Below are 288358 nucleotides of genomic sequence, written 5' to 3'. Positions count from 1 at the left end.
CAGAGAGAGAGATAATAGCAATAGCACTTAGACTTATATAACACTTCACAGAGCTTCACAGCCCTCCCTAAGCAATTTACAGAGTCAGCCTGTTGACCCCAACCATCTGGGTCCTCATTTTACCAACCTTGGAAGGATGGAAGGCTGAGTCAACCTTGAGTCTGGTGAGATTTGAACTGCCAAATTGCCTGCACTATCTAAACATTGCTGTATCTTGGTCCAAAGAAATAGCCTGTGGTACTGTGGATGATGAAGATGATGAAGAAGAAGAAGATGATGATGATGATGATGATGATGATGATGATGATGATGATGATGATAGCAGCAGTTGTTTCTCTCTCAGGGTGCAATGAGTAATTGTCTGATGCAAACTCCATGTAGGCATCGGGAAGGGCATCTGGCCAGTAAGCACTCAGCTCCATCCAATCACTCCAACTCTTCTCCAGATTAAGGAATTAAGGATTGTTAAAAAAGGAAGTATGTATATGTGTGTGTGTGTGATATAGATATAGACTATATATAGATATATAGATTAGATAGATAGATAGATAGATAGATAGATAGATAGATAGATAGATAGATAGATAGATAGATATTTTCATAGATTTTCACAGGTACAGGTATGCAGGTCTTGGCGTATTCAGGTCTTTCAGGTGTAAGATTGAGAGTATCTTGGCAAGAGAGAGAGAGAGAGGGAGGGAGGGAGGGAGAAATATAGATGATATAGATATATAGATGTGTGGTGTGTGTATGTATATGTGTATATGTATGTGATATATATGTGTGTGTGTGTGTGTGTGTGTGTGTGTGTGTGCATGCATGTATATGTGTGTGTATACATATATACAGTATATATAAAATCTATCGATGATATCGGCTACTATCTTTATCTCAGCTATATCTATATATTTTTATTTAAACACAATCAGGCAAACATTTTTCTATCAACTGAAAGGCACCTAGTCTCATCTGTAATATTGTTCATCTTTTGCTCCGTTTGCACTGAAACAATATATTTTTCCAACCTCAAGCAAGTGTGATTAGTTCATCAAAAGAATCCTAGATCAGCTTTTACATCTTCACCCAAATGAGGAGAATTCTATTCTTTTCATGGGAAGGGAGAATTAATTAACATTCACAAAATTCTTCATCAGTGAGACAGAAAAGCTATTACACTAAGAAGATTTAATCTGAAAGTGAAATTGACTGAACTATTTGTCTTGAAGTGTTTAATTCTTTAAAAAAATAAAGTAAAAAAATAAAACCCACTATGGCAACTTCTGGCATCTGCTAGCATCCAACCATCATTGTAATAAGATAAGGACAAGTTATATATAATCTCAATAATTATTCCTTTACACAAATATATAATAGATATATATAATAGATACAGCATAAAACTGCCTACAAACTTTTATTTTATGAGTTCGGGCCCATCCTACTTAGACAGGAGCTCTCCTAATAATTCCATTGCATTCAATAAATGTTTCTCTGGATTCATTATTTCTTTAAAACAAATTTTATTAATTTTACAATTAAAAACAAAAAACAAATCTACAACATATACACAAATAACAAAACCAGAAAAAAGCAAGAAAGAAAGAAAGAAGCGCGAAAAGAAAGAAAAAAAAAAGAAAAAGATTCATTATTTCCACAGTCAAGTAGCATTTCCCACCATTCAGTCAGAACTGAAGAACCTTCTAGGATGAGAAGCAAAGTATCTTCAAGAAAAAAAATAAAGAAAATCCAATTGCCACTTGGAAAAATACCCATAAACACTGAGTATGGCCACTTTGAGACTTCAGTACTGACACACTGGAGCTGTGGGAGGGGGGAATAGAAATAGTTGGGGTATTATAGTCAAAACTAAATACTTTCTCTTGGGAACCAAGGACATTTCTGCAGGTGTTTAGAAGGAGGGGACTGAAATCACCTAGCAACTGGACTGTGTCTTGATTGGACCATGTGACTGGGTGTTTTTGGAAAATGATAAACTTCTGCTTTTAATTAAGTGAAAACCATGGGAATATTGGGAAATACCACTCACACGTCATCACAAACTATCCAGAACCATAAAGCCCACAAATTTTAAATTTGGCATGTATGTTCCTCTTGGCTTCTAGGAGCTCACTAAGAAAGGATTTTTCGAAATGACCATCAGAGCATTAGTATTTCGTATATTATTATTAACACGCTCTGATGCTAGGGAGTACTACTCCCCCTCCCCACCTGAAAAGAAATCTGTTCCAAATCCAAAACACAAGCAAAGGAGAGAAGTTTCAGTTTCAGTTTTAGTTTCACAGCAGCAACCAGCTTTAGTCCAGAACAGTTGAGCTAAGCCACAGCCAGGCTCCTTGCTGTCTCCTTCTTGCTCACACAGCGAATACTGTTTCCAAACAGCCCTCAACTGTCTAACACACTGAGAGGACGCTACCCAGATGAATACCGGTGGATGCTGGTAGGCAGAGGAAGAATTTTCCCCCTTTATTTTCCTCCTCAAAAACTAAGCCTGACCGCATAGTTTCGTAGCAAAGCATGGGTATCGAGCTAGTATCTAATAAAATTATTATTTGAGGAATTTACCTGCCTCGGGCTTTGGTTTGTTATGGGTATGTTACTTGGAACCCTGACAACCATGACCTGGATGAATTAAAATCTCCACAGACTTGACATGCCCCTGTCAGAGTCTGAATAAGAGGAGGAAGATGAACAGCTGACAGGGAGCAGGAGTGTGGCTCCATTGGCTGTGGAGGAAAGTGGGGAAGGGCAAAGTCCAGCTGGGCAGAGCAGGGGAGAGGTAGAATAAGGGAGAGGGAATTCAGAGGAAGACCCAGGCCCACCCCCTCTTCATTCTGTGGCATGCAGGGAGGAATGGAGAAGAAAGCAACGTGGGTTGCGTGGCCTACAGGGGAGGAAAGGGCCCTGATTCCCTTCATTAGCCACACCTGGGAGGAAAGTTTAAGAGACATGCAGGCTGCATGCGGCAGCTCCTGGGAGCAAACATGAGTTTCTTTTGTGTTGACTTTGCTAATCTGTGTTTCTGGAATCTTCCCAACTGCTGAATTACAGCCATTCCTTCACGTCTGGAATTCTTACTCCTGCCCCTGCCGAACTAATTACCTCAGTTTGGCTTGATTGGACTTAAAGTTGCAGTTTGTGTTGACCACGTTTCAGACTTGATTCTCTGCAGTCAAAGGCTGTTCCTGGGAGATTTTTTTCGCCAGCTCAGAAGGTAACCAGGACAATTGGGGTCAAAGCTGGAGCTAAGAAGGAGACTCTTATTGATTAACTGACTGTGTTGTGCCTTTGTGCCACACCCCAGGTCATCACAGGACTAAAACTTAGTCTTCCTCATGCTAATTTAGTTCTTTGGTTCTTAACATAAGCTGGCTCTTCATAATGCCTGCAATACTCATTTCATCATTCTGAGAAAACAGTCCTATTCTTCAGATAATTCTGTCCTCAGGAAAATCTCGGCAATTTAATATTCTTCACACGTACAAAAAAAAGTATGTTCCATGATCCCAAAGTTCATTTTCAAGATGGTTTCAGCCTTTACCATTTGGAAAGTTATAACTTGAAGCTCGAATTTGATATTTTATTTTTGGGGGTTAGATTTCCATTGCCAATCTTGTCCACAGTGATTGACAGCAGTTTGTGAAGGCTTATCAGGTGGCGGCTTCCTCAGGGCACCCTGATTCTGCCCGAATGTAATCTGAGATCTTCGACTAATTGAAATTCTGATTTTTAATACCAAGCATAAGCTACACTGTATTCCCACTTTTAACGTCTCAAATGTATGTGGCATTTTTAAAAAATTAATAGTGTCAGTTTTATTAATGCGTTAAAACATGAATTAAAAACATGACAAATCAACACGAACCAACAGTCTGTTTGAATGAATATTTCATCTCCCCAGCATCATTAAATCATAGATCAAAAGGAACTGAAGGGTATTTTCCTCTGAATATTTTCTTTTCTATCAGGACAGGGTTATTCTAACTTTTACAAGTTGCGTGGCAACTTGGTTGTACTTTGGCATTTAATGCTCACGCAAAGAAAAGAAAGAAGAAAGTGTCTTCACAACTATTGTTATCAATTTATCAGGATGAAAAATGTGGTTGTTCTCCAGACTGAGTCTGTTAGCTCAGATGAAAGTAAACAAGCCACTTGGACATTAGCTTTCCAATATATCTCAAGATTGGAAGCCAGCACAAAACTACATCTGTTACTCATCTGGCAGTGTGGAAGAGCTGATGCTGCTCCCTCTTCACCTTGGCTGACACCTGGGACAGAATGAAGTGGTGGGCTCCTGCAGCACTAAAGAAAACCCCACCCCTTCAGCTTGCAAAGGGGAGAAAATGGCTTTCATTTAAAAAAAATAACCAAATAACCTGCCTTGTAAAACATATGATGAAACGTTACAAGAACTGGGCATGGCTAGTCTAGTGAAGAGAAGGACCAGGGGTGACATGATAGCAGTCTTCCAATACTTGAGGGGTGGCACCCACAGAGAGGAGGGGGTCAAGCTATTTTCCAAAGCACCTAAAGGCCAGACAAGGAATAATGGATGGAAAACTGAATAAGGAAGGGAGAAATTTTCTGACCATGAGAACAATCAACCCATGGAACAGAAGTTTCCTTTGGAAGTTGTGGGAGCTTCATCACTGGAAGCTTTCAAAGAAGAGATTGGACTGCCATCATGGGTAGGGTCTCCTGCTTGGGTGGGAGGTTGGACTAGATGACCTAAATGATCCCTTCCGATTCTGTTAATCCGTATGCAAAAAAGCACCATGTTGTACAAGAACCAAGAACTAGAAGCCGTCTTCCTGGGAGAGCCTTCTATTTGTTTGGACTCATGAGAGGGAAGAGAGGGAAAGAACTGAAAATAGAGCCCTTTTCTCTTCAGCTAAAAGTGATACCATCTATTCCAGAGGTCACCAACCTTTCGGACCTCAGGCACCACTAAATTCATCATTTTAAATCCCGTGGAACACTTATATGATGATCTAATGACTGAGTGGGTGTGGCTAGGCAGTCATATGACTGGGTGGGTGAGGGGTGCCTCTCCAGCCTCTACTTGCCCCTCCCCTTCCAGTCACTCCTCGCCTGCCCACCCAGGCTCCTTAGGGCCTCAACAGGAAGTAGTTGTTGGAGCTAAGCAGCCACCAGAAGAAAGAGTTTGGCCAAACAGCTGTCTCAGTTCAAATTGGATCAGACCGAGAAGGAGGCTCAGCAGAAGCAGCTCACTGAGGACTACGAGCATAGGCTTTCCAAGCAAAGGGAAGACCTGTGAGAGTGCATGGCCAGGTACCGGCACCTGGAGCTCAGCAGACTGAGATGGTCAGCCAGTTCCAGGCCATGATGCAGTCCTACGGGAACCAGGCCCTCCAGCTCTTCGCCACCAGTGGCACTTCCCTCCAGCCCTCACCCAAAGCCCCTCACCAGGAGGCTGAAGCAGACCCCAAATCAGAATTTCTACCTCCCTCCAACCCTCACAAAAAGACCCCAAGGGGGGAGACTCTCTGCAGCAACACAAATGTTCATTGTACATATCCAGCCCAGGGGGCATAGTTTGAGGACCCCTGGTTTAAGTGCAAAATAAAAAATGCAAATAATTTTTCTATGGACCACCAAAATTTTCTTGCAGACCACCAGTGGTCCACAGACCACCAGTTGGTGAGTTGTCTTACCTCAGTATCTTATCATCCTATCCTTTCAAAAGACAAGGGAGGAGGAGGAGGAGGAGGAGGAGGAGGAGGAGGAGGAGGAGGAGGAGGAGGAGGAGATGATGATATACCACTATCAGGCTTACAAGTTTTTACTTGTTCTAGCCCATCTTGATAAAAATAATTTTAGCCTTCCTGTACAGTTGATTTCTTGATCTGGTCTACCTGTAGCTTGCTGGCCTGCTTTTTCCCTCAAGCAATGGGGTCAGGATGTTAGGAGGAAAAATCGCTTCTCATCTCAGAAGCTTCATCCATTCGAGCAGGGAGCAGGATGGTGGGGGTAATGAAGCCAGAACCGAAGAAGCTTCTTGGATGAGAAGTGAAACATCTTTTTCTTTTTCTGCTCAAAGAAATAAACAGTCCAGTTACCTTTTGAAAAATCAACTTTGAGACAACCTAAATGACTGAAAATCTCCATAATCACTTGTCATCCTCTCTCATGCATTCGTAAATGAAGATTTCTTTCTCTCAAATGTGCCCCTATTCTAAGAATTCACATGGTCTAATAAATGTGTCCCTAAGAAATGTGCCTGTACTGACCCTCCCTTCTTAGCTTGCTACAGACCTCTTTGATCTAGGCAAGCATCCAAAAAAGTGACTCACTCGCATTTGTTTTGTTGCTCTTTGTTATGCTGTGATCCATTGGAGTTACTGTGTACAAGATGGGTGGCAACAGAAGTCTCATAAATAAATGAATAGTCATCTCCCTCTGCAGTTCCTCATTAGGTAAGTGAAGAACATCACGCTCTACCCATGAGAGTTGTACAAAAATTCTCTTCTCCTTGGAAAGAAATTATAACAGCGCATCCTGCTTCATTGACACTGAATGAGAATAGAATTTCTTCACCTGACTCTAGCTTTAACTAGCATAAGGTGGTTTAATTGTGGCCCCTTCAGCATCTAAGCATAACTGACTTTTGGTGCAGAAGCTAAGGGGCCATCGACATGATTTTCTTATCATGACTACAGAGTCCGCGATCTGTACGTACAAACTAACCAAAACAATGCACCACAAGAGTATGATCTGTTTTCCTAGCAATGCATCCTATGTCAGAACCAACTGTCCATGGGTACACCTATGTCCAGTACATCAGTTGTGTGAGTCTAGAAAAGGGGGGTGGGGTGTCCTCTGATGTCCCTTTTTCAATCCATATGCTCCCTTGTAGATATGCGCAGAAGCCCCTTTCCACCACAAAGCTTATAGAAATAGCAACGGCACTTAGACTTATATACCACTTTACAGTGCTTTACAGCCCACTCTAAGCAGTTTGCAGAGTCAGAATATTTTTCCCAACAATCTGGCTCCTCGTTTTATCCACCTCCGAAGGAAGGCTGAGTCAACCTTGAGCCTGGTGAGACTCGAACTGCCAAATTGCCTGAACTACATAAACATTGCTGTATCTTGGTCCTCTGGGATGCAGCCCCTTCCTCCTGGGAATCCAGACTACTTTCCACCACACTACCAAGTTATTCCTCACAACTCTGTGCTCCATGCTGCTTTCTTGACAACAATACAGAGGTGGCGTTACCTGCCTCTTGATTCCTTGAAGCAAGCATGTATTTCTGTTTATGGCACAAGAGAACAATTCCATTAAAAATGAGAGGAGAGGAAAACCCATGTGAGAGAGAAGAACCTCTCCTTGAAAAGTGATGTGCCGTGAGGACTTTTTAGACGGCATTCAGCTTAGAATGGTTGGCTAAGAAAGCATAAGAAGCTTGGACCTTCCTTTATCATGCCACATTTATTTTCTCTGTCCAGGAACCTTGCTTTTTCATTGCCAGTTTGAAGCCATGGCATGGTGTGACAAACCCATGTTTTTTAATTAGTTTGGAAGGGTTTTAATTGGGAAACAAAAGGAGAGATCTTGTTGATTGCTTCTGCAACCTTTAATTGCCTGTCTTTGCAGACCATTAATTATGTTGATGTGAATATGACGTCCCCTCTTTCCCATTCTTCCTCCCCCCCCAAAAAAACCTACCCTGTTTACAGTCATTTGAACACAAGTCAGTACCTGTTGATTCTTTGCATGATCCTTAATTAAGTTATTGCCATGACAGGAATTAAGAAGGGAACGTCAACATGCGATCCAGTGGAGGTTCCGCTTATAGCCTGCATTAAAAAAAAAATGGGTTTTCTGTATTTAGTTCTTATCTTGTTTTCTGAAAGGGGGAAGGGTCACTAGGGGAAAATAACGATGAACATGAAGATTTCCACCAGGGCTGAAGTATCTAGGAGCAAGAAGAAGGGAGGGGATCCCATTTTTTATTTTAAAGGCCTCTCATTTGCCTCCTTGCAGACAAAAGAAACAAAAACCAGATTTTGCTAAGGTGGTCTTAATTTAGGGAACATTTCAGGCGTTGGGAAAACAACCCATGGTCTACAATTAAACATCAGAACTCTTCCTTAGAGAAATGATTGCATTAGGTGCCTCCATCTTCCTGATGTAGTAACGGCCGGTGAGATCTCAACCAAGAAGGAACTGTCCAAAAATGAGACAGAAGAGAAACGAATGCAAAACAAGAGTTTTAAGCATTGTCCTGCAAAGATCTCCAGGTCCTTTGGAGAACTAAAGCAGGGGCAAGTTTGGGAGGCAGCCAGGTGTTTTGATGGGCAGGAGGAGGAGAGAGATCATCCATTGTGTTCAGTGGTGTGCCTTGTTCTTCTACTTCTCATACTATTCACTGACTCGTCCCCACCGTCACCCATACCTCCTCTGCTTCTCCTCATTGTAGCACTATAGGATACTGCTGCCTGTAATTTGGCAATCTCACCAGGCTCAAGGTTGACTCAGCCTTCCATCCTTCCAAGGTGGGTAAAATGAGGACCCAGATTGTTGAGGGCAAGAGGCTGACTCTGAAAAGCCTCTTAGAGAGGGCTGTAAAGCACTGTAAAGCAGTATATAAGTCTAAGTGCTATGGCTATTGTTACATTAATATCGAATAAATGGTGGAATAAATCATTAAGGAAAGGATGCCAAAGGAGGGTCAAAATGAAATGTGAATGACAAAAATTAAAATTATTTTAAATAATTAAATTGAATTGTTGAATTGCCTTATAGTGAGTCATGCTGTGGCAAGTTAGCCATGGTGAGTCAGTTCACAGTAATAATGATAATGATTTTTATCATATTTTATCTATATCTTAAATTATTGTATTTTATTCCAGTTTCATTTTAGACAGTATTTGATTCTAATTTCATTTTAAATTGTATTTTATCAATTCCATTTCAAATTGCTCTTATCAAATTTTAGTTTCTGGAATTCTGCACTTTCATAGAAGAAAAAGAAGAAGAGGAAGAGGAGGAGGAGGAGGAGGAGGAGGGGAGAAGAAGAAGAAGAAGAAGAAGAAGAAGAAGAAGAAGAAGAAGAAGAAGAAGAAGAAGAAGAAGAAGAAGAAGAAGAAGAAGAAGAAGAAGAAGAAGAAGAAGAAGAAGAAGAAGAAGAAGAAGAAGAGGAGGAGGAGGAGGAGGAGGAGGAGGAGGAGGAGGAGGAGGAGGAGGAGGAGGAAGAGGAGGAGGAGGAGGAGGAGGAGGGGGAGAAGAAGAAGAAGAAGAAGAAGAAGAAGAAGAAGAAGAAGAGGAGGAGGAGGAGGAGGAGGAGGAGGAGGAGGAAGAGGAAGAGGGAGGAGGAGGAAGAGGAAGAGGAGGAGGAGGAGGAGGAGTTTCTCATCCAAGAAACTTTATCAGTTGGTAAGGAACAAAAGAAAAAGACAATAATTTTGAATAAATAATTGAAATATGTCTTGAATTATTGTTTTAAAATTAAAAGGTACAACTTTTTGCTAAATGCACCAGTAAATCATCACTTTGCAAAATGATTCCCCAGGGCCTTGAACCAAAGAGTCCATGTTCTCTTCATTGGTTCCAGTGATCTAAAATCCCTTCTCTGAACACCACACATCCCTTCAGTCTCAAGGGAAGGTATCAGGAGAGAATTCTTCCCAAGGGGCCTCTTCCGCTGAAGCCTGCTTTAGATAAATGATGGGAGGATTTATCCTTCCCTGGAGAAAATGGAAAAGTATCAGCCCCTTTCTGTTCCCTGAATTTAGCGGAGAATTTCCAAAAGGCCACTTAGATCCAGTTCTCTACTAAAATGTCCAAGCTAGCTGAGTTCACATGCAGTGGCAACCTTCAAGGATCCACTTGGATTGGATTCTCTGCAAAATGTAGGTCACCCTTCCACAACAAGCCATTGGCTAAAAGCTGCCTTGTGTCCATCATACAAGTCTCACGAATGGCACATCTGCCAGACAATCCCAAATACGTCCTTCACTGCTTCTGCTCAAACCTTACACAACTCCCCTGTGATGGCTAGCAGTAAACCACAACTTAATACACTTGAAATGGAAGGAAATCTCTCTGCCTGCGTGTCTGTTTCTTTCCCTACATGTACAAAATATAAAATGACAGAGTTGGAAGGGGACTTTAGAGGTCTTCTAATCCAGCCCCCTGCTCGAGCAGGAAAGCCCTACACCATCCCAGACAACTAGTTGTACAATCTCAGCTTAAAAACTTCCAGTGATGGAATACCCATATCTTACTGAGGCTAGTCATTCCACTAATTAATTGTTCTGCCAGGAAATTTCTCCTTGATTCTTTGATTCCAGATTGCTTCTCTCCTTGATTAGTTTCCACTTATTATCACTTCTTCTGCCCCCCCCCCTGGTGTTTTGGATAATTTGACCCCCTGTTCTTTGTGGCAGCCCCTCAAATATTGGAACACTACTACCACGTCACCTTTAGTCCTTTCTTTTTACTAGACTAAAGGTCAGGGGTGGGATTCAATTTTTTAACAACCGGTTCTGTGGGTGTGGCTTAGTTGGTGGGCGTGGCTTAGTGGTCATGTGACTGGGTGGGCATGGCTTGGTGGTCATGTTATTGGCTGGGTGTGGCCAACTCAATATCACTCACATCAAGGCACGTATCTCCTCGCCTGGCCCTCATGACTGTATCAGTCGTAAGTGTGAAAAATGGTCATAAGTCACTTTTTTCAGTGCCATTGTAATTTTGAATGGTCACTCCACACAAACAAAATACCAGTAAAGGAAGGGGAAAAAACTCCAGAGACGTTCCTGAGACAGGAAGTCTAGTCCTGCCAAGAATGTAATAAAGGTTAACAAAGAGGCAGTTTCTGTAAGCAACACCAGAATGTTTCCTTCCTGCCTTCCTTACAGGATTAGGCTAGTAATTTCTTCTAACAACCAGGTTCTCTGAACTGCTTAGAATGTTAACAACCGGTTCTAGTGAATAGGTGCAAACTGGTAGAATCTCACCCCTGCTAAAGGTAAAGGTAAAGGTTCCCCTTGCACATGAGTGCTAGTTGTTTCCGGCTCTAGGGGGCAGTGCTCATCTCTGTTACAAAGCCGAAGAGCCAGCGCTGTCCAAAGACAACTCCCTGGTCATGTGGCCAGCATGACTAAACGCCAAAGGTGCATGGAACACTGTTACCTTCCCACCAAAGGGGTCCCTATTTTTCTACTTGCATTTTTTACGTTCTTTTGAACTGCTAGGTTGGCAGAAGCTGGGACAAGGTATGGAGCTCACTCCATTATGCGGCACTAGGGATTCAAACCAACGAATTGCCGACCTTCCTGATTGACAAGCTCAATGTCTTAGCCACTGAGCCACCGTGTCCCTTACTAGACTAAACATACCCAATTCCTCCAATATTATTTATATAGTCTTCAGCCACTAATCATCTTTGTTGCTGCTCACCTCAGAAACACCTCAGATAGCCTCCTGAGGTGCCATTAAAAGGAAGTATTTTCTGTCACCTGTTCATTTATCCAGATAGGGTAATGGCTCATGTTAGGAAGGAAGGCTGCAATTGTGAACTCTTCTTCTGTGGGTCTAAGAGAAGGAACTGTACAGAACAAGCTTGCCATAATATTTAGCCTTCTTCATTGACCAGAAACTACTGTGAGCAAGAGGCCTGTAGACCTCCAAGCCTTGAGCCATGTGGGGCATTGATCTTTGCAGGATTTTGAATTTTGATCCTAAAATGCTGCAGGTGGATTCCTTCTGTAGCAATAGAGGGAATCTGCATTTTTCCACACCAGTTGTCATTCAATCTGTGGGTTGAGAATTTGCTTTGGATTTTTTTTTTCCCCAAGAGAACAATTGCACAGCAATTCTCCTGGGTAGAACGTGGCATTTATTTAATAACAAGGCTGCCATGAACTGATGGTGTGTGTGTGTGTGTGTGTGTGTGTGTGTGTGTGTGATCTGGCTCCCACTGAACAATCATTAACATGTATCAGCCTAACACTCTTTTTAATCTGTGTCTCTAGATCAGTGGTTCCCAAAGTGGGTGGTACCACCCCCTGGAGGGCAGTGGGATGCCTTGGGGGGCACTAAGAGGCAAGGGGGCCAGCAGGGGGGGGGTCTAAGAGGCAAGTGGGGGTGTTGGAGGTGGGCCCCTCGCAGGGCGCAATTCAGGGGTGAGATTCTACCGGTTCATTACCGTTCCCAGTAGTTTGGAGAACTGGTAAAACGGGCCCCTGGTGGGCCCTGCTCCTCTCTGCTTGGTCCTCCATTCCCTGCCCAGTTAGTCCTTATTGCACATGTGCAACATTGCGCACATGACCACCAAGCCATGCCCACAAATTAGGCCACACCCACAGAAACAGTTGTTAAGAAATTTGAATCCCACCCCTCGGTGGGGGGCACTGAGGATGGGATTGTAGCACCAAGGGGGCAGTGGACTGAAAATGTTTTGGAGCCACTGCTCTGAATGATGTATCTGTAGAGTCGTAAAAACCCAGATTTTTGTTTCATTTGATTAAAGAAAAGTTGGTACACTTAGCATCTGGAATGCAGACTCCGTTGTGAAGGTTCACTTAATTCAAAGCCAACACTGTCATTGTGGAAGGATTATAGATGTGTTTGGGTCAAGTTTACCGTGACTTTGTGAGATTAACCATGACTGTAATCATGGTTGCCTGTTGCAAAAAGCACCTTTCTGTCACCCGTGCATTTGTCCAAATAGAAATTAGTGACATTCTAGAAAACCTTTTCTCAACTTTGAGAATTTTAAGACATGTGGGCTTTGACTGGCATGGCTGGCTGGGGAATTTTGGGTGTTGAAGTCCAGCCATCTTAAGAGTTTCCAAGATTAAGAAACACTGTTCTAGAGAGTTTTATTATTTATTTCCCCTTCTCAAAATTCCCAGAACTACACAGTGATTATGACGTTAAAAAAATAGCACCTGTCCACTTTCTATCAATTTTGCCCAGTTCCTGCTTTAAGGAAAGAAACTCCTTATATAATCCACTACAAAATAGTTGCTTAAATGCAATCTTCATCCATTTTTTTCTCACCCAACCCTGCAGGGCACTTGATAACACTCCATATATTCGTAGGAAGATACTTGTCTGTATTTTTAAAGACAAGTTCCTCCCACTCACATTTATATTGTTGGCCAGCTGCTGCTTCCCCTATCTATTCACATTCAAACTCACAGCATGTTTTTGTAAGTCAGCTGAACTCGTGGCTGGGTCATGAGGGGGTATACCAGAGGTCAGTCCCACATATGGCTGCTTTGTATCGTTAGTTGCAGCTAAAAGACATAAAAGTACATGAAAAATACCCAGAAAGTAGAAGCCAATATCATCACCGGAGCTCCTCTTTTCCTAGGGCAGCTAAATTCAATATCCACGTTCAAGGGCATTCTTCTTTGTGCTGCAAACAAGAGAACAGGGTCTTCTTCCTTTCCAAATTGTGAGATTCTGGAAGGACCCACCCGACTGACAACCAACTATTAAATTTATGTCATAGAATCATAGAGCTGGAAGGGACCGCAGAGGTCTTCTAGGCCAACCTCCTGCTCAAGGCAGGAGTCAAACTAGGTAACATGATGAGTACTATGGCTGGTTATCAATCCTACTGCTGAGCATGGGTGATGTCAGCTGGTTGGGTAATGAAATGTCTGCAAGAAAACAAGCAAGCTCAGAGGGTACAGATAACAGATAATCAGAGTTGGAAGGGACCTTGTAGGTCATCTAGTCCAACCCCCCGCCCTGCCCAAGGAGGAGGAGACCCAGATGGCAGTCCAGTCTCTTCTTGAAAGCTTCCAGGGATGAAGCTCCCACAACTTCCGAGGGCAACTTCTGTTCCATTGGTTGATTGTTCTCACTGTCAGAACATTTCTCCTTGTTTCCAGGTTAAATCTCTCCTTGTTCAGTTTCCATCCATTATTCCTTGTCTGGCCTTTAGGTGCCTTGGAAAATAGCTTGACCCCCTTCCTCCTCTCTGTGGCAGTCCCTCAAATATTGGAAGACTGTTAGCTATCATGTCACCCCTGGTCCTTCTCTTCACTAGACTAGCCATGCCCAGTTCCTGTAACCATTCATCATATGTTTTTGCCTCCAGTCCCCTCATCATCCTGGTTGCTCTTCTCTGCACTTTTTCCAAAGTCTCAACATCTTTTTTATAACGTGGTGACCAAAACTGGATGCAGTACTCTAAGTGTGGCCTTACTAAGGCTTTATAGAGTGGTATTAGTACCTCACTTGATCTTGATTGTATCCCTCTGTTAATGCAATTTAGGATTGCATTAGCTTTTTTGGCAGCTGCTGCACACTACCAAGGACCAAGGACGCCACAGTTGTTCTCTTCCTCCTCCCCACCATCACGAACCTCACTCCCTTCTCACATTTATGATATTACCCAGTTTGGGTAATGAAACATTTGCAAGAAATCAATCAAGTTCAGAAGCCACCAAGGATCCCTCCTCCTGCTATCCACAAACCCCACTCCATTCTTACACTGATGATATTGTCTAGTTGGGTAATGAGATGTCTATAAGAGCCATATGTTCAGAGAGCAACCCTGAGCTACAAATATTCTCCTTTAAAGGCAAGGCAAAGACAAAAGGGAAATTAAAATCATATGCACCCCATACTCCGCTATACCTCATGTACAGTATAATAATCATAATAATAGTAATAATAATAGTGATAGTAATAATAATAGAGGCAGCAGCAACAACAACAACAACATTGCATTGTATGAACAACATACCCAAGGTTTAAGAGCACTGCAGTATTTGGGAGAATTCAGAAACCATATTACCTTTTAGGAAAGGGGTTTTTTATTGCTTCGTTTTCCTTCCACTACACTGTCCCCTTTTTTAAATTTCTTCTTCTGCTGCTGCTTCTTTGTCTCATTCTTGGACCAGAGCTAATTAAACAAGCAATCTAAAGCTTTCAGCTTTGCCTGCTGTAATGGAGCATCTCTACCCCTCTCGTCTCTTCTCTCACCAATCCATTCCTCACCCCTATTGTTAAGATGCCAAGCATCAACATGTGAGAGGGCTGGAGAATGCATTTAAATGCTTTCAACATCCTGCAGATGATGAGACCCATAAGGCCAACTTTGAACATTCCTCTTTAGATGTACCACTGAGAGCAGATGAGATAAAACCCGCTCGTTGAAAAGGGAGAGTGGGGGGGGGGGAAGGAACCCACTGGGCTCTGATGGCAAAACTAATTATTCAACTAAATTCTTGGAGAAATCTTCCAGGGATATGTCATTGATACGCTCCATTTGGTCTGCCTGTCCATTCCTCTTTCTTTCACTAGAGGTCAATTTAATTTCTTCACCCAGTGTTCAGACTGTAGGGGAAATCTTTTTTTTTTTCAGGAAGAGCTCCTGTCCATGGCAAGTCAATGTTGTTGCCCCTGCTCCTCCCTTTACAAACAGTAACACCACCACAACAACAACTATAAAGTCTCTTTCTAGTTCCTTCTCTTTTCAATCCTGAACATGGAAACACATTTGTGTGTAGAGGGGGGTGTTTCACAACTTTTTTTTTTTAGAATAGAATTCTTCATTAGCCAAGTGTGATTGGACATGCAAGGAATGTATCTCTGGTACATAAGCTCTGTGTCATGCCCCTGTCAGAGTCTGAATCCAAGGAGGAAGCTGGACAGCTGACAGGGAGTAGGAGTGTGGCTGTAGAAGTCTGGCTGGGCAGAGCAGGGAAGAGGTAGAACAAGGGAGACGCAGTTCAGAAGAAGACCCAGGCCCACCCCCTCTTTTAGGGCACATAGGGAGGAACAGAGAAGAGAGCAACATGGGTTGCGTGGCTTATGGGAGAGGACAGGGCCCTGATTCCCTTCATTAGCCACAACTGGGAAGACAGTTGATAAGAAAGGCAGGTTGCGTGGGATAGGCTGCTGGGAGCAAGTGTGACTTTATCCTGTGTTGTAAAGGTTTATCTGTGTTCCTGGCATCTTCCCAACTGTGTGAGTTTTGCCGTGCCTTCAAGTCTGAAATTCTTGCTCCTGCCCTGCCAAACTTTGGTTTGTTTGGACTTTAAGTTACAGTTTATGTTGCCATGTTTTAGACTTAAGTTCCTGCAGTCAAAGGCTGTTCCTGGGAGAGTTTTTCTCCAGCCAGAAGGTAACCTGGACTTTGGGGGCAAGGTTGGAGATAATAAAGGGACTCCTATTGATTATCTGACTTTGTTGCCTTTGTGCCACGCCCTAGGTCATCACACAGTGTACATAAAAGATGTAAGTGATGTGCAGTTTCTTTTATTTGTTTCCTGGGTGGAAAATATGAAGGCTGACTTCATTTTACAGCCAGAGCCAAATTGTGTGAAAAATAGGACATTACTAGGAATGCTTTCTGATCGATGTTACGGGGGCTTAAAACAGATGTGGGAAAAGTGAGAAAATGTTTCATTTGCTCAAGGCAACAGGATTGGAAGGGAAGATGCATAATCCTTGTCTGTTTTTCATATCAGAATGTTTCCTCATCTGCTAACTATCTGGTTTGGGAGCAGAGGAAGCAGAGTGTGTGTGTGTGTGTGTGTGTGTGTGTGTGTGTGTGTGTGTGTGTAATACCATCAGCAACTTTCTTTAATATTTAGAAAGTTTGGTCTGCAACTTCTCCCAAAGCATGTATTCAACAGCGCTAACAAAACCCACAAATGACTGCCTGCGCTATTCCCAAAAGGCAGATGCCCTTAACATGGGGAGAATGCTTGTGTATAATTCTCCCTGTTGTGCATTTCTTTTCGGTTGCAACTTTCCTAAATATGTAGGGGCTTTGTGTGAAATTCTGACTGGAGCATCCGAACAACCCATCTGTTGCAGGTTGGACACCTTGTTGGAGAATTATGCAAATGGTTTCTAATGAATTTCTTGGTAGCTGTTGCTGATATCTCTATCTGCCTACTTGTTTTAGACTATAAAAAAAGAACAGCTGCAGAGTCGTTGCTGCTCTCTGAGCTTGGTTGTTTGCTTGAAGATATTTCATTACTCAACTAGGTTTTCATTGAGTAGGCACGATGAAAACTCCTTAATTTCACAAGATGTGAACAACCACTGTTTCAGCTGGGAAACTGTGAGCATCCCAGATGAAACTAAATCCACGCAAAAGAATTCTTGGAAGCTTGGCGTTCAGGCAAATCAGCTATCAATAGATTCATAGAGATACAGTACATTTACATACCATTCGAAAGAGAGACAATAAAAAAAACTAAGAAGGATTTCTCTTTCGGTCATGGAATTACAGGATTATGGAGCTGGAAGGGGCTTTGAAGGTCTTCTAGTCCACCTTTATGCCCAAGGCAAGAATCAATGATTGTTCGATTTTTTCTTGAGAACCTCTAACAATGGAGACCCTCAAAAACCACAGAATTTTGATCACAAATAAAATTTCAATCCTCCAAATAACATTAACTGCATTATGTATTTCAGGCTGACTCTGCTGATTGCCAACAGCTCGATTCTCACTAGCTCAAGGATGACTGCGCTTTCCATCCTTCCAAGGTTGCTAAAATGAGGACCCAGATTGTTGGGGGCAATATGATAACTTGGTAAACTGCTTAGAGAGGACTGTAAGTAGCAGTACAACTATGGAGTGGTATATAAGTCTAAATGCTATTGCTATCTATTTCTCTCTGTCTCTGCCTCTGTCTCTCTCTCTCTCGATCTACCTTTCTCTCTCTCATGATCTCTTTCTCTCTCATGATCTATCTTTCTCTCTCTCTCATGAGCTATTTCTCTCTCTCTCTCTCTCTCTCATGATCTGTCTTTCTCTCTCTCTATCTATCTATCTATCTTTGTCTGTCTGCCTGCCTGCCTGTCTGTCTGTCTCTCTGCATCTCTCTCTCTTTCTCCACCACAACTTGGAGTTTGATCCTTGGAGTTGACTGGCTCGAGGTTCACTCAGCCTTCCATCCTTCCAAGATCGGTAAAAAATGAGGATGCAGACTGTTGGGGACAAGAGGCTGACTCCAAAGCCCTGTGAAGTGGTATATAATTCTAAATGCCATTGCAATTGCTGTCTCCATACTATACTTTTTTCCAATAGCGACCAAACATCATATTTGCAATGTGTCCAAAAATTCATTCTATTTTTCTGACATTGTGATTGCTTGGAAGAAAAAAGAACCCCGCTTGTGAGCCTGTCATAATTGCAATGCTACTAACCCTAAGGGATGCAAAGTTATTTTATGGATGTTCGCCTACATGTGGCATTGCATTGTTCACTCTTGGGAAGTACAAATGTTTCCTTAAAATATTTGCTGCGAGCTAGAAGGAAATACTCTCAGATTGCTAGGCTGTGTGACGGAGGGGCAAAGGGAGGAGGGGGGGAATCCAGAATGTTGACTGCAGAGCATTTTTGATCATACATTTAAGAAATAATTAATATTTATGCCTGTTTATGCAGTGGGATCTTTGACACCCACAGTAGACTCCAGTATACTGAAAATTGCATGACACACAGATACACACCACCAAAATAACTTTTTAAAAAATGATGGGTGTGAATTTTAAATAGATGGCTTGATTAGCAACAAATTCAGGCTAGGGGACAATGCAAAAAGCCACCAGCTAAGATAGAGGTTTCTTTTTTAAAAAAATAAAGTTTTAGAGGACATGAAAAGTACACTTATCTGCCCAACAATCTGGGATATTCATAACACAGATCTTGAAATTATAAATAAGCCTCTTCCTGAATTACGTATTGTTTGACAACTAAAGTTCCTTGCTTTGAAGGTATTTAGCTACTTAATACATATAAGCCAGTTCATTTTTATTTTATTTTGTTTTGTTTGTTATTTTTTTTGAGGAGCAGAAGGCTAGGACAATATCTGCCAAAGAAAAGTGGGCTCTTGAGTTTTGTGATAAACTCTGCAATTGCAGCGCGCAGACTGTTTTCAGGAGGGGATAGATATGCCTTTATGGCGTAATACTCTCTTTTTGGCACTCTACAAATAAATGAGTTTTTCAAACAGGACTCATATTTTCCCCTCAAAAGAGAAGAGTGTGCTGAAACGTTTGAAGGCCAACAGACGATAGGAAATCCAAAATATTTGGGATGGACAGCCGCTAGCTTTCAAGCCCTCTCGTGTCTTCTGGACCTCACTTCTCCCAGTTCTTCTAACTTAAATTCAAGGAGGAAAAAAAATCAGAATTGTGCAGATGGCAGTATCATGATTGTGCTTGTGGTTTTGGTCACCACACTATAAAAATTGTTGACATTCTAGAACAGAGGTTTTCAAACTTGACAGCTTTAAGACTTGTGGACTTCAACTCCCAGAATGACCCCAGTCATGTTAGTTCAGGAATTCTGGGAGTTGAAGTCCACAAGTCTTAAACTTGCCAAGTTTGAAGACCCTTGCTCTAGAAAGAGTGCAGAAAAGAGCAACCAAGATGATTAGGGGACTGGAGGCTAAAATATACGATAGACGGTTGCAGGAACTGGGCATGGCTAGTCTAGTGAAGAGAAGGACCAGGGGAGGCAAGATAGCAGTGTTCCAGTATTTGAGGAGCTGCCACAGAGAGGAGGGGGACAAGCTATATTCCAAGGCACCCGAAGGCCAGGCAAGGAATAATAGATGGAAGCTGATCAAGGAGAGATTCAGCCTGGAAATAAGGAGAAATTTTCTGACAGTGAGAACAATCAACCAATGGAACAGAAATTGCCTTCGGAAGTTGTGGGAGCTTCATCACTGGAAGTTTTCAAGAAGAGATTGGACTGTCATCTGTCAGAAATGGTGTAGGGTCTCCTGCTTGGGTGGAGGGTTAGATTAGAGGACTACAAGGTCCCTTCCAACTCTGTTAATCTGTTAAAACAAGCAGTATTGGAAAGTTAGGAGTCCCTGTGGATTTCAGTCTGCTAGCCATTGCTAACTCATTGCTAAGAGTGTCACTCATCTTTGTTTCAAGGCAACCATTTGGTTCTCAGCTTTTGGCATAAGTCTGTTCCCCCAGCACTATCTGAGAATCAGTCATTGAGTTGGGCAGAGCTATCCCACTTGCCAATCAGACTTGATGTGGTTCCACACAGCCACCCACAATACGCAAGTCTATATGAACATATTCATATTCATGAGGATGTAGGAATTGGGTTTGTCTAGTCTAGTGAAAACATGGACTGGGGTGACATGATAGCAGTCTTCCAATATTTGAGGGGCTGCCACAAAAAGAGTGCGGTCAACCTAAACCCTGAAGGCAGGATAAGAAGCAATGGATAGAAACTAACCAAGCAGAGAAGCAACCTACAACTAAGGATAAACTTCTTCACAGTAAGTACAATTAACTAGTGGAACAGCTTGCCTTCAGAACGTGTGGCTGCTCCATCACTGGAGTCTTTTAAGAAATGACTAGACAGTCACTTGTCTGAAATGATATAGGGTCTTCTGAGTGGGGGGGTTGGACTAGAAGACCTTCAAGGTCCCTTTCAACTCTGTTATTCTGTTATAGGATCCTTGGTGTGTTCCATACAGTAGCTGGATTCATACTTCTCATTCACCGATGAAGTACTTATTTGGTTTTGGTACGAAATGGGAATTCTCTAAATGATGAGTTTATAGATTTGTATGTGTGGAACCCAGTTTATTTTTAAACTGGGTTTCACATATAAGGAAGGAAGGAAGGGAGGGAGGGAGGGAGAGAGGGAGGAAGGAAGGAAGGAAGGAAGGAAGGAAGGAAGGAAGGAAGGAAGGAAGGAAGGAAGGAAGGAAGGAAGGAAGGAAGGAAGAAAGAAAGAAAGAAAGAAAGAGGGTTCCACATATGCTTATGTGGAGTATTATGCCACATCTTAGGCCAAACTCTGGGAGGCTCCCTATCAATTGTAGCTTATTCAGCAAACCATGGTTATGTGATTTAGAGCAATGTGTGAAGTTTTTCTACATGGAGAAGGCAATGGTACAGAATATTGAATGGCCAAAACACACCTTATTTTAGTTCTGCCTGAAAGCCCTTCATTAAATTGGAATACAAGTCCCATGGTGAGGAACACAGATTCCACCCATGTGAGGAAGGCTGATCAGCAGATTTTTCCTCTGGTTCTATCCTTTCCATTATTGTTACAAAGAGCTGCTTAATCTCCCATAAAAGGTGAGAATTCAGATTTTGGATTTGAGGCAGCTTGTTCCTCTATGCTTAGAAGCTTGTTTTTAAGTTAATTTGTGTTGCCAGAGCTTCTGTCTGGTGCGGCCCGGATTCAAAGCTTCAAACTCATTCTTTTGTATATCTTATTGTTGTCCCAAATTCCTATTTTTCCTGGGGGGAAAAATGAATAAAGGCGTGTTTACTTTTTTAAAAAAAAATCAGTTCAGTTGCTAGCAATGGGAGCTGAGAATCAATGAAATGTCTTTCCTCTGCCTATTTTTCCCCTGCAATAAATCATGAAACTCAATATATAAAAGAGCAAGAATGAGTGATTTAATTGTGGAGTCTTAATATGTGAGTGACAGGCACCCCCTGCTGGAATTTCTGCTCTTCGCAGAGAGTAGCGCTAACACAACTACTGCCATAATCTCTAAAGCAAAATGAATGCCTTGCATTTTGCATTTCCCTATCTGGGGAAATGCTCCTTTCTCAGCCGGTCTTGCAATGATGTTCACTTGACCATAGATGTAGCACATTTCAAGCACATTTGCTTGGACAAAATGATACCGTATGCCAGAAGCAGGATCAGGTTGCCTTTCGCTTCAACTCTGAGAGTGGGGAAATCCCCAGTTGGCAAATCAGAACAATCTATTAGCCAATGAAAGAACAGAACAGAGATGATAGCTAACTAGATAGATGGATGGATGGATGGATAGATAGACAGACAGACAGACAGACAGACAGACAGACAGATAGAGACAGAGACTAGATAGAGATAGATAGATAGATAGATAGATAGATAGATAGATAGATAGATAGATAGATAGATAGATAGAGACAGACTAGATAGAGATAGATAGATAGATAGATAGATAGATAGATAGATAGATAGATAGATAGATAGATAGATAGATAGATAGATAGATAGATAGATAGATGATGGATGGATGGATAGATATAGATATAGATATAGATATAGATATAGATATAGATATAGATATAGATATAGATATAGATATAGATATAGATATAGATATAGATATAGATATAGATATAGATATAGATATAGAAAGAGAGAGGCGGTGTGGACAGACAGATAGGTAAATAGACAGACAAGATGGATGGATGGGTGGATGGATGGATGGATGGATGGATGGATGGATGGATGGACACACACAATAGATAGGTAGGTAAGCAGGCAGGCAGATGATAGACAGACAGACATAGACAGGCAGGCAGACAGGCAGGCAGATAGATAGATATGGTAGGTAGATAGATACGGTAGATAGATAGGATTGTTGGAGCAGTGGCTCCAGTTAGCAGTGGCTAACACATCCCTCCTAGTCCTTCTTTTCACTAGACTAGACATACCCAATTCTTGCAACCGTTGTTCAGGTGTTTTAACTTCTAGACACCTAATCATCTTTGTTGCTGGTAGATCCCACATTGCTGATAAATTCCACATACAGATACAAATACATACAAATGCATATGTGCATAGATACAAATACATACAAATGCATATGTGCATACACATGAGACAGTATGTGACAAGGTTCCTTCCCACATATGTACGCACAGTATTCTTACTTGTACTCATTTGCCTTGTAGTGTAAGTATGGGGTGACATTGAATGCTCTTTAGGAAGCATCTTGTTGTTAATCTTGGGTCACTTGTTATAGGATCTCTGACTGGGTAGAACCATTGTTGGAACTAATTTGCAAACCAAGAAAGGATCATGGCCAGAAGCAAAAATAGCATCAAACAAATTGGTATAATTTCCAAAGGGTGCATAGAGTGAAATATCACTCTAATTAAACTGAAATAGCAAGTATATTTGTTTTACTTGGTCACATGATGTAGACCACAGGTCCTCTAACTTGGGAACTTTAAGATTTGTGGACTTCAATTCCCAGAATTCCTCAGCCACATAGCTGGCTGAGGGATTCTTTGAGTTGAAGCCCCAAAGTCTTAAAGTTGCCAAATTTGGAGACTTCTGATGTAGACAAATATGCAGTCTTTAGCTGAGCCTGGGACACAGGGATTCATGGATATGAAAAGTACAGAGAAGAGCAACTGAGATGATTAAGGGGCTAGAGACTAAAACATATGAAGAAGGGGTTTAAGAACTGGGCCTGGCTAGTCTAGTGAAGAGAAGGACCAGGGGTGACATAATAGCAGTGTTCCAATATTTGAGGGGCTGCCACAAAGAAGAGCAGGTCAACCTCTTCTCCAAAGCACTGGAAGGCAACACAATAAGCAATAGATGGAAACTAACCAAGGAGAGAAGCAACCTAGAACTAAGTAGGAATTTTCTGACAATGAGAACAATTAACCAGTGGAATGACGCCTTCAGAAGTTATGGCTGCTCCATCACTGAAGGCTTGAAGAGACTGCACAATCATTTGTCTGGATTGGTATAGGGTCTCCTGCTTGCAGGAGGTTGGAGTAAAAGACTTCTAAGTTCCCAATTATTCTGTATTCTGTATTCTGAGACCTGGAAGAACTGGGCAGGCATTCTTTAATAATGATTAAAGTTAGCACAATTGTGTGCCATCCAGGGGTGGGATGCTACCAGTTCACACCCATTCACTAGAACCAGTTGTTAACATTCCAAGCAGGTTGGAGAACCGGTTGTTAGAGGAAATTACTGGGCTAATCCTGTAAGGAAGGCAAGAAGGAAACATTCTGGTGTTGCTTACAGAAACTGCCTCTCCGTTGACCCTTATTACATTCTTAGCAGGACTAGACTTCCTGTCTCAGGAACATCTCTGGAGTTTTTCTCCCCTCCTTTGCTCATACTTTACTTGTGTGGAGTGACCATTCAAAGTTAAAATGGCACTGAAAAAAGTGACTTATGACCATTTTTCACACTTATGACTATTGCAGCATCCTCACAGTCATGAGAGGCCAGGCAAGGAGATGCCTGCCTCGATGTGAGTAATATTGAGTTGGCCACACCCAGCCAATAACATGACCACCAAGCCATGTCCACCAACTAAGCCATGCCCACAGAACCGGTTGTTAAAAATTTGAATCCCACCCCAGGTGCCATCATATATAAATATAAAAACAAATAGCAGCATCCGTGGTTGTTTGGGTTAACTTAGTTTTGAAGTGCTTCTTGGAACTGTGGCAAAGCCTTAGTTAATTCCAAGAGAATACAATTCTCCAAATGCATTTTAAAAGAAAATGAAAGGTGGGAGATATCACACCTTCTTTGTATGTGTTTAGACTTTGCTCTATTATCACCTGGGAGCAATTCCAGGTGTTGGAACCCTTGTTTTTTGGTCTTCAGCCTTACAACATCCTGAATGAGGTCAAGGATCAATCTTCCTACCAAGTGCTAGCTTCTCCAGCAATTACGGGCTTTCAGAACAATTAGAGGGAGATCAAAGGAGAAAGGATCTGGCCAATTATGCACCACTTGAGATGTTAACCTTCTGCTACTTCCTAATGGGATCCACAACCACCATGTCAATTGTTAAATTTAAGTCTAATTGTTTTGACAGTCAAACAGGGAACTAATTACAATCATTCTTGCTCTGTTTCCTCTCTTGTCCTCTTCAAGCTTATCAATTCTGGCCCATTTTTCTGTCCAGGATTCAAATGTCCCTTGGTCTTCACAGCAGTCCATTCCTACACTGCCTGCTCTATGCTTTGGAGGGTCAAATTCATCATCTTCATATTTCTACCTTGAAGATTATTAACCCATTTTTCCCTGTTATGTCAATAATAGTTTCTCCTTGGCTGCAAATTTGTGTGAAAAAAAGGAACATGTCTTTTCAAAATGGAGAGGTAGCTTTGGCCAGTTCTGTCTCAATGATTTGATACTCAAAATGACAAAATATTGCTTCTAGCTCAACACTCTTAAAAGGAGCCAGTTGTAATTAAGCTCACTTATAAATCACTCATAAATCATGATAAGGGACCTGATAGCAGTGTTCCAATATCTAAAGGGCCACCACAAAGAAGAGTGGGTCAACCTATTCTCCAAAGCACCAGAAAGGCAAGAAATAATGGATGGAAACTAATCAAAGAGAGAAGCAACCTGGAATTAAGGAGGAACTTCCTAAGAGGGAGGACAATTAACCAGTGAAAAAACGCATTCAGAAATCATGGGTGCTCCATCACTGGAGGTTTTTAAGAAGATATTGGGCAGACTAGAAGACTTCCAAGGTCCTTTCCAGCTCCATTCTAGATTCGGTTCTTCTTCTTCTTACTCTATTTCACACCTAGTTGTATAAACACTCGCAAACTGAATAAGTCTACTTTCCTTACATATAACATGCACATAAACTCCCCAAATATGCCAATATCTTTGTGAGATAACCAAAATAATGAGTTATTTTATAACTCATATGTTTAGGGTTATCCCAGGGTTTCTTCTATGTAACAGGTTGAATTCCGAGGCCAGTTCTTATTCTAACATCCTTAGCTCAAAGAAACAAACTTTCTTTATTCTTGCACAGTGTTTATGAGAAGGGTCACTTTTTATCTGTCTCTTCTCATCTTTCATCAGATACTTTGAAGAAAGTAGCATGTGTAGCTTTATCACCCTGCTCAGAGAATAAAATCTACTGATCCAAAGTTGGTTGTTTGGTGTGTGGGTTTTTTTTTTAACATTTTCGAGCTATCAGACAATCTGAAAATACTTCTGAATATGTCACCATCATGTTTTCCAGATGCCTCGTTTGATCTCTCGTCTTAAGTACTTGGCAGGCTAAAAGAATTAATCCCGTTCTTTTCTGGTAGACTTTAATGCAAAGATCCATGTGTATCTACAGAGTTTTTTCCTCTCCTTAACCAATGCCAGCTTTAAAAAAAACATGGTTAGATGGCAGCAAAGAATCCAGTTTCTGCAAGATTAAAATTAAAATTAAGATTAAAATTGGTTGTGCTCCCAAATCAGAAAAACCTGACCAAAGGAAACATAAGAATCAATGTTTGAAATCTCTCATGTATAATGATTGTGTTTTCCTGCCCCGATATGTTTCAGAACAGGTCTCTGTTAAAAGAGGAAGAAAACTCACTTATTTGAAATACAGACCAATGCTAAATTTTTACATTTGCTCTTTTCCCAGTGGAGCTGTTAGAACTTATTAAAAAAGCTAGCCATCATAGAATTTCATTTTCCCTCAGTTCTGGATACGCAGAATGCCAATGAGCTTCTAATGTGCCATTTATTTTAATAACCCATTGATTAATTGATTTGTTGTTTCTAAATGACATTTCTTATGACACTTTTCCTCCAAAGAAAAAGTCTACCCTTTTCTCATGTTTATCATCACAACTACCTTTCAAGATAAATGGGATGATGATCATCTCTGGCCAATGAACATCATTTCTACACAGGATTCTCCAATCTTACATTAACGCTGTAGCTCTACGAGATGAGAAAACAGCTAATGTGGCTTTTTGGGACAAACAACATGGAATCTTCCATCCTTTCCAGGACGAGTGATGTACTTGGAAGTGGTCCATAAACCAGGTGCAAAGAAGAAAGTGTCAACCTATTTGCCAAAGCACCAGAAAACGAAGGGAAGGGGTGACTTGATAGCAGTGTTCCAATATTCGAAGGGCTGTCACAGAGAAGAGTGGGTTGGCCTAGTTTTCAAAGCACCAGAAGGCAAGACCAGAAACAATGGATAGAAATTAATCAAGGAGAGGAGCAGCCTAGAACTAAGGAGAAACTTCCTAACAGTGAGAACAATTAACCAGTGGAACGGCTTGCCTTCAGAGAGCTGTTAGTGCCCCATCACTGGAAGCTTTTAAGAAGCCTGTCTGGAATGATATAGGGTTTTCTGCTTGAGCAGGTGGTTGGACTAGAAGACCTCCAATGTCCCTTCCAATTAATATTCTGTATTCTGATACGAGGAAGAACTCTGCATTATTTAAGTTAGTTAGCACAATTGTGTGCCATCATATATAAGAACAAATGGAAGCACCAGTGGTTGCTTGAGTTAACTTTGTTTTGAAGTGCTTCTTGGAACTGTGGCATAGCCTTACTTAGTTCCAAGAGAATACAATTCTCCAAATGCATTTTACAAGAAAATGAAATAGGGTTTCCTTGTCGTGTTTAGCCGGCAGCAGGTGTGGACGGTGGAGGAGAACAAGGACTCAGATCAGGGGCCAGGACCATTAGGGAGTGGACTGCTGCCTTCAGAGATTGTGAGGGCTGGCAGCAGCAATGAGGAGGTTCCCGAGGAGCCTGTGCCAAGTGCACGTGCACGCAGGATTGCTCATAGAAGAGAGCAGTTACAGCAGCACGGGTGACTTGGGAGTAAGGCTGCAAGGTAATGGCCCCTTCCTCAAGAGGATAAATGCCAGGTTTGAAGAAGCATTTCTTTGCAGAAGGCAAAAATGCTCTGAAACTCAGCCTCGTGGACATTATAGTTAGCATTTGAAAACTCTTGAAAACTATTTCTTATCTGTGGGCTTTTGGCAGCCTTGAAAAACAACTCTATCTCTTTCTTGTCGGAGCTAATTAGTTGGAAGCAGCCTTTTATCTGTGAAGAAACAAAATTCATGGATGAATTCATGGATGAAAGGTGTGGGCTGCTGCCTTTGTCTTGTGTTTGCTCTCTTGGAACCAGGTTGGGTCAGAACATTCCTGGATGAGCAGGGAGTTGAACTAGAAGACCTCCAACTCTGATATTCTGTTAATCACTCTCAGTCCTGGGAATAAAGAGAAGGCAAACCAGTTTCCAAAAGGATGGCCACAGTAACTCCGTGTCCTTCTCCAGGACTTTGCCAGGAATCAAAAGTGACTCAGAGGCAGGACAAGAAGCAATGGATGGAAACTAATCAAGGAGAGAAGTAACCTAGAACTAAGGAGAAATTTTCTAACAGTGAGAACAATTAACCAGTGGAAGTGGCTTGCTTCCAGAAGTTGTTGGTGCTCCATCACTGGAGGCTTTCAAGAAGAGACTTGAGCAGAGAAAACAAATGTCCAAAGTAGGGAGTCATTCTGGTGTGCCTCTAGATAAGAATAATAACAGACTTTTAACACATCATAAGAAAGGCAGTTTTACCCCATTGGGTTTTTTTTAAAAAATGACATCTCCCATCTTAAACATAAAACCCCTATGGTAGACATTGATGATAGCTTCTTTGTGCAATGGTAGACATCACTAGTGGTATTCTACCAGTTCAGCTTAGTTCGGCTGAACCAGTAGTTTAAAAAAAGCCTCCCAGGATCAGCTGAGAAGAAAACAAAGAGAAAAGTGCAGGATCGGCCCTCCCATTTGCCTCCGTGCTTTTCTCTTCTTTACCCTCTCAGCTGATTGGCACTGCAGCCCTCAGCTAGTGTGGGGAAAGCTGTACGCATGCACTGAACCAGTAGTGGAACAGCTAGGATCCCACTGCTGGTAGACGTGTGAGTTAAATCCAGTTTGCATCGTTGTTTTTAATTCCTCTGACTCTAAGGGGTTCTTTCTTCCTTCCCGCCTCGCTTTACTCGCTCCTGGTATTTCTTGGCATGGCGTAAGCACATGAGTTATAAGGCTGTGTATGGATCGCATCGGCTTCTGTTTGCATTATTTAGCTCTTCGAAAACATCTGCCAAGCATTCATGAGTTTTGTGTAGATGCTCTCGCCATATGGATTGCCATCTGCCGGCTGACACGGGGATGAGCATTTGCACAGCCATATATTCCAAGCCAGCAATGTCATTAACATTTGGCATGCTGTGGTACAGGGTTACCTTTGTGGCAACTAAACAGGGAATTATTCATGCATAACTACAACAACAATCTTTAATGAGGATTGTGACAGGGAGCAACAGCCAAGGAACAGGGTTTGACAAGTTACTAAGAAAAAGGTGCAATTCAGACGATGCAAAATGTCGGATTTACATTTCTGTTGCCTACTTTGCACAAATGAAGGAATGCTCTCCCTATAGGTCAATCTCTGTCATCCTTAACAGCTTGAAGTTGTGTGAACTTCAACTCCCAGAATTCCCCAGTCAGCACAGCTGACTGGGGAATTCTGGGGGTTGAACTCCACATATCTTCAAGCCACTTAAAGATGACAAACACTGCTACAGGTTAACATAGCTTATTATAATATTCAGTCCTAAAGGAAGAGGAAGTTGCAGCTCTTGGATGGTAGATCATATTTCTCACAACTCTGAAAACCAATTTGGAAAAAAAAATGGAGCAATGGTTTTGATAAAATATTTCAGAAGAAGCAGGTTGCCTCTGGTGAATTCCTTCATTTATTCATGGTAAATGTGTACAAATAAGTATATAAATTAGCCTGATGCATCCTGGTCGTTTCCTTCCTTTGTCTTTCGAGACACGAAGTGCAAAAACCCAGAATCTTAAGAGATTTGGCTGAACTGTCAATCTCATAAATAAGTATATCTGTTCAAGAATATCCTGAACTAAAAACATTCTTGTTGGCTGTTTTCATATATGAAACGTTTCTGACATAAAACTAATGTCATGCCCTCACAAAACTTTCTTCTCTCCTGCGAAAGAAACTTCTTGTTTTTCTGTCTTCCTTTCAAAATGTATTTTGAATTTATCTCCGTTGTACTTTTGAAACAACTGGATTATTATAGTGGCAAAGGACTATTGTAGCCATTATTCATCTTTTTGTTACTCTGGAACTTTGCTGTTTTCTCACTGCACCCCCACACACACACCCCAAAAAACCCTCTCTAAAATTATTTTTTTGTTTGAAACAAAAAGTTTGCAAAGTAAATTCTCTTTCAATCACCTGAGAGAGAATTGATTTTTTTTAAAAAAAAATATGGGCATTGTCTGCTTGGAACTTCTTAAAAAGACAGGGCAAATTGGCTTTGCACTTTCTTTCTCTGGAAGAAAAAAACATTTCAGCAACCAGTTCTATTTTTTCTTTCCCTGGCATGCCACTTAAAATTATCAGAATAACAGAGTTGGAAGGGACCTTGGAGGTCTTCTAGTCCAACCCCCTGCTCAAGCAGGAAACCTTATACCACTCCAGACAAATGGCTGTCCAGTCTCTTCTTAGAAGCCCACAGTGAAGTAGCAACCACAACCTTTGGAGGCAAGCCATTGCACTAATCAATTGTTCTCACTATCTGGAAATTTATCCTTAGCTTTGGGTTGGATCTCTCTTTGAAAATTTTCTACCTGTTGTTTCTTGTCTTCCCTCAGTTGCTTTGGAGAACAGGAATAGAATATGGAATATGGGGGGAAAAATAGAACAGAACAGAACAGAATAGAAAAGAATCAGAGGTGGTATTCAGCCAGTTCTGACAACTTCTGGAGAACTACTAGCAGAAATGTTGAGTAGTTCGGAGAACCGGCCAATCCCGCCTCTGACTGGCCCCGCCAACCCCATCTCTTCGCTGCCTCCCATTGAATCCCAGCTGATCGGCTGGGTCTCCTTTGGTTGCCCTGCACAGGAGAACGGAGCTGGAAAGCAGGTCAGCGGGTGGGGAGGGAAGGGGGATTTTGCAGGATATCCTTCCCCTGCCACGCCCACCAAGCCATGCTCAGAGAACCAGTAGTAAAAAATTTTGAATCCCACCACTGAATAGAGTAGAGTAGGGTAGGGTAGGGTAGGATGGAATGGAATGGAGTGGAGTGGAGTGGAGTGGAGTGGAGTGGAATGGAATGGAATAGAATAGAATAGAATAGAATAGAATAGAATAGAATAGAATAGAATAGAATAGAATAGAATAGAATCTGGAAGGGACCTTGGAGGTCTTCTAGTCCAGCCCCCTGCTCAAGTAAGAGAACCCATGCCAATGACTAGTCTCTTCTTAAAAACATCCAGGGATGGAGCACCCATGATTTCTGAAGACAGGTTAATTGTCCCCATTGTTAGGAATTTCTCCTTATTTATTTTATTTGTCAAGCGTGCATTTGATATTATATATGAGTATAAACATGATTATTAATACATGAAATAGATATGAATAAAAGGGAACATTAAGACAAGGATGGTAGCCACGTTGGCGTACTTATGCATGCCCCTTACAGACCTCTTAGGAATGAAGTGAGGTCAACAGTACACAGTCTGAGGTTAAAGTATTTGGGATTAGTGTAAGAAACCACAGAATCAGATAGAGTATTTGCTCTGTTGGTCTGAAGTCGTACTTCCTGCAGTCAAGTTTTGTGCGGTTTACCCTGAGTTTGTAACTATTGTGTACTCGTGTATTGTTGAGGTTGAAGCTGAAGTAGTCATTGACGGGTAGCACATTGTAATGGATAATGTTATGTACTACACTTAGGTGAGACCGAAGGCAGCGTAGTTCTAAGTTAGCTAAGCCTAAAATTTCAAGTCTGGAGGCACAGGGTATTCTGTGGAGAGTAGAGGAGATTGCTTCTCTCTTTGATTAGTTTCCAACCATTGTTTCTTGTCCTGCCCACTGGCACTTTGGAGAATAATTTGACCCCCTCTTCTTTGTAGCAGCCCCTCAAATACTGGAATATTGCTATCATGGCTTCCCTAATTCTTCTTTTCTAGCCAAACCCAAATCCTGAAGCTGTTCTTCATATGGTTTAGTCTCCAGACCTTTGATGATCATCTTAGTTGCTCTTCTCTGAACGTTTTCCAAAATCTCAACGTCTTTTTTGTAGCAGTAATCTGCGTGTGGTCTTACTAGGGTTTTTTTAAAGCGGCACTAATATTTCATGTGATCTTGATTCTAATAGATCAACCACAAATATATAATAACTGCTACAGTTGCCTGCCTTTGCCTGGTTCAAGAGGACTACAGACCTCCATATATAAGTCTCTCTACAATCCTGTCAAAAAGCCAAATGATGCCATTAGAAGATCTTCTTCCTTAGCTTCATTCTTGTTGAATTCCCACTTAAGCATCCACTCCTCAGGCTCTTCAGAAGCTCCATTTTCAATCCCTCACTTTTCTCCAATCTCAAGAATTTCCTTATGTTCAAATGCCCTTCCTTTCCAGTCTCCCTTTTTTTAAAAAAAACGTCTTCAGGAATCGCACTTTCATGTGGCCCTAAGTCTCCTCAGAAGCTCTTCTGAGGATCCTCTTAATTTCCACGGATGTTATTTTCTTGGAAATTCCTCTCCGAAATCTCCCTCCTTCGTAGAATTGTTCCCATTTCTCTCACAATCTCTTCAAGAAGCTGTCATATTTAATCTGCCAATCTCCTCCAAAAAAATAAAAAATAAATCTCAACCACCTTCTTCACTTTCTCATAAATGTCCTCCTTAGAAATTCTAAGGGACTCTCCTTCTTCGAGTCACTTCATGCTTGTGAAGAAGGCACAGAAGAGGCTGTACTTCCTGAGAATGCTCAGGAAGATATAAATCTATCTCAGCATCTACTTCTGTCTTGCTACTGCAGCACCATTGAGAAGGTCCTGACATACAGCATTCTTGCATGGGATGGGAGAAGCTCTACAGCAGACAAAAAAGCTCTACAGAGAATCATTAAAACTGCCCAGAATATCACTGGGCTCCAGCTACCAGCCCTGGACCACATCTTCGCATCTCGCTGTTTAAGGAAGTCGCGCAACATTCTCAGAGACTCTTCCCATCCTGCTCACAATCTTTATGAACTGTTGCCTGCTGGCAGAAGATACAGAACAATTAAAACTCGGACCACATGTTTTCTGAATAGTTTTTATCCCAGAGCTATAATTGCACTTAACAATTAACTTAAGGACTACCATCAGTGAACTTTTGGGCAGTATTACTTGGTCTGTTGTGTGGAGGCTTGTGTGTGTTTTTAGGGAGCGGGGAATTTTGGCAGGTGGGGGTGTATTGGGGGATTGTCATGGGTGTGTGCATGTTGAGTTTGGTCTCTGGGTGTTATGTGAATTTCATTGTATGCATACTGTGTATATACGTACCATGACAATAAAGAATTCAATTCAATTCACCTCTCCGGAAGTGCTTTTCTCAGTCTCTTCATATCTTCACAAACTTTCCCAAGAGCCCTTTTCAAGGTCTTCAAAAATTCACCTCATTAAATTCCCTTCCTCTAAAATCACTGTTCAGAAGCACCCCCTTTCTATTCTTTCCTCAAAAACTGTTCCCCAAATTTCCTTATTTCCTCAGAATTTTTTCTCCTTTTCAGAAACTCCCACTCTCAAATTCCCGATGTATGATTAATCCACCTCTGATCCTACTGAGAAGGGTGGAGGAAAATATATCACAGCTAATTATAAGACTTCTCCTTTCTTCAATGTATATTTTGGGCAATTAAATGCTGCAGTATTGATCGATGTTGGCTGCTCTTCAAAATCTATGATGGAGCAGAGTTGGTTGGTATCAGGACTTTGGCCAAAAGTAGACTTGATTGGTACCAGCCTGAAAATTTCCACCAGGAAAATATTGTTGCCAGAAAAATATACATTGATTTATCAGTGAAGTATGTGAGAAACAAGTTCAGCTTGGAAGAGACATTACCTTGTATTTTAAGTATCCTGGTGGTACCTGGTGAAAAATCACAAAGGTTACAGAACCAACAGATGAAAATGAAAGCACAGGTAGTCCTTGACTTAAGACCACAATTGAGCCCCAAAATTTATGTTGCTAAGTGACACATTTGTAAAGTGCATTTTCTTCCCATTTTATGACCTTTCTTGCCATCGTTGTTAAGTGAATCACTGCAGTTGTTAAGTTGGTCACACGGTTATTAAGTAAATCTGGCTTCCCCTTTGACTTTGCTTGTCAAAAGGTCGCAAAAGAGGATCACATGACCCCTGGGACGCTGCAACCATCGTAAATATGAGCCAGTTGCCAAGCATCTGAATTTTGATCACATTACGAAAGGTCTGTTCTGACCTAGGCTTCCCAAAACCATGAAGATGACTCCTCGGCCTGATAAAACCCCTTTTATTTAGGTTAAAGTGAATTCCTCTTCAGCAAAGTCCCAGCAGTCTTTCAAGAGATTTCACAACTACAAACCTTGATCAGGCTTGGAGAGTTGCCAGGCCGCTATCTTCCAAACGGCACGCTGTAGCAGAAATTACTTGACAAGAAGTCAGGAACAGATCTTCACCCTAATTAAATGAACTAATTGTCTCCTGCAAACACCACTCCCCTTTCGCTCCTCTTTATTTTCTATGGGAGGGGCCGAGTCAACCCACGTTCCTTAACTGTTCCCTTCATCTGGCAGCTCTGTGCATGCGCACATTGGGAGCAGGCTCCAGCTATTCTTCTGCCCCACTGATTTCCAACTCCAAAGGCAGCTAATAACTGTCGGATGGCCATGGCCTCATCTCTGCCTCCGACACAGAGCCCTCGTCAGAGCCTTCCCCAGACTCCAGGACTGGCCCGGGTTCCTCCCCAACCTCCTCACTGTCCGAGTCTGCCACCAGTTCTGCTGGCCACTGGCAGGCCACAACATGGTCGTAAGTATGAAACACAGTCATGTCACTTTTTTCAGTGCCATTGTAACTTCAAACAGCCACTAAATGAACCGTTTATAACAAGGCAGCAAAAGTACAGAAAGTCTCTCAAAGAGGTTCTTTTTAAATCTCGAGGTTGTTCCACAAATACGCAGCTGTAAACTTTTATAAATAAGGTTCTCACTCAGCCGTGGCAATCTGGAGCAGTTAAAGCTCATAGAGCAACTGCAGTATGTATAGATTTACCAAGAAATCATTCAGTAACATATCAAACTGTCCTTATACTTTGAACTATGTGATTTGTATGAGTGGTCCTGCTTAGAGAGGAAATAAATAAAACAAAATAAAGCATTGGAGAGGTTCAGAAAATGCTATTTAGATGTTAAGGAGTAGGGGGGTTTTTTCCCATCCCCCAAGAGGAAATAGAGGAAAACTCCTACCAATGAATTCATCCAGGATTTGTGGGGGCTTGTTAAAAAGTGAAGCTTGATCAACTGAAACGCTTTTGGTCCATTTTGCAAATCCTGTCAGCTTGAGAGCCTAAGAAGGGACACTTGAGTGCTTCCACATCCAAAAAGAAGTCCCAGGACTTTATGAAGGTGCTCTGCAAACAGGATACAGATTAACAGAGTTGGAAGGGACCTTGTAGGTCAACTAGTCCAACCCCCCCGCCCAAGCAGGAGACCCTGTACCATTTCTGACAGATGGCAGTCCAATCTCTTCTTGAAAGCTTCCAGAGATGAAGCTCCCACAGCTTCCAAAGGCAACTTTTGTTCCATTGGCTGATTGTTCTCACTGTCAGAAAGTTTCTCCTTATTTCCAGGTTGAATCTCTCCTTGTCCAGTTTCCATCGATTATTTCTTGTCTGGCCTTCGGAAAATAGCTTGACCCCTTCCTCTGTGTGGCAGCCCCTCAAATATTGGTAGGCTGCTATCCTGCCTCCTCCAGTCCTTCTCTTCGCTAGACTAGCCAGGTCCAATTCCTGCAACCGTTCGTCTTATATTTTAGCCTCCATTCCCCTCATCATCCTGGTTGCTCTTCTCTGCACTCTTTCTAGATAGAGTCTGAGCATTTTTTTTATAGTGTGGTGACCAAAAAAGGAGATGAAGATGTTCTCTGGCTTATCCAACTCAAAGTGAGTAGATCACCCTTTTCTTCTTCCCAATTCTGATGGAAAGGAAATGGTCTAGGTGACCCTTCTTCCTTCTCATGTTTTCATATGTCACAATTCCCTTCTTTGTGTTCTCTGCTGAAGATGAAACAGACTTGGAAGCTTCACATTAAAAGATTCCCTTAAGCAGGGTTGTCCAACCCAGGCAACTTTAAGTTCTGTGGACTTTAACTCCCAGAATTCCTCAGCCAGTCATACTGGTTGGAGAATTCTGGGAGTTGAAGTCCCCAAGTCTTAAGGTTGTCAAGGTTGGACACTTCTGCTATAGGGATGGAACCTGGCAATAACTTTCACAGGACTAAAGGAGAGAGAGATCTAATGTTACTCTGAAGGATTCTGACAATCTGTATGCAATTAAGGGTCTCCTTATGACTTAGGACTATTTGCTTATGACTATTTGCTAGGAGCCGTTGAACCTACTCCTGCGAATCCGTTGGACTGCAAGGCAATCAAACTGGTCAGTCCTAGTGGAGATCAACCCTGAAACTGCTCTTTAGAAGGCCAGATCCTGAAGATGAAACCCAAATACTTTGGCCAACTAATGAGAAGGAAGGACTCACTGGAGAAGAGCCTAATGCTGGGAACGATTGAGGGCAAAAGAAGAAGAGAGGGACAGTAGAGAATGAGGAGGCTGGATGGAGTCACTGAAGCAGTTGGCATGAGCTTCAATAGACTCCAGAGGATGGTAGAGGACAGGAAGGTTGTCCATGGGGTCGCGATGGGTCAGACACAACTTCACAACTAACAACAACAATCGAACCATAAACAACTTCAGGTTGCAACACAACAGGCCTCAGGTGACTTATTGGAGTTACCAGTAGTGATAGTCAAGAATCTTGGCCTTTAGACCCACATTGTGTTTAGCCTTGGATAAACTGTCTTGATTCCAGGTTGGGTTGATTCTTGGCCTCCCTTGTGACTTTTTACACTAAATCCTTTGCAAGTTAGCTTGCCATTACAGAAGCAGGAAGCAATGATTTGCCCCACTAGGAGACACTGAAGCGATAAATCATGGTTAGGATCCATGTTGGCTATGTATACCCTCTTGTGGGAAGCCACCACCCTCTCCTAGAAGAATAAAATATTTTGGGAAATATTAAAAAGGCAGGATATTATATTTCCCTAATATAAATGGAGAAAATGTTTTAGAGGCAGAAAGCAACCCCCACATTCCTTAATAGCCCACAGCGGATGTCAGCACCTAAGAGATAAAGAGTTTACTGAAAGAAGACAAGTATCTCTATTCATAAGCAAATACCCTCACCCAAGAACCAAAACAGGATGAAAGCCATTAAACCACAATAGGAATTACCCCATACCCTTGCAGAACACAAGCCCCTTCATTGCATCACACACACCCCAGCAAACATCAACCAAACCTGGGAGTTCAGGCAACCTATAGAGCCAGCTATGACTCCTACATAACCCCTATGACAACCAATAGAATACATGTTCTTGCACAGGAACAGGAAGTTCAAGTGCAAAGTTTAAAGGAGGTATAAAAACCCCTCACTCTCAACTCCATGTGGTCAGCCCCACCAGAACAATGTGCTTGGTGGTTCTGTTCATCATTAAACCCTCTTTCCAATCAGGCTCCATGTTTCCAGTGTCTTCCTCCCAGCTTGGAACTGAACCAGATGGATATTTCTTCCCACACTCTACATTAGGCTAAAATCAGTCACATTTGCTCTGGTGGAACAAGTTGACTCTGCTTATGAGAACCACCTTCTCCCTGCTCAATTTCTGAACTTGTAGTCCATCCTATCACCTTGAGGATAAGCCCTGCCTTAGTAGATGAATCTCTAAAACTTCTGTAGCTCCCTTTCAGGCAGTTGTTGCCAAAATCTTGTCAGATAGATGGCACTGAAAAGGGTCATTATTTCAATTCCTTTGAAACAGCACATCACAACCCTATCCTTGAGCATTATGCCTTTGGAAAAAATATCTCTGTTGTCTTTCAAGAAAAGTTGTCATTTCCCACAATTGCTCCTATCACAAAGATTAGCTTTAAAATCTTCTGAGTTCCTTGTTGAACCTGCCAAGTCTCATTACATTAGATTAGAAGCAGCCTTCATCAAAAGGGAATGAAGAAATTTATCTTGCCTCTCTCTCTCTCTCTCCCTCTCTCTCTCTCTCTCCCTCCCTCCCTCCCTCCCTCTCCCTCTCTCTCTCTCTCTCTCTCTCTCCCTCCCTCTCTCTCTCTCTCTCTCTCCAGTCCAGTTCTACCCACAAATCATAGTTTTCCTACAAATCTAGATTTGGACCCCAGTGCAAATTGTGACTTCCTGTTGGCCGAAGAGAAGAAGCCATTAATTTGCTCCCCAATTCTTCTCCCATTTTGGTTAAAATCTCAGCCAGAGAAGTTCTAGTTGACCAATGCTTCCCCAGCTATCTAGCCTTAGATCAGGGCTCCACAACCTTAAACACTCAAAGAGCCATTTGGACCCATTTCCCACAGAAAAGAAAACACCGGGAGCCTCAAAACCTGGGTGTGCATGGCCAACTCAACATCACTTTCACCCAGTCTCATGTCACACACCCCACCACACCTACCCAGGTTTTGTGGCTCCCGGTATTTTCTGTGGCAAATGGATCTCTCTCTCCGCCCTTCCCCCCATCTCATTTCTGTTGTTTGTGTTTTACCTTCTTAGGCCAGGCAAGGAACGACTGGGAGGGGAGGGTGAGGGGCAGGGAAGCCGGTGGTGGGATCATCCAACAGGGAACCACAGCAGAGGGCCAAAGAGCCACATGTGGCTCCAGAGCCGCGAGTTGCTGACACCCACCTTAGATTGTAAAATGAAAGTGTCTTACATCCCAAAACTTCTTGTTAAGGTCTCAAACAATTGCACGTAACCATAGGCTTCCATGAACTACAGCTGCAAATGTCAACTTACTCCAGCCTCCCATTTCTTCCTCAGAATGCTATATAGCAGGGCTGTCTAACTCCCGGAGGATGCGTCACACGCTGGCCATGCCCATGCCCAGTTTAGCAAAGGAGGAAAAAGCCCCATGTGATCTCACGACCATGGGACTTCCTGACCACTTTCTCTTCTCATCCAAGAAGCTTCTTCAGCTCTGACAGAATCCTTCCATTCCCCACTATCGTTTCAGAGCTAAAGAAGCTTCTTGGATGAGAAGCGAAATGTCTGCAAAAGAAAAAACAAGAAAGTCCAGTTGCCTCCTGAAAAAGGCACCTGTGAGTCTATCGAGGGGAGGTTTTGTTTCCTCTTTAGGTCTTTTTTTGAATATCATAAAATGTTCCAAGGTTCCAGACTGGCTTCTGGCTTCCATTCATCATGTGGGAGCAACAAGTCACAAATTTTGCGGGAATGTGTCCAGCCAACTAGTTTAGCTTCAACAAACGGCCCTAATAAAGATTTGTTTGGTTGTTTGAAAAGGGTCAGGTGGAGTGAAACTTTCTGTCCCTTCCTTAAGAGTAATCCCTAAAGCTGGCTTAACTCAGGATGAATTCTGGATTATGCTTTGAAATCCAATTAAATCTTGGCTTCACAGAAAGGACTATGGTGACCTCTTTGATAGTCCTCCAAATCTTCCAAGTTAATTACTTCTCAAGTGCAGATAGATGATGGATTGATTCTCAGGAAGACAAAGATTCTGTCCATCCCCACTCAATCATTCCCATTTTTTCCTCCCTTCTTCCTCTCTCTTGTTCATTTCTTAGGGTGGGGGAACCATGGTTTGTGAGATGTTAGATGGTCATTTGGCAAAAGGAAGTACAGCTGAGGCTCTCTGGTTTTAACACATACAAACCTGACTAATGATGCCCCAATTGTATTCCGGTTATTCCTCTTCCATCCCATGGCTGGGGCAGACTCCTCCCTCCATCTCTCTTGGTTGCATGGATTTAGGAACACATTTTTAAAATTTATTTATTGATGTTTTAGATAACAGATATAATTGGAAACATGATTAAGAGTATATGAAATGAGTACAAATAACAGGGGACATTAGGACACAGACGATAGGCACATTGGTGCTCTTATGCACGCCCTTTACAGACCTCTTAGGAACGGGGTGAGGTCAACAGTAGACGGTCTAAGTTTTAAAGTTTTGGGGGGTTTGGGAAAGAGACCACAGAGTCAGGTAGTGTGTTCCAGGCATTAACAACTCTGTGGCTGAAGTCGAATTTTCTGCAATCGAGTTTGGAGCAGCTTACCTTGCGCTGGTATCTATTGTGTGCTTGTGTGTTGTTGTGGTTGAAGCTGAAGTAGCCATTGACAGGTAGGACATTATAGCAGTACTAACATCTTTTGAAGACCTGTCCAAGCCCATTTCCCTGGCCTCCCCTATAAAAGCAGCATTAGATTCAAGGCCAAACCCGTAAAAGCAGTATTAGATTCATTTAGTAGAGTTCTATTGGCATGGATTTAAAAATCTTAGTCCATTAAAAGGCTTGAAGTCCAAGCTTGCTCCTGCTATGAAGGTAGGCTCTGTATACAATGAAGGAGGGGGAGAAAAACATCTCGGACATTAATTCCACTCTTTCTACTGACAGATGGTCAGGTCCTCAAATGTTTCACAAAGTTGACGGGCCCTGCTTGCCAAACAGCTATTTCCAATTAGTCTCCAAGTGAGCCATTGGCTGGGAGGTGCTTCTTCATAACTCAGCCAGGGAAGATCCTTGGCTGCAGTTGGCAGGGAGCAATGCAGGAAAACAGACGGCCAAAGAAATAGAAGCTGGGTTTGTTTGCCAAAATCATCAGCAAATTCTCGTTGGGTCTCTTAGATTTTCTTTGCTGTTCATCACTAATGCAAAATTGGAAGTGGGTCTGGGAGACAAAAGATTCCCAGAGTGAAACGGCCTATCTTTGGAATTCATTCGATGAGAAGGACTAGGGGTGATATGACAGCTATCTGTCAGATCCGTATAGCTGCCATTCTTCAATGGAAGAAAGTGGGGGTTGGATTTGATACATTTAATTCTTTTCCTCTCTCTGTATCCAAAATATCCTATTTCTCACATTGCCTCTTATATAACCTTTTACACGATTTATAACCGTTCCTGGCGCCCCAGATGCCTGGAAATTTCTCACCTCTTGGGGAGATGCCAGGGGAGAGGGGCCATGTGGATTGCAGCACCAGAAAGTAAACCTGGGAAACTTTCCTTATCTGCTTTCTCAGAGACATTTGTATAATAACATAGTCAATGCTATGACCTGTGGCTTTCATACGTTGGACTAGTGAGGAAGGGTGTGCCAGATTTTTTTACTGCATTTTTGTGTTCATCCAGGCGGGTACTTATTCTTCTATTGGAGAAAGTTGCATCTCTTAACAATCCGTGATCTTAACAACTGCAGTGATTCCTTTAAAATCTATGCAATAAAAGAGTGTAGAATTGGTTGCGACTTACTTAACACCTGCCTTGTTTAGCAACAGAAATTCCGTTCCCAATTATGGCCATAAGTCAAGGGTTATCAGTATATCTCTATCTGCAGATATTAAAACCTTCTGGCCTATGAATGCTAGGGGGATTTACCTTCTGTAGCCTTCATGTATCAGCAGGATTTAATATCTTCCAAATGTATCTTCCTGAGCCTATTCCATTACAAGATTGGTTTTATTAGAGTGCTTACCGATGCTGTCAGCATTCCAACTAACCAACTCCAAATCAATACATTCTGAGATAAACAATTCCTCAAAGTTCCATTTTATTAGAGTTGTCATATTGACACATCTGGGAAAACCCAAATCTGAGGGTTCCTGGTTTTTCCTTCCCAAAAGAGAAATTAAAGATCCATCCCTTGCACCCACAAGTCCATCACATGGTCCAATCAAATCTTCATCCCAATTGGAGACATTCCTCCCGAGACTCCCCTCCAGGTACAGGGAAACATGTCCTTGACTCTCTGAGAAAGAATGTTGTTGTGTCTAGTCTTCTACCCCACTATGAAATCCCCCCTCCCAAATTCCCAGGCACTGAATGTACTTCCAAGTAAAATAAGGCTTCCAAGGCTGACATCATCAGACCAATACTTGAATACAGCTCCTCAGTCTGGAACCCGCATTACATATCAGATATTAATACAGTCGAGAAAGTCCAGAAATATTTCACGAGAAGAGTTCTCCACTCCTCTACTCGTAGCAGAATACCTTATGCCACCAGACTTGAAATTTTAGACCTAGAAAACCTTCGGTCTGATAACAATAGCAATAGCACTTAGACTTACATACCGCTTTATAGTGCTTTACAGCCCTCTCTAAGCAGTTTACAGAGTCAGCCTCTTGCCCCCAACAATCTGGGTCCTCATTTTACCCACCTCGGAAGGATGGAAGGCTGAGTCAATTTTGAGCCTGGTGGGATTTGAACCGCCAAATCGCAGGCAACCGTCAGTCAGCAGAAGTAGCTTGCAATACTGCACTCTAATCACTGCGCCACAGAGGCTCTTTTGTTCTTATGTTCCAAGGTACATAAAAAGCAGCCATATTCATGCCTCAGACAGATTGCTGATTAATCGCCCAGAATGGCAACCCAGAATTAGGATGCATCTTGCTAATTTATTTATTGATGGGCTCAGCTTTTGGAAAGAAAAACTAAGTTCAAACCAATGGATATGACTCTGGGGCGCACATGAGAAGCATCTGTTGAGGGGTTGGGGGAAACAAAAGAAGGTTAATGCCAACATAAAAGAGAGATCAGCTGTTTTACCAAAGTCACTGCCCTTCTCTCCTTCAAAGAAATGAGACCAAAAGTTAATCTGATCTACGTATAGTACATAAAATTATCTACTGCAATGTCCTACCTGTCAATGACTACTTCAGCTTCAACCACAACAATTAAAGAGCACACAGTAGACACAAACTCAAAGTAAACCTCACCAAACTTGATTGCAGGAAATATGACTTCAGCAGCAGTGGTCAATGTCTGGAATATTATACCTGACTCTGTGGATTTTTCCCCAAACCCCAAAAACTTTAACCTTAGACTGTCTACTATTGACCTCCCCGCTTTTCTGAGAGGTCTGTAGGGGGCGTGCATAAATGCACAGTGCCTACTGTCCCTGTCCTATTGTTTCTTTTTATTCGTATCCATTTCATGTATGCATAACCATCTTTGTACTTATACCGGTTATCTAACACTTGCTTAACAAATAAAATAAATAAACAAACAAACAAAATAAAATAAAACATGCAAAGCCAGTGCTTGGATCTGGGTATTAGATGCACTCTTGTAAAGGATCCAGGAAACAACAGGCTAAGGGTTTCTTTCCCACCAAATTAAAGTCTTTTGTTGAAACTGCCCTGACACAGAAAGTAACTGGTTCCTTGTGAAGCTCTCCCAGAAGGGGAAAAGACAGAAGGAAGTAGAACTGCCAGTGAATGAACTGAGGACAGTAGGGTTCCAAGTGAAAAAAAAAAACAGTGGTTGGACAGAATCATTTCGTATCAGATTCACGTATGTGTACATTTCCTCAAATAGGCATGTTCTGTTATCATTACTACTATAGTTCTGTTTTCAGGTAGTAGAAAATCCTCTTCTTCTCTTGCCAACAGTTGAGAGCTAAATACCACAGCCTGTTCCAAGGTATATAAAAAGCAGTCATATTCATGCCTTAGACAGATTGCTGATTAATCGCCCAGAATGGCAACCCAGAATGAGGATGCATCTTGCTAATTTATTTATTGATGGTCTCAGCTTTTGGAAAGAAAAACTAAGTTCGAAACAATGGATATGACTCTGGGGTGAACGTGAGCAGCATCTGTTGAGGGGAAGGGAAGGTTCTTTTCTTCTCTGTCTCCTTTCTTTATTTCTTCTCCAGTAGATTAGGCTGTCCAGCGTGTGTTGAAGCAAGGCCTCCCTTTGCTTTCATTGCCAAGTTCATTGATTTTTAAGATGCGGAAAGCTTGGAGTCTCCAGGAGCTGACTGGCAAATAAGCACAAAAGAGCTGAATCTTGCCAATTGCAGAAGAAAAGGTGAGAGGGGTGACAGGGAGGGGAATCATTTTATGATGTATAATTCAGCTTCTTTTGTGACACAGGGAAAACCCGACTTGCCAGCAGAAGGAAGATCTGTCCAGGACTGAGAACGAAAAGGAGAGGAACACAGACACAGGAAGTTAAGTACGCCAAGGAAGAGCTGGAACTGGGGCCAAGAGTGGCATTTCTGTCTACTGTGCATCAAAAGATCATTTTAAACACAAACCAAAGGCCTGGAAAGCAGCTATAATATGAGTCTTCCAGTGCCATCGTGGAAGGGAACAGGTGTCCACAGGAAATGGATGTCAGACTTTCGTCACAACTCTGCTGACCATGATTTCACACCTGCTGATATTTTGGAAGAATGTCTTGTAGAGCTTTATAGAAAAGCAAGCAGAGAGGACGTCTTCAGATGCTTCACAGCATTCTGGAAAAAATTCAGCATCACACAAAAACACAACTTCTTTGCAACTGTATGCAACCTTCATTGCAGCCACTTGCAAAGAAACCAGACATTAAAATATAGGGGTTTTTTTTAAAGAAAGCAAATAGAGGCTTGAATCCTTCCGAGGTCAGTAAAATGAGGACCTAGATTATTATCTGTCTCTCTGTCTCTCTCCATCACAATTTGGAGTTTGATCCTGACTGGCTCAAGGTTGGCTCAGCCTTCCGTCCTTCCATGGTGGGTATAATGAGGACCCGGATTGTTGAGGGCAAATACTGACTCTGTGAACCTCTTACAGAGGCTGTAAAGCACTGGGAAGTGGTATATAAGTGCTATTGCTATTCTTAGCAACCTTGTGAAATCTCAAGTTTCATCTTTCCACGGTGTGTTCAAAAGGACAAAGATTAATGTGTGTGTGTGTGTGTGTGTGTGTGTACAGTATATGTGAGAGCAGGCAACAGGATTTCATTTTTAATGTGTGCCAGTGTGTTCACAGTAAAAAAAATGACAACAAAAGTTATGTTACCTTATCTCTTATCTTATATGGACACTTGGATTGAAGATGACATTTGGAAGACCCAGCAGAAGTATCCCCATGACATTCTGCTTGGCAAGCAGTTAAACATGGGCTCAGTGGTATATTTGTGGGCGTATAGCTTGCTCAAACCTCATTCTTGAGCCCTGATTATCTACGATTCAGAACAGAATTAGAGTAGAGTAGAGTAGAGTAGAGTAGAGTAGAGTAGAGTAGAGCAGAAAAGAATAGAATAGGATAGGATGGGATGGGATAGGATAGGATAGGATAGGATAGGATAGGATAGGATAGGATAGGATAGGATAGGATTGCTTCTCTCCTTTATTAATTTCCATCCATTGTTCCTCATCTTTCCTTTTGGTGCTTTGAAAAATAAGTCAACTCCCCCCTTCTTTGGAGCAGCCCTTCAAATATTGGAACACTGCTGTCATGTCACCCCTAGTCTTTCTCTTTGTTAGAGTAGACAATTCCTTCCTGTTCTTCATATATTTGAACCTCCAATCCACCTAAGATTTACCCAAAGTCACCCAGTTTCCAGTTGTGGTGCTGAAAAGTTTGAGAACCTGTTTGATTTTTTTCAGTATTCCTGCAGAAACATGACCTAACCCTTGATCTGCTCTGTAAACACCCTAAAACTAGATAAAGAGAACGCCATGGACCAAATGAATCAAAAAAATCTACTTTAAACCAGGTAGGATGATAGAATCTGAATGTGACTTTTCAAACTGTGAGCTGGGAAAAGCCAGCATCCCAAGCATTTCTTTCTAGGCCAACTCTCGGCAGTTTCCAAATGTGGGACAAGAAAAAACCCTTGAAGGCAAAAAAAAAATCACATTATGAACAGTACCAGATTTAGCCCTGCATGTTGGAAATCCCCCAAATTTTGAGAGGCAGCAGCAGCTGCTGTTTTCCCTTCTGTCTGATAAATCAAGCCAAGTTTCAAGTTTTATAACCACAGCTGTCTTTGGATTATGGAAACCTAACTCATCCATTGTATGTGATGGACAGAGCCTACTCCATCACTTCCAATCTTTCTTAACAGAGAACTCAAAAGAGGCCATGTTTGGTTGGAAGTTTCCAAAACAAATGCCATTTTTGGTAGAAAGATGTAGATACCTAGAGAAGGTACCTGTTAAGAGAAATGAGAAGTCAAAATTGAAACAAGGGAATGAGCAAAATGTTTCCCATCTGGAAGAAAACTCATTGTTTGGGTTGGTTGGTTGGTTAGTTGTTTTTAATTCATGGGGCTGAAGACTTTTAACAGGTAACAGATTAACAGAGTTAGAAGGTACCTGATAGGTCATCTAGTCCAACCCCCCACCCAAGCAGGAGACCCTACACCATTCCCGACAGATAGCAGTCCAGTCTCTTCTTGAAAACTTGAAAAAGTGTTGAAACTCCCACAACTTCTGAAGGCAACTTCTGTTCCATTGGTTGATTGTTCTCACTGTCAGAAAATTTCTCCTTATTTCCAGGTTGAATCTCTCCTTGTTCAGTTTCCATCCATTGTTCCTTGTCTGGCCTTCAAGTGCTTTGGAAAATAGCCTAACCTCCTCCTCCTCTCTGTGGCAGCCCCTCAAATATTGGAATCCTACTATCCTGTCTCCCCTGGTCCTTCTCTTCACTAGACTAGCCCTGCCCAGTTCCTGTAACCATTCATCATATGTTTTAGCCTCCAGTCCCCTCATCATCCTGGTTGCCCTTCTCTGCACTTTTTCCAGAGTCTCAACATCAAAAAAAAGTTTAGTTTTTTTTTCCCTAAGGCCTTTTTTGCATTTTTTTTAAATTATTGTCTTCGTTCAGAATATACTGCATACTTCTTTCTATATCTCTACATTCATATACTAGCCATTGTTCCACAATTCTGTTCCACAGTACCAGAAATTGTGGGTGCTCCATCACTGGAGTTTTGAAAGAAAAAACTGGACAACCTTTGTCTGGAATGGTATAGGTGGTGGGGTTGGACTGTGGGACCTCCAGGGTTCCTACCAGCTATATTATTCCGTTCTGTTATTCTATTATTTTTTGTATAATTACGTGCAATCTTCCCATCAAGCCCAAAGAAAATTCTGAATTCTCTTAAGATTGAATGGAAACATGGCGAGCCTGGAGGCTGACGATACATTTACGAAAGGATTATGCAATGAAAAAAGAGGGCATTCACCCAGAGATTCTTAGCCTAGAGAATTTCTCTTCTCTTCTGAACAAAATTTCAAAAGGAAAAATCTTTCATTAAGCTGAATCAGAACTGGAAGAGGAAAACAAAAATGCAGAATTCTTCTGGCGGTGTCGTATGTAATACAGCCCCCTGTCCTGTAGACAAACCATGGTGGTTCATATTGTGTTCTGGTTAAATGTCTGTTTAATTTGGACCTCAAATCCTAGGCAAAAAGTCCCAAATCTGCTTCTTAAAATGTTATTTTGGGATGACAAAACAACCCCATGGAGAAACCAGGGAAGAGCCTTCTCTGTCTTCCAAGAGAGGGAAAAAATGCACACACACACACACACACACACACACACACACACACACACACAATGCCCCAGTTTAATGAACTGATTCTGTTTCTCTACAGTGGCAGATAAGAGCAAATTAAGTGTAGGTAACAGATTAATAGATGCTCCAAGATGCCTGCCAGGTTATTATGACAAATTTATATAAATATTCTCAGCAATGTTTATTGGAGGCAGCTAAGCAGATGAGGGCTCTCTGTGTGGCAAATTATTCCAGAGATGAGCTTATGCTGCTTGTCAGCTCATTAATTATCCCCTAGAAAGGCAAAATGTTGGCTATATAAATTAATTTGGATTTGCCAAAGGTTCCTTCGGTCTGCTCTGTCACTTGGGTTGTTTTGAAACTGGAAACTCCAGCAAGTCTGGTGGGTTTTTTTTTTTTTGGTTTTTTTTTAAGTGCCAGAATCTGGACTTAGGGAAGTCCTGGCTTTTAGTTATTTTAAAATAGGAAGATTCCAACTCTCACTATGCCTTTCTGTTTATATTCCTTTCGTTGCTTGTGCCATTCACAGCAATTTACTTTCTCTCTCAGGTGCAAATTCCATTAGTTATTGTGCAAATGTAGTTTTCACTGAATTTTGCACTTCTTTTTTTTCTCAGTGTTCCACCCATTCTCTCTCTCTCTCTCTCTCTCTCTCTCTCTCTCCCTATCTATCTCCCTCTCCCTCCATCCTCTCTCTCTCCTTTTCTCTCTCTCTCTCTCTCTCTCTCTCTCCCTATCTATCTCCCTCTCCCTCCATCCTCTCTCTCTCCTTTTCTCTCTCTCTCTCTCTCTCTCTCTCTCTCTCACACACACACACACAAACAAACACACACACACACACTGTCTCTATCTTCTCTCCCTCTCCTTCTCTTCTCTTCTGTGCTCTGCATTGCTCTGCTCTTCCCTTCCCTTCCCTTCCCTTCCCTTCCATTCCATTCCATTCCATTCCATTCCATTCCATTCCATTCCATTCTATTCTATTCTATTCTATTCTATTCTATTCCCATTCCTTCTCTGTGCTACTCTGCTCTTCCCTTCTCTTCCCTTCCCTTTCCTTTCCTTCCATTCCATTCCATTCCATTCCATTCCATTCCATTCTATTCTATTCTATTCTATTCTATTCTATTCTATTTCTATTCTATTTCATATTCTATTCTATTCTATTCCCATTCCTTCTCTTCTCTTCTCTCTCTCTGGTGAACACCCAATTCCCACAGCACTGTCTTAGGCTTAAAGATATTTACTGATGTAGTATTGTCGTATTATTATTATCCTCATCTTTCTCATCTTCTCATCTTTCTCGTCTTTCCCACTACCTTCTCCTATTGGTATCTTACGATTTATGATTTATCATTGTTTGTATCTTGTGATTTATGATTGTATCTTATGATTTATGAAGACTTATCACTTTGTATGTGTATTGAGAGCTTATGCACTGGAGACAAATTCCTTGTCTGTCCAGTCACATTTGGCCAATAAAGAATATTTCATTCCATTCCAGAGTTCTGAGTTCACCTGCCTTGGGCAGGGGAGTTCGATGAAAAGACCTCCAACCAGAGCTGGTCTTCAGCTGGTTCTGACCAGTTCTGGAGAACCGGGAGTGGAACTTTTGAGTAGTTCAGAGAACCGGCCAATCCCACCTCTGACTGGAGATTTTACAGTATCCTTCCCCTACCATACCCACCAAGCCACACCCACAGAACTGGTAGTAAAAAGAAAATTGAATCCCACCATTGCCTCCAACCCTATTATACCATGAAAAACAAAGGAGCTCATGTCAGAAATATGATTTAAATCTAGAAGTATGAGTATTGGTTTGCATGAATTATTTTAGAAAGAGGCCAGGAAGGACCCAGACTTCTCCAGAGAAAGCTGTTGCTGCTTTCTCCATCATTGCTGCAGATTCCTGATGCTACATAAGATTTTTCTTGAAGGCCATAAATTCTATTTCCAACTTTGGGACACTATCAAAAACAATGAGATCTAGAGCATTCCATAAATGGAGCAAAAAATGTCTGGTCCTATGTCCTTTCCCTTGTTCTTTTTCTTCTTATTCACAAGCCAAATCCTCAAACTGCTGAATTGGACAGAATTTAGGAAGAAGATCCTTAGACTTGGAAAACAAATTTGCTGCAGCCAGGTTTCTCATTCTATTTTTTCCCCTTCTGAAGCTTCTTGAAGTTGGGTACAAAGCAAAGCCTATTTCGGAGGATTTTCCTTGCCTCGAGGGAATACAAGAAGTTGTTTCAGTGCCCAACACTGATTTTTAACAGTGGAAATGTAAAAGCACCACAGAAAACAGACATATTAAATGGAAGAAAACTGAATAGCTCAGTCAAAATGGTCTATAATGGTTTCAACCATTAATCCACAGATTCTGTAGCACCCATGCCAGAATTTAGAACATAGAATCATAGGGCTGATTTTTTTTTGGGGGGGGTGTATTTGATACTGCAAAATAAATCTCTTGACAATAGATATTATTTTCAGTATTGCATTTTTATCCTATAATTTCTGGGGTAGATCATGAGAATAGAATAGAATAGAATAGAATAGAATAGAATAGAATAGAATAGAATAGAATAGAATAGAATAGAATAGAATAGAATAGAATAGAATAGAATAGAATAGAATAGAATAGAATTCTTTATTGGCCAAATGTGATTGGACACACAAAGAGTTTGTCTCTGGTTCATGAGCTCTCAGTGTACATAAAGGAAAAAACAAAACACATTCATCGAGAATCATAAGATACAACATTTAGCGATAGTCATAGATTACTAATAAGCAATCAAATCATACTAGGGAACAAATAAAACAATATAAATTGTAAAGGTACAACAACATGAAATTTCAGGCTCAATTGTGGTCATAAGTCAAGGACTACCTTTCTTATTTCACATAGTCAAGATTTAATAGCAATAGCACTTAGACTTATATACCGCTTCACAGTGCTTTTACAGCCCTCTCTAAGCGGTTTACAGAATCAGCCTCTTGCCCCCAACAATCTGGGTCCTCATTTTACCCACCTCAGAAGGAGGGAAGGCTGAGTCAACCTTGAGCCTGGTGGGATTTGAACTGCCAAACTGCAGGCACCCAACAGTCAGCAGAGGTAGCCTGCAGTACTGCACTCTAACCACTGCGCCACCGAGGCTCTTCCTCCTTAATGCCATCTTTAGAAACTGAGACAGTGTTTCTTACATGTATACATACATTAGGGGTGACATAAGAGCAGCATTCCAGTATTTGAGGGGCTGCCCCAAAGAAGAGGGGGTCAAATTATTCTCCATAGCACCAGAGAGCAGGACAAGAAACAATGGATGGAAACTATTCAAAGAGAGAAGCAACCTGGAATTATGGTGAAATTTCCTAACAGGGGGGACAATTAACCAGTGGAACAGCTTTGCCTTCAGAAATCGTGGGCACTTCATCACTGGATCAGAGGTGGTATTCAGTAGGTTCTGACCAGTTCTGATGAACTGGTAGCAGAAATATTGAGTAGTTTGGAGAACCGGCAAATCCCACCTCTGACTGGCCCCGCCAACCCCATCTATTCTCTGCCTCCCATTGAGTCCCAACTGATCGGCTGGGTCTCCTTTGGTTGCCCTGCCCAGGAGAACGGAGCTGGAAAGCAGGTTAGTGGGGTGGGGAGGGAATGGGGATTTTGCAGTAACCTTCCCCTGCCACGCCCACCAAGCCACGCCCACAGAACTGGTAGTAAAAAAAAAATTGAATCCCACCAAATGCACTGGATGTTTTTAAGAAGAGATTGGACAGTCACTTATCTGAAATAATGCTTAAGGAGGCGACTGGATTAGAAGACTCCCAAAATCCCTTCCAGCTCTATTCTATTCCAACATTCTAACAGTATGTTTCAGTTTTTAAAATCCTTTATATTAAAATAATTAAAAATGGCAAAAGCTTGTCAAAGCTGATACAGTTAATTTGCTATCTTCGTGTAAGCTTGCTCCCAGTTGCTGAATCTGTTTTTCAGTATTGTTGTTTTCTGCTTCACTAGATGTTTCTGCTTTTTTTTTTCACAGGGTATCTAAATCCCATTAGCTGACCTCTGGAAAGGAAGGAAGGGAGTAGACAATCCACATTTTGATCATTTTTCCTTATCTCAAAGAATATCTCCCTGCAGTTTTGGTGTTTTTATAGTTCTGTTGATATCTTCCCAAGTTCCTCAGATCTAAAATATCCTCTTAGGGGAAAAATACCCCTTCCACTTTATACCACAGATGAGTTACTCAAATCCTTTAGCTAATGTTCTTCAGGTGGCACCTTGCTAAATCATATTTTAGAAAGGATGCGGTCTGCTGTTCATGTTTTCATGAGGTCTACCAGGTTTGAAGCTGTAATATTTTTTTTTCACACTACCACCCTGGGTTGTCATGGAAACAGGTAGGGTCTTTTGTTGTCTCGTGAACCTGGGAAGAGAGACCATTTATCATTCTGGCATTCTTGGATCGATACATGGTATAATTTTCTGGAATGCTCTTGTTCCCTATCCCTTTAATGGAGCACGCATTGGCCAAACTTCCCAAGAAAGAGGAGTCAAACTATTTGATCCAAAACTGAGCCTTAAGGAGGTGTAAATAACCAATTTCGAGTCTCGTTGGCCTCAGTACAGCTCTTTGATACAAGCCATCTGGTGAAGCTGAGAAAATGTAAAGTTGCATGAATGTGAGACAACCCTTCTTGGATTACAGAATAGAATACAGAATACAGAATAATAGAGTTGGAAGGGACCTTAGAGGTCTTCTAGTCCAACCCCCTTGCTCAAGCAGGACACCCAATGCCATTTCAGATAACTGGCTGTCCGGTGTCTTCCAGTGACGAACCACCTACAACTTCTGGATGCCAGCCGTTCCACTGGTTAATTATTTTCAATGTTAGGAAATTTCTCCTTAGTTCTAGGTTGCTTCTCTCCTTGGTTAGTTTCCTTCCATTACTTCTTGTCTTGCCTTCTGCTACTTTGGAAAATGCCTCTTCTTTGTGGCAGCCCTTCAAATAGTGGAAGACTGCTATCATTTCACCCCAATCCTTTTCTTCACTAGACTGCCCACATGCCCAATTCTTGCAAGCATTCATCGTATGTTTTAGCCTCTAGTCTCCTAATCATCCTGGTGGCTCTTCTCTGCACTCTTTCTAGAGTCTTTGTTTTATCTGAATTGCATAGGTTAGGAACCTTAATGGCTTATTCTGAGTTTTGTTTTTTTAATGTAAATTTCTTTTTGTAGAAACAACTATGCTGTCAAAATGGGATTGGTAGCCCTTTCATTTGTCTCTGTTCAAATTACCACTCCAGTTTTCATGATTAATATGTCACCATTGGGCTAATATACACTTTGGCAACTCATCACCCTGCTGTGATGACAAGAAATATACAAAGTTCATTATTTTCATTAGCATAAATAACTGCATGTTGCTGGGATGCTTCTTTCATGGAACAAACAGCTTACAGTTTGAAGTGTCTTCATCCATTATCTAGGTATAATTGAAAGTTATAGTGCAAGAGAACAAAGGCTACAGGGGGACAATATATATTGTAATACATTTGAATTATGACTGTGAACATTCTCTAATTATGGATGCAAAGCGGTCAGTTTTTAGTGCATATCTATGATTTGGATCATCTGCTTCCTAGACTGATATTCCAACAGATAAGTAGATGCAGTGCATCCCTCTTAAATGTTCATGGTACCATGGAATCTCAGTGTTCACCATTAATTGGTTCTGAAAGGCCCAATGAGTACCAAAAAAATGACAAGTGCCAAACAAAAATTTTCACATAAGGAATAATGTAAATAAATTTAATGGATTCTCAAACCAAGCGTAAGACCACACTTGGAATACTGCATCCGGTTTTGGTCTCCACAATGCACAAAGGATGTTGAGACTCTAGAAAGAGTGCAGAGAAGAGCAACAAAGATGATTAGGGGACTGGAGGCTAAAACATATGAAGAACAGTTACAGGAACTGGGTATGAAAAGAAGGACTGGAGGAGACATGATAGCAGTCTTCCAATATCTCAGGGGCTGCTCCAAAGAAGAGGGAGTCAAGCTATTCTCCAAAACACCTGAGGGCAGGACAAGAAGCAGTTGATGGAAACTAATCAAGGAGAGAAGCAACTTAGAACTAAGGAGACATTTCCTGACAGTGAGAACAATTAATCAGTTAAACAATTAAACTTGCCTCCAGAAGTTGTGAATGCTCCATCACTAGAAGTTTTCAAGAAGAGATTGGACAACCATTTGTCTGAACAGGGGGTTGGACTAGAAGACCTCCAAGGTTCCTTCCAACTACTCTATTCTATTCTATTCTATTCTATTCTATTCTATTCTATTCTATTCTATTCTATTCTATTCTATTCTAGACAAGACAAGACAAGACAAGACAAGACAAGACAAGACAAGACAAGACAAGACAAGACAAGACAAGATGGCCAGAGTGATTTTCAGTTAGATAACTATATTCAGTGACAGATCAAGGGTGCTCTTAAACATGTGGAGTTGGGTATCAAAAGTCAAATTCGAATGGTGAGCAGTGTGAGGCTCTCCCAGTTGTATTACTGGTTTCATTACAGGCATGACTGATGCCCAATCAAATCACATCCTGCAATGGAGATTCCGTCCAACTTGACCAAGAGAGGGCAAAAGGTCCCTCTTGAATTGCTTTGGCATCAAGGAACAAAGCTGCAGAGTTCAAAGGTCTTGGTCGATCTCCCTGGGGGTATTTTATCTCTCCGGAGAATTCCTTAGCCTGCCAGCTCTCTGATCAATAAATATGTTATCAATAGTCCAACAAGATCAGACAACAAGAATCGTTACGAGAGAAGTTGGCTTGTACGCTCAGCACTTTTGTGCTAGGCTAAGAACAGCTTATCGACAAGAGTGATTCTCTGGGGAAAGTCAGTTTGGTTTTCCTCACTTATAACTGGCAGCCCTGTTTCCGTATAGAGAAGCTTGGAGGCTTTCGGTGAGCAAACGTAATTTCAGATTCATCCTTCCACCCCAAATTTATTCGACATTTCTGACAGAAGATCTGAATCACACACACTGAGACATGTCAGATAAGGGGACTTATGCACCTGCTGCAGGTAAGATACCTACAACGTTCAGCATCTCTTGTTCAAGTATCACTGGGCATATTTTCCCTGCAAATTCTTCTGTCGGTTCTCATTCAGTGTAGTGGAAGACAATAGCCTTTTGAAAGTTTCCCTCCCCCCAATGGAATATAAAATTTTGATAAAAAATTATAATTTATGCAGAACAGAGAATCATAGGACTGTAATTGTGTCTGAAATGGTATAGGGTCTCCTGCTTGGTCAAGACGTTGGCCTGGAAGGGTCCTTTGCAATGCTGTTATTCTGTTTCTATTCTGACTGGAAGGGACTTCGGAGGTCTTCTAGTCCAGCCTCCTGTTTAAGGCAGGAGACCTTATACCCTACTATTCCAACCATTTGGACGATGGTTGTCCAGTCTATTTTTTAAAAACCTCCAGTGATGGAGCACCCACAACTCTGGAAGGCAAGTTGTTCCATTGATTAATTGTTCTCAGTGTTGGAAAATTTCTCCTTAGTTCTAGGTTGGACCTCTTTTTTAAAAAAATCCACTTGTTACTCATTGGTGCTCTGGAGAATAAATCAACCCCGCAAGTACTGGAAAACATTGATCAAGTCCCTCTTAATCCTTCTCTCTTCTCTTCTCTTCTCTTCTCTTCTCTTCTCTTCTCTTCTCTTCTCTTCTCTTCTCTTCTCTTCTCTTCTCTTCTCTTTCCTTCTCTTTTCTATTCTATTCTATTCCATTCCATTCCATTCCCCTTCCTCTATTCTATTCTATTCTATTCTATTCCATTCCATTCCATTCCATTCCATTCCATTCCATCCCATCCCATCCCATTCCATTCTCTATTCTATTTTAGTCTAGTCTCGTCTAGTCCATTCCATTCTTAATTCTATTAGAATAGAATAGAATAGAATAGAATAGAATAGAATAGAATAGAATAGAATAGAATAGAATGGAATGGAATGGAATGGAATGGAATGGAATGGAATGGAATGGAATGGAATGGAATGGAATGGAATGGAATGGAATTCTTTATTGACCAAGTGTGATTGAACAGACAAGGAATTTGTCTCTTGTGCAAATGCACTCAGTGTCCATAAAAGAAAAGATACATTCATCAAGAATCAAGAATCATAAAGTGCAACACTTAATAATAGTCATGGGATACAATAAGCAATCAAATCATATTAAGAAACAGTCAAGATAAATTGTAAGGATACAAGAGACAAAGTTACAGTCCTACAGTCACAAGTGAGAGGTGATGGATGATAAGGAGTGATGAGAAGATTAATAGTGATAATAGTGCGGACTTCATAAATAATTGGAGAGTGTTGAGGGAATTATTTGTTTAGCAGAGTGATGGCATCAGGAAAAAACTGTTCTTGTGTCTAGTTGTTCTGATGTGCAGGGCTCTATAGCATTGCTTTGAGGGCAGGAATTGAAACAGTTTATGTCCAGGATGTGAGCAGCCTGTAGATATTTTCAGAGCCCCCTTTTTGACTCGTGCAATATGCAGGTCCTCCATGGAAGGCAGGTTGGTAGTAATTATTTTTTCTGCAGTCCTAATTACTCTCTGAAGTCTGTGTCTGTCTTGTTGGTTTGCAGAACTAAACCAGGCAGTTATAGAGGTGCAGATGACAGACTCAATAGTTCCTCTGCAGAACTGGATCAGCAGCTCTTTGGGCAGTTGGAGCTTCCTGAGTTGGCACACAAAGAACATTCTTTGTTTTGCTTTTTTGATGACGTTTTGATGTTAGGTGTCCATTTTAGGTCTTGTGCTATGATAGAACCTAGAAATTTGAAGGTCTCTACTGTTGATACTGTATTGTCTAGTATTGTAAGAGGTGGTAGTATGGGAGGGTTTCTTCTAAAGTCTACCTCCATTTCTATGGTTTGAGTGTGTTCAGTTCCAGATTGTTCTGGTTACACCACGAGGCAAGTTGTATAACCTCCTGTCTGTATGCGGATTCATTGTTGTCTCGAATAAGACCAATCACTGTTGTATCATCTGCAAATTTCACTATTTTAACAGATGGATGGATTCTATTCTGTTCTGTTCTGTTCTGTTCTATTCCATTCCATTCTATTCTTAATTCAATTCCTTGCCACTAAATAAAACACCAAAGCCAGTTTTTGGCCACAAAATTTCAGAGCCAGAGTGTATTTCAGAGTTTATCTTCTTCTATCCAGCAGGTCAATTAGATTATATTTGTTCATTGGGGAGTGGAGGAGAACCTTGGTGCCATTTTATGAATCTGCACCCCTTTATTTTCCTCCAGTATGTGCATTTGAGTGAATTAAATGTATATTATACAGATATATATACAACACATAAGTACTACCAAGTATAGCGTTTGGATGTAGCTAAGCATGGAGTGTGCAAAGACCATGCATCCAAATTTGTCTCTCAAATATTCTGCCTGTCGCTGTCCAATGATCTATTGTAGCCATCCATCACCACTTGATGACGTCCTGATAATAAATTACAATCATTTATTATTAAAATAACATCACAAGCATATGATCACAATGCATCACCAGAAAAGCAGTGGACAGGAACATAACTCCAAGAGACAGACTTGTAGAGTTGGGAAAGGAGTGAGGGAGGGAGGAAGAAAGGAAAAGAATTTTCAAGAAGGTTCTTTAAGATGGAAAGAAGGGAGGGAGGGAGGATGGAAGGGAGGGAGGGAGGGAGGAGGAAGGAAGGAAGGAAGGAAGGAAGGAAGGAAGGAAGGAAGGAAGGAAGGAAGGAAGGAAAGAAAGAAAGAAAGAAAGAAAGAAAGAAAGAAAGAAAGAAAGAAAGAAAGAAAGGGAATCTCCAAGAATTATGTAACTTGCAGGAAGGTTCTTTGAAAAGGAAATGAGAGGGGGGGAAGAGAGGGAGGGAGGGAGGGTGGAAGGGAGGAACGAAGGAAGGAAGGAAGGAAGGAAGGAAAGAAAGAAAGAAAGAAAGAAAGAAAGAAAGAAAGAAAGAAAGAAAGAAAGAAAAGAAAGAAAGAAAGAAAGGAATCTCCAAAAATTATGTAAATTGCAGGAAGGTTCTTTGAAAAGGAAATGAGAGGGGGGGAAGAGAGGAGGGAGGGGGAAGGAAGGAAGGAAGAAAGGAAGGAAGGAAGGAGAGAAAGAAAGAAAGAAAGAAAGAAAGAAAGAAAGAAAGAAAAGAAGGAAGGAAGGAAGGAAGGAAGGAAGGAAGGAAGGAAGGAAGGAAGGAAGGAAGGAAGGAAGGAAGGGAATCTCCAAGAATTATGTAAATTGCAGGAAGATTCTTTGAAAAGGAAATGGGGGGGGAGAGGGAGGGAGGAAGGGAGGAAGGAAAAGAATTTCCAAGAATTATGTAATTTTCAGGAAGGTTCTTTGAAAAGGAAAGACAGGAGGGAGGGAGGCCATTCTTTGACATCCCCCCCCTCATTTAAACTATGAGCAAAACCATGAATGGGATATCTGTTTAAAAGATCTATTCCCAGAAAGGCCTTCAATCATAATCTTGGCAGATGACCCCAGGAACAATTAACAGTCTCAAGACCCCAAAAGATCTCAACAGATCATCAGTTTGGAGTCTCTATGCCCCCCATAAGAGATCCAAGTCCAGCGCCCTGTGGATTCTGTTGATTCTTATCTGGTGCCAATTTGCCTTGATCGTTAATAGTTCAGATTCTTCTGTAGCATGAAATAAACTTGTACTACTTTTGAACTCTATCCTGGTTCCTGACTTCTTGAACTTGACATGTAACTAGGGAAGCTGGGGTTTTAGCTCAGAAACATCTGGATAGTGAAACGTTTAACAGAGTTGAGAAGGACATTGTAGTCCATCTAGTCCAACCCCCACCCAAGCAGGAGACCCTGCACCATTTCTAACAGATGGCAGTCCAGTCTCTTCTTGAAAGCTTCCAGGGATGAAGCTCCCACAACTTCCGAAGGCAACTTCTGTTCCATGGGTTCATTGTTCTCCCTATCAGAAAATTTCTCCTTATTTCCATGTTGGATCTCTCCTTGATCCTATCTTCCTTGTTTGGCCTTCACGTGCTTTGGAGAGTAGCTTGAACCCCTTCCTCCTCTCTGTGGCAGCCCCTCAAATATTGGAAGGCTGCTATCCTGCCTCCCCTGGTCCTTCTCTTCGCTAGACTTGCCATCATAAATACATGCTGGTTACCAAGTGCCTAAATTTTGATCTCATGACCATGGGGATGCTGCAACCATCATAAGTGTGAGTCGTTATTTTCCATGCCATTGTAACTTGAATGGTCACTCAGCCAATAATTGTAAGTCAGCGATTGTGTGTTTTTATTTACAATCTGATCTTCATTCTTCCTTTCTTTCTTCTTACCTCAACCTGTCCCTTTTGCATTTATTTTTCTATCCAGTTGAAATTCGTTCAGGACTCATTCTTTCTTGACCCTCTCTCTTTCAATTTCACCACATACTTACCTTGAGATATCCTTTCCCACCACAGCATCCAACTTACACAGAGCTTAAAACAATAGTTAAAAGAGTCAGGAATAGCCATTTGTTTAGTGCGTTGAGCAAAACCAGCCTATAAAATATTGTAGAGCTATCGACATCCAGGGGATTTAACTGAAATCTCTACATTCCCAGTGATTTCAGGGATCATAAATACAGATGTGCCTTTGTATTGCTTCCAAAATCTTTAGAAATGAGCAAACTGTTAGGAATATAAGTCACCTAACACGTATTTGGGTTAGAAATATATAAACCAGGATAAACATTTTAAAACTGTATCTTTAAGAAAATGCAAAAGTGTAATTGGGCGTGGTTTCTCAAACAGCCATAAGATGGAGCCAGAAACCTGGGTTGTTTAGTGTTTGTCTCAGAAGAGAGTGTGAGTGTATCTCTGTTTCCTTCTGTTGGAGAGTATTGCTGTTCCTCCATTTTTCCTAATTGACTGATATTCATGGATTTGATGTAAGTCTGATACTGAACTGTTTTTGACACTGGAATTTGTTATTGAATTATCCCTGGATTGAAAACTGACTGATTTAACCTGTGAATGACTTTGGACTGCCTATTTTGAACTTTGCTTAAACCTTTATTGAAAGTAAAACCCTACATTTACTGTACAGTGTATCTGTGTGCTGTGTGTGTATTATTCAAACACTACTCTCTATACGTCTCCCTTTATGCGCTCCTTCTCCTAACGGGGAATTACCTCAACACAAACCCTCTCAGATTTATGAGTCACTTTGCTGAGGCCAAAACCCAGTTCTTGTTTTTCAAATCTCTGCTTCCCTTCACCATTTTCTTATGTAGTGATGCCCTTATTGCAGGCTTCACTTCCTTTCCTCAGAAGCTTTTAATGTGTTTTTTTTTTCCAAAATCTTGAGGGGTGACAGGAAGGTTCTAAAAGTTTGAGCTAATTGGCCTGTGTTGGAGGCATCAAGCAAGAAGAAATGACAGCTGAATAGAGGAGGGGGATGGGCAGAATGAGGAAATGGGGAGTGGGGAACTATCAGAGTAGAAGTAGAAAAGTAGAAAGTAGAAAAATAGGGACCCCTTTGGTGGGAAGAAAGGAACAGCGTTCCATGCGCCTTCGGCATTTAGTCCTGCCGGCCACATGACCACGGAGACGTCTTTGGACAGCACTGGCTCTTTGGCTTTGTAACGGAGATGAGCACCGCCCCCTAGAGCTGGGAACGACTAACACGTACGTGCAAGGGGAACCTTTGCCTTTCCCTTTAACTCATCAAAAACAGCCCCTTTCTAATGTTAATTAGCATGTGGGTCAGTCAAAGGACAATATCCATGCCAGAAACCATGGCTATGAAAATGGAAGCAAAATATGCTGAGGAATCCCACCCATTTTGAAGCCGAAGAAGTCATGTCCTTTGGGGCCAAAGAGATCTTGTCATAATTTTTGCTTATTTCTCCAAAGAAATGGGCTGGTTCTTATGCAGGAGGTGTGTGAGATTTTGGGAGAGGGGATCCCAAGCAGGAAATCAAACAGGTTTACCTTAAACCCATCCCAACAGCAGCTGCTTCTGTGAATGGTGCTACTCCATCTCTACTGGCAGTTCCTCTGCCGTAATGATACAGATTAGCAGAGTCGGAAGGGACCTTGTAGGTCATCTAGCCCAACCCCCATCCGCCCGAGCAGGAGATCCTACACCATTTCTGACAGGTAGCAGTCCAGTCTCTTCTTGAAAACTTCCAGTGAGGAAGCTCCCAGAATTTCCGAAGGCAACTTCTGTACTGTGGGTTGATTGTATAATACTAACTGCCTCCTCTGATCCCTCTCTTTGTCCCTCTGCTTGCTCAAATTTATGGTTAAAATTAGGGGGTTAGCCAGGCTCCAGTGCCCCATTACTGCCAAACAATAGTATAATTAATGAGTTGTGTTGTTCTTGTTGTTTTTTGCTACTTAAGGAAGAGATGGCACACATATGTGCTTGAAGAGCAGAGAGGCAGATTTATAGAGAGGGCCCTGGAGTCGAAGCTCACATTTATATACTTGCTTGGCAGGTCACGTATCGCCTTCTCAAAGATGAGAAAGTGGGGTGTTTCTTGCCTGGATTTGCCAGACAGAATACACAGCAGACGGTTGTGGAATGATTGATTTCATATGGCATCTGGGGAGAGCATAGAACATCGGATACAGCCTTCAGCTCATCCATCTCTCACTTGGCAGATGGTCTTGCTGTCCGTGTTCTAAAAGCACCCAACTGTTGGGAGTATATCACCCCATTCTTCTCCAAAGGACTCACACAGACACACAGACACACACACACACACACACACACACACACCAGAGGTGGTATTCAGCAGGTTCTGACCAGTCCTGGAGAACCAGTAGCAGAAATTTTGAGTAGTTCGGAGAACCGGCCAATCCCACCTCTGACTGGCCCCGCCAACCCCATCTCTTCTCCGCCTCCCATTGAGTCCCAGCTGATCGGCTGGGTCTTCTTGTGTTGCCCTGCACAGGAGAACGGAGCTGGAAAGCAGGTTAGTGGGGTGGGGAGGGAATGGAGATTTTGTAGTAACCTTCCCCCAGGAGTGGGGAGGGAATGGAGATTTTGCAGTATCCTTTCCCTGCCACGTCCACCAAGCCATGCCCACAGAACCAGTAGTAAAAAACAATTGAATCCCAACACACACACACACACACACACACACACACATCTGTACATGCTTTGCAACAATCAGAAAGCACTGGTTTCTCATGAATGAAGTTTGCTGATGCAGGCACACCCTGAAAAAAAAACCCGAACTCCTCCTGCTTAGCCATGAAAAAGCTATAATCTCCCTGCTCACAAAATACCGTGTTTTGTTGTCTATCAGTCATCCAGATCACGGTTGTCCTGAAGGCACTTTTTCAAAAGGCAAGTGGGCTTTCTTGGTTTCCCCTTGAAGACATTTCTCTTCTCATCCAAGCAGCTTCTTCATTTCTAATGAGTTCTGTTCTAGTCTTCAGAACTGAATAAGCTTCTTGGATGAGAAGCGAAACGTCTTCAAGGAAAAACAAAGGAAGTGCACTTGCCTTTTGAAAAAGCACCTTTGGAACATCGTGGTTTATTTCAAGTTCAATTATTCTTTATAAATATAAATATAAGTGTGTGTGTGTGTGTGTGTGTGTGTGTGTGTGTTTTCTTAAGTTTTCACGGGTACTTACGTGTATGGTATTCAGCTTTGTTCGGGTATTTTCCCATGTCATTGTAGTTGGGCTTTTAAAGTTGTAGCAACATTTTGGCAGAATCTCATCTGCCATCATCAGGCTTCTGTATTGTGTTTGTCTGTAAAAGTCTGACTCACAGACAAACTCAGTACAGAAGCCTGATGATGGCAGATGAGATTCTGCCAAAATGTTGCTACAACTTTAAAAGCACAACTACAATGATGTGGGAAAATACCGAACAAAGCTGAATAATATATATATATATATATATATATATATATAGAGAGAGAGAGAGAGAGAGAGAGAGAGAGAGAGAGAGAGAGAGAGAGAGAGAGAGAGAGAGAGAGAGAGAGAGAGAGAGAGAGAGAGAAAAGAGAAATTTTATACAGAATTAAAAACTATTCTAGATGAACGATTGCAGGAACTGGGCAGGGCTGGTCTACTGAAGAGAAGGACCAGGAGAGATATGATAGCAATCTTCCAATATGTGAGGGGCTGCCACAGAGCGGAGGGGGACAAGCTATTTTCCAAGGCACCTGAAAGCCAGACAAGGAATAATCAATGGAAACTGATCAAGGAGAGATTAAATCTGGAAATAAGAAGAAATTTTCTGACAATTGATGGAACAGAATTGCCTTCAGAAGTTGTGGGAGCTTCATACCTGGAAGCTTTCAAGAAGAGACTGGACTGCCATCTATCAGAAATGGTTTTGGTCTTGGGCTTGGGTGGGGGGTTGGACTGGATGACCTACAAGGTCCCTTCCAACTCTGTTAATCTGTTAAAATCTGTTAAGTCCTTGTAAGTTAAAGAGATGAAAACTTATTTTCATGAAGAACACAGTTCTTGGTGTTGTTGGATCTTAAACAATTCTTGAGTTAGCAATTGAACAAGACTACTTGTAAAATTTTGATATTTTGCAAAGGTGTGTTAAGTATTGAAGCTTTTTTTTTCAATTTTAGATTTTTTTTATTGTGGTTGTTGCTTCTTTAGCTTTATTTTCTGTTATGGATGGATTAAGAACTTTACTTTGTTGATCTGTAAATGTTGTAATAATTCTTTGGGGTTTTTTCCTTGGTTTACCCAATGTCCTTTTACTATATTTAAGAGCATTTAATCAGTGGAGTAAAGAAGTGTGTTTAACTAGTTGCTCCATCAAGTGTTGGGCCCATGCCTACTTTTGTCCTAATTAGAATAGATTGTTTGTCTTGTTCCTTCCACAGTCAGTGAAGCAGCCAGCAATCTGGCTGACATCTTGTCTTTTTCCAAACATTTCAGTGGACAAAATTCAACATCTTATAAATCACACCTACTTCAATTAAATCTGGTTGATTACAAATCACCTTAATCTTTTCTCCTATGCCTAAAGTGTTTTGCTTAGGACTTAATTCTAAATGCTTCAGATCGATCATCAATATGTACTTCTGGTTTTGCATTTGATACCAGAGAGAGAAATAATCCTCTCGTAAGTGCTTTGCTAGAGAGTCCGTGTTATTTAAAAAAATAATAATATAAGATTTGGGAAAAGCTCTTTCATTGCTGTTGATGCCTCAGTGTGAAGTCCTCTTATAGTAGAAGAAGTTCATTAAGTCTCTACCTTTTGGGCTGCTACTTCTTCACTTATTCTTACAATTATTGGAGGGGAACAGTGGCCTCGTAGTTAAGATGCTGAACTTGTGAACCAGAAGGTTGGCACTTCGAGATCCCAGCACCACAGGATGCTCCTACCAACCTGGCAGTTCGAAAGCATGTCAATGCAAGTAGATAAATGGGTACCACTTTGGCAGGAAGGCAACAGTGTTACATGCACCTCAATGTATGGTCAGGTCAGCCACATGACCATGGAAGTATCTTCAGACAATGCTGGCTCCCTCAGCTAAGAAGTAGAAATGAACAGTGTCCCCTAGAGTCAGACACAACCGGGCAGTGGAAACTACAGACAATTGCCACACCTATTTGTATGGCCTTGCCGGAGGAGGAGGAGGAGGAGGAGGAAGAGGAGGAGGAGGAGGAGGAGTCAGTGTTAGCCTTCCCAGACAGGCAGCATGACAAATGAGCTAATTCTATTTCCCTGAAGCCTGCATTAACAGATGCAGATCATTAACAGATTAACAGATCAGTTAACAGATCTCCCACCATCTCTTTTACAGTCTTCTAATTTAGGGAGCATCTTTCTCTGCCTGTTATGTAGCTGTGGGCTATGCCCTTCTTTCCTCACCCTTCCTTGGGCAGCATGACTTCCTCCCAACTTGCCCAAGGTCATTCCCACATACCATTAAATCCAGGGACACCTAGGGATAATGGTGCTGTAGGGGGGTGATTCCTGTAGTGTTGGAGCCAAAAAAACTGGCCTCTGGCTGAGGCAGATCCAGAAAACCTGCAGGATCCCCTGTCTGCATCCACTGATAGAAGGTCATCCACTCACTTCCATGGGGAGACATGCTTCAAAGATACATAGCAGAAGCTCCACAGCAGAGCAGCAGGAAAGGAGACAGAATAACAGAGTTGGAAAGGACCTTAGGAGCAGAGGTGGTATTCAGCAGGTTCTGACCAGTTCTGGAGAATCCGTAGCAGAAATTTTGAGTAGTTTGGAGAACCAGCCAATCCCATTTCTGACTGGCTCCGCCCCCATCTATTCTATGCCTCCCATTGAGTCCCAGCTGATTGGCTGGGTATCCTTTGGTTGCCCTGCACAGGAGAACGGAGCTGGAAAGCAGGTTAGTGGGGTGGGGAGGGAATGGGCATTTTGCAGTAACCTTCCCCTGCCACACCCATCAAGCCACGCCCACAGAACCAGTAGTAAAAAAATTTGAATCCCACCACTGCTTAGGAGGTCTTCTAATCCAACTTCTTATGCAGCAGGGGACCCTATACCTCTTAAGACAAATCTTTTCTTGAAAACCACCATTGTTGGAGCACTCACAACTTCTGAAGAAAAGCCGTTCCACTGATAAAGGGGACAACTCTAAAGGAAACTTTGAGTCATCAACTCTTGCATGGACTTGTGGCTACATCTGGCCAAATGTTTTGAGATTCTCTCTCATCTTGACTTATTGGACCAAGGAGTTCTGATGCTAAAAGATATGAAGAACTATATTATTCTATGTTCTTCTAAAAGTTCTGCCTAACCTTAAATAGCATTGGATTGTGGCAAGTATCAAAGTTGGCATCTCCCTGGCTGGCAGCCACCATACCAGCTATCTATAGCATTAGATAGCAATGAATTAGAAACCCAACGCATATCTATTTCTGAGTAAATTTTCAGCACTAAAGAATAGTACTTGCCTTTTTCTCTGCACGATATTCATATTTCCAAAAAAAGGAATACTGTAACAGTGATATAATATCTAAGAGAGTTTGAGGGAATTTAGATAGCAGAGGTCTTTTTTGATAAAGCAGAAGTGCCCATGTTTGGATGGGAAATTATCCATTCAATTCTCCAAGGACCAGAAACTCTAACATTACAGAGAAAAGTTCAGAGTTCAAAAGAAATATAATAAAGAAGGCAGTAAATAGATTGTTGGGTGAAGTAAACTTTAATTAAAGCTGAAAGTTCAGCTCGGCTGGCTTTTCATCGGTCACAATCTCTGTAAAACCATAAATGGGTTTTGGAGCAAGGTGTAAATTGTAAAGATTTTATAACCTCCTGGGTTTGCTCTCTTTGGAACAGTCCCTGGAAGAAAATTGCTCTTCTGCCAGGTTCCTGACAGATAACAATAGTCAAGAACTATTTCTTTCTATGGTAAAGTAAGGAGAAAACTTTAAAAAAAATATCTCCACCAAAGGAAGCCCACTGAAAATGGGAACTCAAAGATAAGATCTCAAAATATGCCCTCTTCTTCCTCCTCCTCCTCCTCTTCTCCCTCCTCCTTCTCTGCGTTACAAAGCCCTAATAAGATCACACTTGGAATCCTGCATCTGGTTTTGGTCATCACGTTACAAAAAGATATTGGGACTCTGAAAATGAGTGCAGCAAGAGCAACAAAGATAATTAAAGCCCCTGGAGACTAAAACACAAAAAGAATGGTTGCAGGAATTGGGAACATCTCGTCTAGTGAAAAGAAAGATGAGATGACATGTTCTAATCTTTGAGGGGCTATTACAAAGAAGAAGGGGGTTAATCTGTTTTCCAAAGCACCACTAGGCAGGACAAGAAGCAATGGATGGAAACTAATTAAGGAGAGAAGCAACTTAGAACTAAGGAGAAATTTCCTGACAATAAAGAAGTTGTGGACCCTCCAACGTTGGAGGATTTTAGGAAGAGATTGGACAATAATTTGTCTGAAATGGTGTAGAATCTCCTAGGTAAGTAAGGAATTAAACTAGAAGACAAATCCAACTCTGTTATTCTATATTTTGTATTCTTCCTCCTCCTCCTCCATCCTCTTCCTCCTCTTCCTCCCCATAATTGTTGAGTACTAAGTTACAAAACTTACTGCCCAGTGGTGGGATTCAATTTTTTTTACTACTGGTTCTGTGGGCATGGCTTGGTGGACATGGCAGGGGAAGGATACTGTAAAATCTCCAGTCGGAGGTGGGATTTGCCGATTCTCCGGACTACTCAAAATTTCCGTTGCTGGAAACTGGTCAGAACCGGCTGAATACTACCTCTGTTACTGCCTCTCTAAGCATCTTCTGAGCAGGCCACGGATATTATTTGTCTTGCCCAAATTAAGTTTCATCCTCATGCAATGCATATGGAGAAACAATTGCAGCAATAAAAGAGTGATTATGCAAACCCTTCCTTGCGTTGCTGGCACAGCCAATTTCAAAGTGCTCAGGAAGATGTACCAGCTCTGCGGTGTAATGCCATTTACTTGCTCTGCATTTTCTATGCGTTTGAGACAATATCACCTTTTAAATATTTGAGGAGAACAGGCTGCCTGGGAAGAGCGAGGCAATCCTTCACCAATCAGATAGAGGTGTCCCTGGCTTGCTGTCATCAGCAAAATTATGAAAAGCTTCTGCAGTCTCTGGTGACACCCAAAGTTCAGTGCAAAAAGCTTGCAAAAAGCTTGTGGTGGCTCTCTTCCTACCCATAGGAAAAGACAGAGAAAGAACTAGAATTCTAACTATGCAAAAAATATGTCCTACAGCAGGCTTTTTCCCAGTAGTATAGTCACACACAGGACCAGCTTAAAGCAGAAATAATTCTCCTTGCCTTCCCAAATCCTAATACTTAATGTTTTATTCCATGCTTCTGAACCTTTGGTGGTAGGTTTTCTGAAGAGATTGAATGAGTCAATGGGCACAATTGTCACCCAGGGAGGAGGAGGAGGGAGGGAGGGAGGGAGGGAGGGAGGGAGGAAGGAAGGAAGGAAGGAAGGAAGGAAGGAAGGAAGGAAGGAAGGAAGGTAGGTAGGTAGGTGTCAGTCTTGGAACCCATATTTTACTTGGAAGGTTCAAGGCTGCCACATTCTGTGCCTGGGAATTTGGGAGGGGGGATTTCATAGAGAGGTAGATTAGACTCAACTACATTCTTTCTCAGAGAGTCAAGGACATGTTGCCCTGCACCTGGAGGGGAGTGACTGGAGAGATGTCTCCAGTTGGGACGAAGGTTTGATTGGGCCGTGTGATGGACTGATGGATGCAGGGGGGTGGGCCTTTGATTTTCCTTTGGGAAGGGAAAACCCGGAACTCTCAGATTTGGGTTTTCCCAGATGTGTCAATATGACAACTCTAATAAAATGGAATTTTGAGAAAATGCTTGTCTCAGAGTTTATTGGTTTGGAGATTGTTAGTTGGAATGCTGACAGAAGAGAGCGGGGAGGGAAGAAGGAAGGAAGGAAGGAAGAAAGGAAGGAAGGAAAAGGAAGGAAGGAAGGAAGGAAAAGAGGGGGCAGAGATGGGAACTATATGACTGTTGGAAGAAATATCCATCTGGTTCAGTTCCAAGCAGGGAGAAAAACACTGGAAACATGGAGGGTGATTGGAAAGATGGTTTATTGATGGACAGGACCAGATGGGTTTGAAGTCCTGGAAGGCTGACCACATGGAGTTGAGAGTGAGGGGTATTTATACCTTCTCTTGGGCCTTGCCCTTGAGCTTCCTGTTCCTGTGCAAGAAATATATTCTATTGGCTGCTGTCAGACTCCCAAGGGCCTATGCAAGGGTCATAGCTAACTTTTTAGGTTGTCTGAATTAAGTTTGATTGAAGCCTGGACTCTGGGAGATGATGTAATGAGGAGGCTTGTGTCCTGAAAGGGTGTTGAGCCATTCCTATTATGTCTTAATGGTTTTCCTGGTTTGGATCTTGAGTGAGGGCTGATCCTACCATTCTGCCCAATTCTGCATTTGTTCAAATTATCCTGTCTTGAATGGATGATCAAATCTGCATTTCTAAAAGTTGGCCTCAGTTTAGTACCTGGTTGGGGGCAGGAAATTGTGGCTCTGAGTTTCTGTTTCCTTTAAGATTTCTATTTCTCCTTTAGAGGAAATATAATATTCTGCCCTTTTAAATTTTTCTCAGCCTATTTCATTCTTCTAGGAGAGGGGTGGGTGCTCTTTCTACATGACCAATAAAAGCAAGTATACTAAGCAAAATTAAAATAAGATAACGAATTCTTGTCATTTCCTCACAAATATATAAATATGTAAAGTTCTGTAGAACCATCACTATGTTCATATTCATTCCTCTTCTAGAAAATAGATTAGATAGATTTTTATTTTTATTTTATTTTTGGTGTGGAACACAAACAAGGCTGCCCTGAAATTCCTTTCGTGCAGAGAAATAGTTTTTCAGACTGTTGTTGTTATTATTGTTATGTCTCCCACAGGGCACTTTCAAACAAAGATCATATAAAATAAAATAAAAATGAGCAATGTACTGTGCACAAAACAAAAAACAAAACATTATAGAACAATGAAATACACATGAATAGCAAACGTGGCTCTTACACAGAGGGTTCTTCCTTGTTCTTTCTCAGCTGCCTCACAGCTGCAATTTCAGAGGGTTAAGAAATTTACAGATTAATAGAGTTGGGAGGGACCTTGTAGGTCATCTAGTCCAACCCCCGCCCAAGCAGGAGACCCTACACCATTTCTGACAGAGGGCAGTCCAGTCTCTTCTTGAAAGCTTCCAGGGATGAAGCTCCCACAACTTCTGAAGGCAACTTCTGTTCCATTGGTTGATTGTTCTGTCAGAAAGTTTCTCCTTATTTCCAGGTTGAATCTCTCCTTGATCAGCTTCCATCCATTGTTCCTTGTCTGGCCTTCGGGTGCCTTGAAAAGCAGCTTGACCCCTTCCTCTCTGTGGCTGCCCCTCAGATATTGAAAGATGGCTATCCTGTCTCCCCTGGTTCTTCTCTTCATTAGACTAGCCCTACCCAGTTCCTGCAACCTTTCATCGTATGTTTTAGCCTCCAGTCCCCTCATCATCCTGGTTGCTCTTCTCTGCACTCTTTCTAGATTCTCAACAACTTTTTTATAGTGCAGTGACCAAAACTGGATGCGGTACTCTAGGTGTGGTCTTACTAAGGCTTTATAGAGCGGTATTAGTACCTCACTTGATCTTGATTAATGCAGCTCTCTTAATGCAGTTTAGGATATTAGAAGAGCATGCATTCACAAGTACAGATTCGTGTTTCATTGTTGGTTCAGTGCCATTCTCAGTTTGGGAACCTGGAGTCAAAGTGCTGTTGCTCCTAATGCTTGATTGTTTTACATTAGTATTTTTTCAACCTTGTCCACTTGAAGATGTCTTCAATGAACATGTATGAAAACAAGAAAATACTAGATAAAAATGCATACATGGTTGGAAAAGATGATTAGGCAGCATATAGATTTAAAGCCAGAAATATTTTTGATAGGTATATTTTTGATACCAGAAAGTTATGATAAAGGGGTTAGAAGGCAGTACTGCAGGCTAACTCACTGCTCATTCCAGGAGTTCGAGCCAGCTGAAGGTTGACTTGACCTTCTGTCCTTCCAAGGTCGGTAAAATGAGGACCCAGATTATCAGGGGTGGGATTCTACCGGTTCAGACCGGTTCAGTAGAACTGGTTGTTATGATTCTGCAGTTTGGAGAACCGGCAAATCACACCACTGACTGGCCTGGCCCCTTCCCTCCCTACACTGGTGGGATTCAAAAGAATTTACTACCAGTTCTGGACATGGCTTGGTGGGTGTGGCAGGAGGGGAGATACTGTAAAATCCCCCTTCCCTCCCCACCCCACTGACCTGCTTTCCAGCTCCGTTCTCCTGTGCAGGGCAACTAAAGAAGACCCAGCTGATCAGCTAGGACTCAATGGGAGGCAGAGAAGAGATGGGGTTGGCAGGACCAGTCAGGGTGGGATCGGCCGGTTCTCCCAACTACTCAAAGTTTCCACTACTGGTTCTCCAGGACTGGTCAGAACCTGCTGAATGGATCCATCTTCATCTTTCTTTCTCTCTCTATCTTGATCGTTCTTTTTCTCTCATGATCTATCTTTGTCTGTCTGTCTCTCTCTCTCTCTCCACCACAACCCAGAGTTTGATCCTGACTGGCTCAAAGTTGACTCAGCCTTCCAGCCTTCCATCAGTAAAATGAGGACCCGGATTGTTGGGAGCAAGAGGCTGAGTCTTTCAACTGCTTAGAGAGGGCTGTAAAGTGGTATATAACTCTAAGTGCTATTGCTAAGTGCCAAATATGTCGCTTGGGAGGTCATATGGACCAGACGGCCTTTGAGATCCCTTTCAATCCTCTTGATTCTCCGTTCTACAAATAAACTTCATTATTCTTTCGTGTGCCTTGGCCCCTTTTAAAGCACTCCAAACTGATAGACATCCCTGCATTCTGTGGCCCAAAGTTTAACGAGGTTCTATGTCAAGAAATATCTCTTTTATCATTTCTGAATCTTGCACCATTCACAACTGAGGCCAATTGTTCCGAGATGAGTGGGTTGCTTTATCCGCTTTCGGCTGGTCCTGCGTCATTTTGTACAACCCAGTTGTGTGTTTCTTTCCCTTTTCTAAGCAGGAAAACACCAAAATAGTGCATCCTTTCCTCAGAGAATTGTTCTCATTTGTTGACACTGCCTTTCCCTGGACCTTTTCTTACATGATAGGCTATGTTTTCACTTCCTTTTCTAACATGCTTTGTGGTTGTCGTTGTTGTTTCACATTATCAAACACAGGCTGGACGCATATAATAATTCTCCTACTCTCAATAGTGGGAGAATATTAGTGAATGATGTCACTAAAACTCCTCTTGTCCCACTTTTCAAATGCTCTAAAAGCAGAGGTCCCCAACCCCCCAGGCTGTGGCCCCTTGGGAATCACAGCTCCCTTTGGGCAATTCTGCCGACTGCCAGCAGTTCAATCCTGGCCAGCTCAAGGTTGACCTCCTTCCATCCTTCCAAGGTCAGTAAAATGAGGACCCAGATTGTTTGGGGGTAACATGCTGACTCTGACCACTTAGAGAGGGCTGGAAAGAACCGTGAAGTGGTACATAAGTCTAAGTGCTAGTGCTAATGCTATTGTTAGTACAAGCCAACTTAAGGGTCCTTCACAACTCAAGTGTACTTGACAATTTGATTGGAAGATGCAAGCGGGAGTACAGGAAAAAAAACCCATTAGACCGAAGAAGTGATTAACAAGTAACAACCGATTTTATACCGGGGAATCACAGTTACACATCTTGAAAGGTTAAAGAAAACATGTGGCATAAAAATGTACAACAGGCCATTAGGAATGTTTATACTGTGTATAACTAAAGAGCAAACCCCACGCTTTTCTTGCACTGATGATGTTACCTAGTTGGGTAATGTGATGTCTGCAAGTAAACAACCAAGCTCAGAAAGCATCACAATTTTGATTCCCTCTGCAGGGAGTAAGAAGAGAACGTTCACGCAAGCTTTGCCTTGTTTCTCCATTAACTTTATAATATTAAGTGATTTTTTATTATTATTATTATTATTATTATTATTATTATTATTATTATTATTATTATTATTATATTGTGCCTATATGACCATCAAGCGACTCTGAGTGGTTTACAATATGATAAAAAAAGTAATATAAACAGTTAAAATGAGAGATATTAAAAGATTAAGTATTAAAATTAAAACATTTACAATAACAACAAACCAAATACGATGATCTGAGCATGGAACCTCTATCCACTTGGGGAAAAAATGGAATGAGAAGGCACAGCCAGGCCAAACACATAAAGGTATTGATTTCTCTCTTTTTTTCTCTTTTTTTTCCTTTGTCAAAGATGTACAAGATAACAAGTGTAGGTATGAACATAAACATGAACAAAGGGAATAAATACAGATAAATGGGGACAGTAAGACAGGGATGGTAGGCACGCTGGTGCACTTATGCACGCCCCCTTTAAGGACCTCTTAAGAATGGGGTGAGATCCACAATAGACAGTTTGAGGTTGAAACTGCGAGGGGTTGAGGCTGTGACAATGGAGTCAGGTAGGGCGTTCCAGGCATTGACCACTCTGTTGCTGAAGTCGTATTTTCTGCAATCGAGTTGTGGGATCTGTTTCACTTGAGTTCGTATAGGTTATTTGCCCGTGTATTACTGTGATTGAAGCTGAAGAAGTCATTGACAGGCAAGACGTTATAGCAGACAATTTTGTGTACTATGCTTAGATCGGACCGCAGGCAGTGCAGTTCCAGATTGTCCAGGCCCAAAATCCCAAGCCTGGAGGCATAAGGAATTCTATTGTGAGCGGAGGAGTGGACTACTTTTCTCGAGAAATACCTCTGAACCCGCTCAATTGTGTTAATGTCCGATATACAGTGCCAATTCCAGGTGAGCTGTATTCGAGAATTGGTCTAGCAAAGGTTTTGTAGATGATACATTATAATTTACAAAGGGAATCACACCCATCAGACCTTGTTTGAGTTAGAGGACTGGAAACCCGTTAGAGTTCTACTTTAACCTACTTTTTCCAGCGCAGACATCAAATTCAAGACCTTAACTCCAGCTTTTTAACCTTTTCCCCTTCCACAGGCTTTTATTTCTGAGCTATTCAGTTCTCATTCTGGGCACTAGATGTCAGCAAAGACCAGAGTTTTCCCATGCAATCGTTTATTTCCTCTGAAATTAAGCCATTCCATCGCTTTGGAGTGTCCTTTCAGGATTATTTCTTTAAAGGAAATATCAGAACTTTCTCATACGTACATACATATTACCCTCAAGAGGAGAGGTAGGTGACAAACTAAAGTATCGAATTTGCCCAAACTGCAGATGGAACCTGAATTTTTAAAAAGTTAAAGAACTAATCTAGTTTTGTTTCTGTTTGGAAATTGCTTCTGGGCTTTACGCTCGAAAGAGGGAGAAAACAAAAATAAAACTTCCACTGTAGGTTTTGATGATTAGATTAACTCTATTGTTACAGAAATGGCTAGTGCTTACTAAATATGTACAGCAAAAAGTTGAAGGTTGCAACTGTATTTTGTATTTTATGACGCTGAAAAAAGTTGGAAGTCACGGCTTTTTTTCCCTTCTTCCTTTACCTTTCCCTTCTTTCCCTTTTCCCTATTCCTTATTATCTTCTTTCACTTCTTTTCACTCCCTTCTTTCACTTTTCCCTATTCCTTATTATCTTTGCTATCATTTGTTTTGTTTATATTATAATAAACTTTAATAATAATAAAAAGAATTTGCCAAAATTGCAATAGTTCTGATTTTTGCAGACAGCTTCTTTATGAATGTTCTGTGATGGCACAATCCAGGAGAAGATCCACCCATCCATCCATCCAATTTATATGCTATCCGTTTTGCCATCAAATGATTGGAATTTGCTGCCATTACATGCAAGAAAATGATTGGCTGGATATGCAGTTTATCTAATTGCTAAACTGAGCTGTTTGGTGGGTTTATACAACAGAGTGTATCATAACTAAATAGATTAGATTTCAGATTAGATGAACAGAGTTGGAAGGGACCTTGTAGGTCATCTAGTCGAACCCCTTCCACCCAAGCAGACCCTACACCATTTCTGACAAATGACAGTCCAGTCTCTTCTTGAAAGCTTCCAGGGATGAAGCTTCCACAACTTCTGAAGGCAACTTCTATTCCACGAGTTGATTGTTCTCCCTGTCAGAAAAATTCTCCTTATTTCCAGGTTGAATCTCTCCTGAATCAGTTTCCATCCATTGTTCCTTGTCTGGCCTTTAGGTGCCTTGGAGAATAGCTTGACCCCCTCATCCTCTCTGTGGCAGCCCCTCAAATATTGGAAGACTGCTCTCGTGGCTCCCCTGGCCCTTCTCTTCACTGGACTAGCCCTGCCCAGTTCCTGTAACCGTTCTTCATATGTTTTAGCCTCCAGTCGCCTAATAATCTTGGTTGCTCTTCTCTGCACTTTTTCTAGAGTCTCAACATTTTTTTATACTGTGAAAACCAAAACTGGATGCAGTACTCTAGGTCTTACTACCTCAATTGATCTTGAATTAAGCAGACTTGGCATTTGAACTTCATGCTAAGCACACACACACACACACACACACACACACACCCCACACACCAGAATTGCCACTAATCACTAAGATCACCACTAACCAAGATCTGCATATTGCACAAATACAGCCTACTGATTTCCACACTAACAACCATTGCAGCATCCCTGTGCCCACAGATCAAAATCCAAGCACTTGGCAACTGACATGCATTTATGATGGCTGCACTGTCCTGGGGTCATGTGATCACCATTTGCAACTTCCCAGACGGCTTCCAACAAGCAAACTCAATGGGGAAATTGAATATATATGTCTCTCTCTCTCTCTCTCTCTCTCTCTCTCTCTCTCTCTCTCTCTCTCTCTCATTAAATCTGTGGACTGAATACTGCCAATATTTTCTTCTGACAGTGCAGAAACAACTACAGAATTTGTCCAGAATCTAAACTCCTGATAATCTGAGGACCTCAGATTTTTGTTTCATTTTCTCTCCTTTAAAATTGAAAGGAGGAAGTAAAGAAGGAGATTTCTAAGTAGCCCTTAGAAAAATTATCTACTGAAACTTCAGAAGTTAGAATGGTGGATGGACAAGGTTTCCAAAATGGGCCTGATTTAACCCTGATCTGCCAATCGAACTGGGAGCACCGAAGTTATAGTGAATAATTTTAAAGGGGGGAAGGATAAATTAGACAAAATATTTTGTGTTCATTTGTTCAAGGAGGCATTGGGTTTTTCATGAGATGCAGTAGTTGAAGATACAGATGTTTTTTATTTGCTTATTTTACATGGACTCACAATTCTGCACGAACCCAAAGTTTGAGTTTCTGATTTTAGTTTCGGCTGAAAATTCTCAGCAACGAGAAGCAGTGACAAAAGCCCCTGGAGTGTGACTTCAACTTAGCTCAAAGCAGCGATGAGAAAAGAGACAGAGGCCGGGGATGGAAAGAGCGGTGAAGAGGACCATCTCCAACACCCTCAAATGAAATTGTCCCACCGTCGTTTCTGGCCCACCATCTTGGCCATGAGAATGAAGGCCAACCCGGTGAGAAGCTCAGCGCCGATGGAGACCCAGGCAAAGACCAAAGACCAGCCAAACTGGATGTTGAGGTTCTCCATGAGCTTCCTCCTCCCCTGGAAAGACGCAACGTGCTTGAAGAGGGCAGCAGAATAAGCGATGTAGATGCTGACCCCAAGGAGGGTAGCAAGAGCTAAAAGAGGACACAAATAAGGTCATTGAAAACTCTCTCCATAAGGGTCTGGAAACAAGTCACCCTGGCCAACCTGCCACGGGACAATCCACGTGGGATAAGGATCTGAAAAAAATAACATTTAACCCAGCACAGGACTTGTGCAAAATGGTCTGGTTGAGATCAGCCTATGTGGGATTGATTGGAGTAGATTGTAGGGGTGATACTGAAATACTGTATAATTTCATCATATTTTATTTATCTACATATTAAATTATTGTATTTTATTCTGATTTCATTTTAAATCGTGTTTTATCCAATTCCTTTTTAAATTGTTTTTATCAGATTTTAGTAATAATTGCACTTTGATATGGCCCAAGGACTAATCAATAAAGTAAACTTAAACACATGGGAAAAACAACGTGATAAATGTTATCTGCCTCTATTTCTTCTACATTATTTCTAGTTTTGTCAATAGAAATAATGCTGAAGAAACAGTGGCGGATCATATTTATCACACTGAGTTATCCCGCGTGAAATTGTCCCACCACAAGTTGTCTCAGGATGAGTTGGCCACAATGAGTTGTCCAATGGCAAGATGACCATGGTGAGTTGCCCCATTCCACTCTATAAACCACCATGCAGATTCTGAAGACTAGAAGGGATTTGGTCATTGTAGCCGTGAGTGCATGAATACAGATAGTCCTCGCTTACCAACTGCTTGAAGTTATGACGGCTCCAGCTCTCCCTGAAGGTTTAATTCTGGAGTGCAGATGATGGCACTTACACACACCTGTGGTATGGAATGGGACAACTTGGCGTAGACAACTCACCATGGCCAGCTTGCCACAGGCAACACACTGTGGGACAACTCACTGCAGGACAATTCAACCATTCAATTTCGGTATTTACAATAATTTAAAAACGTGTTTTAAATTTGTCATTCACATTTCATTCTGTCCCTCCTTTTGCACCCTTTCTTTAATGATTCTCTTCCAGCATTTATTTGATATTAGTGTAACTCTTCTCCTGCGGTAAGTTGGCTGTGGCAATATAGCCATGGCGAGTTGGCTGTGCCGAGTTGTCCTAGACCCTCTGTGGTCATATGACCGCATTTTAGGCACTTGGCAACAGCCAGTTGAGCATTCCACAGCCACAGGGTACTATTTATGACTTTCTTACCAGAAATCGGCCTTTTCAATTTCCAGTAAAAAAGCATTGATAGGAATGAATTGACTCACTTACCTGTAGGACTGATGACATACGATGAACATTTGTATTTTTTGTATTGGTTTTATATATTTCATATGATCAAGAGCATTCTAAGGAAATCACTAAGATTAAAAAGCAGAGATTTTTGTGAGTTCACCCAAGCTTCTGTCTTTTAATCAAATGTGTTCAGCCAAGAAAAGGTCCTATCAGACTCTGGATTTCTTCCCCTGGAAAAATCCATCCCATTTTTCTGCCCACAGACTTGATTGAGAAATTTGAAGAGACATCTGAGTGGCCAGCTGACTCTAAGTCAGCTCCAGATGTTATTTTTTGGACTCTCAAATCATAGAACATAGAAATGTAGAATAAGAGGGTTGGAAGGAAATTTGGAGATCTTCTCGTCCAATCCTCTGGTCAAGCAGGGAGACCCTATTTTACTCTGAACAAAAGGCTATCCAGACTCTTCTTGAAAACCTCCAGTGATGGAACACCCACAACTTCTGAAGTCAAACTGTTCCATTGATTAAATTGTTGACACTGTCGGGAAATTTCTCCTTCATTCTAGGCTGGCTCTCCCTGGAATGACCTTCCACCCATTACTTTTTATAATGCTCAGGTGCTTTGGAAAATAAGGCTACTCAAGTATCATAAGATTACAATCATGTCACCCCTAATTCTTTTCTTTGTTAGACTAGACATACCTAGTTCAGTGGTGGGATTCAAAAATGTTTACTACTGGTTCTGTGGCTTGGTGGGCGTGGCTTGGTGGGTGTGGCAGAGGAAGGATACTGCCAAATCCCATTCTCTCCCCTCCCCACTAGCCTGTTTTCCAAATCCGTTCTCCTGGGCAGGGCAACCAAAGGAGACCCAGCCAATCAGCTGGGCCTTGGGAGGCAGAGAACAGTTGGGGTTAGGGCCAGTCAGAGGTGGTATTTGCTCATTCTCCGAACTACTCAAAATTTCTGCTACCGGTTCTCCAGAACTGGTCAGAACCTGCTGAATACCACCTCTGACCTAGTTCCCTCAATTGTTCATCATATGCTTTAGCCTTCAGACCTCTTATCATTTGAGGTGCTCCTCTCTGTACTCTGTCTAGGGTCTCGACATCTTTTTCATATCATGGTGATCAGAACTGGATGCCGTGTGGTCTCACCATGCAGTATAAAGTGGTACTAACAATTCACATGATATCACTTCATGTTAAGGACCACATACCTCCTAGAAGATAGAGCACCCCGGTGCACAGCAGAAGGCAGAAGGCTTGGGTGAAGATGCTAAGGACACCTGCCATTCCTCCAAAGACTATGATGATGAGACTTAGAGGCAACAGGACCACAAATGCCCCGTGAAGGTCTGGAAGGAGAGAGAGGGAGAGAGGCAATCACTTCAACTTAGCTCAAAGCAGTGATGAGAGAAGAGACAGAGGCCAGGGTTGGAAATTGCAGTGAAGAGGAGCATCTCTGAAGCTCCCTGTTTTAAACACAACCATTATCTCACAGAATGCAGAGTAGAATGATTTCTGTCCTACTACCTAATCTACCGGTAGTTGAAATGTTAATTTATACTGCTAGTCCATGCATGACGTGCCACAACACTAAATAAATTGACGTTTAATACCACACCTGGCAAGGGGGTACCGTGACTGTCTCTTTCGCTGGGTGTGAATGGGTGTTGCAGACATGTCCCTGTGAACTAATTCTCTGATTTGGGGCAACTCAGCTAATGACCACAGGAAGAGAGGCATTCACATTTGTGGACAACTGCAAAACTCATCCGTGCTTCTCAGAACAGGTCTTCAACAACCAGCCAATTGACTGATGGCAGGAAGAACCTTTTCCGCAATGGCAGCCCAAATCTCAGGAGTGCAGGCCTCTTGGCCTCGAATACTGTTTAACTTCAGGATGCTGGGAGATTACTTATCCGCATAAATAAATAAATAGCCAGCTACGGTGTTGGCTGGGTCCTTTCCATCTGAGTAAATGTTGGGTTGCATTTCGCCAAGCACCTCGTGGAACAGCTGTTTTTGTTTGCAAAAGTTCTCCTCGCTGCACTGAGATAATCATTAACCATTAATGGATAAGCTGACATTCCTTGAACACTCCGGTGTCCTGGGAACCCTCCACATGAAGGCTTTTTATCACTGGCTTTGTTCCCATGCAACTGTTTTTCTATCTCTCTTTCTCCGAGCCAGCACCGCAGGACCATTGTCCTACCAGCTGCCCAAACAGAAGGTTGCTAGGTGCCTCTCCATGGCTTTGGGCTTCTCCTAGATGTGGTCTTCTAAGAGTGGTCAGGATTGATGCTTCCAGTTGCTTTATTTCCGTCTGCACCGTCCCCAACCAAGGTGGGGGAACCTAGGGCAGTTTCCTATTACCTCTGAACAGGAATGAAAATTGATATGTTCAAAATAATAGAATAACAGTTGGAAGGGACCTTGGAAGTAATCTAATTCAACCCTTTGCTCAAGCAGGAAACCTAAACCATTACAGACAAATAGTTGTTCAATCTCTTCTTTAAAATGTCCACTGTTGAAGAGTTCTGGAGAGAAGCTGTTCTACTGGTTAATTGTTCTCAATATTAGGAAATTTCTCCTTTATTCTAGGCTGCTTCTCTCCTTAATTAGTTTCCATCCATTGCTTCTTGTCCTACTTCAGGTGCTTTGGAGAATAGGTTGATCCCCTCCTTTGAGGAAGCCCCTTAGACATTGGAACATTGCTATCATGTCACTCCTTGTCCTTCTTTTCATTATAGACATACATTTTCCCAAAGACCCAGAAAGTACCACTAGAGAAGGAGGAATACAAGGTTCTCTTTGTATTACAAAGAATGAGGTACACCAATGTTCCTCACATGTGTAATCTCTGTTGTTTTGCCATGGGGTGGCCCCAAAGCCCAGAAAAATACCCAGTGTTCATTTATTTACAAGAAAAGAAGGGAGTTTTACTATGTTAACAAGAGCAAACTGATTCACGTCGGGTCCCTTTTACATTTCCAAAGCACAAGGTGTTGCCCAGAAGTATTTATCTCTCTCTATGTCTATCTCTGTCCTGCCTGTTTTCAAATTTTAAATGCTCACAATAAAACAAATGGAAGTTGTCTGGCTATAAAGAAAAGAATTTTACCGATTGATGAGCGGTTGGCCTACCAAAGTAGTCGTCTCGAGACTATATAACCTGGTCTGTGGCTGTTTGGGGAGTATTTCTATCACCTGCTTTCTGATTTTCCAAAAAACTATCTACCAGAATGATGCCACAACATAGGGGAAATTGAATGTGCTGTCTTATAGAAGAGACTTCCGTCTAGAGCCTGGTTTTTAAATTGTGCCAATATACTGTATATTTTGGAGGTTTCTACCTAAGAAGCTGTCTTGCTAATTAGGCAGTTGAAGGGTTTTTCCCCACAATTTTGAATGGGCTTGAGTCTCATAGTGAATAAATGTTATAACCACATCGTTCTTATTCAGTAAAAATTGCTGATCATCATCACGTCCCATTTTTAAAACTGATTTCCAACGGACATGTCTCCATGGAGAGCAGAGACAATGACTGCAGCAAAAACTTTTTTTAAAAAACCTGGTTCTTCAAAGTCTCTCTGGGTAAGAGAGAGGATAAAGGATTGCCCATATTTGTTCTAGACAATTCCTTATAAGGAGTCCACAGTGTCAGGTCTCCAAGTAACATATCCACAGCAACCAAAATACTGAGGCAGGTTGATTCCTCAAAGAATAAGTTTATTGGATATGTCATATTGGCACAGGCTGGTGAAAACCGACTCTGACTATTCACCTAATTCAAAATAAAAGTTTTTCACTTTCTCAAAACATTCAGCCACATGGTCCAATCAGGATGCTGTCCAGTTAGTCCTTGGTTCCCAAGAGAAAGTATTTTGTTTTGGCTACAACACCCCAACTATCTCTATTCCCGCCTCCCTGTCCGTCTTCTCCAATGTGTCAGCGTTGAAGTCTCAAAATGGCCTCCACCAGGCCAGATTCAGGGTTGGCACACGGGACAGCAGTCTGCGCAGGTTTGAGTGCCAGGAGACAAAGGAATCAACCATTAAGTTCACAACCAGGGAAAAAACTTTTAAAGGATCTTCAGTTCACTAATTGTTTGAAAGTTGCCTATTTAAACTGTCTTAAAGCTATTCAAAGGGACGCGGTGGCTCAATGGCTAAGATGCTGAGCTTGTCAATCAGAAAGGTCGCAGTTCGGCAGTTCGAATCCCTAGCGCCATGTAACGGAGTGAGCTCCCATTCCTTGTCCCAGCTTCTGCCAACCTAGCAATTCAAAAGAACATAAAAAATGCAAGTAGAAAAATAGGGACCACTTTGGTGGGAAGATAACAGTGTTCCATGTGCCTTCGGCATTTAGTCATGCCGGCCACATGACCACGGAGACATCTTCGGACAGCGCTGGCTCTTCGGCTTTGTAATGGAGATGAGCACCATCCCTACGGAGCTGGAAACAACTAGCATGTATGTGCGAGAGGAACCTTTATATTTTACCTTTAAGGCTATTCAGAATTTTTGTAACTTAAATCTTATTGATTTTATAAATAAATGTATTATTTATTTTTAAGTATAAACAAATAAATGTATTACTAAATAAATGTCAAAAAAAGTTTTTGAACTAAGAAAGTTATAAAAACTAATTAAGGGACCAAACAATATGGAAATATTTTACTATAAGATTTGTAACTAACTATATAAAATAAATGGCTTTTATTGGAACTAGGATTGTTTTGTTTGTTGTAAATCGTAACAGACATGATTAAACCCCATGATTAAAATTGGACATTAGAGGGGACTAAAGATTCAAGACAAAGAAAAAAAAACTTCCTTTGGTTTTGATTGGGATTGAGATTTTAAAAATGACACAAAACACTATAACATTTGAAATATTAAAAAGGTCTTCATAAAATGGAGCCAGAAATTAGCCACAACAACAGTATCAGTAACAATGTCCTCATCTATGGATGGACTAAGTTGAAAAGACATTAATGAAGGAATGATAGATGTGAAACAAGTCTTGCTTGATGAAGAAATAATACAATCAGAATGACTAGATTATACACTGCTCAAAAAAATAAAGGGAACACAAAAATAAGACATCCCAGATCTGAATTAATGAAATATTCTTATTAAATACTTTGTTCATTACATAGTTGAATGTGCTGACAACAAAATCACACAAAAATTATCAGTGGAAATCAAATTTAGCAACCCATGAAGGTCTGGATTTGGAGTTACACTCAAAATTAAAGTGGAAAAAAACACTACAGGCTGATCCAACTTTGATGTAATGTCATTAAAACAAGTCAAAATGAGGCTCAGTAGTGTGTGTGGCCTCCACGTGCCTGTATGACCACCCTACAACGTCTGGGCATGCTCCTGATGAGGTGGCAGATGGTCTCCTGAGGGATCTCCTCCCACACCTGGGCTAAAGCATCCCCCAACTCCTGGACAGTCTGTGGTGCAACCTGGTGTCAGTGGATGGAGCGAGACATGATGTCCCAGATGTGCTCAATTGGATTCAGGTCTCGGGAACGGGCAGGCCAGTCCATAGCATCAATGCCTTCGTCTTGCAGGAACTGCTGACACACTCCAGCCACATGAGGTCTAGCATTGTCATGCATTAGGAGGAACCCAGGGTCAACCACACCAGCATATGGTCTCACAAGGGGTCTGAGGATCTCATCTCGGTACCTAATGGCAGTCAGGCTACCTCTGGCGAGCACATGGAGGGCTGTACGGCCCCCTAAAGAAATGCCACCCCACACTATTACTGACCCACTGCCAAACCGGTCGTGCTGGAGGATGTTGCAGGCAGCAGAACATTTTTCACGGCATCTCCTGACCCTGTCACGTCTGTCACATGTGCTCAGTGTGAACCTGCTTTCATCTGTGAAGAGCACAGGGCGCCAGTGGAGAATGTGCCAATCTTGGTGTTCTCTGGCAAATGCCAAATGTCCTGCACGGTTTTGGGCTGTAAGCACAACCCTCACCTGTGGACGTTGGGCCCGCATACCACCTTCATGGAGTCTGTTTCTGACCATTTGAGCAGCCACATGCACATTTGTCGCCTGCTGGAGGTCATTTTACAGAGCTCTGGCAGTGCTCCTCCTGTCCCTCCTTGCACAAAGGCGGAGGTAGCGGTCCTGAAGCTGGGTTGTTGCCCTCCTACGGCCGGCTCCACGTCTCCTGATGTACTGGCCTGTCTCCTGGTAGCGCCTCCATGCTCTGGACACTACGCTGACAGACACAGCATACTTTCTTGCCACAGCTCGCATTGATGTGCCATCCTGGATGAGCTGCACTATCTGAGCCACTTGTGTGGATTGTAGACTCCGTCTCATGCTACCACTAGAGTGAAAGCACCACCAGCATTCAAAAGTGACCAAACCATCAGCCAGAAAGCATAGGAACTAAGAGGTGGTCTGTGGTCACCACCTGCAGAACCACTCCTTTATTGGGGACGTCTTGCTAACTGCCTCTGCTTTCCACCTGTTGTCTATTCCATTTGCACAACAGCATGTGAAATTGATTGTCAATCAGTGTTGCTACCTAAGCGGACAGTTTGATTTCACAGAAGTGTGATTGACTTGGAGTTAAATTGTGTTGTTTAGGTGTTCCCTTTATTTTTTTGAGCAGTGTATATTTTTTAAAGTGTGATTCGTCTTTCTCAAGTCTGAATCATTATCACTTCACTTCAAGGCAGTCATACAACAACTTTATGTCAAGAGCTGTCTTGTTTGCCAATTAGCTTCCAGGTGCAATTCAAGGTGCTGATTGTTGCCATATTATAAAACCCTTTGGGATTCCAGACCTTTTTCTGAGGGGCTGCATAATCTACCCATCCAACCAGATTAAATGGGGTCAACTCCTTCCAGGTTCTATCCCAGAAAACTTCCAGCAGCTTCATCTCCCCTTCTAATGTCAGTAATATCTGGCCTCTGCCAGACAGCTTCTCGCAAGCAAGATTAATAGTTCTATCACAAATTGGAATGCTACCGTTTCATTTAACGGTTGTTATTATTATATCTGCCAATTTCAGCATGAAGAAGGCTCTGTCTGGCCTTTCCTGATCTTGCAAAATGAAGTTAAGATCAGCCTGAGTGTTAGCCAAATATGACTTCCTTTCCTCAGGCATACTTTCCAATGAAACAGACCAAGATAGGAAAAGCTATCAGAGTGCCCCGGACTACAGACTAGATTGGGAAAGGGAAAAATCCCAGAAGGTCACAGTGGGAAATCACTTCTTTTGGGGGGCCAGGAAAACTATATGAACATTTAGTCACCAATAACTGAATTTGACCTGAATCTGACCTGAATCTGACCTGAATCTTCTACCTTTACTTCATTCAGAAAACAACAACAACAATACATTCACCCCTTTGTTGGTATCAATGGAATCCCTTCTAAAAACTGCCAAATTATTATTTGGGGTAGTTCTTGTCTCAACCCCAAACTGAAATACAGATGGTGTGAATAATGGCTGTTCATCATAGATCCATTGCCTTCACAGGTTTCTGATCAATACCAAAGACCAAGGAGCTCTGGACCATAATCCTAAATGGGTAAATGAAGAAATGTAATGTAATTCTCCCAGAAGTTACCAAAACCCCAATATTGTGACTGAGTCTACCTTTTCACCTTGCTAATATACCTTCAGCCCAAGTATCTAATTTCATAAAGCCCTGGTCATGGAGAATAAATGTTTCATTTTAATAAATTGGAAGGTATCATAGACTTCCTCCATATTACAATGTGTGCCGCCCTTTCAGTTCATTCATTTGAAGAAGTCTTTGGAGAACTATAAAACCCTAGCATTGCAAAAAAAAAATATATTTCCAATGAATAAAACACTGGAGTCGGAGGGCAGTGTTAGTAGATAACACTGACTTCCCTGTATGGCAATTGTTGTCAGGAAATACAACTTAGAAGCTACTTACACAGAACATTCTTACGTGAAGTTGTCATGTTTGCGGTTTTAGATTTGAACGGGTTTACCATAGGGAGGCATGTTCTATTAACTGCAAGAAAAGAGGAAACCATCAGACCTGCTCAAGCAACAGTTTTGGTCAACCATTTCCCATCTGGCACCACCGCTTAATCAACTTAAGCTTCGAGTTGATTAACCTAGCAATTGAAACAGAAGGCATTAAATGCAGCCCTAGCCACCCAAATGTTCTCTACCTCATTATTAGAATATTGTTAGCATGTTGTATGGATACATATTGTCCAAAGTTCTTGCATTTGGTCAGGGCAATTATATAAAAACCTAGCTGGAATATTTTTGAGAAATAGCATAGTTGAAATCCTGCTGATCTGAACAAGAACTATATGCTCTTTGTCTCTATAATAATAATAAAAACAATTATATAGAAAGAAAGAAAGAAAGAAAGAAAGAAAGAAAGAAAGAAAGAAAGAAAGAAAGAAAGAAAGAAAGAAAGAAAGAAAGAAAGAAAGAAAAGACAGACAGACATATTTTCAGAGACTCTAGGTAATTATATAGTTCATATATATGGGCTGTAAAGTATAGATTTATACTTTTCTCATTCATAGTTTTTCAAAGTGTCCCAGGTTTTTTTTTAAAGGGGGACTTTTCAAAGTTCTCCACTGAATATGTGAAAACAATGGATGTCTAAAAGTTCACAATCCTCTTTGGGTGGTTTAATTTCTTCCAATGTCCTTGGAAGAAATTTCTACCTGGAATCTCCTCTAGGGATTTGCAGAGATGATTACACCAGGCAAGGCGAGAAAGGCAATGAAAGGCACACATTTCCTAGCCACCTTTGTCATTATAGAGGCACCCATTCACCACAACCCCACCTTGGACAAATTGTCCAAAATTCTCTTCCCCTTCCAGACAACTTCCATGCCAACTTCTCTTTCATCAGACTAAGTCGAAGGGTGGGAGTAGGGAGAACTGTACGGCATTATTTTTGTTCTTCTAAACCCTGACAATATTAGGAAGGTGATGTGTTCAGATAAATCTTGTCTGAAACGAAAGTGTAGTCGTGGAACCTGGTGACTGTTAGGATAAGGGAACAAAATAGAGGGTGAGAAACTTATGCAATTTCAGGAGAGTTCACACGTTTGTGTACCCCTGTGACAAAATGAGACCGAAGGTTTTTAAAGCATTCTCCTTATCAAAATAAACAAATCATCTCCTTTAACATTAAAAGTATCCATCAATCACATCGTTGGACCACTTGGGAGTCTAGCCTTGGGAAAGGGTCATTCAGTTAAGCCAATTAAATATGCCGATTGCTTGCAAAACAAAAACAAAAACCCACCAACTTCTCAGGGAAACCCCGGATGTACTTACATTGGCAAGTCCTCCAGAGTCCTCTATGGGACTTCAGGCTACCTGTATAGTTGGTCAACTCCTCCAACCCTGAAGCATCAATTTGGTACCAAAAGTCTGTGGCCAGGGCAGCCACCAGGAAGGTGAAACTTAAAACCGCCGTCAAGACTGCAAACACAGAAACTCTGTTCAGCGTAACTTTCATGGTGAACGGCTGCTGTCTGCGTCGGCCCTTGAGATTGGACGATGTTCTCTACTGGCCCTTAAGAGTAAAAGGAACAGAACTGTTGTGGAAACCTCTTGCAAGCCCACCTTCTGGAGTTTCCCTGGATGTCCGATGTTCCTGTTTGCAGCGTTTCCTTAAATTTTACCAATGTTGTAATCCTACTGATAGTTTGATCATCTGCTGGAAGGTACAGTCGTGGATGTAAATTGAATTCTGCCCCTTTTCTTTATTTACTCTTCTCTTTGTGGTAGCTGATGCCCAGTTACTTTGGGAAAGGGGGAGGTGTTGACCAGCAGCAGTCCCTCACATTTCATCCAGTTGTCATGCGATTAAGTAAATACGTAAGATACTCAGCGCTAACATTTCCTCTTTGTTGAAATGCCAAACAGTTCCCTAGTAGACCTCAGGTCTTCCATTTTCCCCAAACATGGTGACATTGGAGGAAACCCAGAGGAGACTAGTAATTCTCAGCGCCATGAACAGGTCTTTAGGTGTGAATCGCTTGGGTCTTTGAATGTTGAAAGAGTGGGACTTCCCCAGAAAATCCTGTTGTTTTTGTTTTTAACTCTATGGGGCAATTAAAGAATCCAGTAATTGTCCTCCCTCGTACAATCTTCACCATATATGCTCAATGGTAATTCTTTTTTTTATTACCAGTATTATTATTATTTATGTATACATTTTCTCTTTACATACATAAGTGCTTTGTGGACATTGTGTTGTCTGGGTTAATTTGCTTACATAATGCTATTTTTCCAGTTCCTAGTTTCTGCCTCTGTTGTCTAACCATTTGTAAAACAAGTCCCATGTCCGAAAATAGTCTGTGCCTTCTTTTTCTATTATCTTCAGTGTCAGTCTGTTCATTTCTGCACAGTTTAATATTTTTGGATTATTGCTTCTTCTGTAGGTGTTTCCTCATTTTCCCAGCACTGTGCAAATGCAATTCTTGCTGCTGTCAAGACATGTAATATTAAATATACGTTCCCTTCTTTATATTTTTCTGGCATTATGCTTAACAGAAATAATACCTCTTTGGGATAATACTTATAACTATCCACTTGTGTTCACAAAAAGCCAACCCCATACATTTTGTGCATTCCAAGCAAGTGGTATGCAATTCCAATTCTCTAAAGAAAAATAGCCACCATGGATGCTAATTGCATACATGAGTCAGTCTTCAGAGTTCAATTAGCTTCATTAAAAGGTCAATGGATTCAAGCTGCTTCTATTGACTTCATCATCTTTGAGCTATGGAGATTACATTGGGATGGCTTCCTAATCTTTTGTTTTATTTTCTCTCTTCTTTTAGAACATGCTGGAAGGTGGTTGAGCTTCTGCTAAATTTTTTGTGACTATGTCTACAACTTGGTTGGTAGAAGAAAGCTTAATCTGGTAGAATCTTAGAATGACCATCTATTTTAATTCCTTGCAATATATGAAGCAAAAACGTCTTTCTGAATGGCCCAGAACTATAGACAGGAGTTGTGCTTGATCCTTTAAGGAGAGGAAAAAAAATATACTAACCGATAGTTCATTTGGGAACAATTTTCTAATTTATTATCTAAAAATGATATTTGCATGGAATTCATATAGCACCAACATTTCAAAAGTCCATTTGCTAATATTTTGAGGAACAAAGAAGTGGCCAGTCTGTGAGATTTAGACTCTGGGCAACCAGTTTCCAGCACTTTCTCATTTTGTAAACTATGAGTTATTCTTCCCACCCATCGTCTTCAAGGAAAACTATTCCTGATATTACTTTTATATGCTTAGCTATAAAAGGTTCTGTTGGACTTACTGGAGTCTTTCAGATCTGGAGAATGCACAATGCACAATGAAAGGAAGGATAAATAAACACTTTTTGAAACCATATGATGTTCACTTCATTGAATAAGCCATAACTCCATTTTGGATCCTGGCAAATTGGCAGCTGTTTATTTATATTCACTATTTCTATACCAACACAGCTACATATCTCTAGGTAGTTCACAACAGAATCATAAAATAACTACAACAAACATAAATATGGTAATAATAATGCTCTTTGTTAGACTAGATATATCTGTTTTCCTTGGACATTCATTATATGGTTAGCCTACCCCCTTATAATCTCTGCTGCTCTTCTCTGTACACTTTCTAGAATATCTCAATATGTTTTTTTTCAATCATGGTGACTAGAACCAGATGTAATGTTCAACAACACCAACAAATTTCATTCATGTAACTCTATTAACAAGAGTTCTAAGAGACAAGCACTGCTTATAGAGAGTGCAGAGAACAGCAACCAGGAGGATTAGGGAACTGGAGACTAAAACATACGAAGAACGGTTACAGGAACTGGGCCTGGCTAGTCTCTGGGAAGAGAAGGACCAGGGGAGACAGGATAGCAGTCTTCCAATATTTGAAGGGCTGTCACAGAGTGGAGGAGGGGGCCAAGCTGTTTTCCAAGGCACCTGAGGGCCAGACAAGGAATAATGGATGGAAACTGAACAAGGAGAGATTCAGCCTGGAAATAAAGAGAAACTTTCTGACAGGGGGAACAATCAACCCATGGAACAGAAGTTGCCCTCAGAAGTTGTGGGAGCTTCATCACTTGAGACTTTCAAGAAGAGACTGGACTGCCATTTGTCAGAAATGGTGTAGGGTCTCCCATTTGGGCGGAGGGGTTGGACTAGATCAGCAGTCGCCAACTGGTGGGCAGTGAGAAAGTTTTGGTGGGCCGCTGAGAATTGTCACCCCCAGAGCACCCCATAAAGCAATTAATCCAGGCTGCACAGAAACACAAGGCTGCACCACCACAGGAACCCTTCCTGCCCACTCACTCCTTACCCAGCAAAGTTCCCTGCTAAATTGCTCTTTTTCCTTTTTCCAACCATCATCTGTTATGCTGTGCTGGGAGATTTAGATTAGCTAGGAAGCAGGAAATGGTTGGATTTCTTGGTTTCTAGCTAGTCTTTAGATCCTTGGCTCAGCACAGCCGAATCTCCCTTAGGACTGAAGGTTTGCTTGCAAGAAAATTCAGTGCAGGCACAGCAAGCAAATTTAAGAGATTGAGCTAGCCGAGGGCAGATAGATAGATCACTGAATAATTCTGTGAGCAACTCAATCTGCCTGCCTGCTTTGCCTGATTTTGGGTAAAAGTTGCTCTTTTTTATAAAAAAATTCAATATTTATATAAATATTTATAATATTTACATACAAGCCATGCCTAGCCAGTCATATGACCACCAAGCCACACCCACAAATTAGGCCACACCCACAAAACTGGTTAGTGGACCCTGGGATCTAAAATTATGAGTTTGGTGGTCCCTGAGGTCCAAAAGGTTGACGACCCCTGGACTAGATGATCTACATGGTCCCTTCCAACTCTGTTTATCTGTTATCTGCATTTGCAATCATGATAGCAACAAGTGTTACAAGTCACTTTCAGAAAAAAGGAGCTACTTGTTAAAAATAACCCCCACAAGAAATCAGAAAAGTAAAATAACACCACTTGCAGAAAGAAACAAAAACAGAGTAATCACGATTGAGTATCTATGTAAGATTAACTGTAACCCAACTCCATGCTCTTGGTGGTCTTTATTAATAAAACGAATACTGATAGTCCTCATACTTTGAACTGTTCAAAGTTATGATTTATGACCAGGTTTCAAGGTTTCAATATCGCCTCCCCCATTGGCCATATTATTGCATTTTGCATGCTCAGTAACCAACATTTATGGCCATTTGCAATGTGGATTCACTTAACAACTGCCACAAAAAAGGTCATAAAAATGGGTCCGACTACATGGTGACCCAGTTAAGAGTCCAAAGTTGAGGATTAACTGTAAACTAGCTAAATCCAGAGGTTCTAGATGCTGTACAACAAGAGTATAAAGGAGAATATAATAACAATGAATACTGCAAGTGACAAATAAGTTAATTATCAAAGATCTTGCAGAAAAATCAGTTTTTTTTTTATTCAAATACCAGATCAATTTGAATTGGGATGCTTTATCAAATGGTTTTGCAATATTGAAGGATTATGTAAAGAAGACATTACATACAAGCAGTTCAAAAATAAAACAGCCAGCACAAGTACAATTTATCTCGAGATAAGGAGAAAATTAAATATAATCAGTCAGTACAATATTCTAGCACTCTAATCAAATAGAAAAAACATAGAACAACCAGGAAGGTAGGTGAAACAGAAATGCAGCTTAATAAAAGATTAGAAAATGAAAAGATCAGAATGATAGGTTTACAAAAGAGATGAGAACATTTACGTGCAGGGCAGGATCAGACCAAGGCCTTTTTTTAAATCCAATCTCTTGGTTCCACAGAAGATAACAATTCTGCCTGCAGTGTGCTAGAAATTGACTGTGTTTTCGTCTGTGATCTGGACTACCTATAAGCCTTATTATCATAGAAAATAGAATATAGGTGGGCAATTAATTTCCAAGAGGCGAAACAACTGTTGTGGGCCAAATCAATAGGGCCGCTGTCACAAGCCAGATGAGGACAGGCAAAGGGTGAGATGTGAATGCCCAGGTCTGATATGGAATCATAGGACTGGAAGGGACCTCAGAGATCTTCTAGTTTAACCCCCTGATGAAAGCAGGAGAGTTACACCAGCCCAAACAAATGGATGTCTAGTCTATTTTTGAAAACCTCCAGTAATGGAGTACCCACAAGTCCAGGGGGCAAGCTATTCCACTGATTAATTGTTCTCGCTATCAGAAAATTTCTCCTAGATTTGATCTCATTTTAATGATGTTCCACCTGCTATTTCTTGTTCTGCTCTCTGGTGCTTTGGAGAATAAATCAATCCCCTCTTCTCTCTGATAACCCCACAAGTAGTGGAAGACAGTTTTCATAACCCCACCCCCAGTGGTGGGATTCAACCAGTTCGCACCAGTTTGGGAGAACCGGTTGTTAGCTTTCTGAGCAGTTTGGTGAACTGGTTGTTGGAAGAAATCATTAGGGCAGAGAACCGGTTGTTAAATTATTTGAATCCCACCACTGTCCCCCCCACCCTACCCCATGTCAAACTAAATCACTTTCAAATCATAAGGGATGCCTCTTTTAGGCAGAATACATTACCCAGATATGAACCTTTAACACTTTTCTAATATCTACCATAATACACGTTTCCCCTCAAAATAGGTTTATATCATCATCTACCGCAGAATATGGGGAATTTCTTTAAAAAGTCTTGCAACTTTGCAAAAGCACATCTCCAGCACCGGCTTTTGTGAGCCACAGCGCAGCTCATAATTTGAGGAAACCACATAATAAATAGCATGGCATCTTATTAAATACATAATTTTTAAGATTCCCTCCGGCTTTTTGGTTATTTTTCAGGATTTCTTCTGCAAGTCAGGACAAAGTACTCTATGTGGCTGGTTCAGAGCGTATTAAATTACAATACAGTTGATAAGCTTCTTTCTATATACGTTGTGTGGTGTGTTCCCTCTGCTATTCTAACAGGACTAGCTGGGCCTATTCAGTAAATTATTTATTTTTTGATTTTGATTTGTCAATCGCTTACAAGATAATAGGTATAAGTATATACATAGTTATAAATACATGAAATGGGTACATATAAGAAAAATAAAAGAAACAATAGGACAGGGACAGTAGGCACGATTGGTGCGCTTATGCATGCCCCCTGCAGACCTCTTAGGAAAGGGGTGAGGTCAATAGTAGACAGTCTAAGGTTAAAGTTTTTGGGGTTTGGGGAAGAAACCACAGAGTCAGGTAGAGTATTCCAGACATTGACCCCTCTGTTGCTGAAGTCGTATTTCCTGCAATCAAGTTTGGTGCGGTTTACCTTGAGTTTGTATCTATTGTGTGCTCTTGTGTTGTTATGGTTGAAGCTGAAGTATTCACTGACAGGTAAGTAATTGCAATGTATGATTTTATATACCATACTTAGATCAGACCGAACACAGCGTAATTCAAGGTTTTCTGGGTCTAGAATTTCAAGTCTGGTGGCATAAGGTATTCTACAACGAGTAGAGGAGTGGAGAACTCTTCTTGTGAAATATTTCTGGACTTTCTCAACTGTGCTAATATCAGATATGTAATGTGGGTTCCAGACTGATGAGCTGTATTCAAGTATTGGTCTAGCAAATGTTTTGTATGCTCTAGTTAGTAGTGTGATATTACCAGAGAAAAAGCTACGTAGGATTAGGTTAACAACTCTTAATGCCTTTTTGACTATGTAGTTACAGTGGGCTCTAGCACTTTTAGATCATTAGAGATGAGTATTCCAAGGTCCTTTACAGAGCTTGGATCATCAAGAAGGTCTTGACTATTCAGCTTGCATTTTATTTTCTGATTATTATTATTTTTGCCAATACGTAAGACAGAGCATTTATTTGTTGAGATCTGAAGTTGCCATTTTTTTTTTACCATTCTGATATATAGTCAAGATCTTTTTGAAAGGTAACAATATTGTCTGTGGTATTGAATAGCTTTACATCATCAGCGAAGAGAACACAGTTGCTCTTAAAATGATCACAGAGGTCATTTATGTAGAGTATGAAGAGAGTTGGTCCTAGAACACTGTCTTGGGAGACACCACTATTGACAGGTACAGAATTTGATAGTACACTCCCAATTTTGACCATTTGTTGTCTGTTTGACAGGAATGCTTCTATCCAGTTAAGCAGTTGTCCAGAGATACCATAAGATTTTAGTTTTAGGAGTAGTTTGTCGTGTACCACTGAATCAAAGGCTTTACAGAAGTCTATGTAGATTGCATCTATTGTTTTGCCCTGATTGAGTTGTGTAGTCCATAAGTTTTTGCAATATAAAAGTTGCAGATTACAGGATAGTTTTTTTCTGAAACCAAATTGTTTATTAGAGAGTAGGTTGTTTGTCTCTAAGTGGAGGATAATGGATTGGTTAATAATTGATTCCATGACTTTATAGGTGACGCAGCATAAGGAGATCGGTCTGTAATTTTCAACTAGGCTGGTGTCTCCCTTTTTGAAGATGGGGATGACCGTGGCTTGTGACCATAGGTTGGGCAAGGAGCTGGTCCTGAAAGATTTTTCAAAGATTATGCTTAGAGGTTCTGCAATGGCAGTGGATAGCTTTTTTAAGAAGTAGGCACATATTCCGTCCAGTCCAATAGATAGAGGTGGTTTTAGATTGTGTAGTGCTTTTCCAACATTGTCTTCTGTAGGATCAATATGTATTAGATCATTGTCGTTTTCTGTGGTTCGGCTAGGAAATACTGGGCATGATCCATTGATGTTTACGAATACTGAGCCAAAGAATGTGTTAAAGAAGATTGGCTTTAATGGTGTCATCGTTGTAGTTTAGTTAGCCATAGAATTATGTATTGTGAAATTTTTTAACAAAATAACAGAGTTGTAAGGGACCTTGAAGGTCTTCTAGTCCAACAATCACTTGTCTGAAATAGTATAGATTCTCCTGCTTGAGCAGGGGGCTGGACTAGAAGACCTCCAAGGTCCCTTCCAATCCTATTCTATTCTCTGTTCCATTCCATTCCCTTTCTATTCTCTATTCTATTCTTCCTATTCTCTATTCTATTCTCTATTCTATTTTATTTTATTCTATTTTCTATTCTATTCCATTCTATTTCTATTCCATTCCTATTCCATCCCTATTTTATTCCCATTCCACTTCATTCCCATCCTATTCCTATTCTATTCTATTTTCTATTCTATTCCCATTCCATTCCTATTTTATTCCCATTCAACTCCACTCCATTCCCACCTTATTCCTATTCTATTCTATTCCCGTTCCCTGTTCTATTCTATTCTGTTCTGTTCTATTTCATTCCCATTCCTATTCTTTTTATTCTATTCTATTCACCATGACCAGTGATCTTAGAAGCTTTCGGAGACACGCTGAAGCCCATCCTCAGATAACATTTGTATGCGTGCCTTAATAACTTAATATTAATATCTTAATGTAGCCACTGATGGAAACACAAGCGTGGGACTCTCCACAGCATATATTTGCACTGTATGTTCAAGAGAGGCTCGAAAATTTGGTAGCGTGGATGGAGGACCTGGTGAGCCGCTTGTGTTAACCTCTTCAGTTCATATGGATTCACAGCAGATCAGAATAATAGATTCAGAGGGATGGAAGGGAGACAAAGCTCAGAAGACCTAACCTTTTGTCCCAGTGACCGACCCAGATTGGATCGTGCAACATTATCCTGGGATATTCGCCTTCATTTGGTGGGAAGGGACCTTAAAGGTCTTCTAGTCCACCCTCCGTAGAAGGGAGGAGCTTCTGGAAGGTTTATTCCTATCCCATTCTATTCCTATTCCATTCCCATTCCATTCTCCCCCTGCTCAAAAAGGAGACCCTGTAACGTTCAATCAGAATAGAGCTGAAAGGGACCTCAGAGGTCATCTCTTCCAACCCCCTGCTCAAGCAGGAGACCGGCTTATATCATTTAAGATAGGTGGCTGTCCGGTTTCTTTTTAAAAGCATACACTGAATTGATGGCACTGTGTACAGGAATATCTACACGGGTTGGGATAGGAGATTCCACAAAAGGCATGGAGAATAACTAGTTTCACATCTTGTGGACTTGCATATACAAGTAGATAGTATTTCTAGTCTCCCATGCTGGTGCATCAAAACTTATAATACACATTGGACTTTTAATTGCAGCTAATGGAAACTGCCACAGCAGTTTAGTTTCAGTTCCCTGAAATATCCAAAGGAGAGAGCTTAAGTGCCGCCATCTTGTTCATGGAGGACAAGCATCCCCGTCCCGTCTGGGTCGCAGGTTGCCATAGTAACCCTGAAAACGCTGGAGGAGGACGATCCTTTTAGGGCGGAGAAGAGCAGCCCCGCCCAGTAAGGTGCCCTCGTCAAGGATTGGTCAGTTCGCGCGAGGGGCGGGGCGCTACGGAAGGCAGGAGCCGGAAGTCGGAAGCAGAAGCAAGCTGGTGGGAGGGGCGAGAGGAAGATGGAGGGATCCGCGCGTCTCTGAAGCGCGTCAGGAGGTGAGTTCAGACGGCGCGAAAAGGAGATCGCGAGGCGTTTGTTCCGCTCCCCCAGCGCGCAAAAGTGCTGCGCTGGACCGCAGGAAGCAACCGGGGAAGGGGAGGAGTGGAAAACAGGGTTCCCCTGCGCGCTTGCAGAGTGCTACTTGGCCTCTTTTTCTCCTTGGAAGGAGGGACTGGAAGGAAGGAAGGGGGAAAGACGAAAGAAAGTGGGGAAAAGACGGGGTAAGAAAGGCAGAAGGAGGGACTAGAAGGAAGGGGGAAAGGCGGGGAAAGAAAAGAGAGACTGAAAGGAAAGAAGGGGGAAAGACGGAGAAAGAAAGGTGGGAGAAGGGACTGACAGGAAGAAAGATGGAAAGACAAGGGAAAAAAGGTAGGAGGAACTAAAAGGAAGGAAGGGAAAGAAAGGTGGAAAGACGGGGAAAGAAAGGCAGAAGGAGGGACTGAAAGGAAGAAAGATGGAAAGAAAGGGAAGGAAAGACAGGAAGGAAGGAAGAGGGGAAGAAAGGTGGAAGGAGGAACTGAAAGGAAAGAAGGTGGAAAGAGGGAAAGAAAAGCAGAAGGAGGGACTGAAAGGAAGAAAGATGGAAAGAAAAGTGGAAGGAGAGACTGAAAGGAAAGAAGGTGGAAAGGGAACGAAAGGTGGGAGGAGGAACTGAAAGGAAAGAAGGTGGAAAGAGGGAAAGAAAAGTGGAAGGAGGGACCAAAAGGAAAAAAGATGGAAAGATTGTAAAAGATAGATGGAAGGAAGGACCTAAAGTCCAAACAGGATTGATGGCTGTTAGGGATATACCCTAGCAAGATCTGCAGGGCAGTCAGGCAGGCAGGCAAAATATGTGAGATAAGTGTTGTGTAGCTTACACTCAGTAAAAGCAGATACAGTGCCAATTAAATTAGTTTTATTCCAGCAATAGTTTAAGCATAGTCAAAAACAGTCCATATGTCATACACTTATTTCAGTCCGTCCAGGGATTATCAAGTTGCAAAATTCCAATGTCAGAAATGGTCAGTACACTTACAAAATAACAATCCGGTAATTTATCTCTTCGCAGTAAAGAGAGATATGCAACAAAGGTCAGAAACTCCTTTCTTCCTTTTGCAACTCCAGTAATTGCCAGCAAAGCGTCAGGGAATGTCAGCTTCTTATCAGCATCTCTTGCTCCTCTTATGGTGTTTTCACACCACACCCAAAATACATGCTCAGCATTTAAAGTAACACATACTTTAAACTAAGAATCATAGCTTATATATTATTTTATCTTACCCAAACTAGTTAGGTGACCAATGTTATACCTAACAATGGCAATGTCTGGGAGAATTTTTAAGAGACACAAAGTAAGAATAAACTTTTATATCAAAAGCCACATTGGTTTAACTGTCCCCCAAAGTAGTAACAGTAACAGAGTTGGAAGGGATCTTTGAGGTCTTCTAGTCCAATCCCCGCTTGAGCAGGAGAAGCTCTACCCCTTCAGACAAGTGGCTGTCCAGGTTCTCCATAAAAGCCTCCAGTGATCCACAACTTCTGAAGGCTGATTGTTCTCACTGTCCGAAAATTTCTCCTTAGTTCTGGGCTGGGTTTCCCCTTGATAAGTTTTCATCTGTGTAGGTCTGTGAGCTTGCTGGCTTTCTTCCCCTCCTTGTATCTTCCTTTCCCCCCCCCCCCGCCCGCTACAGCCATCAGGTTGATGTAGAAGTCGCCACCTGTTCCCCATGTACCTTGTGCTGCTCCAGGAAGATCTACCCTCTTTGGTTCATCATTCTGAAAAAGAGTGTCTCTGCCCGTATGCAGATTACCTCTCGCTCCCCATTGTACAAGGGTACATATTTTCAAGGGAAAGGAGACAGTTTACAGTGGAGAGAAGAGCCATGGTTTATTATGTAAGGATAATATTAAACGTGCCTATCCATACAAATTCAATGGACTTCAAAAATGATTTCAAAGTTTTTATTTGTGTACTGTGCTCCATAATTTTATCTAGAGACTGGGGGCCATATTACATGCTTTTTCATACACAGTACTATTTCTTCTACAATAAGACTGGCTTTGAAATATAGTATACACATTTTCTTAACAGCATGCATAAAATAGTAAGTAAGCAGTTTTATTTTACTTTCTTTTTTTAACCCTGCAGGCTCAATCCTATTTGCTGTTAAGCAAGTTCTGTTGAACTCTTTGGAGCCTACTCCCAGGTAAATAAAAAGAAAATTCCACTCTGAACTCTGTGTTTTGCACACAAGGCTGTATTTCTTTGTGAAGTGTACACACAAGAATGTTGCACCTTCAAAATATGGTAATATAAAGATGTGTGAAGTATGGATAGACCTCAAATTAAAACCATTTTAATTGGTTACAATGGCACTGAAAAAAATGAATTATGACTGTTTTTCATGCTTACAATCATTGCAGCATCAAGCTGATGGGATGTACCCATGTTGGATTTTATAGGCCGATGTGAAATATTTCAGTCTTCTTTGTGTCAATTAGGATGTTGCTTTTTGTAATTATAGATGATCCGATCCCCAGTGAATCTTAGTTGGAGAAGGTGAGAGAGGCTATGGATGAAACAATATTTCGAAGTGATACAGTACTCTCTGATATTCACCTCCACACTGCAAACAGAAGGCATTTTATGGTGAGGCTGAATGCTGTTGGCCAGCCAGGTAATATAACAGTTAATGCCATCCCCCTCAGGAGTGGATGCTGTTGATTAAGAGAGGAAGAGTGGCTGAACTCGCAGGGCTGTTGTGTAGTTATTTGACTTTTGGCTTACTCATATGGTGCAAACCCAATCAGCTACAATTCTCAGCCTTGGTTTATGGTTTAATGCGTATGTTTAAGAGAGGATGCAATGAGGAAAAAGAGGAATCTAACTGTAATGAAGAAGAGGGAAGAAAGGATATAAGATAAGAGAAACACAAGAGGAACAGACTAGCAAAATGCATGCAAGTAAGGAAGGGACCATGAAGGCGCTGATAGAACATTTAAGAACATTCAGAAGGAGAACAGCACACAGCAAGGCTTGATGGAAAAGAAATGGAACACCTCTGTAAAACCCAAGAGAGGAGGTATTTCCCTATATCCAATTGGAAATGCTCAAAATGTCTGTTGTTTAGAATTATTGCAAAATATAAGAGGACAAGAACAGGAGGCAGTAGATGATAGAAATGAAGAAACTTGAATCTTAAATATAGGAATTTTAAAGCTCTACATACATAATTAAGAGTTTGGTTTCATGTAGTTTCCAAAACATGAAACGCCCAGTTAAATTGATGGATGAGGTGTGCCAACGAACAGTACAATAAAATTGTAGGGAAAGCCGTCCTTAGAACTTTAGAAAGTCTAACCCTCCGTTTAAGTTTCTTTAAATGTGCAGGTCGTCTGCTTGCGAGGTAGTGTATCACCTGAAATTGTTGCCTCTTAGTCTTTCTATCGCAGTTCAAACTCCTTTTGGAGGAGAGTCAGGGGGATCCTCAGAAGGAAGAGAGAGGCCAAAAAGCATCCCTTGGCTGCTGGAGCAGACGTGAAGAATTAATTGCAGAGGGCAGAACTGGTGCTGAAGATTCTCCAGACAGTCCCGAAAACAAAGGTGACCCCTGCCGAGGTTTTGAGGCCTTGTTGGATGAAGATGGGGACCTGCAGGTGGTCCGGAAAGTGCCCCTCCTTCCTGCAGGAGATGAGGATCAGACAAGGACTAAGGCCTGCCCCATCATTTTGACTAAGAATGGAGACGTCTTGGAAGAAGAGGAACATGAGAGCAACGGATGCAGTATTGTTAAAATAGGTCAGTAGCACCATAATATTTATTTCTCATGCAAATAATACTGAACTTAACAACCAATTGCATATGGATCTCCCAAAGTTGCCATGGATCCCCCAGGGCTACCAGAGCAGAAGTGAGGGAAGAATTAACTGCAGAGGGCAGAGCTGGTGGCTGAAGACTTGGATTCAAAGTTCTGACAGTGGAGGCGTGGGGAGTAGCCGTGTGGTCACATTTGTACACTCAGCAGCTGACCTGCATTTACAGTCATTTCAGGGTCCCACAGTCACATGATACAACCCCCACCCCCCCATCCCCAATTTACAACATTTACAATATGGCTGGCTGGAGAATTCTGGGAGTTGAAATCCACGCACTTTAAAGTTGCACAGTTGAGAAACAGTGCTGTCCAGGGTTCGTTTTTCACTTTGAGGCAGAAGAAAATCTCTCTGTTTTTATTACAGTGGTGAACAGGTATAAAAGATCATACTTTCATTCTCTCCATTTCTGATACTTGCCCTTAACTACTCTGATAGAATGCGAACTATACAGTTTTCAAACAATATCTTGACTAAGGAAGTACTATATGACTGTAACTTTGATGCTTGTATCCTTACGATTTATATTGACTATTTCCTAGTATGATTTGATTTCTTATTGTACCCTATGACTATTATTAAGTCTTGTCCCTTATGATTCTTGACTCTTAACAAATGTATCTTTTCTTCTATGTACACTTAGAGCATTTGCACCAAAGACAAATTCCTTGTGTGTCCAATCACATTTGGCCAATAAAGAATTCTAATTCTAATTTTCCACGCCTGCCTTTTCATGTTCATATTTTTGGAGCTTTATTGCAAAAGCAGTTTTGAGGAGAGTACTTGGGGGGGGGGGAGGTTGGGGGGGGGGGATAATGCATTTGGTCTAATGGAAAAGATGCTTCCTCTGTTTTGCTGTTCCAGAGCACACCATGGCGACACCTTTAGAAGACGTGGGGAAGCAGGTACGAACCATGCTTGCTGTCCTTTTCCTGTCTTGTTTTAAGTCCGCCCCACGTACGATCTTTCTCTCTGGTTTTGAAGGTCTGGCGAGGGGCTTTCCTGCTTGCTGATTACATCCTCTCGCAGCAAGATTCGTTCAGGGGTTGCACAGTGCTGGAGCTTGGAGGAGGAATCGGGTTTGTCAGCATCATCATGGCAAAAGCTGCCAAGACTATTTATTGCACAGGCGAGTCTTTTGTTCAACTCTTTGGGTGGTTTGGAAATCATACCATTGGGATATACTTCTACCCTCTTCTGACGGGCACCACACGTCAGAACAACTAGACCCAAGGACAGTTTTCCCCCCATGCCATCGCGCTGCTTCCCACAACGCTGTCGAACTATCTAGAAAGGCAGTATTACCATCATTATTCTCATCTTCCCTATTACCTGTCTCCTTATCTTCTTATGACTATAACTTTGTTGCTTGTATCTTACGATTTATATTGTTTTATTTAGTATCCTAGTATAACTTACGTTGATTGTTTATTTAGTATCCATGACTATCACTAAGTGTTGTATCTAATGTTTTATGATGAATATATTTTTACAATTACTATGATAATGATCTATCACTATTGTTGTATGTACCCTGTGAGGTTATGCACCGGAGAGAAATTCCTTGTGTGTCCAATCACATTGGGCCAATAAAGAATTCTATTCTATTCTTTCCTTTCTATTCTATTCCTTCTTATTCTTTCTATTCTATTCCTTCCTATTCTTTCTATTCTACTCTTTCTGTTCTATTCTTTCCTATTCTATTTTTTCCTATTCTATTCTTTCCTGTTCTTTCTATTCCATTCCATTCCTTTCTTAATTCTATTCCATTCCATTCTATTCTCTATTCCATTCCATTCCTTATTCTATACTATTCTATAATATTCTTTTTGTTCTATTCTATTCCCGTATTTTATTCTAGTCTATTCCCATATTTTGTTCTATCCTATCCTCTATTCTATTCTATTCTATTCTATTCCTGTATTTTATTCTATTCTATTCCCATATTTTGTTCTATCCTATCCTATCCTATCCTATTCTTTATTCTATTCATGATTGGCCCAAAGTCATCCAGCTGGCTTTCATGCCTAAGGCGGGACTAAAACTCACCGTCTCCTGACCTCCAGGCCAGCACATTCCCCAAACTGGCTTTGGGGGATTCTGAAATCTCTCGTCTTTTTTTGGTTTTAAAGATGTCGGTGAAGACTTACTGAGCATGTGTGAACGAAATGTAGCCTTAAACAAACACATCACTGATCCAACAGGTAAAAGATGCGTAAGTTCCACCGACTATAACGGGGTCTGATGCTGAACAAACCTGCATGGGATTATGTTGTAATGTGCTTTCAAGGTTGTTCAATGCAAACTAAAACAAGCATCAAATCTGAGATGTATTATTTAGTGGTAGGTAGCTCATGCGCTTATTAGTCCCCTGTCTAATCCTTCAGTCCTCATGATTCCAATGGATATCTGAAAGAGTATTTGTGTACTACACTTCCTTTTCCCCTTGATTGAAGAAAAATACACTGAATTCCTCTAATTAGTACATGATACATATAGGAAGTCCTCGACTTAACAACAGTTCATTTAGTGACCATTCAGAGTTACAACAGCGCTGGAAAAAGTGGGATGGATTTAAGACCATGTGATCCCCTTTTGCGACCTTCTGACAAGCCAAATCAGTGGAGAAGCCATATTCACTTCAGCAACTGTGACAATGACTTAACAACTGCAGTGATTCACTTAATGACCGGGGCAAGAAAGGTCGCATAATGGGGCAAAACCCACTCAACCGATGCCTCGCTTAGCGATGGAAATTTTGTGGTGAATTGTCAGCATAATTCGAGCAGCAATAAGGGGGTAGGATACAGTCATTAAAAACAGCAACAAAAATATAAAAGTACTAAAAATAATTTTAAAAAGGGGGAAATTGAAAAGTTCTTTTTTTTTTAATTTTATTTGAGTTTTCACAAACAGAAAAAAATAAAAATAAAACATCTTTTTTGAAAGCAGCATAATCCCGGGTTACATTTCTTCGTACAGACGCAAATTCAAGTTCATGGTCATTTTTATATTCTATTCCATATCTTATTACTATTTTACATTTTCTGCATACCTTCTCCCCTCTTTTAATTTTCTCAATTTTATTTTAATTATCTCAATTCAAATCATTGTATTTATATTATTTGTCTGTCTTGTTTCAATTATCTATTATCTTTTCTCATTAAACAAAATTTCTCCTGTAGTTACTGATTGGAGTATGACGCCTTTATATCTTTTCCCTAAAGTTGTAACATTCAATATAATACATAACTTCCATTCGGATTCTGCTTGGTACATGCTTAAAATACACACTGTATTCTTAAAAAAATTTTTTTATAAATGTATATAATTAAAACATTCCATTCTAATTCAATTCTATCATTAATATTAATTAAAGTCTTAACATCTTTAACATTACTTTTCAATTAAATATCATACTTCTGTGGGAACAATTATAAACTTTCCATAGTTAATCCCCCCCCTCTTCAATTATATTTTATAAAACATTGACTAATTAAAATGTTCCCGTTCCTTCCTAATTCAATTTTCTCATTTATTTTATTTCGCTTATTTTATTCACAAACATTTCACTAAATTACACTATTTTATCCCTCATTTTAATCATATGTTGTTTCCAATTTTCTAAAGTTATTTCTATTACTAATATAACAATACAATCTTATGTACCTTTACAGAATCCCTTTTTCAGTTAGATTTTCACCCATTATCTCTAAATAGGTCCTGTTTCTCTATATCTTGCCCCGGTCCTTTATAACTTCTTTTCCTTTCCCTCTTCCCTCTCTTTTCTCTCCCCTTTTTACCCCCTTGTCTCTCTACCTCTATTTCTCTCCTGTATTCCCCTTTTCTGTTGCTTTCCAGTATTATACTTATTTTTTGAATTATTTTTCTTTTCTTTGGTTGTTTTTTTAAGTCTTAAATTCTCCATTCTCTTTCCCCCCTTTCCTTTTTCTTCCCCACATAGAATTACTTGTTCATTAAAGATGTCTTCTTCTTTGTCCCAGTCTTCTTGTTTTGCAGACGTTTCTTGTTGTTTCTCATAGTTCCAAATCTCCATTTCTAAGAGTTGAAAAATGAAGCCAAAAGAACCCCTCCCTTCTTGTGCATCTTCTTTGTACTTTTTAAGTTCCATTTTCAATTCATCCAGAAGTGGTGCCATTGTATAAATTTTTAAACAACCACCCGATTGATTTTAGTCATTCAAATATAATAACCAAGAATCCAAAGATCACCAAATAATCCAAATACACTCAAGCTGTTTCTTTTTTGTTCTTTTTTTTCACTTTCTCTTCCTGGGGTTACTATTTAGTTGCAAAGTTTCAGTTAAAATGTATCCTTTAGAAGTCTTGTTGAAGTTTTACTGTAGATTCTTTTTAATTCCAGACAGTCTCCTCCCTCTTCCAGATCCTGCCCTTATTCTTTTTCTCTCCCTTCCTGCTTATGAAAAAGAAAAATTTTAATGTCCAGGAATCTTTATTATCCCTTTGGCATTTTGTTTTATTTTCAGCTTAATTGTCTATTGATGTCAAAGCGGATTTTTCCGATTTCTTATTTAAGTCTCTTAGTTGTCAGTATAGGGAAGAAGAGAGAAGAAGAAGAAAAAAAGCCAAACCTTTCCCTTTTCACTTTCCTTCGCTGCTTCCGACTCTTCTTTGGGAGCGATGTTATTTTTTGTAAGTTTAAATTCCAGGGTACCTTGGTTGTTGCTTTTACAATTTAACCCGGTCAGCCAAAACTTTCACTTCTTATCTTCCTCCTGCACGTTCTTTTCCGGTCGAGTTCTTCTTTGTGGTGCCCATTTCTGACCACCACTGCTACCGCCTTCGGGAAAGGGAGTAATGGCCAGCTGAGGAGGAGAGATGCAGCTATCCTCGACCCTACTGGCGGTCTCCCCCCTCTTCACCCCCTCTACGGGGTGGCTTAGCCCCGAAACCAGCCAGCTCGGGGCGCTCCAGCAGCAAGCCCAGACAAAAACTGCGTATGATCGCGGATTTCTGTCTGTCGCCAAAGCCCTTCAAACTGGAAGTCCGGGAAAATTGAAAAGTTCTTGAGCTAAAGTGCATGGAAGATATATAAGGAAACAAGAAAAGATACAGAATGTGTAAATGTCTCCATAGTACATAGCACAGGTAACCCTCAGCTTATGACCATTTGCTTAACAACAATTAAAAGTTACAATGGTGCTGAAAAATAAGACAATCCATCCTCCAGGTTACGACCGCAACTACTGTATTTTCCCCAAAAATAAGCCCTATCCCTAGAGCTTATACTTGTATATCTAACCAGAAAATAAGCCCTAGCATGATTTTTAGGATGCTCGTGATATAAGCCCTATCCCCCAAATAAGGCCCAGTTAAAAAATTGTCAGACAGACAAATTTAGTGCCGTATTTTCTCCAAAATAAGACCTAACGGTCAAAATAAGACCCTCAAACATTTTGTATACATTATAGTTGACACTAACTGGAAAATAAGCCCTAATGCATCTTTTGGAGCAAAAATTTATACAAAACTCAGTCTTATTTTTGGGCAAATACGTTAGTCACGTGATTGCAGTTTGGGCTCTTGGTAGCCAACTCACATTTACAACACAATCTCCCAGGGCCACATGATCACAGTTGGAAACTTTCACAGCCACTCCCAACAAGTAAATTTCACAGGGAAAGCCAGGTTCATTTAAGAGCCATGTGAATCACTTAACGACCGTGGTTGCTTAATGACCGCAGTAAAAATGGTGGTAAAATCAGCCCCAGGCATGTGGTGACCAGCTCAACAACAGCCATTCCGGTCCCAATTGTGGACCATATGTATATAAGAAACCCTTTGTAACCGCATTGTCTCCACATTCTTGTTTATTTTATGTATTGTTTGTATCCTAATTAGTTTTCTTGTCACTTATTTTATGGATTTTTAGGAAGTGAAATTAGAGTTAAAAAGCTGGATTGGCAGCAAGACGATTTCTGCACTGGTACGTAAACCTTTTCTATAGCTGGATTTGAGCTTTTCTTTCCAATCTCTCACTTAAAACTCGGGATTTATCTGAGGTGATGACACTAAAGGCTTTGCCTCTAAGCGTTTGCAAAATACTTTTTTGCCCTTCATTGAGTAAACCATAGTGTTGCTTGGCTTAATTGGGAGATCAAAGTCCTGAGGAACAGAATGTAAAATTTAGGTTGTCACAGACAAACTGTGTCATTTAAAGAAGAGAATGACTATCTCGTTTTTTCTTTTCTTTTAGTTACTTTATTGTCATTGCACCTCATACAACGAAATCAAACACCATCTTCAGGGCACATCATGACCATAAACACAAACGCACATCCTTCACCCTCCATACATTGAACCGAAAACCCGCAACACCTCACCAACATTACACAATACAGTAGAATTCAACAGAGCTACTGCCCTGGGATAGAAGTTGTTTTTCAGCCTATTTGTCCTTGTTTTTATTATTATCCTGTACCGTCTGCCAGATGGTAATAGTTCAAAAAAAGGGGTGCCCAGGATGAGATGGATCCTTGAGGATGTTTTGAACTTTCTTAAGGTAGCGGGAGCTATAAAGCTCTTCCAAAGAGGGGAGAGGGCAACCCATGATCCTCTGGGCAATGACGTTAACCCTCTGGAGTGCTTGTTTTGTAGTTTTTTTTAAAATTTTTATTATATAGTTTGGGATATGCAGTAAATATTGTATACGTTTCCCCCCCTCTTTTTGCTGTAGATCCTGAGGATTGCTTCAGCTGGTCCGAAAAAGAGATTACTGAGCTGCATGACCTCACCACTGTGATACTGGCTGCTGATGGTATGAAAAAGGTTTGGGAATGGATTGAGGGTATAAAAACAGGAGTATGCTGATCAGCCTGAATGAGATTGGAATGTCAGAATCAGGTTGGTTCAGGGAAAGGTGATTAAAGGTGACAGTTGCTGTAGGTTAGGATGTGCACAAACCTTTCAGTTCTTGGACTTGGCTGCCAATCCATTGGACAAAACCCAGGCTCATTCTGTTCTTCAAATTGGTTCAGAAATTTGAATTATCAGAGGAATAGCTATGAAATCACAACTGCATATTTGTGCAGCTTTCATACGCTCCAAGGTGTTGTTTTTTTAATGTTTGTTTATGCATGTCAAAAGCATCCCAGTTAAGATACTGTAGAACCTTAGAGTTTAAGATATAAAATACAAGATTAAAACAGGTACAAGTTAAACAGATCTTGCCCAGAACATTTTTAATGATGTGTTTGGAATCATTATTTTTTTAAAAAAAGTACTTTTTTTTAATTTCAAAATTTTTATTAGTTTATCAAAATATAAAATAAATACAAAGAAAAAAGGAAACAAGTGAGGAAAAGGGAAGAGTGCTGCGGTGGCCTGGAGGGGGAGCTTTCGCCTCACAATTGGGAGGCTGTGAGTTCAGTTCTAGGTAGAGGCAGATATTTCTCTCTCTGGGCACGATGAGAATATATTTGCTGAATATAACTCCGCATTGACGATAGGAAGGGCATCCGGCCAGTAAACACTCCTCTCTAATCAATTGCCCATCCCCCAAGGGATTATGGGGTCATTAAAAGACAATGGCGATGAAGGGAGGAAAGGGGGACAAAAGTGATGGGGGGTGGGGGAAGCTTTGACTTCTGACTCCTTTTGATGCAGTAAAATAAGGTAATAACAAAGAATCATTGTTTAAAAAGTTCAATAAGCCGTTTTGTGATCACACAAAAACTAATGAGAGAAACAACGAAAAAGCAGATACCATTCTAAAGTAAATAAACTATATAATTGGAGCCACTTTTCAGACAGCAATGTTGAAATTAAATACCCCCCCCAAAAAAAAAATTAATATAGTGGTAAGAAAGACGCGTAAGAGTTCTAGGAAGATAACACCACTGCGTGGAGATATTTTGTCATTCAGCAGTGGAAATTATTAATTGACATTTGGAATGTTCCTTCTAAAACAGTCCTTGGGGAAAATAGGAGGTGACAGCAGAGTTTAGTATCTTTCTATCCATTAAACAAATTTATTTTATTTATCCCACCTTCATTGTTTTTACTAATAAGACAGTGAACCCAAAGATGCTTTTCCAAAAGGCAGCTGGACTTCCTTGGGTTTGGGGTTTTTTGTTCACTTCTCATCCAAGAAGCTGCTTCTGTTCAGAACTGAAGTTCAAAACTGAAGAAACTTAGATGAGAAACAAGACATTTTCACAGAAAAAATATAGAACATCCAGTTGTCTTTTGAAAACGCACATTTGGGACAACCATGACCAGGACGATTGAAAATTCCCATAGACATCAAGACGGTGAATTTATATCCACCACATCGTCCTCCTATTATTGCATAAAAGTCTCTCCGTAACATTTAAAAAACAAATGTGTAGCAATACAAGGCAGATCAGTGTCTGTGTGTGTTGCCACGCTTGTCTCTTACAGTTACAAAATGTCCTTCTCTTTACTCAATGACCGCAACTCACCTGGAGTTCTAGTTAGTAAAATGCAAAGTTAACTGCTTGCATTATCCTATATAATACAATGCATCCTGAACAATTATAGATTGTATAAATCAGCTTTAAGGCGGGAGGTTAATGCTTCTGGATAGCCTTGGAAATCTTCACCCTTCCATCTTTTATATTGCAGTGTTTTATGACGATGACCTGACAGATGCTTTTTTCAAAACGCTGTCCCGAATCACTAGCAACCTGAAGAATTCTTGCACCATCTACTTCTCTATGGAAAAGAGGTTGGTGATAACTACTTAAGTGGAAAACGCACGATAACATAAATAGGGTGTCTTGTTTGTCTCAAATCAAGCAAAAGCATAGCTTGCAACTAAGACTAGCATTTGCTTCTCCAAGTTGATTTTACCAATGATTTTAGACAACCAATGATTTTAGACAACCAATGATTTTAGATAATTTTTATTCCTGGATCACTTTAAAAAGGGGCCTTTAGTTTACAGATAATCCTCAATTTAAAAGCACAACCTTCAGACGTTGCGGGTACTTCATCACTGGAGATTTTAAAGAAGAGATTGACGATCACTTGTCTGCAATGGCATAGGGTTCCTGCTTGAGCAGGGAGCTGGACTAGAAGACCTCCAAGGTCCCTTCCAGCTCTGTTCCGATTCTGAGGGTCAGAATCTCCATTGCTAAACAAGATGCTTGTTAAGAGAAGGTTACAATTTTTTGCCACAGTTGCTAAGTACATCAGAGTCATCATTAAGCAAAGTCATTAAGCGGCTCTCTTTTACCCATTGACTTTGCTTAACAGAAGCTGGCTTGAAAGGTCACAAAGGATGATCACATGACCCCAGGATGGTTGCCCAAAAAACCCAAATAAAGACTCTGAGGTTACTCTGATGGTTGTAAATGCAAAAACCAGTCATAAGTCACTTCTTTCAGCGCTTTTGTAACTTTGAATGCTTACTAAACGAATGTTGTGGTCCACCAGTGGCCAGCAGAGCTGGCAGCAGATTTGGACAGTGAAGAGGTTGGGGAGGAACATGGGCCAGTCCTGGAGTCTGGGGAAGACTCTTGACGAGGGCTCTGCATCGGAGGCAGAGATGGGGCCAGGGCCGTCTGACAGTTATCAACTGCCTTTGGAGTCAGAGTCAGTGGGACAGAAGAACAGCTGGAGCCTGTTCCCAGTGTGCGCATGCACAGAGCTGCCAGAAGAAGAGAATAGCTAAGGAACAAGGGTTGACTTGGGAGTAAAGCCACAGGTGGATAGTGAATGGCCCCTCCCATAGGGAATAAAAGAGGAGCAAAAGGAGAGTGGGGTTTTGCAGGAGACAATTAGTTCATTTTGGTGAAGATTTGTTCCTGCATTCTTGCCAAATATTGCCTGCTACAGTGTGGCATCTGCAAGATATTGGCCTGGCAATTCTCCAAGCCTGATAAAGGTTAGTAATTGTGGAATATCTTAAAAGACTGTTGGCCGGGACTTTGCTGGAGAGGAATTTACTGTAATTAAATAAAAGGGGTTTATCGGGACAAAGAGTCAGCTTTGTGCTGTTGCAGGGAAGCCTAGGTCAGAAGAATGAATGGTTGCAAGTTGAGAACTATCTATATTCCAGCATGACTTCTGTACTTTGAGCATCTTAGCAATTCTGCAGAAAGAGCAAACTTTTTTCTCCTTCCTCCCTTTGACTTCCCTTTGTTGACTTCACCTCGTTCCCAAATTTTGAAGCTGAATAAAACAGACATGTAAGCGTTCTCTTCCTCGAGGTTTGTACGTGAAAAAGTCCCGTACAGCATTAGGTATGAACAACACAGAATTGTTCACCTTCGGCGATGTTATCTAAGTACAGGCGATTAGCGTGGTACTTTGTAAGTCCAGTATCTGCTGTCAGGTTGATTTCATCTCCTGAAACCTTTTGGGGGGGTGGGAAGGGGGAGATTCAGCCACGTTTAGCTAAAAAAAGATCTTCTTGAAACTGTTCTGAGATACTTTGTGTTTGACTAGGTTCAACTTCACTTTAAGACAAATGGACGTTGTGTGCGAAGCCTACAGTCACTTCCGGAGGACTTTGGATGAGCTGCTGAAAACCAGCGATGGCGAGATGAGATACAGCGTTCAGCCTGTGGAGCTGTCTTTTCCGCAGCGTATTGTTTACGAGCGAGTTCCGCAACTGGTGAGTATCCTTGTTGGCAAACTACTTACCTGGTGTAAGCAAACAAGTGGTAGAAAGCACAAGAGAGAAAACCAATGGATGGAAACCAATCAGGGAGAGAAGCAACCTAGAACCAAGGAGAAATTTTCTCACAGCGAGAACAATTAAGCAGGGAATCTGGGCTTTGCCTTCAGAAGTTGTGGGTGCTCCAACACTGGAGTCTTATAAGAAGAAACTGGACAATCATTATTTGTCTGAAATGATATAGGGCCATGATGGCGAACCTATGACATGCGGGCCACAGGTGGCATGCAGAGCCATTTGTGCGGGTACGCGAGCCTCAACCAAAGTAACCTGCACTGTGCATGCGCACGCCTCCCAGCTGATTTTTGGGCCGTTTGAGGCTGTTTTTGCCCTCCCGGAGGTTGAGGGAAGCCTCTGCAGGCCAAAAAAATGGGCCTTCCGGAAATAACAGAAGTGCCCATGGAGCGGGCCTGTTTTCCAGCCTCCAAAGGCTGCAGAGGCTTTCCTTGACCCCCAGGAGGGCAAAAATGGCCTCCCCCAGGCTCCAGAGGCCCTCCAGAGGCTGAAAAAGGGCACTTCCGGTATTTCCGGAAGGCCCATTTTCGGCCTCCAGAGGCCCTGCCTCGAGCCTCCAGGAGGGCGAAAAAGGCCTCAAATGGGCCGAAAATCGGCTGGGAGGCACGTGCATGCACAGTACAGGTAAGGGGGGGGGGTGTTGCGCGCACATGCAAAGGGAGACGCATTGCGTTGTGGGCACACATGCGCGCTATCTCTTTCCCTCTCTTTCGGCACACCACAACTAAAAGGTTCTCCATCATTGATATAGAATCTCCTCCTTGAATAGGGGGTTGGACTAGAAGATCTCCAAGGTCCCTTTCAGCTTCTCTTCCGTTCCATTCCATTTTCTATTCCATTTTCTATTCTATTCTGTTATTCTATTCCATTCTATTCCTTCCCAACTCTCTTATTTTATGTAAGCCACCACATTATTTTAGTATTCGTTGCCTGGTTGAATTGATAAAACAGCTTGTACAATTTTCCACCGAACCATTGTTTCTGATACACATGCAGAGAGCATACTCTTAGATTTTTATTTTTCTGTTTGTGAACTCCTTGTGCCAGTTTGATGTAAGAGCAGTCTTTAAAACACCTGGATTGAGCAAGAACCGTTACAAAATGTTCCCACTGCTGGAAGCCTGTGTTTGAAGTTCCGAGCTCTGCAAAGAAGGACAAACACTGAATAAGCCTTATAAATTGTTTCCATGCTGACCTATTGTAAGACTGAAACACATTGCACACAATGGGGTGTGAAGTGCTGCAGCTCGTATTTGATTTAATCTCCGGAGTGAGGAATTGGGCCTGATTGGTTACAGCTACTGGCTGCCGCTGCACCTGTTGATCAAGTATGCAGAAGGAAACAGACTGAACCCAGATGCTGTTTCAATGTCTGCAACATAGTCATCCCACTCAGGCAGGAAACCCTGAAATTATAGGAAACCAAAAAGTCGATTGTCTCTCCAGCCAAAAGTTTGGAAGGTTTGCGCCTTCTGTGCCATTCTGGGACGGACAGCGGAGATCGCACAAAGTCCTGTTGAGGCAAAGGGCTATTTTGGGCACAGCCAACTTCCAAACATCTAGAAAAGTAAACGGACGAAGAGAAGCTGCACCAAATAATTTAGGGAATTCCAAAACACATCTTCTTTCAATTTTCCTTTCTTTGCACTTTGGATTCCCTTTTCGTTATTCAAAAACATCCCACCACATTATCTCCCAAGTCCCCACAGCCAGCAACTAAATCACCCCAGTTGCTCATTTTCCTGCAGACAAATGCTCAGGACTTCCTGTTTGGTTGCAATATCTCCATGTTCTACTTGCTGATACCCTCTCCTTTTTTTAGCCTAGAACAGTGGTGGCTAACCTTTTTGGGCTCCTGTGCCAAAAATTGAACGTGCACGCCGGCACACACACACACACTCATATGCCAGCACCCAAAATGCAATGCTCTCCCCACGCCCCCTGCGCATGAATGCGCAATCCTCCCCCCACCCCACCCCCTTACCTGAACTGTGCCTCACAGCTTATTTCTCGGCCTCCCAGAGACTTGGGAAAAGCCTCTGCAAGGCTTTTCAGGCCGAATTATAGGCCCATTTTGTCACTTCCGGTATTACGGGAAGTGATGAAACAGGCCTATAATTTGTCCTGAAAAACCTCGCAGAGGTTTTTTGAAGTATCTGGGAGGCCAAAAAAAGGCCTCAAACCAACCCAAAAAAATCAGCTGTCAGGCGCGTGCCTGTGGAGTGAGGTAAGTTTGCCTGCAGCTCACGTGCCAGCACAAATGGCTCCGCATGCCACTTGAGGCACATGGGCCATCGGTTCGCCATCATGGGTCTTGAAGCTGAAATATAGGAAGAATGATTGCAGGAACTTGGATAATCTAGTCCCAACCTTTTCTATAACTTGCACTCCTAGGACACTTCTGACATATTCTCACACTCCTTGCAAAAGTAAATAATTATAGGCATATAATTATGCATATACACTATAATTTTGAAACTTCTAAACCCAAGTTTCCGCACCCCCTGGAATACCGTCTTGCACCCCCCAGTTGGGAACCCCTGACCTAGTCTAATGAAAAGAAGGACTAATGGTGATATATAGCAGTCTTCCAATATCTAAGGGGCTGCCACAAGGAAGTGGGATCCAGCTTATTTACCACAGATAACACACACTGGGAAGGATGCCAAACTCAGAGAGGAACCATAAACTAGAGATATTTCCATGCTTTGTTTCCAGCATTCGCCCATATGCAGGTCCATCCTCTTATTCAGTTGTCATAGCTGCAGCCCATGAAGAGGATCAAGGCCCTCTCCTCCCGTGGAGACCACATCTCTCCCTTATCCTCTCCTCCCTGCGTGCCCTAGGATGGAGAGGGGATGGGCCTGGGTCTTCCTCTGACTGCTCAGCTGGCCTCTGCCCTTCCCCAGCCTCCTCCACAACCTCTGGAGCCACATTTCCACTCTCTGTCAGCTGTTCCTCCTCTCCCTCAGAGTCAGTCTCCACTAGGGGCATGATAGGACCATTAGCATCCAGAAGCACCAAAACCTGGCCTACCATTTGTAGTTCCCTGTAGATACTGTTGTTCTTCAGCCCCAAAGCAAATGACAGAGTTAGGGGTAAGCTTTTTCCTGCTTTCCCATCGTCATAAATAATGGTACAATCCTAACGTCAACTCATAAAACATTTTTATGCTTATTTTAGAGTCGTCATGAACAGAAAGGGGAGGGGGGAATTTGAAAGAGCAGTACAGCAATTCGGAACCGAAAGTGCATTCCATTTTTATCTTGCAAAGATTATAACTAAGCTACCAGAATTAATGCCACACAAATCTCTAATTAGAGAATGTGATTGATGAGTCTTGGCTATGAACATGTTTCATTGGAGAATATGAATTATGATACACCCAGAGGGGTGTGGGGATACCAGGGTCAAGGGTGACTGTCAACTAAGAAAAAAAAATACTTCTAGGGTCTTTTTAGTTGCCAGCAGAAAGGGAGTGGGGGGAAACAGTGCATTCCTTAAATGCTTCAGATAATCGCTAGGGCAGCCAAAGCTGTTGGCTCATAAGATTATTACCGGAGAGCATGATTGATGACTCTTGGCTATGGATGTGTCCCATTGGAGACTACACATCCAGTGGGTGCGGGGAAGGCCAGGATCAAGAGGGAAATGAATGATATGTCAGAGTCGGCTGCAACCAGGAAACGCCGACATGTTAACTCCTAATAAATCATTTTTTTTTCTACTCTGAGGGATGCAGCTAGAGACTTGTGATTTGAATGGGGGTGCATGTCGGAGCCGTGACAGCCAGCCGACTCTGACCCGTCATTCATTTCACCCTTGACCTCGACAGAGAATTACGTGTCTCAGAATCAGCTACGTCCAGGTCATGCTGACATGTTCGCTCCTAATAAATCCTTTGAAGTTTTTGTAGCTTGGCTCAAAGCTCAAGATTTAATTAGGGCAGCTGCCAGAATCCTGACACCTGAATTGTATGAGAACTCTTAAAGGATGTTGAATATCTTTCCTTTGGTAGGAGCTGTGGAAGCTCAGAGCTCAGAAGATTTCTGGCGGATCCCGTCCTCAGACCCCAAGAGACTAAAAGAAAATGCGGTGGATTTCCTCAAGATCAGCTGATCTTACCATCTAAAGGAGTCTCTGAATGCAAAAAAAGGAGCAGATGGAATTCAGGTCCCTGTCAAAAACAGATAAAATATATATATATATATATACATGGCCATGATGGAAATACGCTGGTTGTGATTTGCAAATGGTATCAGCCATTATGGGATTTGCTAATAGAATAATGGCAAAAGATTGGTCAGAAAAGGTATTTTCAGAGGCTGTTGGCTGTTCAGGCTTCCAGACGTGACCCCAGCACAGCCGAGGCATCAGGGATCCCTTTTGGCATGTTTCGGGTCAGCAGCATTTAGTCTCCAAAGGCTTTGGGTCTGAATAAGTCTGTCTTGCCGGTTAAATGAGGTCTCAGATTGTTGGGTGCAAGGGGCTGACCTCTTAGAGTAGGGGGTTGGACTAGAAGACCTCCAAGGTCCCTTTTAGCTTCTATTCCATTTTCTGTTATCCTATTCCATCCCATTCCTTTTCAACTCTACTATTTTATGTAAGCCACCACATTATTTTAGTACTTGTTGCCCGGTTGAATTGATAAAAACAGCTTGTACAAACTTCCACCGACCCATTGTTTCCGATATACACACACAGAGAACATGCTCATTAGATTTTACCTTTCTGTTTGTGAACTGTTTGTGCCAGTTTGATGTGAGAGCAGTCTTTAAAACACCTGGGTTGAGCAAGAACCGTTACCAAATGTTCTTAAGTGCTAAGTGCTACGGCTGAAGACACCTCGGCCATTCAGTTGATGCTCCCGGAGCCTCCTTGAAAATGACTGGTTTGAGTTTCCTCTCCTCTCCTCTCCTCTCCGCGTCATGAAGATTCAGATCCTTGGACTGTGGCAGTTTTCCTGTAGATTGAACCAGGCCTTCCTAAGATTCGTTTCCTAAGTTTCTCAGATCAGATTCTCAAGACGATTTTTCCCCCTTCGTTCTTACTGGCAAGTCCTGGAATAAGCATGCTTCCTTGGCCAGCTGGGCTCTTCACCCCAATCTCTCTGCTGTCAGATCACCAAGCCTCAATTCCGACGTTAAGGCGGAACATCCATAGAAACAAATTTATAGAAGACAGAGTGGGGGGAAAGAGCATAGAGACGAAGAAAAAAGCACCTTTGAGACATCCATAGAAGTTTCTACCAGTGCTTGAAAAAGTTGGCAGTGCTCTAACAATATGTAATCATATCTCTTAAACTTTTCAGCAATGAGTATACCTGTGCAATAAATACCTCCAGGGAGTTTTATGGGAGTTAAATCTTCCACAGTGCATTTACAGCAGTATTTCGCTACTCTTAGGAATGAATATTCCTTCACTACAGTATAGATAGAACTGGGCTTGGCTAATCTAGTGAAGAGAAGGACCAGGGGAGACATGATAGCAGTGTTCCAATCCTTGAGGGGCTGCCACAGAGAGGGGATCGAGCTATCCTCCAAGGCATCAGAAGGCTGGACAAGAAATAACGGATGGAAACTGATCAAGGAGAGATTCAGCCTGGAAATAAGGAGAAACTTTCTGACAGTGAGAACAATCAACCCATGGAACAGAAGTTGCCTTCGGAAGTTGTGGGAGCTTCATCACTGGAAGTTTTCAAGAAGAGACTGGACTGTCATCTGTCTGAAATGGTGTAGAGTCTCCTGCTTGGGCAGGGGGTTGGGCTAGATGACCTACAAGGTCCCTTCCAACTCTTGATTATCTGTTACCTGTTAAGAAGCTGCAAAAAAAACTTCCGGAAGAAATGAACAGGTCTTGCCACAAGGTGTCGCTAAGAATTGCTGATGGTTGAGCACTATTAAGTAACCAGGTAGCTTCCCCCTGGACAAACCCTGGCCTCTACAGTTTCACCTTTACCTTTCTATCAGTATCTTAACATTTCTCCATTTATTTTTTTCCCTTCTTCAGTAAAAGTTCTTTTTATTTTGTTTGCTCTTAAGGTTGCATCATTGACCTGGAATTTGTAATCATTCCCTCTTTCTCAGGCCAAGTATTGATTTTTGTGAGAACATGACATCTAATTTCAATAAAATTGCCAATACAGCAGAAAAAAAAACGAGGCTCGGTTACATTTTAAAAAGTCTTGTCAAGTCTTGCCCACCAAATAGCATTGGAGATTCTGGCCCTCAGAATCAGAATAGAGGTGGAAGGGACCTTGGAGGTCTTCTAGTCCAGCCCCCTGCTCAATCAGGAGCCCCTATACCATTTCAGACAAGTCACTGTCTAGTCTCTTTCTTAAAAAAAAAAAAACTCCAGCGATGAAGCATCCACAACATCTGAATAAAAGACCATCTCTTTTTTTCTCTCTCTCCCTTGATCCAGCATTGATGGGAGGGTTGGACCGGATGACCTCTAAGGTTGCCTCCAATTCTCATTCCGTGGTTCAGATCCAGATTAACAGAGTTGGAAGGGACCTTGTAGGTCATCTGGTCCAGTGGTAGCCAACTAGTGGGCCGGGGGACCACTGGTGGTCCACGAGGAAATTTTGGTGGTCTGCAGAGAAATGTCACCTCCAAAGCAATTAATCCAGGCTGTGCAGGAACACAGGGCTGAGCTGCCCACGGGAACACAAGGTTTGCATCGCTTGCATTGTGAACAACATGAGGTAGTGAGGGGAGCGGGGAAGGGGGGAGCTTGCCCCATTTGCCTGGCCTGGCCACTGGGCTGCTTCTTTCCACTTCTTTCTTCTGCTTTCGGCTGCATGCAAGGAAAGCAGCAAAAGTCTTTCTTTCTCTCCCCCAAACTCCACCAGAAATGAGTCTTTGGGACCCTGCAAGGCCTCCTGCTCCAAGAGGCTGAGCAGTCAAAGACTCATTTCTGGCGGATTTTGGGGAGAGAAAGAAAGACTTCTGCTGCTTCTGCTGCTTCTGCTGCTTTCCTTGCATGAAGCCAAAAGGCTCTTCCCCCCGGAGAACGGAGCTGGAAATGGTATCCTGCAATCTCAAATAAATGAATGATCGATCAGTAGGAAAATGTGGTGGGGAAATTTTCCTGCAGACTTTTTGGGGGATTTTCCCAGGGTCTCTGCTGCTTTTTGCAGAGACCCTGAAAAAACATCAGCAAGCCACCGTCAAAATTCATATTAGTGGTCCGTGGGATTTAAAATTATGAGTTTGGTGCTCCCTGAGGCCCAAAAGGTTGGCGAACCCTGATCTAGTCCAGTCCCCTCACCCAAGCAGGAGACTTAGGGATCCTTAGAGGGAAGATATATTTTTCAAGAACTACTGTGGCTCCAAACTAGTTGAAAACCTGAAGAGTCTAGAACATCCTTTTCCCCCTGAAACGCCCCATTGTGTTCAAGAGGACAGCCAAGTGGAATGAAGAGCTAAGCCTTTTGCATAAGTTACAGACTCGCTGCACCGTTTTGTTGCCGATTTCATAAAAGAAACAATGAGTTGGAACCTCGAATGAGAGCCTTGCCTCTGCACTTGCGCAAACTTGACAAAGTACAGGACTTCATTCTGCCTTTTCCTGGATTTCTTGCGCATGGGATGGGCAGCACAGATTCCCCTCTGGGAAGCTAAACTGAAATGATTTCACGCGGTATCCAGATAGGAACTCTGGATTCCGCTTTAAAAACTAACAGAGAAAGTTGATTCCAAAATAGCATGAACGATGTAATGGAATTTAGTTCAGTGGCATTATTATATACGGAGCCTCTGTGGCGCAGTAGAGTGCAGTACTGCCAGGGCTACCTACTTCTGCTGACTGCCGGCTGCCTACAATTTGGCAGTTCAAATCCCACCAGGCTCAAGGTCGACTCAGCCTTCCATCCTTCCGAGGTGGGTAAAATGATGAGGACCCAGATTGTTGGGGGACAAATATGCTAACTCTGTAAACTGCTTAGAGGGCTGTAGAGCACTGTGAAGTGGTATATAAGTCTAAGTGCTATTGCTATCTATCTATCTATCTATCTATCTATCTATCTATTTCTCTTGCTGTGGTGGTTCAGTGGTTAGAATGCAGGATTTCAGGCTGACTCTGCTCACTGCCAGCAGTTCAAATCTCACCAGGCTCAAGGTTGACTCAGCCTTCCATCCTTCTGAGATGGGTAAAACGAGGACCCAGAGTGTTGGGGGCAAGAGGCCGACTCTGTAAACCGCTTAGAGAGGGCTGTAAGGCACTATAAAGCAGTATATAAGTCTAAGCGCTCTTGTTATTATTAGAGCAGCTCTGTGTCTGCAACCTATGATCCTTTACAACAGTGATTCTCAGCCGGTAGTCCGCAGACCCGGGGGAACCACAATGTCATCACAGGATCTGCAAAGACTTGAAGAAGTATTAACTGTTTAAATTTTGAGTTTACCGTAGCCACAAAAGGTATTTAAAGGGCGGCCCGTGGTGAAGAAAAAGTTGAGAACCATTCACAGAATTGTCTCCTGTCTCCTCAGTCTGAGCCCCCAAACTCTGCCCCACATCTCAGGCTCTGCTCTCCATTTCTGTGTCTCTCTCTCTGTCCCACTTCACAACGCACCCTCCAAACTCAAGTGGTATTCTAGCCATGGTACCAGTCCAGGAACAAGTGTTTCTCCATGTTTCCAGTGAGTCAGACGCAAGCTAAAGTTCTGATTTAACAGATTAACAGAGTGGGAAAGGGACCTGGGAGGTTATCTAGCCCAAACCCCCACCCACCCAGCCCAAGCAGGAGACCCCAACACCATTTCTGATGGATGGCAGTCCGGTCTGTGCAAATTCTCTTTACAACAAAGAAGCCCTGTTTGATCTTGACTCGCACACACCCTCTTTAAATTGCTGTTGAAGTCCTGATAATTTTTTTTTTGGGGGGGGGGGAGCAGAAGTGGGGGTGGGGTAGTTGCTGAGAAATGAAAGACAGGTTTAGAAAAGAAAATAACAGGTAATTCTGACTTACCGCCACCATTGAGCTCAATATTGCTGTCGCTAAGCTAGACAGTTGTTCACGAGTCATGCCCCAATTTATGAATTTTGGGGCATGGTTGTGAAGTGAGTCACTGCAGTTGTTAAATGAATCACACAGCCATTAAGCTCATCTGGCTTCCCCCATTGACTTTGCGAGTCAGAAGCCAGCGGGGAAGGTCACAAACGGTGATTACACGGGCCCAGGACACAGCAACCGTCATCAATACAGATTGGTTTCCGTGACGGTGGGGATGCTGCAGTTGCCGTAAGCGTGAGAAGCGGTCATAAGTCATTGTATCATAGAACATAGAATAACAGGGTTGGAAGGGACCTTGGAGGCCATCTAGTCCAACCCCCTGCCTGAGCAGGGGAGCCCTGTTCCAAATATTAGCCTCTACTTAGGATCGAACTCACAGCCTCCTGATTGTGAGGCGAGAGCTCCACCTCTAGGCCACCACCGCCATTGTAACTTCAAGCAGTCACCAAGCGAATGGTTTGAAGTCAAGAACTACCTGTGGTAAGGGAGAACATGGGAGAGAAGAAGAGATTGTCACTTTGATTGGAATCTTTTGCCTACCTGGCAAAAAAATCTCATCGCACTCATTGGCATAGGCAGGTGCGGATTTAACTTTTCCCGAGTCTGTGATAAGGAGGCAGTTCTTAATAGGGGAATAACAAGAGTTAGAAGGGATTTTGGAGGTCTTCTAGCCCAACCCCCTGTTCAGGCAGGAGACCCTATGTCATTCCAGGCAAGTGGCAGTCCAGCCTCTTCTTAAAAGTCTCCAGTGTTGGAGCACCCACAACTTCTGAAGGCAAGTTGTTGCTCTGGTTGGTTGTTCTCACGATCGGGAAATTCCTCCTTCATTCCAGGTTGCTAACTCTCCTAGGTAAGTTTCCATCCGTTGCTTCTTGTCCTGCCTTCTGGTGCTTTGGAAAATAGATTGACTCAATCTTTTTTGTGAAAGCCCTTCAAATGTCAGAACGTTCCTATCACGTCACCCCTAGTCCTTCTTTTCACCAGACTAGACATAGTCCAATTCCTGTACTTTCCTCCCGGCCATTAATTCTTCTTATCAGTCAAATCCTTCAGTAACATTCCATCTTTTTCTCCAGCCTCCTGGACAGAGGTTTCTTGCTAGAAAAAAGTAGGATAGATAGCATCACCACCAGAGAGATTCGTAACTGGATGACAAACTGTACTCAATGAGTAGTTTGTTTGTTTGTTTGTTTATTTTGATTTGATAATCGCTTACAAGATAATAGGTATAAGTATATACATAGTTATGAATACATGAAATGGGTACATATAAGAAAAATAAAAGAAACAATAGGACAAGAACGGTAGGCACGATTGGTGCGCTTATGCACGCCCCCTACAGGCCTCTTAGGAAAGGGGTGAGGTCAATAGTAGACAGTCTATAAGGTTAAAGTTTTTGGGGTTTGGGGAAAAAACCCACAGAATCAGGTAGAGTATTCCAGACATTGACCACTCTGTTGCTGAAGTCGTATTTTCTGCAATCAAGTTTGGTGCGGTTTACCTTGAGTTTGTATCTATTGTGTGCTCTTGTATTGTTATGGTTGAAGCTGAAGTATTCATTGACAGGTAAGTCATTGCAATGTATGGTTTTATATACCATACAGATCGGACCAAAGACGGCGTAATTCAAGGTTTTCTAGTTCTAGAATTTCAAGTCTGGTGGCATAAGGTATTCTACAACGAGTAGAGGAGTGGAGAACTCTTCTTGTGAAATATTTCTGGACTTTCTCAACTATGCTAATATCAGATACGTAATGTGGGTTCCAGACTGATGAGTTGTATTCGAGTATTGGTCTAGCAAATGTTTTGTATGCTCTAGTTAGTAGTGTGATATTACCAAAGAAAAAGCTACGTAGGATTAGGTTAACAACTCTTAATGCCTTCTTGGCTATGTAGTTACAGTGGGCTCTAGCACTTAGATCATTAGAGATGAGTATTCCAAGGTCCTTTACAGAGCTTGGATCATCAAGAAGGTCTTGACTATTCAGCTTGTATATTATTTTCTGATATATATTTTTTTGCCAATATGTAAGACAGAGCATTTATTTGTTGAGATTTGAAGTTGCCATTTGTTTGACCATTCTGATACATAGTCAAGATCTTTTTGAAGGGTAGCAGTATTGTCTGTGGTATTGAATAGCTTTACATCATCAGCAAAGAGAACGCAGTTGCTCTTAATATGATCACAGAGGTCATTTATGCAGAGTATGAAGAGAGTTGGTCCTAGAACACTGCCTTGGGGGACACCACTGTTGACAGGTACAGAATTTGATAGGATATTTCTTAATAGGTCTAAGTCTACACAGAGGGAAGTAAGCAGTGGAGTGCCACAGGGTTCCGTCTTTATTAACAACATAGATGAGGGCATAGAAGGTAACTTACCAAATTTGCAGATGATACTAAGCTGGCAGGAATAGCTAACACCCTAGAAGACAGGCTCAAGATCCAGATGGATCTTGACAGACTTGAAAACTGGGCCCTATCTAACAAAATGAAATTCAGTATAGAGAAAAATAAAGTCTTACACTTAGGCAAGAAAAACCAAAAGTACACATATAGACTGGGGTGAAACCAGGCTCAATAGCAGTAACTGTGAGAGGGATCTTGGAGTTGTAGTGGACAGCCAGCTAAATAGGAGCCAGTATTGTGAGGTGGCAGCCAAAAAAGCCAGTGCAATCCTAAGCTGCATTAACAGAGGGATATAATCAAGATCAAGGGAGGTACTAATACCACTCTACAAAGCCTTAGTAAGACCACACCTAGAGTACTGCATCCAGTTTTGGTCACCACATGTAAAAAAAGATGTTGAGACTCTAGAAAAAGTGCAGAGAAGAGCAACCAGGAGGATTAGGGGACTGGCGACTAAAACTTATGAAGAATGGTTACAGGAACTGGGCATGGCTAGTCTAGTGAAGAGAAGGACCAGGGGAAATAGGAGAGCAGGCTTCCAATATTAGAGGGGCTGCCACAGGGAGGAGGAGGAAGCGGGTCAAGCTATTTTCCAAGGCACCCGAAGGCCAGACAAGGAATAATAGATGGGAGCTGATCAAGGAGAGATTCAACCTGGAAATAAGGAGAAACTTTCTGACAGTGAGAACAATCAACCAATGGAACAGAAGCTGCCTTCGGAAGTTGTGGGAGCTTCATCCCTGGAGGCTTTCAAGAAGAGACTGGACTGCCCTCTGTCAGAAATGGTGTAGGGTCTCCTGCTTGGGCGGGGGTTGGACTAGATGACCCACAAGGTCCCTTCCAACCCCGTTAATCTGTAAATCTGTTTTCTCTGTGTACCTCTTGAACTTTACACATGAAAATCTCAGCAGAAAAGGCCCCTTTTGCCAGAGCTTTGCTCCACTGTCTGTTGGCCTCTGATTGCCTTGGTGTACTGTAATTAAAATGCCAACTCCCTTGAGCGTTCATGACTCAGCAGAGAGATTGGAAGGACGACTTCAGAACAATAAAGATAATAAGAGGGAGGAGAAGGGGATTAGAGAGGGGAAAGTTGTTCAGTCAAAAGAGCAAAAGCAAGCTGTTGCTCAATATTAAAACGGGGCTGAGGGGGAGGACAAGCAATTCCAGGATCGCATCACGAATGTTTTCCACTCGAGAATTTGAGAAATGAAATCTACTTGGCACTTGAAAGCAGCAGGCTGCCTTGCCGTTGTCCTTGTTTTTCTCCTCTCTTTGAGATTTATATACAAAATTTAAATCTGGAAATGTTCACGTTTGCTTTGGCAGGCTAATCCACAATCTCCTATGGTCACCAATTGAATGTCAATTGTTAAACATTAGCACGGGTCAAATGATGAGGTGCCAGATATTCACCAGGATACCAAAGAGCCCTTGGTGAATATTTGTGTGCTTAAATAGTACTGGGAGAAGATTAAAGGCTGGATTCATTGAGGAGCATTTTGAAAGCATTTCTTGAAGCAAATTTGGGTTTGTTCTTGTTTTTTAATAAGTTTTTATTAAAAAAAAATATTTTAAAAAGAGAATCCCATTTGTTAGGAATGATAGTCACCTAACAGGGGTTGGCAATATATAAACCAGGATAGTCATTTAATACTGTTGTATCTTTAATAAAATGTTGTAATTGTGATTGGCTGAGGTTCCTCCAACGGCCATAAGTTGGAGCCAGAAACCTGGTTGGTTCTTCTTTGCATTTCCTTTTTGCCGGAACATCATTCTGCTAGAATTGCTGTGAGTCTTGCAACTATTCGCAAACTCCGTTTACTGAACTCTTGTTTATGATACTTGACTTCGTTTTTGGGTTATCCCTGGACTGATTGTTCTGAATACTAACTGCTTTAACCACATATGATTTGGACTGTTTGTTGGACTTTGTTTACCCTTTTACAGGTAGTAAAACTTACATTTTACTATTCAGTGTATCTGTGTGCTGGTTGTGTGTTATTCATCACCACTCTCACTATGTTTCCCTGAGTGGATTCATTCTCCTGACGGGGAATACCTCAACAATGTTCTCACATTTTACGGTGTTTTCATAACAATGTACATCTCTATTAGTGTCAATTGAAATCATTTACTACAAAAATATCTTAAATCTAATTCCTAATTTCTTACTTATCTATGTTATTAATACATCGTGATACATTATTTGTTTTTCTATGTTACTATACTACTACACCTATATATGTAGCTATACTATACATAATATACATAGCTATACATTTATCCTTATCTCTATTGTTCCATGATATTTCTTTAATCATTTTCACTATACATCTTTATTTCCTTTTATTTAACCATTTGTACCATGTATTCCATGTGGTAAAAAATTCTCCCTCTTCCTTGTTTTTTAATATCATAGTTAATCTAACCATTTCTGCACATTGGTAAATTTTGTTGATTACTGCTAAATCTGTGGGTACCATTGTTAATTTCCAATTTTGGGCAAAAGCTATTCTTGCTGCTGTGATGATGTGTAGTATTAGATCCTGTTGTTTTTTTATTCCATGACAGTTCTGATATTCCCAATAAGAAATCTCTGGAGTTTGTTCTAAGTGTGTCCCAAAGGTGCTTGTTCAAGAGGCAGCTGGACTTTGCTTTTCCTTGAAGACGTTTCACTTCTCATCGAAGAAGCTTCTTCAGTTCTGAAGAAAAAACACCTTTGGAACAACCATGAGCTGGATGACTGAGAATCTTCATAGACATTAACTAGGGGTAGTTTCTCAAATCATCCTGCGGGGAAATCATCAGCATTAATTGAGTTTAATTGAGAGATTCAGCCTAGAAATAAGAGAAGAGACTGGACTGCCATCTGTCAGCAATAGTGTAGGGTCTCCTGCTTGGGTGGGGGGTTGGACTAGATGACCTACAAGGTCCCTTCCAACTCTTGTTAATCTATTAATTCATCAGCCCGCCTCAAGAATTTGTGGATGCTCTGACATGGGAAACTTTCAAGAGGTTGGACTGCCATCTGTCAGAAATGATGTAGGGTCTCCTGTTAATCTGTCAAACTTGTTAAATTGCAAGCGTTTGGTCTGCAGAAATTCCAGTTGATCAGGCCTGTAACTCTCTGGTCACGGTGACCTTCCTTTGTTGGCAGGCCAAGTCGTCTCCTGCTAAATTTTATCTAGAAATGTTGTGCTTAAGTTTGTGTTCTCTAGCCTCTGCCCACACACACAGCACCTAAGAGAAAGCAAGCGAGGGACATCAGAATCAGTTTGCTGCCAATAGGAGATGTTTGCAATGAGAAAACATTTTAATAAAATGGGAAAATATATACAGGGAAAATAGTGGTATATATACTAATGGAAAATATAATTTAATAATGTAATCCAAATAAGTCAAGACAGTAGATGGGAATTTAGGATGAGGTAATTAAACTATTATTAATATAATAGAGATGATTATGGCTTACAGCTCATGAAAACCCCAAATCCACAATCTCAGAAAATTAGAATATTACATGCAATCAACAAAACAAGGATTGTACATAGGACAATATACAGTATTTCTTTAGCCCAGATAAGACGCTTGTTTGTTATTTGTTGTTCGTTGTTCAGGAGCAGCTTGACAAGAGGAATACGACATTTGAAGCCCATGTCCAGGATCCGTCTGTGTGTGGTGGCTCTTGATGCACTGACTGCAGCCTCAGTCCACTTCTTGTGAAAGTCCCCAACACTTGAATGGCCTTTTCATGACAATCCTCTCCAGGTTGTGGTCATCCCTGCTGCTTGTGCACCTTTTTCTTCCACACTTTTCCCTTCCACATAACTTTCTAACTTGCTTTGATACAGCACTTTGGGAACATCCAACTTCTTTTGCAATTACCTTTTGAGGCTTTCCCTCCTTATGGAGGGTGTCAGTGATGGTTTTCTGCACAACTGTCAGGTCAGCAGTCTTTCCCATGATTGTGATTCCTACTGAACCAGACTGAGAGACCATTTAAAGGCTCAGGAACCCTTTGCAAGTGTTATGGCTTAATCAGCTGATTAGAGTGGGACACTTTGAGCCTAGAATATTGAACCTTTTCACAATATTCTAATTTTCTGAGATTGTGGATTTGGGGTTTTCATGAGCTGTAAACGGTAATCATCACAATTATGACAAATCATGGCTTGAACTATCTTGCTTTGCATGTCATGAGTCTATCTCATATATTAGTTTCACCTTTTAAGTTGCATTACTCAAATAAATGAACTTTTTCACAATATTCTAATTTTTCGAGTTTCACCTGTATATCAGTAGTCGTTCAGTGGTTGGAATGGACTGCAGACTGACTCTGCCCACTGCCAGCAGTTTGATCCTGACCAGCTCAAGGAGGACTCAGCCTTCCATCCTTCCGAGGTGGGCACAATGAGGAGCCAGATTGTTGGGGGACAAGAGGCTGACTCTGTAAACTGCTTAGAGAGGGTTGTAAATCACTGTAAAGCAATAGTCCAAGTCAAGTAAAGTCCAGGTGCTATTGCTACTGGTTTTGGGAATGAAAGCCGCCTGGGTAACTTTGGGCTAGTCTCTTTTTCTTACAATTGTTACTTTGAGTCAGTGTGTATGTGTGCATGTCTATGTGGGCTTTAAAATAAAAAGCAAGGAAAAAAATCTAATAATTTTCAAGATGAGTTAACTTGAGAAGAAAGAACAGGTAGTCCTTGTTACACTAAATTTATTTATTTTTATTTATTTATTTTTGTCAATTGCTTACAAGATAATAGGTATAAGTAAAACCATAGTTATGAATACATGGATACATATAAGAAAAATAAATAAAATAAAAGAAACAGTAGGACAGGGACGGTAGGCACGTTAGGTAGGCGCTTATGCACACCCCCTACAGACCTCTTAGGAAAGGGGTGAGGTCAATAGTAGACAGTCTAAGATTAAAGTTTTGGGGGTTTGGGGAAGAAACCACAGAGTCAGGTAGAGTATTCCAGACATTGACCATTCTGTTGCTGAAGTCGTATTTCCTGCAATCAAATTTGATGCGGTTAACCTTGAGTTTGTATCTACTGTTCGCTCTTGTGTTGTTATGGTTGAAGCTGAAGTATTGATTGACAGGTAGGACACTGCAATGTATGATTTTATATACTATACTTAGATCGGACCAAAGGTGGTGTAGTTCTAGGTTTTCTAGGTCTAGAATTTCGAGTCTGGTGGCATAAGGTATTCTGCAACGAGTAGAGGAGTGGAGAACTCTTCTTGTGAAATATTTTTGGACTTTCTCAACTGTGGTAATATCAGATACGTAAGGTGTACACTAAAATGCAGGTGGCATATAAATGTAACAAGGTGTGCTGTTCCATTCCCACCTCCCCCCCCAAAAAATGTGAATCTTTGGGGGGTTCAGGAAATGACCAGCTCTTAGGGGGCCAGTGGCGATTTTATGAGGCCTTTGTAAGAGCTGCTTGGTTTCCCAAGTCAAAAGAGAGCAAAGGGAATCTTGGCCCTTGAATGCTGGGTGGAATTCTGCAACTTCTGGTTATTTGTGGCTTGCTGCAACACCCTGTTGGATGAGGCAGTACTGTGGCAGTACTGTGTCACTTCATGGATTAATCCTAGCTCCAAACCCCAGCTATGGTGCCTTATCTGTTGGAAGCATCCTTTTAAAGAATAAATCGGGCGCTGCAATTAAATCCACACGCCAATGGGGTGTGCAGACGGTTTCAGGTCGTTGGAAAATGCCAAATGGGCTTGGATGTGCTTGCTGGTGGGCGACGGAGTTATTTGAGGCTGGGATTCTTAAGCGCCACTCTGAGCATCCCCTCACCAACTCTTCACACCTCGCCTACAAGAGCTGCGGAAAGCCAGGGTACCTCTGAGCATGTCAGGATTGCTCCCTGATCAGCAGAAACGAATGCCCAGCCTCGGGCAGCCTTGCCACCTCTCCGCGGAAACGCCGCGCCTCTGGCTGCCCGGCTGGGAACCATGGGAGCCGAAGTCTCCGGCGGAGAAAGCAGAAGACGTCAGGCTTTCCTGCCCCCCCCCCGCGCCGCCCCTCCCTTTTCAGAGGAGAGGGGGTGTGTTCCTGGGCGGCCCCTGCCATTGGCCAGCCCGTAAGCCGGGCGGCGAGCTCTGCCCTCGGATTGGCTGCGGCGCGTTCGGCGAGCGGAGCCAGCTGCTGGCTTCGCTCTTCGGCCGCGCCAGTTGCAGCAGGCGCGGGACGGGGGGTCGGGGGGCGGCGGCGGCTGTGGCGGCACCGGGAGTCGCCGGGAGGAAAGCGGTGGCAAGCCGAGGACGCCGGTCGCCTGGACGCGGTGAGTGGGGACGGGGGAGGGATGGCACGCAGCCCCGGCAGAACCAAGGTAGGGGCGAGGAGCCGCGGCTGCCCTCCGTCCTCCTTTCCTTGGACCACCCATCAATGAAAGGAGCAACGCGAAGTTGGGAGTTGCTTTCTTTCTTCCCCGCAGTGGCTTCCTGGGAAGCCCCCTCCCCTCCCTCTTGGTTGCGTCCTCCTCCCCTTCTCCTCCCACTGGTTTCCTGGGAAGCCCCCTCCCCTCCCTCTTGGTTGCGTCCCCTCCCCTTCTTCTCTTCCCACTGGCTTCCTGGGAAGCCCCCTCCCCTCCCTCTCCCCCTTGGTTGCGTCCTCCTCCCCTTCTCCTCCCACTGGTTTCCTGGGAAGCCCCTCCCCTCCCTCTTGGTTGCGTCCCCCTCCCCTTCTTCTCTTCCCACTGGCTTCCTGGGAAGCCCCCTCCACTCCCTCTCCCCTTGGTTGCGTCCTCCTCCCCTTCTCCTCCCACTGGTTTCCTGGGAAGCCCCCTCCCCTCCCTCTTGGTTGCGTCCCCTCCCCTTCTCCTTCTCTTCCCACTGGCTTCCTGGGAAGCCCCTCCCCTCCCTCTTGGTTGCGTCCCCCTCCCCTTCTTCTCTTCCCACTGGCTTCCTGGGAAGCCCCTCCCTCCCTCTCCCCTTGGTTGCGTCCCCTCCCCTTCTTCTCTTCCCACTGGCTTCCTGGGAAGCCCCCTCCCCTCCCTCTCCCCTATGGTTGCTTCTCTTCTCCCCCACTGGCTTCCTGGGAAGCCCCCTCTCCCCCTTGGTTGCGTCCCCTTCTCCTTCTCCCAGTGGCTTCACGGGGAAACCCGCTCCCTTCCCTCTCCTCCATTCATTCCCTGGTTTTCTCCCCTCCCCGCTTTTGGGGAGGTGGGAGGTCGGAGCCTGGCAGAGGCCCTCGGCTGGTCTCTCCTTCCCAAACAGCCTTGCCCACCCCTTCACCAGCCCACCGGCTCTTCTTCTGGGCGGTGTGGGGGAGACATTCTTGCTCCATCCCCACTTCCTGGTCTCCGTCGTCCCCGTAACTCCCCCTGCCTCCTTCAACTCCCTCCCCTCCCTAAAAAAACACCCTCTCCATTTAATATCCCTCCATTTGGGGAAAAACATCCCCCTCCCCAAACCTCTTTCCAGAGCCTCTGCGTGGATCGCCCTCATTTCCTTTTGCGCTGCCTTGCAGGGTTGTTGTAGATTAGTACATCCCTGTCACCCCTTCGATGGATCTGAGCTATTCTGGCTCCCCAATCCCATTCAGTGCTCCCCTCTTTCTCTGATTTTTTTTAGAAAAAGGAAAACAGCATCCTAGGGCTGGAGGAGACTTGGAGGTCTTCAAGCAGCTCACTCGAACAGGATAACATATACACCATTCTGGGCAAACATTACTGTGGGTTCCCCCCCAACCCAGGCAGTGGCTTATTTGGGGATGACTTCCAACTTTGAAGAAGGCCATGATCTTCCTCTGCTCTGCCAGGTGGCTCCTTCCCCCAATTTTTGGATCATTCTGAGACTCTGCGTCCTTCAGCTCTGTGTGAGATTCCTGCTGGCCACTGGAAGTAGCTTCTCAAACATTGCCCAGAGCTCTCTAGCTGCATTTAACGTTCCTATACTTTGCCATAACAACAAACACATCCGACAATTGGGAAACTGGGGCTTCTTAGCTTTGATCAGGATAACAGCATTGGAAGGGACCTTGAAGGTCATCTAGTCCAACCCCCTGCTCAAGCAGGAGACCCTATGCCATTCCAGACAAGTGGCTGTCAAGTCTCTAGTGATGGAGCACCCACAACTTCTGAAGGCAAGCCATCCCACTGGCTTATTGTTCTCCCTGTCAGGAAATTTCTCCTTATTTCCAGGCTGAATCTCTCCTTGATCAGTTTCCATCCATTATTCCTTGTCTGGCTTTCGGATGCCTTGGAAAATAGCTTGACCCCTTCCTCCTCCTCTCTGGGGCAGCCCTTCAAATAATGGAAGACTGCTTTCCTGTCTTCCCTGGTCCTTCTCTTCTTCCCTAGACTAGCCAGGCCCAGTTCCTGTAACCGTTCATCATATGTTTTAGCCTCCAGTCCCCTCATCATCCTGGTTGCTCTTCTCTGCACTTTTTCTAGCATTTCAACATCTATTTTATAACATGGTCTCTAAAACTGGATGCAGCATTCTAAGTGGGGTCCCACTAAGGCTTTATAGAGTGGTACTGCTGTAATATTTCAGCTTCATTGTTCTGATTAACTAATAGAAGCAACTTGCTTTTCAAAAAAAAGACATATTATTTATTTAAGCTCCCAATGCATTTAAGTTGTCCTAAAAACCAACCAACCAACCATCACCGCCCCAAAAAATGAAAACCAAGGCAGGATGAGAAGCCTATCTAGTTTTTAATAGGGGGCGGGAGGAATTTGAGAAGATAGATATTTAAGAATCCTGTGTTTTAATAATTGGGGCTAAAAGTTAAAGGCTTCTCCGTTTCAAGGCAGTTTTATTTTCTTCATCTTAACCATCCCACCTAAGATGATTTTTTCCATCCAACAATAATTGACTACCTGCTGACAAAATAACAAGGACTTTCACAATTCTCTTAGTAGATCATAAAATCTCTTGTGCAAACCTAGGCATCATTAAGGCAATGATTTGAAAAGTCCTGAAAGTCCTTCTTATCAAATTAGAGATAAGATGGACTGGAGCTCCAGAGAGGTGGAAGGCCGAGTCATATCTTTCTGCCCAAGCTGTAACAGTCCAGCATTTGATCCCCAAAACTCACTGTGCACCAGCTGGGCAGGGTTTGTACCATAGCAGAATAGCAGAAGGGAAGGTAAGATTGGAAGCGACTTTGGAGGTCTACTTGTCTAACCTCTTTTTGAAAACCTCCATTGATCATTCACAACTTCTGGAGGCAACTTCTGAATAATTGTTCTCGCTGTCATTAGCCAGTCTTTTAACACAGTTGGAAGGGACCTAGATGTAGGTCATCTAGTCCAACCCCCCACCCAAGCAGGAGGCCCTACACATTTCTGACAAATGGCAGTCCAGTCTCTTCTTGAAAGCCTCCAGTGATGGAGGCCCCAGCAACTTCTGAAGGCAACTTCTGTTCCATGGGTTGATTGCTCTCATTGTCCTTATTTCCTGGTTAAATCTCTCCTGGATCAGTTTCCATCCATTATTCCTTGTCTGGCCTTCGGGTGCCTTGGAAAATAGCTTGACCCCTTCCTCCTTTCTGGGGCAGCCCCTCAAATATTGGAAGACTGCTATCATGTCTCCCCTTCTCTTCTCTGAGCTTAAAGTTAAACATGCCTAATATGAAGCATTCCTAAGAAACTTGGGGCTGTTGGCCTGACTAGAAAAACAAATATACTCCCAGAAAAAATTGAGTTGTCTAGAAAGACCTCTCCATGTCTCGAAAGGCCAAGGAGACATTGGGTTTACCCTTTTGATCTGGATCAGAGGTCTCCAAACTTGGCAACTTTAAGACTTGTGGACTTCCACTCCCAGAATTGTCCAGCCAGCATAGAGTTGAAGTCTACATGTCTTAAAGTTGCCAAATTTGGAGACCTCTGATCTAGAATGATGCATGCACGATAGACCTATATAATTCTGCTGGGTCATACCATGTCAGCCAGATTGTTTCAAAAGCTTACAGAAATAATGCAAACCCGAATTTTTCAGGAAGGCCAGGAAAGTGCAGCTTCTGCTCAGCTTTTGGTATTTCCCCATTTGATCTGCCATTATACGAGCCAGGGGTTGGACTAGAAGACCTCCAAGGTCCCTTCCAGCCTTACGATCCTAAATCATGTTCTGTGTTCTTTCAGATCTAAGTTGCTGGTCTCTCTTAAGGGAAAGAGAAAGGATGCTCAATTTTATTCCTGAGACATAAACCTCCGTCCGTCGCTAAATGTTTCCTCCTTTTGCAGAGGTGTTACACAACCGGCTCAGTCCAATTTCAACTCAACGTCCTCTGTTCCTTTCTCATTTCTGGACTGAATGTGCATTGTACAGTTCTGTTTGACAGGAAGATCTGGATGACCAGCATGGGAAGTTGAGGAAGCTGCAATCTTTAGCTGAATCTCCAAATCTCATTTACACAATCCCCAAAACTCATTTACACAATCCATCTTGGTGACAAGATGCTATCAGATTTGGCTCTTCCTAGCTATGCAGCAGTCCGCACCTCCTTTCGCTCTCTTTTTTCTAGCTTCAGTTTTTCTCTTCCCTCACATGCACACAGAGAGACCTCCTGTGTGTTTCCTTTACCATAAATCTCCTATTTATGCATCGCCTTTTCCTTTTCTTTTAATATATATATAAAATTTTATTTATAGGTTTTTTTTTCTTTTACATACATAAGTGCTTAGTGAACAGTGCATTTGTTTGGGTCAGTTTACTTTATACACAATACAAATAACAATAGTAATACTATTAAGGTATTCATAGTAATATAATCTTTCAACTTCTAACATTTATGTCTACATGGCAATTAAAATATTTTATACAGCAGTGTACATCGTAATATTTTCCCCATCTCTAATTCCTACCTCTATTTTCTAACTCTTAATCAAGCAAATCCTATATTAAGAAGTATTCTATATCTATCTGTCATCTCTTGCTCTTTTTAGTATTTCAACTCTTACTGACTTTTTGACCCATCTCCCATGTTCTTCCCTTGGGATCTTGTATCTCCTTACATCACTCATATTTAATCTAAGTATTTAGTCTGCATCTACCTCACATTGCCTTTTCCTGTAAGGTCTTTCCACTGGAATCTCCATTTGATAATGGTTTCCCCATGTTCTTTGGATGTCTCAATCCTGCATTTATGTAGAGTTATTTCCCAACCTGCTCCATCTCCCTTTCCTCAATCTCTGCTTTTCCTTCCAGGTTTGCAGTAGGAAGCTGTCAACCTGCTGACTCTGCAAAGTTTTTCCCAAGCTTGAAATTGAAAGTGTTAGAGGGAAGCTCAGGAAATCTGATGAATGTGCTGATCTTACAGATACAGATTACCAGAGTTGGAAGGGATCTTGTAGGTTATTTCATCCGGCTCCCTGTCCAAGCAGGAGACCCTATATCATTTCTGACAGATGGAAGTCCAGTCTCCAGGGATGAAGCTCCCACAACTTCCAAAGGCAGCTTCTGTTCCATGGGTTGATTGTTCTCCCTGTCAGAAAATGTCTCCTTATTTCCAGGTTGAATCTCCCCTTGTTCAGTTTCCATTCATGATTCCTTGTCTGGCCTTCTGATGCCTTGGAAAATAGCTTGACCCCTTCCTCCTCTCTGTGGCAGCCCCTCAAATATTGGAAGACTGCTCTCCTGTCTCCCCTGGTCCTTCTCTTCCCCAGACTAGCCAGGCCCGTTTCCTGCAACCGTTCATTGTATGTTTTAGCCTCCAGTCCCCCTAATCATCTTGGTTGCTCTTCTCTGCACTCTTTCTAGAGTCTCAATATCTTTTTTATAATGTGGTGACCAAAACTGGATGTGGTACTTTAGATGTGGTCTTACTAAGGCTTTGTAGAGTGGTATTAGTACCTCACTTGCTCTTGATTGTATCCCTCTGTTAATGCAGCTTAGGATTGTGTTGGCTTTTTTTGGCTGCCGCTGCACATTACTGGCTCATATTTAATTGGTTGTCCACTAAGACTCACAGTTACTGTTATTAAGCCAGTCTATATGTGTCCTTTTGGTTTTTCTTGACTAAGTGTAAGACTTTACTTTTCTCTATGTTGAATTTCATTTTGTTAGATACGGCCCAGTGTTCTAGTCTGTCAAGATCCCTCTGGATCTTGAGCCTATCTTCTTGGGTGTTAGCTATTCCTGACAGCTTAGTATCATCTGTCAACTTTGGTAAGTTCCCCTTCTATCCCCTCACCTAAGAAGTTTATGAAGATATTGAAGAGTCCTGGGCCTAAGGCGGAACCTTGTGGCACTCCACTGCTTACTTCCCTCCGTGTAGATGTGGTACCGTTAAGCTAAATCACCTTTATCTGTTTTGAACCAACAAAAGTTCCTGTTCTCCTTCCCCTTTTCTTAGTTAGAGGGGGGCATGATAACTTGGCCTATGATCAGGCAGAGGGTAGAGGGTTTTTGCTCTGTAAGCAGTGTGTCTTCCCTGAGATCTCTCTGTGCCGTGAGGTAAGCGTGAGGTGTGGCAACATCCGAGAGTACTTTGCTTACTCATGACTGAGCTGAAGATGTCAAGATTGTATGATTGCCTCCTGAGCCAATTCTGGGGAGTTGGCCAAGAACGGTTATTGATTGTACCAGGTGCACTCCGGGAAGGGGAAGCCAAATCCATCCCCGTCATTTCCCATCTGTGCTCTCAGGACAAGCACAGCCTGGGGGTCACAGTCGGGTTGCGACAGGTGTCAGAGTACACAAAGAGGCTGAGAAGGAAAAGGAGCTGACAAGAGGTGGCAGTCTCAGGCTTAACTGGGAAAAATGCAAGGAAGGGCAACTAAAACCCACTTCCCTGAACCAGGGTGAATATGATTGAAATCAACTCAATTTAAATCATGATTAGAATAGAATAGAATAGAATAGAATAGAATAGAATAGAATAGAATAGAATAGAATAGAATAGAACAGAATAGGAATTGGAATTGGAATGGAAATGGAATGGAATAGAATAGAATAGAATAGAATAGAATAGAATAGAATAGAATAGAATAGAATAGAATAGAATAGAATAGAATAGAATAGGAACAGGAACAGGAACAGGAACAGGAACAGGAGTGGAGTGGAATAGAATTGGAATTGGAATTGGAATTGGAATTGGAATTGGAATTGGAATTGGAATGGAATGGAATGGAATAGAACAGGAATTGGAGTGGAGTGGAATGGAATGGAATGGAATAGGAATGGAATTGGAATTGGAATGGAATAGAATAGAATAGAATAGAATAGAATAGAATAGAATAGAATAGAATAGAATAGAATAGAATAGAATAGAATAGAATAGAATAGAATTCTTTATTGGCCAAGTGTGATTGGGCACACAAGGAATTTGTCTCTGGTGCATAAGCTCTCAGTGTACATAAAGAAAAAATAAAATACATTCATCAAGAATCATAAGATACAGCACTTAGTGATAGTCATAGGTTACTAAGAAGGAATCAAATCATACTAGAAAACAAATAGAACAATATAAATTGTAAAGATACAAGCAACACGGTTATAGTCATAAGTGGGAAGAGATAGGTACTAGGAAGAATGAGAGGAACCGTGAACTTGTATGAATGCCTCAATGCAAGCTCGCACATTATCTCTGCTTGCAGAGCTTGGATTCATTGCATGAGTAATACACTCTTAGTTAATAAGTTGAGAGTGTTGTGGGAATTAGTTGTTTAGCAGAGTGATGGCATGAGGGGTGGGGTGGGGATGGACTGAATCACTAAGTAAAAAGGCTTGATTGAAATCAACTCAATTTCAACCATAATTTTTAAAGAGCAGCTGTCATCTCTGTCCCACAGCAGCGCCACTTCTGACCCACTGTTGACTCACCGACAGTCCCATTCAACTTCATCGGGACGGCTGGTGATGCGGCAGTGAGACAACCAGGTGAGGGATATGGCGGGCAGCAGGTGAGTGGATGCCCGCTAACAGCTGCTGCCAAGGTGGAATCTGAAATGACAGGCGCTCTTTAATATTATATTTATAAACCTGCTTAGAAGGTTTCCCTTTAATTTTTACTGCTTGCCCTTCTTCCTCACACTTAGAGCCTGGTGGTACAGATCAGTGGTGGGATTCAAAAAATTTTTACTACCGGTTCTGTGGGCGTGGCTTGGTGGGCGTGGCAGGGGAAGGATACTGCAAAATCCCCCTTCCCTCCCTACCCCACTAACCTGCTTTCCAGCTCCATTCTCCTGTGCAGGGCAACAAAAGGAGACCCAGCCAATCAGCTGGGACTCAATGGGAGGTGGAGAATAGATGGGGGCAGAGCCAGTCAGAGTTGGGATTGGCCGGTTCTCCAAACTACTCAAAATTTCCGCTACCGGTTCGCTAGAACCGGCTGAATACCACCTCTGGTCCAGATGCATTTGTCTTCAAGCAATCCTACAGTTTGTAGTGTACGTAGATTTGCAAAATGACGAGATCAAGGAATATTCCCAAACTTTGTTTTATGGTTTATCTCAGAGTTACTGTGAACTTGTGTGAATGCCTCAATGCAAATGCATGTTATCTCCGCTTGCAGAGCTTGGATTCATTGCATGAGTTGACCAAAAATGTAAATATTGCACAATCTACAGCCTCATGCTACATAACTAAACTCCATTTCATGCTGAATTCAATTAAATTATTAATGTATCTTAAATAGAAAACTGTCTTTAGATAGATTTTTTTTTTACTCCCAAAGCATTTTATTAAAGTAAATTTGATAACAATAAAAAAAACCCGATTTAAATGTTTAAAAATCTGATATTTTTTTTAAAGCATCGATTTTTATCCACCCTGCCCTGAACTTAGCTATTCCAGCTGTGTGTTTCTTGCCTCCGTCCGTGAGAGTTTGAGTACCGGCACTCCTCGGCTTATGACCACAACTAAGTCCAAAAGGCCCAGTCCACCTGAGACAGGGCAAGCATCCTAAATATACACCAGTTGCCAAGCATCTGAACTGGGCCCATAGGGATGCCGCAACCGTCATAAGTGTGAAAAACAGCCATAAGTCACTTTGGTCAGCGCTCAAGGTTGACTCAGCCTTCCATCCTTCCAAGGTGGGTCAAATGAGGACCCAGATTGTTGGAGACAAGAGGCTGACTCTGTAAACCGCTTAGAGAGGGCTGGAAAGCACTGTAAAGAGGTATATAAGTCTAAATGCCATTGCTATTTTTTTTCTTTCTTTCCTTCCTTCTTTCCTTCCTTCTTTCCTTCCTTCCTTCCTTCCTTCCTTCCTTCCTTCCTTCCTTCCCAGTGGTTAGAATGCATTATTGCACACTAACTCTGCCCACTGCCAGGAGATCGATCTTGACTGGTTCAAGGTTGACTCTGCCTCCCATCCTTCCGAGGTGGGTAAAATGAGGACCCAGATTGTTGGAGGCAAGAGGCTGACTCTGTAAACCGCTTAGAGGGGGCTATAGAGCACTGTGAAGCGGTATATAAGTCTAAGGGCTATTGCTAAATGGGGGAAGGGATGCCCTTCCTAAATATTTTGGCCTTTCCCCTCCCCCTCCTGGCCGTATCTTGGGGAGATGGATATCTGGAGCAGCAAATATGCTTGTGTGTGTTTCTTTAACCATCTACTGCCATCATTCAAACTTGCAGTTATCTTGAGTTAAGATGGACAGCCTATAAATGTTATAAATGAATAAGTAAAATATCCATTTCCCTGAAATGGGCATCTTGCACTTTGGAAGCGCAAATCTATGAATTCATATTTCAAGCTCCGATTAAAAGGTTCTGCTTTGTGCTTTGTCCTTGCCCAAACTTTTTGCTGGCAGGGGATTTTGGTTATTGTGGTTGCAACGTCTGACGGCACAATTGGACATGCAGGGAGAAGCAAGCAGCCTTCCAAAATTTGCAGCCACTGCGCTGTGACATCCAGGAAGTCTCTTCATCGCTGGGGTGCTTAATGGCCCCCAAATATTATTTCTACCAACAGGTGTTATGTTGCCAACAGCAGCTGCTGAGTTCTTCTAGAATCTGAAAAAAAGAGCAGAAAGCTGTTTTTGGCAAGTGTAGTTTCCCCAGCCGTGTGAGCTGTTGTTGGCATGATCCCACAGTTTGTAAGGGAGCATGTGATGGGGCTCATAAATTCCTTCACGACTCTTGTTGATGGGCTCAGCTTGGTGTGCTGGTCAGTTGTGCGAGGATAATGGAGGCTTTCGCTGTGGCCTTTGGGGCAGAGGGGCTGCGGTGCGTCTTCGGGGGTTCGGGGGGGAGAAAAGAGAGGCAAGGATTGCCTGCAGCTAGGGAGATACAGATGAACCAAGTTGGAAGGGACCTTGTAGGTGTCAGGCCTGCCTCCCTTCAAACCCCAAGAAAGAAAAACCCTCGACTCCACTGAAGTAGAAAAGCGCTACTTTTCATGAGTTTGAAATGATAGCAGCGAAAGAAAGGCAAGATCTGATTCAAAAGGCACGAAAGTTGAAAGTCCAAGGCTCTTCCAAACAACAGCAGAAAGGGGGACATCTCGATCTTTTGAGGAGGGGGAGAACCTTGTTCCAGAGGGCAGGCTGTGCATTTCCTGGATCCCAATCAATGACATTGTTTAACTGAAGGAACCTGGAAGGCACCAACCTCAGCTGAGCAAATGTTACACTCTCTCTTGATTGACAGGTGCTGCCCTGAGGACCGTTGGCCTTTTTATCCCAGCCTTTTAAGCAGAAATGCCAGCAATTAAATCTCAGGATTCTCACAACCGACTGCAGAGTTCAGTCAGAAGCTGCAAAAATACAGAGGAGAGCCTCTCTGTTTTTAGGCCAGAGATGATGGAACGGAATGGAAAAGAGTAGAATAGAATTCAGCTGCGGTTCTCTTGTGTCCCAAAGGTTCTTTTTTTTCATGAGGCAAATGGGCTTTCTTGCTTTTTCTTTTGAAGATGTTTTGCTTCTCATCCAAGAAGCTTCTTCAGCTCTCACTGAATGGTGGGGAAGGGAAGGATTTATATTTCTTGCAGACAGCTGGTCATTTGCATCCTTTTAGAGGGTCGTTGAGGCCACTTGGAGGTTTATCTGTGTCCTCAAGATCACCTGAGTGGTGCTCCTGATTCCTGCAGTACTGCCATTTTTTCCTCTGGAAATCCGTTCATGTTTCCACAATATTCCAAGGGTGTTCATCCCAAATTGCACAGCTAAAAGTCTGTACAGAAATTCTCAGTCATCCAGGTCATAGTTGTCCTGAAGGTGCTTTTTCAGGGGGCAGTTAGACTTTCTTGTTTTTTCCTTGAAGACGTTTCACTTCTCATCCAAGAAGTTTCTTCAGCTCTGACTGGATGGTGGGGAATGGAAGGATTTATATTCCTTGCGGACAGCTGGTCATTTGCATCCTTTTAGAGGGTCGTTGAGGCCACTTGGAGGTTTATCTGTGTCCTCAAGATCACCTGAGTGGTGCTCCTGATTCCTGCAGTACTGCCATTTTTTCCTCTGGAAATCCGTTCATGTTTCCACAATATTCCAAGGGTGTTCATCCCAAATTGCACAGCTAAAAGTCTGTACAGAAATTCTCAGTCATCCAGGTCATAGTTGTCCTGAAGGTGCTTTTTCAGGGGGCAGTTAGACTTTCTTGTTTTTTCCTTGAAGACGTTTCACTTCTCATCCAAGAAGTTTCTTCAGCTCTGACTGGATGGTGGGGAATGGAAGGATTTATATTCCTTGCGGACAGCTGGTCATTTGCATCTTTTGAGAGGGTTGTTGAGGCCACTTGGAGTGTTGTCAGTGTCACCTGAGTGATGCTCCTGGTTCCTGTAGTCTGCCATTTTTTCCCTCTGGAAATCCATTCCTGCTCCCACAACATTCAAAGGGTGTTTATCCCAAATTGTACAGCTAAAAGTCTACAGAGTTTTTCAGCCCTCTAGGTCATCCCAAAGGGGCTTTTTTTTAAGGAAGCAACTGGACTTTCTGTTTTTTCTTTCTTTTGAAGAAAGAACAAGAAAGTCCAGTTCTCTTTTCTTCACCACAGACCCCCTTTAAATACCTTTTGTGGACCATAATCATGGACCACCCAGACTTAACTCAAGATTTAAATCATAACATTTCTTCAAACATGACAACATTATGGCCCCCCCAGGGGTCCACGGACCACAGGTTGAGAACGAATAGGGTGGGATGGGATAGGATAAGTTGGAAGGGACCTTGGATGTCATCTAGTCCAACTTGGCTGTAAAAATATGATTTTTGTACTTGAGTTGTAATTCCGTTTTCTCATCTACAAATTTTCACAGTTTCAGTCACGAATTGGCTTCCATGGACCTTACAATACATCATACTTAAGTGGTCAGTAGAGAGGATGTGTATAAGCGCATTAGCGTGCCTGTTGTCCCTGTCATTGAATTTTTATTCTCTTATTCTTGTTCTCATTTTTGTTTGACAAATTCCAATAAATAAATAGACAAATAAAAACTCCCCGCTTAAGCAGGAAACCCTATACCATTTCACGCCAATGGGGGTTGACTTTTTTTCCTTGCAGGATCAAAGAAGCACACCGACTAGCTAGACTTTCTTGCGATGTGGGCGTTGTTGTTGTTTTTACATATATTGTTTTTGTTTGAACACAAGCCCAGGATGTATGCATAGCTTAGAACAAGAGGAGACTGATGATTTTGGATATAATTTGGAAAGCCATTCCCAGGATTGCAAGTTGCAACATAAGAGAAAGCACCAAATTATCCATACTGCTTTTTATCCAGAGATGAATCACTAGGGCATTAGCAGGAAAGGCTGGGAAAAAAAGCCTGCCTGAATTTTTGCAGATTCTCAATCACAACAAAGCATCTTTTTCTTTAAAAACACATTGAACAACTGAGTTCAGCATCTTCACTTTGTTACCTTGGCAACAACATCAAGGAGTTTCCCCTTGTCAGGAAACAGGTATTTTTCTTTCCTTTCCCAGTCCAGCTTACAGGCCTGGGATTTCCTTGTGGTGTCTCATCCAAATACTAACCAGACTTAATTCTGTTCTGCTTTTTTGAGGTCTGTTAAGGTCATTTGTATGCTCTCGCCTTGCTGGGCCCTTTTTCTGGGTCTAGCATTATAGCAGGCAGCAAAAAAGGATAGGGAGGAATTTCATAGGTTATAGAAAAACAGTAAAGTGCCAGAAAGTAAGGTTGGTAAAATCTGTAAGTACAGTACTAAAGTAATCTTATTGCAAAAAATGCTTTAAGTGAGGGATCCTTAGTGCTTTCTGTGCTTGGTTACTAGCACTGATGATGTTACCTGGTTAGGTAAAGAAATGTCTGCAAGAAGATAACCAAACTCAACACCAAGGGCTCCACAGTTCTCTCCTCCACTTCCTCCTCCTCTCCTTTCTCCAGTCTGCAAATCCCACTCCCTTCTAGCACTGATGATGTTCCCTAGTTGGGTCATGAAACGTCTTCCAGAAAACCAAGCTCAAGGGAGTATCAAGGACCCCTCGTTTCAAACCCTGAGCTACATCAATTATCCCTTGTTAGTGCTTCAAACTCTAGGCGGGGGGAAACACGATCATTTTGTAAGCTGCCCAGAGTTACATAAACAGATAGGTGGCATATCAATTTAATAAACAATCCACTTGTAGAGGCTTCAAATGTGTGCCAGGTTAGGAAAAGCAGACCCTCCAACCCAACCACCCTATCAAGATCAGCCTTGGCCCAAAGCTTAACAATGGGCCTGGCAGATAAAGAGGGGCTTGGTAAAGAGCTGGACTTGCTTTGCCTTAGACCAGGGGTGTCCAACCTTGGCAACTTTAAGACTTGTGGACTTCAATTCCCAGAATTCCTCAGCCAGCTGGCTGAGGAATTCTGGGAGTTGAAGTCCACAAGTCTTAAAGTTGCCAAGGTTGGACACCCCTGCCTTAGACAGTGTTTTTCAAACTTAGCAACTTTTAAGAAGTGTGAACTTCAACTCCCAGAATTCCCCAGCAAGCACGTTTTAAAGATGGATGGACTTCAACTCCCTCTTGTACTCTCAAGCCGGCTGGGGAATTCTGGGATTTGAAGTCCATCCATCTTTAAAGCATGCTTGCTGAGGAATTCTGGGAGTTTAAATCCACATGTCTCAAAGAATGCTAGTTAGTAGGGAATTCTTCAGCTACTTTTATTGAGACAGGCTACAGTGACAGAAATTTCCAAATCTGATTGTGTTGCGTCTCCTCCCTTTTCTTATGATTGAGTAAATTAGAGAGTCGCTTCCGAATTTATCTAGCTGAAAGATTGAATGAGCTGGAAGGGACCTTTGAGGTCTTCTAGTCCAGCCTTATGTCAAACAGGAGAACCTATACCATTTGAGATAAGTGACTATCTAGTATCTCTTCTTAACAACCTCCAGTGATGGAGCCCCCACAACTTCTGAAGGCAAAGCTGTTCCACTGGTTAATTGTCCTCCCTGTCAAGAAGTTTCTCCTTAATTCCAGATTGCTTCTCTCTTTGATTAGTTTCCAAACATTGTTTCTTATCTTGCCCTCTGATGCTTTGGAAAATAATTTGAGCCCCTCTTCTTTGTGGCAGCCCCCTCAAGTACTGGAAGACTCCTATCACGTCTCCCCTAATTCTTCTTTTGGCCAAACCCAAATCCTGCAGCCGTTCTTTCTGGACTAAAAAAATGTTTCAGCTCCTTTTGCCCATCTCCTGGTTCCTGCATTTCTCCCACAAGATCATTTTCCTTACTCTGTTTGGCTATTTGCTTTTTCCTTGTGCTACATATCTGGCCTTTTCATAAACACGGTGAAGCCAGTTCTCTAAATTAGCCTCGAATGAAAGAAACGCCAAAACAAAATCTGAATAATGTGCATTTGTTGTTCCCTTCTGAGTCCTGGTAACTGAGAGTGCCAAATGAGGCAGAAATAGCTCCTTTTGTGTTTCTGCCTGTCAATTCCCACGAATGTCCTGAAATTTAAGCATCATGCAAAATGGAAGGGAAGAGAAATCCCTTCCTCCCCCCCCCCCAAACCCCCCAATCATTGTCCAATGAAGCTTGAACTTGGTGCAGAAAAATAATCCTGCATATTTTTCCCTGGCTCTTTTCATTTCTTTTAATGAAAGAGTTATTGTAGCATTCAAAATCGGTCTCGGGGGGAAGAGGATTGCGCGACGACGCACTTGCAGACAGAGTTGGATGTTTCTGCCTGTGTTTCTTAGTGAATGCAAATGTCCTTCGTTGTGCAAGCTACGGTGATCAGCTGTCTCAGTAGCTTCTTCAGCCTGCCAGGAAATTCTAAGGGGAACATTGAAGAGAAATTTTTTCCAATGTGTGCAGCAGGAAAAATTTCGTGGTGAAAAGCAGAACAGTGGCAGAAATATCTCCCCGACCTCCAGGCAACGAACGAATTTGCACAAGCTGTCAGGAGAGATTCAAGAGATATTCTCAGCTCTTCTTAGATTAGGGAAGAATCACAGGATTGCTTCCCCCACCCCCACCCCGGGATATTTCTCAAAGAGAGCAAGAAACATACTGGTCCAGCGATCAGTTAGGAAGCCTGATCTTTCTTGGTCAAATTGTGGTTTGGTTTGGTCTTTCATTATTTAATGGAATAACAGAGTTGGAAGGGACCCTTGGGGGTCATCTAATCCAACCCCCTGCTCAAGCCTGAAACCCCATACTACTTCATACAAATGGCTGTCCAACTTATTCTTTTTTAAAAAACTTATTTATTTACAAAACACATGTGAAAATTACATTTTAACAGTTCTGTGTCAAGCGTTACTTATATTTACAATTATTTTTCATATCAAACCTTATTTCTCTTATCTAACCATATATATAAAACTTTTCCCAAACCTCATAAAACTCAGGCTCCTCTTTACCTTTAAGTTTCCTCATAAGCCTGTTCCATCTTGGCACAATCAAGTATTTTGTTTATTGCCATATTTTCGGAAGGTACATCATCTATTTTTCAGCTTCGGGCATAAGCAATTCTTGCCGCTGTTAATGTGTGTTGTACGATGGATTAGATGTTTCTTCAGGTTTCAGGTCCAACTTATTCTTAAAAACTTCCAGCGATGGTGTACCGACAACTTTTGAAGGCAAAGCTTTTCCACTGATTTATTGTTCTCACTGTTAGGAAATTTCTCCTTAGTTCTAGGTTGCTTCTCTCCGTGATTAATTTCCATCCATTGTTTCTTCACTTGCCTTCTGGTCCTTCAGAAAATAATTTGCCTCCCTCATCTTTGTGGCAGCTCCTCAAATACTGCTATCTTACCTCCCCTAGTCTTTCTTTTCATTAGACTGGACATACCCGCAACTGTTCTTGATACATTTCATCCTTCACCTTTCTAATCATTCTTATGGTTCTTCTCTGCACTCTTTTCCAGAGTCTCAACATTTATTTTATTTTTTGTATTGTGGCACCCAAAGCTGGATGCAGTATTCCAAATGTGGTCTTAAATTATAAATATTATAGTATTTATAGTATAATGCTATAAATCCATTCTAAAGTGGTTCCAGAAATTCATGTGTGATCTTGATTCTATCTCTCTGTTAATGCAAACCCAGGACTGCATTTCTTGTAATAAAAGAAGGGAAATAGTATCCGATTTAAGTCTCGACAAAAGTCACTGGTTTTACTCACTTCAATTGTTTGGCTGAATCGGTGGAACTGTGGAATCAGGGCCTGTAAGCATCCCATAATGCTTGAGCCTCTGATTGGTTCTCTATCTGATATCACTATCTTAAGTTGCATTAACAGAGGGATACAATCAAGATCAAGGGAGGTACTAATACCACTCTATAAAGCCTTAGTAAGACCACACCTAGAGTACTGCATCCAGTTTTGGTCACCACATTATAAAAAAGATGTTGAGACTCTAGAAAGAGTAGAGAGAAGAGCAACCAGGATGATGAGGGGACTGGAGACTAAAACATATGAAGAACGGTTACAGGAACTGGGCCTGGTTAGTCTAGTAAAGAGAAGGACCAGGGGAGACAGGAGAGCAAGTCTTCCAATATTTGAGGGGCTGCCACAGAGAGGAGGAGGGGGTCAAGCTATTTGCCAAAGCTCCCAAAGGCCAGACAAGGAATAATAGATGGAAACTGATCAAGGAGAGATTCAACCTGGAAATAAGGAGGAATTTTCAGACAGTGTAAACAATTAATCGAACAGAAGTTGCTTTTGAAGAGACTGGACTGCCATCTGTCAAAAATGGTGTAGGGTCTCCTGCTTGGGTGGTGATAGTGGTGGACTAGATGACCTACAAGGTCTCCCTTCCAACTCTCTTAATCTGATTAACAAGAACTTTTTTCAGTGCTGTGATAACATTGAATGACCACTAAACAAATAGTTGTCAGTCAAAGACTAGCAGCATTTAGAATAAGATAGAGGCTGAACGAACTAATGTTGAGTTGGGCTTTTAAAAAATTTATGGAGTCATTGAGTTTATATAGCTATTTTGAGAACCCGGTTAGAGCCTCAGCTATGCAGATTCCTGGTTTGATAGTTTTCTGCAGCAGCTATAAACAAAGCAAATATCACACAAACAATATAATTTGATGAGTCATTTTCCAAAAGAAAGTAAACGACGCAGCCGGTTTGCTTGACAGACAGGTCTAAGAATTGGTGCTGATAGAAGATCTGAGCAGTCCTCACAACTGTAACAATTTAAAAATTTAAGGTTTAATGGCTGAATACTGTTGTGGGCCATTGTGTCTGTTCTAGAGTTGCAATTACTGCTAAAGTTTGAAAGATGGAGAGCATGCACTTCTTGAACATTGACAAAGATTGAAAAATATCCAGGTACAACAATTAGGAAGGGTTGAAATGGTGAAATCCAGGTTCACTTCTCAATCTAGAATAGAACAGAACAAAACAGAACAGAATAGAATAGAAGTTGGAAGGGACCTTGGAGGTCTTCTAGTCCAGCCCCCTGCTCAAGCAGGAGACACTAGTAGCAAAACTCTGGACACTCAAAAAGTTATTGCAGGAAACCAGAGGGAAGCGGTGAAGTTCCTCTGGGAAAAATGGTAAAGGCACCAGGCTAGAAAGCAGGAGATCATGAGTTTAAGTCCTGCTTTGGCCACAAAAGCATGCTGGGTGACTTAGGGCCAGTCCAGTGGTGGGATTCAAAAAAATTTACCACCTATTCTGTGGGCATGGCGTGGCTTGGTGGATGTGGCTTGGTGGGCATGGCAGGGAAAGGATATTGTAAAATCCCCATTCTCTCCTCATTCCTGGGGGAAGGATACTGCAAAATCCCCATTCCCTCCCCACCCCACTAACCTGCTTTCCAGCTCCGTTCTCCTGTGCAGGGCAACCAAAGAAGACCCAGCCAAACAGCTGGGACTCAATGGGAGGCAGAGAAGAGATGGGGTTGGCGGGGCCAGTCAGAGGTGGCATTGGCGACCCCTGCTCCAATGCATTCCCCCCTCCCACTTTCCCGGGCTCAATTGTGGCAGCGTGGGAACATCAGATCTCAATATGGCTTCCAAAGCTGACACTGACATCATCAGTAAACCACCTTTCCAATCAGCCTCCATGTTTCTAATGTCTCTCTCTCTCCCGGCTTGGAACCAAACCAGATGGAAATTTCTCCCAACAGAATAAAGGCAGAATACAAATGAAAAATAAATAAGTTAAAAAGGGCACCATCTTCAAATGCCAGCCATGAAGAGAGGAAGCCACAAGGAGTAAGCAATTCGGGAGGAATTCGAAGCCACCGATTGCATCAAAACTGAGTACAGAAAAACCTCGACTTATGCCAGCTTGTTTAGGGACTGCTCAAAAGTTACGACAGCAGTGAAGAAAGGGACGTATGACCGTTTTTCACATTTATGCCCATTGCAGCATCCCCAAGCAAAGTCAACGGGGAAACTCTATTCACGGAAGAGCCACATTCCTAAGTCAAGTGCAGTGATTCAGTTAATGACTGTGGAAAGGATGGTTGTAAAATGGGGCAGAACTCACTTAACAACTGCTTCACTTAGCAACATAAATTTGGGGCCTGGTTGCGGTTGTACATTGAGGATTACCTGCGGGACATGAGAAATTGGAGAAGCGGCCGTGCAAAATTTGGAAAGCCAACTGCCGCTATAATATCCGCAGTTAGTTTTCGTAATAAGGATAACAATCTTTCTCTTTTTTTATTCTCTTTTTATTTAGCAAACTTCAGCTGGACAGAAGCATTTCTTCCTTTCAGAATGCAGAGCTGGAGAAAATCTAATTATAAACATCTCCAAATTCTGTGTGTCCCCCCGCCGCCCCTTCATTTCTTTCCACCATTATCTTTAGAAGTAAGAATTGCAAATTTCCTTCCTGACTTCCTTGTCCTTCTGGGTGGTTACTACGGCAACCGGGATAATGGCTGAGATGAAGCAGTTGCCGGGAGATGGATGGTGCGCGGCTCCCCTTCCCTTCCCCTTCGTTTGCTTCCACCCCCCACCCCCCCTTGCTCCCTTTCCTGTCCCATTATGGGTGTCATGGCAACCCATTTGGAATAAGCCAGGCTCCCTGTATGGAAGGGAGGAAGAGGGGGGGGAGAAAGAGAGAGAGAGAGGGGCTGCAGAGGCTCGTATTGTGTGCAGCGGTTGGCACCCAATGGTGGCTGTGTGCGCTGAATGTTTGTGCAAAGCAAAGAGATTTTCCAATTGGATTTCATGCTGCTCCCCAGCCCGCCCCCGCCCCGAATTGACCACATGGGGCTGGCATGTCACATCCCCGTTGGCACATTGAGTAGCACCAGAACACAGCAACAAGCTCAGAGTCCTTTCTCTTGTTTGAGGGGAGGGAAAATGTTCAATGAAGGTAGCTCTCGTGGTTGGGCACAGCTCCAACGACGTCTGCGGGTTTGCTCAGCTATATTTTGCTGCGTTGAGTGTGTTTGCACAATGCAGAACCCACCTGCAATAGCAACACACACACACACACACACAAAAAAGCACAAGGCAACATTTAAAGTGCATTTATCCTTCTGGTTTGCTGCCATCCGTATGAAAACGATCCATCTGTAAAATATGGCCAAATCCATCTCCTATGCCGGGCAGTTTTCCACAAATGATTGGGGTTATTGTTATTTTTTTTTCAATTTTTGTGAGCGTTGAGGCATCCAGAGAGTTGGCTGTGAGGCTGTGCATTGATTCAGTCCAGCAACAATTGTCTAGAAAGGCCCCCTCAATGGTCTGTGATGGAGACTATAATTGTGTATTGGATGTCAACTCATAAAATATTTCGATGGCTTTTTTTGGAGTTGCCAACAGAAAGGGAGGGGAAAAAGGGGTTTGAAAGAGTAGTGCAAACCGAAACTGCATTCCATAAATGTTTTCAAAGATGGTAACTAGGTGACCGAAGTTTCTGCAGCACAAAATTCTAACTGGAGAGCATGATTGATGACTCTGGGCTATGGATGTGTCCCATTGGAGAATATGAATTACGATACACTCAGGGGGTGGGGGAAAACCAGGGTCAAGGGTGACAATGAATGATGCGTCTCAGAGTCGGCTACGCCCAGGCAGTGCCGGCATGTTAACTCCCAATAAATCCTTTTGGAGTTTGGCAAGAGACTCATGATTTAAATGGGAGTAACTGCTGGAATCCTGTCATTGGAGAGATACTTAAAAGGATGGAGGACAAAAATGTATAGGGTAGAGGAAAACTGCAGCCAACTAAGAAATCTTTATTTAAAAAATGTGCTTTTTCCTGTAATGGATATTTTAAAGGGGTATTTTAAAATATAATGGATTAGCACCTGCCGAATGGTCCCTCTCTCAGCTCAGAAGTGGGACAATGCTTCATTATTTTAATCTCTCATTAAATTCCAACCAATTCTTATGCTATTCAATGGAATTTTTTCAAAGGGCTGTTGGAAGAAATATCCAGGTCCAAGTCCAAGCCAGGAGGAAGGCACTTAGGGACTGATTGGAAAGGTGGTTTATTGAACAGAACCACAAAGACAGTTCCTGGATCAGCTAAACAAAAGGTTGAATGAGTGGATGGATCTTTATAGGTTTCTGTCACTTTGAAATCGGGACTGTTCTGGGGCTGGTGCAGTGAAGGGGCTTGTGTTCTGAAAGGGAGTTGGGTAATTCTTATTGTGGCTTAATGCAGTGGTGGGATTCAAAGCATTTTACTACCGGTTCTATGGACGTGGCTTGGTGGGCGTGGCAGGGGAAGGTTACTGCAAAATCCCCCTTCCCTCCCCACCCCACTAACCTGCTTTCCAGCTCCGTTCTCCAGTGCAGGGCAACCAAAGAAGACCCGGCTGATCAGCTGGGACTCAAAGGGAGGCAGAGAAGAGATGGGGTTGGCGGGGCCAGTCAGAGGTGGGATTGGCCGGTTCTCCGAGCTGCTCAAAATTTCCACTACCGGTTCTCCAGAACTGGTCAGAACCTGCTAAATCCCACTTCTGGTTTAACGGCTTTTGTCCTGTATTGGATCTTGGCTGAGGGGCTGCTTTCTAATCCTACCTTTCTGCCTTTGTTCACTGTGCTGCAAGGAGTATTCTGTCTTGAATGGATTTCACCCTGCAGTATTTGCTTTGCTTATGAATAGAGCCACCTAGATACTTGTCTTCCTCTTTCAATAAGCTCTTTAATCTCTTAAGTGCTGGCGTCTGCTGTGGGCTATTAAAAAAGACTGAGGGCTGCTTCCTGCCTTTAAAAACATGCTTCTCCATTTCTGCTTTAGGGAAATATAATATCCTGCCTTTTTAATATTCCCCAAAACATTTCATTCTTCTGGAGGGAGGAGGGGTGGCTTCCCATAGGGCTGCACTCATTCAATCTGGAAAAAAAATTACCTGTTTTCCAAAATGTAGCATACAAAGACCAACCCACCTTGCTCTGTTGAAGCAATCTGTTTAGTTAGCAAGGAGTGATGGGAGTTGTGGTTCAATTCACTTGGAGGGCATCTGGTTGGAGAAGGCTGCTCTCACCCTCCAGCTGTAGTACAAATAATCTCTTCAGTGGCTAGCTTCATCTCAGAATGGCTGAGATTTGGGGTTAAATCAGGATCCAACTGTGTGCAAACCCAGATTTCTGCAGAGAGTCAAAACAAATGTGACAGGACATCCGTGGCTTGACCTCTTTCCTGTCAGTTCATTTAGAAATTTTGAAAGACAGACCTCAGAAGGAAACTGGAGAAACAGTGGATAAGAGAAGGACTAGATGCTTTAACAGATTAACAGAGTCGGAAGGTACCTTGTAGGTCATCTAGTCCAACCCCTCACCCAAGCAGGAGACCCTATACCAGAGGTGATATTCAGCCAGTTCTGACCAGTTCTGGAGAACCGGTAGCAGAAATTTTGAGTAGTTTGGAGAACCAGCCAATCCCACCTCTGACTGGCCCCACCAACCCCATCTATGTTCTACCTCCTGAGTCCCAGCTGATTGGCTGGGTCTTCTTTGGTTGCTCTGCACAGGAAAATGGAACTGGAAAGCAGGTTAGTGGAGTGGGGAGGGAATGGGGATTTTGCAGTAACCTTCCCCTGCCATGCCCACCAAGCCACGCCCACAGAACCAGTAGTAAAAATATTTGAATCCCACCACTGATTTACATAATAAATGAGTACGAATAAGTGGGGACAATAGGACAGGGATAGTAGGTGCGCTGGTGCGCTTATGCATGCCCCGTTACAGACCTCTTAGGAATGGAGTGAGGTCCACGGGAGACAGTTGAAGGTTCAAAGCTTTGGGGGTTTGAGGATGTAACAACAGAGTCAGGGAGTGAGTTCCAGGCGTTGACCCCTCTGTTGCTGAAGTCATATTTCCTGCAATCGAGTTTGAAGCCGTTTACTTTGCATCTGTACCTATTGTTTGCCCATGTATTATTGCGGTTGAAACTGAAGCAGTCATTGACAGGACATTGTAGCAGACAATTTTGTGTACTAAGCTTAGGTCGGATTGTAGGCATCGTCGTTCTAGGTTGTCCAGGTCCAAAATTTCAAGCCTGGTGGCTTAAGGTACTCTATTGCAAGAGGAGGAGCGGAGGACTCTTCTTCTCGTGAAGTACCTCCGGACTCACTCCATTGTATTAATGTCCATTATACAGTTTGGATTCCAGACAGATGAGCTGTATTTGAGAATTGGTCTGGCGAAGGTTTTGTATGCCCTGGTTTGCAGTTCAATGTTACTGGAGAAGAAGCTTTTTCAAGATTTGTTCGAGCAGACTGGAAAGCCTTCTGCACAGAACTGTGGTTTCGGCACAGTGTGGTTTATGATGCTGCTGCTGCAGTTCTTTAACCAGAAAATGTGCTTTGACAAGTACAGTGTTGGGTTTTCAGTATTGCTCTAACAGTCTGAAGCAAGCTACCTTTTCTTAGATGATAAAAAGCCAAGAAACAACCCAAACTAGCCCTTAAATGTGTGTGCTCGCTTGTAAAATTAGCCTGACCAGCTTGCAAAATAATAATAATAATAATAATAATAATAATAATAATAATAATAATAATAATAATAATAATTATTATTATTATTATTATTATTATTTAGTTTTTATTTAAGGAGGAAGTTTGGAACTTGCTTATCTGTCAGCGGAGTTCATGGGAGCGTTTTGAATTTGAACTTGTTGAGGACTGCATTTTGCTTGCGGTCGCTTTTTAAAAAAGGAAATGGGTAGAGAGGAGCGCTGGGGAAGCGGGGGGGATGTTTCTAGCATTTTAATTAAGTGTTTGAAATTCACTGCCTTGTATTGATGTTAATCCAAGGCTGAGTGGTTTTAAACAGCGGCAGCCAAAGGATTTACAAATGATGAAAATTGCCTGTAGCTGAGCAACGGATTTAAATTCAGGCTTATTGAGAACATGAGATAATGTTGCAGCCTCAAAGTTGAAACTGCCTGCCATCTAAAGCTCTGCATGAAACTCTGGCAACGTAGAGTCTTAAAAACAACATTAGATAGATAGATTAACAGAGTTGGAAGGGACCTTGTAGGTCATCTAGTCCAACCCCACCCCCCACCCCCCTGCCCAAGCAGAACCCTTACACCATTTCTGAAAGATGGCAATCCACAGTCTCTTCTTGAAAGCTTCCAGGGGTGAAGCTCCCATAACTTTTGAAGGCAACTTCTGTTCCACAGGTTGATTGTTCTCCCTGTCAGAAAATTTCTCCTTATTTCCAGGTTGAATCTCTCCTTGATCAGCTTCCATCCATTGTTCCTTGTCTGGCCTTCAGGTGCTTTGGAAAATAGCTTGAGACCCCTTCCTCTCTGTGGCAGCCCCTCAAGTATTGGAAGACTGCTCTCCTGTCTCCCCTGGTCCTTCTCTTCACTAGACTAGCCAGGCCCAGTTCCTGCAACCGTTCATCGTATGTTTTAGCCTCCAGTCCCCTCACCATCCTGGTTGCTCTTCTCTGCACTCTTTCATCTTTTTTATTGTTTAGTGACCAAAACTGGATGCAACATGTTAGGTGTGGTCTTATTAATGCTTTATAAATTAGGTTATTATACATTAATCTTCTGGTTTGGTTAATTTGTAGTTCAAGCTTTGGCCAAAGCCAGAATCATTTCCAATAACCAGCTGAAAGTTAGGAATGCAACCTGAGAGATATTTGGCCATAAATGATATTTGCACAAATTGCAAACCAGACTCTTGAGATCTAGAGGCTTCCTGATGGTGTTTTGTTTTGTTTTTTAAAGAGAATCATCCTGTTTGCTGGTCTTCCATGGTAAAACTATTGAGGAGGTTTTCCTGGGGGATAATTTTGTCTATTTCTCTTTCCAGGTCATTAGCCAGAGGCGAGAAGGGAAATTCATTTTGTGACTGAAGAAAAATCGTATTGAATACAATGGCCCTGATGTTGCTCAATCAACATGCAACATGGGCACTGCAACAGAGCTCCAGGATATTTGCAGGAGGTGAGCGGGACGGAAAACCAGTTTAAATATCTATATACAGTATCGATGCAGGTTGTCCTCGACTTACAAGCCCAACATTTCTGCTGTTAAGTGAGACGGTTATTGAGTGAGTTTTGCCCTATTTTACGACCTTACTGGCCACAGTTGTTAAGTGAATCACTGCAGTTCTTAAGTGAGTAACACGTTTGTTAAGTGAATCCAGCTTCCCCATTGACTTTGCTCATCCAAAGGTCGCAAAAGGGGATGATGTGACCCCAGAACATTACAGTGGTCATAAATACGAGTCAGTGGCCAAGGTCTGAATTTTGATGACGTGAAGGTGGGGATACTACAGTGGTCATAAGTGTGAAAAACGACCATAAGTCACTTTATCCGTGCCATTGTAAGTTTGAGCTGTCACTAAATGAACTTGTAAGTCAAATATATCCATATATTTATCCCTATTTCTATCTGTATAGCTATCATCTATCCATCTATCTAACTTTATGGATAGATGATGGACAGATAGATGGATGGATGTTTATTTTTATTCAAAAAAAAAGTTAAAATATAAAACTCACAGAACAAAATGTTTTTACAGAAGTAAAATAAAATCCAAGCAAGATATTTTAAAAAGGTGCATTAAAAAGAGAACACAGGAACATATATTCAGTCAGAATAGAGCTAGAAGGGACATGGAGGGACATAGGAGACCCTAGACCATTTCAGACAAGTGACTGTCCAGCCTCTTCGTAAAAACACCTCCAGTGCTGGGGCACCCACAACTTCTGAAGACAAGCCATTCGGTTGGCTGATTGTCTTCCCCGTTGGGAAGTTTCTCCTGAATTCTCTTTGATTAGTTTCCATCACAGGTGATTTAAGCTGGTTCTGACCAGTTCCGGAGAACCGGTAGGGGAAATTCTGAATAGTTGAGAGAGCCAGCCAATCCCACCTCTGACTGGGGATTTTACAGTATCCTTTCCCTGCCACACCCAACCAAGCCATGCCTACAGAACCGGTAGTAAAAATAATGAAACCCCACCACTGGTTTCCATCCATTGTTTCTTGTATACTTCTTGTGTCTTTGTATATATATGTGTGTGTGTGTGTGTATCATAATATATACATAATGTTTTCATAGCCTAGCACACTTATTTTCTAAACTGTACTGTGGGAAAAAACCATAGAGTTCCTTAAGAAAAAGACTATTAGAAGAAACCTCGCATAAATGAAAGAATTGGATAGTTATTTTTTTTCTTCTATTCAATGACCCAAAGGTGGGTTTTTTTCAAAAGGCAACTGGATTTATTTTTTTTCTTGAAGATGTTTCACTTCTTCAGCCCTGAAGAAGACGGCATCAGAGGTTGGCTTTTGTAATAGTTTACTCCATTATTACAGACTAGTGTTTCTCTTCCGTAGCAACTTTCAAAGGTGTGAACTTCAACAAATGCTGACTTGGGAATTCTAGGAGTTGACACATCTGAAAGCTTGAGAAACACTGTCCTTAGACTCTAAATCACTGTGGGACACCTGGTCCATCAGCCAGACTTCTGTTCTCTGAATATATTGATGAATATTTTGGCAGAGTGTTGAGGTCAACATGAAATAAAAACCTTTTGGTGTTGCAATTCATGGGCCATCAAGAGAAAATATCATATGTGGTCCTCAAAAGCATATAGCAGTAGCTATAAATACGGGAGGCCATGGAACACCTCCAGTGCCTTCAGATCCCTAGAACGAAATGAAAATAAATCAGCTTCATTTATTTTTGTACCGTTCAAAGGAGCCCTGGACAAAATTTTCCATAAGAACAATTAGCTGACACAATCAGCAATAATACAATCAGGCATCAACATGATTCAAATACAGGAATAAAATAAAGTATATGCACCAATAACGTTTTTGGAGATTCCAGGTAAGATAAACTATATATATAAAAAAAAAACAGAATAACAGACTTGGGTGGGACCTTGGAGGTCTTCTAGTCCAGCCCTCTGCTCAAGCAGGAGATCCTATACCACTTCAGAAAAGTGGCTGTTCAGTCTCTTTTTAAAAACTTCCAGTGATGGAGCACGCACAACTTTTGAAGGCAAAGCTGTTCCATTGATTTATTGTTCTCACTGTTAGGAAATTTCTCCTTAGTACCAAGTACCATCAATCTCCTTGATTCGTTTCCATCCATTGCTTCTTGTCTTGCCTTGTGGTGCATTGGGAAGGTTGTCTGTCTGTCTGTCTGTCTCTGTCTGTCTGTCATCTATCTATCATCTATCATCTGTCTGTCTGTCTAATCTATCATCTATCAATCTATCTTCAGTTTCTATAGCTGCCCAATCAATGACTGGGCTGCTTAAAATAAAAATAAAAAATATAGATTATATGAAATACTCCTTCTGCACGTCCTCTGTCTACCTGCTTTTAGGGGCCTTCAGACAAACTTTCTGAGCCCTGTTCTGATCATTTTAATAGAAGCTGGAGAAGACATAACAATCATTGCATTATATTTCCAACACTTTTAGGCGACTTCCCAAATCGGTCATCTCGAAGCATGACCTTGCCTAACCCCAGATCTTCTGCATTTGGAAAATCCTTCAAGGACACCCAACCTTAGTTTACTCTTCTCCTTGGCAGCTAACCTTCATTGCACCTCTGAATGATTTGGTGGCTTCTCTCTGGGGTGCCAGATCTTCCTTCTGCTCCAGTAGCTGTTCTGCCTTGAGCCTAAGGAATGTGTGCAGCATTGTGTAAGCAGCCCTGGTTTGGTTCCCATGGCATGATTATGGTTCGTTGCACAGTTTAGATAATCATTATTATTATTTTGGTACTAGTATCCCTATGCTAGGGAAAGCATAACTCTGAGTGGGCATGAGCCTCCTGCGTCTTGTTTGCCCTCAATAACATCTGACATTATCCTGGAAGCATTTTATAAAAAAAAACCTCACGTTCCCAGACTGCGTGTTAAGAGCTGTTTAGTTGCTGAGAAGGCTTCTGACTGTTGGCTGCTCTTCTAGCTGTTCAAATGACTGAGCACATTTGGCTGATGATGCAATTTCCTGGAAGAGTCCAGAAATGTTCTCCTGTCAGCCTTGGAAGGCGTATTTTTCACTTGGAAGCTTCAAGGCTGCCACATTCAGTGCCTGGGAATTTGGAAGGGGGGATTTCATAGAGAGATAGAAGATTAAACACAACAACATCCTTTCTCAGAGAGTCAAGGTCAGGTTGCCCTGCACCTGGAGGGGAGTGACTGGAGGGATGTTTCCAATTGGGACGAAGGTTTGATTGGGACATGTGATGGACTGATGGGTGCAGGGGATGGACCTTGAATTTTTCTTTTGGGAAGAGAAAACCCAGAACTCTCAGATTTGGGTTTTCCCAGGTGTGCCAATATGACAACTCTAGTAAAATGGAACTTTGAGGAAATGCTGGTCTCAGAGTTTATTGGTTTGGAGTTTTCATTTCGGGGTTGAATAGGTTATAAATTGAGTTGTGACCACTCCTTGTTCCCCAAATAGTTGCAGTGTTTGCAAATATCCCATACCAACTTACGGTGTTCAGTGCCGACAGAGAAACAAGTTAGTGCTTACAGGCTTTAATCCAAGATGAATTGATGAAGTGTCATTGATTGATCAAAGGGGAAAATTCTTGTTGCGGTGCCACTCTTATTCACTATTTTGCTTGGGAAACAAAACAGATTTGTGGACTTCCTATGAGCGCCATGGTGACCTGACATCCTGCTAGCTAGCAGGACAGCGTTTGCGAGGAGTTTGTACTGGAATTCACAGTTGGGATGTATTTCTATGCAACAACTACAGTGATATTCAGCCAGTAGATGGCAGTGTTTACAAGTTTCTCTGTATGGCTCTATGCTCTTTTGTTCTAAGTAGAATTTCCTGCTATAGCTTTAAATAGTTGAGCAGTAAAACACATGGTGACTTTACTTTTTGCTTGCTCTATGGTGCTATATATAAACAGAATTTCTAACAGTTGTAATTGGATACTGGATCTGGAGAGTTTATTGTGATTGTCCATGTGACTCTGGACACCTATTCCTCATGAGTAGACCGCAGAAACTGTCATTTGACAGTGAGCTTAGGAGTGGAAAGACTGGGAATTGGGATTTCATCAAGTTAGCACTTCCAAAACAGCCTTTTATGGACATTAAGCTCAACCATGTCTCATTTCATAAACACTTTTTGGGAGATTTTTTATTAATCAGGTGAATCTCCTTAGTGGATGGTGGTATAAATTTGACCTTACAAGTTTTGGAAATGTATGGTTTTTTTTTTTTGAACTGCAACAAAAAGATGCTGAGTATATATTGACTTTGGAAAATTAATGGATTAAGGCACCAGCAGGATTTAAAATTACAGCTTTGACTTAATTAGAAGAAATTTTCTCATGGGAAAATGGCAATTGTTTTGATACTTTTACAATAAGGAAACCTTGAATGAAGAAGAATGAGTTAGAGGATAAAGTAAGTGGAGCAGAAATTTATAATACAAGTTTCTGAGTATTTCTTTTTAACCAAGCTTCTTAGTAGGATGAATAAACCTCTTGACAAGATGGACAGAACAGGTAGCAATGAAGTTATAAAGCAAGAACAAGGGGCAATGCATGTTTACAAAATCATTCTGAAATATAACACAAATGGAACTGATAGATGATTTGAGAAGTTGTACAGATACTGAACCAAGAAACCTATTTGTCTTTTGAAGACTTTATTAGAAGTCAGAAGTCACAAACTTACAAGATTTAAAAAATCTCTTAAAAGCTTTGAAAGATCTTTACCTTGAAACAGATGAACAGAAAATTAGCTCTGGGATTCTATTTGGGAGGATTAAAGAATATGTTTGAAAACTCAGGGAAGGAATACAAGTTTGACTTATTTGATCAGGACTAATCAAAGAAAATAGTTATCCCTGGTTGCCCTTACCAGACTTTTGTTAACAAAAATGATTGATAAAACATTTGGATGGGGTTTTTTTTTAGTCAAGAGATGGGAGAAGAGAGTCTATGTTGTATTTAGAAATGGTAATAAAATATTAAAGTGGTTTATACTTTCTGAGATGAAGGGATAAATTACTTCTTTTTTATTTTTCTCACTCTTTTGTTTTCTTTTGTATTTTTCTGTTTATATTTTTGTAGACTGTATTAGCTTTTATTTTCATGTATAATTCTTAATACAATTATTTGGATAAAAGGGAACAAATTGGGTTTCACTTTGTAATCATGCTTTAAAGATCATTTCTTCTGACCAAGGCTTCCCGAGACCCTAATTAAGCACACGCTTAATTAAAACAAATCTTGTTTTATTTCAACGCTGGGAATTATGTTCATTCCCAGCCGGTAATGAGTCCCAAACAGTCCCCCAAGATAAGCACCCACCTTTCTCTCCTTTGAATTGCTGCCAACAACTAAAGTGCCAAATTAATTGTAAAAAGCCAAACGAAGTACAAAGTCCACACAGAGCTTCAAGGTTTAATCCAAACAGAGCGAACGACTTTGCTTCCTGCAAAGGTTTCTCTACCTTTGCCTGTCCTTTATACCTTATGGGAGGGACAATCACCTCCAAGCCTTACTCCTGAGTCACCCCTTTTGTCTCAGCTGCTCTCTCCTTCTAGCAGTTCTGCACACATGCATACTGGGAACAGGCTCCCCTTGTTCTTCTGCCTCGCTGCTGCCGGACTCCGGAGGCTCAGGAGTCAGCACCCCACTCCCAGATGGTCCTGGCCCCATTTCTGCATCGAATGCAGGACCCTCGTCTGAATCTTCCCCAGACTCCCAGACTGGTCCCCGTTGTTCCCCACTGTCCGATTCTGCTGCCGTCTGCACAGGCTGCCAGCGAACTATAACAGCATTTAAGAACAGCTAGTTTGAGGGGGGATGTTAATACCCCAAATTACATTTATACACCATTCATCAAGTATATACCTTGCAATGTTATACTCTCTGTGTACATACAGAAGTCCCTTCTTGAGCGTACTTCTTAAGAGTCACTTTTTAAATTCATTTTTTGTTTGTTTGTTTGCAGGACTCCGAGGAATCAGCCAAGTGGCAGCTAAAATTGACATGGAATTTGACTATGATGGGCCACTGATGAAGACCGAAGTCCCTGGTCCGAGATCCAGGGTAAGTTAAGATGAGAACATCCATCCTAAATTTAATTCTTCCACTTCACTACCATTATCTCCAAATATTTTTTTTGGAAAAATAGCACAAGAGATCGAACACTCCTTAAAAGTCCTTCCTTGACTTTGTGTTGGATTTTAAATAACTTTATTAGATTTTTCAAATAGAGAGTTAAAACAAAGACAAACTAATAATTAAAGTGAAAGAAAGAGAGAAGCAAAGCAAAGCCAGAAGTACAGAAAGAAAACGAAAGAAAAAGAAATATAAACAATTTCCTACTTTCGTTTACAGCAGATACAAATATAAATGTACATGAAACTCTTATGTTAAATTTATATCATAACTTTCCTTCTTTTCTGTTCTCTACAATTTTTTCCTAATCATCAAACCCGACAGTCATAATTTCATTTTTTTTTTCTGTTAAACAAAAATGTCCAATTTTCCAATCGATCTACTTGGACTTTAATTCCCATGGCATGGAGATAAAAGCAAACTATGGAAAACTGTTTTATCAGTGTAACCCTTATTGTTTTATTTTATTTAATTAGTGTAGTGGTGGTGTAGGGTAGTTTAATTTACTTTAGTTTATTATTTTATGATTTTATTTATATCCTGCCTTTAGTATTTTATAAATAACTCAAGGTGGCGAAGATACCTCATTGTAAGGATTGCCTCTCCTTCTAACTTAAGAAAGTGAAGACTCTTGAAAATGAAGGAAACTTTTATTAAGCAGAAGTGATAGCAATACATTCAAAGCAGAGTCTGAATACCCTGAGGCAAGACAAGTAGAATTAAGGCAGTAGAGACCCCTCCCTTTATCCAGATGCGGATTCAGCCAATCCACAGGTGTGAAGATGTTATTGTACCGGCAGCTCTGAGAAACAGAGAAGCATACATTCTCATGGCCATCTTTCGCTGGCCTTCAAAGTGAAACAACCCACATGGCCCTCCCCCTTAATACATTCCCCAAGAGGTGAGAAAATCTCAGGGTGCTTCTGCACCAGGATACAAGTTATAAAATAACAGTTGTCATAGGCAATAATAATGAATCGAATTCAAGCCCCCCCCCTCCCCTCCGCCCCACTTCTCCCAGTTGAATGGCCGTATCCCTGTTAGGGATCTGACACTAATACATCTCCCTATTTTTAAAAAAAATACTTCTAGTGCTTATGGATTTGGGATAAAATGGATTTTGCCTTCAGAAGTTGTGGGTGCTCCATCACTGGAGGCTTTCATGAAGAGATTGGACTGCCATGTATTGTCTGAAATGATACAGATTAGAGTTTCCTGCTTGAGCAGGAGGCTGAACTAGAAGACCTCCAAGATCTCTTTTTTGTTATACTTTAGATTTATTTATTATTTATCTTGTATCCTTCTTTTATTGTTTTTAACTATAACTCAAGGCAGCAATCATATCCACCTTCCTCCTCCTATTCTCCCCACAGCAACCCTGTGAGGTGGATTTGGGCTGAGAGAAAGAGAATTGACTGGCCCAAAATAAAGCAGAAATAAAATAAGTTAGGTTTGCTTTTTAAAAAAATTATAGGATCATTATATTTGGGGGTTTGCAAAACTGAAGGACTTGAGCAAACAACCAGGATGGCTAAAGGCAGACCTTGAACTCGCCGTCTCCTGCTTTCTAGCCTGGTGCCTTAAGCACCGGGCCAAACTGGCTCCCTGGTTAACTCATGACATTGAAATTCCCTTAGCACTTCCCAGGGTTGAATAAAGTAAAATAAAAAGAGAGAGAGAAACCGAAAAAGTCGAATAGGTTGTACAGGAACATTTCATCTCCTGATTTTTTTGGTTAGTCAATCTGTACAATAATATTCTTTCTTCTTCTTTTAGGAACTAATGAAACAGTTGAATGGAATTCAGGTAATTTCCTCCAGATTCCACTTGAAAAACATCCCTTCAAATATTGGCCGCTGAGTCACAAAATGGTTGCTGCTAAGCAACCTATGTATGCCTGTTTTGTGTCAGCAAGGCCACCCTCCTGAAACTGAACAGAACGGGAGCATATTTGGTGGTGGCAGAAAAATAATCTGGATATTGGGATATAGCTGGGCACTGCAGGGAGCGGGGAGGTTGTTCAAACCTCTTTAAAAATCCTGTAAATGGGGCTCAAATAACAATAAGGCAGTCCTGGGATCCCCTTACCTTTACTGTATAATTCTTCACTATAATAAAATGTACAAAACAAACAAAAACAAAGATAGAAACTAAGCGATAGGAAAGGAGAACTCAAACAAAAAAGAAAAGCAGAAACATGCAACTATTCTTCCGTCTTCTTTCTGTCAAGTAGCTGTTACCTTAAAGTTTTTCCAAGATTATTTTCCGCCTTTTTAATTCCCAAAACCAATCAGAAGGCCCTTGTCTTTCCGAAACAAGCCTATCTGTAGGGATATGAAAAACGATTTGCAGAAATGGGAAACCATCCAGAGTTTCCTATTTTTCCTTCCTGACCGGCCTAAATCGTGGCTCATTTTGCTTGATTCTCAACTTCGGCGACGCGCCAGGAAATCTCAACTTGTTCCATCCGTTTCTCTCAGAACGCAGAGGCAGTCCACTTTTTCTGCAACTACGAGGAAAGCCGAGGGAATTATCTTGTGGATGCTGATGGGAACCGGATGTTGGATCTCTACTCTCAGATTTCATCCATCCCGATTGGTAAGAATTTTTGGGAGTTCTTGCAAGGTTTCGAGTGGTGGGATTCCACATTTTTTTCCCCACCGGTTCTTGTGCGCACAGCACTGAAAAACCTCCCTCTGTGTCAGCACTAGTGAGGTGAACTGTTTTTTTAGCTCAGGCGCTAATGCTCTGAGCTTGTCGATCAGAAAGGCCAGCAGTTTGGCGGGTTGAATCCCTAGCTCCCATTACTTGCCCCGGCTTTTGTAACTTAGCCGTTCGAAGGCATGTAAAAATGCAAGTAGAACAACAGGGACCCTTTTGGTGGGAAGGTCACAGCGTTTTGTGCACCTTCGAAGGCATTTAGTCATGCCAGCCACATGACCACGGAAACGTCTTCGGACAATGCTGGCTCTTCGGCTTTGTAACAGAGATCAGTACCACCTCCTAGAGCCAGAAACGACTAGTACGTATGTGCGAGGGGAACCTTTACCTTAACGTGAAAGTTGCTGAAATTTCTTGAAACCAGATGACAAAAGTCCTCCGTGTTTCCTTCTAGGTTACAGCCACCCATCTCTGATCAAACTTTTGCAACAGCCCCAGAATCTGGTAAGTGACCCTTTGCAGAAGGTACCAGGTTGCCAAAACGGTGCGTCAATTGCCTGTTTGTGAAGCTTCCCTTCTTCTCCCCAAGATCCCGGAGTGCCTACCTGTCCTACCCCAGGGCTGTTCACCCACTGCTCAGGGTCTCTGAGGCTGGAACCGGGAGCCTCCCCTCCTTCTTGGGGGCGAGTCTCCAAAATAAGCCCTTTCCAAGGGAACGGCTGAGAATTGCAGGAGTTGGCAGGCACGGCTTTGTCCAGCTCTTGAGCCAGGAGAAACCCATAGGAGCTCACTTCCTGATTAGTTCTGGGCTGGTTCTCGTACATCAACCATCTTTTTGGTCGGCAGCCAAAGGGAGAGAAAGAAAAAGCAAGATTGAAAAGCTACCCCAAAGTTTGCCGGGGTTGTGTTGCCCTGGGGCTGCTAATCAGGGCTGGGCTTCAAAAATTTCATCAACGGCTTCTCTGACGGCTGCTGGGTGGGCGTGGTATGGTGGGCGTGGCCTAGTCGGACTTCTGCACCACGGTGGGGGGGGGGCGTTTTTGTTCTTCCCGGGCTCCAGAGGCTTTCCTCGAGTCTCTGGGAAGGCGGAAACGGCCTCCCTGGATTCCGGAATCTCTCTGGAAGCCAGAAACAGGCCCATTTCTGGCTTTCCTGAACTTCCGGGAGGCCCGTTTTTCACCCTCTCTGAGCCTGCATCCAAAATGGGCCACATGGGGACTCCTGGGAGGGGAAGGGTGGGGCCAGCCAGGAGTGGGATTTGGGGGTTCTCCGAACTGCATAGAATCTTAGCTAGCATGTTAGATGAGACCAGGGGTGGGATTCTACCAGTTCGCACCTATTCGCTAGAACATTCTCAGCAGTTCAGAGAACTGGTTATTAGAAGAAATTACTGGCCTAATCCTGTAAAGAAGGCAGGAAGGAAACATTCTGGTGTTGCTTACAGAAACTGCCTCTCAGTTAACCCTTATTACATTCTTGTCAGGACTAGACTTCCTGACTCAGGAACCTCTCTGGAGTTTTTTTCCCCTCCTTTGCTGGTACTTTGCTTGTGTGGAGTGATCTTTCAGAGTTACAGTGGCACTGAAAAAAGTGACTTATGACCATTTTTCACACTTACGACTGTTGCAGCATCCCCACAATCATGAGAGGCTAGGTGAGGAGATGCGTGCCTCAATGTGAGTGATATTGAGTTGGCCACGCCCAGCCAGTCACATGACCACCAAGCCACGTCCACCCAGTCACATGACCACCAAGCCATGCCTACCACCTAAGCCACGCCCACAGAACCGGTTGTTAAAAATTTGAATCCCACCCCTGGATGAGACTCCATTCAAAATCCAAGAAAGAAAACTTTGGACTCCATTATTACAGAGAAAAGTCCTGAAAATTGAAGCGGTAGCATCAGAAGAAATACAAGATCTGAGGCCATAGATACGAAAATCACATATAGAAAGTTGCTCCATGTTCCCACCCCCAATAGTTTATCCAATCTGAGATGTGTATAATGTCATGTGGGGCATCTTCAGGTGGTGTTTCAGACATCTGGTATGCCAAGATGGTTGACCTTGGCTTAGACAGATAAGGGGCTACATCTGCGCAGTAAACAAGTAAACATAATCAAGAAAATATCCCAACTTTAACATTTCACCAACTTATATCTCCAGCACCCTTCCCCTCCCCACAAAGCCCAATTATTCTTCCCTCTTCCCGTTTCTATGGCAGCCGCAACGACAAGCAGAAGAAGGATTCTCGAAGACTGACATAGTGGCTCTCTTGAACCCGTGTGAACCCCTAGCAGCCTGCGCCTGCTGCCAAGTTCCATCATAGCTTAAATTCTCTGTGTAATCTCAGCTGCTCTTCACCGCAAAGCTAATGTGCATGTAGGACAAAGCCTCCCACAAGGCACCAGAAATGGAAGGAGGATTCTTGGAGCAGGCTAGACTAGGCTAAGATGGGGTTTGGTAGCTTATAATTGAGGACCTGTATACTGCACGAGTCAAAAAGAGGGCTGTGAAAATATTTACAGACCCCTCACATCCCGGACATGAACTGTTTCAACTCCTACCCTCAAAATGATAGTATAGAGCAGTGCACACCAGAACAACTAGACACAAGAACAGTTTTTCCCCGAAAGCCCTCACTCTGCTAAACAAATAATTCCCTCAACACTGTTCAACTATTTACAAAGTGTACATTACTATTACTCTTCTCATGACTCCTTATCACCCATCCCCTCCCACTTGACTGTTTCCTAGTATGATTTGATTGCTTATTGTACCCTATGACTATCATTAAGTGTTGTACCTGATTATTCTTGACTCTTGACGAATGTACCTTTTCTTTCATGTACACTGAGAGCATTTGCACCAAGATAAATTCCTTGAGTGTCCAATCACACTTGGCCAATAAAAGTATTCTATTCTAATTTGGTGTTTGGGGAAACCCCAAGTGCTGGACTAGCATGAAATGTGAAGCAAATCCCATGTTCTCTAGACTGAAAACGATGTGTTATTAACACGAATGGTTTCGGCATGTTGTGTGAATTCCTCATACATGTACGGAAGAGGGTTTTGGACTGATTATAAGCTTGTTCTCTGGATGTTCCGTGGCAAGATGGATCTTTCTCGGTGAGGCAAGGATGGATCACAAAACAGGAATAGTTCTGAAGGCCCAGCAAAACCAGGTTATTGCATAGAGTTGTTTAACATACGTTACACCCAAGCAATGTTTTAGATCAATGTATCTCAACCTTGGCTGGCTGAGGAATTCTGGGAGTTGAAGCCCATACATCTCAAAGCTGCCAAGGTCGAGGAACACTGCTCTAGAGGGCACAAAGAAAAGAAACCTTTTCGAAATCTAGAGGACACCAAAGCGTCTCACTAACAAGTAGCATTTCCCATCTGCAGATTCTCCCAAACAGTTTCCATTCCAGCTAAATTCTGATACCAGTAACAGCTTGGTTGGCTTACAGGTTCGGGGAAAGGGTGGTTGCAAGCATCAGAATTGGGGGTGTTCTTTGTTTAAGGCAATTAAGGTCAACCCATGGACTGTTTTTGGTTGACCCTTAGATAAGAAGTTTGTATTCTATTCATGGTAAACTCCTCTCATTTTTTTTCTCTGTTCTGTTTTCTTCCATTTTTCTCTTCTCTTTTGTTTTCTTCTTCCATTCTTCTTTTCTATTTTCTTCTTCCCTTTTTCTCTTCTCTTTTCTCCTTCCCTTTTTCTCTTCTCTTCTGTTTTCTTCTTCCATTCTTCTTTTCTCTTTTCTCCTTCCCTTTTCCTTCTCTTCTCTCATTTTTCTTTTCTCTGTTCTATTTTCTTTCATTTTCCTCTTTTCTCCTTCTCTTCTTCTCCTTATCTTCTCTTCTTTACTCAGAGCACTTTTGTCAACAGACCTGCCCTAGGAATTTTGCCTCCAGAAAATTTTGCTGAAAAGCTAAAGGAATCTTTGCTTTCGGTAAGTTTTATCTAGCACAGAAGGAGCAATGAAACTGACAGCCAGCATTGGCAAGGTCTCTATCTTGCCAAGAATTAATTCTGGCAAATACAAGGAAAGGCTGAGGAAACGGGATAGGTCTAGCATTTTAAAAGGACAACAGGGATAAGGGGATGACAGCACTCCTTCAAAAACCTGAAGAGATACTAGATGGAATAAGACCATTGTGGGTTCTCTACTATCTCAGATTTCAGGATAGGCTACCCTGAGAAAACTTTCTTAAGAATGAAAACATTTTAGCAATGACCTCTTAAGATGATGGACTGCTGTTCTCAGGATCAAAGAAAAGTTGGATTAACATCCATTGAAGAATCTTTATTTTGAATTCTTGCTTTGGGTAGATAGTTGGAGCCCATGGACTAAATGGCACTTTCAACCCTAAAAATTCCATTATTTTATCCTTAGGCAGTAGAGACTGATTGGGGTGTGTGTGTGTTAAAATAAGCATCATTTGGTTGCGATGCTCAGTGATGAAAGTGTTCCTTGTAGGCACTTTGGATTGAAAGGCCTGTATCTCTTCTCCCGCTGCCAGGTTGCTCCTAAAGGCCTCTCTCAAGTAGTAACCATGTCCTGTGGATCTTGCTCCAATGAAAATGCCTTTAAAACCATATTTATGTGGTACAGGGTGAGTAAAAGCGATGTGGATGTATCTTGTATCTCCAGACCTTGGGGGGTATCTTTGCTCAAAGCGGGATAGGGAGTAAGGGGGCCTCAGTTCAATTTCAAAATCTTTGTATCAATGTAGGAGGAGAACAGGCAGAGCTGGAGGGTGGAGTTAAACATGTCATCAGCTTAGAGTCTTTAAGTTGCCACAAATGACCCAAGTCTTCCCCCCGCTAGAATTTCTTTGACCCTTATCCACCGCGTTTCCCCCAAAATACAACCTACCTCAAAAGAATGACTTTTATACATGCACCCAATATGAGCCCTACCCACAAAATTAGCCCTAATTAAGACCCCTGCCTATCCCAGGGTGGACAGGTAAAAATTAAGCTAGGGTGGGGATGGGGGTACCCTACTACTTTGGACAGTTGCAGCCAGGCCTCACACACCCCAACACCTGCCTTGCCGGCCCATTTCTTCTGCAGCCAGCAAGGCTCTATAGTCAATTATCTATTGACTATATTGACTAATTATCTAGTCTATTATCAGCTGCAGAGGCCTTTAGACGCTTACATTTTCTTTCTTTTCTTTCTTTTTTAATAAAGTTTTTATTTTATATTTACAACTCCCTCTTTCATTTTAAACAGTGTGTCGACTGGGTACATATATCTTGTGCTAACAGTTATAATTAACATACTTTCCTTGACAAAATATCAATCACATTTTCTTATAAACTACAGCCGCTTACTTATTTTTATCTTTGTGACAATCTTAGCTTATTTCTCTATATATTCATCTACTCAGTTTTAACTTATTTCTTTATTTTCCAACCAGCCCCTGACATTTTCCAGGATGGTCCCGGGGGCTGGATCTGACCACACCTTGTGTTTGACTTCCTTGCTCTAGTTCCTGTTCTCCTGAAAGCATTGCCATTGGGAAAGTCTTGAACGCCACAGCCATTGACATCCATGCAGATGGGCGGGAGCAAGGGTCTTCAAACTTGGCAAGTTTAAGACTTGTAGACTTCCAACTCCCAGAGTTCCTGAGCTAACATGACGGGAGGAGGAATTCTGGGACTTGAAGTCCACAAGTCTTAAAGCTGTCAAGTTTGAAGAGCCCTGGTATAAAGTCTCCTGCACTGTTGAACTAGAAGGCTTCTGAAGTCCCTTCTAGCCCAATGGGTCTATGTTCTATGCCAAAGGTCTTCAAACTTGGCAAGTTTAAGACTTGCGGACTTCAACTCCCAGAATTCCCGAGCTAACATGACCAGAGGAGGAATTCTGGGAGTTGAAGTCCACAAGTGTTAAAGCTGTCCAGTTTGAAGACCCCCTGGGTTGGAGGGCAACTCTTGACTGGGAAGATGATGGGAAACTCTTATTTTCCAGAGCAAAGAAAGAGGAGACAACAGCGTTACCAAAGAAGAGCTGGAGACCTGCATGATTAACCAGGTAAGGTGCCTTCTTTCATTGAGCAGAGCAAAATGCCCAATCTACATTCTGGATCTTTGCTTCAGTGTTCACCTGCCCAGCAAGACAGCATAAGACCTACAGGTAGTCATCAACTTAAAGCAACAGTTTGCTTGAGGACCATTTGAAGTTATGCCACTGCCGAAAAAAATGACTTATGACCATTTTTGACACTTTGACACCATTGCAGCATCCCCAGGGGTCATGTGATGTACATTTGGATGCTTGCCAACTTAGTAAATATATATATATATTTATTAAGTTATATAAAGTATTATAAAATACAAAATACAGAAGCAAATAAGAGGACAGTGAAGGGGAAAGGAAAGGGGGAAAGACAGCTGACTCACATTTATGACGGGGGCAGTGTCTCGGGGTCACATGGTCACCTTTTTGCGACCACCTGACAAAACCAAGTCAATGTGGGAAGCCAGATTCACTTACCAACCATGCTCCTCATTTAGCAACTGCAGGGATTCACATTACAAATGTGGCAGGAAAATTCGTAAAATGGGGCAAAAACTCACTTAACAAATTTCTCACTTAGCCGCACAAATGTTAGGCTCAGTTGTGGTCATAAGTTGAGGACTATCTGTACTGAAATTAGAATGTAAGCGCACACCCTCTGCAACAGCAGGGGACTGGTGAGCTAAAAGGGCAATGTGACCTGAGCAACACTTAGCAAAACATTTGCCACCCTTTGTGGTTTTTTACTCTAATTTTCTGTCTACAAACATGTCCGTATGCCAACCCTCACTCCGACTTTCCTATGGATTGGATATACCCTTTCTTTAAAAAAAAACACCTTTTTTTAACCCAACAAACATCATCCTTACATCATTCTCTCGGAACTTTGCCCATTTTCTAATCTCTTTCACAACTCAGTTTCCTCACAGAATCTGATGTAGTCTGTTTCATAATCTTTTAAATCGGTTTTGCAAACTGATAGTAAATATCACTACTCCGTTTTTCTGTGTTTATGCAAGTAATGTTCTATTCTATTCTATATTTTATTTTATATTCTATTCCATTCTATTCTATATTCTATTATATTCCTATTCCTAATTCTTTTCTTTTCTTCTATTCTATTCTATATTCTGTTCCTAATTCTTCTATTCTATTCTATTCTATTCTATTCTATTCTATTCTATTCTATTCTATTCTATTCTATATTCTATTCTATTCCTAATTCTTCTATTCTATTCTATTCCATTCCATTCTATTCCACTATATTATATTCTTCTTTCCAATATTCTTGTCTGCTCTTCCATTCCAATATTCTATTCTATTCTATTCTATTCTATTCTATTCTATTCTATTCTATTTTCTATTCCATTCTATTCTGTTTTCCATTCTATTTCATTCCATTCCATTCCAATATTGTATTCTATTCTACTGTTCTATTCTATTCTACTCTACCCTACTCTCCTCTATTCTAAACCTAGATTCCTGACTTAATTCTGTACACCATGGTTCAGTTAGCCATGACTTAGACTGTTAGCTATGTAGCCAAAACAGATGAGATAAAACGAGAGATCATTCTGATATTCTTAGTTCTCTATTACTAAATCAAATCCATTCTATCCTGTATCTGGAGCAAATTTGTCATTTTGGTACATCTGTCTATGGAGATTCTCAGTCATCCAGGTCATGGTTATCCCAAAGGTGCTTTTTCAAGTGGCAACTGGACTTTCTGGTTTTTCTTCGAAGACGTGTCGCTTCTCATTCATGAAGCTTGATGAAGGATGAAGGATAAGAAGCAAAACGTCTTCAAGGAAAAACCAGAAAGTCCAGTTGCCATTTGAAAAAGCACTTTTGGGACATCCATCACTGGAGGTTTTTAAGAAGAGACCGGACAATCACTTGTCTGAAATGATATAGGTCCTCCTGCTTGAGCAGGGGGCTGGACTAGAAGACCTCCAAGGTCCCTTCCAGCTCATTCCGTTCTATTCTATTCAAAACTCCTGCATCAATGAACCCTTTTCTGAACTGAAATCAGCTTCAATTGCTGAAATGAATCTGAACTCCACTGAATCCATCCCTTTCTTTCCGACCAATTCAGACGTTTTTTTCTGAGTGGCTGAATTCTCCCAACCACCTTAAATTTTTCTTGGAAGGTAGGAACCAGGGGTGGGACGCAAATATTTTTGCTACTGGTTCTGTGGGAGTGGCTAGGTGGGAGTGGCCATTTGACTGGGGAGGCGTGGCTTCTTTTGTGTGTGTAAAGCGATTCCTCCCCCCATGCTTCAGGTTGTTTTTTTTTGGCCTCCTGGGCTTCAGGGAAGCCTGCTGGATGAAGCAGTAAGACAGCGAGGGACATCCCAGCACAGCTGATAGTCGGGGGAAAGGAAAAAAAGAAATACCGATTTGGCCCAACCGGTAGCTGTTTTTTTACTACCAGTTCAGACGAACTGTAGCATTTTTACTACCGGTTCACCCAAACTGGGCCAAACCGGTAGAATCCCACCATTGGTAGGAACAAGATCAATTTTCCAAACAAATAGCTTAAAACAGATTATTTGAATCAGGCTGGGCCACAACTACAAAGTTCTTTAAAAAAACACCTAAGATTACATTTTCAAACCAGTCTTTTCTCATAAAAAAATGGTTCCCCGGTTTATTTATTTCTCGCTGGTGCTCCTTCCGCTGAAGCAGGGACACTCCTTTAGAGAAGCCACGCTTTAGAGGAGCGTGGCTTATCTAAACGGAGAAAGTTGCAGTTTGTTGGCTTATCTACTGTTATTATTGACCTTTTGTTTCATTTTATCTTATCTTGGTTTTCTTGTTTTATTTCCATACCTTATGTTCTTAAAAGCTGGACAATGTCCACAATAAGGTTTGGACCGTTAGAAAACAGGAGGGTGGATGGGTGTTGTCAATTGTTTCTTTTATAGTTGAAAATCAAAGATGTTTTCAGCAACTATTGAAGCACCCTGGGCTTGTTAATTTGTTAAAAAAGAATGAAATAAGACTGCATCTTGAGGGATAACTTTTCTTGTTTTTTGAAACCTGCTTGGCTCAGCTCTGAATACCAGCCCTCTGAATTAATATTCATGACAGAGGAGAGATTTCTCCTAATAACACAGCAAAATTGGAAAAATAAAATAAGCTATCCTCGACCTGAATGGTTTTATCGTTATTTTATTCCAGTTAGGGAAGAGGCTGCCCCCTAGTGGCCCAATTTACATTTTAATTAACTAATGAATAAGCATTAATTTCCTCTTTGCATTTCAGCCCCCTGGTTGTCCAGAATACAGCATGCTATCCTTTATGGGTGCATTTCACGGGAGAACTATGGGTAAGAAAGAGTTATTGTTTTTGTTGTTGTTGTTGGAAGCAATATTAAATACAAGCTTTAATAAGATAATACTAATAAGATAGCTTGGTTGATTATAGCCCATCATGTCAGATAAGGCCTAATATTTTAAATGCTTTCATCCCAACCGAGCAAGCACTGATGAGACAATCCACTCTCTTAATGCAAAGCTTTATTGAGTACATCATTTCGGCACTGATTAAAAGCAAAACCAACTCTGTTTAATTCCCACGGTTTTCAGATAATTAAAGAATTGAATCTCTCCCCCCCACCCCCAATTTGGGTAGGACTCGTTGTCCAATCAGGTGGCTAAATATTGCTTTGGGAACTGTCCGGGCCTTTACTGAACGTCTGGTTTGATGACCTTGGTTCCCACGGGACAGTTTCTTGTTGCTGCCTGGAACTGACAATCCAGAAGCGGCTTCCCCTCTGCCCTCAGTTGGTGGCAAGTTTAAAAGCAGCCGTGTTGTGGCCTGTCGGCTGCCGGCCCCTCCAGCAGCCGAATCAAAGAGAGGAAACGTGGGAGTCAAGATCAGCACCAAGCCTGAGAGCTCCGAGCGGGGAGGAGGGAATGGAGCTGTCAGAGAAAGAGACATAGCAGCGGAGCCTGGGCCATCTGTCAGCCCTCAGATAGAGAGTCAACAGCCCCCAGGTCTGGAAATGGCTGATGAGGAAGAGGAGGAACAGCTGGGTCCAGTGCCTGATGCGTGGATGCGAAGGCAGAGGAGAGGAGAGCAGTGGAAATCTATCGACTGGCCCGTGGGACGGAAGAGCCACCACTGCTAGCAAAGCCCCACCCTAGCTCTGGGGATAAAAGGCAGGGGGCGGAAATGAATAGGTGTGGCAGACAACTATTCATCTCCCGGCCGGACAGACTTGTTAGCCTGTGGTAAAAGGGAAATTTTTTGCCCGGGCTGCTGGCACTCCTAATTAAAGGAATCTCTTAAGTTCACTTCAGAGGGTTTGTCGTGTTTGGGGAGCTGGGTCAGAACAGGCAGCTGCTACGACAGCAAAAATCATACTTGGGGATAATTAACACACAAACAGAAGCCTGGAGATAGATCTGCAGCTTCTATCATCCCACTTGAGAAAGTGAGGTTTGAGTTGAGTGAGAGGAACTTCCTGTCCGGTTGAGCAAGCGTTTTTCTGCAGGATGTTATCTGACCAGGACGAGGTCTGTTTTTAAAGGCTTCCTCTGGTTTTCATGTTGTTGTTTTTTCCTCGCTCTTTGTTTAGGCTGCTTGGCCACTACGCACTCCAAGGCCATTCACAAGCTAGACATCCCGTCCTTTGACTGGCCCATCGCTCCCTTCCCAAGGCTGCAGTACCCTTTGGAAGACTTTGTGCGAGAAAATGAGCAGGAGGAAGCACGCTGCTTAGAGGAGGTGAGGATAACCCAGCTTCGGAGTGCAGAAGGCGCCTCAGGCAGGAGAGGTTGGCTGACGTAAAGTGAGTTTGTGTTGCTCAATTAACCCAGCACAGAAGGATCAAGCAAGGACCACGAGCGACATCCGGCCTTTGCCTTTCCAGGAAGAAAGAAGAGGCTCGCAAATCATCTTCATCCTGACTTAGTTCAGTCCTGAGCAAACCAAGTTAACTTGAATCAGCCTCAGGTCTGTGGAGATTCTCAGTCATCCAAGTCGTGGTTGTCCCAAAGGTGCTTTTTTTCAAGAGGCAACTGGACTTTCTTCGTTTTTCTTTGAAGACGTTTCGCTTCTCATCCAAGAAGCTTCTTCGGCTCTGATTGGATGGTGGGGAAATGGGAGGATTTATACTCCATGCAGACAGCTGGTCATTTGCATCCTTTGAGCGAGTCTTTACGATCCCCTGTAGGTTTAACTGTGCCATCAGATGTCACCTGAGTGGTGTACATGGGTGTAGAGCCTTCTTGGAACTGTTGAAAGGATTGTGTTGTAGCATTCAAAAGACACAGGCCATTCTTTGGAAGACAATAAAGTCCACATTTTGGACAAAGAGAGGACCGCTGGTTTGAAAGAGGGGTCAAGGAGGTCATCTATGTCAAAATTGAACAGCCAGGGGTGGGCTGCTAAGGGAGCCCCTAGCTAAGACCCTGCGGGGAGAGAGAGAGAGAGACCCCAATAACCTCAGAAAGACAAGCAGCAAGGGGAAGCTCTTAATAGGCTTAATTGAACTTCTGGGCATTCAGCCAAGAGCATTTCACACCTCATGAAAGTGTTGCAAACTAGATAAACAATCCACTCAGTGCTTGCAAGGAGCGCCATTGAAAAAAATCAGATAACATAGCCACTAGCCTCCGAGGGAATTCTTGCTGCTATCATAATATGTACTATTAAATAGGTCTTTTATTTAAGTATTAAATGCATGAAATAATAACTTTTTGGTGTGTGTTGGCCACACCCACCCAGTTACATGACCACCCAGCCAGTCATTAGGGCAGAGAGCAACTTGCTAAAAAATTTGAAGCCCACCCCTGTGAACAGCCCTCCATCAACAGAGGGGGAGGGATACAACATCATCTATCTCCAGTCTATAACACAGTCCTTTCAGCAATTCCAAGAAAGCTCCACACCCATTTGCACCATTCAGGTGATCCTGAGGACACAGGTAAACCTCCAAGTGGCCTCAGCGACCCTCTGAAAGGATGCAAATGACCAGCTGTCTGCAAGGAGTATAAATCCTTCCATTCTCCACCATCCAGTCAGAGCTGAAGAAGCTTCTTGGATGAGAAGCAAAACGTCTTCAAAAGAAAAAACCAATAAGTCCAGTTGCCACTTGAAAAAAAAGCGCCTTTGGGTTTAATCAACCTCACGAACAAAAGCAGATATACGTGTCCCAGGATAATGTTGCAAGATCCAGACTGAGTTGGACCCTGGAACCAGGGGTTTAATCTTCTGAATTCTAGATGCATCATGATGGACACTTGCTCCAAACCCTTCAGGATTTCCAAAACAAAGTGTTGTAGGACCTGCCAGTTGGAGAAAGTGATTGGGTTCACCAAGGATGCTAGCCTAGGTTTAGTTTTGAATGCATTACAATTGACAGCACACTGAGGTTAGTCAGACCAGATTATGGGCCTTCTTTTTTTTGGAAATATTTTTTATTGTTTTATATCATAATTTCCTTTCTATGTTGAACAGCGTGGTCTTTAGGTGTCCAAGGTGTTAACATACAAACGTCATCATTATTATGAACACACACACATATAAACAAATATGCAGTAATATATAAACAAATATGATAACATCAATCATATTGTAACATATATTATCTTCCATTATAGTATCAATTATATAACAGTCAGAAATATTTACCCAAATGTTTTTCTTTCTCCTATAAACCATATTTCACCTAATTCCACTCCTCTAACCTCAATATCTGTCATTGAACCATTTATAGAATAGTTCCCATGTTATGAAATAGTCCGAATCTTCTTTTCCATGGACCTTCTTGATATTGATGTGGTTTGGGTTTAGGGCAGAAATTGGCAGAGTAGCACAGAAAGCTCATCAGAGAATGAAAAACACGGTTGGAGAAAGACAGTCGACATGTCGCAGCTGCTAAAAGACCACGTTGAGGTGATGTCCTAATTCTCCAGGTTAGCCTTGGTTTTGAAGGAGTTGAGTCCTCCTCAAGGTAGGGCGCGATTTCTCAGAGCTCTCTGGAGACCAAGGTGATGCTTCCATTGGGTTGGAAGCTGAAACTCACGCAGAAGATCACCTCTTCAAAATGCACCTTGGTTAATGCTCTTTTAAAGAAGGCCAAGAAAGGAAGGAATCCATCAGATTAAAATTGGGGGGAAGATACACCAAGAAATGGGCATTTCTCAGTTAGGTGTGGTTTGGTTTCCGTTTTTGGAGCAATCACTTTGGATAAAATCCAACTCATAATCATGTATTTCTCTTTATTAATATCAACCACATTTCTTTTCAATTTGTTTAATTTATTTTGTATACAGTATATTATTAACTTTAACCAGCAGGTTATGCCTCCAGTGGGGTTCTTTTATTTAACACCAGATTATAGCAGATTTTACTCGCAAATTGGCCCATGGGTCATTTTTCTCCAACCTTCAATCCCGTCCAAATGTGTGGAATCTCAGCTTCCATAATTGCCAACCCAGATAGAAAAGATCCCATTCATTTGGAGGTTTCTTCTTTGAAGAAGGTTATTCAATGCTGCAAAAACATCACTAATCCTTCTTGATTGCTCCCTGGAATTTAATAAAATTGTCACGATGAACTGGAACAAGATAAAAGGCATGTTAGTGATTTGTTTCTTGTCTCAAAACAATCTCTTGCTGTGTTCTAACTTGCAGGTGGAAGATTTGATTGTTAAATACAGGAAAAAGAATAAAGTTGTTGCAGGAATCGTCGTGGAACCCATTCAATCCGAAGGAGGGGACAATCACGCATCGGATGACTTTTTTAGGAAATTGAGAAGCATCGCAAGAAAGGTGAGCTTTGACATAAAATCAGAACGTTTTCGCCTCCTTCTTAAATTGTTCCCAACTCCTTTCTTAAAGGGACTAAAACCCAGATGTGATTTCTCCACAGCACGGCTGCGCCTTCTTGATAGACGAGGTGCAAACAGGATGTGGCTGTACTGGCAAATTCTGGGCCCACGAACACTGGGGGCTCGAGGACCCCGCGGATGTCCTAACGTTCAGCAAGAAGATGATGACCGGAGGGTTTTTCCACAAGGAGGAGTTCCGGGCAAATGCGGTAGGTTCCGTTGGTCAACCTTGGTCCCAGAGGTGGTGTTCAGCAGGTTCTGGAGAACCAGTAGGGGAAATTTTGAGTAGTTTGGAGAACTGGCCAATCCCACCTCTGACTGGCCCCGCCAACCCCGTCTGTTCTCTGCCTCCTGATCGGCTGGGTCTCCTTTGGTTGCCCTGCCCCGGAGAACGGAGCTGGAAAGCAGGTTAGTGGGGTGGGGAGGGAATGGGGAGGAGGCCGATTACACCACGCCCACCATGGCCACGCCCACTCAGCAACTGGTCAGAGAACTGGTTGCTGAAATTTTTGAAGGCTACTCCTGATCCTAAGTCCCTTTTTCAGTGCCGTTGTAACTTTTGAACAGTTATGATCCGAATAGCTGTTAACTCAAGGCCTGTTTGTATGCGGAAGCAAAACGAAGGGGGCTAAATGTTCCTCTCTCCCCACCCTCCCGCTTTCTTTTCTCTCTGTTGGATCCTCTACCCTGCAGCCGTATAGGATCTTTAACACGTGGCTTGGGGACCCTTCCAAGAACCTTCTGCTAGCGGAGGTCATTAATGTCATAAAGAGGGAGGATCTTCTGAGTAACGTCAACCATGCCGGGAAGGTGCTGTTGATGGGGCTGCTGGAATTACAGGTAAGGGAGGGACACACCTTCAGCGACCAAGCGGGGACGGTGGTGCTCGCAGTTCTGATGTGGAGTGGGAAATCTCAGGATGAGGTGCCCTCTTTAAAACAGCCCTTTGATTTGATTGGGATTCGTGAAATAGATTTGGTTTACGTTGTGGATTCGATAATATGGGGATGATAAGCAAAAAACTAGTTGTATGTGTGTGTGTGTGTGTGTGTGTGTGTCCAGTTTTTACAGCCCAAGTCTGGTAAACATAATTCAATGACTTTGTTCATGATTTGCCACATAGGGTATCCCAGTCTGTTCACTCTGTGATTCAGCATTTATAGGGGCAAACTCTGCTATTCGCTTCCAGTATTTTTCTTGCAAAGTAACAGATTCGGACAGTTTGTTGGGTGCAGAGTGTCATGTCCCTGGTGGAGACTGACTCTGAGGAAGAGGAGGAACAGCCAACAGGGAGTGGGAGTGTGGCTCTGGAGGTGGTGGAGAAGACTGGGGAAAGGTAGAGGCCAGCTGAGCAGTCAGAGGAGGACCCAGGCCCAACCCCTATCCATCCTAGGGCACACAGGGAGGAGAGGATCAGGGAGAGACATGGTCTATTCTGGAGAAGAGGGCCATGATCCTCTTCATGGGTTGCAGGTGTGAGATCTGCATAAAAAGTTAGACCTGCGTGCTGACAAAGGCTGGAGACAAATTAGTGTTTTATTCCTAAAGAAGGTTTATCTTGGTTGGCGTTCTTCCAATGGACTGTACCTGGTTATCTTCCTGACGTTGGCAATTATCTATCCTGGTCTGTCATGGAACGGTTTGTTTTTGGTTTTTGCTTCATTATTGGCTCTTTGACTTTGAACTGTGTTTCTTTCCTTTGAAATGTTATTTTGAAAATAGTTTACTCCTCCACTGTGAACAATTAAACAGTGAAGCCAAGTTGAAGGCATTAAAGGACTTTTAGTTACGTTTTGGGTTTTGTTATATTTCTGGTATACTCTGGGTCATCACACGGACAAAACTGGGTTTTTATACTTAAATACTAGCTCAATACCTGTGCTTTGCTATGAAACTATGTGGTCAGGCTTAGTTTTTGGGGAGGAAAATAAAGGGGGGGGAATTCTGCCTCTGCCCACCAGCATCCATCGATATTCATCTGTCTAGTGTCCTGTCAGTGTGTGAGAGAGTTGAGGGCTGTTTGGAAATTGAAGCAATATTTGCTGTGTGAGCAAGAAGGAGATGGCAAAGAGCCTGGGTGTGGCTTAGCTCAACTGTTCTGTACTAAAGTGCTGTGAAACTGAAACTAAAACTGAAACTCCTCTCTGATTGTGTTTTGCATTTGGAACAGATTTATTTTCAGGTGGGGTGGGGGAGTGGAACTCCTTAGCATCAGAGAGTCTTAATAATAATAATATAGAAAGTACGAATGCTCTGATGGTCATTTCGAAAAATCCTTTCTTAGCGAGCACCTAGAAGCCAAGAGGAACATATGTGTCTGGGAATTATAGCAATAAAGCCTGTTTAGAGACCTCTGTACGTGATTTACAGAGTCAGCCTCTTGCCCCCAACAGTCTGGGTCCTCATTTTACCCACCTCGGAAGGATGGAAGGCTGAGTCAACACTGAGTCGTCAAGATCGAACTGCAGGCAGTCAGCAGAATTAGCCTGCAATACTGTATTCTAACCACTGCACCACCCACAGCTCTTGTATTTCCTTTCCCTGGTTTTTTTTTCCCCAGCATGCCTTGCCTGGTTTTCCAAGAAGATGACAAACTGATTTTACTTTTCCCATTTTTGTAGAGTCGCTATCCCCATCTGATCAGCCGAGCCCGGGGACGAGGGACATTCTGCTCCTTTGACACTCCAAATGACACAATTCGGAACAAGTTCATTGAAATAGCAAGGAACAAAGGTAAGATGTTGTGCTCTGAACCAGGGCTGGGTTTTGGGGGTCCTACAACTGGATCTCAAAGGCTGGGAAGTACCTAATAAATCTTATTACATTTTTTTTTTTAAAAAAACACTACCTCCAAGTTGAGTTTGACCTCAAGTTGGGGTGGGCAAAAATAATAGTAGCAATTTGCTACTGCTTTCTTCGGATATTTTTTTTAAACCTCACAGTCTAGTCTGCAGTCCTAAAATCTCCTAATGGTCTCCCATCCCCTTCCACATACTAAACAGGCTTCCAAATATTACAAGATTGCTGAACTTCCAAATGAGATCAATCACACAGCGCCACCTACTGAGACTTTTTTAATCAGACTAAATTATGCCTAAATGGACAACTGCTCATATAATAATAACGATAAATATATAATTTTAATAATGATAAAATGGCAATAGATAGATTCAATTTTGAATGAAGGAGGGAGGAAAACAAGAAAAGAAAAGCCATGCTTTCATGAAAAATTGGCATTTTATAAATCATGGGTTCAAATAGAGGTTGAACTGTAGAATTCTTGGTTCTCTCTGAGCTTGGTTGTTTTCTTGCAGATATTTCATTACCAAGCTGGATAATATCATCAAGCACTAGTTGGGTAATGAAATATATAAAGCGTAGGGACAAAGAAGCAAGCTTTTGATGCCCCCAAGCTGAAGAAATAGACTTGCCTATTCTATTTCCAGCTTTCATTAAAAACCTGATGAGGGGCATCTAGTGAAAGTTGAGACGCTGGGTGCAAGAGCCTTCTAGTTTTTTTTCCTCCTCATTTGGTCTGCTTATCTAAGATTCTCACAATTCAGTTGAATCCTTCACGTGGGTCAGATTTAGAAGCTAAGCGTTGCCTGCCATTTCAGCCACAGGCTGACCCTTGACCTCCAGCCCTTTCTCCATTACACCTCCAAATCCCCCATATTTTCCTGATCTAGTGAATTCCACATATAGGTAGTGAAAAAAGCGACTTCGTTTTTCACACTTATGACCGTTGCAGCATCCCAAGTCGCATGACCAAAATTTGGATGCTTGGCAACTGGCATGTACTTATGACTGTTGCATATCCCAGGATCATGTGATCACTACCCAGGCAGTTTGCAACAAGCAAGGTCAGTCAGAGAAGTCAGGTTCACTTCACAATTGTGTTACTCAACAACTGTGGCAAGAAAGGTCGTAAAACTCACTTAACAACTATTACTTTTGGCCTCAGTTGTGTTCATTGGGCAAGGATTACCTGTACTTAAGGCTGTGCTCTTAGATGGTCTTCAAGAAATCCCCTGTCCCTCCCCCACCCCCCGTGAGAAATTATGGAAATGCAAAGAAGAGAAGGAGAGATATAAGCATCAAGATAGAAAATGTGCTTATCAGCAGCTCATCTCATAAACAGAAATTCTGCTCAGGCGGGGAGAAACCAGGGAGAATTGTTTCAGATCATGAAGGAGGCTGGGAAAATTGCTCTTGGTGTCTCCAATATCCTGTATTTGCCCCACCATAGCTTTAAATCCTTGAAACCTTGGTTCCACGATCTTCCCCATCTACAGTATGTAGGGCTGGCCACCTTCTTCTTGGGGGTGATGGGTGCAACCTTTTCCTCCAAGCCTGGTATCTCCAGCATCCTAGTGGACTTCTTTTGACTCTCGGTATCTGCCACCTAAACTCACTTTTGCCAGAGATTATATTTTAGAATATCTACCAAGCTATGTATTGTATATTCCTAACAGTGAGAACAATTAACCCGTGACTTTCAGAGGTGGTGGGGGCTCCATCACTGGAGGCTTTCAAGAAGAAACTGGACTTGTCTGGACTGGTATAGGGTCTCCTGCTTGCTTGGGGGGTTGGACTAGAAGACCTCCAAGGTCCCTTCCAGCTCTATTCTGATGGATTGGTTGCTTATTTGATTAGTTACTTAAACATGATGGCACCCCTGCCAGTCTCCAGGGGATTTTGTGATGGAAAACTGTGTGTGTGATTGAAGAGAGCTGAATCTGCAACTTCTTTCTTTTTTCTTTCTCTTCCCTCAGGTGTGGTATTAGGTGGCAGTGGGGACCGATCGATCCGTTTCCGACCCACTCTAGTCTTCCGAGACCACCACGCGCATCTTTTCCTGAACATCTTCAGCGATATTCTGGCAGATTTCAAGTAGCCAGGATCCCACCTTGCACCGAGAGAGGCCAAATATCTTCTCAGAATCGGAGAATAGTTTATTTAAGATCATAAATATATATGTATATACATATAATATATATTTTCACTAATAGGAAAGAAAGATGGAATTCATAAAGCGCTTCTTTTTTTTTTAATGATTGGTTTGATCATGCTCACCTCCAGCACAAACTGCTTCTGGCTAAATAATAATAATAATCTGGACATGCTTTGGATGTCCTCGGCCATCTCCTTTTGACCTAGCAAAGGCTAAATGATCGGTTTCGGGTTTCAAAGCTTGGCCTGGAATTTGAATTCCTAAGTTTGCTTTCTTGCAATGGGCTCCTAGTGCCCAAGTCTGGAAAGTGCACTTCTACTGCCATGGATCCAGAGCACTGTTGAAGATAGAAATGACGGTTGGGATTCCAAGGAGAAAGCAGCCGTTGGACCCACCCAAGGAATCCCTTTGCAGAAGTGTGGTCTCTTCTGAAGCACACAGTGAAACTCAACATCCCTCCACGTCGCGTGTCTGCTAACGTTGGACTCTTATCTGTACTGCCCGGAGGGTCTGCAGGCCTCTCCAGGTGGAAGTTATGGATCTTGGAAGACTCACAGCATCTGTTCCAAGCCATGATCCTCTTTTACGCAGGAGTTGCCTAAAGGGAATTGGGACTTTCCATGTGCCAACTTCCTTCTCTGCTTTGTTGCTTGTAAACCTATTGCTGTCATTGCTTTTATTTTACATTTTTCGCCCATCTTCACTTGGACATGCCGGTGGCATTTCCTTTGGCGACAAAACAGGGTTTCTTTTTTAAATCAGAAGGACAACCCCAGGTGTTTGGAAGGGCTCTTTGGCAGAAACAGGGTAGAATTTTTTTTGCAATTGTGGGGTGTGTGTGTCAAATGGAGCCAGCAAAAAGAGTTAAACCCATCACCTTCTGCAGCTGTGGTGCACCGTAATGGCATCCAGCTCTCCTCATCCATGATTGCAGCCTCCAGGACCCTTCAAAAGCTCTTGTCTATACTGCCTTTTTTTAAATACAACGGAAGGGGAATGTGCGTTGGGGAATGATCGTATGAATTCTAATGTAATTTTAATTCAACTTGGTTTGGCTTCTGTTCTAGCTTTGTCCTTTGTTTGAAGTGGAATCCAAAGCTCACGCATGGTCTTGGTGACCAGTGATGCCTCCTTCCCATCCTCCGTGGAGCTTTTGGAGGAATAATCTGGTCCCAATCTGGTTGCAAAATGAGAGCATTTATAGCTTTGCCAACCTGTGATTTGGGCTCAAAGTTTGCTGTTTCTGCAGCCTCCCACTCATGCATGGAGGCCCATTTTGTCCATGCCAGTTTATGAGTGTGGATTCTGAAGTCTTTCCAACAGGAAAACTGCCTCTTCAAGGGACTGGAAATGAAGCAGACTGTATGGAAGAGCCACGGTGGAGCAGCGGTTAGAGCGCAGTCCTTGCAGGCTACTTCTGCTGCCTGCCGGCTGCCTGCAATTTGGCAGTTTGAATCTAACCAGGCTCAAGGTTGACTCGGCCTTCCGAGGTCAGTAAAATGGTGTATAAGTCTAAGTGCTATTGCTAACTATTCTTCCTGTTTCGAACGAGGCTCTCATGAAAACAGGAATACACCATTTAAAACTTTTTCCTGTGCCCTTTAACCAGAATCCCAACCTGCAAGCTAGTTGATGAAGAAGTGTGTGGATAGAAAATAAAATTGTTATGCACTTCAAGTGACCTGGTTACAGGTAGTCCTCAACTTATGATCACCGTTAAGTCCCAAATTTCTGTTGCTAAGCAAGACAGTTGCTGAGTTTTAAACCCCAACTTTTCTTGCCGCAGTTGTTAAGTGAACTACTGCAGTTGTTAAATGAATAACATGGTTGTTAAGGGAATCCGGCTTCCTCATTGACTTGGCCATGTCAGAAGGTGGCAAAAGGGGATCACATGACCCCAGGGACACTGCAACTGTCATAAATTCAGGCCAGTTGCCAAATGTCTGAATTTGGATCCTGGGACCATGGGAATGCTGTAATGCTTGGGGGGGGGGGGGAGGGAAATGGTCATGGCTCCCTTTTTTCCAGACTGTTACAACAGTCACTAAATCAGCTGCTGTAAGTCGAGGACTTTCTGTATGTAACCACCACCCCCTGAAAATGTCACTGGGGCAGAATATCTCCCCTCTCCCCCCTTCTCTACTTCTGTCCTTCCGGGACAAGCTCAGAAATAGGATGGGAAATCTGATGACCTTTGGGACTATAGAAGATGAGAAGAGGATGAAAAACCGGAAGTTAACAGTATTAAATCCCTTATCCGTCACCACCACCACCCCGCCCCACAATCTGGAAGGCCAATGGGGCTGTTGCCAGTTGGTAGCGATAGTAGTTGGAGGGTGCCAAAAAAGGCCACAAAAGAATGGCAAGGGGCACTTGGGGTTCAAAAGATCACAGACGATCAGGCTTCATTCTCGCAAGAGCTGGATCTAGTGAGACGGAAACAAGGGATTCTCGGGCTGGACAGAACCATTTTGCAAACCTAGAACAGATATGTTGGGAGTCTTTCATGAGGCTGAAAAGAAAACCATCAAATTTCCAGAGTCTCAAAAAGAGCCTAAAATTTAAACCATGTAAAGGATAGAGAGAAATAATTGACTTTTTGTCTTCTGCAGTAGGCAAATCTTCTAGAGATATATATATGGCTTCTTTCTTGTCTACAATAAAATAACTAATTTAGCTGTGTTGGATCTCTTGAGCTTCTGATGTGAGTGAGGTTATGAACATCAAGTGAAATGCCTAAAAGTCTCGGTTGGGTGTGAAAAATTGCAAGATTTATCTAGTCATACTCCCAGCATTACAGGAGGGGCTTACAGTTTAACACCAATATTAAACATTGCAGATCACACTGGTAATCACCGAAGCTATCCATTTTGTTTCAATATTACCCCTGCTTTCAGTGCCCTAGGGTTTCCTGGGTAGTAGTGAGGCCATTCTCTTGGAATGAGCAGTAGCAACAGGTGCGCAGGTGTATAAAAACACAACCAGCACCTAAAGCCCAAAGATTACCAAGGTGGTCATCCCTGGGGGCCCAAGAAATCCTTTTAAGTTGGCACTGGTTGGTCGCATGAGTTCAAGGAACAGTAGTCCATTTCTGAAGGGAAAGAAGAGAAGATTTCTGGTTTTAGTCGGCGGTGGTTCCCTCCAAGGCCAACCAACCATTCCAAGGTCAAACCCAAAAGAGGAAAACCCAAGTCCTGCTCATCTACAAAAATGTCTCTCTCACTCTCTTCTTGTATCAACAAATCTCTCTTCCCCCTCAACAAAGACTTGATCTATTCAACCTTTTATACCTTCCACCGCCTCACCCAGAAATCTGGAAAAGGAAAAGGGGGTCAGCAGTAGAAACAGTATGCAGGTTATCTAATGAACACCCAGTGGTTCTCTCCCTTCATCCAGGTCCTGTTTTCCTTTGCACAAGTCCTTGATCTGCTGGCTTTTTGCAGCCTCCAAAGCCAAGAATCCAAACGCTGCCTTCCTTCATCTGGGTTCTTCTGCGCCACCTTTGGAATCCACCTAAATAACAATCATTTATGACTGTTAGTCAAGGAAGAAAAGCTTCAGAAAAAGAACAAGCAAAACAAATAATTAATTCAAGCATGCTGCTGTGCAGTGAAGGATACCTGACATGCCTTCTTGATTCAGCGATGGTAGTTCTGATATTCCATGATTCTGGGAATATTGAAAAGCGGTGTTTAGTTTGAGAAGGCAACTGGACCGATTCCTATCTGGGAAGCTTCATCAGTTGCATTGGATGCTGCGGGAGAGATGGAGAGACAGTTGAGATTAGTTGGTGAGAGGCGGGGAATGATGGGTTCTGACAGGATGGGGTGTGTGTGTGTGTGTGTGTGTTGAAATATTGTGTTTTCTGTGCAGTCAACTATCTTAATTCTTTCTGAGGGCCATTGTGGTTCCTTGGGGGGTTTACCTGGGACCTCAGGGTCACCTGAACCAGAGGTGTGGAATCTTCTTGGAATAGCCAAAAGGATTTGCATTGTAAATTGGGGATAAGTGGGTGTCTTATCCCGACCCCTTGAGAGGGGGCTGCTTAATCCTAACATAAATGGCGTCTTTGTGAGAAGACCCCCTTCCTCAGATGTTGAAATATTTTGGGGGAAATTAAAAGAGGGTAGAATATTATATTTCCCCAAAGGAGAAGCATGTCCTTAGAGGGAGAAAGCATTCTCCCCCCCCAAAAAAAATCCTCTTTACTCAAAAAGTGGACTTTGCTGTCTTCAAAACTGAATATAACCTTAACAATAAACTTAAGAGCTAGTCCTTCTGGCTGCGCTTCTTGTCTGGACTACCTCGCAAGGCTGGTAGGAGGCTGAGAAGTTCGGTCAGTCCAGCCCGAGGCTTTTGGGGGAGCAGCCAATAGACCCCACGGTGAATTGGAGTGGTCGCCCCCATTTACTCAGCGGCGGCTGAGGCGGCCTTGGGAGATTCCGCCCCCGTCGAGATCCTCGAGCCCAACGCCAGTGCGCAGCCTCTGAAATCCACCCCCCTTGAGGTCCTCGAGCCCAACGCCAGTGCGCAGCCTCTGAAATGCCCCGTCAGTTTCTCCCTCCCAGCCAAAGACTCTTCTCTCCCCCAACCGCCACTTACTCCCCTGCCCCCCCACTCCCCGCGAAGGGGCGGAGCCTCGTTTGTTTGCCTCCCAGTCCCTCAAATCGCCACACACACCCCCAGGAGGAGAATGGGCGGAGCCTCGCTTGTCTTCCTCGTTGTCACTCAAACCGTCCCCCACGGAGAAAATGGGCGGAGCCTCGTAGGCCTGCCTCGCGGTGGCTTTTACGACAGAAGGGCCCGTTAGCGTCATCGCCGCCTTTGGCAGAAGCGCTTTACGACCGCTTTACGGCGGGCGCAAGATGGCGGTGGCGTCGCCCTTCAGCGGCGCTCTGCAGCTGACCGACCTGGACGATTTCATCGGCCCCTCGCAGGTGGGCGCCAGTTTGGGGTCCGCTTCCCTGGGCCGAAGCGACCCTCTCAGGCCTTATCGGTAGCCCTGTCAGGTGGGCGAGCGTGGGCTGGCAGGAGCTGCCCTTCTCCGTTGGCCGAAGCGGCGTCGTTGTGCCCCAAGGGCCGCCGGGAGGACGGGCTTCCCTCACACCCTCGCTGCGGTTGGGGTTTCCGTGTCTAGGAAGCGGCCTCAGTTTCAAAGAGCTCCGTTCTGGGGCCGTTGTGAAAGCTTCTGCGTGGTTTGTAAAAGGAGCCGGGCGGTATAAACAATGGCTGTTGACGGCCCTCTTGTCCACTTGGCATCGGGCCCGGAAGGCTGCTCTCGCCCTCCCCTCCGGCCTTGGGCGCTCCCCTCCCGGGAGCAAGCAGCCGGGAAACAGGCCGCGCTCTCATGTAGAACATAGAATAACGGAGCTTGGAAGCGACCTTGGAGGCCTTCTTAGTCCAGCAGCCCCCTCCTCAAGCAGGGGACCCTCTCCTGCTCCGGACAAATGGCTGCCCAGGCTCTTCTTGAAAGCCTCCCGTGGTGGAGCGCCCACCCCTTCTGAAGTCCAGTTGTTCCACTGGTTGATTGTCCTCCCTGTCAGGAAGTTTCTCCTAGTTGCTTCTCTCCCCAGTTCATTTCCACCCGTTGCTTCTTGTCCTGCGCTCAGGTGCTTTGGAGAATAGCTTGACTCCTTCTTCTTTGGGACAGCCCCTGAGATATCGGAACACTGCTGCTCTCCTGTCCCCACTAGTCCTTCTTTCCACTAGACTAGACACACCCAGTTCCTGCAGCCCTTCTTTATATGATTTAGTCTCCAGGGCATTTAATCATTTTAGTTGTTCTTCTCTGCACTCTTTCCAAGAGTCTCAGGTTCTCTCTTATATGGCCAAAACTGGATGAAGCATTCCAAGTGTGGTTTTACTAAGATTTCACCTGAAATCCCTCCGAGATGAAGACTAAATCGTTCCACTGGTTAACTTTCCTCACTCTTGGGAAATTTCTCCTTAGATCTAGGTTGCTTCTCTCCTTGACTAGTTTCCATCTGTTGCTTCTTGTCCTGCCTTCTGGTGCTTTGGAGAATAGCTTGACTCCTTCTTTGGGGCAGCCCCTGAGATATTGGAAGGCTGCCGTCATGTCTCCCCTAGTCCTTTTCTTTAAACTAGACATAGACTGTTCCAGCAACTGTTCTTCATATGTTTTAGTCTCCGGGCTCCTAAACAACTTTGTTGCTCTTTATAAATTATCCTCTTATAAAAGCTTCACCTGTGCTCCATTTTTTTCTTATGTCTGTACTTTTATTTAGATTCTTTAAAAATTTCAGGTTTTTTTTATAGACCTTGATTACTTATTCTTTTTGTAATAAGAGTTCCATTTAACCTTCATCTGTAAATTCTGCTTTCTCATATGTCAAAGACACTGGATTAAAATATGAGATCATGTTTGGTAGTATCTTTGTTTTTACTAATACAGCTAATTTCTTAGAAAACCAAAACGTATCTATTCTTGAAAAGGATTTGTGTCTTTCAGAAAAGTATGTATGTTCTTTAACATTTCCATTTATATGTTTCCATATATCTATGAGCTCAAAAGTTCCCTTTCATTTCAAAACATAACTTTTGGTAGTTTTCTTTTTTGCAGTTTATCTTGCATTAATTGATGCAAAAAACAGTTTTTTAACTCATTCTGAAAAAATAATTCCAATTTCCCAAGACACACGAATTTTCATTCATTCATTAAAAATCTAGTAATTTTTCTGTAAATCCTTTAAAGAATATAGTTTTCATTAGATATGTATGTTCTGATTATTATAATTTTAGTCTCATTTGATTTTTTCTATATATCTATCAACTGTGAGTTTACAAAACAACTTACTTTTCCTTCATTGATCCTGAGGATATAAATTCTTGGTGAAAATAATTTGTAAAACAAATATTTTTGAGCAATAATTTGTATATTGTAAATCAAATATTTTTTACCCTTTTTTCTTATACAGGTTTACTGTAAGCAAATTACATCTTGTTTCATTTTTTTCAAATATTTTTTTCTCTTTTGCGGAGCATTGGCTTCATTTGTTTTCCATATTAGACATCTAAGATCCATATCTATGTTTTAAGCTTGGAAAAGGTGATGCCTGTGGAAATCAATTTAGTAGACTCACAGAAAACTTCAGAGTTTTCTGAAGGGGATGAATATAGTACCAGCCAGATCATAGTTATATTTGTGATTCACCTAGGAAGCTTGGTTTAAGTTAAACTTTAAATGTTTAATTCCACATATTTTTATATTTGTTTTGTTTTTATTACAGACGTTTGTTGTCTTATTGATTAAATTGTTTGATTTCCCGTTCAGGAATGCATAAAACCAATCAAAGTTAACAAGTCTGGGAAAGTAGCAGCTAAGATCCGTATTGAAGATGATGGAACTTATTTCCAAGTTGACCAGGTAAAGTTTTCTTTCCCCTGTCTGTGTGTGTTTTAGGGACTATAGAACAAACTTTTTTTCAGCATGTTTTAAAGTGATTGGTAACTGTTCAACACAAATCATCTTTAGCAGAACTTTTTGTTGGGCTGGAAGGCATTCTAGATTTGAGGACCAACAATTGATGTGGTTCATTTTTGTCATAATCAGAAACTTACCTCAGTTTTTGCTGTGAAACTCCAACTTTTGACAACAGATTAGTGTTCTCAAGGGTATAGTCTAGCACAAATCACTCTGTGGAGCAGAACAAAAGAAATCTGTAACAGCTCTATTGTCTTTGGTAGTGGGAACCCTGTAAACAAAAGTGGGAAATGATCATGAGTACAGGTAGTCCTCCACTTAAGACCACAATTGAGCCCAAAACTTCTGTTGCTAGATGAGACATTTGTTAAGGGAGTTTTGCCCCATTTTACAACTTTTCTTGCCACATTCGTTAAATGAATCATTGCCATTTTTAAATTAGGAACACAGTTGTTAGATGAATCTGACTTCCCCGTTGACTTTGTTCATCAGAAGGTCACAAAACGGGATCACATGATCCTGGGATACTGCAACCGTCACCAGTGTAAATTGGTTGACAAACATCCAAATTTGTGATTCTGCAACGGTTGTAGGAGTGAAACACAGCCATAAGTCACTTTTTTCGGTGCTGTTGTAACTTTGACCGGTCACTAAATGTAGTGTTGTAAGTCGAGGACTACCTGTTCCTAGGGTGTGTATGTGCGTCAAAAGGATCAAGATGGTAGCCACACAACCATGCTGCACGCAGGAAAGTGGTGGGGCTTCGTTTGTGTGGCGACAGCTCTCATTTGGCCTTCCCTGTGGATCCCCATCGCGATTACTTTTTTCAGGATGCTGACAGCAGTCCATTCGATGACTTCCTTCCTAGGACGGAGGGTCACAAAAACTGGAAAAGGCCAAGATTACCCTCAACGACTGCTTGGCCTGCAGTGGTTGCATCACGTCAGCAGAGAGCGTCCTCATCACTCAGCAGAGCCACGAAGAGTTCTCCAGAGTATTAAATGCCAATAAGGTAAAGTGATTTAGCATTTTAGTGTGGATTTATTATGTATTTAAATAGGGCAGAGGGAACAAATTGGAACCAAAGGCCTAATGATGATGATGTTGCATTTAATTTTGATTCTTGCACTAAGCAGGAAGTTATATTTTAATGGCTTCCCGCTTTCTCTTTTTCCATGACCATTTTTAATCATTATCTACCTTGAATATTTGTGGGGGAAAGGGCGGAGAAGGGACATGTTCACCATGAGTCAAATGTTAATATTAATTTTTGCTCCTCTAGTAAAAAGGTATGTTTAATGTATTAGATAGTAAATGAATGGAAATAGTTTACCTGCCTTATGTTATACAAATGTCAATGTGTTAGGTCAGTGGAGAGTTACTGTTTTTTCTTCCTTTTTTTAAACTAAAAGGCATCCAGTCCTCCCAAGAAATTGGTGGTGGTGTCTATATCTCCACAGTCCAGAGCTTCTTTAGCTGCAAGATTTGGAATGACTCCTTTAGACACCGCTAAGAAGCTGACAGCCTTCTTTAAGAATTTAGGTGAGTAGTTTTCATCTAAAAATGGAGATTTGCATATAAAGTTTGCTCCTTAAAATTCTCAAAATGGATGCTGAGCTAATCCGAGCAAATTAATCCAAATCAAAGTCATTTGTGTGTCATACCTAAGCAGTGTTAGGCAGAAATATAGGAAATGTGAGAAAATAAAACAAATTTAAAATATATGCATTGACATTTATATAAGCTGACATATTTAAAAGGTAGTAAAATGTTTTTCCTCATCTTATAGTAATTATAATAATTCAATCATTATCACCCATAAGCATGGAAACTAGCTTACAAAAATGAGTGTAAAATAATTCAATCATATTTCTGGGACGTTGTGAAAAATTCTGGATTATGCTGTTCTGAAACACTTGCAGAGAAATTGAACAGGGCAGCTATAAGAACTCGTTTCTGCACTTATGTGGAAATCATCAAGCACATGATGTAAATGAGAAAGTAATCTTATCCAATCTTCGCTCCTGTATTCAGTTATTGTGATTTCCTAATGCTTTGCAAATGTAATACTTTAATTTGCATTCAGAATTGTGAGGAGGCTAGGGAGGGAAAAAGGGAAGAAAGATCAGATATGAAAATTCAAGCAGCACAGGGTGAATTTGATGGCAGCTTATAAATAGCAACTGAGAAGGAAAGAAACAGCATTCAAAGTGTGTAAAGAAGTCACTGCAAATAAGGCTGGAACTTCTTATAATCAAAGACTATGCATTTGCTCCAGGCTAGCATTAACGGTGCCGTACAGAAATCTGTACAGTCCTTTCTGTAATCTTGACCAGCTGCATGAGCTAATGAAATACCATTCATAAGTCCTGTGAAATTGTTGCTGCTGATCGATGGTTGCTGCAGCTGATTGACCAAATGCCATCCTGAATTGCCCTTCCTCGTATCTATTCAACACTTATCTTCTCTTCCTTCTCCTTTATCAGGGGTGCATTTTGTCTTTGATACAACTTTCACCAGGAACTTCAGCTTGCTAGAGAACCAGCGGGAATTTGTGCAACGTTTCCAGAGACGAGTAGAAGATAAGAAGGCTTTGCCCATGTTAGCTGCTGCTTGCCCTGGTAAGTAAATGCCACATGGCACCAGAGGGGAGGGAAGACTGAAGCAAACCTCTCCTTGATGGGATGTACCCTAGATCTGACACTGTAAACCAGGGGTCCCCAAACTTGGCAACTTGTGCACTTCAACTCCTAGAATTTTGTGAGTTGAAATGCACAAAGTTGCCAAGTTTGGAGACCTCTGCTGTAAACACTGTAAAAATAAGGGGGGAATCACCTGGGTGCTGTGACCACAGTGACCTATTCCTGAAATTCTAGTCCCAATTAGGGTTTTAAGGGAGTTAATCTATACCAAAGCACCTGAGGGCAGGACCAGAAGCAACGGGTGGAAGCTACGCAAGGAGAGAAGCAACGTAGAACTAAGGAGGAATTTCCTGACAGGGAGAACAATTAACCAGTGGAATGGCTTGCATTCAGAAGTTCTGAGTACTCCATCACTGGAGGCTTTTAAAAAGAGACCGGACAACCATTTGTCTGAAATGGTGTAGGGTCCCGTGCTTGAGTGAGGGGTTGGACTAGAGGACCTCCAAGGTCCTTTCCAACGTTCTGTTATTCAACCTGTACAGAAGGGCAAAGGGGGGGAACTAGAACGAAGTCTTTAGAGGACTACCTGTATTTGCATTTTTAGAACTAAGCGGGCAATTTTGCAACTTCCATATATCCTGCCTGTTTTCCAGGCTGTGAATGATGGTATGGAAGCTGGGAAAGGCATGGAAAACATCGGAGGCATAATGGATCGAGAGACGGAGGGCCGTCCGTTGGCAGCTTTTGTCACAAATGGCAATTCACCCTGTGGGGAAAATAACCAAGAAATGTTTCAAATCATGCAAACCAATTGTGCCTTTGTGAACTCACGGAAATAGATTCAGAAATTCTTTTTGCAATTATCACATTTCTTTATCTCAAAAATGGCATTAAATATACCTTACCATAATCTGAGCAATTGCCTTTGTTGTCTTGCCCAAATATTTGGGGCTTGATAATATTTAGGTTTCTGGTTACATTCAGTTTAATGGATGGAAAAAAAGAACTTGTGCAACTGTTGAATTGGGCCATGGTCCATCTTTGCTAGGTAGCTTTCATTGACCCAAGATAGACAGCAGGATTGGTTTAATTCTTTTAAAACATTTCCCTTACAGGTTGGATCTGTTATGCTGAAAAAACCCATGGAAGTTTTATCATCCCATACATCAGCACTACCAGATCACCCCAGCAGATCATGGGTTCCCTGATTAAGGACCACTTTGCCAAACAACAGGTGTTGCTCAAAGTTTTCTCACAAGACAGCAGGTGTAATAGGAAGTTTGGAAGCCAGTAGAGGCAAAGGACAAACTGGCAAATGTGCTACAAGTATCTGCTGTAGTTGTAACTCAGAGCCTTTGCTCCCTCTGTAAAAACAGGATTTGTGTGTGTATGTGTGTGTGTTTTCCCAAAGGGACAGCCAGTTTTTCCTTATTCAGTGATCTATCCATAGAGCCATGATGGCACAGTGGTTAGAATGCAGTACTGCAGGCTACTTCTACCTCTGCTGCCTGCCAGCTGCCTGCAATTTGGCAGTTCAAGTCCACCAGGCTCAAGGTTGACTCAGCCTTCTGTCCTTCCAAGATCAGTAAAATGAGGACCAAGATTGTTGGGGGCAATAGGCTAACTCTGTGAACTGCTTAGAGAGGGATGTAAAGCACTGTGAAGCCGTATATAAGTCTAAGTGCTACTGCTATTGCTAAGGAATATGGTGGTTTGGGTGGTTAGCTGGGGTTGGAGGTTAGCAAGTTTGCGTTGGAGACCTAAGTGCTGCCCTGGGGTGAGCTGAGCTCCTGTCCTTCATTCTAACACCTGCTGGGAATCCCCTCAGCAATGGTCATTCACCAGCTAATCCTTTCAACTCGGAAGCGCCTCAGTGCTTCTGCCATAAGTGCAACGCAATCTACCATGATGTGATTGTCCCCCACTGGGTCACTTAGACCTGCCATTCTGTATATGTTACTCTTCAGATGTACAGCTACAATTCCAGGAATACCCTAGCCAACATTTGGAGAGCAATAGAGGGGGAAGTGATATATAAAAGAGAAGGGTGAGCTGAACCGTCAAATTTCTGATTGCCTGACCACTCAGGCCCCAAACCGGGATGTGGTTCTGTCCTTTGTTCTCAGTTGCATGTTGGGAATTTAGGGCTACGTATTCTTTTTGCCAGTTTCAATACCATTTCAAAACCCTTTTGTTCCAGAGCCGGACCCCAGACCAAATCTACCATGTCACTGTGATGCCTTGCTATGACAAAAAGCTAGAAGCTTCCAGGCCAGATTTTTTCCTTGAAAAGCACCAGACCCGGGAGGTTGACTGTGTGATTACAACAGGTAAAGGGCAGATCTAAATGATCTTGGAGAGGGAAGGACCCTGCTCCTCCTCCGTCAGTGCCTTCTGTGAATTAATCCTGCTCTGATAGGAATCTTGATAGAGGCCAGGGTCTCATTTATCACAGGTGGGGAGGGGGAAGCTTCAAATTAAGTACTTCAGCCACGCAATTGGGGACAGAGAGACAATGCAGATTACTCTCTTGATATATTTACTAGGGATATGCAAATAACATAGAATGTGAAACACTTCATTTTGAATTAGAATGGATTTTTCTTACATTTCTGGATTTCTTGAACTCAAAGTGAGATGGGGTTTTGTTGCTCCAAGTGTAACAGATTTGAGGCATTTTATATAATCCTAGTATTTACTATAAGAAGGAATTAGTTCTGGGTTTTTTTATACACCACCTGATCCCAGTGACTTGAGGCATCCAAGAAACATGATTATTACTGCCTCTGGCAAGCTTGCAATTTAATGGGTTGAACATAGTTCCAAGATAGAAAGAGGCTAGTGACTGAAGAGATAGAAGGAAGCTGGTGACTCTCACTAGCTACAGCAAACTCAGGCCGAGGGAGTTAACTGGTATCTGACACTTATTTTTTTCCCATCTGTAGCACCCCTGCCCAAATTCTAACTCCTATCACTCAAGGTCATGCAGCATAAATTTAATACTTCCTTTTTCAAAAACGGATTCATGCCCAGTAGGAAAAAAAGGCACAAATCAAATATTGCATTCTTGCACTTCCATTTAACTTTCATGTTGGAAGTTTCCCGTTGTATGCCAGTGAGACTCACCTGGGATTACCTTAGAATCCTGTGAAGCTTCTTGTCTAGAGACTTGATCTCTAGGATCTGCTTGAGTTAATTGTCACAACTCTTTATTTCAGGAGAAGTCTTAAAGTTGCTGGACCAGGAAGGAGTGTCCCTTCTTGAAGTGAATCCTGTGCCTTTGGATAGCATGTAAGACCCTCCCTGGGAATTCAGCTACTTGCCAGGCTGCAGTCTGTTTTCTCCACTTTCTTCTGCGACATCACCAGGAGAGGATGATGCATCCCTTCTCCTGGTCATTACAGCTCACGGACGAATAGATCCAGATGACCTCAGTGAGCTGGTTTTAGTTTTGTCCTGGCTGGATCCACTTTGATTTAGAATTGCACATTGTTTAAAGGCCAAGTTAGGCTTAATAAAAGTTGTTCAACTCAATTCAAGAGCATGGCCAAAGTCCAATTTACAGTTCGGAGCATCTCTCACTGATGAGACAGTGAGAGATCAGCCACATCTCAAAAGTGATCAAGTTTGCCATCTGCCTAGCAATAAGCTGCTCAATGTGTCTTCTGCCATTGCAGATGAGGCTGGGTTTGGATGCTATGCTGTTCCCCTCTCCTCTATCCCTAGATTGGACTTTGGTTTTCCTAAAACACTGCTGGGCATTTGGTGGTATGTAATATTTAATGGGATGCTGTTGTAAAATTTGAAACGGATTGGAACTGGTTGGCCCTTACCTGGGAGACTAGCAAGGAGAGCCAAGGGCTGGAGACTAAACCAAGAAGTGGTGGTGGTGGGAAATATCCTGAAAGAAGGCAGCAGAAATGAATTCCCGTATTGTGTCCCAAGAATACAAGGAGTCGTTCAGGCCCTGTGGATGGTAGCCCTTAGCCAATCTTTGCTGGTCTTGAGAAAACCCCATGTCCTTTGGCTGGATAGGAAAGTCAGAAAAGAAAACTGCATGGATGTAAGTATCTCCATAGAGTGACCAGGAGTCGAGAACTTGACTTTGTAGCCCTTTTGTCGCCACTGCAGGTTTGGCAGCCTTTTGGAAGAGCAGCTGTTTGGCCATTCTGGAGGCGGCTCTGGGGGATACTTGGAGCACATATTCAGATATGCAGCAAAGGAGCTCTTTGGCATTCCAGTGAAGGAGCTTCGCTACAAGACCCTGAAGTAAGGAGCTTGACTTCCTTCCTAGCCCTTCTTCCCCACCCCCCACCCCCTGCCTCCACCCTCTTCCCAGAAGGGAACAGGATAGTGGCATTCACTCAGATCAGTCATAGGACGCACCCGGCCTTCGTATTTTCTTGTGGCCATGTTCTAAATTTCAGGGGTAAAAATGTCCTAGTACACTGATTTTCTGCTCTTTTGAGGCTTCATGAAATAACCTGTGAGGGGCAGTTTGTTAAGCTCAGATTTTTTTCTACCTTGTGACATGAAAAACGTCAGGAGGGAATCACCTAATGGTTCTGCATAGTTTTTTTTTTTTTAAAAAAAAAGAGGAATCACTTCCCCCAAGCCCAGGAGGAAAAAGGTTGGCCTTGCCTCTGTTACCAGTGTTCTTTCCATCACTGCCTGGCCCACTGGGGCTTTTCACCCCTTCTATGTAAAGTATAGCCCTTCAACTAAAAGGCTGTTAAACCCTTAGACTGAGTAGTTGCTGCCTGTAAGTGCTTGAATCTTGCTAGTGCAGTTCCAAAAAAATGCCAGGAATTGCTCAGTTCTTCCAGCACAGCAAGAAAGGGGTGTTTTGTTTTTGTTTTTTTCAAAAGGCAAGTGGAGTTTGTTTCTCCTTGAAGACGTTTTGCTTCTCATCCAAGAAGCTTCTTCAGTGAGAACTGAAGAACTTTCTTGGATCGGAAGCGAAACATCTTCAAGGAAAAATAAAGTTGCCTTTTGGGGGAAAAAAAAACCATCTTTGGGACAACCGTGACCTGAATGACTGAGGATACCTTTCTTATTTTTCCCCAATCTGTGATGCTGCCGAAGCCCAACTGGCGTTTCTCTCCTCGCGAGCCTGGAGGAAAAGCTTTGGCTGTCAATCCTCTATGCTCTCTAATGTTCATCCTCTCAGAAACAAGGATTTTCAAGAGGTGACGCTGGAGAAGGATGGCCAGACTCTCCTGCACTTCGCCCTGGCGTATGGATTTCGGAACATCCAAAACTTCGTGCAGAAACTGAAACGCGGAAAGCTGCCCTACCATTATGTCGAGGTGATGGCTTGTCCCTCAGGTGAGGATGGCTGCAGGTCTGAGGTGGCAAATGGCTGGAAGGGAAGAGACAGGTGCCTTCCTGATGATATGGTGACTTTAGCGCTCCCCGGGACTATTTCAGGAATTCTTTCAAGAGGGGAAAGGGTCGGCCTGGTGAGGGCTGCGTAGGTACCGTGGCAGCCTGCTACGTTCCCCTTGCCAATGGAGCACTGAATGATGCCAAGGAAAAGGCAGGCCACCAGCCTGTGTTCTGTTCTCAAGAATTCCTTTGCTTCACAAATAGGTCTTGGAAACTTGCTTAGAAAATGAAATAGATGGGCATTTTGGCTTTTTAGGGCTGGGTTTGGATAGTTACCCCCACCATCCACCCAGATAAGTAGGGGTCATAGGCAGTCTCCTACACACCCACATTTTGTGAGTAGTCCACCCCTTCCCTTTCCCATTGTTTACCTGGAGTAGCTCCCTACAGGTAGTTCTGGGCTTACAACAGTTCTTTTAGCGAGTGTTCAAAGTTACAACGGCACTGAAAAAAGCAATTTATGACCATTTTTCATCATTACTACTTTTGGAGCATCTGCAATGATCAAATTTCAGGTGCTTGGCAACTGACTCATATTTAAGACAGTTGCAGTGTCCCGAGACACTTCAGACAGTGCATTTGATCCCCTTTTTTGCAGCCTTCTGACAATTAAAGTCGACGGGGAAGCTGGATTTGCTTACCAACCATGTTACTAACTTATTAACTGAAGTGATTCACTTAACAACTGAGGTAAAAAAGGACGTAAAATGAGCCAAAACTCACTGAACAAACGTCTCACTTCACATAAATTTTGGGCTCAGTTATGGTTGCAAATTGAGGATTTACGTGTACTTCCAACTTAACAGCCCACTGCCAAAAGTCCAGCCTCCTCCAGCTCACCCCCTCAAGTTAGCAACTCCCAGTTTTAAGCCAAATGCTCCCTCGCTTTCCTTGCCTTCAGCTGCCAATCCTTATTTTCCAGGGTGCTTAAATGGAGGGGGACAGATCAGAGCAGAAGGAGAATCCAGCAAAGATCTGCTCCATCGTGTGGAGAGTCTCTATGAAATGGCCCAGCCAGAAGACCCCGAGACGAATGAAACCATCAGCGACCTCTACGACCAGTGGCTTGGGGGCCCCACTTCTCAGCAGGCTCGGAGTCGCCTCCATACACAATACCATGCGGTGGAGAAGGCCAGCACAGGCTTTAATATTAAGTGGTAAATTGGCTCAGCTCGTGTAGCACAACAATGCGCGGGTCACCAACCCCTAGGCCACAGCCCACGATCGAGCCATGGCCTATTCGCAACCAGGCTGCGCGAATGGCAGACTGGCTGGCCTGCATGTGCAGCTCAACTTGCACAAGCGGCACACATGCGCAGCTTGCAACCAAGTTCTGTCTGTGTGCGGGCCCACCGCTTGTGCAGGCCAGTTCTTCCCCCCACCCCCAAGCTGGGCCACCAAGTTGCCTGCTGATGTAGAAGATCACTTCTTGCCGCAGATGAAGCGGAAAGTTTCATTTTTTAAGCAAATGGTTGCATCGAAGATTTATATTTGAATTTTTAAAAATTATAAGGCAAAGCATCGGCTTCACAGCAAACGACAGTGCACTCCGCTGGATTTTTTTTATCAGATCTTTAGAGGAGAAAAGTTAGTTTACTCTTTCTACAGCTCCGTCACGTTTTTTCCCCTACTGCCAGAAAGTTAGAATTTTTGAAATGAGCTCTTCTGGATAATTGCACGAGAACAAAATGGAGCCAGTCCGAATTTGGCATTTCGAGAGAAGGGACCAACATTTTTTTTTTAAAAAAATGGTTTGGGTGTTTATGGAGGGAAAAAAAAATACCTCTCCTTACAATGACTCTGGACGGGTGGGGCATTGAGTAGCAGCACCGTTCTGGTTCCCCCGCTCCGGTCATGTGGCACAAAGCGGAGCATTTGCAGCCTTGTCCTGTCCTAGTCCACATGCAACATGAGGAGCAGGAACAGAAATGCACATCCCCTGCTCCGTTGAGGGATATCACAAAGGCTATGTGTGTAAACAGTCAACAACCATCAATAAAATAAGAAATTGACCATAGAACATAGAATCAGTTTTCCACTTTGTCTCATTTCTATAAGGGCCGCCCAAAATTTGCCTATCGTGTGGGGTAAGTATCTGAAAGTGTAGTTTCACATCTGCCTTGTTGCTAGAACAGCAGGCACAATATATCATTTTTTTTCCAAATATCTCAATAGAATTGTTGCACTGTTTCAGCCTGCCCAACCTTTATCTGGAGAGCAAACCTGCTGAACGAAGGGGATTTTGGACACTACAAGAACAAAAGGGAGAACATTATGTTTGGGCCTAAAAAGTTCTTTGATCTGAAAGTGAAGGTAATTCAGGTTTGCTGGTTTGGAGATGCACTGTGCAGTCCGCTCTTATTGGATTCTCTTGGCTTTATTCTGGCAGCCCATGCGATTTATTTTTATGAGCCCTCCATTGCCTCCCAATTTTCGACAGCTTACATTTGCCTTTGAGATGAATCCAATTAGCCCGTTCTCATCTGTTAAGGGGGGAAAAAAAGTAGAGACGTCAAAATACTTCCTTCTCATTTCTACAAAACATTGATGTCGAGCGAGGGATCTGTATTGCAGGGTGTTCAGAAGATGACAGATATTCCTTAATCACACCAGGGTTTTTCTTTTAGCTCAAAAAGATTTCACCCCACCCAACTGGCTCCTTCTGGCCACGATGGGGTAGCTTCCGCTTGCCCTGGGAGCCGCCTCCTCAAAGCGATCCTCGGCTATGGAAAGAAGGGAGGGGTTTGGGGCTGGGTCTCACTCATTCTCTCAATGATTCCATCTCAATCACCAGGCACAGGGCTACGGAGGGAACATTTGGAGTGTATGGTGGCTTTGAGCACCTGAAGGAAAGGTTGGGTTTAAATCCCAACAGAACAATTTTTAAAAACAAATTAAGAATGAACGAACGGTTGTCATTAATTTCATAGTAAATTGGGAGGCAGGCAACACTATATATTTCCTCCTCCGCTTTGCATAGCTCCACAGTGCCTTCCTTCACAGAAGTAAGGAGTTACTCCAATGCTCGTCACCATGTTTTCAGCAAGGTAGTTACGCATTGGAAGGAAAGGATGCCGTTTCCCTCCTTGGTGAAGTGGAAGGAGGCAACTTCACTTCCCAACAAGCTCCTGCCCCATTTGATGCTGCTGGAAAGGGGCCGTGCGATCTAGGTGTATTTGCTGCAGGTGTCAAAAAGGGAGAATAATGCCAAGATTCAGAGCCTCCCAAACGTGCTTTAGATCAGTGGTCACCAACCAGTGAGCTGGGGACCACTGGTGGTCCGTGAGAAAATTTTGGTGGTCTGCAGGGAAATGTTACCCCCAAAGGCTCCAGGCTGCGTGGGAACACAAGGCTGCGCTGCCCACATGGCCCGTGGAAACAGGCTTGCACTGCGAACAACACAAGGTAGTGAAGGGAGATGGAAAAGGCGGAGGGGGGAACTTGCTCCCCTCACCCCACACGCCATGCCTGGCCACTGGGCTGCTGCTTTCCGCTGCTTCTGCTTTTGGCTGCATGCAAGGAAAGCAGCAAAAGTCTTTCTTTCTCTTCCCCAAATTCTGCCAGAAACGAGTCTTTGGGACCCTGCATGGCCACCTGCTCCAAGAGGTTGCGCCGACAAAGACTCCTTTCTGGCAGAGTTTGGGGGAGAGAAAGAAAGACTTCTGCTGCTTCTGCTGTTTTCCTTGCATGAAGCCAAAAGTCTCTCACACTCTCTCCCCCTGAGAACAGAGCTGGAGATCCCAAATAAAGAATGATCGATCGGTAGGAAAACGGGGTGGGGGAATTTCCTGCAGACTTCTTTGGGGATTTTCCCAGGGTCTCTGATCCGCGCCAGGATTTAAAATTATGAATTGGATGGTCCCTGAGGTCCAAAAGGTTAGCGACCCCTAATTTAGATGACCTCTGCAATGGGCGTTCAAACTTTTTTCTATCAGCACAGGGAGGGAGGGAGGGAGGAGCGAGCCCTTCAACAACGCACCTGTATCCCCATCATGGCAGTCAGGGCGGGGTCTCACTTCTGCAGGAGTGGATCGAAGAGCCCCCACTGGAAGTCCAGCATGGCCTGAGGATTCAGCCGCTCTTTGGGTTTCCGGAAGGTCTCTTTGGCCTTGCAGAGAGCAGCGAAGGCCTCAAGAGGAGCGGACTTGCCCGTGAACTTCTGGACCGGTTCTTCCCTGGAACAGCAAATAAGCCCCCTTAGCAAACCCAAGAGATAGGTTGTTGCCAGATCTTCAGATCTTCCACGCTATACAGATGTACAAGAGGGGGAAAGGAGCCGTAGCGTCCTTGGCAAAAGCCAACTGGTTCCCCCAGCAGGGATAGGAGGTGCCAGAATTGTCCTGAGAATCTGCATGCAACCATTGCCATATCTTGAGTTATAACTGGTGTCATGGGATGATATGCAGAGCAGGGGGGGTTGTTTGTGGTGCAGGGGTTAGAATGCAGTATTGGCAGGCTAACTACCCACTGCCAGGAGTTTGATGAGCTCAAGGTTGACTCATCATTCCAAGGTCGGTAAAATGACAACCCAGATTGTTGGGCGCAATATGCTGACTCTGTAAACCATCCAGAGAGCACTATAAAGCACTGTGGAGCGGTATGTAAGTCTGAGTGCTACTGCTGGTTAGTTGGGATGGCTCAGTGGTTAGAATGCAGTATTGCAGGCAAACTGCCACACAACTAGAAATTCGATCCTGACCGGCTCAAGGTTGACTCTGCCTCCCATCCTTCCAAGGGGGTCAAATGAGGACCCAGATTGTTGGGGGCAAGAGGCTGACTCTGTAAACCACTTAGGGCTATAAAGCACTGTGAAGCGGTATAGAAGTGCTATTGCCTCTCTCTCTCTCTCTCTCTCTCTCTCTCTCTCCCTCCCTCCCTCCCTCCCTCCCTCCCTCCTTTCCTTCCTTCCTTCCATGGTGCGTCATGGTTAGAATGCAGTATTGCAGGCTAACTCTGCCCACTGCCAGCAGTTCAATCCTGACCAGCTTCAGATGGACTCAGCCTTCCATCCTTCCGAGGTGGGTCAAATGAGGACCCAGATTGTTGGGAGCAAAAGGCTGACTCTGTAAACCGCTTAGAGAGGGCTGGAAAGTGGTATATAAGTGCTATTGCTATCGTATGAGTGAAGCCTTTCACATTTAATTCTTAAACATAAAAAGGTCAGGCCTTCAATCCCACGATCAGGCCCAGAACTATGACCTCCTTGATGCTGCCCTTAGAGGTACCCTGGAAGAAACCACACAAGCTGATTCTGGCAGGAGGCTTTGCCATAATGAGGTTCGTTTGTCCTGCCTTCCCTCGGTGAATAATCCAGCTGATGGACAATGGCGAATCTCACCGCTTATCTATTCTTTTCTTACGTACGCCGCATCTTTTCTCAAAAGTTACGCTACAGCTGTGGAGTGTTTCTGTGTGACCTCAAAGAAGAGGCCTAAGATGTTGCTGACAAATGGTACCTGAGCATTTCACGCCCCCGCTTTCTGCTTCTAAATCCGATGCATATTTTAATTCAAGATGAAAGGAAGCATCGGCCGGGTTTACGCAAAGCGGTCGAACCGTAGCGAGAACCCAACTCTTTGCATCTTGTTTGGAACACACTGTGGAGTCCATTGGGGAAATCCGTGTTGTTACATAGTGTTCTTGTGTGAACCCCAGACAAAACAGACCCTTCAAGCCTAAAGCACAGGATTCAGAAGTCGGAGGGGTCTGTGGAGACCCACGTTCAGATGCACCCAGGATGTGCTCTGCTTACCAATAAAACACCACCACCCCCGAGGCCCACTCTCGGCCAAGAAAGATGGGCTAGTCAGCCTCTTAGCCCGCCAATTTCATGGGTGGCTGTGGTGTGTGGGTCTTGGAGTTCCTGGAGGAAAGATGGGACAGAAACCAAAAGGGGTGGGGAAAGGACCCCCTCTCCCCCAGCCCCTCCATTAAAGAAACATGGGCTCACAAGATGCGAAGGAACGGGTTGTAGAGGAACTCCTCTGCCAAAGTAGAAGGCACCGTTGGAAGGTCTTCATCTTCTCGGAGCTGTGAAAGAATGAGTCAGTGAGACCAGAGGTGGCACTAAGCAGGTTCTGTTCTGGAGACCCGGGAGCGGAAATTTCGAGTGGTTCGGAGAACCGGCAAATCCCACCTCTGACTGGCCCCACCAACCCCATCTCATCTCTGTCTCCCATCGAGTCCCAGCTGATCGGCTGGGTCTTCTTTGGTTGCCCTGCACAAGAGAACGGAGCTGGAAAGCAGGTTAGTGGGGTGGGGAGGGAATGGGATCTTGCAATATCCTTCCCTGGCCACGCCCACCAAGCCACACCACGCCCACTGAGCCATGCCCACAGAACTGGTAGTAAAAATGTTTGAATCCCACCACTGAGTGAGACCATGTCATGGCTGCCATTCTGCTAGCTTCGCTTCGCATCGCATCCTGCCAGCCTGACATTTGCAAGGGTGTGTGTGTGTGTGTGTGTGTGTGTGTGTGTGTGGAGGGGGAGAGAAGTTGCCATGCAGGAGGACAAGGGGGGGATTGGGGACCAATCCGTGCCAGTCCAAAAAAGTGAAACACACCAATCCAGCACAAGGTCAACCGAAAGAATGCAGAGATGGAGAAGGCGTGAATTGAGGGTCATCTAAACAAGAGAACTCCTAACTGGACAGTGACTGATAACGGGATGGGGGGTGGGAGGGTGGCCCCCAGGAAAGGGAAAATTAATTGTATCCTGTGCATACCAAACCAGCAGATTCTGCCGCACTACTTCTGTAACTACGTTTGCTTTCAGTAACATGTATTCTAGGAAACAAGGAGCCAGGATTTCTTTGCTAACTTAAGTAATTTAAGTTACTTAAGTTCTTTGCTAACTATCTTAAGTTACTTAAGTTAGTTTCTTTGCTTAAAATACTTAAGTTAGTTTCTTTGCTTAAGTTACTTAAGTTAGTTTATTTGCTAAATTGACAGAACTTTTCCAATGTACCAAATATCCTTGTAGTTGACCCTGAAGAACTATAGAAAGGTTAGGAGTTGAGTAGATCTACTCTTACCTCTGATCCAGCAAACTGGGTTATTTTCAAATACTTTGGATTTTTTTTTTTTTTAAAAAGCCAGCAAGCCAGCAACGGAAGCATAAAAGGGGCTTTCAATCATGTGGCCATCCCAAGTTGAGTTTTTTTAACCACCTACCCACCACAAATGCCACTGCCAGCAATCCAGGTTTGTATTCCATTGTTCAGTAGTTTAGAACGATGTGTTCTGTCACTGATGTTGGCTTAAACCAGAAGCCACGATTTAAACAATCCAGAGCCTATCAGGACATTTGAAGCAATCACTTAAGCTAGAGACTGATGTTATTGGTCGTAATTCTGACTTTTATAAAGGGTCCATTTTACCTCTTGACCCTCATTTTGGAAAGATTAAAAAATTGTGTCACGCCCCTGTCAAATCTGACCCAGAGGAGGAAGCCAAACAGCTGACAGGGAGTGGGAGTGTGGCTCCGTTGGCTGAGGAAAAAAATGGGGAAGGGCAAAGTCTGGCTGGGCAGAGCAGAGCAGAGGTAGAACAAGGGAGAGGGAGTTCAGAGGAAGACCCAGGTCCATCCCGTCTTCATCCTAGGGCAGGCAGAGAGGAATAGAGAAGAGAGCAACGTGGGTTGTGTGGCTTACGGGGGAGGAAAGGGCCCTGATTCCCTTCATTAGCTGCAGCTGGGAACACAGTGTTTAAAAGAGGAAGCTGCGCGCAGCAAGCTCCCCCTCATGGCTTATCTGTGTTCCTGGCATCTTCCCAACTATGTTTTAAGTGGGGCTTCTCCTGCCCTGTCAAGTTAATTATTTCAGCTTTGTTTGTTTGGATTTTTAGTTACAGTTTGTGTGTACCTTGTTTTGGACTGAATTTTCTACAGTTAAAGTCTATTCCTGGGAGAGTTTTTCTCCAGCCGAAGGTAACCTGGACATTGTGGGCAAAGTTGGAGATAATAAAGGGACTCTTCTTGCTTATTTGACTGTGTTGTCTTTGTGCCACACCCCTTTACATCATCACAAATTGGGAGAACAGTATAGAACCACTCACTTTAGCCCAAATGAGCTTTTCTTTCACAAATTCATTCTCTGGTTCCACCTTTAAGGCAAACTTCAAATTCTGGGTTGTGTACTCATGTCCACAGAAGATTTTCTGAAAAGGAGAAAAAAAAAATTCCACGTTAAGAGTGATTCACCTTGGAATCCCTTCCATCCACAAACTCCTTTGCTGTGATCTCCAAGGTCCCTAGTGACGGATTCTTAAAAACTGGAAATGTTGTTTCTCGGATTCTTGAGGAAGCAAAAACACAAAAAGACAACGTGATTCATAAAATAGGTTTAACTTTTTAAAATTAAGAACTGACCCTTTCCCAAATTCTCCCTCAATCTGGGAGATAAATAGCACTAGCACTTAGCCTTATATACCGCTTTACCGTGCTTTCTAAGCAGTTTACAAAGTCAGCCTATTGCTCCCAACAACCTGGGTCCTCATTTTACCCACCTCGGAAGGATGGAAGGCTGAGTCAACCTTGAGCCAGTCAGGACTGAACTGCTGGCAGTCAGTAGAGTTGGACTGCAATACTGCCTTCTAACCACTGCGCCATTGCAGGAATTGAATAGAATAATTAGAAGAATAGAATAGAATAGAATAGAATAGAATAGAATAGAATAGAATAGAATAGAATAGAACAGAAGAGAACTCTAGAATAGAATAGAATAGAATAGAATAGAATAGAATAGAATAGAAATAGAAATAGAAATAGAAATAGAAATAGAAATAGAAATATATAGAAATAGAAATAGAAATAGCACTTAGACTTATATACCACTTCACAGGACATTACAGCCCTCTTTAAGCAGTTTACAGAGTTAGCATATTTGTCCCCCAACAATCGGGGTCCTTATTTTGCCAACCTCAAAAGGATGGATGGCTGAGTCAACTGGAGCCAGTCAGGATCAAACTGCTGGCAGCGGGCAGAGTTAGTCTGCAATCCTGCATTCTAACCACTGCACCACCAGGTCTCTTAAAATAAATACTTAAAAAAGCCCGAAATAATTGGAAAAGGCTTCTGGGTTGGGGTGGTAGCCAGGTGACCACCGTGGCTTTGCTGTGGTCAGCTGAGGCCACCCCAAAACGAGAAGTTGTGGGAAATCGACAGCTGAGGCAACCAGGACTGAGGGGTTGACCGGAAGACCCAGCCTGCCTTCGGGTACCGCGTTTTGCCTAAACCTCCTAGGCTTCTCTGTCTCCACCGCTGGCCCTCAAAATGGGAGCCTTCGCAGGGCAGGGCCCTTTCCTCGACTTTGGAGCCTGGCACTTCAGGCAGCATCAAAGGCTGCTCAAACCTACCGTCTCCTTTGGCAGCCCACCCAGGACCTCCATCAGGCTCTTGTACAGCTGTTCGGCTGTGCATTCCAGGAGCTTCCCACAACCACCGACAAATAAGGTGTCACCTAACAACAAAAGAAAGATGCACAATCAAGCCACACACACACACACACACACCCCGCTTGATTTCCCCACCCCCTTCCCAAACACTTGGTCATTGGACGGGCCGTTACTCAAGAAACATCAGCAGGGCAATTAAAACACCTTCCTCGCAACGGAGTCTCATACGGCACTAGCTCAATACCTGTGCTTTGCTACTAAACTATGTGGTCAGGCTTAGTTTTTTGGGGAGGGAAATAAGGGGAAAACAATTCTGCCTCTGCCTACCAGCATCCCTCAATATTTATCCGGCTAGCATCCTGTCAGTGTGTGAAAGATTTGAGGGCAGTTTGGAAACTGAAACAGTGTTTGCTGTGGGAGCGAGGAGACAGCAAGGAGCCTGGGCATGGCTTAGCTCAACTGTTCTGTACTAAAGCTGCTTGGTGCTGTGGAACTAAAACCGAAACTCCTCTCCTCTGCTTGTGTTTTGCATTTTGAACACATTTCTTTTCAGGTGGGGAGGGAGAGTAGAACTCCTTAGCATCAGAGCGTGTTATTAATAATAATATAGGAAATCCTAATGCTCTGATGGTCATTTCAAAAAATCCTTTCTTAGTGAGCACCTAGAAGCCAAGAGGAACATAGGTGCCAAATGTCAAGTTTGTAGGCTTTATGGCTTTGGAGATTTTGTGATGATGCGTGAGGGGTCTTTCGCTTTTATATATATATATATGTATATGTATATGTATATGTATATGTATATGTATATATACATACATACATACATACATACACATATATACATATAGAAAATGCTGTTTGTTTACAGGTGGCCCTCGACTTACAACAGTTCTCTTAGTGACCATTCAGACTTACAATGGCACTAAAAAAAGGGACTCATGACCATTGTTCACAGAAGTAGCCAGCAGTACTGCATTCTAACCACTGTAAAGAAACACAAATGGGCTGGAACTATTCACACAACACGCTGGCTAAACCATTTGTAGAGCCAGCAAATGCATTCTGCTAAGTTTGATAATCTTGTTGACTTTATTCAACGTGGGCATCTTTCCATGCAGGTGCCCTATTTTTGTGGACCTAGAAAACAAGTTAACCTAAAATGGTTTCAATAGCTTTGTGTGCAATGAGCAATTTCTCCCTTCCCTGAGACTGGCTCCAGGATGTCCTCAGCCCTTCGTTTCTCAGGACCTACCTGTGAAAGCTGCAGGAGCATTCAGGGAATCATTTTCCCACACGAAGTAGCAGACATGTCCCGCAGTGTGGCCTGGAGTGAGAAGGCACCGTACATTGATGCTGCCAAACTATCCAAAAGAAAGAAGGATGGGTTTGCATGTCAAAGCCAACAATCCATTTGTGCTTGAAACAGTTCCTACTCGCACAAACTTGCTGAGTTCCCACAACGTTCTAGACTAGGCCAAAGAAGGGTTGGATCACTCATGGTTGTGTGTGTGTGATGAGAAGCTTTTGTCTTAGGAAGTACAGTGTGACCAAGTCAATCCCTAGAAAACATCAATTCAGTAGCACCAAAGAGAATAGAATAGAATGATGGAGTTGGTCTCTACCTTGTAGATCATCTAGTCCAAATCCCACCCAAGCAGTAGACCATTTCTGGCAATATTTGGACAACCATTTGTCCAGGATGGTATAAGGTCTGGGCAGGAATTGGACTAACAGATTAACAAAGTGGGAAAGGATCTTGTAGGTCATCTAGTCCAACCTCCCACCCAAGCAGGAGACCATACCCCATTTCTGACAAATGGCAGTCCAATCTCTTCTTGATAGTCTTCAGGGATGAAGCTCCCACAACTCCCAAAGGCAACTTCTGTTCCATCGGTTGATGGTTCTCACTGTCAGAAAAATTTCTCCTTATTTCCAGGTTGAATCTCTCCTTGTTCAGTTTCCATCCATTATTCCTTGTCTGGCCTTCAGGTGCCTTAGAAAATAGCTTGACGGGGGTCAAGCAGCCCCTCAAATATTTGAAGATGCTATCCTGTCTCCCCTGGTTCTTCTCTCCACTAGACTAGCCAGGCTCAGTTCCTACAACCGTTCATTGTATGTTTTAGCCTCCAGTTCCCTCATCATCCTGGTTGCTCTTCTCTGCACTCTTTCTAGAGTCTCAACATCTTTTTTATAGTGTGGTGACCAAAACTGGATGCAGTACTCTAGGTGTGGTCTTACTAAGGCTTAATAGAGTGGTATTAGTACCTCCCTTGATCTTGGTTGTATCCCTCTGTTAATACAATTTAGGATTGCATTAGCTTTTTTGGCTGATGCTGCACAGTTGGCTTATATTTAGCTGGTTGTCCACTAAGACTCCAAGATCCTTCTCACAGTTCCTGCTATTAAGCCTGTTTTTTCCCAGTCTGTGTATTTTTGTTTTTTTTTTTCTTGGTGCTGGCATCCCCTAAATTCTGCTGAAGATGTTATACGCAGCCTGGTAACAAAAGGTTTGGAAACCAACCCACACAAGCTGGGAGAATGAATCTCCACCCTCAGGCATCAATTCCCCTCCAAGGTGGAAGGAAACGCCCTGCAGAGAAGTCGAGTCACAAGGAGAAGCCATGCAGCCACCAGCAGCACAACAGGCTGAGCATGGGCCCGCTGTCACCAAGGGCAGGGCAGGAGGTTGCAAACTTCAACTGCACTCTAAATGCCGACCGATTGCTAAAAGGAGTCAACAGAGAGTGACCCAAAGTAGATATCCTAACCCTAACGCATGAAACAGCATCTGGGCATGCGCTGGGGGGGGGAAAGAACAAATCCATTTGTGTCATGTATGTGATGATGTCACATACAAATAAAACTACTGTGGGTAGTTTTAGACTTCCCTGTAGCTAAGCCATACTCTCATCATCATCTTTTAATGACCCCATAATCCCTTGCATGGTGGAGTCTGAGCAACCGAATGGAGCTGAGTGTTTACTGGCCGGATGCCTCCCTGTCGCCAGTGCAGAGTTTTATTCCGCGGATATATTCTCATTGTTCCCAGAGAGAGAAATATCTGCCTCTGCCTTGAATCGAACTTGTAGCCTCCTGATTGGGAGGTGAGAGCAACCCCCCATTTCTAGGCCACCGCACCACTCCACTAAGCCATCCTGCGGTACCGCAAAGGTTCTGATCCATTCCATGCTTACCTTTAATTCCTGCTCGTGAGTCACCCGGTGCGTCAGAGCTCCCACCCGTTCGTCCCCACCATAGACCTCCAGGCCAGGATAAAGTTTGGACAGTTCTGCATTGTCTCTCGCGTGATCCCTTGGGAAAAGGGGAGGAAGAGGGCTGTGGGTTTTTTTTTCCCCTTCTCTTCCGCTGTCTCCAATTTGGACAGAGAGAAGAGACCATCAAAAAGAAAGCGGAACTTTTCTAGGGTTTTTTTTTTTCTTCAAAATCTTCACACCCCATTTGCAGAGGCGGAGAAGTTCTTGGATTCCCACCTTCCCCCAATTTTAAAGAATTTAAAATTATTCTTCAATAATTTCTCCAGAATTGGGCCGCCACTTAACTACTTGGGGGGAGGGGGGGATCCTCGAGGAAGGCGGTCTCCTCTTTCATGGGTGGCTCAGAACTTCAGCCTACCTTGAACCCGAAGGGGGAGAAAAGGCTGTTCTCTTCTCCCCAAGAACCAATGCAAGAGCCACACCGAATATCGTGTTTCCCCCAAAATAAAACCGAATTTTCTTTTCTTTTGGGTCCCAAAATAAGCACTAGGGCTTACTTTTGGTGGGTATCTTGTCCTCTCCCCCCTCCCCATATATATATATTTTAAAACCTTTATTGAAATTTGAAGCATTAAAATGCAAGTAAATCTAAAAACAACTTTTTACAAATCTCAATCTTCGACAGTACTAAATTTTTTTGATTATATTCATACATTTCCATACATTTCTAATTAGCCGTATACATATACATATTTATATCTTCTTCTTGATCTATACATTTCATATTCCTACTATCTATCCATTGATACAGAGTTATTCCAAATTGTGTAATATTCCGAGTCTTCCTTATTGTTTAACTCTATAGTGAGTTTGTCCATTTCTGCACAATCAAAAAATTTTTTGGATTACTAAACAACCTGTCGGTATGGTGACCGTTTTCCAAGATTGTGTGAGTGCAATTCTTGCTGCTGTGGTGATGCGTAGAATCAAATATTTTTATCTTTGTAGGATACATTCTCTTAAAAATCCCCCGAAAGAATCAATTCTGGCTTCAATTCTATTCGGCAATGTGTAATTTCATTTACACATTTTTTTTTGGTTTTTTGTTTACCATGTATAGGAGGCCCACTCCTTCTGCTTGCTTGCATGTGGGTGTTCTGACCCAAACCCTTTTCCAATAAGATAAACAATAACCAAAGAGAACAGAAACCTTTTAATGAGTCTTACGAATCCCTGGTTAAATGGCTGCTGCAAATTAACTTTGATAAGCATGAGCCTCACCAAAACTGTACGAGACTGCCAAGAATAACAGATAAGAAATATTTCACAACACCAGAGTCCAACTTAAGATACTGCAATGTCTATGAGGCTGAGTTTGAAAACATCTTTGCTTCCTGCAAAGAACGTCCGATTCACAGCTGGAGGGGCCATTACCTTGCAGCCTTACTCCCGAGTCGCCCGTGCTGCTGCAGCTGCTCTTTCCTGCGAGCAGCCCACTTAGCACAGGCTCCTCGGGAACCTCCTCATCGCTGCTGCCAGCCCCCACAATCTCTGAAGGCAGCAGTCCATTCCCCCCGAGTCCTCGCTCTCCTCGCTGTCCGCACCTGCTGCCGGCGAACCACAACAGTGGGGTAGGCTGAGTGGCGCTCCAGTCCCATCGCCACGAGGCAGGGATGGGTTGGGGGCGGAGCTGGGCCTCGCACCCTCACACTGACTTACTTGAGGGCCTCCACAGCCAGGCCATCCACGCGCCAACACCTGCCCCGTCTCTCAGCCATGGACCAACACGCCACTCAGCCTCCCTCTCCATTGCGGCCGCGAGCAAGGAGAAGAAGAAGGGGGCCAGCGGACACACGGGCTCCTGCTAGACGTGGCTGTTGGCGGTGATGCCACAAGGCAGGTTTTGGGGCATGGCTCGCCCGACTGCAGGGGCCCTGAGGTAAGCCGGTGCAGGGAATGTGGGGCGGCTCCATCACAACCCTTGCCTTGTGGCGACAGCACATCAAGCAACCAGACAGAACGGATGGCCGGCTGAACAAGGCCTTATTTTGTGGGTGGGCGCACACAAGAAAACACGCCAGGGCTTATTTTCTGAATAGGTCTTATTTTGGGGGAAACGGGTTACTTACCAATGGTGATGGGTAGTCAGGATGGCTTTTAGAATAATGTCTTCTCTTCGGATGATCTCTAGGAGCTGGAGAGGGGGAAAAACACTCACAAAGAGCATAGTGCACATAGATTTATTGCCAAAGATTTTTTTTTAAAGTCCTTAAATTTGTTATTTATGAACCATGGTGGCACAATAGTTAGAATGCAGTACAGGTAGTCTTCAGCTTACACCTGTTGATTTAGAACTGTTGTTCAAGCCTGCCAACTTTTTCAACCCTCCCAATGCCCTAGAGGGGTTTGAAAGCTGCTCCAACCTATACCACCTGCCCCTATTTTATCATTTCTTCCAAGCCTCCTACGATGCCATTTACCCGCTTGGAAACAGCAGCGTCCACTGCAATGGCCTCACGAGTGGTTTCCTCGATGATCAGGTACATGTAATTATCTTCCAAAATTGAAATCACTTTGACTTTCATGCTCCAGGGATTCAAGGATCATGGAAGCAAAACTGCCCAAGAGAAAAACCACTTTCGTTAAAAGCAATCCCAAACCACCTCGTCTATTTTAATTGTCTTGCATACTTCCATTAGTTGCAGCAACATGATCTATAATATATTCCAGGTCACTAAAACCACCCATTTTCCCTTTGTTGTTCTTAATATCCGAAAATCTCTTTCAAATTCTTATATTATGCAGCCACGAGGGGCTAGAAACATAGAATAATTTTAGATATTTTTGTGTGTGTTAATGACCCTATAATTCTTTGCATTTGAGCAAATGAACGGAGCTGAGTGTTTACTGGCCGGATGCCCTTCCTGTCAACAACACGGAGTTTTGTTCAGCAAATATATTCTCATTGTGCCCAGAGAGAGAAATATCTGCCTCCACCTAGGATCAAACTCACAGCCTCTTGACTGTGAAGCGACGGCTCCACCTCTAGGCCACCACACCCCTCAAACACAGAATACTTTTAGATCCACTGGCCTAAATATTCAATGTAGGGGTTGCAGAAGCCTTTACTTTCAGTTTTACTCTCTGAGCAAGCAATTGGGGAGTAGTTTGTGAGGGGAGTTCAGTGGGGGAGTCCCTAACAATTTTGGCAAGATCCTAACGCAAGACCCTGGGATGGAGATGAGGAAAAAAATAAAAACCCAGGTGATGCTTTACACGGCAAAAAGTGAAAATGGGTTTTGTGTCTGCCATTGGGCAAGTGTAGGTTTGTCTTCTTACCTGGAAGAATATCTTGATATATATTTGCAGCAGTCTTACAGCTGAAGAATTCCAGCCGGAAACCACTTCTATGGTTCAGCTGGTGAGGGAGAAAGAAAGCTTGTCAATTAAAAGAAAGAATTACAACTGAAAGGTGAAGTAGCACATCACCTTCCCAACACAGAAACCAGCAGAAACACATTAGACCCACTGCTGCTGAGGGCTTCTGGGGAACCAGTCCCAGCGAATATAAAGCTTTAGTAAAACTCCTAATATTACAAAAAATAATATGTTAACACTGAAACTGATAGAAAGAGAAGACTCGGAATATTTTTTTTAATCTGGATTGGGTAGCAAACAGAAACAAGAAATAAGACAAGAAATCTAACTGTAAGAAGCCTTAAGAAAGTAAAATGTAAATATGTAAAATATATAAGAATAATTATAGAAAAAGTCATTGATTAATATCAGATAAATGTAAATACAATGTGTTAAGATATATAAGATAAAAACCTGTGTAGATGTCAAAAAATGCTGTTGAAATCATGATGTTTTATGTTGTAATAACGGAAACTTAATAAAAATATATTTAAAAAAAAAACTTTAGTAAAACCCCACTTGTAATATTGCATCCAGTTTCGGTCATCAAAGATGTTGAGACTTCGGGGAAAAGCGCAGAGAAGAGCAACTAAGACGCTTAAAGGCCTGGAGACTAAAACATATCAAGAACGGTTGCAGGATTTGGTTTTGGCTAATCTAGAGAAAAGAAGGACTAGGGGTGACATGGTAGCAACCTTCCAATATTTGAGGGGCTGCCCCAAAGAAGAGGGAGAGTCAAGCTATTCTCCAAAGCACCAGAAGGCAAGACAAGAGATAATGGATGGAAACTAATCAAGGAGAGAAGCAACCTAGAACTAAGGAGAAATTTCCTGCCAGTCAGAACAATAAATCGGTGGAATAATTTAGTCCTGATCTAGGAAGGATTTCAGATGAAACCTTGGTAAGACCACACTTGGAAGGCTTCATCCAGTTTTGGTCACCATATTATAAAAAAGATCTAGAGACTATGGGAAAAGTGCAGAAAAGAGCAATAAAGATGATTAGGGAACTGGAAGCTAAACCTTATGAAGAATGGCTGCAGGATTTAGATCTGGCTAGTCTAAAGAAAAAAAAAGAATTAGGGGGGACATGATAGTCGTGTTCCAGTACTTGAGGGGCTGCCACAAAGAAGAGGGGGTCAAATTATTCTCCAAAGCCCCAGAGGGAAGGACAAGAAGCAATAGATGGAAACTAATCAAGGAGAGAAGCAACCTAGATCTAAGGAGGAATTTCCTAACAGTGAGGACAATAAATCAGTGGAACAGCTTTGCCTTCAGAAGTTGTGGGTCCTCACTCCATCGCTGGAGGTTTTTGAGAAGAGATTGGACAGCCACCTGTCTGAAATTGTTTGGGGGGGTCTCCTGCTTCAGCAGGGGGTTGGACTAGAAGACCTCCAAGGTCCCTTCTGACACTTATTCTATTTATTTTGTATTTTGATTTGATTTGTCAATTGCTTACAAGATAATAGGTATAAGTATAAACATGAGTAAGAATACAGGAAATGGGTACAAATAAAAGGACAGGGGACGGTAAGCGCGATGGTGCGCTTCTGCATTTATTATTCTGTATAATCTGTATTTCCTGCCTCGACCAGCTACTTCAGGCGAAAGTGCTTTCAGTCTGGACTGGGCCAGTGGGCAGGGATGGACTGAAAATGGGGGTCTGGGAGTCCAATATGAGAAGGACAGAGGAAGAAGAGACTGGACAGCCACTTGTCTGAAATGGTCTCCTTTCTCGAGCAGGGGGCTGGACTAAATGACCTCCAGGGTCCCTTCCAGCTGAATCGAATGGATTCCAGCTGGGGAAGGATGCCCGAGGGCCCCTCCACGACCTTTGGCGGGAGGAAACCAGCGAAGGGGGTGATTTTACCCCAAGAAGCTGAAACTCCGGCGCTCTGCCAGCCACCCTCTCGACCCTCCAGCCCAGCGTTTCTCAATCTCGGCCACTCTTGAGATGGGCGGACTTCAAGTCCCAGAATTCCTCAGCCCAGGCAACCGACTGGGGTATCCTGGGAGTTGAAGTCCGCGCTTCTTAAAGCGGCCAAGCGCCGCTCCTGTCTAGAGGAAGCTGCTGGGAACAACAACTGCCTTGGGAGGCCAAGCTGCCCCGGCCCTACACAGCCCCCCCTTCCCCCCCACGGGAGACTTTGCTAAACCCCCGCCCCGCGACTCTTCCCCACCTTTCCCCCCCCCCACGCCCCCTCTGCCCTCCCCTTGCCTGGCGAGCCGCCGCAGCCAACGAAAAGCCCCGCCCTCCGGGAGGCGGGGTGGAACCGCCTCCGCCGCCCACTCCCTCCCCTCTTGCCTCCGGGCATGCGCAGAACGCCTCTTCTCCGCAGAAGAGCCGCGGGCGGGGACGGCAAACTGGAAAGGTTGAGGAGCACTGCTACGGGGTTTCCTGCTTGAGCCGGGGGGGGGGGGGGGTTGGGCTAGAAGACCTCCAGGGTCCCTTACAACTATTCTTCTTTTCTGTTCTCTATTCTATTCTTTACTGTCTGTTCACCTCTTCCCTTCTCCATTCCTGTTCCATTCTAACCTCCAAGGTCCCTTCCAAGGCTTGCCTATCCTGTTCTGTTTTCTGTTCCAACATTCTTTGATTTTCAACTATAAAAGAAACAATTGAGAACACGCATCCACCCTCCTGTTTCCTAGCGGTCCAGACTTTATTATGGAGTTTATTATGGGGTTAGACTAGAAGACCTCCAGAGTTCCTTCCAATTTCCAACTCTTGTTATTCTAGGGGCAACCACTCTGATATTCCCTGGTGGTTTTCCACCCCAAAGTAAACTAGTGAGCAACCTACTAAGTTTTTGGAGACCAAAGGCAATTAAAATTTGCCCTCTGTAAACAAAAGAGAGATGACTTGGTGGCTTCATAAAATCCTAGAGCTGGAAGGGACCATGATAGTCTTCTAATCCAACCTCCTGCCCAAAGCAGGAGACCATCCTGGCCAAATGCTTGTCTGCTCTTCTTTAAAGCTTCCCGTGACAAGAACATCCACAAATTCTTGAGGCAGGCTGTTCCGCTGATGAATTAATAGATTAACAGAGTTGGAAGGGATCTTGTAGGTCATCTAGTCCAACCCCCCACCTAAGTAGACCCTGCCTACACCATTTCCGCTAGATGACTGCCCGGTCTCTTTCCGAAAGCTTCCAGGGATGAAGCTCTTCTGAAGGCAACTTCTGTTCCGTTGCTTGATTGCTCTCACTGTCCGAAAATTTCTCCTTATTTCCAGGTTGAATCTCTCCCGGTTCAGTTTCCATCCATTACTACTTCTCCGGCCTTCAGGTGCTTTGGAGAACAGCTTGACCCCCCTCCTCTCTGTGACAGCCACTTTCATTACTTGGGAACCCAGATTTATCCTCAAGAAGCCCAGTAAATGAAGTTGCAAAAATGAGGATAGATGGAAACTGGAGGCCTTGAGTTGTCTCTTTTTTTCAGGCTTGTTTCAATAGTTTATTCCATTAACACAGTCAGCACAGGATCCCCAACCCTAATTGCAATATTTTTATTTATCCTCTTACAGATTGCCGCTTCCTCAAATTTCCATTGAGCTGCAGATCATTTTGCTCAATGTTCGCCAAGGTCGGAGACACCTGTTTTAGAGGGTCTTTGCTGGCTGGAGAATTCTGGAAGTTGAAGTCCACAAGTCTTAAAAGTTGCCAAGATCGGAGACCTCTGCTTTAGCCTGACTCCATCTTAGGGGTTTCCAAGGCAGATGGGGTAATGAAGATTTTCAAAGTCTTGATCTCTTAAAGTAATATTTATTAGATATAATATTTATTTACATGTACATTAGCTGAATCAACGGGGAATGACAATTCAAGCTTAGAGAAGGAGGTTGTCTAACAATGAAGGCTTTGCAAGTGCAACTCTGCCACGGCAGCTTAAATAAAGCCAAAAGAAAGAAAGAATACACAGTTTTCTACTGTCACTACTTCCCCAGCATACAAGGATCCCTGAAATTTCAGAGTTTTCCCAGAGTGCTGAGAAAAATATTCGAAGTTGCTAAAATCACTTCTGGTTTGAAGCCACAACCAGTCAAAATAGATTTGAAGTTTGTTCGTTTGTTTTCCTTTTTAAAGTGCTGTGCTGCTCAAACAATTGCCATTTTCCTATTTAAAGATATACAAACGCCTCTTTATTTACTTGTTCCTGCTACATCGGCTCCTCTCCACTGGGTTTCCCAGCCTGCTGCTTCGTTCCCCTGAGATGGGCACATGCGCTCCGGGGAACAGCGCTGTCCGATTTGCAAACGTGTTAGATGTGGAAGGAGCATTTGGGGTAGCAGGAAAGGTCGTTTTGAAGTTTAGGGGAATCACGGAGCCTTTCGAATGTGCATTTCGACTCCAGAGGCAGATGGTTCCAAGTCACCTTCCCAGAAAGCCTAAGTCACTTGGAAGAAAATCTGTTTTCATTGGAACCCAATGACAAAAACCACTTCCATGCATCACTCCAATAATAATAATAATAATAATAATCATAATGCAAATAATGATAATATTAAGCAACTGAGTCCCAAGGGCACAATAATTTTTTCTTTAAACAGCAAAGTGCTTTGGGTGATATTCCCCTCACCCCAACTTCCATTATGTGAATTAACTCAATAAAACAGAACAATGAAACACCGATTTCCTGAACTGAATAACAGAAAGAAAAAGAAAGAAAGAAAAGGAAAGCAGCAGGGGATCTGGTTCATTTAATCTTTCGGTACTTTAAAGCTGTCTTTCTCTTTGCGAATGGCTCCCATGGTACGAACGGGATCCGTTTCCCGGACATGATGCTGCACCGTTGATTCTCTGTCCAGAAAGGAAAAAGACTCATTAGGGGAACCTGGGCAGTGGTGGAATTCAATTTTTTTTTTTTTTACTACTGGCTCTGTGGGCGTGGCTTGGTGGGCGTGGTAGAGGAAGGATACTGCAAGATCCCATTCCCTCCCCACCCCACTAGCCTACTTTCCAGCTCTGTTCTCCTGGGCGGGGCAACCAAAGAAGACCCAGCCGATCAGCTGGGACTCGATGGGAGGCAGAGAAGAGATGGGTTGGTGGAGCCAGTCAGAGGTGGGATTGGCCGGTTCTCCAAACTACTCAAAAGTTCCGCTAACGGTTCTCCAGAACCAGTCAGAATTGGCTGAATACCACCTCTGAACCTGGGAGTTAAAAGAGGTTCCATCATATTCCCCAGCTGGGCAACCTCCACGTGTGTTGGACTGATTAATTCCCAGAATCCCCCAGTGGGCAGGGGAGGCTACAGCAATTCACAAGCAAGGGGATACTTCTTATTCCTCTTTCTGGGTTGTGTCCCTAGCTGCACAGGACGGCAGAATGCTGGGAGGTACTTGATTCGGCAAACACTAGCTCAGTCTGTCACATAAAATTTGCTAGTAAGCAAACTCACAAAATTAACTCACAACACACCTTGTATGTAAATATTGAATTTTTTATAATAAAAAAAGAACAGCTTGTACCCAAAATCAGGCAAAGCAGGCAGGCAGATTGAGTTGCTCACAGAATCATTCAGTGACCGATCTATCTGCCATCGGCTAGCTCAGTCTCTCAAATTTGCTTGCTGTGAGTCTGCACTGAATAATAGAACCTTCAGTCCTAAGGGAGGTTCGGCTGTGCTTAAAAGCAGAGCCGAAGATCTAAAGACTAGCTAGAAAGCAAGAAATCCAACCATTTCCTGCTTCCTAGCTGATCTAAATCTCCCGGCAGAGCAGAACAGCTGATGGTCGGAAAAAGGAAAAATAGCAATTTAGCAGGCAAGTTTGCCAGGTAAGGAGTGAGTGGACGGGGAGCGTTCCCACGGACCATGTGGGCTGCGCAGCCTGGATTCATTGCTTTGGTGGGATGCTCTGGGGGTGAGATTTCTCTGTGGCCCACCAAAATTTTCTCACGGACCACCGGTTGGCGACCGCTGCTCTACTGAGTGTCAGGGGGCAGCTTCTATTTTATTTTCCCCCCAAACCAATTGGTAAAAGAGCTGTCTCTCCACTGCAATCCTGCCACAGGGAAATTACCTCACTCGCATGAACGGGTTGTATGTGAATTCTTCACCAATGGTGGATGGGATGGTTGCCTCCCCTCCATCGTATTTGGCCTACAAAAAAGAAAGGAAGAGCTTGAGAAAACTCCAACAAACAGAAGGATCCTTGAGGGACGCACCTATCGTGCAGCTGCATCAGAGATAACCGGTTGCACCAGTTGTGGGCATAAGGATTTTTTTTTCCCCCTCCCGGCAGAAGGAGTGGAACAAATCCTGGAAAACTATAGTAAGAAGGCCAGTCAGAGGGCTGTGATGGTCAACTGTTACATTAATCATCATCATCATCATCATTTCCTTTTAATGACCCCATAATCCCTTTGCAGGGTAGCGTCTGGGCAACTGAATGGAGCTGAGCGTTTACTGGCCGGATGCCTTCTTGTTGCCAGTGCAGAGTTATATTCAGCCTCCTGACTGTGAGGCCAGAGCTCCACCTCTAGGCCACCGCACTACTCTCAACTGCTGGGGAAATTCAAACGGGACTTTCCTACAGCCAAAGAGAGCAAGCCGAAACCTCTTAGGAACCACTCCTATTTTTTTCCCCCGAGGAAGAAAAGCGCAAACTACCTTACCTTTGCCCATGATAGCTTTCGTTGGATAGCGGTATTATTTGGTTCCACGTGCTGGGCAAACTTTAAGTTGTTGATGGTATATTCGTGGCCACAATAGACTTTCTAGCCAGGAAAGAAGCAGAAAAAGAGAACATTAGAAGGCACCAAACTTCAAGCCAGCCTCCGCAGATGCTTTCCAAAACAATTATTTAACAATTGCAAATTAATGACAGATCTGTATATATTTGACAATGTTATTTTGCCTCACTTGCTTAAAACAGGGTGGGAGGTCTTACGGGGCCAGAGAGAGGTACATTTGGCCTTTGTGATCGGGACCTGTAGAAAACTCTGTTTTCCTAGCCCAGGTTCAGAATCAGAGGTGCTATTCAGCCGGTTCTGACCAGTTCTGGAGAACCAGTGGCGGAAATTTTGAGTAGTTCAGAGAACCGGCAAATCCCGCCTCTGACTGGCCCCGCTCCCATCTATTTTCTGCCTCCCATTGAGTCCCAGCTGATTGGCTGGGTCTTCTTTGGTTGCCCTGCACAGGAGAACGGAGCTGAAAAGCAGGTTAGTGGGGTGGGGAGGGAATGGAGCAGAGGTGGTATTCAGCTGGTTCTGACCGGTTCTACAGAATCGGTAGTGGAAATTTTGAGTAGTTCGGAGAACCGGCAAATATCCCCTGACTGGCCCTGCCAACCCCATCTATTCACCTCCCATTTGAGTCCCAGCTGATTGGGTGGTTCTTCTTTGGTTGCCCTGCACAGGAGAACGGAGCTGGAAAGCAGGCTAGTGGGGTGGGGAGAGAAGGGGGATTTTGCAGTATATCCTTCCCCTGCCACGCCCACCAAGCCACGCCCACAGAACCGGTACTAAAATATTTTGAATCCCACCACTGTTTAGAAAGCTGTATCAATCCAGCTGTTAGGTATAAGCTGGGTTGACAAAATCAGAAATGAGGAGGGGGTAAAAAGCCAAGGGAAATCATCAACACCATCAAAAAGCAAAAGTTAAGACTATTTTGTGATGCCACACCCGGAAAAATATGGCCTCCTTCACTTAATCCCCTAGGCAGAAGAAGGACACCAGGGCTTCAAAATAGAAGGGACCGGTTTGGACAAAACTCATCAGCCCTTTTTTTGTGTGGCTGTTGATGAAAACAGGATCGCCAACATCCGATGATGGACAGGGCACAAGAAGGAGAAGATAAACCCAGCTCACTGTCTTTGAAACCTCCCCCCACCCCCGCCCCAAGGGGTTTAGTATTTATACAAAAAATACCGTTTCGGGAGGCAGGCGTCCCAAGACCTCAATCAAAGCTCTGTACATTTCTTCTGGTGTTCCTTCAAAGAACTTTCCACAACCAGCCACAAACAATGTGTCACCTGGAAGAAATAGGAGGTTCAAAAACCAGAAACCCACTACGACGCCAGACAAGAACAGTGAGATCAGGCCAGCTCACCCTGTTGAGTCCCAATTTCTTCAGACAAGGCAGTCTTTAGATTGCCTTCCACTCGATTTTCTGTTTTAAATAAGCTTACTTTTAATGTTTGATTCCTTTACTGGTTCTATTGTTGACACTTTTTTCCAACGTCGGCTTGTTCTATGCACTGATTCCCTTCAGGGAGGAAGCTATTATGAAAATATTGCTTACAGCAATAGCACTTAAGACTTATAGACCGCTTCGGTGTTTTCCAGCCCTCTCTAGGCGGTTTACAGAGTCAGCCTCTTGCCCCCAACAATCCGGGTCCTCGTTTTACCCACCTCGGAAGGATGGAAGGCCGAGTAAACCTTGAGCCTGGTGGGATTTGAACTGCCAAATTGCAGGCAGCCAGCAGGCAGCAGAAGTAGCCCTGCAGCAGTGCACTCTAACTACTGTGCCACTGTGGCTCATTATAATATTATAACATATCTGTTATGGTTCGCCTGCAGCCTGTGCTGACAGCAGCAGAATCGGACGCGGACCAGTCCAGGAGTCTGGAGAGGACTCGGACGAGGGTCCTGTGTCCAATACAGAGATGGGGCCAGGACCATCTGGGAGTGGGGTGCTGCCTCTGGAGCCTCCAGAATCTGGCAGCAGCGAGGCAGAGGAACAAGGGGAGCCTGTTCCCAGTGCGCATATGCACAGAGCTGCCAGAAGGCAAGAGCAGCTGAGACATATGGGGCGACTCAGGAGTAAGGCTTGGAGGTGATTGCCCCTCCCATAAGGTATAAAGGAAATGCAAAGGTAGAGAAAACTTTGCAGGAAGCAAAGTCGTTTGCTCTGTTTGGATTAATCCTTGAAGTTCTGTGTGGACTTTGTATTTCGTTTGGCATTTTACAGTTAATTTGGCACTTTAGTTGTTGGCAGCACTTTCAAAGGAGAGAAAGGTGGGTGCTTATCTCGAGGGATTGTTTGGGACTCATTATGGGCTGGAAATGAAAATAATTCCCAGCGTTGCAATGAAACAAGACTTGTTTTAAGTAAGCACGTGCTTGATTATGGTCTCGGGAAGCCTTGGTCAAAACAATATTATATACAACATATTATATATAACATACAATATTATAATAACAATAATAATAATCTGTTTGGAAGGCTCTGGTTCTGGAGCCTACCTGTGAATACCGCAGGGGGTTCCGAGCTGTTTGGCTTTGTCACAAAATAGCAGATGTGTCCAGAGGTGTGGCAGGGAGTTGAGAGGCATTTCACGTTGAGGGAGCCCACCTGAGGAGGGGAGGAAACCTTCCGGTTACTCACAGGGATGCTGCTTCGACACCGTTTCTGACTCTGATACAGCTCGGGAGACACCACAAAAGTTAGAAAGATGCACACTGGCCAGCCTGTGTTGAAGATTTTCTGCTCTGCTAGGCCAGGGGTGTCAAACTCGATTTCATGGTTGAGGGCTGCATCGGGGTTGTGTTTGACCTTGGGAAGTGGGCGGGGGCCAGGTGAGTGTGGCTGGGTGGGGGAGGGCGTGGTCAGACCGATGTCGTTCGTGTGAGGGGCGCCTGTGGCGATCCACAGAACTATTTTATGAGTTGACACTATCCTTCCCCTTCGCCTCCCCGTTTTTTTTTTTTGTTTTGTTTTTACCTGAAATGTCGTAAGGTGAGAGACTTTCTGGGTGAGGGCTCCAACCCTGCTATCTCCCCCATACACTCGTAAGCCCGGCTCCATCTTTACAAGTTTCTCGTTGCCCCCAGCGTGGTCCCTAAAAAAAATAAGAAGACTTTGGAGGCAGTGCAGACGCAGGAAGAAGCATCCGCCCAAAACGCCCATCCAGCTAACCGGTCACTGTGCTTGATGTAATGAAGGATGATACTTTGACTTTGGGTTTTGTAGATTAGATTGACAGATCTGTATAAAAATGACTGGTTCATAAAAGGTAAAGATTCCCCGCGCACATACGCGCCAGTCGTTTCCGGCTCTAGGGGACGTTGCTCAGCTCCGTTACAAAGCCGGAGAGCCAGCGCTGTCCGAAGACGTCTCCGTGGTCATGTGGCCGGCAGGACTAAACGCCAAAGCACACGGAATGCTGTTCCCTTCCCACCAAAGGGGTTCCTATTTTTCTACTTGCATTTTTACACATTTTCGAACTGCTAGGTTGGCAGAAGCTGGGACGCGGCACTAGGGATTCGAACCGCTGAACTGCCAACCTTTCCGATCAACAAGCTCAGCGTCTTAGCCCCTGAGCCACCAGGTTACACCGTTACAGATTAGATTGACCAATCTTTATATAAATGACCGGTTCATACTATTATGGGAAAGCAAAAAGCTATGATTTGTCCTTAATGCCTTATTCTACTGTAACGGAGAGAGTAGGAAGTCAGTGCTTTTTTTCCTTTCCCTTTTAGCTTTCCTCACTTCCCCCCTCCTTTTCACACTCCCCCCATTGCCCTCTTAGTTTTATATTTTGTATTTTACAGTATAATACTTTATAACTTAAACATGCGAACCATCAAGCCACCATTCGCGTGTTTTATGCAATATATGAAGCTCAGTGCAAACACGATCCAGGGTTGGTCCCCTGGTCCCCGACCCCTGAGCCACACCCCACTCCTGGGCCATGAGCCGTTGGGAACCGGGCCATGGAAGCAACAAGGGATGTATTATACTCCTCTTTCAAACCCACGGTCCTCTCAATCTCTTGCGGAACATCTGTGGGTTTGCCGTGATCCCCTCAAGTTCGGCACTGCAGAACCACGGGCCTAAAGGACCCCCCACCCACCCCCAAATTTCATTTCAAAAGTTGTACAATTCAAAACTTCCACTGAGGGCCACAGCCTCCTGTGAAGGGTCTGCAACCAGGGATGGGCTTCAAAAGTTTTAGCGAAGGGTTCTCTGCCCGGTTGATGGGTGGGTGTGGCCATGGTGGGCGTGGCCTAGTCAGCCTCATACACCGCGGTGGCGGGGAGGGCGTGTTTTTGCTCTCCCTGGGCTCCAGCGGCTTCCCTCGAGTCTCCGGGAGGGTGATAACGGGCTCCCCTGGCTCTGGAGGCTCTCTGGAAGCCGGAAACGAGCCCATTTCTGGCCTTCCCAAATTTCCAGGAGGCCCGTTTTTCGCCCTCCCTGAGCCTCCGTGAAGGCCCTGCCCTTACCTGCACCCAAAATAGGCCAGGTGGGGACTCCCTGGGAGGGGAGGGGTGGGTGGAGCCAGCCAGGAGTGGGATTTGGGAGGTTCTCCAAACTGTGCAGAATCTTAGCTGGGGGCTCTCCCCAACCCCGGCGAACCCCCAGCAGCCCACCCCTGTCTACGACCATTTGCTGTGACCAACTCGCCACGGCCAACTTGCCACAGCCACCTCGCCACAGGACAAGAGTTACAAATATCGAAGAAATGGTGGCCTAGAATCACTGAAGAAAAGATGCAAAAGTAGGGGGAGAATGAAACGTGAATGGCAAAAGTTAAAATGATTTTTTTAAATTTATTTTAAAGAATTCAGTTGAATTCAGTTACATTTTTGTCCCGCAGCGAATTGTCCCATTCCGTTCCACGAAGGCAAACTCAATGAACAGTTAATTTGAAAAGAGGTCAGTATTTCTTTCCTTCCTAGAAAAAAAGCCTTCCACTTTGGAAAATTACTACTTCAAGAGTTCCTTGTCTGAGACGTCGCGATGACAGCAATAACTGAAACGGGGTGACGTCTGCAGTTGCAGATCTAACCCGAATAAGCAGCCCAGGAGAACGTGTTTACAAACTGGACATTAAGTGATTTTTTTACCAGGGCAACCTGGTCTCCCCAAATATGGGATAGAGTATACTGCTTCTGCATTTTTCACCAGAAAAAAAACATTTAATCTCTCCCCTGGTCTAGTCGACAAAGCAAGGAGAACCCGTGGCTTAGAGGTTAATACATCTACCTGATATGCAAGTATCCCAGGTTTGAATCCCAGGAGGGTTTGGCTAGCTGATAAGAGCTGAATGGTTTGAAATAGATCTGTACTAGTCTGCCTTTATTTATTTCTCAGTAAATATAAATTTCAACTGGACATTAGCCTTTGCATGGGGAAAACCCTGGTTCACCCCCAAAAATAGGGCTTCCCTCTCGCTGCCCATTGTTACTCAGGTACAAAACCTTCTAAGCCACAAAATTAAAAAAAGGATTACCAGTGGTGATGTGTAGTAAGCACAGTGGTCAATTTCACTCCATGCTTCTTGGCTGCATCCAGAACCTAGTAAAAAGAGTGAAAAGTGGAAGTATTGTTTACAAAACATCTTAAATGTCCATAGTCTCGAGGGCAAAGAAAGACCCTATTAACCGTGGGATGCCTCCATTACACCGTAAAACCAAATCGATCCGTGAAGACAGAAAATACCTCAAGAGGTGCCAAAAAAAACTCCCTACGGTCGACCAGAAGACTGAAATTTTGTACTGAAATGTCTCTAGAAACCCACATTTGGCGCTCACAAACGTAACCATCAGGAAAGAACCATAATTTTCAAATAAGTAGCATGCTACTAAAAGAATTACTATTATTACTGAATATACTACTGGAGAAAGGGAAGATATTTAGAGACTTGATGGAATTTGACTGTCTTGCAATATGTAATTCCAAATAGCTGCAGGTATTTACTTATTTATTTATAAATTGCTGGTGAAGAAGAAACCAAACAAAGATTGCGTGATAAAGTGGATGCCCATCTTAAATGACTCTTTTTGACTCAGGTTCTCGAAACAGCTGGGCCAAACAGCACCTCCTCCCACCAATCTCAAAGGAATGAGTGAAGAAATGCCAACCCACCAATCCAAAGAATGAATCCTAGCATTTTCTCCCCCCCAAATAAGACCCCGTCTTATTTTCTTTTTGGCCCCAAAATAAGCACCCAGTCTTATTTTCGGGGGATGTCTTGCCTGCTTATCCTAGGAACACTGCAGCCATGCTTCCCATGCCCTGACACCGCCACAGCCAGACGCCGCGTGGCTCATTGTGCTAGTGCAGCCGCTCGTGGCAGGAGGCCGCGTGGCATGTGGGGGCACCAGCGTGGCGAATCTCACAGCGGCCTACTGCGAGGGCCGTTACTGGCGTAATGAACAATACGTCATGTGGCTCCTGGGAGCAAATGTCTGCAAGCAGCTGCAGAAGAAGTTGGGACAGTGACGCGAACAGGTGTCAGGGTGTGAGAGGCCTGACTGCGGTGGTCCTAAGTTAAGCGGGCACAGGGCGCGTGGGGCAGCTACACCCCCACTAGCTCGATTTTTACGTCTCTACCTCACCCCAACACGTATAATCAGATGGTAGGCGGGGCTTAACTAAGTTATTTTGGAATAGGGGAAGGTGTAAAAGCCAGGCTAGGACTTGTTTTCGGGGTAGGTTGTGTTTTCAGGGAAACACAGTATTAGGAAATACGTAGTCCAAGCTATCTTGCTCTCCAAAAGACAGGACGCTTGTCTCGGCCAACGGATGCCCAGAACTCCCAGAGGAAAGTGAGGGAGCCCAGAAGAAAATACCTTTTGGGGCTGCACGGGGTCAACGATTGCTGCTTCCTTGGTCTCCTCATCCACAAGGAGGTACATATAGTTGTCTGTGAGGGCTGGAAGGATTTCCACCTTCATGCTGGCCTGCGAGACGATCTGAGAAGGCCGCCGCTCAAATTCTGGATGGAGGAAGTTGACTTGAAATGAGGAAAAACCTTTGGAAGACAAGCAACCAAGTTAACTTTTCCCACAATCGAAGAAAGCCTTTTATCATGTACCAGAGTTGGAAGGCACCTTGGAGGTCTTCTAATCCAATCCCCTGACCTGACAGGAAACCTTAAACCCGTGATGGTGAACCCATGGAACGCGCGCCGCAGGCAAACTTACCTCACTGCGCATGCGCGCACCTCCCAGCTGATTTTCAGCCGGCTTGAGGCCTTTTTCCTGGAAGTGATGAAACGGGCCTATTATTCGGCCTGCAAAGCAGTGCAGGGAATGGGATGGGGGGGAGGGGCATGGGGGGATTGTGCGCGCATGTGCAGGCGGGGCATGGGGGCCATGCATTGCCTTCTGGGTGCCGGTATGTGAGCGCGCGCGCGGATACTATTTTTGTCACAGGAGCCCAAAAAGGTTAGCCACCACTGCCCTACACCGTTTCAGACAAACAGTTGTCCAATCTCTTGTAAAAAAAAAAAAACCTTCCACAACTTCTGGAGGGAAACCGTTCCACTGGTTAATTGTTCTCACTGTCAGGAAATTTTTCAGTTCTAGGTTGCTTCTCTCCTGGATTAGTTTCCGTCCATTGCTTCTTGTCCTGCCTTCAGGGGCTTTGGAGAATAGGCAGGCTCTTCTTCACGGCAACCCCTTCGATATTGGAACACTACTGTATGTTATATACAATCTACTGTGTACCATACAAACTTAACCCCAACCCTTTCTCTCTCCCCTATTCTCAACTGCTCTTCTTGGGGGACATTTTCACCTTTAAAGAACAGGCACATAAAGAGATGGAGGAAGGGAAGGTCAGAGCACAGATTCAAAACAAGCAAGCGAGTCAAAGACATACCCAATCCCTCCCCCTTCCCTTGCTCCAAAGGGATATGGAAAAACATTAAGAACCAAGAGAGCCACGGTTGCCTGGATTGGCTAATAGTTCCCTAAATATTTCCTTTAGGGGTGTAATGCAGAACCACACAGAGGTCATGCCTAGGGCTGCCCATGACTGTTACAAGCCTTGTTGGGTGTCCAGAAACCCTGCAGAAGCACAACACTGACCTGCAAACTTTTAATGGGGTAAGAAAATAAAAAAAGGATTAATAAGTACCCAGGAAGGACTCCTGCTTGCTAGATGATTAATCACTCGGTATCATATCATGCCAGACCAGCAGCTGCTCTGTGGACTTGAGATACCGTAGCAGCAGTCATGCCTATATTATATGTTGTGTTGTGTTGTGTTGTGTTGTGTTGTGTTGTGTTATGTTATGTTATGTTATGTTATGTTATGTTATGTTATGTTATGTTATGTTATATATTTATTATGTTATGTTATATATTATATATAATAATATAATATATTTAAATTTAAAACTGAAACAGCTGTGAAAGCCTGACTCATAGACAAACACAATACAGAAGCCTGATAATGGCAGATGAGATTCTGCCGAAACATTGCTACAACTTTAAAAGCTCAACGATAATGATGTGGGAAAATACCCAAACAAAGCTGAATACCATATATGTATATACTGTATATATAACATACATCTATAATATATATCTACAATTTATGGTTGTTGTTTTTCCTTCAACATATACAAACACTTAGTGAACAGTATACTTTCTGGGTCAATTTACTTTATACAAAATATTAATAACAACAATATTATTTAGGTAAACATTATAATAATAATCTTTCAACTTCTGGGATTTACATATACATTGTAGTTATAATGTATTATATTTTGTGGCAGTATACATACGAATATTTTCCCAATTTCTACTTTCTAGCTCTTATTTCTAACCCCTAATACAACAATTCCCACGTTAAAAGGTATTATATAGCTTTCCATTATCTCTTACTCTTTGCTATGTAAGCATGTATAATAGTAGTCTGTCATCTTCTAACATTTGCTTATACATAGTAATTATAGTCACTTATGTCATGCAAGAGTGCATAACAACATTTTCCCAATTTCTAGTTTCCACCTCTCTTTTCTAACCTTTAATTCAGAGGTCCCCAAACTTGGCAACTTGGAAGACTGGTGGACTTCAACTCCCAGAATTCCTCAGCTAGCATAGCTGGTTGTTGAAGTCCACCAGTCTTAAAGTTGCCAAGTTTGGGGAACCCTGCTTTAATGAAACAAATGCGTATTATTAAGATACATTTTATAATCTATCCATCAGGATTTCTACAGGGGATACTTGGTAGACCAGACCACGAAAGTTGACTTCAGAGATTGGCAAGCCTGACAGGGTTAAACTACCCCTCTCTCTCTTTATACTCCAGTGAATTAAGGAGGCGCTTGCTTTCAAATGTTATCTCAAAATTCTAGAGTTCAAAAATGTTTCACTCCTGCCTGACACTCTACTAGTTCTGACCTTCGAATCCCCTTCCTCAACACAATCAGGGAGTAAATTCCTTTTCCTAGGGCCAAAGACTCCAGTGTCCTGCAATAAAACTCAGGGATCAGGCATTATCAAAAGCACAATTAAAAACCAGGAGAAGAAAAAAAGGAAAAACGTAATTAAAAAAAAATATTAGAATGCGCAGGGATGGACAGATTAATGCTCAAAATAAAGGAGAAGGAAGAAACAGAATATTTTGTTAACATGGGACTCATTTTTACCAATGGTTAGTTGACAGAAACAGAAGTTAGAAACTCAAAAGTTTAAGAGAATGATTGAATATACAATGAAGGTTTATTGTATGGAGAAGCAAATATTATTATAATGTGATTATCATCAATGAGATGTTATTATTACTATTTTTCAAAACTAACTGTACTCAGACACCATACTGTTCGTGTAGATGTTGAGTTTTTATGCTTACTAAAGAAAAATGTATAAATAAAACACACACATGCACAAATCTAGAAGAAAAACCAAGTTCCTTGTAAGTGAACAAGCAAGCATTCCCAGTCCCAGCTACCGAATTTAGAAACCGAATTTAGAAAAGTATTTCTAAGCTGCTCATTGGGAGGAAATGCTTACCTGGCACAGCCTATTAAAAGATAAGGGAGAACTTAAAAGCCTGCCAATCACTCACTTGGGCCCCCAAACAGTCCCTCTTTTGCTGTTCCTTGGCTTGCAAGCCTCCCATAAAAGTTTTCCTCCAGCCAGTTCTGGGTTCAGCAGGCTGGGGAAGAGGATTCCACCTCTATGCTTGACAATCCGGCTGGATAGCATGGCTTAACCCAGCTGGCCTCCGCCCCGACTCCTTCCTTCGCTGCCAGGGAACGCAGAGGGGTGGGGTGAGACAAGATTCCCAACTTTGTTTTTCTTTTTGGGTGGGTGACACCTCCTTAAATGTTGTTTGGAGGGCACCAGCCCAAAAGTTCACAAGGCTCGGAAAACGATCCCGGCTGAGAAAAACAAAACTGAAAGGAGAAAAAGGCAGGAAATTCTTATGCTTCTCTCTTTTCAGGCAGCATTTCATTTATTTATTTATTTTAAAATTTTTTTTATTGAAAATAAACATTAAAAATATTGAACATGATGGTCTTTTTGACATACATTTCAGTCTATGCGTTTTACATTAGATAAGATCAAAAGATATAAACATTTATATACATATATGTGTTTTCGTAGATTTTCACGAGTACAGGTATGTAGGTCTAGGTGTGTTTGGGTTAAAACACGGAAGGCTAATGGAAAAAAGATCACTACAAAACAAACGACCCAGGAGATTTCAGCACAAGATCCAGGATATCTCCACAACAAAACTCACAAGGCCATCACGCAGCCCATTATACCAACATCAACTCCATCAACCAATCTTGAGGCAGCAGCGCAGCCAACCAGCCCAGCACACCAGCCCTCACCACCAGTATTTATAGAGAGACGGCAGCTCCGATCACACACTGCTTGCACTGGCACAAAACCGAAAGCACCAGCCTGAGGATGGCGAGTGGGACCTCGCCGAAATGTCGCCAAGATACTCTTAATCTTACATGGGAAAAGACCCGAACACACCTAGACCTATATACATATATTCATATACATATATACTTACACACACACACACACACACACACACACACTTATTCTTTGTACCATTTTAGGTTTTATTTTTGTACCTCATTTCTATTTCACCTAATTCTAATTTCAGTTTTGTAAACTCCCTTTCATATCCCTCCAATAATAGAATTTGTTCCATATTTTATAGCATTCTGGTTTATCTTGCTCTTTTCATTCTAGTGTCAATCTATCTAATTCAGCGCATTGAAAAAATTTTTTTATCATTCATAGCATCGTCACTTGGGATTTCTTTTGTTTTCCAATTTTGGGCAAATAACACTCTTGCTGCTGTGATAACGTGTATAATTAAAAAGGTATTCCTTTATTTTTTCTAAATGCAAGAAGTCCTGGATTTATAAGAATCTATTGAGTGATGGTTCAAAGTTAAAACATCACTGGAAAAAAAAGTGACTTACGGCCATTTTTTATGCTTAACGATCCTGGCAGCGTCTCCGTGGTCACGTGAGCAAAATTCAGACAGTTGGCACACTGATTCATACTTATGACGGCTGCAGTGTCCCAGAGTCATGTGATAACATTTTGTGACCTTCTGACCAGAAAAATAAATGAGGCAGCCAGATTCTCTTAATGATAGTAATACTAGCATAACAACTGTTGTGTTTCATTTTACAACTGTTGCAAGAAAGGTTGAAAAATGGGGAAAAACTCACTTAACAGATGTCCCACTTAACCACATAAATTTTGGGCTCAATTGTGATCGTAAGTCGAGGACTAGCTATCTTCAGGAGCTTAGACATTCTGCATGAAAAGAGAAAAGCGGCGTGGCTGGAGAAATTACAACTAGGGTATATTTTAAAATAAAAAATTCCTTTCGAAAGAAACTTAGAAGCAAAACAGGCTCCCTGAATTCGCTTTGCATCTTTTAAAAAAAAAGTTATTTCAAGGTTACATTCCCTGTGAATTGCATATGCCTCTGGCCAAATCCATTGCTGCCAAAGAGAAGGAGGTTCACTCAGCACTTATCAAAGGCACCAAAGTTTTCTAAGGATTCTAAGAAAAATCTGCCTGCAAAAACATCTGTAACAACCACAATAAAAAAGAGAGAGAGAGAGAGAGAATAGCCAGTGGGGTGAAAAAGCAGGCAAAGCTGGTTTTTAATGTATGTTTTAATGTCAGTGGCAATCCTTTTGGAAGAAGGCATTGATAAAAGATGATTAATTTGGGATTTTGCCAAACGTCATCTGCCAGGTACAGAAAGAGATAAGCAAAAGAAAAATTGTTGCTCGGTTCCCTAATGCTTTGTGCACCAAAATTCAAGAACAGCTGTACTGAGGCCATTGTTTCTTTACCTTGACCCCTTTAAGATGTACGGACTTCAACTCCCAGAATTCCCCTGTGAGGATTCTGGGAGTTGAAGTCCACACACCTGTTGAGGAACACGGGCCTAGGCAATTCCCAAATAACCAGTGAGGTCCATGGCAGCATTTTAGCAATCCAGAAGCAGGGAAAGTAGATCGGGAGCTCCCTGGATCGTAAGAGTCACCACTTATGGTGATCAAACTGGAAAGGCTGGATCTGCCGTTCTCCTCGACAGGTAATGGGAGAGTGAAGGCCGAGGCAAGCGCCCAAAAAAAGACTTTGTCGTCACAGCATATGTCTGTCTTAATAAACCTTCAAAGGAAGGTTGAATAGGATGACCCTCACAAAGAAGAAGGGGTCAAGGAGATGTAAAAGATGTCTCGATGTTGATAACAATGTATAAAGTTTTGTTTTATGTTTTTAAAATTTGAAAACTTAATAAAATTTATTTTTTAAAAAGAAAAAAGAAGAAAAAGAAGAAAGGGTGAAGCTATTCTCCAAAGCACCAGAAGGCAAGATAAGAAGCAATGGATGGAAACTAATACAGGACAGAAGCAACCTGGAATTTAGGAGAAATTTCCTGACAATTTAATTGCCTTTGAAAAGCTGTGGATGCTCCATCATTGGAGGCTTTAGAGAAGAGATGGGACAGTCATTTACCTGAAATGGTATAAGGTCCCCTGCTTGAGTGAGCAGGGGGTTGGACTAGAAGACCTCCAAGGTCCTTTCCAAACTCTGGAATACTTTTCTGTTGTTAAGATTTCCTTTCACCTAAATGGCAAAGCTCCATAAGAAACAGTAATAGCGCTTAGACATATATACCACCTCACAGTGCTTCTACATCCCCCTCTAAGCGATTTACAGAATCGGCCTCTTGCCCCCAATAACTGTCTGGGTCCTCATTTTATCCACCTCGGAAGGAACAGAAGGCTGAGTCAACCTTGAGCCGGTCAGGATTGAACTCAAGGCAGAGTCAGCCTGTAATACTGCATTCAAACCTCTGTGCACCTTGGGAAGGAGGGAAGAAGCCAGGAAGGGGGTCTGTATCTTATCCTGACACTATCTTGCCAGAGTGGAAGAAGTTTCTTGGATGAGAAGCAAAAAGTCTTCAAAAGAAAAAAAAAACCAGGAAATCCAGTTGCCTCCTGAAAAAAGCATCTTTGGGACAACCATGACCAGGTTGACGGAGAATCTCTACAGACTTTTAGTGAGGGAGTGCCATCCAGGACCACCTGTATTGCTCTGTCATATGCCCACTTCATACTCTCCTTCAGATGTCAAGCCCACCTCCTTTTCAGAAAAAAAGAGGGTGCGAGTAAATTAGAAAAGAGGTCATTAGTAGAACGGAAACTAATGGTTTGGTTCTACACAACCCTATACCCCACACCTACTTTGGGCACCTCTCCTGCTAATCCATTTGATTACTGGATTCCCAGCGTTAAATCTTTTGCCATCAGCCATATGATCAACCTAACCAACTGGCTAGTGAGAAAACCATGGATGTCCAAGGACTATAGATTCTGTAGCTAAGGACAGAAGAAGAATAGAACGTTCTGTTTATTCTACCGCCCTTAGCTGCAGAATCTACGATCCTTGGAAATCCATTCCTTTCTCATCAGTCTGTTGGTTAGGTTGATGATATATGATTGATGGCGGCAGATTTAACACTGGGAATCCAGTAATCAAATGGATTGGCTAAGGGCAGAAGACATTCCGCATATCGTTCATGATACAGCACCACTCCAGCTGTTTTTGGCTGATCTCAAAAAAACTAAGCAAGGTTAGGGATGCTTGGTAGTCATCAAAGAAGCACAACAAAGAATGTTCTTTCTGCGCCAACTTGGAAGGCTCCAACTGCCCAAGGAGCTGCTGATCCAGTTCTACAGAGGAATTATTGAGTCTGTCATCTGCACCTCTATAACTGTCTGGTTTGGTTCTGCAACCCAACAGGACAGACATAGACTTCAGAGAGTAATTAGGACTGTAGAAAAAAAGAATTACTACCAACCTGCCTTCCATGGAGGACCTGTATAATGTCAAAAAGAGGGCTGTGAAAATATCTACAGACCCCTCACATCCTAGACAGAAACTATTTCAATCGACAACTATTTCAACTCCTATCTTCAAAACAACACTATAGAGCACTACATACCAGAAAAACTAAACACAAGGACAGTTTTTTCCCTAATGCCATCACTCTGCTAAACAAATAATTCCCTCAGCACTGTCCAAGTATTGACAAAGTTTGCGCTACTATTACTGTTAATCTTCTCATCACTCCTTATCACCCCTCCCCTCCCACTTGTGATTGTAGGACTGTAACTTTGTCACTTGTATCCTTACGATTTTTATTGACTGCTTCCTAGTATGATTTGATTGCTTATTGTACCCTATGACTATTATTAAATGTTGCACCTTATGATTCTTGACTCTTAATGAAGGTATCTTTTCTTTATGTACACTGAGAGCATTTGCACCAAGACAAATTCCTTGTGTGTCCAATCACACTTGGCCAATAAAGAATTCTATTCTATTCTATTCTATTCTATTCTATTCTATTCTATTCTATTCTATTCTATTCTAGAGATTCTCAGTCAGAACGTTTTGGTTTTATAGACTAGATTGGAAAGTTTAAAAAAAAATGGAAAAGAGGAAATTACTTCCATACTGATACCAAAGAAACCATTGTAGACATTTCTCTGCAGTCATCAAGAGCTCAACTCAAGAGATTTCTCTTTTATCTTTTTATGGGTTCAGCATTATGATCAGATTCAGAAGGATCAGGATGCAGAAGGATCTTAAGACTTGAACATGGGGCCCTATCCAACAAAACACAATTCCAGTGGTGAGAAAAATAAGGGGTTTTTTTACACTTGGGCCAGAAAAACCAAATGCACAGGTATAAGGTAAAGGTTCCCCTTGCACATCCGTGCTAGTCGATTCCGGCTCTAGGGGGCGGTGCTCATTTCCGCTACAAAGCCAAAGAACCAGCGCTGTCCGAAGACGTCTCCGTGGTCATGTGGCCAGCATGACGAAACGCCGAAGGAGCATAGAACGCTGTTGCCTTCCCACCAAAGGTGGTCCCTATTTTTTTACTTACATTTTATTTACATGCTTTCGAACTGCTAGGTTGGCAGAAGTTGCTGGGAGCTCACTCCGTTACATGGAACTAGGGATTTGAACTGCCGGCTTTCTGATCGACAAGCTCAGCGTCTTAGCCACTGATATAACTGTTAGGGGCGTCTTAATAGATCACCACTTCAGTAGGAGCCAGCAGTGTGCTGCAGCTTTCAAAAAAAGCTAATGCAGTCCTAGCTTGCACCAACAGTGGGATAGTCTCAAGATCACATGAACTGACAGTACGGCTTTATATTACACTGGTGAGACCACACTTGGAATACTGCATCCAGTTTCGGTCACCATGTTAGTACGGAAAAGATATTGAGACTGTGCAAAGTGCAGAGAAGAGCTACAAAGAGAACCAGGGGTCTGGAGACTAAACCATACAATGAACAATTGAGGGGACTAGGTATGTCTTAACAAAGAGAAGGACAAGAGTGACAGCATAGTACTTCCTGTACTTGAGGGGTTGATATAGAGAAGAAGTCTGGACAAGAAGTAACAGGTGGAACATCATTTAAGATCCAACCTAGAACTAAGGAGACAGTGAGAACAATGAGGAGACTAGCCAGCCATTTGACCAGGATAGAATAAGGACTCCTGCCTTAGGCAGGGGGTTGGACTAGAAGACCTCCAAGGTACCATGCAACCCTGTTTTTCTGTGTTCTATTTATTCTATGCCAGAGGCCTCCAAACTTGGCAACTTTAAGACTTGTGGACTTCAACTCCCAGAATTCTTAAAGTTGCCAAGTTTGGGTACCCCTGTTCTATGTCATCAGGAGCTGAATTCAACTTGGTGTTCTCCTAATGTTTTCAGCACAATCACTCTCAGAACTGTGCCTGAGAATTCTGCAATTAATATTCCCAGCACATCTGGAGGACACCAGATGAAGAAGACAACGTAAATGTTTGTCTACAGCCTGGAAAAGTGATCGACTGGAACTGGAACCTAAACTTAAGCAACATGCAACCTGGCTACCTTCAAAGCAACCACTTTTTCCTCACAAATACCCTCTTTTGGGTTTCAGCATCTAAACAGAGGCATCGCACCCAACAGCGTGGAATAACTACAAGCAACAGGCAAACTTGAGTTGAAATCATGCTCTTTAAATCTTGGATCACTACCATGCAGGCTGGGAACTTGTAAAGCGTATCCAACTCGTTTTGTGAAAACCTGCCAATGGTTCAAGGTTTTGAACTTTTTGCCACACTCCTTGGCAAATCACATAGCAAGCGACTGAAAACTGAGGTGCGACTGAGAACTTAAGTTTTATAATCCAAACCAGAAATTTGTCTTCTTTATTGTCCAATCACCCAAATGGGATTTTTTTTTTTTTTTTTTTTTTTTTTGCATTAAGAGCAACCAACACATTTAAAGATTGTGACACTAAAATTAAAGTTTGACCAAATCAAATTATATTCTTGATCAGAAAAATACGGAATACCTAGTTGGTTTTTAATGTCGTATTGGCAGGTATTCATTGCAATGTAAGCTAAAAAGGCTTAAAAATCATCAGCAGCGTGTTTTCCAGGCCATGAGGTGAATGAAATGAAAGAAACTTCCTAACAGGGAGAACAATCAACCAGTTTGCCTTCAGAAGTTGTGGGGGCTCCATCACTGGAGACTTTGAAGAAGAGACTGGACAGTCATTTATCTGGCATGGCATAGGGATATCTAAACAAACAACATTTGGACTAATTTGCATCTCATAAAAAGGTATTTAAAGACCTGACAGACGAGCACAACTCAAAGCGCACTGATAATGTCTCCTTGAATGGTGATGAAACATTTGCAGCCAAATTGCTAACTTTGGGGCTCAAACCAACAGCCCAATTACCAACCCAAGAGACTAATAAGAAAAAGTACAGAGAAGAGCAACCAGGATGATGAGGGGACTAGAGACTAAAACATACAATGAAGGGTTGCAGAAACTGGGCCTGGCTAGTCTCTGGGAAGAGAAGGACCAGGGGAGACAGGATAGCAGCATTCCAATATTTGAGGGGCTGCCACAGAGAGGAGGGGATCAAGCTATTCTCCAAGGCACCTAAAGGCCAGACAAGGAATAATGGATGGAAACTGAACAAGGAGAGATTCAACCTGGAAATAAGGAGGAATTTTCTGACAGGGAGAACAATCAACCCATGGAACAGAAGTTGCCCTCGGAAGTTGTGGGAGCTTCATCACTGGAGGCTTTCAAGAAGAGACTGGACTCTCTTCTGTCAGAAATGGTGTAGGGTCTCCCACTTGGGCGGGTGGGTTGGACTAGATGACCTAAAAGGTTCCTTCCAACTCTGATTATCTGTTATCTGTTCAAACACATTTTATGTCATAGGGTTTCCTGCCTGAAAGGGGGGGTTGGGCTAGAAGACCTCCAAGGTCCCTTCCACCTGTTACTCTGTTAGTTGATCAATGAAAAAGGATGCCACCTTGGTGTGACGCCCCTACTTTTTCATAATGGGGCATCGGGAGGAGTTGGGGCTAGCAAAGCTTTACCCAATAGGTGTCATTGCTCCCTTTGCTATAGAAATGGAAGGGAGACGCTTTCGGAAGGAGGAGCAGATAATAAATCTGACAGCGTGACTGGGAGAAAATTTCCAATGGGAATTTTCCGGATTTGACGGCCCTTATTTTTCTGCTTTTGACCTGGAAAAGGCAGGGAAAGCCTTCCGCCCGGGTGTCGCTGGGGCGGCGGTTGCGGGCTTCCAGGGCTGCTGGGTAGGCGGAGGAGAGCGCAGGACCTTCGACCCAGCCCCGTCCAGCCGCCCTTCGCCCGGCCCGCTGGCTCCTTCCCTCCCTTCTTGCGCCCGAAGCCTCCCCGGGGGACGGCGCCTGCAGGGCAGCAGCGGGGCCTCCCCGGGAGGAGCCCGCCCCGGCCGGCGGGCCTCCTTCCCGGCCCTCCCCGGCACGTACCCTTCCGAAGCGGGCCAGCCAGCAGCAGCAGAGCGGGGCCGATCCTCCCGCTGCCCGCGCAGACCATGGTCCGAGGCGGAGGCGCCGCCGCAACCGAAGCCCGCGCGCTCCGACCCCAGGCGCTCCGGCGGGCGCTCCCTTTGGCGCAGGCGCGCTGCCCCGCCTCCGCCCCGCCCCCGCCGCCGTCCAATGGCCGCGCTGCCTGCGGGGCCCGCCCTCTCAGGCGTGGCTTGCGCGGCGGTGCGCGTGCCAAGGGCGGGGGAAGGGAGGAAGGAGCGCCCGGATGGTCCGCGCTGGGCAGGTAAGTGGCGGCTGGGCGCAGCTCCCTCCTTGACCCGAATTACTAATTATTATCCTTCACCTCTGGAGGTTTTTAAGGAGAGACTGGACAGTCACTCGTCTGAGATGGTATCGGTTCTCCTAGTGGAGCAGGGGGCTGGACTAGAAGACCTCCAAGGTCCCTTCCTCCTATTCCGCATTCTCTTCTATTCCTATTATTTTCCTATCATCTTCTCCTTGCTGGTATCTTGTGATTTGAAGGGGTCCTCGACTTACGACCGCAACTGAGCCCAAAATTCCTGTGGCTAAGCGAGGTTTAAGGGAGTTGTTGCTCCATTTTACCACCTTTCTCGTCACAGCTGTGAAGTGAATCACTGCAGTTAGTAAGGCGGTTGTTAGGTGAATCTGGCTTTCCCGTTGACTTTGCTTGTGAGAAGGTCACCAAAGGGGGTCACGTGACCCCTGGGACACTGCAAACCATCATAAATACGAACCAGTTTGCCAAGCCTCCGAATTTTGATTTCTTAGCCATGGGGAGGCTGCCATGGTCATTGGCCACATTTTTAGCACCATTGAAACTTTGAATGGTCACTAAATGAACTGTTGTAAATCAAGGGCTACCCATTCCATTCCAATTTCTGTGGTGGCGCGGTGGTTAGAGTGCAAGTACTGCAGGGCTACTTCTGCTGCCTGCCGGCTGCCTGCAATTTGGCAGATCGAATCCCACCAGGCTCAAGGTCGGCTCAGCCTTCCATCCTTCCGAGGTGGGTCAAATGAGGATCCAGATTGTTGTGGGCAAGAGGCAGACTCTGTAAACCGCTTAGAGAGGGCTGGAAAACACTGTGAAGCGGTCTATAAGTCTAAGGGCTATTGCTGTTTTCCATTCTTATTCTACATTCTATTCTATCTTCTGCTCTGTTCTTTTTTATTCTGGAAATGAAGCCTCTGGCTGAGCAGAAGGTGAATGTGGGAGCCAGACTTGCTGGGGTCGAGCCCCACACAGATGTTCCCTTGCCTGGGCAGGGAGTCAGTCCCCGCTTTCTCCTTTTCTTGGTAGTAAGCTCTGCAAAATCTGGGTGGGTTTTCTTCTGCAATTTTACATCAGGCTGAGGTTTTCAATACATGCTGAAATAGGGCGGCTTTCCAGAGAATTTGACTCCAAACTGACCCAATAAGAATAGTTAATCAGTGACCAAATGCGGGAAGGCTCTCTTGAGGAGCAGAGTTCAATCTCAACGTTTGGAGGCTTTTTTCTTGCTTCAAAATAATGTTTTTTTTTCAGAAAATGAAAAATAAGAGCAAAAGGATAATTATGTTATTAATATTATTGTATTACTGTTATCCACCCCCGTTTAGCAGTGTTCATTTCTGCCAGAAGCAGCGATTAGGATGGTTATTCTGCAAATTCAGATGAGAGAAGGCAGTTGCTGAATAATAAGATGTACCATGAAGCAGCAGAAACCTGGATTTCATCTGTATTCCTGCTTTCCTAGATGACTTAGCAATTACTTTAAGTTTCAAAAAGACAAGGAATGAACTTGTTCCGGTTATGTACAGAGGGGTTTTTAAACTGTGTCCCATGGAGCTCTAGAGTTTTGCAAGATGGGGTTTCATTAGGGGCTAAGGGGGGCAAACAACAACCAACCCCCAACCCCCCAAAAAAACCCCAACCCTTGAATAAAGCACATTTTCTGTTATTAGACCTTGATCAGGGGTTCCAGACAGGTTCCCCAGCTGAAAAGATTTGAAAACCCCAGGCTTGTGTGCCAGCAGAAATGGCTCTGTGTGCCACTTCTGGCACATGTGCCATAGGTTTGCCATCACGGCCCTAGGACCACCTGTCTGTTGTTTGGCCCATCTGTGTGGGCCTTTAAAACAACCTCACAGGCTCCAGCTAAGAGTTTGACCCCTCCTGGCCAAGAAGGCATCCAAGTCTTCACGTTCCAAAGAATCATCAGGGTCAGGGCAAATTTAATCCGGGGGGGGGGAGATTGGTGTCCAAAAAGCAGGTGCTGGCACAGAATCAGCACACTTTCTGGACTATGCACTCTTTTCACTTGTGGGGCCCACAGCATGCCTCTCGTGGTCAGAGCATCATTTCATTTTGTACCTCTGGCATTCGGATTGCTTTGGTTTCGTTTTTAATGTAGGCCAGCTTGAGGTTTTTTTCTAATTTGTCCACTGTGTAAACTAGCGAAGAAATGCAGGTAGTCCTCGACTTACGACCACAACTGAGCCCAACATTTCTGTTGCTAAATGAGATGTTTGTTCAGTGAGTTTTGCCCAATTTTACAACCTATCTTGCTTCAATTGCTAAGTGAATCACTGCAGTTGATCGGTGAGTAACCTGGTTGTTAAGTGAATGTGGCTCCCCTGTTGACTTTGCTTGTCACAAAAGGGGATCACGTGACCCCAGGATGCTGTAACCGTCATAAATATGAACCAGTTGCCAAGCCTCTGAATTCTGATGTGATCATGGAGATGCTGCAAAAGTCATAACTTTTGAAAAACAGGCATGAGCCACAATTTTCAGTGTCACTTTGAACGGTCACTAAACGAACTGCTGAAAGTCGAGGACTACCTGTATATGACCTGGGTGCAGAACTTTTAAGTGAATAAAAAATAAAAATGAAGCTGTGTGGGAAAAATGCCCAAACCCTATAAATTATTGATTTTTTTCTCCCCCCCCCTCCAGACTGGAAATCAGGATCCAGACTGCTGTGTGGAGAAACTCTTGGTCTTCACGTGAAGCTCCACCAGAGCTGCTGCTGCCTCCAGAGTGGACTGTTTGGAGAGCTGAGAACTGCACCATGGCCTCCTCTAAGCCCATAGGCAGGTTCTGGGAGTGGGGCAAGAACATCTTCTGTGTGGGGAGGAATTACGCCGCCCATGCCAAGGAGTTGAAGAATGCCCTCCCCGCTGAGCCGCTCTTCTTCCTCAAGCCCTCTTCGGCCTACGTCAGGGAAGGCCACCCCATCATCCAGCCCTACTACTGCGAGAAGCTGCACCACGAGGTGGAACTGGGCGTGGTGATTGGGAAGAGAAGCCAGGCCGTCCCTCAGGAAGCAGCCATGGGTCACGTGGCAGGCTACGCTCTCTGCCTGGACATGACAGCCAGGGATACTCAGGAGGAGTGCAAGAAGAAAGGGCTCCCTTGGACTCTGGCCAAGGGATTCAATACCTCCTGTCCGGTGAGCGACTTCGTGCCCAAGGAGAAAGTCCCAGATCCGCATCGGTTGAAGATCTGGCTAAAGGTGAATGGGGAGTTACGGCAAGAAGGGAACACGTCCGCCATGATTTTCACCATTCCGTACCTCATCAGCTACATCAGCGGAATTGTCACCTTGGAAGAAGGGGATATCGTCTTAACGGGATCCCCCGAAGGAGTTGCGGCTGTGCAAGAGGAGGATGAAATAGAAGCCGGGATTGAGGGGCTGCTGAGCATACGCTTTCAGGTAGCGCGGCAGAAAAGCCGGCCCTGATGGGTGGAAGATCCTTTTCTCTGGAAACACCCAGGGAGATTATACTCTATCATCCAGGTCAGGGTTGTCCCAAAGGTGCTTTTTCAAAAATATCAACTGGACTTTCTTGGTTTTTCCTTAAAAAGACATTTCACTTCGAAGACTAAAAAGCACCCTTGGGACTTTTCTCTGGAAGAAAAAAGAGGGTCGTACAAAGGGCCAGATTTCTTCCCCATCCCCCAATAGTAGGCTTTCAGGAGAGTCTCCAATGATATGTCCTTCTCTCTCACAGAGTGCCACCTACAGAGATCCCAACCTATTGTGTACCAGATAAAGTGACTTTATTTCCATATAAGATTGACCAGAATATAGCAATATGCTGACAAACATATACCAGTTGCCTAGTTGGAGCAGGTAAACAGACCTTAACACTTGAATCCTTTTGCTATGGCTTGCAAATAAGATATCCAGGTTGTTTCCTTTTGGCAAGCTCAAGTTTAGAAGCTATATTGGTTGTCTATTTTCTATTCCTGGCTTGTCTGGAAAAGGCCAGCCTGTAGCTATAAACAGAAAGCCTAAATATTTTTTAAGACCACAAAACACTTAGTATCCTATAGTTATAATCTACCTTCCTTAAAACCAAGTAATGAAGGAATTTTGCAGCCAATTATATTGTTTAAAAATATATTTTATATGATGAGATTTTAACAGCATTTTGAAATGAACCCAAAAGTTGTCTTTTTGCTTCTGTGAATAAATGCCAGTCAGTTCATAATACTACTTGCCTGTTATCTATGAAACAAAATATAGTTAGCATTTTTGAAACAGGTCATAGGTATATTTTCCCTGTTGAACACTTAAAGGGGGGAAATGGAAAAGTGCTAAGATAAGATACTCCTTCATTACACATAATAAATTTGTGGTTTGTGCAACACGTGTAGATGGTGCTTCACTCCCAGCTGAAACTCTAAGCTACTGAACTATCTCTCACCACAAAAAATCCTGAATATCCTTCCTTTTTGAGATCATCTGAAATTAAACATGCTTGTGAAGAATATTGAAAACATATATTCCTTCCACATTATAATGGAAAACTAAATTGGAAAGTGAAACTCTTCAAAGCCAGATAAAATCTTGCCACCTTAATAAAGTATATTTTACAAGCCTTTGCACGGAGTCTGCATTCCCTACCACAGACGTCATCTCACCATGCTATGATAAAATAAGAATTCCTTCCAATTGTTCTAAAGATGCATAATGTAGTTATTTTCCTTTTTCAGGTAAGTTTTGACAAGCCTCCACTGGATCTGCTAGCTTGCAAGAAAGCAGTTTCACTCTTAGCCCAGTTCGTGCTGTGGTAGAAAAAATAACCTATGGGAGTAAATGTACAAATCACCACTTTTACAAACAATATTTAAAGGTTTTCCCCTCTTTTCACAAGTTCTAGGTTAACAGGCTAAACATTTTACGTTATGTAGATTGTCTCATAAATAGTATTTATTAGAAAAGCATGGAAGCACCCTCTGTTCCATTTGTTGTATTTCTCTAGCATTTACTGCTAGAGAATCTTGACAAAATATATTTGAGCAGTTACACACATGAATTTAGTAATTTGTAAATATTATGTACTACCATGTTTTTTAGAAAAATCTTTGGTTTTTAAAGTTTCTGGATACTGGGTTCCAAAATATTGTAGAAATGTCTTTTTCTTGCAGATCAGTTTTCATTCAGTGGGAGAAACTGATCATAGATTTTGAGATGTTAGTAGACTGGTCAAGTTGTAAGAAATAGTGGTATCTTTAGGACTGTATTACTGTGTAATTATAATCAACAATGTGGAATCACAGCTGATGTTGGCTCAAAGCTCTTTCCAGGATGCCATACTGAGAGTCTTCAACTTACAAATATTTGTTTAGTGACCACTGAAAGTTACAACACCACTGAAAAAAGTGACTTATGACTATTTTTCACATGACTGTTGCAGCATCCCCATGGTCACATGATCAAAATTCAGATGCTTGGCAACTGGTTCATATTTATGATGGTTGCAGTGTCCCAAGGTCACATGATCCCCTTTTGCGACCTTCCGACAACCAAAGTCAACGAGGAAACCAGATTCACTTAATAACCATGTCATTAACTTAATAGTTGTAGCAATTCACTTAACAATTATGGCAAGAAAAGTCATAAAATGGGGCATAACTCAGTTAACTGTCTGACTTAGCAACAAAAAATTTGGACACAGTTGTGGTTGTAAGTCGAGAACTATCTCTGCTGGAACATAATTTTTACAGATGATCTAATGAATCATTTTGGTGACTGATTTTTTTTTATAATCAGTTTTTACAAACTCAGTATATGATGTAGTGTTTCTTCTGCACAATCCACATTTTGATTATTTTATTATTCTATTATTAGATATATTTAAAGTCAAAGCAACAAACATACTTAATATTCCTGCCTCCTATTTCCCCACAATAACCTGCATGAAGTGAGACTGGGCTGAGAGAATGAGTGAATGGCCAAAACCCAGCTGGCTTTCACAGCTGAAGAAGGCCTTGAATTCAATCTTCTAGTTTCTAGATCAGCATCTTAATCACTACATCAAACTGGCTCTTTTATATTTTAATAGAATAAAAATAGAAAAGAAAAGAAAAGAGAATAGAATAGTAAAGAAAATAGAAAATAGAATAGAATTTAGAATAGAATACAACAGAATAAAGTAGAATAGAATTCAGAAGCGAGGAGAGAAAAGGAGGAGAGGAGAGAAGAGTTGGAAGGGACCTTGGAGGTCTTCTAGTTCAGCCTCCTGTTCAAACAGGAGAACCTATACTGCCCAGTCTCTTAGAAACCTCCAGTGATGGAATACCCACAATTTCTGGAGGCAAGCTGTTCCACTGGTTAATCATGCTTTATTATTATTTATTACACTTACCTTAAAATAAATTTTGCTTCTTTCTAGAAGGAGTTGCCATTTTAATGTTGTCTTTTGTGTCTCTGTCAAAGCTTGAAATTCTTGGACCTAGTGAAGTAATCAAAGATCAGTTTGTTAAAACTACAAGTAGGTCTGCTATCAAACATAATTCAACAATAAAATGTTCATCTCCAGAATGTGATCAGCTTTAGCTTTCGCTAAATTTCCTGCAGGGCAAATAAAGCAGTAAAGGCCATTTTCCTAATTTGTCTGGAAAGAAAATACATTAAAATGAAACAAAATTATTAAGCATCTGTAATTATCACTTCAATATAAATGCTACCTCAGGAATAAATTATTTATATCCAATTGATTGCTATAGAATGCTCATAATACATGTGAAGCAAAACTGTTGGTTTGCATCCTGTCTTCATTATTTTTAGAAATAATTTGGGAACATATCCAACACACCTTTCCTATTTTCCCAAAAACAACCCTGTGAGGTAGGTTGGGCTGAAACAAAGTGACCAGCCTGAAATTACCTAGCTGGCTTTCATGGCTAAGGCCAGAATTCACAGTCTCTGGATTTCTAGCCTGGTGCCTTCACCACTAAGCTAAACTGGCTCAGATGAAGTCTTTTGATATCTAACTTGTGATAGCTAACAGTGAAGCCTTTTGATATCATAAAAGTTTATTAAATTTAAGCTGGAATAGCTTTTAACTGAATAGTGCCCACTTTATTAAATGCAGCAGACTTACAAGCCTTTTGGTATCCACAAGTTTCCGACAAATTGGCCTCAAACATGGATGAGAAATTCCAAGGTTTTTACTGGCATATCAAACCTAAAAGAATAAATTCAGGAAGTAGAAAACTACTTCCTATGTTCTTACCGTGTGACCTAAAGTTTCTTCCGCTATTGTATCGGAGAGACTGCAAAAGTGAAGAGTTCCTGTATGGTCAGTTAGGTCAACTAGTAAATCAAAGCTGGCAAACATTGGCACAGTGCCAGCATCTAAGGAGTTAGTGCTACTACAAAAAGAACATGTATTTGTCTTTTCATTGATAACATAGTGGCATTTAACACTACAAAGGAAAAAAGAAAGAAACATATTAATAGGTATACACAGTTAACTGGTTTTCAAATGGATTTTTCTGTGGCAGCTCTTTTTTTTTTTCAAATTAAGCACACCGATGAATGGAAAGCAGTTTGACAGTTGAATCCATAATCAAAGGAGATAGTAGACTTCACTGAATAGATTAAAGCAGAAGCTGGCTAACCATCTGGCAGGCATGCTTTAATTAGGCTTACTGCCCTGAGCAGGGGGTTAGATGGCAGGGCCAAGAGGGTTTGTTTCAATGTACAAATTCAATGGTTTTCCAGGCTAATTTGAAAGAGAATAAATGTCCACAATACTACTCAGTTCCCCTTAACGAGGTGCTTACCATCTGTTTCGTATTACTTTGCTTGCTTCATTATCAATATTCAATGTAGAAATATAGGCAAAAATAATGCCATAAAATGGTTCTGGTTTTCCTCCATTTTGCAAAGTTTTCATCTTCAACTGTTCCACTGTATAAACGTCAATTATTGTCTGCACTATAGATTAAAAAAAAAATGGGGGGGGAAAAGCACATCTGAAAACAACAGAACTTATACTAAAGACTCAGACATGAATAGTTCACTCTGCAAAGCCAGTTGGCTCTTAAGAACAGTGTGATGTTATTTATTTATTACATTTTCATCCTGCCTTTTATTACTTTATAAGTAAATCAAGGAAGGGAACATACAGAATACACTTTCCTCCTCCTATCTTCTCCACAACAACCTCCCTATGAGGTGGGTTGAGCTGAGAGACAGAGACTGGCCCCAAATCAGCTGGCTTTCATGCCTATGGCAGGAATAGAACTCAGTCCCCTGGTTTCTAAATCACCACTTTAACCACTACACCAAACTGGTTCTCTAAATGACCCCCAAATTCCTAAAATAACCAAATGATGTAATAACCATGATTTATAAATCACAGTGGCTAGATGCATACATGATACAAGTAGTCCTCAACTTATGACCACAATTTTGTTGTTAAGTGAGACATTCATAAAGTGAGTTTTCCCCCATTTTATGACATTTCTTGCCTCAGTTGTTAAGTGAATCACTGCAGTTGATAAAGTGAGTAACTCAGTTGTTAAGTGAATCTGGCTTCCCCATTGATTGTGCTTGTTAGAAAGTCGCAACATGACCTTGGGACACAGCCACGATCATAAGTATTGAACCTTGTTGCCAACTATCTGAATTTTGATCACATCATCATGGGGATGCTGCAAAGGTTGTAACTATGAAACATGGTCATAAGTTTTTCAGTGTTGTACTAAGCCATAAACTAATTATATTCTGGGTTAGCATGTTGTGTGATTTAGAAAACTTTCACCCATTTCAGTGAATTTTACAATTGTTTCCTCATTTGTGGATATAATCCAGAATTGTTATTTTTATATGATCTGATTTCTCAGACTGGCCTAACCTTGTATTCATTAGCCAACACTACAGGGGCTGAATATATCCCTGTATTATTCTTTATTTTAAAACTATTATTTCTCCAATTTGTCCAAAACATGATGTATGATTTTTTTATATAAATAGATAAAATAGTTGTTTAAGCAAAGTTCCAATCAGTTATAAGGTGTGGCTACTCTTTAAAAGATAGAACTGATAACTAAGATCTCAATCATAGTGTAAAAAGCAGACTATTTAAAAGAACACTCACAATTTATGGAGTCTGATCTCCACTGATCTATCATTTCATCATCCAAGTCTAACATTTCTGGACTTTGTCTTATAAAGTTGAATAAAATATTGGCTTCTGCTGTATCTTGAAAAAATATTTTTTTCAATATAATATTAATACAAGTAAATAAGTGCAATGCCATAACATATCATGAGGATTTTAGATGAAAGTTTTATAAATGGGGTTATACTGACAGTTGGGGAACAGAGCCATTATAACCTCGAATTTATAAATGGCCATATAAAGAAAAAATAAGACTGATTGTCTTACATCGTTAATTAATAAATATAAAAAATAATACAAATTTACATATATACATAAGCTTTAATCATTTTTGATATTGTTGTTCCTTCCTTTTTTTTAACCGGTGGTAAAACTTCTCCCAGATTTTATAATAATCAGATTCGGTCTTATTTTTTAATTCTTGAGTTAATTTATCCATATTGGCACAGATCCAAATTTTTCTAATTATTTCCATCTCATCTGGCATTTTGTTATTTTTCCAGTTTTGGCATAAGCTAATATTTGCAGCTGTGGTGACATCAATTATTAAGTATACTACATCTTTACTATATTTTCCCACATTAATTCGCAATAGAAAAATTTTGGGTCTGAATTCTATTTTAATTTTACACATGTTCATTGTTTTTAAATGTCTTTTCTTTTTTGTATGTTTAATAAAAATTATTTTAAAAAAAGAAAAGAAAAAATAAGACTGAGCAGGGAATCTCTATTAAATTTGTTTTCTTTAAAAAAAAGTTGGAGGTCAAATCCTTGTATAGTATATGCATAACTACAATTGTTTATGATATATTATTTATACTTATAGAAAGTTTTATTTCAGATCCAAACCACTGACTTTAAATTCCCAACCTTCTGATCATTAAAATGAGTAGAACAAGGCATTTATGATACTTTAAACAGAACTTAAGAATAATTACTTACCAGGATTAACTGTAATGATGGTCTTTGAGATTACAGTTGCAATCATACAGTTTCTAAATTTGTCATAATTTATTCTTATATCAGATGCAAATATTACTGAGAAAAGAAAATACAATGTGTTTTGTTATCCCAGGCAAACTTTAGATACTTTAACAAAATCTGGTAATGTTTGCGAAAAATGAAAAAAATGATACCTGTTTCCTTGGGTACCCAGCTTTGTGCAAACTGGATAGATTCATTGTCCCAGCTGGGGAAAACAATAGCATTAGGTTAATATAAATAAATGCTTATTTGTTTAAAATGTTTATGATTGTATATTATTAGAGAAGTATTCAAATATTAAAAGGATATACATACTATAAATAAAACTAGTAAATAAAAAAGCAAATACTTGATCCGATATTTCTCTGTTACCTCATTTCCTAAAAATTGCACAGTCAGGAGCTATCCTGTTAAATGAATTCCAGAGCAAACAGAAAGAGCCTTTCTTTTATCTTCCCATACTCATCTGGTATGGGAAGTTGCCCTTATTACTCATAGATAGAGAAGATTTCATAGGGGAAGACACAGCCAGAAAGGGTTAGATTTAAGAGGTTCAAAATATTACAGCTGTACAGCACTTTGGATATGCTTTTAAAAAGCTGCTTCTGAACATATGGAAGACATGAATATAGAACATATCTGGATCTGTTGAAAACAGTCATAGGCAGGTGATACGTTCATGCCTCCCTATGCTCTGAAGCCCCTTTTGGGAATTGAACCTAAAGTTCTCCACATTCCTCAAACAACCCAGGAAGCCTAAGGCTAGTGAACTATCAGCTAAATATATTTGAAGACTGAAGTAATTGGTCATACTAACAGAATAGAAGACACATGTTCTTTGTCTCTCCAGGCTACATCTTTAGCTTACATTTTCCTAAAATGTTAATCTCAATTATCTTGTTATAAGCCCTGGTAGATAGAACAAAGTAGGTAATCAACTTTATTAATTAAGGGGCGTGCATAAGCACACCAACATGCCTACCGTCCGGGTCCTATTGTTTCTTTTCTTTCTTATTCGTATCCATCTCATGTATTCATAACCATGTTTATATTTATACCTGTTATTTAATAATCGCTTGACAAAATAAAATAAATAAAAATAAACTCTGCAGGAGAAATAGGAGTAGGGCTGGAAGGGAACTTGGGGGTCTATTTGTTCTGTGCTAGGCAGGAATCCTTATTCCATCCTGGACAAATGGTTATCCAGTCCGTTCTTAAAAAATCTCTAGCAATGGAGCACCCACAACTCCAGGAGTCAAGCTGTTCCACTGACTAATTGCAGGCTAGAGGTACTTTTATTGAGATGGCCTATAACAGAATCTTGCAAGTCTGTGCTGTGTCTCCCCCACCTCTTCTTATTCTCCAATGAATCAGGGAAGGGTCTATCTGAGCCACTTCCAAATGTTATCTCTTTTCTCAGGACTACAGCCCCCTTTGCCAACATTTCTTGCATATTTCCATCTCGGTAAGTTTCCTTACTTGTATGCAAACAATAGAATTAAAACCCCTTTTTTTTCAAATTTAAAAGCCTACAGATGCAGCAAACCTCCCTTTCTCTTTGGAGAGAGTTCTGGATGCAGAACTTTTCCTGATGCATTAACACAAATGAAAGGTGCTTCTATATTCAAAGCTCTAAGAACCTTATGCCTTAATGAATCCTCTATTTCACAATTAGCAGGCTTGGTTAGTGATTATTGTATGCATTTATACTCACTGTGGCTTTGTAGTTTTGTCCAAAGTTGCTTTTTCAAGAGGCAACTGGACTTTGTTTTTCTTTTGAAGACATTTCCCTTCTCATCCAAGGAGCTTCTTCAGCTCTGACAGGATAGTGGGGAAGCTGAAGAAGCTTCTTGGATGAGAAGCCAAACATCTTCAAAAAGAAAAACAAGAAAGTCCAGTTGCCTCCTGAAAAAGCACCTTTGGGACAACCATGACCCGGATGACTGAGAATCTCTACAGACTTCATAGTTTTGTATTCGTTCATATATAGCTGAGTTATGGCTTCAACCAGTGCTTACCATATCATTGTAAAGGAAGACTCACTATCATCGTACAGCCTTACTTCACACCTGTGGCCTTTACGCCTGTCTGAAGTAGCAAAATGTTTTGGTTCACCAACCTTTGTAAAGGAAAAAAAATCAAAATAAAACCTGATCTTGATCATAATATTCCATCTATATCTGTTTTGTTAAATAGAAAATGTTCTCATATTCATGTTACCGCTATTCAAAAGTAAACCCATTTCAGCAGGAATGAAGCTATAACAGCACTGGTTGTAATTAGTGTGTGGGTGGATAAATGTAGAGTTTATTCTATTCAGAAAGTCACAATTTCCTGAGAACAACTTATCAAATTGTGAAATATTATCAAATTGTGGAATATTGCTATAGGAAATCAAGTGTTCTTGTTTCACTTTGTCGCTTATAAAACAATAAGAATTCCTATAGAATTTGTTAGTAATTCTTATTACTAAATAGCAATTCTTATTACTAAGAAGTATTAATGGTTAACTCGCTGGTTTGATACTATCATAGATGAACATCCAACAACTGATAGAAGCTGTGTTTGACAGGTAGCATGGTGAGCACTTGACAATAAAATCGCCAAGACATGATTGAATGGTTAAAACTACAGTACTACTTTAAATGGTTAGCAAACAGTTAAAGCTTTGAAAGGAAAGAACTGCATATTTTAAGTAAAACAAGATTTTCTCATATACTTAATGCCCAATCTATTCTCGTTGTCTCTCTCTTTCAATAGGCACACATATATAACGGTTCTTTACTTTTTTCCATCCACCAAAGTCCAGCTGAAGGAAAGTTTAAACTCAGTAAATGAAGACAGGAACAGTTTAAAATTTCCCATACCATTTCTCCCCCCTATCTCTAATGTTAGCATTTAATAGGAGCTTACGTATTTTTCAATACAGTTTGTGCAGAAGAGTTTACATGGATTATGTAGGAAAGGATGGGTAAAGGTACAAGGGTGAGATGCAACTTAATTTGAATACTGTATTTGGCATTAATACTTAACCTCACGATTACTAATTAACCTATGCAGAAATTTTAAATAACCTTTAGTACCTTACTGAGGTTGCATCTTAAATCCATGATGATTTTATAGAATATTGTTTATAAAATATTTGATTGATGTTATTCATTAACCTTTCTTAGTGCTAAATCAAGCGAAGGGACTGCTGAGCAACACATTAAGTTCTCCTCCCAGTTCTTCTATGACCCAGTAAATTCTTACCTACCTGTATATAGAAATCCATTACATTTTCAGGCTACAATGTGAGCTCTCTTTGATTGTTACAGTTGGCATGACTTACTGATTTAATAGCAGCAAGGACATTAATTATTTTTCCATCCAGGCTTTGTCCATTGGCCACAATATCCCCCAATGAGTAAAAATCTTGAGGGTTCTTTACAGGTAGACGTAACAGAGACAGTAGTCTGGTGTCTGCTTCATAGATTCTGACCACAGAGTGATTCTCACTGAGCAATAGTTTGTAACTGCTGACAAGTGGGCACATAACATTGTACAACTTTTAAATACACATATACTCTACTGGTTGCATCAAACTGTATGAGTGGCAGATTAAACCATTGCAAATAGCAATTGTCAATTACTTTTCTGACATCTAAATTGATTTTGTCTTATTTAAAACTAAAAAAAAAGTTTACTGGAAGCACATTGTCCTTTGTACCATAGTTAAGCTTTGTAACAATGTAAGCCTATCATATATGAGGAACAAAAATCTCATCAGAATTTTTACAGCCCGTATCTGTTATAAAAGCATGAGGATCTTTTAGAAGTACAGTTATCCATTGTAGTTACCAACTGATGATTCTTTAGGTTGCAGTTCTGTACCCTGGATGGAAACCCAATGTTTTACTGTAGTGACCATGGCCACGGAGTACCAAAACTTAAATCACAACATTTCTCAAAGCCTTTCTGGACTCCCTGTGATCACTTGTGCCCCCACCCACCCGGGTTCAAAGACCACAGGTTGAGAACCATATTCAGCTTCCTGAATTGCCTACCAGGCCATTTACTGTGAAGAAGGTAACATCAGCTGCTGATTATCTTGGAACAAAGCAAAACAAAACAAAATGCTTCCAATCCTATTGTAGATGTAGATGATAATTAGGATATTTTTTAACATTTATTAACTTCAAGGTAATTCACTGAAGTACTGCATAAATGTCACATAAATTCACAACATGTAAAGGACATAGAACCAAGAATAACAATTTAAAGGTTCTTTGGAGGTCTTTTAGTCCAACCCCCTTGCTCAAGTAGGAGACCCTACATCATTTTGGACAAATGATTGCCCTGGACTATCCTATCTCACCTTGAAAATCTCCAGTGATGGAGCACCCAGAACTTATGAAGGCAAGCCATTCCACTGATTAATTGTTCTCACTGTCAGAAAATTTCTCCTTAATTCTAGGTGGGATATCTCTTTAATGATCTTCCACCCATTATTCCATGTCCTGCCCTCAAGTGCTTTGGAGAATAGGTTGACCTCATTCTGCTTTGGCTATATTTTATGTCTATTTTCTGAATATGGAAAATAAAATTACACTATACTATTTTTGGATAGGGATAAAAGATGAATATAGGTAGGTGCACTATTCAAGATTTTGTCTTATGTGTGGCAAGTTTTACTCACGGTGCTTTGGAGAAAAAATACTGCTACAACATTTTGTTACCACAATACAGAAAAAAATCTCTGTACGTTGATTTGAATGTTAATTACATTTCTCCAATAAACCAGAAGCCAAAATAATTACACTGTACATTGTGCCTGTTCTGATATGTACAGTGTTCATGCAGAATATTTTCCTTAGCTTGTATACAGGTAGTTCTCGAGTTATGACCACAATTGGGCAAAATTTATATTGCTAAGTGAAACATTTGTTAAGTTTGACCCACTTTATGACTTCTCTTGTCACAATTGTTAAGTAAAGCACCGCATTTGTGAAGTTAATCACCTGGTGGTTAAGCAAATCTGGCTCCCCCATTGGCTTTGCTTGTCAGAAAGCTGCAAAAGGGGATCACATGACCCCAGGAGACTGCAACCGTCAAAAGTATGAGTCAGTTGCCAATCCTCTGAACTTTGATCATGTGACCATGGGGATGCTGCAATGGCCATAAGTGTGAAAAATGGTCATAAGTCAATTTTTCCAGTGCAGTTGTAACTTTGAACGGTCACTAAATGAACTGTTGCAAGTCGAGGGCTACCTGTATAATTGTGCAGTAATAATCACCTGCATCTTCTGATAACAGGAATCTAACTTTTCCAACCATATTAATTCTATTTTTTAATTTACCTTGTTGTAGTAGGGTTGAACTTTTCCTCTTTTTCTACCTCTTTTGTCTGTACTAGAGGATTTTCAATTATGACTGTGATTTAAAAAATTCAAATAACAGTTTACAAGTGGACCAATATACCTACAAACCAGTCCTAACCATTTGCCCTATAAGTAGAATCTACAGAGTGAGTGATTTGAATTATATCCTACTTTTCAGTCAGAAAAATGGTTAGTAAAAGAAAACAAAAGAAGCAGGCTGTGTGCACCACATCATAACATCTGGCACACGTATCTCCTGCCTGCAACACTGCAGCTCCTTAAATCAAACATATCTTTTCACAGGATTATACTACATCCTGTATGCAGAAGGCAGCTGGCCTGTCCTGGAAAGATGCTGCACCTTTAATGATATACAGATACATGCTATGTTTGTGCTGCATAGTATCTTTTTACTTTGGAATACAAAATAATGTAGAAAGTGAAAAGCAGCATGATTGAAGTATAGGCTTTTTAATTGCACATGCTTTTTAGAAATACTTTAAAAGTTAGAAGATTTAGTTTACCAATTTCTGTCCAATAGTAACTTTGCACAGATTAAACCAATTAAATCAGGAATAGGTAAACTGTACCTTTTATCTACTTTTAACTCAATATGGAACCCCTTCAATATGAGGCAACCCTGTTCATACTTTCCTTAGGCTCATATCAGCTATCAACAGCATTGAAAAATTAGGATAAGTATTAGGACAACCATATTAATAGAGTTCACTGAAGATGTGAAGAAGACATCTCTGGCTGATCTTTGAACAACTAAAATTATTCAGGTTGGAGTAAGAATTTTTAATTTCTCCTTGTAGTGATTCCAATACAAATAAAATTTGGTAAGGAGAAAGATCTTATCTTTGAACAATCCCATCCTCAAAATATCTGCCGACATGTGAGAAAATGGCATTTCTTTATTTTTCTGAATTAAGTTTATCTCTCTTGGTTTAATTGTTCAAATGAAAGAGAGAGAAAATCATAAAGATGCTCTGGAACCAGGTTTAACTCCTGATGACTGCAGGAACCACATCCATGCAGTTTTCTTAGACACCCCAAGGATGTGATTTGCCATCAATGCTGTTTGTCATTTTCTTAAAAAAATAAAATCACTCTAACCTACAGCCTTGGGGGTTCTGTTGCAGAATTCAAGTATTAACTAGATCTAGCCTGACTTAGGCTTTTGTGACCAGCTAAGATAAACTAAGTGTGGAAAAGCTTTTATTCAACCTTATAGAAAATTGGGCAGAGCTGGCAGTGATCTTAATATATGCATAAAATAATTGCCAGAAATAATAAAAAATAATATTAAATTGTATTTCAAATCTCCAGATTCACATAATAAAATTTTATTGAGAAACACTGGGGATGTTTTAAACATTCATTTATTATAGTGGAAATAATTAAATGAAAGAAAGGCTGTGCAACATATAATACCATGTATGTATTTTATTCAAAAATAATTCCCATTATGTCAATGGGAATTACTAGACTATTCCCACATTCACCATAGGGGATGACTCCAATTACTTCTAAAGTTGTGAAACATTTTAGAAGAGTAAAAACATAGTATAATGATCTAAGAAGGAATGTGAGAAATTATGTTCTAAGTTTATATGTCTTCATGACAGCTTCACTAATCAGAATATGTGAATACGACTTCTTTCAATTAGTCTAACTGAAAAAATTGGTTCCAATTAAATAGTTCTGTAATTCCTTGAAGTAAAACACACTAAGATCACAGCCACATTATATTGCTTTAAGGAAGAGAAAAACATATTGAAATATGTTCAGAATAAATTCCAGCTTACCACAATCACCAAGTCTAAAACTTTCTGAAAGTGATTTAATATAGTCCTCTCTTCCCCAGGAATTCACATTTATGAACCATGATGGGGAATCGCGAACGGTAAAACAAAAAGTATATCGTTCTGATCCAATATCTGCAGAGAGGGGTATATTTAAAAAAGCCATTTAAAATTTGAATTTGGTGTGAGACACATAATACTGTATATAGATGATATTTTGTCTGCTATTACAAAATTTAAACCATGCCATAAATAATGTTTTTAAATCAATTATCAGACTGAATTCTGGGACCTGACATCTGTACCAGACACTGGTTGCTTGTGTGAACTGTCAGCACTTCAATTTCAGAAGTCCATTCTGTTATATATAAACACATAGTATATCAGAAAGCAGGGAAATTAAGATACAAGCAGCAGAAGCAAAGAAGAAATGCTACACAATCCTCGTATAACCACAAGGTTATAGGTAGTTATAGATATAATCACAAGGTTATAGGTCGTCCTTGTATAACCACAATTGAGCCCAAAATTTACCGTATTTCCCCATGTATAAGCACCCCCTTTGTATAAGCCACCCCCCCAATTTTTGGACTGTGAAGTTTTGAAAAAAATATTTTATTAGAGAAACAAGTTATGAAGAAAGAAAATTTACAAAGAAACAAAATTCGACGTCTAGATCTACAACTTCGGTCATGACGCCGAAAGTGGTGCGGGCGACGCTAGCAATCTACGCATTGGAACGAGAGTAGGAACGAAGCATTCAGGCCGATGCCTAGTGTATGCATTTCTATCGCGTACTCGCACTCGTAATCGTATCATCACGTACAATTTTTACAAAAAAGTATAGCATACTGCTGGAAAACCAGTTTATTCCTACTTTATTATTTTATGCATTTTTCACGTATAAAAAGTGTACCTGCTTTGTATATGCCACCCCCCTACTTTTTGGGCTTGAAAATTTTGGAAAAAAGGGGTGGCTTATACATGGGGAAATACGGTATGTTGCCAAGTGAGAAATTTGTTCAGTGAGTTTTGCTCCATTTTACGACTTGTCTTGCCACACTGGTTAAGTGAATCACTGCAACTGTTAAATTAGTAACACACACCAGTTAAGTGAAACTGGTTTTCCTACTGAATTTGCTTGTCAGAAGGTTGCAAAAGGGAATCATATGACACCGGGATACTGCAATTGTCATAAATGTGAGTTAGTCACCAGATGTTTGAACATAAATCACATGACCATGGGGATGCTGCAACAGTCATAAGTGTGAAAAATAGTCATAAGTCACTTTTTTCAGTGCCACTGTAACTTTGAACAGTCACTAAGCGAGCTGTTATAAGTTGAGGACTGCCTGTACTATAAATGTTGATGGATGAGAAATTACTGGTATATACAATGAAAATATTGCAGAGCAATCTCATTCATACCACCAGAGGTCACCATATTTTTAAAACTTTCTCTGGAACTGGAACAAACATTTTAGGAAAAGAAACCAGTCTGAGCTTTAGTATTGAATCTTATATTGAATAAAATATTTGGCTTATATTCATTGCTTCAAAAATAGGGAAAGGCCCAATGCTAAGGAACTAAGGAACAGGTAAGTATCCTTAAGAGTACTGAGAGACACATCAACAAAAATGATGGATATAGGGGAAACTTGTCCCTCTTAACTTCTTATCACCAGTTGAATCATAGGGTTGGAAGGGACCTTGGAGATCTTCTAGTCCAACCCCCTGCCCAAGGCAGGAGACATTATTCTATCTCAGACAAATTGTCCAATCTTTTCTTGAGAACTTCCAGCAATGGAGCACTCACAACTCTGATAAGCAAGCTGTTTCATTGATTAACTGTTCTCACTGTCAGGAAATTTCTCATTTCCAGGTTGGATCTCCTTCTGATAGGTTTCTACCCATTGCTTCTTGTCTTATCTTCAAGTGCTTCAGAGAATAAGATGACCCCTATGTACCAGAAGACAGCTATCATGTCATCCCTAATCCTTCTCTTCATTGGGCTACACATATCTAACTCCTTTCACATTTCAGTTTAGCCTCCAGATCCCTTATCATCTTTGTTGCGCTTCTCAGCATCCTTTCTAGGACCTCAGCATCTTGTTTTGTATCTTGGTGACCAGAATTGGACACAGTATCCCAAGTGTGGCCTCATTAATTAATATATTCTAAGAGCTGTGGTGGCTCAGTGGTTAGAATGCATTACTGCAGGCTACTTCTGCTGATTGCCAGCTGCCAGCAGTTCGATCCTGGCTGGCTTAAGGTTGAGATTCAGCCTTCTGTCCTTCTGAGGTAGGTAAAATGAGGAGCCAGATTGTTGGGGGCAATAGGCTCACTCTTTAAACTGCTTAGAGAGGGATGTAAAGCACCGTGAAGTGGAATATAAGTTAAGTCCTATTGTTATAGAGTGGTACTATCCCTTCTCATGATCTTATATAACTTGTGCAAAGTGTACCTGTGAAATAGCTATTGTCATTTCAACATAGTTTGTACAGAAAAGATTGCACCCTATATTTTTTTTAATTAGTCAAGACACTGACAGAAAGATAGAACCTGGGAAACTGAGAATAAGATACTTAAAACCCACTTTACTTTTTCTGTCCGGAAAGCCTTTGGCATCTGTTTTCCCAATCACCACACCAATTATACTCTGAAAAAAAAGAGAGATTGTAGAATATATACATCAAATACAGATATACAGGCTGGATTTCTTTTCACAGATTCTCTATATTCCTTCATTAATTAAAAGCATGTTTTAAGTATTTTAACATACTTAACAGAAACATTAATTTGTTAACAAGCCATTCTTCCAATATACAAAAATGTGTGAAAAATAATAAGGAATAGTATTATTATGAATAATAAGAAATAGTAATTTAAGGAACCCCTTTTAATGGCAGTGAATGAATAACAGAAATGATGATGGCACTAATTAAGGGGGGAAAACTGTCCAGTTAATAAAGGCTTGTAGTTTTTTGTACATTCCAGGAAGTAATGGTGGGTGGTCCTAATTCGTCATATGTTTAATATAAGTCACATTTCATTTTGCTTCCATGAGCTCCCAAGAATGGATTATTTCAAGGACCAACTTCCTATTATATTCAAGCATGTATAAATCAACCAAAAAAGCCATATATTTCTAAGTAAAGGCAGCTTCTAAGAGTGCATGTGTGAACAGATGAATATCCAAATTAGAGGAACAACATTCCTATTTTCATTTATGAATGACATTCTGAGCTCATTATTTAATCAATTTTATTTTGTTGTCCAACTGCAAAAGGATTCATGTAAGTAAATATATGCAGTTGTTACAAGTATGTCATAGAAATAAAAAGTTTCAAATAATTAAACAATCAATAATTTTATTTGTCTTAATTTCAAGCACTGATAAACACAATTAAAAAGTACCAAAAATAGTCTCTTAAATTTCTGTGATCATTTTAGTCACTAGGTGGGGCAAAGGAACAATTCCTGCATTTATCTGGATGAGTTCATTCAGAATATCTGTGTAATAAAATATAATTTCCTCAAAGTATCCAAAACTTTGCTTTTTAAAACATATTCTATTAATCTACTTTCAAAATGTTTAGTTTCCTACTCACAGTAATTTAATTAGATGGCAACTTATCCTGTGCATAATTCTACTGATAATAAAAGAACTGGTTCCTGGAATCCAAAATGTCGTTTAATGCCTTAGGACTTACAACAATATTTACTTCAAAGACTTCTTAAATTTTATCTTTACGAAATTATTTAGTCTCTTTTAACCAAGCAAAACTCCATAATTCAAAATTAAAAGCATGAGATCTATTCCTAAATCTTTTGTATATATCTTTAATTTTGAGTGAATGATTCCCAAATGTGTACAATTGGGATTGTAGCCACACTGTTCAGCTAATCAAGGGGAAAAGAAAAAAACTTGTGTCCATTTGCCAAGCAACTCTTTGTTGTTTTTCTTTTCTATCTTCAAGTAACATTATTTAGAGTATTGGATACAATATTTGCATAATTTGAAACAGTGACTTAGTGACCCAATTACATATTATTTCTTTGAAGTAATGTTTTACAATATAGTTTTCTGGAGCTAGTTGTTTGCTTTTAAGGAAAAACATACATTTACACATACCTATATCTAACTATTTGCTACTAACTTCCTAAAAGATGAACGTCTCAATGCTTGGTATTAAATAAACAATTTTTTTACAGACTGAAAGCAAAATTTGTTTACCAAGTCAAATGACAAAAAATAGGTATTTTTTCTAATACTAAATCTCTTCTCATTGATGTAAAATAAATAAACTCTTCTGGACAAATATAGCTGACCCATGAGTTAATACTTTGGAAATGTTTCCGTGATTACAATGTGGTAACAACCCAGGCTAGAAACCAGGAAACTATGAATTCTAGTTTCACCTTAGGCATGAAAGTCAGCTAGGTGACTTTGGGCCAGTAACTCTCTCTCAGCCTGACTCACTACACAGGGTTGTTGTTGTAGGGGAAATATGAAAAGGAAGGAGTAAGTATTAGGTATGCTCACTACCTTGACATAGGGCACAAAGAAAAACAAAAGAAAGTGATACTAATGTTACAAGAAAGAAACATAATAAGAGATAATGCAAATACAAAATGCAAATGCAAAAAGTGTTTCACCATTACAGTATTCTTCTTTATATAAGAGTCCAGAAATTTATTTGGAAAAATTATTATTTATATAAACAGAATTTACCAAAGATTACAGAGAATCAGTAATTTTGAATGTACCTGTAACAATAAGAGAAGTTTGTAAACTTATTAAAAAGACTAAAATCAGAAAGGCACCTGGGCCAGATGGTCTGCCAACTTATTAGGTTTTGAGGATTAAATTTTGCAACCTTAACAACAAATAATGGATGTCTATTTTACAGAATGGAAAGATTCCTGACACTTGGAAAGAAGCAAATATAGGATTCATACATAAAGAATCCCACGACCTGACTTTAATAAGAAATTATCAACCAATATCTTTATTGAATTATGACTATAAGTTGTTTACAATGATTTTGGATGAATGATTGAAAATAATTTTATAGGACTTTATTCATGAAGATCAATGTGAGCTGTAACCTAAAGGAAAATTACAAGACAATATTACAAATATATTGAATATTGGATGTATTGAATATTTGGATCAACATAATGAAAACCAAACTGCACTGATTTTTTTTAGATTAACTAAGACTTTTGATAATTTGAATTGAATTTTCTTCTTTAGAGTTCAGGAAGGTATGAATGTTGGAGATTTTTTTTATTAAATACATAAGATTGATTTTCACCTCATAAAAAGCCCAAATAATTGTTAATGGAGAATTAACAAAAAAAAACCTTTGTGAGATTCAAAAAAGGAGAAGACAAAAATTGCTTGCTTTCTCCATTCTTGTTCACTTTAGTTATTCAGGTAACAGAACAGAGTGATAAGATGAGAGAATAGTGAGAATAAAAATTAACAAAATAAACTTGTAAGGGCATTTGCCAAAGACCTAGCTGTAGTGTTTGGAAGATTTATTAGAGACATTAATGGGAAAATTAAATAGACTTACTAGTAAATTCAGATAGAATTGTTGGAAAAACAATTTTAAGATTGAGAAAAAAGTAAAATATTTGGGCATTATTAAATGGATTTTAAAAACCATTTTATTAGGTTTAGTGCCACACTGAGAATATGGAATAGATATAAATTCAGGCTGTGCTCAAAAATAAATTTCACAGAAGAGAAACAAAAGGCAAAAGCAAATGGTTAATACACCAGAATCATTGTAGAAAGTATAAAATTAAGTCAAGATAGCAATTAATGGCAGGATATAGTTGTCAATGGTTTTTCCATTTACAGTTATTAGAAAGATTTAAAATGGATTAAAAGACTTATGGTACAAAGCAAAGTAAGACATAATTTGAAATGCAATTGAATGCTGATTAGGAACATGTGATTACTAAAATATATGAACTTTTATTGAAATTTAAAATGGAACAACAGGTTAAAATGTATGACAAAATGTGCTAAGAATTTTGCTTATAATATACAGATGGCTCAATAGGAAAATATGTGGTCAATAGAGTTGAAATTTTTATTTTGATCTTAAAGATAATTTTTATGAAATGATGTATTGTTGGTATATGATGCCAGAGAAATCTAGAATGTACTTCAAATGTGAAGCTGGTGGATGCAATTAGAAAACAGTCATGGAAAATTATCTCAATCTATGATTATTGCAGCAAGACTCTTATATGCATACATATGGAAAGTTTTGACATTACCCAGTATGGAGAGTTGGTGAAACTGACAAAACTTGCTGAGGTGGCTAAACTGACTGATTTGAGAAAGGTCATAACTGACATTCTGTGGTTTCTTCCCCAAACCCCAAAAACTTTAACCTTAGACTGTCTACTATTGACTTCACCCCTTTCCTAAGAGGTCTGTAGGGGCTGTGCATACCAACGTGCCTACCATCCCTGTCCTATTGTTTCTTATTTTTCTTATATGTATCCATTTCATGTATCCATAACTATGTTTATACTTATATCTGTTATCTTATAATTGCTTGACAAAATAAATAAAATAAAAATAAAAAACATTCAGTAGTCTAAAATGGCACAGAATTTTTTTTTTTGATGTTTTGAAAACTCAGGCACAAGCAGGCTATCACGTTTAACCATTTTATAATTTATTTCAAATATGCATTAATTGCATTTTTATTAACCAAGGACGGGGGTCAAACATGGAAAGCAACCCCAGCCATCCTTCCATAAAACTGCATAATTTAACTTAGTCCAATCATCCTAGTTGATTGTAATATCCATTCTCTTTTGCCAGAAATATTAGTTTTTAGTTTCAGTACATGAGACACAGGAATATTTTGTGTCTAATAATTCTGCCAATGCTATGAGCACATGAAGATAAACCAATTACATATTGTTATAACAGAATACACTTATATACAGTTTCATCAGCAAACAAAATATTGTTTTGGTACTTAGACCTACAGGATGAGCAAGGCTCGGGTGCAGATCTGAAATAGTTACGATATTTTGTGATGAAATGGAATATGCCATTCTTTTTACCTGAAATTAGAGAAAGGTAAGTCAGAATGTCCTTTTAAAAACAGATTCAATTATTTATATTATTTAATGTATTTAAGTATTCCTAAAACTCTTGTTTTTAGGAACAACGCTGGACACGGATAGATATTAAGATTAGATATATGGAACTGCATGGGCTGAGGAAGAAAACACAATTCGGGCTTCTAATAAAAGGATTTATGGTTGTATATTTCATGAATTGTTTTAACAATCGGTTGTTGAAGAAGACATAGTGATCTAGTCCATGACTTACTTCATTTTGAGTTAGCACATTTGCATGATTTGTACATGATGCATGGCTTTGCATATTAATTGAAGCAAACTATTTGCATGGCTCAAACAAGACTTAGTTGGACATATAAGTGAATCAATTCTGTCCCACAAATCATAGTTTACCTATCACACACATACCAAGTTCAGACAACACATTGTGCCAAGGGCAAATGACTTAGTACAATTGTCGCTGTTAAAAAATAGAAAAGTGTGTGGTATATATTTGAAATATATATTTTTAAATGCAGTTATGCTTTACTCTTGTGCTTTGAAGGAGAAATCTCTTGGAGATTGAGGTAAATCCCTCACGAGAACAAAACCCTTTGAATTATATTGATTTTATTTTTTAATTTTTTATTGCCATGCTTGATAGTTTTAATTCTTGTACTGTTCTCATTTGGCTTGGCATAAACAGAGATACAAATGGTGCACCAATGGTTGGAAAGTTGGTTCTTATTGCGGTTGGTTGGTTTTTAAATTCTTTCTATTTGTAGGCTACTATTGAAAATTGATCCGTATAGGAAAAAAAGCAGCATAATAAGAAAGAGGCATCCTTGTCATGCAAAATTGTGGGGCTTTATGAGGAAGCTCTTTTCTATAGAGTTCTCTGTCTATATATTTTTCAATTTACAATATTTGAGTTATGGTGTAACAGAACTCAAATGTAGTAAATGTAAAATGGCCAGTGTGGCAAGAGTGTGGCGCAGCGCGTATTTTATTTTGCTTTAATTTAGCGCACCCCACAACCCAACCCCAAGTGTAAGGACTACAGCATCCACAATCCCCAGCCTGCCTCGCCAAGGACAGCGGGGAATTTGGGGAATTGTCTCCCCATTGCATTTGGCTGACAATAAAGTTGGAAAGGAGGCCACAAGCCACCATTGGCCTGAGGTGTTCTTGAGAACCATTATCGCCCGCGGGCCGAAGGATGGCGAGCATCCCCATTTCCCGCTCACAAAACATGGACGTATTTGTCCTATTCCCTGAGTTACAAAAAGAAAAAGGCTCGGTATCTTATTTATGTTTGCAGCTTTTCTAACAATGAGAACTATGGGGGTGTGAATAACGTGCGTAAAGAAAACATTTTATTTTTAAACAGTTCCTTTAAAAACGCGAACCAATAAACCTCCTCAGAGCGCCAACTCTCCTCATCGAAATTGGCGGAGGGCGGGAAAAAAGAAAAAAAAAGCAGCAGCTTGGTTCTCCGTGCGCAGGCGCGCCAATCCGAAACGCTGGATTGGCACCGCGCAGGCGCGCCTTCTCTTTTCTCCCCGCGACTCCTGAAGTGGCCCGCGGGCAGTTGCGGCGCCCCCTACCGGACGCGATATTAAAGAATGGCTCAGCCTTTGCGGGAAATACGATTCGCCATCCTTGCTGGCTCTCGAGAAATTCGACTTTAAAACTTTTGTGGAAGGAAGTTCGGTGGGTTCGCATAGCGCGCCAAACCCCTAAACCTGGGACAACCAGAAACAACGATTGTGCTCCCCTAAGAATACAAGAGCAACCCTATGCGGGTTGCAAAAATTTGGATAGCAAACAATGGTGATCATTAAGGTTGAGAACAAGCATACTGTGGCTTGGACAGGGCAGGGACCTTGGAGGTCTTCTAGTCCAGCCCCCTGCTCAAGCAGGAGAACCTATACCATTTCAGACAAGTAGCTGTCCAGTCTCTTCTTAAAAACCTCCAGTGATGGAGCCCCCACAACTTTGGAAGGCAAAGCTGTTCCACTGGTTGCTTGTCCTCACCGTCAAGAAGTTTCTCCTTAATTCCAGATTGCTTCTCTCTTTGATTAGTTTCCATCCCTTGTTTCTTGTCCTGCCTTCAGGGGCTTTGGAAAATAGGTTGACCTGCTCTGCTTTGAGGCAGTCCTTCAAATGCTATCCTGTCACCCCAATTCTTCTTTTCTTTAGACTAGCCAAATCCAAATCCTGCAGCCGTTCTTCATATGGTTTAGTTTCCAGGCCTTTGATCCTCTTAGTTGCTCTTCTCGGAACTTTTTTTCCAAAGTCTCATCATCCGAGTTGATCTGTTTTTAATGCTAATCACTCTAGACAAGTTCAAGTCGCCAAGGCCAGATGGATGCACTCCAGAGTTCTGAAGAAACTGGCAGAGGTGATCTTGAAAAACCACTTGAACAGATAGTTCAGAATTGCTGGAGCATTGGGGGGGGGGGTTGCCAGAGGACTGGAAAAGAGCTGATGTGGTTCCAGTCTACACAAAGTGGGGAAATGGGGATCCAGGAAACTATTGACCAATCAGCCTGAAATCAATACCTGGGGAGATCCTGGAAAAGATGACCAAGCAGTGCAATGGTGAGCATCTGGAGACGAATAAGACAATTACTAGAAGCCAAACCTGAGTTTGGCAAAAACAGATCATGCCAGACAAAACTTAATGCCTTCTTTGAGAAAGTGACTAAATTGGTGCAAAAGAGAAATGCTGTGGATACCAAATCCCCAACCAGAACCTAGATACTGGTTGCAGAATACCCAAATCCTGCAACCAGTATCCAAGCTTTTCAGTCTGTCCACAAACGTTGTCACTAAGATGAGGTAATGTAGTTTTTCCTCCATGTTTTGGCTGCTTTTTAGTGGCTGGGTTTTTCCACTCAACTATGTTCCATTGGAACATAGTTTAGTGCAGTGTTTCTCAACCATGGGCACTTTAAGATGGGTAGACTTCAACTCACAGCATGCCCCAGCCTGCTTTGGAAGGAAGCAATGACAAACCGCATCTGGAAAAAAAAAAAACTTGCCAAGAAAACTGCAGGCGTTTGTCCAGGTGGTCTCCAAAAATTGCAAAGAAGGAAATGAAGTGTTTTATAAGCATTGTTAATTACGTTGAAAAAAGTGGCCTAAAATGAATGCTTGTTTTACTGCCTTAGTTAAATTAGAATAGGGAGAGTTAGAACAATTAATAAGTGGAATGCAAGTTGTCTCCAGAAGTTGTAGGTGCTCCAACACTGGAGGATTTTAAGAAGAAATTGGACTACCATTGGTCTGAAATAGGGTTTTCTGCCTGAGCAAAGGGGTTGGACTAGAAGACCTCCAAGGTCCCTGCCAACTCTGTTATTCTGTTATCCAGCTTCATCGTACATCAAGTCTAATGTTTTCATATAGTTTATTGAAAAGTAGCAAGAGGTGCTTGTTGTTGGGACTCCTTAAACTTTGCCCAATTTCAGATCAAGGTGAAGACAACCTTATAAATGGTTTAGTGTAACCTTAGCAAACATGAAGCAAACACAAGCCAAAGATCAGGAGCAACAATCGAGAAATAAAGACTATTTGTGCATTAAATGGATTATTTTTCATCGCTATGTGAGGAGTCATTCTCTGAGCATTATTTTAAGTTCCACTGTGTTCAATGGCTATGACCCCTTAGTAAATCTGTTGTAGGACATTTAATGACAGGTGTGTTGGAGAATGCTGAGAGCCAGGTTCAAATTGCTTAGCAAAGTTATTGATGTGAGGGCAAATGACTCTTCCGAAACCTCTAAGGAAGTTGCAAAAATTTTATCAATAGCTACAATTGTTACAGGATTTCTGATTCCTTCTTTCCTATTGCTAACTGTTAACTGTTTTAGAGTTTTCTCATGTTTTTTATTCTTTTTATTTATTTATTATATTGCTAGTCTTTTTCTTGTGTATGGTCTGGGACTGAGAAAATAAACTGATCTGAATGTAGTTTCACAATTTTTTATTGACTTCTACTTAAACACAGTGGAATAATGAGATTTTGAAAACAGCATACTTTTTAGATAAGCACTCGAAGGCTAAAGCATTGTTTTATTATACTATTTTAAGACAACATGTTCTCTGGGCAAGAAAATCTATTGAATAATTAAACATTTTTTCTTGACAATAAAACAAAGTTCTGTATATAAAAAAAACCCAAGTGCTTGGCTGAGAAACTACCAAGAAATCATAGAACTGGAAGTTAACAGAGTAATCGAATAACAGAGCTGCAAGGGATATTTCTCTCTCTGGGCACAATGAGAATATATCTGCTGAAAAAACAACAACTCCGCATTGGTGACAGGAAGGGCATCTGGCCAGTAAACACTCAGCTCCATTCAGTTGCCCAGATTCCACCCCTCAAGGGATTATGGGGTCATAAAAAGGAGATTAGGATGATGATACATGTAGATACTTAAAATCTCTTCTGAAATGCAATGACCAAAAATTGCACACAGTGATCAAATGCAAACAGAATTGTTAAATGACATTGTTCCTTCAAGTTTGTATACAAGGATGTCAGAAGCTTTGTATTCTGAGTCGGCGCAGAAGGAAAAAGGAAGGAAGAACACAACAGCCCCAAACTGTGCAATGTGGAAACATTTAGTGTTTCGTTTGGGGAGGAAGAAAAAACCCCTATATCTTGCTTTACTCTGAATATCTGTTTTCCCCCATCCGTAGCAGAGCTACATAAGCCCATTTACTTCTAGTGTTATCTTCCAACCAGATAGCAAAAACAGACTGGAAGATGATGCTATCTGGCCTTGGAAATCTCTTCCAATTACCGCAAATTTTCATCTTTTGTCGGAAGAGTCCATACAAGGGAGACTCAAGTTTCCTGTATTTGTTTTCAACTCACCGGCCTCTATTCAGGAGAAAAGAAAAGGCACGGATCAAATTACTGACAGATGACATTCTTCCGGATGTGCTTTTATATTTTTTTTGTCTTCTGTCTATTACTTAGTTTTGGCTGCACATAGTGTATAGTTTTCATGGGTTTTGTTTTTTTCCTGACACCAATATGGATTGAATTATCATGAAAAAGCTTATTCAGAAAAGAGGAGGCAGAGGTAAAAAGAAAGGATGAATCATGTGGTTGTCTGAATAATGTCTTTCTTTCCGTTTGGGGAAAAAAATTCAAGCAAAGATTTGTACTACACATCTAGTACAGAAAGTGTCTAGTGTTTTCTAGATCAGGTTTTGGAGTGCTTTGCCAGGGGCCGTACCCTCAAATCAGGCAGTGATCAGAATCAAGGAGGGATGAATCATTATTGTCCAAATTCATTTATTCCTCCGATTTAAATTCCATCTTCCCAAGGGGGAAAAATGGATGGATTGAAGATGGCTTCATGAAAATTGCAGCCAACGACTACAGTGGAATGAAGAACCAGCAAGTAGATCAGGAAAGGAGAAGTTCTTGAGATCATTTACTCCAGATAGTTGTTCCTTGTGAAGAGATTATAGATGATTATAGAGTAATAGAATTGGACAGGATCTTGTAGGTAATCTAATCCAACCCCCTTATTGCAAGACACAATCTCTGGGGGGTTTTATGTTCTGGAAAATAGAAAATATGTGGGGAAAAGCGGGGGAGGAGAAGCAGTAAGAAACAGGTGCATGAAATAAAGAAATACAGAAATAGTAAGATGTTGAAAAGAAATTGTTTTTTCAGAGATAATGGTTGATGAATTAAAAAGGGGATTCTGCAGGGTGACAAGGAGTAATAAGAATATTTCTGCAATTAAAAATATTTAGAAAATAGGGTAATATAGATACTGATAACTCTTATTAAAAATCAAGGGGGGGAAATATGCTGCAGAATCCAAATGAAAAGATGTAATGATTATTATTGTAACTTCTTAAAAATAATGGTTTATTGGGAATCAAGATGGGGGAATAAAGGTATATTTTAATCATTGAGGTGTCACACTCAAAACAGTAAAAGGGGGGAAACCTATACCTTTTTTTTTAGTGTTAAAATCTGTATTAATCTAGAATTTATAAAAAGAATGTGTAATGGAAAGGGAATATGACAGACTAAAGAACCAACTAAATTAATAAGTTAATATAGACTATTAAAAACAAGGAGAGACATTGGTAATTTCTTCTTCATCTTCTTCTTCTTCTTCTTCTTATTATTATTATTAGGCAAAAATGTATTGTTTATCTTTATTTTTAAAATAAATATTAAAGGATTATATTTGAAATAATTGAAATGAAACAAAAGGATGTTTCACTTGAGATTCATGAAAGAGGCTAGAATTAATGTGTTTGTTTCTCTCCTTACTGAAAATTTGGAATGGAAAAGGTAATAATAGAATTAAGTATGCATATATATATGAATGTATAATTGCTGTCATATTTGTATGTAAAGGTGATGACCCGGAAATATGTTGTCCACTAAAAAGAGATTTTTGTTTTTAATGTGAAAAACTGAATAAAATTCGTTGAAAAAAAAAGAGGATGAAGGAAAAAAAGGAAGGGCTGAGATGCTGAGAGTGCCTGGGTTTTATACCCTCTGTTGGGATTTGAATTTGAGCTTGTATTCTGATTGGTTGTCAAATTCCCATGGGGCCACGCAGGGGCAACTCTGTAGGCTGTCCTGAGTCCCAGGCTTGGTTGAGCCTTTGCTGGATGGTGATGTAATGAAAGGGCTTTGGGCAATTCCTATAACTTTACCCGGTGATCTTTGTTATGTAAAATAGTCTGGCCTATGTCAGAGTAATGGCCCATTAGCAAAGCTGGGCGGTGCGGGGGGGGGGGCTGAGTTTCTACCTCTGAAGTGAGTTTCTACTTCTGAGTTTCTACTTCTCTTTTTAGGGGAAATATTCTGTCTTTTTAATATTTCCTAGGATATTTCATTTTTCTAGCAGAGGGGTGGGTGATTACTTCCTACAGTTCCACAGCATGCAGGGAAAAAATGGCATTTCCCCTCTGATCCTGACACAGCTCTGTTGCTTCTGGAATTGTGCATTTATTTGTAAAGATACTCATTGCGCTCCAGAAATTTGAGAACGGGGATGGCCGATACATTTGTGCTTGGACTGCTTTGTGTTCAATGGGCCTTTTATTTTATTTTCCCGCTGCTCCGACTGGCAGGGCTTTCCATCCGTTTCTGTGTTGTTACAGTGTTCAAAGTTTCATTTTAGTTTTTTTCTTCTTCTTTCCTATAGATTTCCTGCCCTTCCATTCCCTTTCGAGCAGGGGAAAAAAAAAATTCAATACAGTAGAAAAGAAGACCAGCCATATCATTGCATTTGACAGGCAGTGGCATTTGAAGCTGGGAAATTTTCTGTGATTGTAAAGGCTCTTCATTTCCTGGCTCCTTTTCAGAGGGGTGAGGGTGGGCTGGGGTGGGGTAATAGTCAGCCCGGCGGCTTTGATCAGGGGACCGTTTGGGGGGCACGGGGGGGGGGGGCTGGGATGGATGGGGAAGAGAAGACACCATTTCAGCCTGCTTTAAATGGAGAATTTAATCATTGGCAGCAAACCATCCGTCCCGCCTGTCAGACCAAGCAAAGGGAGCCACGCCATTTCCCGAGCTATTTTCAGTGCACACAGAGTGCACTGGTGGGAAATTTCTTTTCTTGGATGGATTTCTTTCAGATTTCTATCTGTCTTCCAGTTATAAAAAGAAAGCAAAACAGAGGAAGGAGGAAAGTTTGGGATCAAGGGAATGCTTGAATATGAAAAAAGAAAAAAAAAAAGCTCTTCGGCGGGTTTTAAAGGAAGGTAGCTTGTTCCTGCCACCTGGAAGGACACGCCCTGCGCCAGTTTTGCTTTCATTAATAATACTTTCAGACTGTCTGAAAATCGACCTTGGGAAAATTACTGGAAGTTTGCAAATGATGCAGCTAAAGAAATGCATTGCAGCAGGGAAAAAAGTGAACTGCTTAATTCATTCTTTGCATCTCTCGTTACACAAAAGGAAAAAAAACACAACAACAGTCCAACCTATCAAAAGCAGTACTATAAAACACAGATTAGGGATACAAATCAAAACAAGCAAGAAAACGATAACATACCATCTTTCTGCTCTAGACAAGTTCAAAGAGATTGGACTGCCATTGGTCAGCAATGGTATAGGGTCTCCTGCTTGGGCAGGGGGTTGGACTAGATGACCTACAAGGCTCCTTCCAATTCTGTTAATCTGAAATCACCTGGACCTGATGGATGACATTCCAGAGTTCTGAAAGAGCTGGCAGACAGGATCTTGGAAGAACTGAACTGAACTAGAATAGAATAGAATAGAATAGAATAGAATAGAATAGAATAGAATAGAATGGAATGGAATGGAATGGAATGGAATGGAATGGAATGGAATGGAATGGAATAAATTGAGAATGGAATGGAATAGAATAGAATTAAGAATGGAATGGAATGGAATGGAAGAAAGAAAAGAAGAATATTGGAATGAAGAATAGAATAGAATGGAATAGAATATTTGAACGAACGAATGGAATGGAATAGAATAGAATAGAATATTGGAATAAAGAATAGAATATAATGGAGTATAATAGAATACAATAGAATAGAATATTGGAATGAAGAAGGGAAGGGAAGAGAAGAATATTGGAATGTAGAATAGAATAGAATAGAATAGAATAGAATAGAATAGAATAGAATAGAATAGAATAGAATATTGGAATGAAGAATGAAATGGAATAGAATATGGGATAGGATAGGACAGGATAGAGTAGAGTAGAGTAAGTAATGTAGAGTAAAGTAGAATAGGAATAGAATAGAAATGAAATAGCATAGCATAGGAATAGGAATAGGAATAGGAATAGAATAGAATAGAATAGAATAGAATAGAATAGAATAGAATAGAATAGAATAGAATAGAATAGAATCTGGAAGGGACCTTGAAGGTCTCTAAGTGTTAAAAACAGTCATGAGTCATTTTTTTCCAGTGCTGTAGTAACTTTGAACGGTCGCTAAACCAACTATTGTAAGTCAAGGACTACTTGTATTATATAACAGTGATTCTGTAATCCCTTTGGTATCTATTTCTTAACCTGCCCTGCCCTGCCCTGAAGAGCTGGCAGTTTGGCTGTCGAGTTAGAGCCAAGCCAAGCCTCAGCCTTGCTTGGCACGAGTGGAAAGAACAGAACAAGGGTAACGTGGAGACCCATGCAGGATCTGTCCAAGCCCCAAAACAACCCCTTTGCCAGGGGCAGTTAGATGTGGCTTTGATCCCAAATGCCATGTAATGGTTTTCCTTGCCTAGCCAGGCCTTTCTTGGAATGACTGGACTGTGTAGTTAATCCGGATTTATTTTCCTTTACGGTTAAGGACTTATTGCTGCATGAGACTTTGCAGGGCAAGAAACCTCTGTTTAAACAGGTCCCCCTGTAACTTTTTGCATCAAGCTCTTCGTGCGACTTACGGCATTTGGTTACAGATCTGTCTGACTGATGCACAGCATACTTTTCTTTCTGTCTTCATAAATCCCTCAGGTAGAGGAAATAAACAATGCATCAATCCAGGAGCTTTGCTCATATCTTGTAAAGGATTTGCTCTCAATCAAAGGTGCCCTGGGGAAAATGGATTCCGTAGCCCTAACTGATTTCATGCGAAAGGTGAAGGTTCACACTGGGGAAAGAGGAAGTAACATGCCTTACCTGGCTTGTCCCAGTGTTTTTACCCCCAAGTGTATTTGTCAAAACGAAATTTGAAAGCAAACTCCTGCATTGCTGCAGGCAATAGAGCAAATACAATTCAGTTGACGCTGTATCAAACAAAACAAAAAAATCCTGCATTTTTTAAAATCAGGGATTATTCATTTTGTGCAAAGGAAATTGGCTTTAAAATTGCTTTAAGATTGTAAAGAGAAGGTGGATGAATTTCTCATGGCTAGCATGTGCTTTTAGTGACGAGATGGGCCAGAGATTCAGGGATATCTTTTCAGATTCCATTCCTGTCATTTCCACCAAGGAGGTAAGGTTATTACCTTTATTGTCAAAGTACAACATGTGTACAATGAGATTGGCTCAGCCTCCCCCCAACACAACTCACAGTGAGGACAGAAGTCCCTAACTCAGTCCCAATCTTATTACACTATGTGACCTTGTTGCACAACGCGCCGGCCCCGCAAGTCTATCATACTATGTTGACATGAAGTTATTTTCTGTTCAGGAGTCTGACAGCTGGCTCTGCTTCTCTATCTCCCACCCGATGGCAGGAGAGCGAAGACGTGCTGACCAGGGTGTGAGTCATCCCTGAGAAGTCTGCTCACTCTTCTAAGGCAGCAAGCCCTAGCGAGGCCATCTAGCGGTATCAGGGAACAGCCTATGATGTCTTGTGCTGTGCTCACCACTCTCTGTAATGTCTTTCTATCCCCGGCTGTCAAGCAAGCGTACCACACCGTCATGCAATATGTGAGGACACTTTCTATTGTGGACTGGTAAAAGGAGGCCATCGGTCATTGTTCTACCTTATTCTTTTGCAAGACCCTAAGGAAATGGAGTCTCTGTTAGGCCTTTCTGGTCACCTGGGTCAGAAACATTCTTGGAAAAAAAAAGGAGAGAAATTCTCAAGCATCCCCACCATTAGGTGCTGTAGAAAAAACACTCATTTTGCAGCATAGGAAAACCGAGAGCTTTTATGGTAGATTTTGACACATCACTAATTTCATTGAAAACTTGGAGAGTTTACATACGAGTATGTATAGATAGATTAAAGATGGACAGTTGTTTGTTGGCTGAAGATCTCACTGAACATTTTTTAGGAGAGTGAATGAAAGTAAACTTTCCTAAAACAAGGCTGTCCTGCTTCTACTGTATATGCCAGTGAAATATTTCTATTTCATTCCTGATATGTGGCCAGTTTTGTTTGCAAATGTTAGAGTAATACCATTGCCCTCTTATATAATTTTGGTTGGTTGTTATAGGAACCCAATACATGAGCCTGATGATGGCAGATGAGATTCTGCCGAAACGTTGCTACAACTTTAAAAGCACAACTATAATGATGTGGGAAAATACCGGAACAAAGCTGAATACCATACATATAAATACCCACGAAAACTTAAGAAAACACACACACACACACATTTGTGTGTGTGTGTGTGTGTGTGTGTGTGTGTGTGTGTGTATTTTCATTTTAGGAAGATGAAAAGCCTTTTCTTCCTTGAGTTTGGCAAGCGGCAGTGGAAAGGGGTGTGTGCATTCCTCTCCCCCTCTCTTGCATGTGTCATTGCCATATGTAAAATTTGCTGGGAAGTCAAAAAAATAAAAGATCAGAGAGAGCTCCCTTGCTCTTTTGCTGGGCAAGAATAGTGCAGGAGGGAGGGATTCAATGGCCCCTTTGCAGAGAAAGCAGATGTCTCAGGGAGGTATCAGGGAATCCAGAATGGAGGAGGAGAGAAAAACAGGGAAACAAACTCGTATGTAATTTTTTTTTCAAAAAAGGATTCAGAAAAAAGTTAAGCAGGCTTATTTCCCCTCTCTCCCTCCTAAATAAATGTAACCGTCCCTTCCCAAAGAAGCAACACATTTTGAGGAAAGCTTAGCAAGCAAATTATGATGGCAAGGTTTTGAATTTGCCTCTTCAAAGTCGAGGGGAGGGGAGGGGAGAGGAAAGGAGAGGAGAGGAGAGAAGAGGAGAAGAGAAGAGAGGAGAGAAGAAGAGAAGAGAGAATGAGAGAAGATAGGAGAAGAGAAGAGAGGAGAGGAGGAGAGAGGAGAGGAGAGGAAAGGAGAGGAGAAGAGAAGAGAAGAGAGAATAAGAGAAAATAGGAGAAGAGAAGAGAGAAAAGAAGAGGAGAAGAGAGAAGGAGAGGAGAAGAGAATAAGAGAAGAGAGGAGAAGAGGAGAGAAGAGAAGAGAAAAGAAAAAATGATTTATAATGCTGTTCTCACTTATGACTGCTGCAGCATCCCACATGGTAGGTGATAAAAATGTGGATGCTTGGCAACTTTGCAACTGACAACATGTGTACAACAGTGTTCCAGGGGGTTGTGTGATCCCCCTTTGAGACCTTCTGACAAGCAAAGTCAATGAGGAAGCCAGATTCACTTAACAACCAGGTTACTAACTTAACGCAGAGATTCACTTAACTCAGAGGTGGTCTTCAGCAGGTTCGGACCAGTTCTGGAGAACTGGTAGCAGAAATTTTGAGTAGTTCGGAGAACTGGCAAATCCCATTTCTGACTGGAGATTTTACAGTATCCTTCCCCTGCCACGCCCATCAAGCCACGCCCACAGAACCCATAGTAAAAATATTTGAATCCCACCACTGACTTTATTTTCATTCCCTTTATTTCTCCATTTTTTCTAATATTTCTATTGGAAACTTCCAATGTCAATACAAATAATAATGGGGATAACAGACAGCCTTGTCTAGTTCCTTTTAGGATGTTGAAGTTTTCTGCCAATTCTCCATTTATCATTACTCTTGATGTTTGCTTATTGTATATCACTTTTAATGCATTCCTATACCTGTCTCCAAAACCCATCTCCTCCAACATAAACTGCCAATTCACATTGTCAAACCTGTTACGATGACATTAACATATTACCGGCATACAAGAGAAAATTCAAGAAAACAAATGGAAAAGTACATTTTGAAGTGAGGTCTTTCATTGTACACACATTTCTGGAAACATTATTTCCCAAATTATTGTTGATCATGGGATAGCTTTCTGTGTTTTGAAGCTGGAATATCACTAATTGCATTGAGTTTTTCTGCATGTATAAGGATGTAAAATATAACAAAAGCACCCCATAGTTTAATATTTATTTGTTTTGTTTTTTGTTTTGTTTTTTTAAAAATATTAAATAAAACATTAAAAACAATGAACATGGTGTAATCGTCCTGACAATCCTGCTTGATGTATCTAATAATACACGTGATCACAGCAGCAAAATTAGCTTATGCTCAAATGTGGAAAGATAAAGAAATTCCCAATGAAAGCGAAATAATTAAAAAGATATGGATATACACTGAAATGGGTAAATTAACTTTGGAAGTAAAAACAATAAGGATGAGACTGAATATTACAAAGTATGGGATAAATTTTATCGGAGGTGGGGAAAAAGAAAGGACTCAGAATTAAAATAAAACTAGGTTATCCGGATAATAGATAAGAAATAGGGAAAAAAAAGCTGTACAAATGTATATACTATATAAATACATATTATATATTATGTACGACAGATATGTATGATGAACAGGCACATTCATTTATTAAATGTGTCCCAGTGTGGTCTAGGCTGAAATATGTTCATGCAGTTACAAGCGCTTAAAGTTACACGCTGTATTGTCTTTTGCTATTTTTAAAACTACCATGGAACGAATGAACCAAGGGGGCTATATTTTTCCTGCCTGCTGCCCTTTGAATGCGCCAGCCCATCAATATTTGATTAGCGGTGCTTAGAATGGCCATTGATTTCTACCCTCTCCCTTGTTTGACATGCCTAAGTCAGATTCACGTTAGGTGGTTGGCTTTCACGCCAGATGTCACCCCCGTCAACGTCAGGCAAAAGGCCAGGGGGAAGAAGTGGAAAGGAGAGAAACAAAATTGAAGCACAGATCAGTAAATCAGATCACTGATTTCTTTTTTAAAAAGTCCTGCTGCTTTTGTACCTTTTTTACATTCACTCGCATCCAACTACACATACACACACAGCAGAGGTGGTATTCAGCTGGTTCTGACTGGTTCTGGAGAAGCGGTAGCAGAAATTTTGAGTAGTTCGGAGAACCGGCAAATCCCGCCTCTGACTGGTCCCGCCCCATCTAGTCTCCACCTCCCGTTGAGTCCCAGCTGATTGGCTGGGTCTCCTTTGGTTGCCCTGCACAGGAGAACGGAGCTGGAAAGCAGGTTAGTGGGCTGGGGAGAGAATGGGGATTTTGCAGTATCTTTCTCCTGCCATGCCCACCAAGCCATGCCACACCCACCAAACCATGCCACACCCATCAAACCACTCCATGCCCAGCAAGCCACACCCTCAGAACCATTAGTTAAAAAAAATTGAATATCATCACTGACATACAGAACTTGTGACTAATGCAGAAGGCTGGTTAACACATAGATGGTCAGAGGAACAAAAAAGGGGCTTGCAGCTTTCAGAATAAATGTTTCCTTGTAGTCTTATCTCACTGGTATTGTATACATACCTAGAATGCACAGAGCAATGCTACTTTCAGATACCAATGCATCATCATTCATGAGTTCCTTTGTGCCCACAAGAGATCTAAGTCCATCCCACCATGAATTCCTTATCTACCGCTAAATTGCTTCGGCTGTTAGTAGTTCTGATTCTTGTAGAGAGCTTTATTTATTTATTTATTGAATTTATATTGCTGCCTATTCGCCCACGGTGACTCAAGGCAGCTTACAGAATATAAAACCTCATTTTAAACAATAAAACTAATAAAAAGAATCAAATTAATAGAATATAATATAACCCCCCCACACCCCTGCCCCAGTGACAGCACCTCACACCAGCCATTTGATAGGCTCCATCCTGCTCTGGGTTCCCCAGGCCTGCTGGCAAAACCAGGTCTTCAGTGTGTTCTAGAAGAGTGGGGGCTATTTTGATCTCTGTTGGGATGATGTTCCAGAGAGAGGGAGCCACCACGGAGAAGACCTTCTTCTGGGTCCCACCAGGTTGCATCTCCCTCTGGGATGGGACCCGCAACATTCCCTGCCTCCTTGCTCTGATGGGTTGGGTAGATGTGACCGTCAAGAGACGGTTCCCTCAGATAAGCTTGAAATAATGCCAGGATCTCCTGTTTTCCCTGGTGCTTTGAGTGCAGGATTTTAAATATCGAGTAATGCAGGCCAGAGAAGGGTAACATTGGAGAAAATAGGAGATAGAGGCTTCGAACTCATTGGTAATTTTACATAGGATTCCTTGGACAAGGTTAACCAACATCTGATTCTCCCTTCTAATGTTGTATCTTTCTGGTGCTGAATTTTTTGCTTCAAAGAAGAACATTTCAGATTGCCAACTAGAATATAGATTTGATGTCGTGAAGGTTCAGGCAGGCTTGCCTCCTTTCAAACTATAAAGATGTACATATGGAACAAATGGCACATGTGTGTGAGAGAGGGAGGGAGGAGAACTTACGATGAAAGAAAGAGAAAGAAAGAAAGAAAGAAAGAAAGAAAGAAAGAAAGAAAGAAAAAGAAAGAAAGGAAGGAAGGAAGGAAGGAAGGAAGGAAGGAAGGAAGGAAGGAAGGAAGGAAGGAAGGAAGGAAGGAAGGGGAAGGGAAGGAGGAAGGAAGGAAGGAAGGAAGGAAGGAAGGAAAGGAAAGGAAAGGAAGGAAGGAAGGAAGGAAGGAAGGAAGGAAGGAAGGAAGGAAGGGTAAGGGAGGGAGAGAGGAAGGAAGGAAGGAAGGAAGGAAGGAAAGGAAAGGAAAGGAAAGGAAAGGAAAGAAAGAAAGAAAGAAAGAAAGAAAGAAAGAAAGAAAGAAAGAAAGAAAGAAAGAAAGAAAGAAAGAAAGAAAGATCCTTGTGGAAAAAGCATCGTTCTTAAACCATTCCAGAATGGGTCAATGACATTAACCAGCTGGAGAGGGACCAAGGCTTGTAATTAAAAGCTGACTCTTCTATAGGTCTTCTGCCATCTCACCCCGATTATGCTTCGTTTCTTCCCAGCCTTTTAACCAGAGCACCAGCTGCAAATTTCCTCCATTTCATTCTTATTTTTTTCCTGCATGAATCCCCAATCTGGTGAGAGACAGGAATAAACTGAAGACTATCTGTACTACTCTTTATATTGGTGATTTTCTCCACTTCTTTCTCTTCTATTTGGCAGTCCTCAGGTATTGCGATGTCCACCATCCAGACTTTTATCATGAGGAAAATCGATCTGGTTGCTAGGAATCGAAAATCATTTGATGGCACAGTCAAGGGGATAGCATGATGCAAGTAAATATATTTTTCCTAATGAACAGGTGAATTTTTCTATTTTTAAAAAGGCGGACTCACATTTTTAACAAAATAGGAGAGGGTTTTTTGGATATGAAAGAACCACTGGTGCCATTCAATGGTCATAAACTTTCCATTCCTGCAGGTATGGGCTCCACCTGAAGCCCCCAAAAGGCACTGTTCGTACAAGAAACCAAAGAAGACAGCTAGATAATTATTTCTTTTTGCATGTATTTTAACTTAACCCTAGATTTACAGAATCTTTTCCAGATAAGTTTCAGAGAGGGTTTTTAAGGATCACATAGCATTTTGATGTGGCCAACCTAGAGAGATCATCCAATACTTCTCACCCCTGGCCAAAACCCCCCCCCCCCAAAACAAAAAACCCCCCCCCCCCTTATAAATAATCAAGATATTGGTGTCTCACACCTCTTACTCAGGTATCAATTTTCAGGCAACAAAGGCATCAATTCCACATGCTTCTTTCTGTATTCTTTTTTTAACATAAGCTCACAACATTGATACAGCTTTTACTTGCAAAACAGGTATAATTTTAGCAACTGTGGAGTGAAGGAAAAAAACAATCTTACCGTATCAATAACTATATTTTCCCTGCCTCTCATTTGTAGCATTTATGGTAGAATGGCTATTTAGATCATGCATCCCTACAGGTGAAACTCAAAAAATTAGAATATCTTGCAAAAGTTCATTTATTTCAATAATGCAACTTAAAAGGTGAAACTAATATATGAGATAGACTCATTACATGCAAAGTAAAATAGTTCAAGCCATGATTTGTCATAATTGTGATGATTATGGCTTACAGCTCATGAAAACCCCAAATCCACAATCTCAGAAAATTAGAATATTACATGCAATCAATAAAACAAGGATTGTACATAGAATAATATGGGACCTCTGAAAAGTATAAGGATGCATATGTACTCAGTACTTGGTTTGGGCCCCTTTTGCAGCAATTACTGTCTCAATGCGGCATGGCATGGAAGCTATCGGGCTGTGGCACTGCTGAGGTGTTATGGAAGACCAGGATGCTTCAATAGTGGCCTTCAGCTCTTCTGCATTATGTGGTCTCATGTCTCTCATCTTTCCCTTGGCAATGTCCCATAGATTCTCTGTGGGGTTCAGGTCAAGCGAGTTTGCTGGCCAATCAAGCACAATAATCCCACAGTCATTAAACCAGGTTTTGGGGCTTTTGGCAGTGTGGGCAGGTGCCAAGTCCAGCTGGAAAATGAAGTCAGCATCCCCATAAAGTTCATCTGCGGAAGGAAGCATGAAGTGCTTAAAATCTCCTGGTAGACGGTTGCATTGACCCTGGACTTAATGAAGCACAGTGGACCAACACCAGCAGATGACATGGCTTCTCAAATCAACACAGAGTGTGGAAACTTCACACTGGATTTCAAGCATCTTGCAGTGTGTGCCTCTCCATTCTTCCTTCAGACTCTGGGTCCTTGGTTTCCAAATGAGATGCAAAAGTTGCTCTCATCAGAAAAGAGGACTTTGGACCACTGAGCAACAGATCAGTTCTGTTTTCCTTTAGCCCAGGTAAGATGCTTCTGATGTTGTTTGTTGTTCAGGAGCGGCTTGACAAGAGGAATGCGACATTTGAAGCCCATGTCCAGGATCCGTCTGTGTGTGGTGGCTCTTGATGCACTGACTGCAGCCTCTGTCCATTCCTTGTGAAAGTCCCCAACACTTTTGAATGGCCTTTTTCTGACAGTCCTCTCCAAGCTGCGGCCATTCCTGCTGCTTGTGCACCTTTTTCTTCCACAGTTTTCCCTTCCACACAACTTTCTATTAATGTGCTTTGATACAGCACTTTGGGAACATCCAACTTCTTTTGCAATTACCTTTTGAGGCTTTCCCTCCTTATGGAGGGTGTCAATGATGGTTTTCTGCACAACTGTCAGGTCAGCAGTCTTTCCCATGATTGTGATTCCTACCGAACCAGACTGAGAGACCATTTAAAGGCTCAGAAACTCTTTGCAGGTTTTATGGCTTAATTAGCTGATTAGAGTGGGACACTTTGAGCCTAGAATATTGAACCTATTCACAATATTCTAATTTTCTGAGATTGTGGATTTGGAGTTTCCATGAGCTGTAAGCCATCATCATCACAATTATGACACATCACAGCTTGACCTATCTTGCTTTGCATGTAATAAGTTTATCTCATATATTAGTTTCACCTTTTAAGTTGCATTACTGAAATAAATGAACTTTTGCACGATATTCTAATGTTTCGAGTTTCCCCTGTATATAAGACAATGCAATGGAAACTACATGTAAATTTTTGATGTGGTTGCATGCCCTAGAACTTTGCCACAGAGCTGGACTCACTTACGAATCTCACTCTTGTTCCAGAAGGAGCTCTGAAGTTAAGGGAATAGCCAGCTCTACAGAACAGATGGGAGGCAATTAGCTGAGGTTGTTAATGAAGCATTAGCAGGTCGCCTTTAACAGTAATTAGCTATAAAAAAATTTCTTTCTGCAATAGGAGCAAGAATAAATGCTCGATTGATCAGGTAAGCATAAAATTAAAATATTCAGGAAAACATCCCTACAGGGAAAAAGAAAAAGAAATGGAGCCAGAGAAAAGAGTGTAAACCAGTTCAAAACAGACTGATTGATTTTATAGGATAAAGCCCAGGATTTTTGAAGGGAGGGGTTTTGCTGTAAGAAAACTTTCATGCTGGTTAGGACATTTTTTAACTGAAATTCAGCTCAATGGCAGATCTGCCATTAAATCAATTTGCTTCGCTTTGAGGGCAGCCTTGGGGGGGGAACGACAGGAACCAGAGGTGCCATCCAGAGACAACGGTTGAATGATCCAAGCACAGAAGCCTGGAAATGGAATGCAAATGTCCACCAAAGAGGCACCAAAAGGTGGAACTGTTACCAAAACACCCAATTTGAACCTTTATTGGACACCACCAGGATGATCCGGCGGGAGGCTGGGAGAAAGGAAAAATTATCGGAATTACCCAGGAAATCCTCAGATCCGGCTTCGCTACGTTTCAGTAAAAGTATACCTTTCACTACAAATGGAGTCGAGGGTCTTTCTTTCCTGAAGGTCCAAGCTGAGATAGGCCTTAAAGCTGGGATATTTGTGAAACGCTGCCCTAGATACTTGTGATGGTTGATAGGCCATCAAATTCACATTCAGAAGAAAAGATTATTCCCATGGCATTTGCTGTCTGTGCCGATAATCTCTCACCTTCATGCATTACCAATCACTTCCAAACTCTTGATTCCTCATCAAGGAAATGGGTGGTAAAATCTCACTGATTTTTAGCCCCTTGTGGCTTGGGTTGGTGTTGGAGAGAACACGCATTTGAGCCGGGCAGTCCATCCACCCTTAGCCATAACCCAGGGTTACATGCCATTGCTAAGGCCACTGCTGCCTCTATTCCTTGTCATTGCACTCTCCTGATTCCCCTGGAAACAGATGGCTATGTTGGGGGGGAAAAAAAGCACCTAGATCCTTGGTTGCATCAACAGAACAATAAAATCAAGATCATGTGAGGTATTAGCACCACTTTATAAAAACTTAGTAAGACCCACATCTGGAATACCGCATCCAGTTTTGGTCACAAGTATGATAAAAGATGTTGAGACTCTGGAAAGAGCGCAGAGAAGAGCAACTAAGTTGATTAAAGGCCTAGAGATCACATGAAGAATAGTTGCAGGAATTGGGAATGTCTAGTTTAATGAAAAGAAGGACTGGGGGGAATAGAATAGAATAGAATAGAATAGAATAGAATAGAATAGAATAGAATAGAATAGAATAGAATTCTTTTTTATTGGCCAAGTGTGGTTGGACACACAAGGAATTTGTCTTGGTGCAAATGCCCTCAGTGTCCATAAAACAAAAGATACATTCGTCAAGAGTCAAGAATCATCAGGTACATCACTTAATGATAGTCATAGGGTATCATAAGAATAGAATAGAATAGAATAGAATAGAATAGAATAGAATAGAATAGAATAGAATAGAATAGAATAGAACAGAACAGAACAGAACAGAACAGAATAGAATAGAATAGAATAGAATTCTTTTTTATTGGCCAAGTGTGGTTGGACACACAAGGAATTTGTCTTGGTGCAAATGCTCTCAGTGTCCATAAAAGAAAAAGATACATTCATCTAGAGTCAATGATAGCAGTCTTCCAGTATTTGAGGGGCTGCCCCAAAGAAGAGGGAGTCAAGCTATTCTCCAAAGCACCAGAAGGCAAGACAAGAAACAAGGGAAAACAACTAATCAAGGAGAGAAGCAACCGAGAACCAAGGAGAAATTTCCTAACACTGAGAATGATTAACCAGTGGAGTGACTTGCCTCCAGAAATCATGGGCGTTCCATCACCGGAGGTTTTTAAGGAGAGGCTGGGAAATTGCCCCCATTTTATGACCTTTCTTGCCACAGCTGTTAACTGAATCACTGCAGTTGATAAGCGAGTAACCCAGTTGTTAAGTGAATCTGGCTTCCCTGTTGATGTTGCTTGTCAGAAGGGGATCACATGACTTTGGGTCATAAATATGAATTGGTTGCCAAGCTTCTGAATCTTGGTCACATGATCATGGGGAGCAGTAGTTGGATTCAAAAAAAATTACTACCAGTTCTGTGGGCGTGGCTTGGTGGGCGTGGTATGGCTTGGTGGGTGTGGCAGGGGAAGGTTACTGCAAAATCCCCCTTCCCTCCCCACCACACTAACCTGCTTTCCAGCTCCATTCTCCTGTGCAGGGCAACCAAAGAAGACCCAGCCGATCAGCTGGGACTCAGGAGGCGGAGAATAGGTAGGGGGCAGGCCCAGTAAGAGGTGGTATTTCCCGGTTCTTCAAACAACTCAAAATTTCCGCTACCGGTTCTCCAGAACTGCTCAGAACCGGCTGAAAACCACCTCTGCATGGGGAGGCTGCAAAAGCCATAACTGTGAAACTCTGTCATAAGTCACCCTTTTTTCAGTGCCGTTCTCAGTTTGAATGGCCACCAAATGAACTGTTGTAAGTCAAGGACTGCCTGTAGAAGATGAGATTCAATGGAAGTTCCAGACTGAATTAAAGAGCTTTCCCCAAAACCAACGCGATACCTTTATTCCGCGAAAGGAATGATAGGGAATCACAAGGAATCTCATAATGGATTTAATGGTGCATCTGAAGGAGGCGGTTGGGTTTTCTCTTCCAGCTCAGTACTTTTCCTTCTACATTCGTTTAAGATGGTACCATGTGATAATGGTTAAGTGGAGTAACTTCACATATCTCAATTTGACAAGGTTTGGAAAGAATTTGCAGACATGTGGCTATCATTACCTTGTTTCCCTCAAGGCATTGGGCATTTGTTATTCCATTTTCTTTTGGGGGGCGGGCAATATGGCACGAGTTTATTCTGTGTCAGAGGATTACACATCAATTCAAACCAGCAGACTTAGGGTTGAATTGGATAGGGTTTTTTTTATTTTAAAAAAAGCTCTTTCTCCTGTCTCAAAACCTGATTTGAATTCTTCAGAGGTAAGAGTGGAGGAAGACTTAGTTCCAAAAAATGACCCCTTTTTTTCCTTTTCTATCTCTAAGAAAATACAGGTGAAACTCGAAAAATTAGAATATCGTGCAAAAGTTCATTGATTTCAGTAATGCAACTTAAAAAGTGAAACTAATATATGAGATAGACTGAAATCAATGAACTTTTGCATGATATTCTAATTTTTCGAGTTTCACCTGTATAAATTTCTTTGTGCTATTAGCCTTAGTAAGGCTATACTTGGAATACTGCATCCAGTTTGGGTCACCCCAATATAAAAAAGATGTTGAGATTCTGGAAAGAGTCCATAGAAGATCAACAAAAATGATTAGGGGACTAATCCTAATCATATGAAGAACGTACGAAGAACGGTTGTAGGAATTAGGTATGTCTAGTCTAGTAAAAAGAAGGACTAGGGGAGACATGATGGCACCATTTCAATATTTGAGGGGAGGCCACAAAGAAGAGGGAGTCAGCCTATTTTTGAAAGCACCAGAAGGCAAGGCAAGAAACAATGGATGGAAACTAATCAAGGAGAGAAACAACTTAGAAATAAGGAGAAATTCCCTGACAGTTAGAACAATTAATCAGTGGAACAACTTGCCTCCAGAAGTTGTGAATGCTCCAACACTGGAAGTTTTTAAAAAGGTGATGGATAACAATTTGTCTGAAGTGGTATAAGGTTTCCTGCCTAGGCAAGGGGTTGGACTAGAAGACCTCCAAAGTCCCTTCCAACTCCGTTATTCTATTCTGTTCTGTTCTATTCTTTTCTTCATTCTAATATTCTAATATTCTTCTATTCTATTCTATTCTATTCTATTCTATTCTATTCTATTCTATTCTATTCTATTCTATTCTATTCTATTCCTAACAGTGAGAACAATAAACCAGTGGAACAGCTTGAGTTCAGAAGTTGTGGGTGCTCCATCAGTGGAGGTTTTTAAGAGGCTGGGCAGGCACTTGTCTGGAATGGTGTAAGATCTCCTGCTTGAGGAGCGAGCTGGACTAGAAGACCCTTCCATCTCTGTTATTCTATGTTATTTCAAGGCCAGCTCTTCATTTTGGAATGTTGGGTGGCCCGTCGATCAAAGAAAATAAAATCTTTTCACTTCTTGCTTAATGGCTTGGTGGTTGCAAGTGAATTTACTCAGGGAATCCATCTCCCTTCAGAGAGGCCAAACATTCTTATCAGTGAAGCCAACTCTCTCCCAGGCAAGTTAATCTCAGCTGACAGCCAATCCTGCCCCCTGTCCAAATGCTTGACAGGGTCACATGACAAGAAAGCCAGGGAGATGGAATCGGAGGCGGGTGAGTGACAAGGTCACATGATCACTCGCTGACCCTTCCAGGAAAGGGTGGCTGTAACTGACACTCCAGTTCCTCGATGTTGAAATGGTGAGAATCCCAGCAGAAAACTCCAGGAGCATCGGGGAGAGAGGACAGCGATGTTGGCACGGATGCTAATGAATTCCTGCAGCGTTGTGTATTTCTTGACCAACTTATTCCCTTTCAAAGGGAGATGTAGCAAGCAATGGCCAAAGGTTTGCTCCCGATTGCCCACAAATCTGATGGAAAGTTGGCCTTTTCTGGCCTCCATAACATGACTTACTCCTGAAAGCCCCCAGCGGTACCCCAAAAATGTATTTGAATGCCGAAGTTTTTGCTCTGGAAGAACAGTTGCAGGAATAGTATGGCTAGTATTTGAGGGGCTGAAACAAAGAAGAGGGCTCCATCTATTTTCCACAGCACCAGAAGGCAGGACAAGAAACAATAGATCAGTGGTGGGATTCAAAAGATTTTAATACCGGGTCTATGGGCGTGGCTTGGTGGGCGTGGCAGGTAAAGGATACTGCAAAATCCCCATTCCCTCCCCACCCCACTCACCTGCTTTCCAGCTCCGTTCTTCTGTGCAGGGCAACCAAAGGAGACCCAGCTGATCAGCTGGGACTCAATGGGAGGCAGAGATGAGATGGGGTTGGCAGGGCCAGTCAGAGGTGGGATTGGCCGGTTCTCCGAACTACTCAAAATTTCCATTACCGGTTCTCCAGAACCGGTCAGAACCTGCTAAATACCACTTCTGAGTTGGATGGAAACTAATCAAGGAGAGGAACAACCTGGAATTAAGGAGAAACGTTTTAACAGTGAGAATTAACCAAGGCATAGCTTGCCTTCAGAAATCATCGGTACCTCATTACTGGAGGTTTTAGAATTGATTGGATAGCTCCCTGTCTGAAATAGTGTTGGGTTTCCTGCTTGATCAGGGGGTTGGACTAGAAGACCTCCAAGGTCCCTTCCGGCTCTGTACTGTTTGATTGATTTGAGCTGATTCGGCCTTCCTTCTCCTCTTTCTCCCCTCTCCTCCGCCTACAAAGGGCTGTTTTTAATTGTCTTCCTCGAATGAAGTAGTAGACGCTTCACCTGGTCAACCCCACAAGTGGCGGCCGCTCAATGCCATGAATGCAAATCCTTGACCCCTGGAGCTGCAGGGCAGCAATTAGTTTAAACAGGGGGTTCATGTAGTACTTCAAAAGTCTTAATCTTTGCTTCCCTCCCCCTCTCCCCTCCTGCCCTTCCCAGCCTCTGCCTGGACCACAGAATGGCCTCAGAAGAGGCCTGCCTGCCACGGCTCCCTTCCAGACCTTTTGGGGGCGATGTCAGAAGCTCTGAAAGCCCCTCTCCATCCGGCATTGTGCGGCTTCGGAGATTCAAGCCTGCTTTTGTCAAAGCTGGGGGAAGGGGGGGATGGAGAAGGCGGGACCCCTGTTTTCATAAGGGGGAGACAGAAACCAGCTTTCCATGGGGCTTCTTTGCATCTCAATGGCCCCTCAGCCCCTCAGTGCAGGCATTCAGATGACAAACAAGGATCGCTATCGCGGGCTTTTAGGCTTCTTGAAAGAATAATGTGGAGAATAATTTGGTCGAATGTCAGGCTGGAAACAAAACCTAAACAAGACGGGGACAGTCTATCATGGGAGGCTGCCAGGAAAAGCCACAATGGAGGCTCCCCGCTCCCCGAGACCTCTGATACCCGAGCCCCCCTGGGGGTGGGGGGGCCATCTAGGATGTCACTTCCACTGGCACAATGGCAACTTTCTCTCTCTGTGTGTATGTGAAAGAGAGAGGGAGAGCAGGAGTTACAAGGATCAGGTTGATTCACTGGTTTAAAGAGATGCTTGGGTTGCAATTTGGTTTCCCAGCACAGAATAGAATGAACGAGCTGAAAGGGACCTTGGAGGCCTTCTAGTCCAGCCCTCTGCTCAAGCAGAAGAAACTATATCAGTTCAGACAAGTGACTGTCTAGTCTCTTCTTCAAAACCTCCAATGATGGGGCATCCACAATTTCTGAAGGCAAAGCTGTTCCTTTGGTTGATTGTCCTCCCTGTTAGGAAGTTTCTCCTTAATTCCAGGTTGCTTCTCTGTTTGATTAGTTTCCATCCATTGTTATGTGAATTGTGACCAGTCAAAGTTACAGTAGCATTGAAAAAAATTGACTTATGACCATTTTTCACCCTTACTGACCGTTGTAGTATCTCCATGGTGATGTGATCAAAATTCAGACATTCAACACCAGGCTCATATTTATGATAGTCGCAACGTCACATGATCTCCTTTTGTGACTTCCATATAACCAAAGTCAATGGGGAAGCCCGATTAATTTAACGACCATCATGCTAACTTAACCACTGCAGGGATTCATTGAACAAACAACTACGGCACGAAAGGTCATAAAATGGGATAAAATTCACTGAACCAATGTTTCACTCAGCAACACACATTTTGAGCTCAATTGTGGTCATATGTCGAGGAGTACCTGCACACTACAGCCCTTCCTTTTGCCAGGAGCTGGAAAAATACATCTTGTGCTACTTGGTTTGAAATTCAAAGACGACAATGCTTTTTGTGGGTGTGTGAAAGCGATTGTGTCTGCCACGCTGGAGAGACCGCAAACAGGTTTTAGTATCACACATCTGTTCGCTTCCTGTCCATCAGCCAACAGATTAACAAGCCCTCTTAAAAGAGCACATGGACTTGTTCATCCATTGTGGCACATTTTAAGATCTCCAAATCATCACTTGTACAAAAATTGCAGCCCATGAAGATGTGAAGAAAGCAAAATCTGATAAATTTCACTCCACCTTTTTTCTATTTCTTTTTAATCTGCTCATCTTCCTCTTATCAGCATGTATAAAAGGGAGCATTGCTATTGTTTTTGCTTTGCAAATCCCGGCGGCACACCCCTGTGGAAGTATGAACAAGAAAAACTAGTCAAAAACATTTGGAGAGTGGAACAGAGGCACTTCTGTTATTTTCCTTTTTTTAAATTAGCTAAGGCCAAGAGTTCCTACAGCAGGGGTCCCCAAACTTGGCAACTTTAAGACTTGTGGACTTCAACTCCCAGAATTCTCCCAGTCCACAAGTCCTAAAGTTGCCAAGTTTGGAGACCTCTGTCCTACAGGAACCCTTGTTGAAGTTCTACCCAATCTTTGGCTCTGCCTTTACCAGGATGAACCCCCCACAAAATAACAATGGAATCTTTGCCTCTTCTCAAAGAAGTTTGTCACGTTGGCTGCTGCCTATTGAGTCAGATGGATGCATTAATGCTTGGTGCTTTGTTTGTGCCCAATGGTCACACACTGTGGGTGGGAAAACCTGGATGGTCCCATGCAGAAATGGCACATCTTGCAAGTAATTTATGTTGACTGCAAGATCATGCAACATCTAAGTAAGGAACATCCAAATGGCAGGTAAAGGTAAAGGTTCCACTTGCACATACATGCTAGTCATTTCTGGCTTATCTCCATTACAAAGCCGAAGGGCCAGCCGAAAACGTCTCTGTGGTCATGTGGTCGGCATGACTGAACACCAAAGGTGCATGGAACGCTGTTACCTTCCCAGCAAAGGGGTCCCTATTTTTCTACTTGCATTTTTTACATGCTTTCGAACTGCTAGGTTGGCAGAAGCTGGGACAAGGGACGGGAGCTCGCTCTGTGATGCAGCACTAGGGATTTGAACCGCCGAACTGCCGGCCTTTCTGATCGACAAGCTCAGCGTCTTAGCCACTGAGCCACCGCGTCCCTCCAAGTGACATGGAGAAGGCAGTTTTATGTATTTTCAGATCACATGTGTTCTAAGAAGAAGTGAAAACTCGGGGCCTGCACAATTATCACATTTTGTATAACTTATACCGGTTCGGTCCACAGGGATGGATAAGAATTTTTCGAAAGTCCTCGCCGTGTATCTCAAAGGTGCTTTTTCAAAAGACTGTTTCTTCCTCGAGAAAAAAGAAGAGAACATTTCAGGGTCTGCGGAGATTCTCAGACATCCAGTTGTCTCAAAAGTACAGTCTAGTTGCCTTCTGAAAAAGCACTTTGGAGACAACAAAATGTTTTGTTTCCATGTAAGAAACTTCATTAGTTGTGACGAAGTTCCTTGGAAGAGAAACAAAATTCTTCTTCTTTCTTAAAGAAAAAACAGTCCAGTTGGTTAAGCATCTTTGGAACAGCTGTGACCTGGAGAACTGAGAATCTCCACAGACCTGTAATGTATCTTCCCATAAATCTCAGGGGGTGGGAAATGATCTCTCGATTTTCAAGTAGCATGCAAGTAACAGTTGTACATTTAAGCACATCTTCTTGGGTCACAATGGCTTGAAAGTTGAATTTTAAATTTTAAAAAAGCGGAAATTCTCAGGAGCTGAATGCGCCGATGAAACGCTGTACCACAGGCTGTGCTTTTTCCATACAAAATATGCTCTCGGTTTTCCTTCGACCATGGTCGCCATATGGCAATGATTAATCCTTTCTACGCAGCCTAGACATTGGGAAAGTGGAAGCATCTTATTCGACCAGGAGTCTTCAATGTGCAGATTGTGAACAGGTAGTTGTGCTTTCTCACGCTGCACACAAACATGTGCTGGGTATGCATTGTGTGTCGCGCAATGGAAATGTTGTGCATTAACAGAGTGGTCTTGGTTCTTGATCAACCAGAACATTCTGGGACACACCCAAGAAGTTCTCATTAAATGGTCAGCACAACGACAGCTTTCCCAAAATGCATGTAGTCTTCAAGCGCATTGACTCAATTCAATACATTCTACATTCACGATACCTGATCACCACCCATCATTCATGCCGGTTATTTGATTCGGAGTGAAACCGTAACCTGGCTTCTTTACATCATCCAAATAAAATACAGCTAGTCCTCGACTTACGACAGTTCGCTTAGTGACTGTTTAAAGTTACGACGGTATTGAAAAAGTGACTTTTGACTGTTTTTCACCTTTACGACTGTTGCGGCATCCCCGTGGTCACCTG

General features: G+C 42.1%; 8 protein-coding genes and 2 long non-coding RNA genes across 14 annotated transcripts; 5 read left to right on the top strand and 5 right to left on the bottom strand.

The window, feature by feature from the left end:
- Positions 1–75043: 75043 nt before the first annotated feature.
- Positions 75044–85985, bottom strand: TMEM114 (transmembrane protein 114). Its single transcript, XM_026703978.2, has 4 exons — positions 85802–85985; positions 84423–84503; positions 77689–77826; positions 75044–75282 (listed from the first exon to the last, which is right to left on the bottom strand). Exons 1-4 carry the CDS (start codon positions 85983–85985, stop codon positions 75050–75052), a joined length of 636 nt encoding a protein of 211 aa, XP_026559763.1. The 3' UTR covers positions 75044–75049.
- Positions 85986–94929: 8944 nt separating this feature from the next.
- On the top strand, positions 94930–113775 carry METTL22 (methyltransferase 22, Kin17 lysine). 2 transcript variants are annotated; one of them, XM_087912636.1, is made up of 12 exons: positions 94930–94987; positions 97120–97177; positions 97496–97648; positions 98424–98769; positions 99708–99748; positions 99828–99972; positions 100976–101047; positions 104757–104810; positions 105561–105641; positions 107471–107573; positions 109298–109466; positions 113563–113775. In XM_087912636.1, exons 3-12 carry the CDS (start codon positions 97631–97633, stop codon positions 113626–113628), a joined length of 1095 nt encoding a protein of 364 aa, XP_087768762.1. In that variant the 5' UTR covers positions 94930–94987; positions 97120–97177; positions 97496–97630; the 3' UTR covers positions 113629–113775. The 2 variants fall into 2 exon arrangements, with proteins under 2 accessions (XP_087768762.1, XP_026559897.1); XM_026704112.2 differs by having other exon boundaries at positions 98410–98769.
- A 13364-nt stretch (positions 113776–127139) lies between these two features.
- Positions 127140–182015, top strand: ABAT (4-aminobutyrate aminotransferase). Its single transcript, XM_026704102.2, has 16 exons — positions 127140–127274; positions 151532–151665; positions 157673–157770; positions 159619–159648; positions 160323–160440; positions 160958–161007; positions 164381–164461; positions 165033–165125; positions 166489–166551; positions 169804–169867; positions 171122–171270; positions 174183–174320; positions 174421–174588; positions 175073–175219; positions 177001–177112; positions 179155–182015. Exons 2-16 carry the CDS (start codon positions 151596–151598, stop codon positions 179274–179276), a joined length of 1503 nt encoding a protein of 500 aa, XP_026559887.1. The 5' UTR covers positions 127140–127274; positions 151532–151595; the 3' UTR covers positions 179277–182015.
- Positions 182016–182082: 67 nt separating this feature from the next.
- LOC148124698 (uncharacterized) lies at positions 182083–184082 on the bottom strand. Its single transcript, XR_015739546.1, has 3 exons — positions 183638–184082; positions 182954–183087; positions 182083–182846 (listed from the first exon to the last, which is right to left on the bottom strand). It is a non-coding gene; the product is annotated as an uncharacterized LOC148124698 (long non-coding RNA).
- Positions 184083–184179: 97 nt separating this feature from the next.
- On the top strand, positions 184180–196831 carry CIAO3 (cytosolic iron-sulfur assembly component 3). Its single transcript, XM_026704103.2, has 11 exons — positions 184180–184270; positions 186625–186717; positions 187643–187786; positions 188187–188316; positions 189261–189395; positions 190532–190650; positions 191617–191746; positions 192635–192707; positions 193548–193685; positions 194587–194744; positions 195727–196831. Exons 1-11 carry the CDS (start codon positions 184199–184201, stop codon positions 195963–195965), a joined length of 1431 nt encoding a protein of 476 aa, XP_026559888.1. The 5' UTR covers positions 184180–184198; the 3' UTR covers positions 195966–196831.
- Positions 196551–213093, bottom strand: HAGHL (hydroxyacylglutathione hydrolase like). 3 transcript variants are annotated; one of them, XM_026704110.2, is made up of 11 exons: positions 213048–213093; positions 210753–210831; positions 209894–210030; positions 209543–209607; positions 207393–207510; positions 205451–205559; positions 204160–204263; positions 202861–202962; positions 200755–200834; positions 198784–198979; positions 196551–197287 (listed from the first exon to the last, which is right to left on the bottom strand). In XM_026704110.2, exons 3-10 carry the CDS (start codon positions 209996–209998, stop codon positions 198817–198819), a joined length of 846 nt encoding a protein of 281 aa, XP_026559895.1. In that variant the 5' UTR covers positions 209999–210030; positions 210753–210831; positions 213048–213093; the 3' UTR covers positions 196551–197287; positions 198784–198816. The 3 variants fall into 3 exon arrangements, with proteins under 3 accessions (XP_026559895.1, XP_026559893.1, XP_087768764.1); XM_026704108.2 differs by having other exon boundaries at positions 198821–198979; XM_087912638.1 differs by lacking the exon at positions 210753–210831.
- Positions 213094–213137: 44 nt separating this feature from the next.
- LOC148124697 (uncharacterized) lies at positions 213138–215502 on the top strand. The gene is made up of 2 exons (XR_015739547.1): positions 213138–213201; positions 214356–215502. It is a non-coding gene; the product is annotated as an uncharacterized LOC148124697 (long non-coding RNA).
- Positions 214578–236037, bottom strand: HAGH (hydroxyacylglutathione hydrolase). The gene is made up of 9 exons (XM_026704107.2): positions 235907–236037; positions 224353–224534; positions 223011–223075; positions 220496–220613; positions 220018–220126; positions 218701–218804; positions 217444–217545; positions 216849–216928; positions 214578–215628 (listed from the first exon to the last, which is right to left on the bottom strand). Exons 1-9 carry the CDS (start codon positions 235971–235973, stop codon positions 215529–215531), a joined length of 927 nt encoding a protein of 308 aa, XP_026559892.1. The 5' UTR covers positions 235974–236037; the 3' UTR covers positions 214578–215528.
- Positions 235972–240814, top strand: FAHD1 (FAH domain containing oxaloacetate decarboxylase 1). The gene is made up of 2 exons (XM_026704111.2): positions 235972–236207; positions 238881–240814. Exons 1-2 carry the CDS (start codon positions 235972–235974, stop codon positions 239665–239667), a joined length of 1023 nt encoding a protein of 340 aa, XP_026559896.2. The 3' UTR covers positions 239668–240814.
- On the bottom strand, positions 238879–260594 carry MEIOB (meiosis specific with OB-fold). 2 transcript variants are annotated; one of them, XM_026704104.2, is made up of 13 exons: positions 260526–260594; positions 256101–256158; positions 253503–253634; positions 251671–251743; positions 249663–249849; positions 248350–248450; positions 246484–246536; positions 246290–246385; positions 245324–245428; positions 244005–244158; positions 243452–243644; positions 242582–242668; positions 238879–241017 (listed from the first exon to the last, which is right to left on the bottom strand). In XM_026704104.2, the coding sequence occupies exons 1-13, from the start codon at positions 260592–260594 to the stop codon at positions 240910–240912; spliced, it is 1416 nt and encodes a 471-aa protein (XP_026559889.1). In that variant the 3' UTR covers positions 238879–240909. The 2 variants fall into 2 exon arrangements, 1 of the variants encoding a protein (XP_026559889.1); XR_015739545.1 differs by lacking the exons at positions 243452–243644; positions 244005–244158; positions 245324–245428; ... (6 more) ...; positions 256101–256158; positions 260526–260594 and adding an exon at positions 243320–243430 and having other exon boundaries at positions 240972–241017.
- Between the last annotated feature and the right edge of the window lie 27764 nt (positions 260595–288358).

The sequence above is a fragment of the Pseudonaja textilis genome, chromosome 14, assembly GCF_049901715.1.
Source record: "Pseudonaja textilis isolate UNSWEBS1 chromosome 14, rPseTex1.2, whole genome shotgun sequence".
NCBI classification, from domain to species: Eukaryota; Metazoa; Chordata; class Lepidosauria; order Squamata; family Elapidae; genus Pseudonaja; species Pseudonaja textilis.
The sequence above is the reverse complement of the archived record's forward strand: the minus strand, read 5'-3'. Positions and strand labels throughout refer to the sequence as shown.

What these genes read in the sequence shown, in the direction of transcription:
- CIAO3 (XM_026704103.2), top strand. Translation starts at nt 184,199, where the DNA reads ATGGCGGTGGCGTCGCCCTTCAGCGGCGCTCTGCAGCTGACCGACCTG. An exon ending in TGACTGTGTGATTACAACAG is followed by an intron (nt 191,747 to 192,634) that starts GTAAAGGGCAGA and finishes TCTTTATTTCAG; the next exon opens with GAGAAGTCTTAAAGTTGCTG. An exon ending in CTTCGCTACAAGACCCTGAA is followed by an intron (nt 193,686 to 194,586) that starts GTAAGGAGCTTG and finishes TCATCCTCTCAG; the next exon opens with AAACAAGGATTTTCAAGAGG.
- HAGHL (XM_026704110.2), bottom strand. Translation starts at nt 209,998, where the DNA reads ATGAAAGTCAAAGTGATTTCAATTTTGGAAGATAATTACATGTACCTG. An exon ending in CTGACTACCCATCACCATTG is followed by an intron (nt 207,511 to 209,542) that starts GTAAGTAACCCG and finishes CCTTTTCCCAAG; the next exon opens with GGATCACGCGAGAGACAATG. An exon ending in TGCTCCTGCAGCTTTCACAG is followed by an intron (nt 204,264 to 205,450) that starts GTAGGTCCTGAG and finishes TTTTGTTGTTAG; the next exon opens with GTGACACCTTATTTGTCGGT.
- ABAT (XM_026704102.2), top strand. Translation starts at nt 151,596, where the DNA reads ATGGCCCTGATGTTGCTCAATCAACATGCAACATGGGCACTGCAACAG. An exon ending in TCCCTGGTCCGAGATCCAGG is followed by an intron (nt 157,771 to 159,618) that starts GTAAGTTAAGAT and finishes TTCTTCTTTTAG; the next exon opens with GAACTAATGAAACAGTTGAA. An exon ending in AGGAGTTCCGGGCAAATGCG is followed by an intron (nt 174,589 to 175,072) that starts GTAGGTTCCGTT and finishes TCTACCCTGCAG; the next exon opens with CCGTATAGGATCTTTAACAC.
- FAHD1 (XM_026704111.2), top strand. Translation starts at nt 235,972, where the DNA reads ATGGTCCGAGGCGGAGGCGCCGCCGCAACCGAAGCCCGCGCGCTCCGA. An exon ending in GGATGGTCCGCGCTGGGCAG is followed by an intron (nt 236,208 to 238,880) that starts GTAAGTGGCGGC and finishes CCCCCCCTCCAG; the next exon opens with ACTGGAAATCAGGATCCAGA.
- MEIOB (XM_026704104.2), bottom strand. Translation starts at nt 260,594, where the DNA reads ATGGCATATTCCATTTCATCACAAAATATCGTAACTATTTCAGATCTG. An exon ending in TCCTTGCTGCTATTAAATCA is followed by an intron (nt 248,451 to 249,662) that starts GTAAGTCATGCC and finishes TCCTTTACAAAG; the next exon opens with GTTGGTGAACCAAAACATTT. An exon ending in CTGGGTACCCAAGGAAACAG is followed by an intron (nt 246,386 to 246,483) that starts GTATCATTTTTT and finishes TTCTTTTCTCAG; the next exon opens with TAATATTTGCATCTGATATA.
- HAGH (XM_026704107.2), bottom strand. Translation starts at nt 235,973, where the DNA reads ATGGTCTGCGCGGGCAGCGGGAGGATCGGCCCCGCTCTGCTGCTGCTG. An exon ending in ACCCCCTGCGGTATTCACAG is followed by an intron (nt 218,805 to 220,017) that starts GTAGGCTCCAGA and finishes TATTTCTTCCAG; the next exon opens with GTGACACATTGTTTGTGGCT. An exon ending in GAAAGCTATCATGGGCAAAG is followed by an intron (nt 216,929 to 217,443) that starts GTAAGGTAGTTT and finishes TCTTTTTTGTAG; the next exon opens with GCCAAATACGATGGAGGGGA.
- METTL22 (XM_026704112.2), top strand. Translation starts at nt 97,543, where the DNA reads ATGGATGAAACAATATTTCGAAGTGATACAGTACTCTCTGATATTCAC. An exon ending in TGTGATACTGGCTGCTGATG is followed by an intron (nt 105,642 to 107,470) that starts GTATGAAAAAGG and finishes TTTATATTGCAG; the next exon opens with TGTTTTATGACGATGACCTG. An exon ending in ACGAGCGAGTTCCGCAACTG is followed by an intron (nt 109,467 to 113,562) that starts GTGAGTATCCTT and finishes TTCCTTTGGTAG; the next exon opens with GAGCTGTGGAAGCTCAGAGC.
- TMEM114 (XM_026703978.2), bottom strand. Translation starts at nt 85,985, where the DNA reads ATGAAAGTTACGCTGAACAGAGTTTCTGTGTTTGCAGTCTTGACGGCG. An exon ending in ACTCTGGAGGACTTGCCAAT is followed by an intron (nt 84,504 to 85,801) that starts GTAAGTACATCC and finishes CTTTTCTTGCAG; the next exon opens with TTAATAGAACATGCCTCCCT. An exon ending in GGTGCTCTATCTTCTAGGAG is followed by an intron (nt 75,283 to 77,688) that starts GTATGTGGTCCT and finishes GTCCTCTTTTAG; the next exon opens with CTCTTGCTACCCTCCTTGGG.